At 47.8% G+C, this 236,663-nt stretch overlaps 1 protein-coding gene across 1 annotated transcript; it reads right to left on the bottom strand.

Annotated features, from left to right (window-relative positions):
• Nucleotides 1-14,783: 14,783 nt before the first annotated feature.
• On the bottom strand, nucleotides 14,784-159,314 carry LOC119450844 (transient receptor potential channel-like). Its single transcript, XM_037714337.2, is given in 30 exon segments — nucleotides 14,784-18,968; nucleotides 25,398-25,565; nucleotides 26,089-26,184; nucleotides 27,880-27,973; nucleotides 34,813-34,899; nucleotides 37,968-38,123; nucleotides 40,397-40,491; nucleotides 41,417-41,529; nucleotides 45,877-46,016; nucleotides 50,672-50,814; nucleotides 51,463-51,652; nucleotides 53,924-54,032; nucleotides 57,510-57,578; nucleotides 58,915-59,089; nucleotides 60,078-60,296; nucleotides 65,731-65,850; nucleotides 65,852-65,887; nucleotides 68,409-68,592; nucleotides 69,932-70,013; nucleotides 73,009-73,093; nucleotides 79,523-79,775; nucleotides 101,109-101,437; nucleotides 104,881-105,072; nucleotides 107,978-108,105; nucleotides 109,135-109,379; nucleotides 135,242-135,446; nucleotides 136,460-136,631; nucleotides 137,305-137,700; nucleotides 143,673-143,831; nucleotides 159,149-159,314. Coding segments are annotated over 30 exon segments (4,650 nt in total). The 5' UTR covers nucleotides 159,248-159,314; the 3' UTR covers nucleotides 14,784-18,857.
• Nucleotides 159,315-236,663: the final 77,349 nt, after the last annotated feature.

The following is a 236,663-nucleotide window of genomic DNA, read 5'->3' as shown; positions in this document are numbered from 1 at the left end:
TCCATATTTAATTGCTATAGCCAATAACCCCCGAAGTGCAGCGTTACACTTTTATTTTTTTTATTACGCTTTTACTATGGTATTACCTATAAACGAATGAGAAGAAGACGCGCAGAGCCAATCATACGACCCCGGCAAACAAGATTTTTCGAAATAGCGGATGCTAAACTTGAAATGCCAGTCATACGAAATAACGTATGAGTCAAATAACGTATAACGAAATAACGTATAAAGTCAAACGAAATAAATACAAACACGCACGCACAAGGATGGAAAGAAAGAACAATATATACAGATCAGCACCAATAAAACGGTAATTGGTTAGAGTACACGCTGCATATGTTTATGAATGTATAATGTTGTATGTGATTGCACATTGTGATTGATTTTAGTGTGTCTACACAACATGCAGTAATTTATAAAGAGTGCTACGAGGGGGGGGGGATGTTATATTATTGTATAACGCTGTATGTCATTGTAAGTACTGAAATAATGGTTATAAAATGTCGCAAACACGTAAAAGCATCTAAATTGTATGCATGTTACGGGATGCAATGAACTTTTTTTTTGCAGTTCATACACATCGGCCGCATGCATAATTGTAGACGTCTGCATGTATGTGCCAGATCATTGCGGACTGCTGTTTCGTTATTCTTGAGCGCACCGGACGCCAATCTTCTAGGCTGTGTAGACTGCATTTAGTGCATTGAACTGTTAGTAAATTTGAGTCAGCTGTGAAATAAGCAAGGTGGGTTTTTTGTTTCTTTTTAGACATAAATGGGCCTAATCGGCATATTTGTGTTGTAAAATAGGCATAAATGGCAGTGATTTGCTATTTGAGGCCCGAACTGGCTACCTGAGGATAAACACATACCGGAGCAAATATGGGTCACAAGATGAGGCTGCAACAGAAGCCCGGAAACACCTCGCATCCAACTGATCCAGCCGACTTGCATCTAACGCGTTTACGCATCTAACCACGCAAGAACTCGCCGGCATGACGGACCGCATCGGCGGATGCACACGAACACAGAAAAAAATGAAGAAAAAAAAAACACCCGCGATGCACGAAGCTCCGAGTGCATGCTAACGCGCGTGCGACTTGCTTTTTGCCCACAAAACACTACCGCGTGTAGCCCAACATCACGTGACCGACTTGTCCTGACGTAGGCCGGGACAGGTATATCGGCGGGAAAAAACAAGGATGAGATTGATAGATCCGGAGTCATTACAAGCGTAGGTGACGGTACGTTATAACGATAGAGGTTTTAAATATGAAAGATAAGATCGAGATCACATATAAGCAAGAAGTTATATAGAAATAGATGTAGTAAAACCTGATTAAATCAAGAAGGCTAGGTGACTATTTGTCGCTGCCTCGTTTCAAAGGGAATGTCAATAAACACCATAATCATCATCAACCCTGAGCTAGCTGTCTTTTTGCGAACCACGTGTGGCGGCTTGCGTGTCAGACCAGCCAGACTACGTTCTAGCTACCTGGCGGAAGTGAAGACAATAGAATCGCAGGAGGATGTAGGATTCAAAGTCGGAATATTTGTTTTGTACCTATATACATGAAGTAGCATGGGTTCTTTGAGAAATTGTTAGCTATTCTAGGGATGCCAGGCACCGAACACAGCAGTGCAGATGTTTGCAGCCATTGTAGGTCGACCAGTCTTTTCCTGTCCATTCGTCATAGCCGAAACGCGCACGCCCACGTGCGTGTATGGATGGGTGGACCAGTGAGTGCGTGTATCTGAATACACGCGAATTTGTAGTAGTAAAAAAAAAAGAAAGAATGACTGCCGCTCCCACGACAACTAGGGTAAAGAAAGGGAGTGGCGAGGTATAGAAAGTGCACTCAGTGTGCAGAAGCCCGCGGCGGCAGCTGCAGCTGCCATGTTGTCACAACTGCGTGTCCTCGCAAAGCAAGTCTGCCTCTTCCCTTTGACAACGAAGCTGTTAAGGGCTAGGTTCCAGGAGGTCGTGTTCGCGTGTAGAAAAGCCACGTGACCTAGTGGGCGACGGGAGGAAAAGAAGAGCACCCTATGAAATTGCTGTGAGGGGGTGCCGATAAAAAGGCGACTGGGAAGGTGGTTGACGTAAGTCGCGCCGTCCTCTTCCACTTCACAACCACAATCTCTCTATTCGCATTGGAGGGGGAGTGCGTGAGGCGCGCCAACCAGTCATTGACGGTGCACTAAAAAATGTCGCAGTTTCACCCGAAAAGCGAAGCATCAATTGCGATAGCAACTTAGTAGAAAGCTATACGGAGTAAGGAAAGTAGTTTTATCAGCTGTATAAACTTGGACATGCAGCAGCACCAGCAACGCGCAGAACTGTTGTCGACGCCGTCGGCGTTTTGCCCGCCTTCGCACCGAACGCGCGCGGCGGTGGTGACTGTTGCCGGTGCCTCTGGCGGCGGCTCGGAGGTTTTCGATGGGATCAGCACGGGACACTCGTCGAGCAGCGTCGGAAGTCTTTACTACCTTCTCGCCTCGCAACGTTTTTATATAAATACGCATTTGGTGCCGCAGCTAAACGTCACTCTCCCTCCCTCCCTCCCGTCCCCCCACGGCCTTTGGCGCGACGCAAGAAGTCCCGTTTGCTCTCCGCCGTGCGTTCGCTCCCAGTGAGAGCGCGCGTCCCTCGCGCACTTTTTCTCGCACATACAGCATACGGCGCGCGGCAACGATTCCATCGCCGTTGGACTCCATACGGAACCTCACGGCGACGACGACGGCGCAAATCCGCTTGGAGTGTGCATATAATTGCTATCGCAATAAAAAGTAGGTCAACGGAGGAGTGGGGTGTGAGAGATCGCGTTAGCGTTGGTTGTATTTACGGAGTTCTTAGTCAAGGCCTCTTGCCTAGGAACGTCGTAGAAAAAGCGTGGGGAACGCGCTAGGAACACCGTCGCCCGTGGACGCCGAGCCAGTTCTTTCACAGCCGGGCATTGTATAGCCATCGTCTAAGTGTTAAAAAATACCTCATTGTGCTACTTGGAGCCGGCGCCGAAGCCTCTTTCCTGAGTACGTTGCGATCGGCGTCCGTTTACCAATTTGTAGCCAAATTCAACATAGCAAATCCCCAATATAACTAAACAACATAGCAAATCCCACCAGAGCCCCAGCTTTGCTAGGCTTCTCTCTTCACAGGGTGGAAGGGCTCTGACATTATTTTTTTATTGCGATAGCAATTATATGGACACTCAAAAAAAGTTGTCGCAGTTTCACCTGAAAGGTGAAGCATCAATTGCGATAGCAAATTTGTAGAGAGATATACGGAGTAATGATATTAGCTTTATCAGCTGTATAAACTTGGACATGCAGCAGCACCGGCAACGCGCCGAACTGTTGTCGACGCCGTCGGCATTTTGGCCCGCGTTCGCTCAAAATGCGTGCGGCGTTGGTGACTGTTGCCGGAGCCTCTGATATAAATAGGCACTTGGTGCCGCAGCTAAACGTCGCCTCCCTTCCCTCCCCCTTCCCCCCTCCCCCACGGCCTCTCGCGCATCGGAAGAAGGCGCGTTTGCTCTACATATATGGTGATTGTAAAGGAGGAAAGAGACGCCTACTTCTGCAGCCCTTAAGGAAGCACGGCGCAGAACGCGCGTTTGTTCTCCGCCGTGCGTTCACTCCCCGTGAAAGAGCGCGTCCCTCGCGCCCTTTCACTCGCACATACAGCGTTCGGCGGCGCGCGCGCTGAGCCGTGCTCCCTCAAGGGCTGCAGAAGATAGCGCCAACCTTTCCCTTTCCCTCAAGAACCACTTACTACTACTACGGCCACGATTTCATCTCCATTGACGTCATACGGAACCTCACGGCGACGGCGACGGCGACGGCGACGCCGACGGCAGAAATCTGCTTTTGAGTGTCCATATAATTGCTATCGCAATAAAACAGATTTCTGCCATCGGCGTCGCCGTCGCCGTGAGGTTCCGTATGACGTCAATGGAGATGAAATCGTCGCCCGCGCGGTCAGGGTGGTTAGGGATGTTTTTCTCCGCCACATGCCGACATCGCACGCCGGTTGCCGACGCCGGATTTTCTGCGACACGGGGCCTTCGAACGCTGTATGTGCGAGTGAAAGGGCGCGAGGGGCGCGCGCTTTCACGGGGAGTGAACGCACGGCGGAGAACAAACGCGCGTTCTGCGCCGTGCTCGCTTAAGGGCTGCAGAAGTAGGCGTCTCTTTCCTCCTTTACAATCACCATATATGTAGAGCAAACGCGCCTTTTTCCGACGCGCGAGAGACCGTGGGAGAGGGGGGAGGGGAAGGGAAGGGAGGCGACGTTTAGCTGCGGCACCAAGTGCCTATTTATATCAGAGGCTCCGGCAACAGTCACCAACGCCACACGCATTTTGAGCGAACGCGGGCAAAACGCCGAGGGCGTCGACAACAGTTCTGCGTGTTGCCGGTGCTGCTGCATGTCCATGTTTACACAGCTGATAAAGCTAATATCGTTACTCCGTATAGCTCTCTACAAATTTGCTATCGCAATTGATGCTTCGCCTTTCAGGTGAAACTGCGACAACTTTTTTATTGCGATGGCAATTATATGGACACTCAAAGAGGATTTCTGCCAGCGTCGTCGCCGTCGCCGTAAGGTTCCGCATGACGTCAACGGCGATGAAATCGTCGCCGCGCGCCGGGCTCTGTATGTGCGAGTGAAAGGGCTCGAGGGACGCGCGCTTTCACGGGGAGCGAACGCACGGCGGCGAACAAACGCGCGTTCTGCGCCGTGCTCCCTGAAGGGCTGAGCGTCTCTTTCCTGCTTTACAATCACCATATATATTGAGCAAACGCGACTTCTTCCGTCGCACGAAAGGCCATGGGGGGGACGGGAGGGAGGGAGGGGAGGCGACGTTTAGCTGCGACACCAAATGCGTATTTATATAAAAACGTTGCGAGGCGAGAAGGTGGTAAAGACTTCCGACACTGCTCGACGAATTTCCCGTTCTGAACTCGTCGAAAACCTCCGAGCCGCCCCCAGAGGCCCTGGCAACAGTCACCAAAGCCGCGCGCGTTCGGTGCGAACGCGGACAGAACGGCGACGGCGTCAACAACAGTTCTGCGCGTTGCTGGTGCTGCTGCATGTCCAAGTTATACAGCTGACAAAACTACTATCCTTACTCCGTATAGCTCTCTACTAATTTGCTATCGCAATTGATGATTCGCCTTTCGGCTGAAACTGCGACATTTTTCTACACGCGGACAAGATCCTGGGCAACCCAGCCCATAACAGTTTCGCTGCGAAACATTTTTCAGCCTCACTCGCGAATATATTTCAGCGAAACAGTTTATTTCTACCCTCATGTGACGCAGACCGATGTATTTCTGGTGTCTAATATTACACAAGAAAATCAATAGACTATGACCCAATCGAGGCGCGCGCGCAGGCGTACTGTGGTTTGTTGTCGAAGGCGACTGTGCCCCATTTACTTGAATACACATTTAATTCCATTTAGTGGATCGTGTAACCTGCTTTACACCTGCGTGCACTTCGCCCGTGGAGGTTGAGGGACTAATGAGAGACGTGTGATGATGAGGATGACTATTTTTTAGGCGTGAGCCTTATATGCCTCATCGAACAATGACCTTCAAATAACCTTGAACAAAAAACCGTGTCGACGCTTCTGTGAGTAAAAAGGTCACGTGGTAAGTGAGTGAGTATATTTTATTAGGGTCCAGTGCAGACGCGGAGGTTGCCCCGCGCCACCGAGACGTGCTCGTACCACTGTTCGCGTGTTCGTCGTCTTCCACAGCTTACTCTGATGCCGCTCATCATGCCAGCATTAACATACTGCCCCTTGCGCTCGCGCCACTGCTCGCGCATTCGTCGTCGTCGTTCGGCGCCCCGGGTAGCGTGGCTCTGCTCTCAAGGTTGCGGAGCCGACCTCACTCGCGCATGGGCAGCTGTATGAGGACGTTGTTGGCCGCCCACCCACGCTAGCCATCCCGCCACCGCCTCCGCACCATCAGCCATTGGAGGTGTGTACTACGCTGGAGGGCCTCACGAAAATGCGGTCCGCATCCTGCGCCTTGTACCAGGCGTCGGCGTTCCTGCTGAATGACCGGCTGGACGGACATCTCCACATCTACCCGGACGGCTCCGTCCATGCAAACTCCGGATCTGCCACAACCTCCAGCTTGATCCCTGCCCTTCAGCACTCGGGAGTGTGTCGGCTACCTTTCGCAGTAAGCTCCACCGCCGCTGAAGTTGGCTGGCCTCCATCTGGCTGCGAACCTGCTGGACGAGAACCCCCCGGATTCTCCGATTGTGATCCTCTGTGACTCGCGAACGGCGGTCCTGGCACTTCATCGACCTGCCTTGGCGTTGAAGCTGTCGCTGCAGTGGCTTCCCTCTCACGTCGGCGTCCAGGGCAATGAGGAGGCTGACGCCCTGGCAAAGGCAGCACACCATGCCACTGTACCAGTCAGCACCACTGTTAACGGCCTTCGACTAAGCAAGGCACAAATTGCAGCGGCACCTAATGGCACTACACCCGGATCGGCGCGTCGCCAGCGGTCGCCCTCCCCGTCCACTTCCTCATCGCGGCCTCACAAGACAGGAGCGGTCTCTCCTACTGTGCCTCCGGACCAGCTGCTCCTGGACGGTTTCCCGGAGGTACAGCAAAGGCCTGGCTCCATCCCCGGCCTGCTCAGCGTGCGGAGAGGCCGAAGCAATCGACCATCTACTTTGTTTCTGTTGGCCGACGTAGAAAACACGTCTGGCAACTGTGGACGTGTGGGACAAGAAAACATGTCGTGAGAATAAACGTGTTCGTACCGTTGCCGGCGTCATTACCGCGGTGTGGTGACCCAAGGTACACCACAAGTAGACAACAAGTCAACAAGTGGCGACGAGGACGGGATCAAGACGGAATGTAAGCAAAACAACCGCCACGCAAACCCGACTACTCGGCGTGAGACGCAGCAAGTGGCATGGCGCAACCAGGGAGCGCACAGCCATTGTTCGCAGCACCTCCGCAATTCGATTCGAATGCGGAAACGTGGGCAAACTACTCTGAGCGTCTAGAATCCTACTACGACGCAAATAGAATCACTGACGACGCTCGCAAGCGCGCGATTCTCATCATCATCATCACCATCAGCCTATATTTTATGTCCACTGCAGGACGAAGGCCTCTCCCTGCGATCTCCAATTACCCCTGTCTTGCGCTAGCGTATTCCAACTTGCGCCTGCAAATTTCCCAACTTCATCATCCCATCTGGTTTTCTGCCGACCTCGACTGCGCTTCCCTTCTCTTGGTATCCATTCTGTAACCCTAATGGTCCACCGGTTATCCATCCTACGCATTACATGGCCTGCCCAGCTCCATTTCTTCCGCTTAATGTCAACTAGAATATCGGCTATCCCCGTTTGTTCTCTGATCCACACCACTCTCTTCCTGTCTCTTAACGTTAGTCCTAAGATTTTTCGTTCCATCGCTCTTTGTGCGGTCCTTAACTTGTTCTCGAGCTTCTTTGTTAACCTCCAAGTTTCTGCCCCATATGTTAGCACCGGTAGAATGCAATCATTGTACACTTTTCTTTTCAACGACAGTGGTAAGCTCCCAGTCAGGGTTTGGTAATGCCTGCCGTATGCACTCCAACCCAATTTTATTCTTCTGTAAATTTCTTTCTCGTGATCAGGGTCCCCTGTGATCAGGGTCCCCAGCGCGATTCTCATAACATGCCTCAACCTGGAGGTGTATGGTCGTCTTCGAAGTCTCTTGGCTCCGAAAAAGTCGTGGGAATAACCTTATGACGCCATCATCGCACTGCTCAAGCAGCACCTGAATCCGGCACCGTCGGAAATATATGAAACGTACTGGTTTCAAACCCGCGTACAGAACACCGGCGAGAAGGTAGGCGAATACTTGGCGGAACTTCGCAAGATCGCAGACAACTGTGGCTTCGGTAGCGCGTTGGAACGAAACCTGCGAGACAGATTCGTCATCAGATTGCGAGAAAAGATGGTCCAACGGGTACTCCTCGCGAAGCCAAAGTCCCTTGCCCTTCAACAAGCAGTGGATATCGCCACTTCTGCAGAACTGGCGATACAAAACGTGGAATGTATACCTTACGCGAACGCTTTGGGATCGGCGAACGAAGTCAACACCGTAGCCTTCAAGAAGAAAACGAATACACAGTTTCGGCACGCCAAGGCAAAGACACCGCGGCCGTGAATTCAGTTGTGGCGACTTCTCGCATGATGCTCCGAACTGTCCGCATAAAATGTCGACGTGCTACAATTGTCAAAAGCAAGGGCATTTAGCCAAAATGTGTTTCGGCGGCGGAAAACCGAAATAGCCAACTAAGTTGCAGGCTAACGTTGTGAGTGTCGAAACAGGTGCCAACTGCAGTGAAGTTCTGGACATTTTCACGGTAACAAATGAAGGTACTGTGGTCGAGCCGGTCTACAAAACAGGTTAGTGGGGACCAGTGGATCTTGACATGCAGATGGATACGGGTTCCCCAGTCTGCATAGTTTCTGAAGAAACATATCAACTCCATGCCAAGCAGTGGCCAGCCCTGAGACTCACAAACAGCGGGCTTCATTGCTACTTGGGAAAGCTTTGGGATCGGCGAACGAAGTCAACACCGTAGCCTTCAAGAAGAAAACGAATCCACAGTTTCGGCATGCCAAGGCAAAGACACCGCGGCCGTGAATTCGTTGTGGTGACTTCTCGCACGATGCTCCGAACTGTCCGCATAAAATGTCGACGTGCTACAATTGTCAAAAGCAAGGGCATTTAGCCAAAATGTTTTTCGGCGGCGGAAAACCGAAAAAGCCAACTAAGTTGCAGGCTAACGTTGTGAGTGTCGAAACAGGTGACAACTGCAGTGAAGTTCTGGACATTTTCACGGTAACAAGTGAAGGTACTGTGGTCGAGCCGGTCTACAAAACAGGTTAGTGGGGACCAGTGGATCTTGACATGCAGATGGATACGGGTTCCCCAGTCTGCATAGTTTCTGAAGAAACATATCAACTCCATGCCAAGCAGTGGCCAGCCCTGAAACTCACAAACAGGGGGCTTCATTGCTACTTGGGAAAGCTACCTGTCGGAGGGGTGCTTCACACGACAGACCAGCACCAGAACTACAGGGCAAGTGCTGAACTGTATGTTATGCAATTCCCTGGACCCACACTGAGTGGTAGAGATGTGATCCAAAAGCTTCATCTGCTACCCGACCAGGAGGTAGGCACAATCCTGACTCCAGACAGTAAAATCTCAAGTGTCACAGAACAGCTGATAGAAAAGTTCAAAGACCTCTTTGAACCAGGAACAGGGCTGATGAAGGGACCTCCTGCCAGCATTGCAATGAAGAAAGATGCAACTCCAAGATTTTTGAAAGCCCGTTCATTACCTTATGCACTACGCGAAAAAGTGGGTATGGAACTCGACAGAATGTGTCAGCAAGGAATCCTATCTCCAGTGAGCCACAGCTGTTGGGCAACGCCAATTGTCCCAGTGGTAAAAGCAGATGGAAGCTTGAGAATGTGGAGATTTATTTAAATAATAAAGCTTATTTGCTTATAATAGACTGCCATATGGCATTGCATCAGCCCCTGCCATATTTCAAAGGAAGATGGAAGAACTTCTGAAAAACGTACCAGGCACTCAAGTCTTTTTAGACGATGTACTGATCGCAGAGGCAAAGAACAGCTACAGCAAGACGGTAAACAAGGTACTGGAAATCTTTCGGGAAAATGGTATCCGCTTGCGGAAAGACAAGTGTGTGTTTGGAGCACAAGAAGTGACCTACTTGGGTCACAAAATTGACCGACACGGCTTGCATTCAGCAGAAAAGAAACTGGACACTATCATAGAAGCACCAGCACCCAGAAATGTCCAAGAACTCGGATCGTTCCTGGGTCTGATCACCTATTACCGCAGCTTTTTGCCTAACATGTCTAGTCTCCTGGCACCCCTGTACCGGTTGCTACAGAAAGACAGCAAATGGCTGTGGGCAGCTGAAGAGAAGACAGTGTTTGTAGCTGTAAAGAACGCTCTGATAAATTCAAATTTTCTTGTGCACTTTGACCCCACGAAGGAACTAGTGCTAGAATGTGATGCCTCGCCAGAGGGTATTGGTGCCATGCTATCTCGTGTGATTGATGGCATTGAGAGACCAATAGCATTCAGATCCCGTACCCTCACAAAGACAGAGAATTATTCTCAGTTGGAAAGGGAAGCCCTGGCCCTCGTGTTTGCTGTGGTGAAATTTCGTGACTATTTATTATGCAGGGAGTTCACGTTGAAGACTGATCATGAACCACTGGTGGGGCTCTTCAAAGAAAACAGGCCGATTCCTAGTACTGCTGGATCACGTATTCAGAGGTGGGCAGTTACCCTTGGGGCCTACAAGTACACCATAAAATACAAGCCTGGATCCAGCAACCAAAACACAGACGCATTGAGTCGACTACCTGTGCCAGCCAGTGAGACGGAACAGCAAATGCAAGACTCTGACCAACAAGACAGTGCACTGGCTGCCAGCATTTTGGACACAGCACCTGTCTCAAGGAAGCAGCTGGCAGACATTACTGGAAAAGACCAACTCATGCAATGCCTTCGTGTATACATACAGAGGGGGTGGCCCAAGAAACCCCCACCATGACCAAGTACTGCCATTTTGGAGACGAAGGAATTCCCTCACTACAGATGGGCAGCTCATCTTTATGGGAGACCGACTAGTTGTTCCTGAGGCAGCTAGAAGAGCATTCCTGCTGGAACTGCACGAAGCACATCCTGGAGTCAGTACCACTAAATCGTTGGCAAGGAAACTTGTGTGGTGGCCTGAAATCGATCAAGACATTGAACAGCTTCTACGCAATTGCCCGATCTGCCAGCAGACAGCATCTATGCCACCATCTGAGAAGCCAGCGGCATGGCCAGCAACAACTCAGCCATGGACATGTGTTCACATAGACTATGCCGGCCCAATTGAAGACAAGATGGTGTTGGTTGTTGTCAACAGCTATTCAGGTTGAATTCAAGCCGTCGCAACAAACAGAGCAACTACTGCAGAAACTATTGAGTTCTTAAGGAGCATATTTGCCCGATTTGGTCTGCCCAATTGTCTAGTGTCCGACAATGGCAGTGCCTTCGTTAGTGCCGAATTTGAAGAATTCATCACGAAGAATGCCATAAGGCACATCTGTACAGCACCCTTTCATCCCCAATCTAATGGGTTAGCAGAAAGAGCTGTCAGGGCAGTCAAAGATGGTCTAAAAAGGCTCACAAGTGGAACACTCTCAACGCGCTTAAACTGATGGTTGCATGACCACAGACGCACACCATCTGGAGGTAGGGACAAGTCTCCTGCTGAAATGCTTCTGGGCTATCGACCTAACGGACGCCTGGACCTGGTTCTGCAGAAACCGCAAGGACCGAACATCGAAAGGCACACGCCAGTGAAAGGGAAATGGGTCCGTGGCCAGACTGTCCTTTTTGTAACTTTGGCCTTGGTCAGCGTTCGATGAAGGGGATTGTTGAACATGTCTTGGGGAAACAGAATGCTCAAGATCACCCGACACTTCAACCAGGTTCGTTGTTGTAATGATGATCAATCACTGAGAAAAATGCATGGTGGGACATACCAGAACCACAGTGAAGCTCAGCACCAACCCCTCCAGGTGAAGCTCACTCTGGACGGGCCACTCGTATCCGACGACCGCCAAACCGACTGAACTTGTGACCTGGACTTCAGTGGTGTGGCTCTAAAACCAAGTGTGGGGGAGTGTTGGTCGACGTAGAAAACACGTCTGGCAACTGTGGGCGTGTGGGACAAGAAAACACGGCGTGAGAATAAACGTGTTCGTACCGTTCTCGGCGTCATTACCGCAGTGTGGTGACCCAAGGTACACCACAAGTAGACAAGTCAACAGTTTCTGCTCCACATTCTCCAAAGAGAGGGCTTCTCTCTACACGTCATTCCGACGCCTAGGACTCCCTACGGTCTCAGCATCGCAGCTGCTGTTTCCTGGCTGGCGCCACTCACGTTCCTGGAGGACATGGGGCTGTCTTGTAAATTGTGAATGCACTGCCTGGCTGCCGCTGACAGTCAAGGGCTGTGTAATCGCCTCGACCTTCTCTCTCTCTTTTCCTTTCTTTCTCTTTTCTTTTTTTTTATATCCCCTTCCCCAATGCGCTGAGTTGTGCTCCCCAAAGGGCTGCAGAAATAGCACCTCTTCCTCTTCGCAACCACACTCTCACTCTTTGACGTCACACGTTACGTGATGCCAAGCAGAACAAAAAATGTCAGGAGTTTCAAATCTATACATTTATTGCGACTCATGCGCAATTGGATTACACTGCAGGTCAGCCGACCATGTACAGCTTTAAAACAGAACAGGAACTTGGAACAGAATTGTTACGATCACTTTGCTGGAGCAAGATGTGTGAGCACATGTGTAAAGCACCTGCATTTTTCATCGTATAAAGAACTGCCTTGGTTGCACAAAAATTAATAACATAATGAGTGTCATACCTAGGATGAGGTAAATGAAGTGATATTTGAGTCTTGCCTGTAGTGTGGGAATCATTTGCCCACTACCGGAGGCTTTGAGCCATTGTTCAGTGTTTCTCCTCTGATGTGCCCTAGTAGGTCTACAAGGCCTTCTAAACCGTTTGTCGAACCGGTTTGCAACGGTTCTTCTAAGTTCCAGTTCAGGTTTGGTTCCAAGGTGTCGGAAAAATAATGGCCCAGTTGAGTTCCGGTTCAGCTGAATATAACAGTTCCGCTGCGGTTTTTGGTTCACTTCGACACCGTGCATTTAGCTTTACCCGCAAAAAAAATTTGTTCAGTAGCTGTAAATCGCAAGGCTAAATCAGCTACCTATATGATGTCAGCTTAAATTCCTTTTCAGGTCCAAATTAATTAAACACAGCAGCACCTCCAAAAAAGTTCAACGTTGAAGAGCATAGCGACCACAATCAAGTTCCTGTTGCCACAATTAAGGGAATTGAAGTTGTGATGCAGATCTATGATGAAATGGCACAAACTTTGAGTAACAGTGGCTCTTCATATGCTACCATTAAATGTTGGGTTGTCAATTCTAAAACTGGCCATTTCGGTGTTGAAAGAAAAAAACCCACCCTCCTCGGCGCATCTAGCTCCTAAAGGTAGTCCATCTAGTAACTTTAGGCACATCCTCCTCGGCGCTACTTCTGGCACGCATTGTCCTCGAGGTGGTCCTCCACCAGGCCAGAACATCCTTCATGAGGGCAGCTCCTGTCCTGGCTTCATGGACTACAGGGTCTGAGCGCCAGGATCAAGGGAGCACCTCGAGAAGGTAGGCGTTATGTGGCACTCTTCTCTTGTCTGAGGGTACCTATGCTGGACTATGTCAAACTTAGTAATGGCTGCATTTTGAGCCAATCAGAGGGGCCCTTAGCAGCCCTCTGGGTATGCTCTGGGCCAGTCAGAGCTGACAAAATGGCACATTCGACAATATGGCGGTATTTTTCAATGTCCAGAACAGCACCCTGATCAAAATTCCTTTTTAGAGTTTTAGCTCTCGTTAATATTTCGGGTCTTTTGGTCCCATATGAGCTTTGGTGCGATAAGGACACCATGCATCGGCCCAGACAAGCGGGATGTGTACATGTAACAGGTCGCTTGCCGCGTCGTGGGCCACACCGTTGCCGACACTGTTTCTCAGGCCCAGTCCACATGCACCTGTCCCATGCAACAGGTGAAAATCGCACGTGGCTTGTTTTATGCAATGCTTCAAAGTGGGAGTCTCGAAACCTATATATATATATATATATATATATATATATATAATTATATATATTGCACCCATCAGTGTTCCCCTCCTTCATCCTCTGCAAGGGGAACAGGATGGCATGAAGCTCTATAGCCTTAATCGGCGGCTCCTCTTGGTGTTGAAGCACCAATAAAGCCACTGTCAAAAGTCTAAGCACGTGTATGTGTGGCGCCGGTGAATACAGCGTCCTCTGTATCGTTCAACAAGAGTGGCCTGGTGAGATGGGTTTTTAATTAAAGATAGCGATTTGGACGAGTTGGTCCAAGTTCATGGCGTGAATGTAGCGCAAAGCATCAAAGTGTGGCAATAAAGGTGTGTGGCTAGTAGAAAGAAGTACAAACGCAACACTGCCCTTGCGTTGGTGGTGGGTCACCAGTTTGGCGACACTTGCTCAAGACATTACACCTTCATCTATTGTTTATGGAAAGAAAATTGGTTTTTACAACAAGAAGTGCAAAAAGACTGTTCCTTAATTTCTCCATGTACGTATACAGAGATGCTGACTTCAGCATCTAACCATGCTAATTACATGAAAAATAGGTTTCTAAGTTTATAACATATACCAGTCAGTGTCAGAACCAACTTGAGCAGCGATCTCTGAGCTGTCTTCAGGTCTGAAGAAGATATAAGGTTAACAGTAGCAAAATAGACTCAGTTGGCCGTAGAGCACTCGCGGTCTTGGTGTTTGCTGAAATTTGCACTCTGCATGCCCTCCATGCATGTTCTCTTTTGGCCAGCACCACAGTGGCACATTGTGCATCAGGGTTATGAGCGCCTTTGGTCGGTCAGTCTTGCTGTCGTATGGAAGGACGTCTGCACACTGCCTTGCATGTTAGCAGAGCTTTTCAATCGTACTATGTGTGAAACTTTCACACAAAATCGGGGCTAAGTATAATGGCAGCTTGCTCTCGCACTCCAGCATGATTTACTCAGTGTCACGCTGAAATGTGAAAACACAAAATTAATTTAATTAGCATTTCAACCATGACAACCATATCTTCGAGGTTCTTGCTTATTTATTAAAAAATGTAAACAGGCAAGTGATCACAAGCGCAATGTGTGTATATGACAAAAAGAAAATAAATCAATAACCTTGTAAAGCAAATGAGTGAAACGTGAAGAAAAGAATTATGTCGACAAAGGTGACGAACACCATCTTGCGCTCAAGCAGTTAAACATGTCAAAAATCTCCCATAGTTCTTCAATCACACAGTACTTAAGTAATCAAGCCATGGCTTCGCTATTTTGCTCATACAAGATGATGAAATGCCATTTAGTTGGGAGAAAACAAATCAGATCTCTGTGTTCAAATTATATACAAATGTAGCTTCCATACATGCCACAAAAATGCCTACCAGACAGTAACGCATGCAGTACTTATGACAAAAACTGCAATACTGCTTCATCATCACCTGCTATTGGTTTAAAACATGCAAAAATTTAGAGAATATCACTGCAGTGAAAATTTCACACAAATATACACCACTTTCTTCTCCCTTCAAGTGCACAGAGCAGTCTACAAGTCAGGATCTGGAGAAATTGTGGTGCTTGCAGTGGTTTTCCAGAGCTTAAATATCCTTATTTCTCTCTCCCCCTCCCCCCTTCATGTCACATTCTGCCCACAGAACACTAACCACAGTTGGAACCACCAAGAATGTATACTATAATGGAAATAATAACGATGTCACTTGGATCCTACAGTGTATAACAAAACAACAAAACTGTGATGATGTTGTGATGAAACACTACAAACCATGGCCATTCAATATGACAAAAATTACCATGTAGCAGCAGCCACATATTCCCAGGAATTGCAGAATTTTGATTATACAAGTTTCTAGGGACCTCAGAAAATAATTGTATACCCTGGCATTTGTATTTTCTTTAACAAGCAACTATCACAGCACAAAAGTGAAGATAAAATTGTGTGCGTTGAATATTTCTCATGATTACTTTCAATTGAAGTCCTTGATGGATGAGCTTATCTTTCTTTCCTCAATGCTGTTGAGGAGGCCCTTCTGAAGTGCGTACAACTCGCGCTTATTTCTTCACGTACCTAAACTTTGCCAGTTCTCACTCACTATACATTGCGGTCGGCACTTTTCAGGTATGCTGGTCACTGCTAGAATCATGAAATACCATACTACATTGAATTCACAACTGTATGTCATAGCCGTACTCCCTACGGTTCTGACAGATCTCGCGGCACGTCAGCAATAAGTAGCGCCCACAACTACATGAGTCAGCATTGTAGTCAGAACACACTGTACTCATGCAATCTAGTCGGAACGCCTTCAAAGTACGTATCACCCTGAAATTTAGATTAACCCCGATAGTATCACCTAAATTCAATTGTAATGGGCATTATTCAGTTGAAAACTGATTCTTGCAGGGGCACCCAGAGCCAACATTAGTATTTTCTAGCCACGTATGAATAATTACATTAAAAAATTCTGGGACTTCTAGTTTAGGGAATGCGGTGAGACCACTTAACAAATGTTTATGCATGCCGATTATTTTGGCACAATGACCAAACTCAGTTTTCTGCAGTGTCCTTAGATTTTTTTTCTTTGTTTATCCTTTTTTGAGAAAACATCTCGCCATAAATCCTAATCTGCCTTACGCATGGATGAGCTGAATGGGTTACCGCCGCATAAACCGAAACTGATTGCCATATGAGAAACAGCTCACTCCTTTGGCGCAGGTCAAGTTCCGCACAGAAAAACGTCACCCTGACACACAAGACAATAAATGTGATTGTTGTAGCTCCAAATGCAGCGCAAGCAATACCATAAAACATCCAAAATCATCCAAGTGTATACTCCTGGGAACATCAGAAATCGTGACCCACGTTTCAGTGATGTGAAGTACTGCATGAAATCGCTAAACATACCGTACATACAGTATCAAAACACACAGAAAGAAAAAATTATTCTTTGGCATCATGCCTTAATAACAATACAAGCGTGCCATGATTCTACAGCGTTCTGCATTGGCAACCCGAGCGTGCAAAATGTGAAAGACTGATTGGCATTATGTGTTTGTGCAGGTAAACAGTGCTCACCAACCTTCGATCTGCTGGAACTTCTGATACCGTCCCAAAAGCTTTCGAGCCAGAACTATTAAAATGTTTCAGATACTTGAGCACAACTTTCAGGAGCTGCACATCAGACAGCATACATCTGTTAAGTCACACGCTGATGACATGTCTAAGGTTCGTCAGGCCAATGCATCGAAGCACTTCTTACACTGCAACCACCAACTCTACTGCTTTCACTTCCCTTCTGTCAGTGTTCATTTATGAGTGTTTTGCATGCTGTCTCGTGCACTGTGCTGCAAGCCAAAATGGGTGGCCATGAGCTACTGTTGTGTTTAGCGTTCGTGGTTTGCAGCTAAAGAAATTGGTAAGAAAGCTGTCGAGGCGAAGCTGGCTAGAAGGCAACTTTGCAAAGGGAAAGGTACCAGATTCGGTTGCAGTGCCTTTGCATCGAGCTCTCATATTTTGTTTTATCGCAATTATAATACATGATCATGATACATGATACTGATTTCTTTTTGGAGACAAGACAGTGTTCGCTGTTCCCAAATAAGTGTCATACTCAACATGATGGTGATGACTGTTGCAGACATGTGCGGACGGACAGCTTTGGCAGGAAGTACAGCTGTGGAAAGGCGATGTATGACGTGCAAATGTTTTATCTCGTTAAACAATTAGCTACTTTTCGTTAGGTCTTCGAAAACTATAACCTATGTGCATTTTTTCACAAGATCACACATGTGTGATTTTGCTTACTTGGTTCAGAAGAGTAATAAGTGTTTGGTTGCCTTTGAATTTCCCTCATTCACTATGGACTTGAAGAACTTGCTAGCTGGATTAAACTAAAATTTTTTGGGACATTTTGCTTGCCGACGACCATGTCCTTGACATGAGGACAATCTAAGAGAATGTCGCTGCCTTCAAGCAGTGTTCACTTACCATGAGCAGCTATCATGGCATATCACGATACAGCATGAAGGGGCCACAGGAAGATGATGACTAAGTGAAGGCTGAGGCTTTTCTTGTTTGCCAACTGCTGCTCACTATGACACAGTCCGTATTTCTAAACAATGACGTTCCCAGGCCATCAACAATGTAACAAAAGATATCACTCCCATAATGTGCACATATAAAACTCAATTCTTAACATGCCATGGAGAAAAAGCAAGAAGAAACGTAAAAGCTGTAGACAGCTAAGTACATATTTCAAAGTCTTACCACAGTTATAATCTTACCAAGACGATAACAACGTAACCCTGAGGCATTGGACAAGATGTCAACACGTGTTGTGAACAAAATGCTCACTGTGTGACACACGTACGCAAATGTACACTTGTATGGAAGCAATGGTTATGTAATACTCACAAATGCCAAAAATAACAAAGGGCATTACTGCCACACATTACACACATGCTGATCTCAGCACGTCTATGCCCAAAATGTAGGGTGACAATACATTAATATTGATTATTAGCACCTATCTACATGCTGTGGTCCTCTATAATTTACGAATACGTAGCAAGCCTAGACTCTAGTACACTAAGCAGAAGATGCAACACTGCTCGTTTTTCACCATGTGTCCATCTCTGTGCTTGCATTCAAGTATCAGCAGCATCAGCATCGCTTGAAGCGCATATCACATGCATAAATAGACATATAGCAAATGGCCTGTCATACAGTGATGCTATACCATTCTATATGAAAATTATACCTCAATGCGTTGGTGTAAACATAAAACAATAACAAGAAACGTATCACATTAAGTTACAGCACAAGAGCGGAGCATGTCCTTGAGCACTCCTGTCAAAAGATATAACAAGCATTAAATATTCCTCCATGCAAACAAAGCACATTCAACAATGAATGGCGTCACCGCAGAGCTTGCCTATCTCTAAAGTATGAGAAAAAGTTGTCGCAGTGTAGAACACGAGTGCTACAAGAGCCCCGCAGGGTCGGTCACACAGGTAGTAATGATCACAGCCAGGAATCATGCTCCTCAAGGACAGGCACCAGGAGGCTAGTGACAGCAGTCAGGTTAGATGATGCTCGCTTGAAGAGACTTGGTCACTTCATGCAGCAGGACTGACTGCCCGAGTGGCAGCTTCGTAAACAGGTCCTCTGTGACGAGCCGCCACAGCAGGTGGTTCTAAAACAAGGACAAAAGAATGGAGTGTCTTCAATAAGCGCTTTAGTTTCAGCAAGAACCATATCACATCTGCCTTACTGCAGTGCCATCACAACTTCAACTGCCCAGCAGGGCTCAATCAGGCTTGCAGACTGCTAAATGAAAGCACACGGGCTCCCTTACACGCATTCTTTTCATGCAACTCCTTTGCCATGTAGCATCAGTGCCAAGGGGCCATTTTCACACTTTACATATCACAGCAGTGAATTTCAAAACAGTCACCTAAAGCTCAAGCAAAAGAATGCATATGTCATTACAAAAGGAAACGCATAACAGGAAAGACAAGTGTTTGGCTATAAAACATGAAGCGTCTAGAGTTAATGACTTTATCGCCTTGTGGCGAATTGTTTCGCTATTTAGGGGGAAAAAAAGATGCGTTATTAAATGAGATAGTCCCATAGTTATTGCCAGGTAGGTCGGTACTTGTATTGCCTATCAAAAGGGCTTATCTTGAAACATGGTGTCTAACGTCCACAATGCAAAGGCACAACGCAATTTCCCATAACCTCATTTTTACTGTGCAGAAACATTCACCCAACTCAATCCATGGATGTTTACATTATTCTCTAGCACATCAATAGCAGGAATGCCAATAGAATGTTCTATTGGTCGTATAGAGCTATTCTATAGGTTCTATAGGTAACTTATTGGAACTCTGGATTTTATTTGAGTTATGTTGGTACCAATAGTGTCCAAAAGGTGATGTCTATTTGCTGCCTATAGAACAATAGAGTTAGCATTGATAGCAATAGGTTACAGGTACCTGTCACTAACAAGACCAATCAACTTGTATTAGCCCTATATTGACATCAACAGGGTCCAATAGGTGACAACTATTCGTTGCCTTTAAGACCAGTAGGTTAGTATTAGTACCAATAGGGTCAAACAAGCAGAAGGTATTTGTTTCCCATTGGACTAACACAGATTCTAAACGTAAAAATGATGGAGCCGAATACGCACCTAGAAGTGCAATTTCCCAAATTCTTCATTGTGCCACTGGGAAAAGCATGCTAAGCATACGATAGAGAGGTGGTCGTTACAGAACTCGCGCATTGAGAATGTAGCAGTTTTGTATGCGATTGACTTGATTCGACTATATAGTATCACCCACATTGAACTCGAAGTAGAGTGCCTATGACTATAGGCCTAATGACAGTGACGACGTTGCCCGCGAAATCACAAAATGCGTACCGACTGACCATCACATACGCCTTGGACGTGCTCACTGCCGCATCTATTACTATGAAAGTTTACGTATGTTGTGATAGGCAAATATGTTGACGTGACTTTAATGAAAACAGATGGGGTGCCCTGATATGAGCCACAATTACTTCCAAGTGTGCTACTGATAGTTTCTGTAGCCCTAAAACAGCTGTCTGCATTTAATTTATTTTATTTCTGCTGTCTCTATGTACCCATCAGAAGCTGTTTCAAACCTGCGTCAGAAGTTTCTAACCTAATTGTGCCACAGTCCAGAGTAATTCTGAACGTAGTGTCATTTTTATGCCTGCCTACAAGTGATTCTTCTGGGGCTCTTTTACCACTTAATTGCATATTTAAGGCAAGTGCCATCCCACAGGGTCCGAATAAAGTACTCCAAATTTCATCCTGCTGTTCTTTCTATCACACTAGCATGCGTGGTGCATGCAGCTGTTGGTCTAGTAAGCCGAGAGCCAATTGAACCAATACACATATATGACCGATATGCTTATAGCACATTAAAATGCACCTATAGGACAAATACAGTAAAACCTTGTTATACATTTTGGGGAAAAGACGGGCAAGAAATCTTACTAACCAGGAATCTGACAATCCGAAGTGAAAAAAAATTGGGCAGGCTCAACTGTAGCTGACATCTACATAATGCGAAGCGTTGTGCGAATCATTGCAGCACGAAACGCTATCATGCGCTGAGCTGGTAGGGCCGATGCGCATTGTCATTTTTGCAGCTTCCATGTGCTTACGTTTGTGCTTCTCGAATTGGGCCGAATTGGGCCTCCGAGCCCGGCATTTTTGCAGGGAAGTTTTGACGTTCCCACTTGGCGAGAATCATTGCAGCACGAAACGCCGACATGCCTTCAAGTTGGTGAAGCCTTGGTGACCAGACCTGAGCTTTGTTTTCCTATTGCATAGCGTGTCAAGACCACCATGGGAAACCAAACGAAATCGAGCTGGTATGCAATGCCAGAATACGGTGCCACCATAGCGAAACATGATTCTCACTTCGTGTGACCTGCAGCAGGAAACGGCGGCGCATTGGGGTTATCGCCTAATAAAAGTGTGCATTACGCTTCCAATAGCACCACGCCCCATGCTCTGAAAAAGATATTGTGAAAATGCTGACTGCAATACGGTTGGCAATAGCTGTGAATGCAACGACCCACAAGGAGATTTGCTAGTACCAGCATTTTCACGTGCCACGAGTGGGCGAGTGGTGCGGTGAAGCTGCAGGGGCGGGTGCCTACTGCCCTTGATTGCACATGCCTTGCGCCTTTTCTTGTTCACATGGGATCTAGTGGCCGGAAAATGTATCATATAATCGCAGTTTGGCGACATGCTGAACGTTGGTGCCAAAAGATTGCGTTTTCCGGGAACGTATTAACCGTTAAGAAAAGAAGCGTAACTGTATTGGGTCGTTTTTTGTGTTCTCAATTGCAAACGTTGTTGCCGGGAGATAGTACGCAACAAGATCACACCAATGAGGTTCTAATATACACCAATAGCACCAATATCTTTAATAATCTGACAGGCTATTGCTTGTTCTACTAAAGTATTTTGCTAAGGATTGAACAATGAGAAATAGTATGTAGTAATTTTAACAACCTCAAGTTCTTTAAAGGGTCCCTTAATCTAAGCATTCAAGCATCTTTCATGCTCCGTCTTTGACAGAATATAGCCACTACAGCAGGAAAACAAGCTCACGATGTCATGCTCACCAGCTGCGCCCTGCACGCACAGAGCAATTGCAACGGGTAGCGTAACGAAACTACTTCTCACAAACTCCTGCACATCTTTATCAAAAATCACTGCTCAACCATACTGTCTTTTCCATGCTCCACAACAGTCTACTACAACAAATCTTCATTAACTCGAACTCTTATATCTTGAAATATCATTTAAGTCGAAGTGTCCTTCCAGCCGTGGTGTTAACCCAAGCGTTTTTCACCCCTTATCTCGAGAAGTTTTTGCCCCCGGACTTCAGATATCTAGAAATATCAACTTCAAAAATACCAGGGAAAAGGCAACGGGGCAGTGTCGGCAGCGTCACTTGCACACGGTTTTCACCTGGTGACAGTTCGTCAGCCAAAAGCCAAGCCAGGCCGCATTCCCCACTTGTCTTTCCCTGTTCTTTCTGTCAATCATCACACGTGCGCACTTGCTCAGCTGCTTGCTGCCACTGTAGTGTGGCTTTAAGCAGCAGCGGTGAGCTGAGAGACGAAGTCTTCGTCTTCTTTTTTTTTATGACACTGTCAGTGGCATAAATGTGGCCACAGCGTGTTAATCGTGAATTTGAGCAAGACGATTGGCACTTTCGACCAGGCACGATTAGCCCAGAAGCCAGTATGCGAATCCACAGCATTTCAGTGAGATAGTGGCTTGATAAGGATGTTAGCTTCACGCTCTCGCGAAGGTGAGGCATAAATGTTGGGTCACTTGTGGCCATCTGCTAAAGGCGTGACAATCGCACGCCCTCACAGTTTAGTTTCCATTTTCAAAGTGAAATTGTTTGGAATTCATTACGATGCAGAAAGTAGCAGCGTCAACTTTTTGAACGTCTGGAACCGGTTATGCTTGAGTGACTGGCTTCGAATATTGCATGCACCAGGCGGCACATTAATTGCATGAAGCCACTACACTGAATTGTTCAGTCGTCTTGTCGACTATCCGCTGATAATTACACCGCGTATGTCAGTGCTTTTCAAACTATACGTAACAGCCTCAACCCAAAGTCTTTCTTTGTGCGCACTAACATTTCCAAACATACATTACTTCCCGAGAGCTATCGAATAATGGAACGAGTTACCCGATTCTGTTTGTGAATTGGCACTGTCAGATTTTGTAGAAGCACTTGGGTGATAAGATTAGTGTCCTGCGTACTTTTTTTAATATGTTCTACTAGCTCTTTGTCTGCTTTTGTATTTGTTGTACTCCACTTCTACAATAGCCCTGAAAAGGGCTGCAGTATTTGAGAACAAAAAAATAACAAAGATCAATCATCCTGACTCTGTGCCAAGCATGCTGTCTTGGCACAGTGCCAGCAATGCCGTAGACACGACGTGTTTGGTGACGATGCATGCGAAAGTGACTGACAATAGGCAGTTATAGCATAGCGTACCCAACTATAGCATACACTATACGCTATAGTACAGCGTATGCTAAGCATCGCACGTTTATTACAGTTTTAGTTGGCCTGCGAGATGATCTCAGAGGCCATATGCCATCATCGGACCTATCTCCCCAGTCAAAAAAATCAATTGACTCCAATTGGCTTTTCCAATAGGAATCAACTGGGACCAATAGGAACCAATTGGAAAATGCTTACTTCCAACCGGTTACGATTGGATCAGAGGAGAAACGTATTGGAGTTGCCAATTGAAATGAACTGGACCCAATTGGAACCGATTGGAAAATCCCTAGTTCCAACTGGTTACGATTGAGTCAAAGTGAAACCAATTAAGTCCGATTGGACTTGCCAATTGGAATCAACTGGCCCCATTGGGAAATCCTTACCTCCAATTGGTTATGATTGAGTCAGGGATGGAATCAATTGAGTCCAATTGGACTTGCCAGTTTGATCCAGCTAGGCCCACCTTACATTCCCAACTGAGTCTAATTGGACTAGCAATAGGTCGAATAAACTAACTAGAATGTAACCAACTGGGAAATAATACTTTTAGATTATGAACCCATTCAAGCAAACTGGTATGAGTTATAGCTATATATGCATGCAGTACTAAGGCTATAGCAAATCTGTTTCTGACAGCTGGAATCCTATTTAGGTTTGCTTTGTGGGGTATATATGTGTATTGGTATTGCCCACGTACTGGTGCAATTGGCCATTCCAACCAATTGGTTTCAAACCAATTGGCACCCATTGGGTACAATTGGTCACTCCAACAAAAACCAATTGGTCACATTCCAGTTGGTTCAATTGGTCCAGTTATGTACTAATTTACGATTGGAAATTTTCCAATTGGTACCAATTGAAAATTTCCCAATTGGAGTCAATTGCTTTTTTTGACTGGGTCCTGACTTTATCTCCCGACTTCGATAGGTGGCACTGGCATCTCGAAGGTGTCTCTCGTTAAGCTTCGACTCGTTCGAAACAAGAAGCGATCTCGAAAACTCCACAAGGTTATCCATAATACTCTGTCGTCGAAGCGGCCCGAGACTAAACGAAAGCCGTTAACACAGTCATTTGATACGAACAAAGTGAATTTTACAAAAGCAACGCCAAATTCAATTCGAAGCGGGCAACCACGCAAAGATGGTAACGTTAAATCCAAGAAGTGGTGTGCGTACGCTAGAGCACTGCACGGGCTCGGGCTTACCTGAAAGCCCGGGCCCGGGTAGAGCAGTTTTTTCACAGGCTCGGGCCGGGCTCGGGCACGGTGTGTGCTTTTTGACCCGGGCCTGGGCCAGGCTCGGGTTTTTTGACACGGGCCCGGGCCAGGCTCGGGCTTTCTGGTGGTGCGCATGTCACCTGCAGCGAGTTATTCTCAGGCGTCTCAACTCTGAAAAACATGTATTTTTCGGTCTCGGGCCGGGTTCGGGCCGGTTTCAAGCCGGGCTCAGGCCGGGCTCGGGCCTAAGGTAAAGGGGTGGCGGGCCGGGCCGGGCGGGTAACGTAGATTATTTCCGGGCCCGGGCCGGGCCCGGGTCTCGCCACAAAAGTTTTGATCGGGCTCGGGCGGGGGCTGCCCAATGTAAAAACAAGCCCGGGCCGGGCCCGGGCCGCAAAAATCGGCCCATGCAGTGCTCTAGCGTACGCTATACGCTATGGGTCATTTAGCGTTCTGTGCATGTGAAGTGCCGACCCACTATTTTATAGCGTACGCAATGGTAGAGCGTATATGCTAAACTAAAACTGTTTAATATTACTGGCACCATATAGGAAAGGCTCCATGTGGTCTATGCACAGCCAGCGGGCTTCTACTTTCGTGACTTCGATTATCTCGAAACTCCACTTATCTAAAAATTTTTTTAGGGCTTTTACAGATTCAAGTTAATGGGAGCTGCACTGTATTTTCAAAACCTATCCCGATGGAAAAATGTAAGCATTACTTTCAGCACATCATGACAGAAGAAGAGCTGTGCATGCACCGATGCCACCTGTCAAGCTCACAGTCCATGTGAAACAAACCGACGCATTGCCATGTAGGTTCACACCTGCATCTTGTCCTGCAGGTTCTCTGAACCATCATAGTGGATATTCCACAGCTCAATCTCTCGCCAGCAGTGATCCGTGTTCATGGGGTCGTCCATGTAGCCCCGCTGCCTGCACTCGACCATCGGCTCGTCTGTGCCTTCTTCTTCCACGTAGGAGCTCCGGAAGAACTGAAACGTCATGCGGAACACCACGGTTGAAATCATTCTCTGTCGGTACCTCAGCATGCACTTTGATAAATGCCAGCGTAGCTGGCTGTGCTGGCTTCTTACAGCATAACACAGCGGCCCACTTTTGAACCTCGTGGCTAACACATCGCAAAACCTAAGCAGAAGTAAGGCAGCACGTAATACGTCAGTATGTCTTTAGACGAGCATTTTCCTTATTTAGAATTGCACACCATGCTTTTGACTACCTTCTTATGTTCATCTTGATTCATTAGGTATATGTTATCCAAAATACTTGGTATTATACATGAAACTATTCAATTGCTCCTATGTATCACTGTTCACGATTCAAGATATAAAATAGGTTCAAAGTACATACTGCGCACCTCAAGTAGTCACAAAAGATTGTGCTTGAAAGAAAGTGACGTTACTTATGCATGCATGTCTTAAAGAAGACTGATACTCCTAACTGGCAACCAAGGCTCTCCAAGGCCTCACGGGGGAAGAACGAGTCATCTCATCTCACCTCCTTAATGTCGTCATCGGTCTCACACTTGGGCACCGTCTCTGGCTTGAACAGTAGCTTCAGTGTCTCATATTTTCCCTCTCCAGGTACGAAGTCCTGAAAGTGGCATCATGTGCCGTTGTTAGATTTCATGCAAAGCTAAAAATGTGTGAACACAAATTGTCAAATACTTCTTCTCCTCTTGTTCGTCCACTCAAGCAACTGATGTACAATTTGCCACGTGCAAAACAGAATTTATTTGCGTATCGCAAGATCTCTCCACACTGTCCAACACCTAGACAGCCAATGTACCTGAGAACGAAGACGCACAAGCATAGTGCTAAAATGGTGCACGACATCAACACACAGCTGCAGCAGAGCTACCCAGAGAATATTCCAGAAAAGAGTAACAATTAACAAGTTCAATTTATTCCCACACAATGCATGTAGTTATGAGCTAGACTGATTTTTTTCACTTGTCTTCACGATGTACACTGGTCACTTCACCTGTACACACGCTGTGAGAAAGGTTTACCTAATTCAATCTTGGTTTTCATGTCCAGAAAGTTATTGCATGCACCTGTAGGACTTGTATGGCACGAAAATTACTTCCAGTGAGAGAATGTTTTATATAGGTGGAGATGCAAAGCCTTCAGAAAAAAGAAAGCTTTTGAAGAATGCTAACTATAAGAAAAGAACTGCTGTTGGCTGTAGCATAAGGAAGCCACTCACTTCTGAACTAATTAATTAATTCAATTCTTGGGTTTTACCTGCCAAAACTACAATGTGATTATGAGGCGCGCCATAATGGGAGACTCCGGATTAATTTTGACCACCTGGGGTGCTTTAACTTGCATCCAATGCACGGTACATGAGCGTTCTTGCATTCCACCCCCATCGAAATGCAGCCACCGTGACTGGGATTTGAACCCGCAACTTCGTGCTTATTGCCAGCTAATGATCAACAAAGGATATTCAAAGTGCTGCGTTCTCTGGAAACACTGTATGCCTTTAACAAGAGTTTCATGTCACACGAGGAATTTTTGCTGCACACAAAAGAAAATCTGCCTCTTCACTGCAATGCATGGCGTTCTAACCTCGCAACGCAAGGCTCTAGTCTTCCACGAAGTAGAGGCAATGTGAGCTGCCTACCATATTCTTACTGTTCCATCAATTGAATGGAAAAGCCCTGATACACTGATTAGAGTAAATGGCTCCCAGCAAAAAGCCATGAATTTGAGCCGTCTGAATTGACAATGATTTCTTTTTTTTTTTTTTTTTGCTCAATGACATTGCGTAATAACACACCAATTGGATGAAGGAAAGCACTGCGTGAAGACCGGTTTATTATTCCTAAAATGGCCATCGGCCATTAAAGGGCTTAAAAAGCCTGCAGAGCTCTTTTAGACAGCCCATGTGGCTCTCCTGAGTGTTCCCTTCCTCCCCCTGTATTTTACCTTTGCCCCAGTAGAATAGCTCCTTTTCTGGCAATTCAGTACTGTTGAAGCCTGCAAGATAGAGAAATTTTTCTTTTCCTAGCTCCCCTTATGCCAAAAATGTCACAGTGAAGCCCAAGCACGTACATGATTTGATACTTGATGCAAGTCTGAGACCCCTCTTCTAGAGCAAGCTATGCATTGAGCCAGGTACTACATAGCTTGGAGGACGTTTCTTTAGCCTGGAGTTGGAGGACCTTTCTTTAGCTTTAGCCCAGGAAGAAGTTTCTAGTGTATACTAGAGGAATGAATAAAGTTGAAGTGGAAGTATGCATTCAGGTGTGGGCATTGCAAGACATGTTGATGAAGCACTCACCCCTGGAAGGCTAAAATGGTCCGTCCGGAAGACGCGCATAAGAACCACCTCGAGGCCCCTGCCCCCAACCAGGTGCACCTTGGCCCTCTGCCATCTGCATCATCGATTCACACAGAGCATTCACCGGGCATCGCTCGGGACACTGTTTCAACGTTAAACGTTTCTTTCTCTCTCTCATAATAAAAAGAGCTTGTTTCACCACTCAGACTCCTAGCACATCAAAGCCACAGGTTAAAATTTAGAACGCAGCTGAAACAGTGAGACTAAAGCGATGACACACAGAGAAATAAATATCGAAGAATAGGCGCCAAACAGTGCCTGTTGGGATATTTGTTTCTGTTTATCCTTGTTTTAGTCACGCGGTTTCAGCTGAGTTCTAAAAATGAACCAACTAGCCATCACCACGATGTTACTAATTAAAATTCAGGTTAGGTTAGGCTAGAATCCATTGATAGCTTGCGTTAGTTTTAATTTATTTAACAGAGAAGCATTTCTGTTGTAACGTGACGTCAGTCACAATCAAACTGCCTTGCAAGCGCTGGCGGCGCGTGCGGTTTCTTCTTGTTTTCCCTTGTCCTCCCTTTCCCCCTTTCATTTTCGTATATATACGCTCCCAGACAGAAGCAATAAACGTTCATGTTCCAACCTTCCAATTGAGTGCTGTCGTATTCGGCACACATGCCACGTGTGTCGTAACTATGTAACAATTTCGTTCGCAACACTGTCCAGCATTTCAATGAAATATATGAGACAAAGCTGACATCATCACTGGGAAGTACACTGCAAAATAATTCCCGTGGGTTATAAAGAAACCTGCAGGTAAAATGCTGCCAACCGCATTTCCGTAATCAGAAAATGGAAGAACTGAGAAAACAGACAATCCGTGATGCAGAAAGTCTGTCATTATTATGTAGCATCTGTATTAAGCATTACCTGGGCTTATTCCGTAATTTAAAGAACACACGAACAAAACAGATATGTGCTCAGGTCACTACACAGCTTCTGGAGTTCATGAATGCGACAAATGCAGTTGTACCAGATCGTACAAGTACAGATAACCATGCTACATAGAACATATAAGAAACAAAAAACACCCAGCACTTCAAGACACATACGAAAAATCAGCCCCACAAGTATATATACTACAGTATATAGCCATGCCCTAAGTGGTATTGACTAGTCCTTTTTATTTTTGCAGAAATTAAGATTATTTGGTTTGTGCATGTGAAATATGTCTGCCTACACTTACATTGGCGGTCAAGCTGCACACAACTGCTTATTGAGGATAGTAAAAAAAGAAATGAAAATCATTTTTTTTGCGGTTATTCACACACATTCTTTGCATTCATGCATGCCTTCACAAACAGAAATAGATTCCATTTGCAGCTATCCAGAGAGACCGGCTATGTTAGGAAAACAATTTTTTTTTCCATTTAAATGTTCACAAAGGACATCTGTAAGACATGACAGAAAAAAATTCTGTGCTTTTACGTACATTATGTAAGTATACCGGGTGTGCGAGGTATTTGAGGACACTATTTCTTATCGCCACAGACAACAGCAGGCTCATAATATCTATCAAGGCGTGCAGCTTCTTGTTGGTTGACCCCTTATCATTCATACTGCGCAACTTGTTCAAAGATGGAAGTGTACAGGTTGATGCAGGCAATGAAACGCCATGCAGTCCTCGTCGCTTTGGCCACACACCACAGCAACTTGGAAATTGCCGCCTTTCTGAACGTAGCGAAGTCTTCCGTTTACAAGGTGCGGACAGAACTGATGTGTTCTGACGGTGACATGGCACCTGTGGCGAAAAGGAAAAAGCAGTCAATGGTGAGACGTCGTCAGAATCCCTGATTTTCTCTGCTGGCTGCAAGTCATCGTGAGTGACGACCCAGGGAAGTCAATGCGGGCCATTGCAAAAGAGCTCCAAGTCGCAGAGTCGACTGTCAGGCTTGCTGTGCACGAGAACTTGAAGTACCATTCCTATGTCATGAAGAGGGGGCAATTCATGTCCGATAAAACTCGCAAGAATCGTCTGCTTCGGTCCAAGCACTTGCTAACCAAGCTGAAGAGACCTGAGGAGCCTGGAATGCTCTGGTTTTTTTCAGATGAAAAGAACTTTGACCAACACCAAAAAGTAAACCACCATAACGACAGGTGGCCCACCATAACGACAGGTGGCTTTGCGCAAGCGCTGATGAGGTGCCTCCATTGATGCGCACAAAATTTTCGTCGTCTGTGATGGTGTTAGCCGTCGTCAGCAACAAAGGTGACGTTATGCCGCCACACTTTTTTGCAGAAGGATTCCGCGTTATTGCTGCCGCGTACGTGGAGGTGCTTGCCACCGTTGTAAATCCCTGGATAGAGACTGTTTTGAAAGGAAGACCTCATGTCTTTCAGCAAGATTCGGCGCCCACCCACACCTCCTGCGTCACGCAGGAGTGGCTGGCTGACAACTTCTACGACCACGTCACTCCCAACTTGTGGCCTCCTAGTTCTCAAGATATATATCCACTTGACTACTATGTCTGGGGCTTCATTGAGGAGAGGCCAACAAACAGCCACATAATACAAAAGATTCGCTGAAGGCCACCATTGCTGACTCAATGGCCAACATCTCAAAGGACCACCTGATCCGTGCATGCAGCTGTTTCCGAAGCCGAATTGAATCGGTTATTGCCGTGGATGGGAGATTCATTGAGTAATTATGAAAATAAACCATTAGAGAAGTATCTCCCAAAGTTTGGTGAAAATATGTCTATTTTTGCTGGATACAGTGGAATCTCGATGATATGATCACGGCTAATACGAATTTCCGGATGATACAAATTTTTCTGTGGTCCCGGCCGAGCCCCATCACTTTGCAACATACTAGAGAACGGTTGTTACGAATCTATTTTCGACACGCGTCGGTTGATACGAATAAACGCCGCCCCATCGACGGCTGCGAAAGAGAACAGCGCGCAGTCACATGCTTTCTCCCTCTCTCTTTTGGTGTGGAGGCGCGGACGCGGCGCCGGACAGCGCGGAGGCCGCGACTGGGCGCGATGAGTTTGAAGCGGTGGCGCATTTGTTGCTTTTGTGCTTTTCCTCCTTTTCCACATGCCATCGGATGGAGTGGCTGCTGTGCTTCGGGCCGGGTTCTGTGTGTTTGCACCATTTTGCCTAGTCGCAGTGAGCTATGTCTACCGAGATACGATCTCGGCTGATTCGCGCGGCCGTACGCTGAGGTGCAGGAGCCTCCGTTGGCCCGTCTTCCGTCGACTGCGTTATCGGTGCTGATGGCACAGGGTGATTGTCGGTTTCGCTGCAGGAGTCACACGGTGCAAGATAGCGCGACACGTTCAGTCGGGTGCTCCTCCGCTTCTGCTAATCGCCATATTTTTCTTGCTGTAGGAGGCTTGCGCTTCCGTATTCCGAAGGCATGCTTCGTCCAAAATTTCTTCTCCAACGAGCAATGATCTATCACTAACCTGGGAGCTCTCAGTAATCCGAATTCTGCATGTCAAGTGAAGAGGCCAGCGTGGTTTACGAAGCAGATAACTGCTGTTGCCATCTTGCCCCTGCCACAGCAGCAACCAATGGAGAGACGCCTTTCAGCACGGCAGCCAATCGGAGGCCCGCTTTCATCGGAGGGCCCGTGTGACTACCTATCGCAGATCCGCGCTTCTTTTGTGTTTGTGCGTTTGTTACAAGATGGCGACGACGGGCAAATTGAGAAGCGGGACAGTGAAACTTTGAGCTTTCGGGCGATACCAAGATGGCGGCGCTCGGTGGCGGGAAATACGAGATATGTCTCCGTCAACTGCGGTGATTAATATTTAAAGCTGTTTTCTTGCCCTGCGCACTGACGAATTAATCTTTTTCGGCCACTTTTAGTGCGTTTTCAGCCAAGCCATTTTGATACAGCGTAGATTAGACGTTGCAGATACCGAAACGCGTGGTTTTCAAAAATCGATTTTTCTCGCGATTTTCGCGATCAGATCCTCGCGTTCCCCCATTAATTTAGCTAGCTTTAATTGTGTTTCGATGATACGAATTTCGGCTAATACGAATATTTTTCATGACCCCGTGAGATTCGTATTATCGAGATTCCACTGTATCTTCTTTGCCTGAAGCCAACATTGTGTTCTCAAATACCTCGCGCACCTGGTATTTTATAACGGAACAACTGATGTTATTATTGATGTTATCACCGTAACATATGTCGCTCTGGTTAGGTTTTTTTTTTTTCTTTTTTTTACTGTGCAAGTCCAAGTATGTCAACGGTGGCAGGTCAAATCATCATACATAATGGCTGCTCTGGCATCTTTAACACTTTCAGGCGCCAATTATTCTGTTCACTGTAAACTTACTTTCACCACATTTCTTGCTTCTTCAGAGTCATAAAAAGCATACAGCTGCAGAACAGATTAAGAATTTTCAGTAGGTCTTAATGAGGGCTAGTTGGTTCATGATTTAGAACTGAGGTTTGAACAGTGCGAATAAAACAAGGACACGAAGAAACAAATACCACAAACAAGCGCTGACTGCCAACTGGAAGTTTATTTGAAAATAATCAGCCATTTATACTTTTTCCAGCATAGGCATGCGTACACCAGTCATATAAACATCCACAAAATCAGCAACATCATAACCTATCATGCAAAAAAGCTATTTCTTTCTCCGACAATGAGAGAGAGGGAAAACTTGCACATTTGTCTCCTTCCTTTCGAATGTGATATGCCTCTATTATTTCTCTTTCCCTCTTACTTTTTCCTTTCCCTATGATTTGGTCTTTTTCAAAATGGGAGTGCATGGACACTTTTTGCAATGTACCGCTAAATGACTTCCATAGCCATTCTTCACGTTATTGTGTGCTGACGAGCTCTATCATTGAAACACTGTCCTGTTTGTCTAATATAATTTCTGCCACAGCTCAGCGGTATCTGATATAACGTTGCGCGTGCAGTCAGTGAAACGGGATTTATGATCGATGGTGCACAGGCGCTTATTGAACGTTTTCATACGATTGCATATCGATGAAAGCTTGCACGGGGCACTGAAAAGAAAATAACATTATGCCTGTTGGAGGCTTTCTTTAGATTGTGCGACAACTTATGCAAGTACGGCACCACATGCACTGGTTTCATGTCCTCTTTCTTTTCTTTGTGGGCTGGTTTCACACATTTTCTCTTTTCTTTCTGCAAAATGGCTTCACATACTGCAGTGATGACAAAACGGGGATAACCTGCGTTCTGTAATCGTGCTGTCTGATTGAAAAAACTTCGCTCACATTCGTGCTCACATGACTTATTTAGTGCTGCCTTAATGCATGTGGTTGCTATGCCTCTCTTAATCAGTTTTGAGTGTGCACTGTCATAGGGTAACAAGGTTTTTTTAGATCTAGGATGATATGCCCAGCATACATGCTCATCCAAAGAAAAACAAAAATTAATATCGAGAAACTGAATGCGGTTGTTAATTGGCACTTCGTGAGTGAAATTAGCAGAAGCTGTGGCAGAAATTATATTGGACAAACAAGACAGTGTTTCAATGATAGAGCTCGTCAGCACAACAATAACGTGAAGAATGACTATGGAAGTCATTTCGCGGTACATTGCAAAAAGTGTCCATGCACTCCCATTTTGAAAAAGACAAAATTCATAGGGAAAGGAAAGAGTAAGAGGGAAAGAGAAATAATAGATGCATATCACATTCGAAAGGAAGAAAACAAATGTGTAACTTTTCCCTCTCTCGCATTGTTGGAGAAAGAAATAGCTTTTTTGCATGATAGATTATGATGTTGCTGATTTTGCGGACGTTTATATGACTGGTGTACGCATGCCTATGCTGGAAAAAGTATAAATGGCTGATAATTTTTAAATAAACTTCCATTTGGCAGTCAGCGCTTGTTTGTGGTATTTGTTTCTTCGTGTCCTTGTTTTATTCGCGCTGTTCAAACATCAGTTCCCAAGAATTTTCAATTCTTTAGGGAGTTTAGTCAAGTTTGCAGAATGTGGACTCAATGCGAAAGCTCACTGCTGTGACATCAAATATGAGAACGAGAACTGTTTTATGTCTAGCAGGCTTGAAAAGAACCTATCCAGCCACTTGAAAATAATGCCTGGTGCAAGACATTGTGAAAAACAATGAAAGATGTGAACCCGCTAGTACATAGAGTGAAATACTGGCACCAAGAATGAACACCCAGCTGTCTACCTTCCCAATCGTTTTACTAAAACATTTTGCACATGTTATTGAAACTAGCACTGCTATTCCAATCAGAAGTGTTTCAAGATGAGCACAACATGTTTTAAATATCATTACTTCTACTGATACCTTTGCTGTTGATACACTATCTTGGTGTACACAATTGTGCACACAGTGCCTGAAAGGGTTAATCAATCTATTAACACACTGTGACACAATTTTCGTTGAACTATTTCAGCCCATACCTCACTGACTATAAGCCTTCTCCTTTTTCCTGCTTCCTAACTTTTTAGTCTAAGGCTGTCTCCCTGACAAGTTCCCCTAAAAAACTTCGAAGACTTCGATGTCATAAAATTCTTGAGCAACACTGCGGCACCTTTAAAATACCAGCCGGCACATCTTAGCAACATTGATTATGAAACCAGATATTCATCCCAGCCCTCAACTTCTTTGAAAGCATCATCCTAACATGTAATCTGGACAAAGCAATGCAGCAGATTCCAGAGTTGCACATGTCACCCATTTCAATCCTCCAGAGTCAGTGCAATGTTGCCATGTGCCACCCGGTTTGGGTGAGACAAAGACACGCGTGTTGTACAGCATGAAGTTTTAAGCACAGCTCACTTGCTTACATTCAGGCAGCAGGTGTTTATGCAAAAGAAATGAGTTGGTATGCATTTCTAAATGCTGGTTATTGCAGCCTCACGCACTGCACGGTGGGCATTTTAGGGATGTTACCTGGTGATGATGAAGAGCACATAATGGTTCGGGCCCCAACGTGGCAGGGCTCCACGTCCTCGCAGTCCCGTCCTGCCAACGGGATTCCTGCGCAACAAACAGAAAAAGCATTTGTGCGATCAAGCTATGGTCATGATGCAGGCTGTACTCATACCTATGCTACTAATCAGCAATGTGGAGGCATCAACGCAGACTAATGGCTAAAGTGCAATACTGCATAACCTACAGTTCTGAACCTCTTTCTAACATGATGGCTATGTGTAATGGTTCACGACTGAAGACCATGTTAAACAGAGCGAGGATTTCTGAATACATACAGTAAAACCCCGGTGATACGAACCCGGCTGGTACGAATTTCGGTGTGATACGAATTCGTAACATTCCCTGGCCGAAATACATTGCTCACAATACGAAAAAAATTGGCCGTTCCGAACGTGTTGCCGCGCGGCTACGGATCATACGAACGCGTGAGCAACAGCGGCGGCGACCGAGCCAGCAGGGCCACCGGCACAGACACGCCGGCACAGCGGGATCTGGGCGGGATCCATAGTCGCCAAGCAACCGACTACGTCACGCGGTTGCGCAATCTCTCATTGGTCCCCACGTCGAGCGGACCGGACCACATCACAGCCTAGCCGATGCTTAGCGAGAAATTAGACGAGGACCAATGCTGCAACGACGACCGCGGCGCAGCCCCGACGGCCAAAACGCTCCCTGGACTTGACTTGCTGAAGCGTTCAGTAGCGTGCGAAAACATTCCCAAGATCACGTGCGCGCACTTATACGCCTTTAAGAAGGCGATCGTTGACGATTTGGGCAAGAAGAAAACGTCCCGTTGATACATTTTTCAAGGGACCGCGAAAAAAAGAGAGAGAGAGAAAAAAAAGCCGCAGTTTCGTCCGAAAGGTACATCAACGGAAATGCAGCAGCAGCAGCGAGCAAATTGGCCTTCAACTGACCTTCAACGCGAACTAAACGTCGAAGGCACAGCGCATACGAAGCTACTGGCACTAGGCGCACTTTGTCAACATCGCAGATCATTTTGACGATAAGGACCGCGCGGGCGCGCACTAAGCGCACGTCGCAGATCGCTTTCAGGACACGGCAGTAACGGCCCCTGCACAGGTGCGTCGTATCTGCAACGTGCCGGTCGCTTGTTGCAACTTACACCGCGCACCGACAATGCTCTCAGCAGCGCGCCAAATCACGTGGCGGTGCCTCCGACCGGCATTGCTCCGACACCGCCTGAGAGCAAAAGCTTAGGCGAGACTCTCAACGCCGCGCGGAGGAAAAAAAAAATAAAAAAAGAAAGAAAGAACCGCAGCGTCACGCCAAGGTCGCCGTTTCTGCGGGGCGCTGGAACACGTACGTGTACGTGCCGACGTCTCAGCCAATGCTGCGGCTGCAGCGCAGAGGGAAGCAACGGCGGAGGCCCAGTTCGGCCAACGCTCGTTTCAACGGCAGAAACCGAAACTTCAGTGAGAGGGCTAAGCGGCGCCGGGCCGGCGGGAGCGGCGGACGCGCACGGAGACAGTCGAAGGTAAGGGGGCTACGAGGGTGTTGAGAGGAAGGGCGAGGGGAGCCGCCGAAGCGACAGAGTTGCCGAGGCCAAATCCGCTTCCCTGCCGCCCTCCTCCCTCACCTGCGACGGTCCCCGCGCGCGCCCGTCGCCGTGTCGCCTCTTCACAACCACAATCTTGCTCTCTCGCCGTGCCTGCGCCGCCCGCTCCCTGAAGTTTCGTTTTCTGCCGTTATCGCGAAGCGAGCGCGGGCAGTTTCGTGGCCCTCGCTCGATATGTGTTTGCATGCCGCGATATTTCAAGAATCGAATCGTACCATTTGTACGTCGTGCTATGGTGCACGCATATTTCAAACGTAAGTCCTTCTTTTAATTCGAACAAATTCTTGGGCCCCTGCGAGTTCGAATTATCGAGATTCGACTATACATGGAAGTCAATGGGATTTAGGTCGGGACCGCGAACACGCGATGTAGCAGCCAGGAAAACGCAGCAGCGAGGAAGGTATCAATGGGATTCCACTATTAGAAATCTTTTCTGGTAAAAATAAATTCATTTTTCTTGATATTGTGTATGTTTTGATGATACGAATTTCGGGTGATACGAATATTTCACGCGATCCCGCGAGATTCGTATCACCGAGGTTTTACTGTATAGTGAAACAGCTTGAGTTCCTGAAGTGGTAACACAATTCAATATGCCAGTGAACTATCAGTTCTGTCTATATGTCAATATATTGGGCGATCATAAACATTGCATGAAATCAAACTGAACTTAAAGAAAACTCACAAAATTATAAATCGAGCAAAGTTCGAATTCCCTCTGAGCCTGATCACACACCATGACTGGTAAAAAAAATTGCTTTTCACATAACCTTGGTGCTTTAGTGGGTGGGCTTAGTTTAAAAGCTACGGTTCTGAGACAATCTAACAGCCGTCTTGTAAATTTAGAGAGCAAGCTTTATTATTCTTGCTGTCAAAAGCATTCAGTAGGCAAGCACAGTGACCTGTTAATATTACACACAATGCTAGACACCTTATATCCTCTCACCGTTCAAAGGAATGTGCTTTAAAGAAATATTTCAACTGCAAGTATTAGAAACAGATATGGTTGAACCATATCCTCCTGGTACGTTGAAATACTACTACTAGTGGTTATTGAGGTGAAAATGTAAATAGGCCAGCCAAATATACCAGCGAGGCTAATGTGGGTTTTATTGTTAGTCATTCCAAGGCCACTCACATGGTCGACTGAGAATTAAGTGTTTATAGGAGCTGCCACACCAGACAGAAGTTGCCGTACCTATCTGAAGTCGCACTTGCATTCTCGCTTCATCATCTGGTGGCATTATCTTAGTCGGCACTACAATATTGAGCAATTCAGCCAATTAAATGTACTACTTTTATTTTAATTGCAAAGGACAGTTAAGTAGGCAACTAATTGAATCATTTTCCTACAAAAATTATTTCACACAATGATATTCCAAGCTTAGTCACTTACTGCACCATGCTCAGTATGGTATGACAACATTATACATTAGACATGAAGACATTAAGCTTAAACTTACCAAGAGCCAAGACCACATTGTTCACCACTAAAAGACCAAGGGCAGGGGACACAAAAAGGTGCACAACTCACATGGGCATTCCCTGCGCATCAAGACGATAGATGATGGGTTGGCCATCAGTATCGCGGATCCACGATTGGCGGTTGATGCTGACACCCGCGGGGCTTGTGGACACCGAGTTCCAAGCAAAGCTTGGCACGGGACCGCCGTCAGAGGCCAGTTTTAGCCTGGGAAAAGAGGTGGCAGGCCACTTCTGTGTATGATACAGTCAAACTTCATTATAACAAAGTCACATTTTAACAAAATATTTTCATTATATCTGATATTTGTTACAGGCATATATCTGTTACATGCTGGTATCAGCGAAAAACATTTTAGATTTGCTTCCCTACATTTGTGTTCATAACATCGAAGTTCGACAGTATTCACGTGACGATGTGAAAGCAAGCATAACTGGACACTCCAAGGTTTGTTTGTTTGAAAAAGTCTTTATTATGCTTTTTCAAAGGATATACTTCAGCACTGCACTATTCATTCACGCCCGGAATGGAGATGCAAGGTCTTTTAGGATTCTTGGTCTCCCAAAGACTCGCTATTCAAAGGTCACAGTCACTATTCTACAGAAGAGAGAGAAATACATATCGAGAGGTTGCCTACGGAATAAGGGAGGAACTAGAACACTTGTAATGATGCCATAAGCATGTTTGACCAAGTAGCATCCTCATTATGCTTACGCACAAATAGAGAATGGTGTAGAGAATGGTGCAGAGAATGGTGCACCTCAACAAGTACCATTACCTGCATGAATTACCTGGTGAGAAACTGGGTAATTCAGGCAGGTAATGCTTTTCGTACAAGAGCTTTCTCTGAGCTTTTAGTGCGCAATTCACTTTAGGTGCATGAAATGATAATTGTGCTGCATGGCACCTAACAGTGCTGCATGTGTTTGTGTGTGCGTGAGCCACTGCTTGGCATACACACCCCATTTCATGTTCATTCCCTACTTTCATATTGTTTTATCTCTGTCAGGATATGTGTTTGTCAGTTCAAATCCTCGCTGCATTAGGGCTCTAGATGCTTAGCACATGCATTTGTTTGACAAGTGTCCTTTGCATTTGCGCCTTTGCCCTGGCATTCTTTACGTACGTCTGCCTGTGACGTATGACCCCTCCTGATTGAGATGTTGTCACTGCAGTGTGCTTTGCGTTTACTGCTGAGCCAACATGGTGTCCTCTTTTCACACATGTTAACTGCACTTCATAGATTATTCATTTTCTAGTAGCAAAAGGGGTGGGGAGGTAAATTGCGCACTGAAGATGGGTGCAGAGCAGATGCAGCATGCTTTTGTGACAAGAGCTTTCTCTGAGCTTTTAGTGCGCAGTTCCCTTTAGGTGCATGAAATGATAATTGCCCGAAGCCTTGACAGTGTTTTCTGTTAAATTTATATGGAAGATTTAGTTTCTCTGAAAGATAAGCAGCAGGAATTGGCAGCCATGGACAAGAAGGAATACCTTTTAGCAGCAGTTTGGGAGACGTAAAGTCTGTCTGTTGCAACGAAAATCACACATTTGTCCACATTTATAGCAATAGAGTTGCACACACAAGTGATATTCCACTTTATTAGTAAATATTATTACGGTTTTACATTACATAGAAACCCAGGGTCTATGGCCAATCTTAATGCCAATCCCTTTGGATACATTACTGTGCACAAAAATCTACCTACACGAGCGTTATTGCATTGTGCCTCCATTCTAACATGGCAGCCACTGGCTGAGCATCGCACACGGCGATCAGTCTGGGTTGATCATTATTATTTGCTCGTCGACAAGCGCTACAATACAAAGTCCTCTACGACAGCCTAAAACTGGAAGAAGCTAATGATGGGGGATTCTATACAAACGGCGGCAATTGCAGAAAATCCCCCACTCCAGTGACTGACTCCCATAATTCAGTCACTGCGAACAGCAGTCTGATACTCGCAATAACGATGAACCCCACATGTGCAATGCTCTGAACTCTACAAGATGCCAGGGAATGCTGAAACCTTTAAGACAGTCATAATACAGACAGACACATTCAGATTATCTTCCAATTCACAACTGCTGCTTCTATTTGAGCTCCTGCGACTGCACTATCTGTCGCCTGGCTTTTACTAAGAGCATGTATAGCTAATTCCGAGCTCCTCCTGTGTGGTAGGCAGCAACAAGTCAGCTTATCGCCACACACTCGGCCAACCACTGTGCCCAGGATTTGACACCTGGAACCAATGCAAACTTTTTCAAATGGTATGACGGCAGAGCACTAGGTGAAGCAGTTATGTCTTGAATTGCCATGTCCCCATTTTTTGTCGAATGAGTTACAAGCTCTCACTTGTGAATTTTGTGAGAATGAGTATAGAAATAAGAATGACACAATGAAATCGATGGCATCAAACCTCAGAGAAACAGATGGCGCGCATTCAACACCTTGTTATGGAATAAAACGTATAAGGACTCACCCCAGAATGTCCTCGTCAACGTGTGGCTGCAGGTGTGCGGGGAAGTCGGTACGTGGCCGGCTGTAGGCCACAGGGTCGTACTCTAGCCACAGTACCTGCCAGGCATACATTGCAGTGGTAAGCACAAGACAAAAGACGCAAAATACACATACAAATAAAGCCAACTGCCTACAGCATGTGAAAAAGCAAAGCGCAGAGGTGCAATGTAAAGTACATTGCAAAAGTGCAAAGGCCACTGCTTTTGATGCTAAGGCATTGCTACATTTTCTGCATCACTGAGCTTTAACCTGCCACCAGGCTCTGCTTTAATCGCAGCCTCAACGAAGGTCGTCGACCAAAGCTTCAACACACCAGATCGAGCATGCATCAGTGTCGAGTGTAAGGTCTTCACTTACTTGTGATAACGAGTACATGACAATATGCAACTATATCCTTTGCTTGTTCAGAGAGTAATTCATTTTTAAATGACAGCACTATGCTTACATGCATGCCAAATTACACCCGGCATTTTTCTCAGAACATTCTGCAGAGCTACAAAGAAAATCCTCACAATATTTGCATTCTCGTGGAGTGGGCCGGAACATACTGGTGAAACACCAGAAAAGCTGATGAGACTGATGAACTAAAGTGTACAAACAGCATTTCAATGACGCCCAAGTGATGCCACAAAATTTACTGGTGGCCTATACAAGATGAAATGGCCACTGAAGGCAAATAAGACAAATCGATCAACAGAAGGCAACAAGGCAAGCCTCATGCGAGAGCCTACATTTTGGCAAGGTGACTCACTGCACTGACAATAAGCCTTCTTGTACAAATTAACACTGGCTATGAACTTCCTTCATTTGCCCAGTGTTGATCCAGCGGCAATCCTTACATATTGTACCCAAAGGTGCATTTACTAGCAACCTAGCTAGTCGCTCGTTGAGCTGACTCCCAATGTTAGCCTTACAGTTGTGTTGGCATCACCATCTATTGCAAAGCCGTGCATCAAGAGCAGAGAGCCAAGCAAGCACCCACCTGCCATGCGACGTACTTGTCCGGCACCGGGTAGCGGAGGACACGCGTGCTCGGATACGGGCTCCGGCGAGAGAGAACGTGCACAGCGCCCGGCAGCGCACCACCCATCTCTCCTGCGGAACGGGAAGGTGAAGCACATGTGGCCCTGTCGTGCCATTTGCCACCAGCGTCCGGCAACACGTGCACCACATGGGGACGTATTCTGCGACGATAACTTTTGGCGATACTATCACCTCGGCCGTAAGGTGCATGCTGATTGACTGGTTGAGCACTACGTCACAGGAAGGCAGTAGTATCGCCGAAAATGATTGTTGCAGAATACGTCTCATGTACACAGTGCCGGAGAACCAACGCTATAGACTCGGCATTATGTCACGATGGTACTATGCCTAATTAACTGCCAAGCACTTTTTATGCTCATGAAAAACTTCAAGGCCTGAGAGAGATAATGAACAGCAGGGAACTTTTAACCAAGGCCAGTTGGCTACCCTACACTTGGGAAAGGAGGACAGATGAAGAGAGGCTGGGCACACACACTAGCAGAGGAGCGTTCACTGATATAGTTACAGGTGACAGTATAGTCTGATCGCCTTCAAGAAGCATAGTAGAGCTTTTGTGGACTTGTACATACAGGAGTACATCGGCCAAGGTCCCAGTATCTCCTGAGAATGGACTGTCATCTAATTGGCTGAGACTTGCATGCAGAGAATCTCGTTGGCCATCAAAGCAAGAACAGAGTGAAATAAACACGCAAACAGAGGAGCTCACTGCATAATGAGGGTCTGAACTCCAGCAGTCTCGAAGTAGCACACAAGGGTTGGACAGTTGGACAGTTGCCTCCTTCTAAGGATGACATACACTAAAAACTCGTTATTTGATATGATCCTGTTTCGTAAAATTTGATGCCAACACTCACAATCGAGAAAAAGTGACTCGGTACAGTTACGCTTTTCTTTTTTTCCAGTTAATACGTTCCTCGAAAACACAGTCTTTTGGCACCAATGTTCAGTCCATCCCCAAACTGCTATCTTATGATACTTTTTTCGGCCACTAGACTCTATGTGAACAAGAAAAGGCGCAAGGCACGCACGTTTGTGAGTGGTAAGCGCCCACCACAGCAGCTTCCCCGCAGCACTTGCCACCCGTGTCACGTGAAAATGCCGGCATGCAATCAGTTTCCTCTTCCGGTACCCGCAGAACTCCTCGTGGGTCGTCCACATCACATTCACAGCTTTGTGATAAGCATCTTTACCTCTGTTTCACGGTGCATGCGGCATAGTGCCGTTGGAAGGATACTGCACACTGTATTAATAATACTGCACACTGTATTAATATGTGATAACCCAAATGCGGCGTCGTTCCCTGCTCCAGGCAATGCAAAGTGAGCGTAATGTTTCACTCTGCTGGCATCGTGTTCTGGCGTCACTCGCCAGCTTGATTTTGTTTGGTTTTCCGCCGTCTCAAAACACTATACAATAGGAAAACGACAATCTGCGTCTCGGGCTGCTAGCGCCTCACCAGCTTGACGCACATCGGCATCCACAACGATTCTCACTTAGTCGGCAAATCAAAACTTGCCGCCAAAATACCCCGCCCAAGTAAGCTGCTGGCCGAGGCCAAATTTGAGGAGCGCAAACATAACCTTGCTGACGCAGCAAAAATGGCAATGCACATCTCAGGCCGCTCAGCCCTGCACACTCCGCCTGCGTCTCGTGCTGCAATGATTCGCATGATGCTTCACATTGCGAAGATGTCGACTATAGTTGAGTTTGTCAAATGTTCGACTTCGGATCATTCGTTATTACGTGTTTTTTCCCAAAACATATGAACGAGGTTCTAGTTTACTAAATGATGCCTGCAGTTTACTGGATGTTCCAGATCCTTCATGATCATGGCCTAGAGCGACGCTGGCTGACACTGTCAGGGTTACATTATACATTATTTATACATGCACAAGCAGGTGAATGTCGCCCTAGCCCAAATGGTAGAGCAGCTCACGCTTCAGCAAAGGGTATGGGTTCTCCTCCCACTGGCAACAACCTGTTGGGTCTTTCATTTCAATTTTTTTCCATTTACAATAATTAAAAATATGAAGTTGATTGCACAATCAACAGTCATTCACAGTTAATTCTACAGTTCAATATCACAACAGTATATTCACTATGCCTTCCGTAGCTTGGTTGTCTTTGAACTTTGCAGCATTGCATGATCCCGCAATATTAGCAGTTAGCTAAGGTGCAAGTGCACGCGAGGTGGTGTGACAATCTTGCTTAGGTGAATACTGTAAGTAATGCTAGTCAAAATTCATCAAAGCAAGAGCACCGTAGAGAAGGCAAGTCGATTAAATTATTCACTAAATCCCATCATTAACAGGTAGTTTGTTGTGTATAACATGATAGACTCACAAAGTCACTTTCAATGCAAAAAGAATAATGAGGCAGACAAGAAGAATTGCACAACACAAGTATCATCCTGCATCAAACATACAGTGTCGCTTCCAAAAACAGACTACAGTGGAATCTCGATGATACGAATCTCACGGGGTCATGAAAAATATTCGTATTAGCCGAAATTCGTATCATCGAAACGCAATTAAAGCTAGCCAAATTAAGGGGGGACGCGGGGATCAGATCGCGAAAATCGTGCAGAAAAGTCGATTTTTGAAAACCACGCGTTTCGGCATCTGCAACGCCTAATCTACACTGTATCAAAATGGTTTGGCTGAAAATGCACAAAAAGTGCCTGGAAAAGAATAATTCGTCAGTGCGCAGGGTGAGAAGACAGCTTTAAATCGTGCAAAATCACTGCAGTTCACAGAGACATATCTCGTACTTCCCGCCACCGAGCGCCGCCATCTTGGTATCGTTCGAAAGCTCAAAGTTTCGCTGTTCCCTTCTCAATTCGTCCGTAGTTGCCATCTTGTAACAAACGCACAAACACAAAAGAAGCACAGGTCTGCGATAGGTAGTCACACGGGCCTTTCGATGAAAGCGGGCCTCCGATTGCCTGCCGTGCTGAAAGGTGTCTCTCCGTTAGTTGCTGCTGTGACAGGGGCAAGACGGCAACTGCAGTTGTCTGCTTCGTTAACCACGCCGGCGTCTTCACTTGACACTCAGAATTCGGATTACTGAAAGCTTCCAGGCTAGTGATGGATCGTCGCTCGTTGGAGAAGAAATTTTGGACGAAGCACGCCTTCGGAATACGGAAGCCCAAGCCTCCTACAGCAATAAAAATACGGTGATTAGCGGGAGAAGCGGAGGAGCACCCGACTGAACGTGCCGCGCTACCTTGCACCGTGGATTACATGCCACGCTATCTTGCGCCATGCGACTCCGGCAGCGAAACAGACAATCGCCCTGTGCCATCGGCACCAATAACGCAGTCGACGGAAGATGTGCCAACAAAGGCTCCCGCGCATCGGTGTACGGTCGCGCGAATCAGCCAAGATCGTATCTCGGTAGACATAGCTCGCTGCGACTAGGCAAAATGGCGCAAACACAAAGAACACGGCCCGAAGCACAGCAGCTACTCTGTCCGGCCGATGGCACGCAGAAAAGGAGGAAAAGCAACAAAAGCGCCACCGCTTCAAATTCTTCGCGCCCAGTCGCGGCCTCCGCACCAAAAGAGAAAGGGAAAACGCGCGTGACTGCGCGCTGTTCTCTTTCGCAGCTATCGATGGGGCGACGTTTATTCGTATCAACCGACGCGGGTAGAAAATCGATTCGTAACAACCGTTCTCTAGCACGTTGCAAAGTAATGGGGCTCGGCCGGAACCACAGAAAAATTTGTATCATCTAGAAATTCGTATTAGCCGTGATCGTAACATCGAGATTCCACTGTAGTTAGGTGACAACCTAAAAATTAAAATGCATGTAATGCTGTATGTAATGCTGTCCAACTCAAACCCGATTCGCATAGATGCACCAGCCAATTAGGATTGCTTATTCAGATGAAGTCAAACAGTTTTGCATGTTTGAAACACCTATTATCTCCGTACAGACCAGTCTTTATGCCACTGGTTTCAGGATGTGACCTGAACGCCAAGTGAAACTTTATGGGTGATCCTGATATCAGCCCAAAGTAAGGTTTTAGCTTGAAGCAACGAGGTGTTATTTTCCATTTAGCCTATAGCCTATACATTAGCAGAGCAATAAAGTCATTAACCTGTGAGTGGACTCCAGCTGGCTCAGCTCTCTTTCAGAGGGCAAGGTGCACTGCATTTTTGTGGGTGGAGCGTAATTCTTAGGTTGTCAGCAACTAAAGTATTGTATTCTCTGGTCATTTTCTTGTCACTGATATATATTTTTTTTGCACTGTAACTGTCTCAGTATAATTAAACTTAATTCGGCCTGTTTTAAGTTCTTCTGTAAAAGTGAAGGGCGCCACAAACACAACAAATGTTTGGTGGAGCTTCCTATTTCTTTTTATATTTACTGCCATTAAACAAGAACGAAGCTCACCAGGTCGGTCAGTCGCATTCTTGAGTGTCTGCAGATAGGAAAAGGATTTGCCGACCGTCCTCTGCAGTTCTTGAATCTGGCCCTTGAGAAGGCTGAGGGTGTGTCGCTGATTGTCCATATCTTCAAGAAAGAATGACAGGCTGCAGATAGAAAATAGAGAAACAGCAATTCGAGGACATCCTCATTCAAGGGACCTCCACCAGTTTGTCACGCGAGGAAACGGCTAAGTAGTAAGCTCAGAGCGAACAGCTGTTTACTTTCAGCGATGGCAATCACGAACTTCTTCGTCCTATATCCCCAATGAAGTGTGGCAATATATACATAGGGCAGAAAACGGCGACACTCAGTGTGGTGGTGGTGACATTGTTAAATTATGGAGTTTTACGTGCCAAAACCATGATCTGATTATGAGGCACGCCTTAGTGAGGGACTCTGGAATAATTTGGACCACCTGGGGTTCTTCAACATGCACCTAAATCTAAGTACACGAGCGTTTTCGAATTTCGCCCCCATCAAAATGCGGCCGCCGGGGCCGGGATTCGATCTCGCAACCTTGTGCTTAGCAGCCCCACACCACAGGCACTAAGCAACCACGGCGGGTGCTGACATTGTCATATACAAACTCTGTTGTTTTTCACTGCATGCTTATTGCTTTTATTATTTTCAATTACCATCCCAACCAATTATAGCAGTAAAACAACTCCTTCCAGTAACTAAATCACTTTTAGTCATACATTTCAGAAGCGATCATAAAAAATAGTAAATTGCAATTTAATTAAATGCTACAATGGCTGAATAGCACAGGACAAGCATTAGCACAGGGTTTTGTGCACAAGTCAATGCTAAAACATAAAACATATTGCGTAGAATGTTGTAGATATGAGTAAAACAAAACAACACAGCAACACTCCAGTTATCACCTACTGTTTCGTGCCAGCACATTCTCAGGTCTGTATCTGTGTTTCCAATCAAGAAACAAATGTCATACAGTATAGGACCACTTATAATGTAACCGCTTATAGTGCAGGACCGGATATATACAGTGGAATCTCGATGATAGGAATCTCACGGGGTCACGAAAGAAATTCGTATTAGCCGAAATTCGTATCATCGAAACACAATTAAAACTAGCTAAATTAAAGAGTCGAGAGGTGAACTCACTCAGGCACACATCGTAAAAAGCATTTACAGCATAGACCACGTATAACGTAACTGTTTATAGTGCAGAACTGGCTACAACGCGGCATTTTCCGACTCCCGTTTACCCTCCCATAGAACTCCATGTATACACATACCGCTTACAGTGCAGCCGTGTGAGACGAAAGTGCGGCTTCCGCGGGAAAATCTCGCCGACAAGGGCGGTAGCGAGCACGAGGTGCGCCCACCGATGGGAGAGTTGATCAACGAGGGCGATGCGGAGGAGGAGCATGAGACGTGGAGCACGAGTCCAAGGGCGATAAAGTCGTCACTGCACGCCGTATGTGCGAGTGAAAGCGCGCGGGGACGCGCCCGTCACGGACAGCGGACGCGACTTCTGTTGCGCGAAAGGCCGTGGGGGTATGGGAGGGAAGGTGGAGGGGGGGCGACGCTGTGCTGCGGCGTCAAACGGGTATCTTACAACCGAGCGCAAGGGTAACTGGCGAAGCAATCTCCCCACGCGAAAGGAGCAAAGCGGGAGGGTAGCGCGGGAGGGAGAAAGTGGGGGGGGGGGGGGGGACGGCTCCTACTCTGCCAACAAATCCGTTCCTGTACTTTGCGCCTGTGCCGGCTGTCGGTGTTGTCGCGCGCACCGTATCTTGAAAGCGATCTCCACACGGCTCTGACCTTTGTATGCGCTGTGCTTACACGGCTCAGTTTCTGTTGTAGCGATAGACCGCACGAACCTTCGCTTGCTGCGGCGGCCGCGCATGGGGAAGCGTGGCCGCCGCAGCGAGTGAAGAGAAAAAGAAAAGCACAAAAGCGCCACCGCTTCAAACTCTTCGCGTCCAGTCGCGGCTTCCGCACTGTCCGGCGCCACATCCGCGCTTCCGTACCAAAAGAGGTAGGAAAAACGCGCGGTCACTGCGCGCTGTTCTCTTTCGCGGCTGTCGGTGGGCGGCGTTTATTCGTATCAACCGACGCGGGTCGAAAATCTATTCGTAACAACCGTTCTCTAGCACGTTGCAAAGTAATGGGGCTCGGCCGGGACCTCAGAAAAATTCGTATCATCCGGAAATTCGTATTAGCCGTGATCGTATCATCGAGATTCCACTGTAGTTTCATTGCAAAATGTGGATGCACTATCGGGTGGTCGATAGCAAGCAGCAAATATCATATCTTTGTTATTTATGTGAATACAACAGCACAAGAATTCAATCTGAGAAGGCACGTGTATATGAAAAGAGGTGATATCAGATGAAACAGCGATCAAGGTCCCACCGCCACATCGCCCTATTCGGTCATTTCTATATATATTGTAAGCCTTACTGCAGGCGAAAAGTTCCAAATTTCCAATTTTTATCTGAAAGCCAGGTCTCGACTAAAACAACTATACAGTGGAATCTCGATGATACGAATCTCACGGGGTCACGGAAAAAATTCATAATAGCCGAAATTCGTATCATCAAAACACAATTAAAACTAGCTAAATTAAAGAGTCGAGAGATGAACTCACTCAGGCACACGTACGTAAAAAGTATTTACAGTATAGATCACTCTTAACGCAACCGTTATAGTGCAGAACTGGCTACAACGCGGCCTTTTCCGACTCCCGTTTACCCTCCCATAGAACTCCATGTATACGCATGCCGCTTACAGTGCAGCCGCGTGAGACGAAATTGCGGCTTCCGCAGGAAAATCTCGCCGACAAGGGCGGTAGCGAGCACGAGGTGCGCCCACCGATGGGAGAGGAGATCAACGAGGGCAATGCGGAGGAGGAGCGTGAGACGTGGAGCACAAGTCCAAGGGCGATAAAGTCGTCACCGCGCGCCGTATGTGCGAGTGAAAGCGCGCGGAGGACGCGCACCTTTACGAACAGCGAATGCACAGCGGAGAGCAAACGCGACTTCCATCGAGCGAAAGGGCGTCGGGGGAATGAGAGGGAGGGAGGGTGGGCGACGCTGTGCTGTGGCACCAAATGCGTATCTTGCAACCAGGCGCAAGGGAAACTGGCGACGCTATCTCCCACACAAAAGGAGCAAAGCGGGAAGGCAGCACGGGAGGGAGGGATGGGGGGGGAGGGGGGGGGCGGCTTCTACTTTGCCAACAAATGCGTGCGCGCCTGTGGCAGCTGTCGGTGTTGCCGCGCGCACCGTATCTTGAAAGCGATCTCCACACGGCTCTGACCTTTGTACGCACTGTGCTTACGCCGGTCAGTTTCCGTTGAAGTGATAGACCGCACGAACCTTCGCTCGCTGCCGCGGCCGCGTTTTGACAGTGGTTGTCTGCGGTCATCGAGTCTATTCATGTTTGCTTGTGCGCGTTGACACCACGCTTCTTAACTCAGTTAGTAAGCGAATGTGCCAAGATTATGCAGCCGATAAAACTACTATCCCTACTCCTTATAGCTCTCTCCTAATTTGCTATCGCACTTGATGCTTCACCTTTCAGGCGAAACTGAGACATTTTTTTTTAATTATTACTTTGTCTGCTTCATGCAAAGATCGTGGGTACTTGGACATTAACCTTTTGACATTCGTAAATTTAAACAGATGCAAAACTCCCAGTCGCATGCTTCGATTCTCGGATAGGCGCGGCTGCTTGGTCTACATGTTTTGCATACATGCAGGGCTTGAAAACCGTTATTTTGGTTATAGTGCAGTACCGCTTATAGTACAGATATGCACGACTCCGGCGACTTACGTTGTAAGCAGTCTACACTGTATATGTGGTTCTAATAATGCAATGGAAGCTTTGCCGACCAGTGTAAAAGGTTGTCATGTGCAGGCATGTAATTAGATGCCTCTAAATAGCTAGACATAAACCATCTTGGCAATTTATTCAAAGGATGCTTCTATTGTCTCTTAAGCTGATCTTGAGCATTTCTTTTTAATTCGAAAGCAGTGTATGCCCCATAATGGGAAAATCAGCCAGTGTCGGCATGACCGAAAGATGGTACCAGAAATGACCGCCGGCACAAAGAGTAAATACAAGTAAAAAAGTGCTCAGATTGGCACCAAGTTTCTCAGGGACGTTCCTGTAAACACAGTAAATTAGCGGCTGTGAAAAGAAAATTTGGTACATCTTGGTCTGGGTTGGAATCGAACCCGGACCACCACGATTCTGGCTTACTGAAGGTGTGGCTAGTACGTGAATTCATGAGCGCGTTCATTACGTTCCGAGGTTGTTGTTGTTTTTTCTGCAATAGCAAGGGCTAAGGAATTGGCCTGCAGAATAAACTATCCACGTTAGCGTAACACGTCTTAAACACAGCCAGGCCATGACACACCTGTCACATTGTATCAGAGACTGTGTCGAGGCCTGACTCAACGTCGGCACAATCCTCGGCATTTACACAGGTAAATGCCGAGGATCGTGATGCCAGGCTGATTGCTCCATCTCTCCAGCTGCAGAAACCTGCTTTTCTGACAGACAAATTGCAGCAACATTTTCTTTCCTTGCAAGCCCTCGCCAAGTCCTCTATCGTGGCCGAGGACCGTAAGGGGATGCATTTGTGAACACAGAAGTAAACCAATCTCGGAGGCAGTGCATTCGGCCTACGTCGAAGATGGTGATATTATTGGCGCATGGATGCAGGACAAATTTAGTGAATGCTTCCATCACTATCATTATAGATTTTACTGTAGAGTGCAGAGACCTTTCCAGCTGCTTCTTTTTCTTCTCCTCGAGGTCACGTTCCTCGCTCTGCCTCTGGCTGTACTGTGATGCCAGGTGTTTCCAGTAGTTGTAGTCCTTCTCAGAGAGCCGCAGTTGTGACTTGACCAGCTCGGCGTGGCCGTCCTGCACCAAGAGCAGCAAGTGTAAGGTCATCGTCCCGTGTAATGCTTGACAATTGCAGAATACAGATATTTCATGCAGGATGTGCAGTAGTTATTTAGGTGGCAGCAAAATTACATGCATTTCCAATGCGATGAAAAGGGCTGCTGTCCGATAAAAAGTTGGTTGCTGTTCATTTCTGCTACATGCACAATCAAACCACTTTGCAGACACAAAAGACAGTAACAACTAGAGCGCACCACAAGCTAATAACTCCTTCATTTCACATTATTTTATTCAGTATGCTAAACCTTATCTGTACTGTTTTTTTTGTGTGCATCAGTGATATGCCTGTCAGCTTCGTGTTCCTGAAAGAACTTTGCTTTATTTCCTTTGTACTTTTCCCCCTTATCCATGTATAAATGCATGTATCTTAATTGTCCAAAATAAAGCAGTGGTTAGTTCATGCTCCAGTTGTGGCTATGTGCATTTCATATGTCTGTGAAGTATTTCCAAGTAGCGGAAATGCATTTACGCTTACCTGAAGCGAGCGTATGACAACAGTGTTCCTTTGCATGATCCAGAAACTATCTTCCAACCAGTGCAACCGTTACCAGAACAGAAGTTTCTGTCAGAGTGTGCAAAGCTTTGCGCTCGAACAGGTATACTCACCAGCTGGTGCGTGGTTCGGCAGAAGTGGCAGGTGAGCAGGCGCCAGAGGAACTGCAGAAGAGCGATGATGTAGCTGAACACGTTCAACGGGGGTGGCAGGCACAGCCGGTTCATGAAGTCCACAACCAGCTTGTACCGCTGGAACTTCCAGATGTCGTCCGACGCTGACTCGATCTTTTGCGCCGTGTGGCTGTGTATGTTGCATGACGAAGAGTTCTGAGCAATCGAGGGTTCTCTTCACTTGTTTAGTATGTTTCCTTGTTTTTATGGGTCGTAAAGAGCACCGAGGTTCTGAAATATTTTCCAATTATCATCTAAATTACAGTAAACAGTTACATGTAGGCTTGCTGGTTCTTGATCATGGACGTGAAACTGCGCTGAGTGGTTCTAACACGACACAAACCAAGCAACACAATCACACACACAGGATGATGCGGACCCCTACTTCATTCACCTATATAAAGATCTTGCTCCATATTGCAATAGATACAGTTTTACAGCATTGTTTCAATAGGCTACAGTGCTGGCATGCGAACATAACAGAAGGAATCAGGAGATACTAATTGATACTTTCAGCATGTTGTCAAGTGCATTTGGCACACCCATCAGCATTCCTTCTATATTGCTGAGCGATCAGGAAAATATGTTGCTAAGAGCAGGAAGCAGCACTGGTTGTAATGGAGCATCATTCTTCCTTTTCTTCATTTTGGTTTGTTACTAGCTTTTTATGTACATATGGCCTATGTGTTTTGCCTTCTGAATGTGGATAAAACAGTTCTTAGTTAATGCATCATCCTGTGTATGTGATTGTGTTTCTCAATACGTTCATATCTTGGATTCGCATATTCATATACATTCGACAGTCATATTGTCATATCATTCCACAACATAATTCTCACAAGCTGCCATGCTATGAAAAAAAGGGAAATGGGAACGGAAGGCAAAGCTGCCTGTATGTAAAGGTCAATGGCACATTATAAAGTCATGCTTACGATAAACTGTCCGAGGTTATACAAAGTGTTGTGCTAGCTTTTCAAAATTATCCACCATACATGCCAAGTCTTTTGTGGACTGACGCTCAGTTGCCATTCTTTTTTTTTTCTCAGCCGGCAGTTTCAGTGTAACTGCATAGAGGCTCTTTCAGGTGGCAATCGGAAATCCAATCCTCTAATTTTCATGTCAGAACTTAGGAACGATTTGCTCCCACAACCACAAATTATTGCACGTTTGCCAGCTAGACTACAATAATGACCAGTTATTGGCTCATTTTTGACAACTTCTCAACGTAAGCTGCCTTCATGAAAGACAATATTTTTTTCACAGAACGTATTTTCCAATAAGACAAGCCTCACACATGAATTAATTATACTGATTAAGCTTTCTGCTTGCTATGGGACAGGTACCAGAACAGTTACAACGCGAGCCTCTTTTTCGTGGTCAACAACATGAGGGCGCACCTGCATCTGGCCACCCTCTTCAGCAAGTTGATGTCACAAAAGATATTGCTGCGAGATAACTACTCCCCCTTGATCAACGACAAAAACTGAAGGGGCACCCAATGAGTTTTAATCTCCCTGCCACCTAGGGCTGCTCCTGTGGCTCTGTGTACATGGAGCTCTGCAGTTCAACTGGCTCAAGACCATCAGTGATGCTCGTTTGTCCACACTGAATGTCGGACAGGCAGCAGAGACCCGACACCTGTGCTGAACTCCTGCCACGATCAACACCTAAGAGCAGAAGGTGTCACATGAAGGCTGCAGTATCAGCTTCCATCCTTGGCAAGTTGTGTGCTCTTCCCCTTTCATTTCCTTCAACATTATCATGAATTTAGAGACATATACAAATTTAACCCACCTCACCAATTGTTAGAGAGTAAATGAAGTGAAAAAAAAATCATATTTTGTGTGATTCGTTTGGCTTCACATCAGCTTTCCATCTGTTGGGTATATGCAGTCATCACGTATTTAACTGTCAAACAAATTAGCTGCCTTAATTCATGGCTACTAACTTTGGACATTTTCAAAAGTGGCTACAGCAGCATGTCAGTGAAAACTGTGTCGCCAGTCGTTTGGTTCGAATCTGCGATGACAGCAAAACTCTCATTGTGCTATGAGAACTGATGCTAGGGATACACAAAGCCGGTGTACCACTTGGGTCCACAATGGCCATATGTACTACATCGGACAAAATGGGTCCCGCATAAGACAGGCATTGGCTTCAATCTTAGCGCTACTCAGGAAACAAAGTGTGCAAGAAACAGTGAGTGCATGCGCACTGCTCAACCAGAGAAATAACTTCAGAACGGCGCAACAAGGAAGACGACAGACGAAAGAACACACGAACACAAGCGCGAACACAAGCGTGTTCTTTCGTCTGTCGTCTTCCTTGTTGCGCCGTTCTGAAGCCATGCATCCGTACCAACTCGCCCAATTGTCAATGCTACTCAGAGAAATAACCCCACCTGAAGAGAGCGTAGAGAAGTGTCAGCAAGACCAACTTGAGAAGAACGAGGAACTGTATGACGAAGAGGTAAGGCCACAGCCCCGGGTTGGCGCAGGTGTAGTCAGTGTCTGCAAGAATGTTGTGGAGCTCTAACATATTGCTTAAACGCTAATGTGAAATGTTCCCTCGAGCTGCTTTCTTATGCAACCATTCATCAGACAATCGCCACACCAAAGTGTACTGCAGCTTACACATGCACTGCAAGGAAGTTAAAGAAACCCAGACAGCAGTGATTCATACTCCCTTAACTCCACTGCTGCAAACCACAATGAAACTAGCGTGAATATGAAGACTACTGTGTGAGCAATGCCACTCGTCCCTACTTGTAGGCCACTCATCTCCCAAGCTGTAAAGAACTATGTCCTCAAAATAAACTTCCTACTTGATTACTAGGTGATAACAATTGCTTCTCTTTGTTATGTTTTTTTTTATATTCTGCAAATTCACTGTCTCCTGCTTAGCACTTTCAAAAAAAAAGAAAAAAAGAATCATCCACCCCAGGGTCCTTCCCGGCTAGCTCAAAACAAGCTTGCCGAAAGACTTTGCCCACTGCAAATGTTTTTCGCCCAGCCTTCCCCGTCGCCAAGTGGCTTGAGTCTGTTGTCACGAGCTTCAGCACTTGAACACAGGTGATGCATGTTGCAAATGGATAAAAAACATGTTCATCGAGACATCTTCAGTACCCACTTCATTCAGCTAACTACCGGGTAGTAAAAGCCCAAAGCCAGAAACGGACAATGCAAGGAAACTGAGAAGTCTCATCATGAGCTACCAATTGGTAGCATCAATGACATGTTAATGCATAACCACACTTTTCACCACAGTTGTCACCACAGCTATGCGTGCCCTCAGCACAGACTACTGTTGCCTCGGACACCAGCTCCGATTGCCAGAATGAGTCCAGTTCTGGTCCGTTCGATGGCCTCTCGTCTTCTCTGCACCTCATATCAGCCTATCATTAAACTTGTTAATCATGGCAGCCAGTGCACATCCAAAGCATTGCAAAGGGATGAAATGGTGTGATTATGCAACCGTGATGGTGATCATTGTTTACTTGGTAATTTCTGGCCAGTCATTTATTCTGCCGTCTGTTCGTGCATGATTTTTCTTCTATTCTGTTTTCCCCCGGACAACTACTAATGCCATTGTAGATATAGTAAAGAAATCAGGAGCACTGCTTCTCTTCACTACATATTCACTATATGAAGGTATACTATATAACAAGACTCAATTAAGGGTACTCGCGTATATACTCGCGTAATGAATGCACTTTTTTTCCCCAAAAATCCAAAGCAAAGTGGAGAGGTGCATTTATTATGTGGGGTAAATTTTATGGGAACTTTACGAAACAGCAAAAACTGAAAAGTAAGACAGTAATGATTTGAAAAATGACTTAGTTGTTATCTTTGCAGTAAAAATGCACGTATACAATTTGCAAACCATAACAACGTTGTTATCGCACTTCACTCTGCGTCAGAACCACCAGACCTGTCGTCCTGGTAGCTGGCCACTTCATCCCCATCGTGGATCCACAACAGCTCGTCCTTGCAGCCGCTTCCGGCCATCCGCCATTATTGCAAGCATCACGTTGAAGCACTGCTTTTCAGCACCTGTTGTTTTGACAACCACGCTGCGTGCGTCTAGTTCCTCGACCGTCCTGCTCATTGGCACGTCAAAGTTTATCGGTGTCTGATCGGCATTTCTGTTTTGTGAGCAGATAACCTCTCTGTCCCACAGCAGGCGTATAACTCAACTAGGGGCCCATCGCACACAGCAAAACTAAAGACAGGCAGAGCAACAGACACTCGAATTCGACACTATGCACCACTAGGCTGACTATGTCGACCAAGTGCCAGCTGCCCTTTCTTCACTTGGACTCTCCCGTGCGTCGCGCCTGGCAACGCATTGTGCACGTGCTCTCTGCTATTACGTCAGAGTAAATTCCGTAAACTGTGTAACATAACTGTTGCAGGGAGACAGTTAAGTTTTTTTTTTTTTTTTCGAGGCGCCCTTGCGCCGGTACTGGTGGCAAGGTTATGGTGAGAACAGGCTGAGCATTATCATGGTCGCTCTTTCCGTCAGGCCCCAAGCTACCATGATAACACGGGGCCTGTTCTTACTGCATGCTTACCACCAGTATTCTCTCATCATGGCTTTGCTGTCAGCTTCTCGGTCATCAAACCCACCGACCCTGCCAGAGTGCCACCACGGCATGTTTGCCGCTAGCGTGAATGTGTAGCCTACAGAAGTTAGCTGCAGAATTTTGTTTACGTGAGGCATTTCTCTTATCATTATAAGTATGTATAAGTATTTTTCTTTTCCTTATAAGATCATTATAAGTATTTCCAACACGGAAATTTAGATTAAGTGCGCTTGCCTTAAACACATGTGCAAGAGTAAAGAATTGTAGTCTCTCCTGAAAACTACAGCACGGCTGTTTGATCATGGGGCTGCACAGTAGCAAAGTGTGGGGTGCGTTTATTAAGTGAGGAAAAAATAAAATCCAATTTCTCTCCACCAATCTGGGGGTGCATTAACTATGCGAGTGCATTCATTACGCGAGCAAATACGGTAAATACCTGATGTGAGTAATGAGGTGACCAAAAAAAGAAAATGTATCATCGTGAACTTTTACAGAGTAACTGAAAGTTGGAGAAGGGTTTATACTGTGGGTTGCCCTGTGTGTCTCGTATCAACTACAGAATGAACTTATTCAGAATGCCTGCAATATAACTTTGCCGTTCCCACAGTGTACACTTTTAGAACAAAAATTCATGATCATAGCTGCTCTAACCCTTTCCAGTCTCGTGCAATTACCCAATGTGTGGTCATTCTACTCAGGAGCCATTTCGCGCGTTTAGACGCCACACAGAAAAAGGCAAGCAGGTTAATGAACAGATGCTAGGCAATTTATTTCTGAAAATTTAATTATTCCCGAGGTTCCCAACAGTACTTGAGCCCTGTGTGGTAGTGCTCAGAGAACTCTCCTGGGTGGAGGCCAGATTTGCAAGGCGGGTTGGGTTTGTAGGGTCCTCATTGTCACTGTCTTCTAAAGTGCTCTCAACCAAGGACATCTACCGACCATCTGACAAAGTATATTCATCCACGGCACTAAACTGATCGTCGTGACTCACTGAACTTATGCGAATTTCATCCATAAAATGCGTGCACAATTTGTGGCACTTCATGCCACAAATCGCACTAAAATCCATTTTAGCATGAAGGAAGGATAATAATAAATTGCTGCCATCACCTGGAGACATTGCGAAGTGCACTTATTACTTGAAAAGGGTCCCGAAAGCTGGTGCTACCAACCCAAATAACCAGCGAACAGGAGCACAAGGGCATGTCGGGGGCTACCTGACATGTGAACGGGAACGAATATTTTCGCGTGTCAGATGCGTCCTAACACATACGGCCACAAGGGGCTCAAGACATTCTTTTCATAACACGTACACATGTATGCCTAAACGTTACTGCCTTAACTATTGAAGAAAAACACAGTAAGAAAGATCAGGCAGTGCACCATGGCTGTATTTACTCACAGTCGCTGATTTGGCACTCCTCTGCTGAGCGATTGGCAGCAGCTCTCAGCCGAAAGCAACGTGGATCCCCTGGAAACAATAAACCAAAAGTACACTCACTTATCCAAAAAAGGGCTAAACATTCGAAAGGTCGCACAGTATCTGAGTCAGACGGATCAGTATGCCTGCAGTGCTGTTGGTAAAAAAGAGTACCAATATTGCTGTTGCTTCTTTTCCTTTACGTAACAACTCTGAAGGTCTCGTATTAGTGACGTCAAATCTAGAGAATGCTTGAATAATTATGCAAGAATGCAACTTAAAATACAAAGGCACAATGATATCATGGCAGCACCAAGAAATGTGTGGTTTAAATTGCTAATATATGTGCGGGATTCGCATATCACACCTTCGTTAGCGATTTAAACTTGGTGAAGGCTACAAATGGTTCTTTATTTTACTGAAGCAGATGAACGGCAAGTTTCACGGGACTTTTCCAAGTTGCAAACGACATCCAGCACTTGCAATTACCCGACCTCCAGTAGTAAACATGCAGGAAGACAGCACACATGATGCCACACCCACTTTTTGAACATGCGGGAGATTACCAGGTTGACAGTTATAGCGGAGCCATGGCAGCATTAAAAAAGGAGAGGCAAACTAATCTTACGGTCTAGTATTTCCCCTAAAGTCTCATTCACAGTAGGCCGACACGACACCGATTTCGGTCTGCCGACTGTTGGTGAGAGCGTTTTCCTTCCTTTAAACCATTGGCCACAGCATTTTCCGTTCTGTAAACTGCTGTGGCCAACAGTCGGCAGACCAAAATCGGTATCCTGTCGGCCTAGTGCGAATGAGCCTTAAGCCGTTCTGTACGTACTTATTACTATGTTATGTACTTTGGCTGATTTGTATTGATCTTGTAAAATGTGGCAGTAGTTTTTTTGTGCTTCACTACTTATATTCCTTGGCGTTCACATTTTTCGATTTTGTAAGTGATGATCTGTTGCCTTTCTTGGTGCTCAAAGTTTTCATGCATTTATAAATGTTTAACTACATTTAGCTACTGCCGTCGCACTGCCAGTGACTCTGTAAGGATGCAAGAGCCCTGTCAAGCCATTGATCGACAAGCTATTTTCCCTACTCCCTGCATTTTTCGTGTGTAAAATTAAGAAATTATATTGAAGTGAATTGAACTGCATTCATATGACAGAATGTAGTGAAATTCTCAAGAATCTCATCAAAGGTAAGCAGTTGTGTCATTGCTTTATGCAGAGAATGCCTTGGAGAGTTTCTGTCAAGCTGCACAGCCCATGCATACCTATTTTATAACATTCTGCTTATACCACAAAGAAACATGCGTGCAAAAATCTGGATAACACCGTAGCAAACATTTTGCCGATGCCATCAGCTGCAAGTGTCCACTTACCTTCGAGGTCAGAGATGGGCGTGAGAAAGAGGGAGAACCATGCGCGGTGAAAGGTTCTCCTGAGCAGCTCCAGGTTGAACGGGTAGTCCGGGTACAGCAGCGCATGTGCCACAATGCCGCCACTGATGATCACCAGCAGTGCCATGCGCATGAAGTTCACAAAGTCCTCGGCCACCTGCACGAAAACGGGCCCCGACCGGATTCTGAGCGGCACAAAGAGTGCTCACAAAATGCGCGTGAATAAAAGATTAGACCATTCGGTGCATAGAACATCAACGGCAAAACATGAAATAAGTAAGTTTATTATCATATCACACTGCACATCACAGTCTTCACCTGTCTGCTTAAGCGCTGGTATGCAGACAGGGCAGTCTATACATATACAGGGTGTCCCAACTATCATGCAGCAAGATTTTAAAATATGCAAATGCCACGTAGCTGGACAGAACCAAGGTAATGCTGTTTGCCATCGCTTGGAGATACTCGGAGTATTTTTTGCATTCAGCTTAATTAAATAATTAGCTGTAATTAATTAATCAGCTTCTCAAATATTATAATTAGATGAAAAGTGTCACTGAGAAAATTGTAGAGCAACCTGAGAAACTACCAATACAGCTTTCTGGTGCTCAATACGTGCTACATAAAAGTGTTTTTCCGAGCATGAAAGAAGCTTGCGAATACATGCAAAATTGCCGTGCGACTGGGCACTCGAGGTACTTTGCGTGTATTTGCGGTATTCTGCGTGTATGCTGCTAATAAGAAAATTAGACAATTGCCAGTTCTGCGGCTTTGCCAAGAATACATTTATAGTATTCATGCTGTATTCATGTAGTATTCATGATAGTATTGATGGTGTATATGCTAAGCATTTATAGGCAATTTAGCCCAAGTGAAATTTGGTTGCAGTTGGCCTTTAAACGTGGACGGGACAGGTGAGAAGGACAAGTGACAAATTGTCCTTGTCACCTGTCTCAGCCACATCTAACCTTTGTGCTGTACACTTACAATTATAAATCACCAACTTGCCCAATCAGTCACCCTGCTAATTCACCTAGGACCTTACTGCTTTGCACAGTAAAACATTCCCATACGCACGTCCTTTCTGAACACAGGCAATGTCTGCATGGTAGAGCCAATAGGAAGTGAGGAGTGTATATACGCACCATGAGGCGCACTTTGTAGAGCAGCGGGCCAAGGGTGGGCGATATGGGCAGGTAGATGACTATCTGCCGGTAGTAGAATCCAAGCAGTGCGGCGCACAGCACCACCTTGACGCTGTACGGGCTGAAGATGGGAGTCGGGCCGAGCACTCTGGCCACAACGTACACAGCTACAAAGGCCGCAATGAGCAGCACCTCTGTGCAGCGGAGGAACATGGGTACGTCTTGGTATCTCTGCGCAGACAGGGAAAGGGTAGGAGTCAAAATACATTTTTGAAGCAAAGCCTTCCTTTCTTCTTCCCCTGATTTCACAGCTGCTGTCTTGCACAATGGGCCTGTCCCAGAGACAGTGCAAACCACGGCGGCCCGGGACAACCACGGGCATTATACACCGAGAGTAGGCACGAGCTCGAACACAAACAAAATGTGGCCAAAGCATGCAGTAAGTGCAGATGGAGGCTTTGAAAAAGTGATGAGCAGAGCAGGAACTGTGTTCGGCACATGCAAAGCTTGGTTTAGAATGGGAGCGCATGTTGGTTTGGCTCATAAGCATGAACAGCGCCAATACGCGTAATGTTACAGAGAATAGCTTGGAACATATGTGCACAGCTGCTCATAAAAATGGGGCCAGGCGGGATCGATGCAGACAGCAGCACAATGAGACCGTGTTGTTTACAGTTGCAAACAAGAGACACTTCACGCAAGACGAGTTTGGTTTGGCACGTTGTGCATGCGGTATATAGACTAGACTTTGGGCATGTCTGCAGTATTGGAGCACCACAAGTTTACGTTGAGCAAGGTGTTTCTTGGTGAAAATGTGTCCAACTTCATCATGTCATCCATACTTCCAAATAGTCACCAAACTAGAACAGCGTTGCTCACAAACACCAAGAAATGCTATACCTATAACTGACTTTCGCAGAACCCAGGATCAGCGTCTTTTTTTACCACAGAAGCAGTTTATGGCTAAGCCTCCTATAGATTCCTGGTATCAAAATGTCATGAAAATATGTCATAATCACAAGTGGTGGCACCAAGCCTGCTTGCTTCGGGCCAAATGGGTAGCTATACCTGACCCATTTGCCTCCGTCACGAGAACTGAATTTTGTTGTAGACATTTGCCACACTTTATCTCCATTCTGCAGCAAAGTTCAAGTGTTACCTCAACAGTCTTCCCGAGACTGGTTCTTGATATCGGGGCATGAAACAAGTGGTTTTCCATGTCGCAGGCTTGGATTGGCGTGCCTTCAAGTAGCATGTACTCTTTTTCGTTTGTGGTACCTCGTGCCATGAAACTATTGAAAAACTCATTGATGTACACAAATGCACGGACAAATCAAAATGCTTAATTCCGTAGATGCAATGGGAAAGAATTAACGAGCATGCAGAGACACATGTCCCTTGTTCCACAAGCCTTCAAAATGGATAGAATGCATCACTACAAGCACTACAGCCACTTATGATGTACAGGCTACCCAAAACCATTATTGAGTGGAACCAGCTGCCTGTTACAATCGCAACTGAAATAAACACATCGAAATTTCAAGAACTTCTAAAACATGAATGTGATACGTAGCTTTTCTTCTAGTTCTGTTCCGTTTACCGCAATGTTTGATGTTTCTTTTTTTTGTGTGTGTGTGTGTTCTGTTTATTATGTTGCGTTTTCTCATTATGGTTCATTGATTGTTGCTGTGCTGCCACATTTTATTCTTGTTGCCTATTCCTTCTCTAGATCGCCATACAATTTTTGTCACCCCCTATGTAATACCCTCATTGTGAGGGCCTTTAGGGGTTTCTTGAAATAAATGTGTTATTACATCCTCATTTATTACACGCAATTGCATCTGTTACAGAAATGTGCCAACTAGCCCAAACCTCAGTACTATTGAAAAAACATGTAAAGACAAACACATGGAATGCATAAACAATTCTGATCCTTTAATTTTTTCATTTCCTCCAGGGAGCTCGCATCTCGAGGCAATTTAAATGCTCACTGACATTTACACAATACGAAGACATATGAAAGTGATTCCATAAATCTTCAACTCCTGAACGCACCCTTGTCGATTGGCTCGAATCACGTGGAAGCTAGAGGAACTTTAATGAGTTTCAGTTTTCACATATGATTTATAAGCTGCACAGCGGCACCTGGCTTAGAAGCATTTCATGACAACCCTACAGAAACCCATAGTGAGAAGATGCTGCATCAAAGGCAAAAAAACTCTACAGACCGAGTTAGACTGCCAGAGGAAGCATTAGGTGGAGGGGCTTTGAAACAAGCAAGAAATGCTGTGACCACAGCATTCATACAGGCTGAAGCCACAGCCAGCCACGTGCAACCTCTTTGTGATTATGTTCACCATTTCTGTAGCACTCACTAGCCTCAGCTTCTGTAGTTGCATAGTTTGGTACAGAAATCGAATAGCCCTAATTTTTTAAAGAAATGCACCAATAGCTTTAAGGCTTAGAGGCGAGTGAAGAAGTCAGGGGCCTTGGTTGTTCATATCTTCATGCCAGTAATCCCATTGGAGGCGGTGGCCCAGTCCACCTCAGTCACGGGCGAATTCAGCGAGCTTAGCCTACAGAAGGTAGCAGTAGTGCACCCAGGATCTCTGCCAGGGGGGATTGAATTTTTGTGGTGGGGGGGGGGGGGGGGGGAGCAAGCACTTTGCATAATATGCAATTTCCTTGGTTTAGCCAGAGGAATCCAACAGCGAATAAAATGCCAAATAATTATAATAATACAATAACACCAAGGATGATGACGATGTTTATTACGTCTGCACCTTACTCAAAGTAATTTAGGAGTGAATGAATAAATACAAGACAGTGATAGTGTTTTTCTGAATCACGAAAGGGCTGGACACGGGAATGGGGGGGCGGGCATAACTCAGCCTCAGGGGGGGGGGGGTTACAACACTCTACCCCCCCCCCCCCTTCGGTGCTCCACTGGAAGGTAGACGTTTTTCTGTTAGCTGCAGTGTGGTCGAAACTAACTTTTTCATAAGGCTGGCTGGATTTCTCAAGGCATTCTCTATACCTTCGATGATGTGCTTACAAACTTTGTACATTTTGTAGCAGCTTGTTGCCAGAATGTTGTGCATATTCCTTGATCAGGCTCATTGGCAAAGACAATTAAGATACTTTTTCTATGATTATATAATTCTGTTTGAGGTTGGCCTCCTCACAATTACTTCTGTTCCTCCTGGTATTTCCTCAATCATTTCCAGGAAACAGATATGACAGTCATATTCATTCTTCTCTCTTGTTCTGCGAAGCCCAGCTTGGCACTCATCGTCAATGTTGGATGAGCGACACACTTTTGACGTGCATGTTGTCCTCTGAAGGGTGTGATAAAAAAACCGTGTTGATGTAACGCGGTCCATAGGGAATATTCAAAATGAATAATGCTGTGGAATTACTGGCCACATTCATTATCATCATTTCTACAGCATAGTTGCAAAGTGCCTTTATGTCGAGGTGTTCAGTGATCGCCATTGTTGGGCCATTCAGTCCTCTAAACTGTTGCCCTCCTTGTGCACTTGATCAACTGATCTGCCACAAATCCACGAAGTCAGAGAATAACTTCTTTGCATCCTCAGACATCCATCTGAACAGCATTCTCATGTTTACATGTGCTCATGTGTGCTAGCACTTTTTCGATGCCTTCAAAAATAGTAAAAAATGATGGATTTCACTATTTGTGCAACGAAGAGTTTTCCTCTTTTTTTTTAGGGAATGCAGTGCTGAGAAAGGAAACAAAGAACGGCAGATCCCACGCCCCGTGGGAATCGATGTCATGTGAAGCAGTGTGCGGGGGGAGCCTACCAAGTTAACGAAACGACCATGAGAGCACCAAGATGTAGGCGGCTCTTTCATGACCTACCTGACACGCATGTCATGACATTCATGTCATGAGTCCTCAGGAGTCCCTTTAGCTATGCCTAAGAGACCCTAAGGCGAAAGCCTTAGTCCATGCTCATGACTACGACTTCGACCACCAACCTTAAACCTTTTCCTTCACTTAGTACCACATCCGAACACATTCCATTGGTTTTTGTGTGTTCGTCTTTTTTCGCTGAGTCATGCTCATTTTGGCTGAGCCATGGTCATAACTATGACTTCTACCACGATCCTTTAGTGTTTCCTTCACTTAGTGTCCACGTCCGAACCCATTCCAGTGGTTTTCGAGTGTTAATCTTTTTTTCGCCGAGTCATTGACGTTTTTGCTGAGTCATGCTCATGACTATGACTTCTACCACCACCCTTTAGTGTTTCCTAAACTTAGTACCCATGTCCGAACCCATTTCAGAGGTTTTTGAGTGTTCTTTTTTCGCTGAGTCATTCTCATTTTTGCTGAGTCATGGTCATGACTATGACTTCTACCATTATGTTTTAGTGTTTCCTTCACTTAGTACCCACGTCAGAACTCAGTTCAGTGGCTTTGGAGTGTTAATCTTTTTTTTTGCGGCGTCATAGTCATTTTTGCTGTGTCATGCCCATTATTATAATTTTTACCATCATCCTTTAGTGTTTCCTTCACTTAGTGCCAACGTCCAAACCCATTCCAGTGGTTTTTGAGTGTTAATCTTTTATTTTTTTGCCGAGTCATTGACATTTTTGCTGAGTCATGCTCATGACTATGACTTCTACCACCACCCTTTAGTGTTTCCTTCACTTAGTACCCAGGTCTGAACCCATTTCAGTGGTTTTTGAGTGTTCTTTTTTCGCTGGGTCATTGTCATGACCTATATGACACGCATGTCAGACATTTATGTCATGACCTATCACTTATGTTCGTCATACACTCCTGTCATACTATGCCAATTTTGGTACCTACCATGTTAACGAAACGACCATGAGGGCACCAAGATGTACACTGGCTGTTTCATGACCTACATGACAAGCATGTCATGACATTCATGTCACGACATATCATTTATGATCTTCATATACTCTTGTAATAGTATGCCAATTTTGGTACATACCAAGTTAACGAAACGACCTTGATAAGCACAAAGACATAGGCGGACGGACGGACGGACGGACGGACGGACGGACGGACGGACGACAGACAGACAGACAGACAGACAGACAGACAGACAGACAGACAGATAGATAGATACTGTCAAAGTAGCGAATGTTCGCCAAGAAATGCTTTGCATTTAAAAACTGAGATGGAGCGGCCACATTTTTGCCTACAAGAAGAATGAGAGAGCCAGGGGACATGCCTATGACAGACTAATGTCAACCTGGAAGTTTACGTTGTGACGATACATTCTAATTGTGTGTGAACTCAAAAGAGTGTTCGTTCCTCAGTGCCATTTGGATTAATGTTCCTATAAATGCATTGATAAATGCAACGCGCCTGAGAGAATGAGGCACACAGCTGCAATGCTGCATAAGGTTGAGAGCGTACATCAAAAATGGCATTTCATGCCAAAATACAAATCACACCTGCTGGCCTACACGGGAACATATTGGAACACTAAAAGATATGTACAGCTTCAGTAAATTGTTTAGGCTGCATAAGGCCCGCACTTACCCTTCTGACAGTGTGTGTGCATGTTCTTTTTTTCGAAAAGCGCGCCACTCAAGCTTCTCGTGGTATTAGAAACACATGGAGGTAAACTGGACTGAAGGTCAGGGAAATCATGTTCTGCATACCTTGTGCAGCACAGTATGTCCTCCTGGCCGACTCAAGCGCGATGAGGGCAGTCCAGGCACACACAGCCATGTCCACGTACCGATTGCCACATGAAGGCAATAGCACAGCCTACGCTGAACAGTGCCAGGTACACGATGTAGAAGATCTGTATGACATCAGAGAGGCCATGAAAGCAGTGTTGACTGCTAGGCTGGGTGGGTCATCTATGGGCAACTTGTCAAATGACTCATACATAGCCACCGTACATTATGACTAAAGAAGTGTTGAGCCTTGGCTTAACCAATGATGCACTGGCAGAAAATACTGCTTGGAAAGGTGAAATATTAAAGGATAGAAACACGACACATGTACATGCCTGCCTTTCTCTCATCCTGTCACAAAAGTGTCTGCAGTTAACTGCTAGACTCTACAGTCCTATAGAAAAATCTTGCCAGACGTTTTCTTATACAGTCGAAGTCCATTAATTAGACCTTGGTGCGACCACTAAAACTGGTCTAATTATCCAGCGATTCAAATTAAACAAGATGCAGAAAAAATGCCAGTAACCATACCACTGATTTCTATGCGTCAAAAGGAGAAAACTAACGCAGTAATGACTTTAAATCTCCTAAATGAAGTAATCTAATGCGCAACCGATTTTTAGCTAGAACTGTTGCACAATGGTGGCCAGTTTTCTAAAGACAGCTTTGCCACACAATTTTTAAAGTCAGTTCTGCCGCAACACACCCAGATTATGCGGTAAAGCATACGACCGTTGCGAACGCCGTTTTGGTTTCATGTCTGACTGCACCACGCTGGCAATTTTTTGCCCAATTTTTAAGGCGCAAGCCTTAAATCTCCATGTTTCAAGGCGCGGCCGCTGGATAAAAAATTGGCTGCATATCTGCTTGCTTTGCTGTGAATGACGTCCGCTCTTGATACGTAGCACCCTTCTTCTCCCCCTTCCCACCTCTCACACTTTTCCACTACCCTCTCACTCCTCCCATGGTGGATGCAATGGAGATATTGCTGAATTCAATTCAAATGTCCCGCGTTCGCCCTGCTCTCGTGCCATCTGTTGGGACTTTCTATTACTGTTGGCTTAAAGCCGGCTACAGAGCCGCAGCTTCAGTCGGCTTGTTTTTAACGCGTAGCGTCTCTTCAACACCATTTCTAACTCGTAGATTTTTCATTTACTAACGTAAAAACCAGTCTAATGTGTATTCTTAATTAAATGAACACCGCAGATCACGGTTATGTACATATATTTTGCCTCAAATAGGCCTGAGGTTTTCTTTGCGCTGTATAATGGTAATGTGTATGACTCCGTGCCACCAGTGCAAGTAGCTTGGTTGATTTTGGCCGTGCGATTGAATCGGTTTTGGCCGAGCGGTTGAATCAAGTGACAGACAAAGTTTTTCACGTTTAGGCAGCCCAAGAAAGACTATCGTCTTTAAAAAAAGCTACAGCAGACGGCAGCCATCGCCTTCTTATGATTGGCCGGAGATGCTTACTCTAAACCCCAGACTAACATAAGTCGTCTTCTTCCACAGCTGGCTCCGACACCGCTCATCATAAGATAAAGGGGAAGCAGAATGCAGCAATAATGCAACATAGACGACTTTGGGGCTACAGTAAACATGAGGCAGTGCATGGAATCTGGAAAGGAGTAATGAGGCCAGCGCTAACGTTTGCAAATGCAATTCTGTGCTAGCATTACCATACTGCCCCTCGCGCTTAACACCGAAGGGTGCTGAGTGCGAGGGAAATGTCTTTTTTTCTTTCTCTCTGGGGTTTTACGTGCCAAAACCAGTTCTGATTATGAGGCACGGGTTCTTTAACGTGCACTACAACGCAAGCACACGGCGTTTTTGCATTTCGCCTCCATCGAAATGCAGCCACCGCGGCCAGGAAGGGAAATGTCAGCAGCAGCGCCCATAGAACATTCTGGAAACTGTGGCAGCACGCTCGCAGCGCGCTCGTGCGCCTTGTATACGTTGCCACGTGGGCTCAGAGCTTCATTCCACATCGCGATGGGTCCAACTAGGCTTTCGCCTTCACATTCCTAGAAAGTTCTATGCATCCCCCGTAATCTTAAAAAAACTAGGACGCGTGTTACAACCAGGTAAATACTGTAATCAGACATTGTGAGCTACAGTTATTCCTTGAAAATCTTCCTTTGGCGGGCCGAAAAAAGGCGAAGGATTGCATCTGAAAGAGGCCAACTTTCCTACACCATCAGTGCCAAAAGCTTTTGCTCTTGAATATTAACCACAAATATTTTGTCCCAAGCACCTCAACACCTTCTGGATTGCATCTTGGCTAGGATGCTAGGAACAGCATGATAGGCACAAATTTTGCGAAGGTTTTGCAGCTTCAATGCGTGCTGGCCCTTTAACTATGATGTATGAAAGCAGCGGCCCACATATGCACTACAAAGAAACAACAATGGCACACAGTGCGATGTCTGCCATCTTTTTTCAAGCTTTGTGTGGAGCAGTGCTTCAATATCCCACACATCAAACTAGCCCACCAGTCTTTCTTAATCAGTACTAGTTAAATTATCTTATTTAACAATGCCTAAAATATTCGCAATTGCTCAATGCCCACGAAGACGGTGCACTGTCCCTCTCAAACTGCAACACTCAAAAGTGAATCAAAAGTGAAGAGCATTGTCCGTGCTCTACCTGAAATGTCCAGAACTTAGTGATGGGTGCACTCCACATTTGATAGACCATGTTCCAGAGCGGTGGAGGAGACGGCACGAACAGCTCCCGCTCACGCAATAGTGTCGTCACCACCTCGGGCTGGAAGGACACCTTCATTTCCGACGTCAGCCCTGGCATTGAATCTTGCTGCTGCTGAGGCAGCCTGCACGAAAAACCGTTGGCTCTGAGCAAGACCAAAAAGTAGCTTGGATGCATCACCACTGGCCGCACAATAACATCTGAATGGGCTGTGCTAGACAATAAAAACAAGCTATGCGTCCATATGTCCTATGGCACCACCAGCACTTAACAAACAGCCCCTCACCTTTAGAGAGAAGTTTGGCCATAGCACATTAAAGACAACAGTATGGAGCACAGTGGTATAGAAAATAATATGCAGGGCATATGGCTGTAATTTTGACTCCATAGTTACAGCATAAATGGTAGGGTTCACATAGGTACTACAGATGCTTTGCTGCAAGCAGTTGCACAACTGCGCTTCATTTGCACAAGGGGTTCATATGTTACAACACCGCCCTACCCTCTCGGGCACACATCGAGCGAGCTTTCAATGTGGTTGCTGGTGTCTTAGCAAGAAAATGAGGGAAGACAACCGATAAAAGTTTTGTAAAGAAATTGTTAGTGAACGTAAACATGTGAAGGGCTGCAGGGAATGCACTTAAAGAGCCAGGCCAGCTAGTTCTGTACTTACTGTATTCGTGCAATGTTATTAAAGGCTGGGCGGAACGTAACGACATGATCTATTACAGATTAGCAATTGCTCAATTACTTTTGCAGGGTAGTAACTGTAATCAATTACAGTTTTACTTACTACTTGTATTTGCAATCGGTTACATTTTTTTTCCTCTGATGTGTACAAGTCTGATTTTCACAAGCTCTGCAGTATAAAAGCGAGGAACAATGCACTCTTTGTATTTTTGCACTATGTATCACCATTTACCCCATATTTTCGTTTTGCGTGTTTGTTTGATCACTTGATAAAACTGCATTTTTCACTTAATGTCTTAATTAATTAACATTTCAATTAATGTCTAAACATTATTATTCTTTAATCACATGATAGAAGGAGATGTTGGCACACAAACAGGAAAGACCCCAGCCACTCCTTGGATCTTGAACAGGTGGTAAAGTTACATGTATAGCTTATTGTATTATTTAGAATAGTACTGATGATTCTGGCATGTGTACACATACAACAATGTATCATGCCAACGAGATGAGGCAAAAGGAAACAGACAAAGCATGTTTCCTGACTAGGCCTTCATTCCGGTTAACATAGGTTTTTACGAGGAAGACAAAATAACAGATATAATGTGCATTTTTGTTTCTTTGTGTGTTTTAAGTAAACTTTTTTCACGAGTGAAGTGTAGTTTCAAAAAAGCACTAGTATCGTGCCATCAGTCATCATTTCTGCTGAGTTTAGAACACTACCAAATTTCCTAAATGCCCATGATTCGGACAATGCACAAGCACAGGCTCACATGTCGATGGCTCGAGTCCCGTCCTGCAACAGGACATCCTCATCGCCTTCCCGGTCATCTTTTTCTTCTTCGACGTCGGGCTCTGCAGGTTCCAGATAGAAAAAGAAAAAAAGCGGCAAAGTCTCAGATGTCACATTTTTGTGCCATGCGGCATTTTTGCTACTTTAGCTCACTTGCACAAATCGAGCACGGTGTTCTGTCAAAGCACGCACAGGCAACACTTCCCACCTATTATTTGTAACTTTCAAGATAAATGTAGTCATGGTGTCTGGGAGAACACATGCCGTTTTAGCTGACTGGCCCAGCTGCCCCGGAAGTTGTAATCGAAGCATTGCAACAAGATAACAATCAGACGTGGTTCGGCCACTATCATTTGTATTTTAGAAAACTTTCTAGGCTCTTGCAAAATATAAATTCATGCCTCGTTATTAATGCCCTGGGCTTATGATGGTAGATGCGTGAGTGTAAGCCAGATGCATGGGTTAATTATAAAAACTACCTGAAATCATACTGTTCTGCCCTTTGTGAAGCCAAAGACAAGTATTTTTCAGAAGACCTTCCCGCACTACTAAAAAATAATCCTAGTAAATTCTGGAAAACGATAGGTCAACGTAGCCTGGGAAACGATATCTCGATACATAATGCTCACAACACCCCATATTCGGATGCTGACATCCCCATTGCTTTAAACACGTTTTTTACATCTGTTTTTACCAAAGAAGATAATTCTAGCATCCCTTACGTCAATGATCTTGATTACCACTACATGGCACCTGTCGACATTGCACTTAATGGCATTGTGCACCTGATCAATAACCTTAAAGTGTCTTCGTCCTCCGGTGTCGACGAAATAAATTCAAAAATACTAAAAAATACCACTTCCGTTTCCAGCGTCATCTTACTTCACATCTACAAACAGTCCTTATCAACAAGCGAACTGCCCACTGATTAGAAAATAGGAAAGGTAGTACCCGTTTTCAAAAGTGGTAATAAACATTCGCACGAAAATTATCGCCCCATCTCACTAACATGCATTTGCTGCAAGATGCTCGAACACATTATCGCATCGCATATCTACGATCACCTAGAATCAAACCATTTCTTCTTCTCAAATCAGCATGGATTTCGAAAAGGCTTCTCCTGTGAGTCACAGTTATTTGAATTCACTACTGACCTTCATTACAACATGAACGATAACTTACAAATAGATTGCATCTTCCTAGACTTTTCTAAAGCATTCGATCGCGTAGCACATTGCCGACTAATATCAAAACTTTCTGCACTTAAATTAGATTCGCTAACCTTGTCATGGGTCCGTAACTTTCTTTCTAACCGCCGGCAGTTCACCGTTGTCAATAATTACCTCTCTCCTCCTTCCGATGTTACATCCGGGGTGCCGCAAGGAAGCGTCCTTGGTCCTCTACTATTCTTAATCTACATTAATGACCTGCCAAATAACATATCATCCTGTATACGTATATTTGCTGACGACTGCATTGTTTACCGTTCCATAAAAAGTGCTGATGATCACCAATCCCTCCAAAGTGACCTGGATCGCATTAACAACTGGTGTAAAACATGGCTGATGACTCTTAACATTTCAAAATGTAAAATTATCTCATTTACCCGTAAATCAGTTCGTTCGCTCTTTCATTACAACATCAATAACAACACATTGGCTAGAACCACATGGTATAAATATCTAGGCGTTCACCTCACAGAAAATCTTTCCTGGGTCGACCATATAAATACCATTTCTGCAAATGCTTCTAGATCATTGGGGTATCTTCGTCGCAACCTACAATCCACTACTCCTCACGTACGTAAACAGGCCTACCAAACATTTGTCCGACCCCAGTTAGAGTACGCATCATCCATTTGGTCACCTCACCAAAAATATTTAACACAGAAGTTAGAAGCTATTCAGAACAGGGCTTGTCGTTTTATCACGCGGAATTATAACAACTTGTCCAGTGTAACGCAGCTAAAGCTCGAACTTTCACTCCATCCATTAACATTACGTCATGACATTGCGCTTTTGTCTCTCTTTCATAAATATGTCACTGGCACTCGATAACCGCTAGCACAATTACAACGTTCCTCTCACTTATCGCACCGATTACACAATGACTTCAGCTACACCCGTGTTTACGGCACCACTAATGCTTTTAACTACTCGTCACTCCCGCGTGCCATACGACTGTGGAATGATCTTCCAAACAGTATCGCCCTTCAGCGTAATCACGATAAATTTCGCGAGCTTCTCATCAACCATTTCACTGATAATGCTTAGCTGGTCCATTTGCTCCCATGTTTCATGCATCCCCCCCCTCCTTTTTTTTTTTTTCAAAGTGATGCTGTTGCATTAGGTTCTGTTTGTTATCCCAGCTAGTACCAGTAAACTGAGTAGTCTTTCACTGCGCTTCATACGATCTGTCCAACACGCTGTTGAGTTTCTTTTGTGTTTCAAGCTTGCCTATTCATGTGACATACATATCACTAGTTTTTTACTTGGACATTTTTTTGCTGTTGTTGTTCATTTTGTTCTGCTTGTTCTTACTGGCTTTGATGTTAACCCAATTTGTTCTTACTTTGTTCTTACTTTGTATCGCCCCCCCTTACACAATGCCTCTGCGAGGCCTGTAAGGTACTTGTAAATAAATAAATAAATATATAAAGAACTTTACATCCAGTCACCTGAGCGACATAGACGGATGTTACGCAACTTCCAGTGAAAAAAATAATGTCGCTGTTAAGTGGTGATAGATTTGTTGCCCCACAAGAGGTTCTCTGCAGTGCCTTTCCATGTGACATCAACCTGCACCTACATGGAATACAGCATCTGAGAAATTCAGTAACTGAAGCCAGCAATTCTAACCGATTCCTTCCATATTAAAATTTGCAAGGTGCTAAAATCCAGACAAAGCAATGCAGTAACGAGCAGGCAGCATAAGTAAAGGCCACTTATTAATGCAAATTCATGTTTAATTTTCCCAGTTGTGTTCTTCCAAGAAATAACCCGCTCAATCCAAATAACTGCACTTTACAAAAAGGATGAGGACATGGCAAGAGCCTACCTTCCTTGTACTCCATTTCATGAGGATCTGACTTGAAGCGGACCCATACGTACATTGGGAAAACTAGAAAAGCGCATAATATGATCTGCAAAAAAGAAAAAAGGGACGAGTAAGGGTATCTTCACAATATATTATCCGGGGTGTCTATACTATATTGACGTTTTCAATTTCCCCAATTTTTCCAGGTTTTCCCTGATTGTTATCATGAAAATTCCATCTCAATCGATGATGACACTGCCGGTTCATTTGCAAGGACAAAAAATGGTGGTCTAGTTTGCCAAGTTACTGCTGCCACATAATTTTCAACAACTAAAAGTAAGCTGCAAATCAGGTGAGATGCACTATCAGATTTGACTGAATCACGTGTGTGTTCATGCTCACAAAACCAGCAACAGGACACCATTATTTGAGATTGTGTAGGTTCAGTGGAAAAATTCTGGCTTCCTTCTGGCATACCATGAGCTTTGCCATAGCCACTGCAAGTACCAATTTTCCCGACTCAAACCAACCAAAATGAAAATTCACAGTTCTTCCCCCGAATTTGCACTTTTTTTCAAACTTTTTCTTTTATGTGTTGCCTTTTGGCCTTCATCAAATGTGCGCAGTGATGACTTCATCGCAACACTCCTTGCTGTGTTAATTGAGTTTATATATTAGCTGTTTTCTTACTTTTCTTGTTATCTAATTTTTGTTTCTGAAATAACTGTATAATGCCCATTTGTATGCCTGCCTCATGTGATGCTCTCCAGGCCAATAAAAATCAATAAATCAAATTAAATAAATTTAATGTTGTTACAAGTTCACAAAAAATTCCAGGTTTTCCCTGATAGCAGACAACCTAGACTATCACATTTTTACTGGGTAAAGGTGCAAAACAGCACATCAGGTATACTGTCACATGCCCTATGTTTATTACCAGCGCAATAGCGGCAGCTGAGGGATTTTAGTTGCAACATGTTTATGCCTTAATGGTACCCAGAATGTGTCGCGAGATTGAGGTGGAAATTAAAAGGCCATGATTTATAGTAATAGAATTGAAGACGTTGTTCATGGTTTAAATATGGATCATAGTTTAAATAGCGAAAAACGATATGGTGTGACACTCTACTATGAAGCACTGGTATTAGCATTGCAGGCCCACCACATGAATGCAGATTATACTATGCATGTATGGCTCTTTAATTGCGCCATATGTAGCGTCTAAAATCAAATTTTCATATTTTAGAGGTATTTGTGCATGGCAGTGCCCATGACGATGTTTCGTGCGTTATTTCATGTGGATGTAAGTTCTAATCACACATGCAAGCTAAAATTCTTCGCTCCAGCTCGTTCAGCTTTTCAAGAGATAACATACTTCTGAAATCAAAAGTGCATGAACGCCTACGGCAACACGCTGAACTGCACATCATGTGTAAAAGCGTCATTTCCCTTGAGAAAGCTTCCCATGCCTTGAATTGTATATGACCAAAGCAGTTGGACAGGAAACCACGAAAGCATGTAGCTAGTTGCAGAAATAATTTAACCATTCAGGAAGCATGAACTGCATGAACATCAGATTGATAAACAAACTCCTAATTTTCTTATACCTTGGGTCGCACCTGTCATCTGCTTCCCTCCATTTCCGGCATGCATTCACTATCATGCTCATCTACAGCTGAACCTCATTATACGGAAGTCGCACCTGACACGAAAGTAGCTTCGCTATATCCGATATTCGTTATAAGCATTTATTCACTGCACACTGATAATGGTGAGAACGTTTTTACATTTCCTTCGTTATATCCAATAATTCGTTATATCCGTGTTCGTTATATTGAGGTTTGACTGTATCACTGTTTCCAGCATAGGACTGCATACACACAAGCGCGCTACAAGTAAAAAAACATTTGCAGAAAAAATTTGCAACTTTTTTCTGAGTTACCACTGCAGGATTGAACACTCTGATAGGTAACATTTCCCCCGTGTAAAAAAATAAATAGGCATCATAAAAACTCCGGCCGAACTTGGCCATCCCATGATGACTGTCAACATTATAGCAATTAGCATTCAAGCAATGTAGCGACACATCGCATTGCTGTAGACACCTTTACTTACTATCTCTAGTGGTCATTCTGAGACTTTCGTCACTTCGGGTTCATTATCAATTGCACATATGAGGAGCTCTATGTTCTAGTTCAACAACTCAAAAGGTCCTCGTAAGTGGCATGTCTCAACTGCAAGGGAGGCAGTGTAACCAGGTTTATATAGAGTTGTGACAGATGTAATATTTCAGTGGAAACCCGCTAGGTGGAGAAAACTAATTAAATGGAAAAATGAGGCATCCACCCAAGTGTATTAATTGCTAGATTTTTCCATTTAGAGTTGTCGTCGACGTCATAGTGGGGGCAACATGCAGCTGTTTGTATTGGGTGACCTTGTGCACCTTCGAACACCACGAAGAAAGCTTCACTAAAGGCGGCCTCCCAACCGCAGCCAGTTTTGACCCATTGTGGAATTGGAGTTCAGCATATCTTACTTCAAATGCTTATGGCTCAATTGCATAGGCTTTTTTTTCAGGCGTAATACTTTAATTTTCGTTGCCAGCTAGAAGAGCACACACTCTTACGTCTATTTTTGCAAACTTTTCATGACACACTTACTCGTACTTCAAACATTAAATTTTGGACGATGGCTGCTCTATATATACGCTATCGGAAGCTAGGCCTCTTACAAGGTCCCCCACTTCGTAACAGCTGGCCTTAAGGCAAACCACAAGCCAGTTGTCCTTGAAGGCCCACTAGCGTTCAGCACCTCAAGTGCTTAATTTTGACTGAGAGCTAGTAGGCTGACCTTTAGTCAAAAGTTATCTTAGTTAAACATCATCTGCATTTTCTTTCTTTCCATAAAGTATAAAATTTAGCTACATATGGTTGAATACTAATACTTTTTCACACATTCGTGGGCGACCCTGCACAGTCAAACCCACTTATAACGATACCGGTTTTAACAATATATCAGTTATAACAATGAGAAGCTGCTGCACCATCAACTTTTATATGTTTTCTATGGTGAAATAACCCGCTTACTACAATGACCCCATGCCGCATTATCGGTTATAACGATGAAGTCTGGCTACTGGGTGTCCGTGCCGAAAGGGAATGGAATGCGAGCTCCTTGAAAAGAAAAAAATTGGTGTGGTTTAGCTTTGGTTAACCCTGGTTGATAGAGAAAGCTTCACTGCCCTGGCTAGGCCCATTGTCAAGCTGTGGCCGAGGTGTGGTTTCGCAATGATATACACACATGTTTGGAATGAATACAGTGTTTATTCATAATTTTTTATGCCTATGAAGACACTGCGGTGATCAGTAACGTAGTGAGACTTGGTTGCAACTCGCAGCCGGGTCCAACTCTACTCGGGGAACGGCGGCAATGTCTCCTTTCAGGGCTTCGTAACGACCTAAATATAGTCCGACATAGCTACGTGAACGCGCGCACACGTTATGTCACGTTGGCGAGAACAACAGCGGCTATAGTTCGACCGATGGTTCCACGTATTGGCACCGCAAGCGGAAACGTAACCGGACGCGCGGACAACGCGCTCCGACGCTCCCGGCGTCTGATGATGCTCGCCCGCACGCACGCACGCGCGCGCGCGCACGCACACACACATCGATAACGTCGGACTATAAACGCGCCTTAATGCTCTCGTGTGGTTTGGCCTCTAGCTCTCGAGGTGAAAACTGTTGAGTCACTAGACAGTTTTAGTTTAGCGTGGTTACCGGAATAGCAGGCGTACCGGAATAGCGGGATCGAAATGCGCATGCGCAGAACGCTAAACGACCCATACCGTTTGCCGTGTGCACGCTATTTCTCAGAGTTAACGTTACCGTGTTAGCGTGTTTGCGTAGTTCACGTAAAACATGGCGGCGATCCCGGTCACCCGCTTCGAACTGAATTTGGCGTTGTTTTTGTAGAATTCACTTCGTTGTAGCAAATGACTGCACAAACGGCTTTTGCTTAGTCTCATGCCGCTTCAACGAGAGAGTGTTATGGCTAATCTTGAGGAATTTTCGAGATCGCTTCTCGTTTCGAACGCGCCTAAGCCTAACGAGCGAAATTTTCTCCGAGATGCGAGCGCCACCTGTCGGTAAGTCGGGAGATACGCGTGGCGACGCATATGGCCTCTGAGATCGGAACATTTCGGAGGCTATGGTAGACACCTTGTACTGCTTGTCTGTTTCGCTGCAGATCGGCGGACATGGCAAGTAAAAATACAACGCGCTCCTGGCTTCCACTGCACTGCCTCTCGCACTTTCCGGACGCACACACACATAGACTTAGGTGCCCTATGTATGCGAAATTCAAAGCGTAATGGAATAGCGTCCCGCACGTAAACTACGCTATCACGCTATACTAAAACTCTCTTTCTGCAAAGTTCGTTTGCGGAACGGTAACGCTATTTCCCTTAACCCCGCTATTACGCTAACGTTAAACTAAAACTGTCTACTGACGGCTGCTCGCGGTAGCGTAATGAAGCTTTCACTTCAAAATAAATTTCTGCCGCTGCACGCCGCCGCGCGCTGTTTTCCGTCCTTCTCCGCATCGCCAGCCTCGCGCGCCTCTCTCCCGTCGCCCTTCCACCCCTCCGAACACGAATCGGCTGCGCCCATAGATTACGCCGCGCCACCCTCCGAAACACGAATGGACTACGCCAACTGCGTTGGGCTGGCGAAGCGCCGCAAATGTGCAACGCACATAAGTCTAGAGACACAACGGCGTTAGCTTCTACCTAAAGTGCACTAGAATACGGACCATTGTCTAGTACACTCTACTTTTACCGAAACGAAGAGACGGAGTTCGCACCGCCACAGTCGACATTGAAAATCGTACTGGAATGACAGCAACGCCGGAAAGCTTCGTGCCTGTTTCTGCCTTTAAATCCTTTAGTCTTGCGTTTACCTCAGCGCAAAGCACCGCGTTGGCCGCGTACCTTCATGACTGCGCAGTCGCCATCCATGATCGCGTCGACACTGCAGCGGCCGCGATTTCGTCCGCAGCGGTTGTGGCAAACAGTAGTTTCGTTTTGGCTCGGTACACGCGTTGGCCGCGTGTCTTCATAAGCGAGTCGTCACCATCCATGATCACGTCCACAGCGATCGCGGTTCCATTCGCAGTTGCAGCAAACGGTAGTTTCGTTTTGACTCAGTGCGTGCGTTGGCTGTGCGCCTTCAGAACCGCAAGTTCGCCGTCATGATAGCGTCGACAGCGGCCGTGGCCAATGCCTACTTTACTAGATGCCTGCCGCGTCGCTCGTTTTCCCATTGGAGCGGAGGTACCCATAGTTCAGGGTAGTCGTGGAGAGACGGCGCTCGCTGCCGACCCTACTTCCTGTTGCGGAGAAAGTAACGATTACAAGGCTGGCACGCGCTCGACCAATGGCTTGACGAGAAACCGCGGGTCCTGTCTCCGGGATCGCAACAGACGCCGCTGTAACCTCGGAGCAGGGTCACGCGATTTAGGTTTGGAGCGGCCGCCGCAGTTAGCGCTCGCTGCCGACCCCAGTGGAGGGGGAGGAGAGAGGCAGGAACCAGCTTCTCGGCTCACGCGGCAGGCATCTTCTAATGGAGGCAATGCCGTGGCAAACAATAGTTTCGTTTTTACTCAGTGTGCATCAAAGCTGTGGAAGATGAAGAGCACCGTCTACATTGCGATGGGTGGCGACCTGGCGAAAAAATAATCGGATTGTGAGCGCAGTTGTGAAAAGCGTGTCTCAGATGAAGACGCGCGCCGCGGCCGTGCTTTTAAAGAAGTCGCGAGACCTTCGCCGCTGCGAGCGCTAATCAGTCACGAGATGACGAGCATTCCAGCTTCCGCAGTGCCTATGTGCAAAATAGGAACACGACTCTACCGATTGATTCAGTAAATAAAAGCGTGTTATCGTAGCAAGCATTTGTTTATTATTTTCATCATACCTGCGATAATTCGACATTCGGTTAATTCGGAAATTTTTTCGGTCCTGTTAAATCCGAATTAACGAGGTTTTTACTATAGCAGCCAGATGGAGGAAGGTGGTGGGGAGGGGCACTGGCCTCCCCACCATTATAGTTTTCTCACAACAGCTCCGCCATCCCCCTGTTTTGACTTTTTTTTCATAGAACCCGGTTATAACAATTATCGGTTATAGCATTGAAATTTTCGTGGCACTTGAATATTGTTATAAGTGCGTTCGACTGTATTAGGCTTGCCTATATGTCTTCTGATAGGTTTCAGTAACGCCGTGCAAGCCTAATTTCTACATTTACCGGGCTATCACTTTTGATAAGTACCGTGACACTCGGGTGGGGCAGCTGCCGATGCTATGTGCGAAGCTAGGTCCGCTTGCAGCAGGCTACACCCCCTTACCCTCCACCAATACATTTGCAGCATATCTAGCAGCTTCCATATTTCTGTGTCTGTCTCATTTTTTCATGCGGTGAATGAAACTTTGCCACATTATCCAAAATTGTGAAAGTGCGAATGCGAAGAAGGTACACACCTTGAGCCACATGGGTACCGCCAGGGGTCCCCATGTGAGGTCTCGCACGCTGATGCGGCCCATGAAGAGGTTGGTGATCCAGCGCTGGCAGCACGGGTGCGCCAGGAACTTGTGGTTGTTGGCCTGTGCCGCAATGTCAACGGCGGTGCGGTGTCCCCAGTCCGGGTTCTCCTCGCTCAGCACGTCGTAGGCGCGGCACGTAGCCTCCTGGTAACTGCAGTCCAGAACGCCCGTTGCCATGCTCGCAAACTCCCTGCGTTGGTTCGTAAAAATTAAATTGTCATTATATATGGTTTAACGTCAAAGGCAACACATGACCTAGCCAGCTTGAAGTCTAAAATTTGCATCCATCTGTTGCTCCATGCTTTTGTGTGTGAGTGTCCGCCAGTGTCCAGGTGTATGCATGTTTCTGGGTGCTTGTTTGTGTGGGTCAGTGAGTTTGTGGGTGCGTGTGGTGTATGCGTGTGCACGCAAGCACTACGTGTATATAGCGCATGTTTCTTTGACGATCAACTGTCTCATACCATTAAAGAGTAGGAGATTCAAGACAAAATTATTATTTTTTACTCATCAAGCTTCATAGCAGCAGCAAACAAAATTTGCACAACGATTGCCAGTACATTTATTAATCTGGAAACATTTCCTAACTTTTTAAATAATGACTTTAGAGGGTGCTACTCTAGCAACACAACTGAAATCAGACAGTACTCAAGGCGTAACTTTTCGCTAGAAAGGTACAAAAATATGCAGTGATACGCGTTGCTGTTCCAGTAATATATTTTTCAGCACTGTGGAACACTCTTCACTGGTAAAGCAACGCATTTTGCGGCACATTGTGAGCAGTTATTTCTTGAAATAGAAGCTACACATGCACTTTCTAGCAAAAGGTTATTGAACACTGGCTGACTTAAATTCTGCAGTAACCCTCAAGGCACCGGAAGCCCACATAACGCGGTGGTAAAGCCTGACCGAACTATTAAAATTGGATGGATTTATGTCCACAAACTCAACTGTATAGGTTACGAGGAATGCCGTAGTGGAGGGTCTGGATTAATAGTTGACACCTACACTTCCTTAAAAAGACGCTATAGTGAAACTAGATGTCGCAGTTTCACCCGAAAGGCGAATAATTGATAGAGATAGCAAAGTATCAGAGAAATACAATAATGTTCATCGTTTTATTGGTCAAATAAACTGGAGCAGGCATTCACTTACTATAATTAAATTAACAATCATGGTGTCATGTATGCACAAACATGAACAGATCTCATTCGATGATGGCGAGCATTTGCTGTCACAACGCTGGCATGATAAAGAGCGCCGGCAGCAGAGAGTGAACGTTTCATGCTGCCACTCGCTTCACCACGTGTGTGAGAATACAGAAATTATAACATTAGGGGAGTGGGAGGACAGCCTGCATGACGCCACCAGCCATCTCGGCTCGCCTTAAGGCTTTGCAGTCGCCACAAATTACCTCAAGATACAATGCGCAGGCCACGGATAGCCATGCGCAGCCACAGCCTACAGGCTAGAAGAGAAGTGTGTGCTTGATCACGTGACCTCCAATATTTGGCCACAATTCGTCTCTGCATAAGTCAACTTCTCGAGCTCACCTTTGCATGCTTTCCCTCACACCGCAAACATACGGTGCACGGGTCACTCATTCTTCGACATTATTAGTCCCAAGATCTTCGTATGGCACCATCTCGCGAGTGACGTCAATGGGGGGACTCTACTGCCACACAGCGCACGCGTGAGCTGCGTGGAAACAACTTGACACTGTCGGCCGATCACCTCTGCACGAGTTTTTTTAAATGCGAGTCTGCAGGTTTGTAGAACAGCATATACAGACTACCCCCTCTACGCATCACAGCGGAAGATGCTGGCTTCGACGCTAGCAGGCATTGGCAGACAATTATTGTCCGAAAGTACTATTTTGTCGGCCATGTGTGACCGTGCAGTAGCATCAATAGCTACAAGGGCTGCTCTGGACTACTTGAAGACCACCAGACTAGAGACAAGGCTTTAGGGAAACCACTGTGCTAGTGTATATATGCATCCCCTCTTCCTGTCCTAATCATCATCTTTCATCACTCTTTTTTGTCCCCTTTCTTTTTTCTCCTGTGCAGAGTACCAGGCCAGAGCATGCTCGCTCAGGCCGACCTCCCTGCCTTTCTAATAAGTTCTCTCTCTCTTTACAGAATTACTCCAGGACACTATTCCCTAGCAGATTTGCCGTTGTCACCACGCTTAGCGTGGACTGCTCCTGCGCTGCTTTCCCGCTTCCCTCCTTTCGCCTGCGAGATTCCAGATGCACTTGCGCCCGGTCGCAACAGTGGCGCATCGACGGGGAGGGGGGGGGGGGGGTTTCGGGGGTAGTAACCCCCCCCTGAGGCCGACTTAACCCCCCCTTTTGTTTAACCCCTTTTATTTTCTTGTGCATTTGAGTACTGCAACTAAGATGTAAGACGTGCAATTGTCTGCACACTCGCAAAAAGTGCATTTTTTTGACAATTTCCCGTGAGGAAATTGAAATTAGTGCTGTTTAGATGGTATTGGCAAACTGTCAACCCCCCCCCCCCCCCCTGGCAGAGATCCTGGGTGCGCTACTGGGTCGCAAGATACGCATTTGGCGCCACAGCACAATGTCGCCTTCCCTCCCTCCATCCCCCCACGGCCTTTCGCTCAACGGAAGGAGACGCGTTTGCTCTCCGCCGTGCGTTCGCTCCCTGTGAAAGCGCGCGCCCCTCACATGCTATCACGCGCGCATGCAGCATAGAGCGCGCGGCGACGATTTTATCGCCCTAGGACTTTATACGGAACCTGACGGCGACGACGACGCCGAAGGCAGAAATCCGCTTGGAGTGTCCATGTAATTGCTATCGCAATAAAACAGGCGACAACCTTTGCTCAGATCACCGTTTTCAGTATATTTTGGTCTGTAAGCACATCGTACATAACGTATTTCCCGGTGTATAAGATGCAGCTTTTTACCAAAATTTTCGGCAGTGGGTCTTATATATTCCTTTTTTTTGGCAAATTCTTGATTGATGTCGATTAGGTTTTTTTCCCTACCTTTTCAACGGTACACTACGAATGATGCGTCCTAAATGCCATACTGAACCGTTAACATGCCAAAAGTAGAGTTCCATACCAAAAAAAAAAGAAAAAGATAAAAACAAAAATAGAAGAGTGAAAGGAAAAGAAATATATGAAAGAAACAAAACAAAAATATGCGGGCAAGTTTGCACTTGGTCGTGCAAAGCTTAGGCACAGCGAAAGTGTCAGCTGTCCTCAAGTCTTACTGTCTGCTACTGCTAGGTATTAACTTGGTTGCTGCTAGGTCTCAACCTGGTTTAACTACGCATGTAGGGAACGTATTCTCGAGCGATCATTTTCGGAGGTACCTTCCCTTTCGTGACATTTCGCGTGACTAGCGCTGGACGCGTCGGCCCCTACGAGCGACAGCGTTCCTGGCATGCCAGAAATGCAGGCAGGCAGGAGCCGTGTCTGTGTCGGGCCAATGCCTCCTAAAAAAAGTCTTTTTGGGAGGCGTTGGCCAGGCCAATGCCTTGGTCGGGCGAAGCGAGCGCGCACCTGCGCCGGCGGTTACTACGCAACGCGAGGTGACGTCATCGCTACTGCTTCGGCGCATGCGCGGCCATGCAACGCGGGTGGCGTCGGCAGCAGCTCTGCGCGTTGCCTCGTTGGTGCTGCTACAATTTGTTTCTCTCTATCTCGCTCTCATTTTCTCTTTCCCTCTTCCGATCATTGCGCCCGCCACGCGCATACTCTCTTTCCCTCTCCTTAACGTCCCATGTCAAGGCAACATGTGCACGGCACGGAGAGGAGGCGAGGCACACGCCGCTCCGCGAGGTGGTTGCTAGGCAACGCAGTGACGTCATAGCTCGGCGAGGTTTTGCGACAGCAGGCGCCACTTTTTACGGTTAGCTAGAACAACTTCGCTGTTAAAACGCTACAGTGCGAGTTTTCAGAACACGAAGGCAGCGGGGATTTCGGAGGCCGCAAGCAGTAGGATAAAATGGCAAAATATGACAGCTGTGTTGCTTGCAAGCATATACATATATTCTATCTAAGTTCGCTTTCCTGATCTTTTCTAGTACTTCTTCGTATCAGTGCACCGTGGTCGTCACACCAGCTCGTTGCAATGGGCATGGTCACATCATCATCATCAGCCCAGTCGTACCCTCCATGCAATATTGTTCCGCCCGATTCGGCAGGTTCCAGCCCGTCGTCATTTACAACGTTGTTCGGTTCGCTAACTTCACGGTGCACTTGCAGTATGCCGCTTAAGCGAAATAGCTACACAGCGAAGTTTTAAGTTCAACGCTCTGGAGTACGCAAATGAACACGGCAACCGGCAAGCAGGACGCCATTTCGACGTGACCAAGAAAATTATTCGGACGTGGCGGCAATCGTCGAGCAAGCTGCAAGCCATGAAGACCGGGAAAAAAGTCGCAGTTTCGCCCGAAAGCGAAGCATCGATTGCGATAGCAAACTACTGGACAGCTATACGAAGTAAGGATAGTAGTTTTATCGGCCGTATAAACTTGTAAACATTCGCCTACTAACTAAATTAACAATCATGGTCTCACGCGCGCACAATCAAACATGACTGTATCTCACTGGATGACCGCGGAAACTCGCTGTCAAAACGCTGTAGTGAGAAAGCGCGGCCGCAGCCGCGAGCGAATTGACCTTCGTCCCGCCGGGAAAAGCCGGGAAAACAGCGCAGGGAGGAAGGCTTTCAAGATACAGCCGCCCGGGGCGCTCGTAGTACGCGGCCTCCCCCCTCCCTACCCTCTCCCCGGAGCCTTGCGGAGCCTTGTGGCCCGGCGGGCGCAAGGCTCCCATCCCTATCATGGACGGTACGCCCGCAGTCCGCCGTTGTTGCTTGCGTTCAATGTTTCGAGTTTACTCGGCGGCGTGGTCGGCAGTATTCCTCCGCCATTGCCGCTTGCGATTCTTCGAAATTGCTTCAAAATTAAATCTGTCCGTTACGTAAGACAATGCATTACTCATTCCCCCTTAAGCAATGGCTCATACCACCGTAAACGCGGCCTCCCCATTACGATGACAGAAGTGGAATTCTACGCTGGAATGATTAGCGGCAGTAATACTGTAGCACTGCAGCACCCATACGACAAGCGCTGGTATATATATATATATATATATATATATATATATATATATATATATATATATATATAGTGTACCCCTTTGTCGCACAAAAATCTACTCTGACGCACTTATACCAAGAACCTCGGAAGACTGGAACCACCTCTCTGCCTCCATCACCGCCATCTCTGACTCCAAGCATTTCAAGACCGCCATTAATACTTACATTTGTTCTTGCCCCTCCTCTCTGTAAAGCCTTCGGGCGATTGAGAGTACGAAAATAAATAAATAAAAAATAAAATAAATATATATGTCTATACATTATAGGGGTATTACTCAAGTTCGCTCGTGCACACCTGACCCTTCTCTGGGTCGCACCGCGGCAGCGGAGCGGCAGTCGCTCGCAAGCACTTTCGCAGCAGCCCTAACAGTCACAGCTGTGACCCCTAACCCGCGGTTCGCAGTGAGTTGAGACCACGGCGAGTTCAGGCCAGGGGGACAGGGCGAGTCTTTGACTTAAGGTGTTTATTCAACTTGAGGTTCGCACGCCAACAGAGGCAACAACAACAAATGGACAAAACAAAAAAGTTGTCGCAGTTTCACCCTAAAGGCGAAGCATCAATTGCGATAGCAAATTTGTAGAGAGCTATACGGAGTAAGGATAGTAGTTTTACAGCTGTACAAACTTGGACATGCAGCAGCACCGGCAACACACAGAACTGTTGTCGACGCCGTCGGCGTTTTGCCCGCGTTCGCACAAAACGCGCGCGGCGTTGGTGACTGTTGCTGGAGCCTCTGGTGGTGGTGGTGGTGGTGGTGGAGGAGAAACATTCAATCAGAAAAGTACAGAGAGTTGCTCTACAGAAGCGCTTGGGTGGTCTACCTATTCCGGAAGTCCACTGGAAATGATCGCCGCTCGGGCGCGGGCCACCAGGGAGCGTTGAGCGTCCAGGGTAGAGCAGCCAAGCAGGAACTCCTCCCAAGCATCTCTTGTGGGTAGGGGAAAGGGGGATGAAAAAGGAAGGGGTATGGAGGGGCATACTGCCATCATGTGATAGGTGTCGGCCAGGACCCCACAATGCGCACAGTAGCCGTGTATACCCGGCATGAAATGCTGGGCGGCTGCAGGACACAAGAAGGTGTTAGTCTGCAAGCGTCTCAGAAGTCTTTCATCCGCTTTAGAGAGGCCCCGTGCAGGGTCTGGGTAAAGGCGGCGTGAGCTGCGATAATGCTCTAGAATTGCGCGGTACTGAGTAAGAGCTGAGGTGTCTGGGGTAGACGCAGAGTCGGAGGTGGTAACGGCCCGGGAGGGAGAGACGCAGGCAGCGGCATGCGCCGCTTCGTTACCGGGGAGACCCGCGTGGCCAGGAGACCAGACGATGCGGATGGAGTGAGGCTGAAAGCGCCATGAGGCCGCCCGAAGAAGGTGGGCGGCCAGAGGAGCTATGGTACCCTGGAGGTATCGGGAACAGGCGTAGCGCGAGTCCGTGATACTGTGATCACCCTTGAGGTCGGGTGAGTCCGTGATCACCCTTGAGGTCGGGTGAGAGACGGCCAAAGCGATGGCCACCTCTTCGGCCTGTGTTGTGTCCGGCGAGCGGAAAGAGAGGCCATCAATGTGGTGGCCCTCGGAGATCACTGCGGCCGTAAAATGTCCGGAGGGAGTTGGTCCCGAGACATCTACATAGAAGACGCCAGGAGAATTGGAGTACCGAGTGTGAAGAGAGTGTGCTCGGGCTAGGCGTCCGCCTGTGTGTTGAGTGGGATCCATGTTGCGAGGAAGAGGTTCAACCCAAAGTTTGTGCCGCCATAGCTCCGGGACGGAAGCAGGGGGAAGTGGGGTAGAGATCGGGTTCAGTGAGAGCCTATCCAGGAGGCGGCGCCCAGGAGTCGTCTGGGACAGGCGATTGACTTGGTTGACGAGATGGGCCTCCCGCAACTCGTCATACGAGTTGTGTACTCCCAAGGCCGCAAAGCGGCGATTGGAGGTAGCAATGGGAAGGTCTAGTGCTCGCTTGTGAACCGAGCGGAGCAGTGCGTCCAGCTGGTTCTCGTGGTGGCGCCGCAAGCGAAGGTAGGGAGTGGCGTAAAGGACTCTGCTGGTCCCAAACGCTTGAGCCAAGCGGAGGGAGTGCCAGCCGCGGAGGCCGCCACGTTTGGTGGAGACGCGCCGAATCATACGGCGCGTCTCCTGCTCGCTAGTGCGTCGAAGACGGGCAATGGTAGAACCAGGGTTGAGAGTAGAGGAGATGTGGAGGCCTAATATGCGAATTTCTGAGACGACCTGTATCGGGCCAGACGGGAGATATTCTGAGGTGGCGGTAGAGGTGAGATTGAGAGAAGAGATGATTTGGTAGGGGAACATTCCAGGCCGCATGATGAGGCATAGGTGTCCACAATAAGCGCCGCGCGCTGCATGCGGTCTTCAATTAGTGCGGGGGAGCCCGAGTTGGTCCAGATGGTAATGTCATCTGCGTATAGAGCGTGGTGTGTGTCCTCTACCTGGGCAAGGAGCGAAGGAAGTTGGAGCATGGCTAGATTGAAAAGGAGCGGTGAGAGGACCGCTCCCTGTGGTGTACGCCGGGTGCCTAGTGGGTACGGACCGTGTTCTGCAGAGTCGATACGGATGAAGGCGGTGCGATGTGAGAGGAATGCACAGATGTACCCGAAAGCTCTAGATCCGCAATTCGTGGTGCTAAGGTTGGTAAGGATACTACTGTGTTTGACATTGTCGAAGGCGCCTCGGAGATCGAGGGCCAGAACGGCTTTGTCATTGCGGCGCATAGTATTAGGTACAATGATGTCGTGCTGGAGTTGGAGAAGGACGTCCTGTGCCGACAGATGTGAGCGAAACCCAAACATCGCGTCAGCAAAGACGCCTTTCCTTTCTAGATATGCGGAGAGACGGTCGCGGACCATGGTCTCCATGAGTTTGCCTGCACAGGAGGTGAGCGAGATGGGGCGCAATGCCTCAATGCTGACGGGCTTACCGGGTTTGGGAATGAATGTGACCACCGAAGTGGTCCATTCCGCGGGGAGGGGTTCTCCCTCCCATACTGTGTTGATTAAATGTAAGAGCGAGAGGTATGCTGAGTCGGGAAGGTTGGCCAGGAGAGTGACCGTAATACCATCCCGGCCTGGGGCAGTACCTCGCTTCATTTTGGCCAGCGCCGCCCAAAGATCGGGAAGCGTGAAGGGGGCGTCGAGTTCGGGGTTAGGGAGCCAGGAGTAGACGTACTCCGGGCCCTTGGGGTCGACGGAACGACACAGATAGCGGTCGCAGAGGTCGTTCGCGAGTTGGCTCGTTGGGCCCTGGTAGGCATAGTAGGCGCGACGAAGTTGGCGTTGTGTTTCCCCGCGGGTAGTGCAAGGATCCAGAAGGCTCCTAAAGAGTCGCCACGTACTCTTGGAGCTCATCTGACCTGCTGCCTTCGTGCAGGTATCGACCCAATTTGTGTCCGCAAGCTGTGCAGAGTAGTCAGCTGCTTCCGCGGTAAGCGCCTGTATGCGGGAGCGAAGCTCACGATTTAGCTTGTATCGTCGCCATCGGCGGGTAAGGCTGTGGCGTGCCTCCCAAAGGTGGAGGAGGTGGGGATCTACTGCGGGGGCTGAGGTGGAGGTACAAATGCATCGGGTGTATGATTGATGTGTGTGGAGGGCGTATGATGCCCATGCCTGGTAGTCCTGCGGGGATGGGAGCAGGGGGAAAGGCGTGGTGCGAAAAGCTGACCAGTCCGTGATGCGGGCTGGGCCCCGGATTTGGCGCATTTTCTGCGTCGGGAAGGCAATCCAAAGCAGGAAATGATCACTGTCAAGAGTGTCTTCGAGGTTCTCCCACGTAACATGTCTAATGTTTCGTGTGAGCGAGAGGTCCGGGCAGGTATCGCGTGTCACTGAATTTCCCAGGCGTGTGGGATGCGCTGGGTCGGTGAGCAGCGTGAAACCGAGAGTAGAGATAAGCTCCTTAAGCTTGCGGCCCCGAGCCTTTTCATAGCGGTACCACCAGTGTGGGCTAGGTGCATTGAAGTCTCCAACCACCACAAGGGGTTGCCGAGCCGCCGCTTGGAGAGCCCGATAGAAGAGTTCCGCGAAAGTGACCCGTTGAAGGTGCGGGGGACAGTACACGTTGAGAATATGGATTGACTGGGCCCCGCGCTTCTGGGGAAGAACGGAGATCATGCAGTAATCATAGGGAAGGTTCAAGGTCTAGATCGACCTGAACAGCCGTATATGATTTGTGAACGAGGAGACTGGTGGTGGTGCCGCCTATATAGGAGCAGTAGCCTGAAAGGGTAGGGTTTGGACCGGCTTCTTGGAGGGCAAGAACGGAAGGGAGAGAGCCCCGAGATTGAAGGAAGAGGAGAAGATGCGAGCGCTTTCGCCTGTTCCCGAAGCCCCTGGAGTTCCACTGGATTATTTCGAATTGAGATGATGGCGAATGTGTAGATGAAGGAGTCGCCATGATGAAAATTCAAAATTTTATGGGTAATCCTCCATGCCCTGCCCCTGGCCTTGCGAAGCAGGAAGGGGGATGGAAGCCGGGTTGAGGGCCGGGGAAGAGGAACCGGCAACTTTGCGTCGACGCGGGGCAGAGCTGCTGGTCGTGGAGGCCGAGCGCGAGCGAGATGATCTGGCGCGGAACTGGGTGAGAGCCCAGGCCTGAACCGCCTGAACCACCTCAGCTACAATGTATTGTACATTAATGGTGGAAATTTGGTAGAGGACTACATTTTCTAGACGAGTAATACGGTCCTCGAGCGGCAGGGTGTGGTCTATAGAAAGAGGGCTCTGAGGTGCCCCCGTAACTGGTTGAGCAGCCGGCGCCGCGTACGAAGCCGGGGGAGCGGGGGCAGTACGCGGGGTGGGCGTAGCGCGAGGGCTAGGCTGAGGGTCGACGGGTTTAACAACTGGGGCAGCAGTGGGGGGTCCTGCCGGTTTCTGTTGTTGCAGTTGGAAAGTTGCCACCTGCTTAGTGAGAGCTGCGATTTGCCGCTGAAGAAGAGCGTTCTGTTTTCGTAGAGCGGAGAGCTCTGGAGAAGGAGGGGGGGGGAGGGAGGGAGAGGCTGAGGAGCAGTAATCCCTGCCCAGCTGCTCACCTGAGGTGGCGCCACGACAAGCGGCGGGTAGTGCACTGAGGTGGTCGGCGGTGGGTTCGCCGGGGTCTGGAGACGTGATCCAGGCTTGGATTGGGAAGCCGCTCGCGTGCCCGGTGACGGGGGTGCAGGTGGCTTGGAGGTCGATGGTGGTGTAGGTTTCCGATATTTCCCTGGACATCCCCGAGCGCCGGTTTCATGCGGGCCGGAGCAGAGAAGGCATGTCGGGTTACATTCGTGTTCAGCTAGGCCTTCCGAAGTCACTTGGACTTGAGTGCCACAGCGGGTACAGCGACCGGGAGTGGGTCGGGGGCAGGCAGAGGGTCGATGCCCAATGGTGCCGCAGAGGGAACAGGCCGGGATTGTCTTCTTGTACGGGCGCACGTAGGCCACGACACTGTGGTAGAAGATGAAGCGGGGGAGCTTCGTGCCCTCGAAGGTCACCACCGCTGCAGTAGAGTCACCGAGTTTGCGGACCGCCAGGATAGCGCCTTGCGACCATTCTAGTTCTGATTTGATGCGCTGTGGGGTTTCAGCCGGGTTGATGGTGATGACACCCCGGCATATTTCCCCGGACGCCTTGGCATGGCCCCGAAAAGGGAGCTGCTGGTCTCCCACCGGCAACAGGATGTCCCCAAGTAGGCGCTGCGCCATAGGTAACGAGGTGACACTGCACACGAGAACGTATTGGTCCCACACTGGTCACACGTGGAAAGAGGTGGACGAGTGTTCTCCCAGGTATGCACGAATCGCGTCGCCGGCACGATCGGACGGGAGGACCGACTTGAGCTCAAAAGGAGCGCGAGGCTTCAGCACGACGATGTAGTCGTCACGGGAGAGACGAGGAGTATGGCGGGGTCGCCACTTGGGTTGATGCCTCGGCGGGGAAGGTGGTGCGGTGTGCGTTCCGTCTGGAGAGCGGTGCGTGGACGAGCCGGAGGCAGCCACCTGTGGCAGGATGGCGGCGCGCGACCCTTGGCCCTTGGGCGGAGCCGCGGCCTGGGATTGCTTCCGTTGCCAGAGTTTCACCATGTCGGCTAAATACTCGTGCTCCGAGGGCATGGCTTGGTCCGAGGAGGTGGTCTCCATCGTCACGACCCGAAGTGAGGTCGGGTCATAGCCCGTAACCGTGGTGGCGTCCGCCATCACGCCGGGAAAACCCGGGCGATGCGGAGCTAGGCCTAACGGAACGTCAAGCCCGGCGGGGAGCCGTCGTGGAGATCAAACACGCAGAAGTTGCCGAAAAATGGGCCCACCTGGGCGCGGGTGGTATCCGGGTGGAGCAGAGAACTTGGCGGTGACGATGAGTCCAGAATTTTGGGACAATGGCATGAAGCACCGCAATAATCGGAGATTATTGACGGAGCCGATGCGGAGAGCAGTCCGTCGTCTTCGAGCGCCACCCGCGTTCCAGCCTCTGGGGGCGGCTCGGAGGTTTTCGACGAGAGCATAACGGGACGCTCGTCGAGCAGCGTCGGAAGTCTTTACCACCTTCTCGCCTCACAACGTTTTTATATAAATAGGCATTTTGTGTCGCAGCTAAACGTCGCCTCCCCCCCCCCACGGCCTTCGCGTGTCTAAAGAAGTCGCGTTTGCTCTACATATATGGTGATTGTAAAGGAGGAAAGAGACGCTTAATTCTGCAGCCCTTGAGGGAGCACGGCGCCGAACGCGCGTTTGTTCTCCACCGTGCGTTCACTCCCCGTGAAAGCTCGCGTCCCTCGCGCCATTTCACTCGCACATACAGCGTCCGGCGCACTGGCGCTGAGCCGTGCTCCCTCAAGGGCTGCAGAAGATAGCGCCAACCTTTCCCTTTCCCTCAAGAACCACTTATCATCGCGGCGACAATTTCATCGCCTTTGACGTCATACGGATCCTCACGGCGACGGAAACGGCGACGGAAACGGCGACGCCGACGGCAGAAATCTGCTTTGGAGTGTTCATATAATTGCTATCGCAATAAAACCACAGCGGCGGAGCGTTCCACACGACTGATCCACACAATAGTGGAGACACACAAGAGGCTGATAAGGGTTCAGCTCACCTAGCGTGGACCCGCGCTCGGGCCCTGGGGCGGTCAGTCGCTCACAAATGCCGGGCGATGCAGGGGGACGGCGTGCGGCGGTTTCCGCGGCTGAATTGAAATGGGATAGTCGCAAGCTCCTCAGCCGAAAGACAACGACGCATCGGGGGAATAGCGCTTCTCCCCGAGCGACCGAGAGGAAGTCTCTCCGGTTCAAAAAATCACATCATTTCACACTACGGGCAACCATGGTGGGATGCGAAAGCATCGCGGGGGGTGCGCATCGAGTTTCGTTTCCTTTCACTTGGCAACACAACCCAATGAAAGTTAGAGTAAGAGAATTTATTGAGAAGAGAGGAGACGTTTGTATGGGGTAGTTGCGTCTTTATTTAGAGATCGTACGTGATTCCTAGCGTCGGTGCGCGGGGTATCTTGAAGACGATCCCGAAGTTCGGGGTCCGCTTGCCGACGCTGACGTTTACGTTCGGCTTCCCGAGCCTTCCTCTGCTCCGCGGCGGTGGCGCTGTCGCTGCAACTAAAGTCCCAGATATTTTGGTTTCTTTAAGTAGCGAGAAGCTTTGAAGCACCGCCGACGAATCTCATTGGGCGCGCTCATTCCGGCAGCCATGTTCTTCCTAACGCTGTTCCCCCGCAATCACTTGCACGCTGCTGCGAGCAGCGTAATAGCAGCGGCCGTTGACGGTCGCATGCTATCTAGGAAGATAATGGCGGCCAACGGAGTAGATGTCGCTACTTAAAAAAGAGCAGGAAATCTAGGGACTTTAGCTGCAACTAGCGCCGACGTTGACGTTGTTCATGGCGTTTCGCACATCGTTGCACAGAGAGGAAGCACAGCGAATGCGCGCTTTTTACTGCGCCGCGACACTTGCACCGCCTACCGGCGTACCCTTAGAGAGAGAGGGAGTGAGAGAGAGAGAGAGTTATATGCAATGATTTGCTGCGCCGCACCTGTGGCGGAGAGGGGAGAGAGATCGCACACCAGCATAGGAGAGGAGAATGAGGGAGAGTTGCGCGCATGCGCAGTATGGGTGCGGACGCCGCAGAACGGACACTGCCCCGAGCATAAGATGCTCTCGCATCTAAAAAGAGGAAAGGAGGGAACAGTGTGCCTCGGATGCGGTCTCGCGGCCAGGCGCGAAGAGCAGCGGGAGCGGCGATACGTGCGGTCTCCCCGCTACCCTCCACGAGCGAGCACGTGATCATCGCATGATAACCGCGCGGCCGCTCCGAAGATATCGGGATGCGCGTGCGATCCCACAACATATACATATATATATGAGCGTGTATGAGTGTGCGCACACTAGCGCTATGCCGTTCACCGCTCTATCCCCCCCCCCCCCCTCCGCTGAAGGGAGACTTTAAGCCGTGATTAGCGGCAACGCAGCCACCTGTGGAAGCAGACGACAGCGACGAACGCGGGAGCAGGGGCACGAGCGCGTGCCGAGTACGAGCCAACTGCGGAAGACGACGACGCTCGAGCCAGTGCTGATGATGATAGTTTTCTGTGGAGAGGAATTTCGCCTAGCCATATAAAGCTTCGCTTTAAAACGGGTGGCGCCATAGTAATTTAGAAACTCTATGGGTGGCGCAGTTGCCTTGATGTCCCCGCAACAAGCTTACCATGACATCATTAATTATGACGGCGTCTGCTTAGGCGTAGGCTATAGTTTTTGGAGTGAAGCTTTATATGGCCAGGCGAAACGAAAAAGGGTCTGTCCGTCGCCTGCCCACAGAAAACAATCATCATAAGCATTTGCTCGAGCGTCGTCGTCTTCTTCCACAGCTGGCTCGTTGGCACCCCTGGTGTTGCGCTCGTACTCGGCACGCGCTTGTGCCACTGCTCGCGCGTTCGTCGTCGTCGTCGTCGTCTTCCACAGCTGGCTCCGCTGCCCTCATCATTCCAGCGTAGAATTTCCCTTCTCTCCTGTCGTCGTAATGGGGAGGCCGCATTTATGGGGGTATGAGGCATTCATTGTCTTACATAACGGACAGATTTAATTTTGAAGCGATTTCGAAGAATCGCAAGCGGCAATGCGGGCGAATGCTGCTAACCACGGCGCCGAGCAAACTTGAGACATCGAACGCAAGCGACAACGGCGGACTGCGGGCATACCGTCAATGACGTCGTTCTCTCCGTCGCAGGCGAACGTCTGTGTAACCTCAAAATTGAGAAATACTTTAATGAGCCCTCGGAATTAGCCCAGTGATATGACTGTCTCATACCCCCGAATAAATAAATAAATAAATAAATAAATAAATAAATAAATAAATAAATAAATAAATAAATAAACACCTGGGCCACACGTTTCAGCTTCGCTGGTTAACCATCTTCACGGAGTAGAAGGGCCGACGAATTTTTTATTATTACTAAGAATTGACTATACCATACTCTAATTAAAGGAGCGATTAACTGAACTTCGTGAGTTCGGAGAACTTTTGTTTTGCCACAATACCGAAACTCGGGAAAATACTTTGGAATCCCAAAGGTCACATTGATGTAGCGAAGCTGTGGTTACGGCGCGAAATTAATATACAGGGTGATCAAGGCTAAGCCGACAGGTTTTCTTTTTATAATTAGGCGCTTAGATGTACGTGAAGACCACCTCTACAGTAAGGTTATGCGCTCAGAGGGACAAAGAATGAGGCCGTAATTATGAATGTCGGTGGCTTAATTAACTAAAATTGAATAATTACCCTTTTAGTGGCTGCAGTAAGCAGGCATGTTTGTTTTGAAAAGTTACAGGCAGTCGTGTTTCTACACAGTATCAGTTGTAAGAATTCTTCTTGCGTGTCTGTGCTCCGAGATATCCGACTCCAAATTTAAATTGTCGTTCGCATGATTACGCATGCAAGAGAGTTAGGATCGGCGCAAAGCTCCTCCCTGATGTGACGCGGCTGTTGCGTGCGGCGTTCGCGCTGTCGTATCTTGATTTCTCCAGCCGAGAGGGGAAGGGGGACAGTTATCATCTTTGCCAATGACTCCGCCTCGTTGTCAGACTAAACGCCGCACGCAACAGCCGCGTCAAAACAGGGAGGAGCTTTGCGCCGAGTAGTTATGAAAGAATGTACTCCGAAAATGATTCGTGGCGTGCGTAATTTTGCTTAGAGGCCCTTTAAATTGCACCCAAAGCACAGCACGCACGAGTGTTTTGGCATTTCCGACCCAGTCGGAATGCGGCCGCCGCGGCAGGGATGCAAACCCGCGACCTCTTGCTGAGCAGCAGCACATCATATATATAGCGACTGAGCCACCGCGGCTGATCTGCGCAGGCCGCTGGGATGTCAAACACAGCCGCAGCTGAGTCACGTACGTCAAGAGGTTTCACGGTGTGCACCTTGTTGTCTCGCCTGGCAGGCTGCCGACCTTCCAACAGACCGTGTCCGGCACGCAACTTCTCAGAAGAATCGTCGCTCGTTTCGACACCTGCCCTCTATTATTCCCAGTCGTACACTAGTGAGCAAGAATATGCGGACTACAGGCTCACCGAAAAAACTGAATCTCTTCGTAATTCAGAGGCACGAAAGGAAACTGACGAGTGCAAAGTTCGCAATGCCAAGTTTGCACTGCATGTCCAAACTTGGCATTGTGACGTTAATAGGCGGAGAATAAACTTGGAGGACGCTTAAGCTTCGCCTTTAAGAATGGAACGTGATATCATTCAAAGTTCCCTGACTGATTGTCAAGCTTCTTGGCCACTGCAGCTTATGTAACCGCAATGTTTACCGGGAAACGCTGGTGGCGAACGCTATGCATGAAGGCGAACCTTCTGGTAGAAACGTGGCTTCTTGCGTGGACCTATCGTCTGTTACTGTTTAGCACTTATAATATTTCAGTCTGAGAAGATTTAACATAAAAGGCATGCGCTGTGGGTGTTTTGTTTCATGACATTTGTTTATAGACTGTCATTCTCAAAATTCCGAGGAATAGGCTCGCCAAGAATGCAAGACAAGGTATGAGCAACATTAATGATAGAATGTGTGGCATACCTAAGCGTGGTTGAGGATGATTTCCTCGGCCGCGGGCGCCAATGCCGACGCCGAAGCCGGATTTTCTGCGACACGGGGCCTTAAACAGAATCGCGTTAAAATAGCCCCTGAGCTTTTAGAAGCTTTTTACATCAAGGAAAAGGGCGGTGACTGCGAAAGCGACACGTTGCCTTGTATTAGGTATAGGTAGGTAAAAACGTTATTTTCGTCCGGCTAGTTAATAGGGTGGGCTTCACCCTGCCTTGGGCTCTGGCGGCGTCGTCGGCCCGCTGGACTGCCCACAGTTGATCTTCTGGGGCTGATCCGGACAGCACAGCACACCAATGCGCGCGGAGGCTTTCGCTAGAGGCTGTCTCCCCGTTGCTACTCGTTAGCCCTTGGGATTCCCACAACATATGCTCAAGAGTTGTTCTTGAGCCGCATGACTTGTATTATGCCGAAAACAATTTTCTGCGCAGTCTTTGTTGACTTGAGGCCGGCTTGATTTGCCATCTCCTCTTCTCCCCCCTCCCCTCCCTTTTTTTTGGTACGTATGAACATTGTCTATATATGCAGCTTTGAAACGAATAAAACGAGTTGATATCTTGCGCTCTTTCCGTCTACTTCGTCCGTTTGTTTGCACAACTCTTCCTAGCATAGCAATACAGCTGGCCCCACCGAAACTGCAGCCAGGTACTTGCGTGAAATATCCGCCCCTACAGGTGCTCGATAGCGTATGCAGCTAGTCGCACACCTGTGCATAAAGCGGCATTCGAAATCTCTGCATTTCGGCCATGAATGCAACGCGCACCGCGTTAGAAAAAAAATTAAGCCAGTTCCACGCTCGTGAAATCTGATGAAACAGCGGAGCTCTGCAAGCGTGGGTGTATAGCGCAGTGGGTATGACGCTCGCCTTCGGACTGTGAGTACCCGGATTCAAATCCCGTCTCTCTCCAGCACGGTGTAAGAATAAGCAAGAGAGGTGCTGACACTCTCCCCACAACGCACGTCCAGATTATGTTCGGCTCGGTTACAGCTCGGTCGGCGCCGTCGTAGAGGGCGCTGCGGAATGCGGTCCGAGCCCCGGCGGCAAGGCGCGTGCTGCCGCTGCTTCGCCTTCCTGCTTGCATGTGCGGCCGCGCTGTTTATAAGGCACGCTTTTTGTTCGCGTGCGTTTCATGAGCTTGTGCTTGGATATTGTCGCTGTGGGCCCTTGACAAAGGCGGCAGCGGCCTTCTGAGGGGCACTTGAAATGGCTAGAAAGTGCTTCGTTCCGAACTTCAATTCTGGATACCTGACTTGTGCGGAGCGTGTGCCTTTATTCAAAGCGCCGTCCGACAGCGGTCGTCTAGAGCAGTGGTGCTGTGCAAATCTGATGGCAGACCGAACTCTAATGCCTACCGACCATGTCTGCACCAATCATTTTTCAGAGGATACGATATCTACGGCATATTACGCGGAGCGCTCGATAAAAGGATTCCCACCTTATTTCCGAACTGTCCAAAGAACCTCACACGGTCAAATAAACCTCGAAAGCCGCTGCTGCGGAAGAGAGAACCCCCTGTGTGCCACAGCAGTTTGTGCAAATTTTGCGGCATGTATAAGATATATACTGGGTGGTTTACTATCATGCACCAAGATTTGAAAATATGTAAATGTCACGTAGCTGGACAGAACCACGGTAATGTTGTCTGCCGTCGCTTGGAGATACTCAGATTATTTTTTGCATTCCGCCTAAATACATAATTATTTTCATAATTTATTCATCGACTTTTTTAATGCTATAATTGGATAAAAAGTGTGAACGAGAGAATTGTACAGCAGCATGGAAAACTCCCAATATAGCTTTCTGTTGCTCAATACATGATACATAAAAGTGTTTTCCAAGCGTGAACGAAACCCGCGAATACAGCAATATTGCCGCGCGACTGGCCGCTTGAGGCACTTTGCGTGTATTCGTGAGCTTCTTTCACGCTCGGAAAAACACTCCTACGTAGCGCGTTTGAGCAATAGAAAGCTGTATCGGCAGTCTTTCATGTTGCTCTGCTATTTTCTCATTGACACTATTAATCTAATTATAATATTTTAGAAGTTGATCAATAAATAAGACTAATTATCTAATTACGCGGAATGTAAAAAATAATTGAGTATCTCCAAGGGACGGCAACAACATTACTATGGTTCTGTCCAGCTACGTGACATTTGCATATATTTAAATCTTTGTGCATCCTGTAAAATACTGCTGTTTTCTGTGCAGATGTGTGCCTGATTTTCAAATTTGTTCCATCCTGGCTACTGAATTTTGTTTTTTACAATGCGCGTGCGGTGTATTTACACGCTTGCATGTTTTTATGCAACATTTTTCCATTGTGGGAGTGTACGAGACCGCAAGCTTCTGGGATGGTTATCCCCTATTAAAATTATCGAGCTGCTTCATGCGCAAGTTTTTCGTATTTTGTCTATGCAACAAAAAAAAAAGATTTATGGGATTATTGTGTGGTGGGTGTAAGTGTATTTGTGGACAGGCTGTAGCATGCATTGTCAAACACGCTTACATTGGCACATTCTCATATGCAATTTAAGAAAAAAGAAAGTCACCTCTTTTTTTAGATCTTGCAAGAGCCACTCAGTCCTCAATGGACGAAAGCCCAATGAATAATATACACGGTCTGTTAAGTGGAATTTGAATAAAAAAGGAATTTGCTCTGGTTTTCACCAGTAAACTGTATTAGTGATGCTCTAATGCAAGATAGACGCCTGCCTTCGTCCCGACTAATAAATTCCCACTTGAAAGAGTTTTTACATAGCTGATGTGCATTCTCATCTTAAGTTCTAGCCATGAACAGCCACTTTGCGCTAGTGCATTGCATTTCGCAAGCTTGCGCCGTTTCATTTCTTAATTTATATCGCGGCCACATTGAATTCGCGCAACGATGACTGAAAGATTTTCTGAGTGTGTGGAAGCAGCGATAAGCATGAAACACAACATTTTCCGGTGCAGTCACTATTTTCTTCTGATCGAGGGGTAGCACGTGGGCTAACGCGTTTATTTTTTTTATGCTTGGATGAACGGCTAGACCGGACGAAACAAATTGTGCGCGCGAGCGTAACTTGAGTGGGCTTTGAGTGCTGCCCGATTGATCCGTGTTAACGACATCCACGCCCTGCACAAGGAACCTTCATTTTAGCGAAGCATTAAGCCTGGTGCACTTACCACTTTAATGTGAAATAACGAATTTTCTTCACGCTTTGAATTTTACTCACTCCACTATGAGCGAAAATTTAGGGGAGGCAGAGCAATGTCAAGCCGCCGGCGCCGCTAAGCTGGGACCGCTGACCGCGGCGCCATCTATCGGATCGCAGCAGAGCTACTCGGTGCGCCCGCGCGCTGCCGAACATAATCTCGACGCTCACGCGCGCGCAGTGTCAGCACCTAAATGTTCGTACACCGGGCTCTCTAGCTTTCTTTCTCTCTGTCTCTTTCTTTCTTTTTTCTCTCTGTGTCTGTCTCTCATTTTCTTTTTCTCTCGCCCATAACATGTGTGTTACAATCGTCGGTACAACGCAATCACATAGTTCCCATAAATGCATGTTCTGCAAGCGTGGGTGTATAGCCTAGTGTATAGCCCGGCAATAAAAAAAAGGGGGGGGGGGGGTTATAGCCTAGTGGTTATGACGTTCGCCTTCGCACCGTGGTTACCCGGGTTCGAATCTCGCCTCGCCAAAAAAGTTTATTTTATTTATTTATTTATTTCTCTCTCGCTCTCGGTCTTAATTTCTCTTTCTTTCCCTCTCTCTGCACCTCCTATTCCCATTTCACACTCTCTCCACTTCGCTCGAAACTGCGAACCCCATCGCTCCGTAGGGATCAACCATGACCTTAAAAAGCTCCGCTGTTAAAATTTTGCGGTAAGTTTGTCGAGAGAGATTGTGGTTGTGAAGAGGCGTGATAGCACGGCTTTGCTTGCTTTGGGAGAGAACACAGACGCTGCTCGGCGCCGTCAGCAACAACAGCATCTACAATTGCACCACAAGACAACACCCAGAAGCGCTACTCGGCGCGGCAGCGAATTGACCTTCATGCTACGACTCGCTTCAACGCGAACTAAGCGTCGAAAGCACAGCGCATACGAATCTACCAGCAGTCGGCGCACTTTGTATACATCGCAGATCGCTTTCAATATATGTACGCAGCAGCCGCCGCTAGTGGCAGGCTAAGTCCCAGTTTGATCTTGGCTGAGCTTGAAGGCCAGGTTTACGGAACCAGGCGTTTTCTGAATTTGTACCTGGAGTAGTAGAGTCATCGCTCTCAAAAACAGTCGCCGTTTCATCCGAAAGGCGACGCACTGACATCGACAGCAAAGTATAAGGCAACTACAGGAAGTAAGTATCGTAGTTTCCAAACAAGCATGGTGTCATGCACGCGCAGGCAAAGATGAACAGATCTCACTGTATGACCGCGAGCACTCGCTGTCACATCGCTGGCGTAATAAAGAGCGCCTGCAGCAGGGAGGGCAGCGATTTCTTCGAGCTGTCTCTCGCTTCACCGCGCCTCCAAAGCTTGAGTTTACGCTACCTCGAACACTCAACGCGCGAGTATACAGCGCGCACGAAGGGCCATCTCAGCTCGCCCTCAACGTTTGCACCTGCCACAGGTTACCTCCAAGATACGGCGCGCGGGCCGCGTATGCGCGGACAGCCATGCGCAGCCACCCCCGGGCTAGAGCTCTCCTACCGTAGCGCGCGCTTGTTCATGTAGGTTACCTCCAACATTGGGCGCGCATTAAGGCGCCATAAAGTTGTATTCCCGCGGCAGAACAAATCACGATTTACGCTTGCGCATTACGCATCACATGATCATACGTGACCCATTCCCGCGGCGCTCTCTCGTTCCGCGCGAGACGCTTCGTGATACGGTGGAAAGCCAAATCAGCCCCGTCGAGTTTGCACTAGTCAGAGTTGCTCCGTCCGCGCTGTCATCCTCTGTCGTGTGAATGCTACCTGCCAAGTGACCCCATGCACGTCACATGACACATGACTGATACGTCCGCGATTACATCCGTCGTATGAATCCAGCTTGACCGCTTAACCTTCTCGTCCCACCCTCGCACACTTTCAATCGTACCCACAGCACAAGATGCGCGGGGTAAGATAGGATGTTACTGCACTTGGACCTTATATGAAACATTCGCTCGGAGTGTCTATATAATTGCTATCGCAATAAGAAACGCGCTAAATGTCTCCCTGCGGATGTCAATCTATATATCATTCGCGAACTAGACGATCACACCTTTAACGAGCGAGCACAAAGACACACAGTGAGGTCCAAACACAGCGCACTCACTCGCAGGCGTCCGACAGGTCCTTCTTGGTGTTGCCCTCGTGGACGAGGTTGGCCAGCCGTCCGTACGTCATGGACACCAGTAGCGCCAGGTGGATGGGCTGGTCGCAGCACTGCCACAGGCGCTTGCCCAGCGCGGTGCGCTGCGTAAACGCGCACCAGAGCGCCAGCAGTGCCAAGGCCTTGCGCTCGGCCGCGCCGGGGTCCAGTGTGTAGATGCCCGCCGCGTTCATGGACAGTTCCTGGCTGTCCACGAAGTTGTGCAGGCCTGTCAGCGTCTCGATCAGCCAGTTCAGCTCGGTGTCAACAAAGTGCTTGCCCAGCTTGGAGAACTGTGTCACGCGAGGTAAATGGACACGCTTATAGATGTGATGTTTGTATACAAACATGCATAGTAAAGGTTACGTTGGTACAGAACAATGTTACTAGGTTACGTAGGTACAGGTCAACGGAGCAGACGACAAGAGGTTTAGTTGGGTTCTTCTCTAAGAACGGCGCTTCGTCTCCATTAAGGACGGCGCATACACGCCAAGGGGATTGGCCAAAATCCAGACAGAAGTAGGTAACTACAATCAGTCCTATTTAGAAAGCAAAGAAAACGTTTGGTGAAAATATCAGAGCAAGCGGCAAATATCGCATACATGAACCAAGAATTCAGCAAAAAAAAAAAAAAAAGCCGCCTAGCTTCGCTTCATAAAGATTGTGACATGTGCGTTCGATGTGCACGATTTCGATCCTGACAAGCTCCACCGACGTGAATTTTCTGAGCAAGCAATTAAGGTTAAGAGACGCAACTAAGTTTACATAAGTTACCTTGCAAAAAAATGCTGTTCCAAGCGGTAAACAGCTAAGTAAGTAGAACCCCGCTGATACGTTTTTCACGGGACCGTTAAAAAAACGTAAGAGCCGGGAAACGCAAGAGCCAGGAAACCAGAAAAATTGAGAAATGGGAGTAGTGTTGAACTGCACAAAATATTATTTTAATTCTTACGCGTGAAAAAAAGTCGTAGTTTCGCCAGACAGCCGAAGTATCGACTGCAATAGCAAATTAGTAGACATGTAGCTATACAAAGTAAGAATAGTAGTTTTATCGTCTGTATAAACTTCTAAACATTCGATTATTAACTATATTAAGCATCGTGTCAGCGCCCACAGGCAAACATGAACACATCACACTCGATGAGCGCGGACACGCGCTGTCAAACGCCGATGTGAGGAATTCAAGCGCCGCTGCTGAAGCGAGCGAAGTGACCTTCGTGCGGTTGTCTATCGCTTCAACGCAAACTGAGCGCCGAGAACACACAGCACGCACAAAGCTACGAGCCGCCGACGCAGCTACACTGCGTAGACTCTGCCCCCAACGTAGATCGCTTTCAAGATACGGCCCGCGCAGTACGCAGTTGATGCCAGAGCACGACGCGGTCCGTTTAAATCCCTATATAGGTCCGCTATCCCTCCCCCTCGCCGGTGCCTCGAGCGCAACGGAAGAAGGCGCGCTTCCTCCCTGCTTTTCTTTCTTTCGCGCGCGAGATTTAGACGCAGTCGTCGGCTCCCCTCGCACGCTTTCACTCGCACATACTGTATACGGCGCGCGGCGATGGCGTTATCGCCCTTGGACATTATACGGAACATCTATGAGCCAAAACCAATTTTAGGGCCGCAACGCGTCATAGACACCATCTTTAGATAGCAAATACGGATCTCAAGGGCCATACTTTTGCTGGCGGAAACCGAAAATACGTCATAAGTGTCGCCCCCGGCACTTTCGGCGGCCAATGCCATCGTCAAGCAACCAAGCTAAGCGACGTGAAAAGTCAAAATGGCCGCTCGGGCCGGCGCGGGGTGGCAGTTCGCAACGTATGATGCGGGAACGGTGCCACAGTTGCGACGTAACAGCGGGGTTACCAATGCATTGGGTTCTATGGGAGCTGTGCCGGGACCGGCCGAAAACGAAGTAACAGCCGGAAAAACGCAGCACCTGGGAACGTAACAGCGGGGTTCTACGTAGTACATTTATTTCTTAGGTCGCTTGGTCACTTCACCGATATATGTTGTAGAGGGCAGCGCCTTGCTCCTACCCGCTATATATAGTCCAAAACGTTCGCCAAACACGTACACCCGTGAGCAAGAATATACGGACCAGGGGCCACGCGAAAAAGCCGATTTTTTTTCCTCTGCCTATGAACGCAACTTGAAATTGAGGACTGCAGTCCAAACTTGGCATTGCGAACTTTTCAGTGTACTCACCAATTCCAGTTTATCCTTGTTAATTACGAAGGAATTCACTTTTTTCGGCGACCCTGTGGTCTGCATACTTTTGTTCACGGGTGTACATAATCGAAACGGAAAAAATAAAATACTTCATCACTTACAACGGAACTGAAGAAACCAACGGCACGTCAAACAGCTTCGGCCAATACAACCACCAACCTTACTTCGTGTAGTTGTCCCATAATTTGCTATCAAGATGCTTCGGCTTTCGTGCGATATGCGGCTTTTTTGAGAGCAGGCGACGATCAACGGCGGAGTAACACAGTGATTCGCAGAATAGAGAGACAGACAGACGATAGATAGATAGATAGATAGATAGATAGATAGATAGATAGATAGATAGATAGATAGATAGATAGATAGATAGATAGATAGATAGATAGATAGATAGATAGATAGATAGATAGATAGATAGATAGATAGATAGATAGATAGATACTTTCAAAGTGGCAAATGTTTGCCAAGAAATGCTTCGCATTTAACACACACCAAACCAACGCCTAGGTTGCTCTTGTAAATCAATTTGTTACTTGGTTAGATAGCGAAACCGTTTCGTGTCTTGTTCCGTCAGTAGACAGTAACCTGTGTACTGAAACTTACTCGGAAATGGAAGCCCCTCTAGAAGCGTTATAAGCTTAGTAGGGTAGGAACGAGGCGAATAGGAAACGTAGGCGGTTCCGGCACCCCATCGACCGCATCACGTTGTTCTCACACCAGCTCGACCAATTCGTGGTGGTGGTTTATGGTAAAAAAGTCACAGTTTCGCTCGAAAGTCGAAGCCTCGATTGCTACAGCAAATTAGTAGACGGCTATACGAAGTAACGATAGTAGTTTTATCGGCCGTATAAACTTGTAAACATTCACTTACTAACTAAATTAACAAGCAAGGTGTCACGTGCGCACAAGCAAACATGAACACATCTCACTCGATGACCACGCACACTCGTCAAAATGCAAGTGCGGCCGCAGCAGCGAGCGCATTGACCTTCGTGCTGCCTCTCACTTAACGCGAACTAAGCGGCGAGAACACAGCGCACACGAAGCTGTCAGCACTCGGCGCACTCTGTTCCCATCGCAGATCGCTTTCAAGATAATGCCCGCGCGGCCGCGCCGTAAGCAGCCGCCGTCGGAGCAGAACGCCCCGACCCCCATTTTGCCCTCCCCCCGCTACCTTGCGCGCGACGGAGGACGGCGCGCTTCCTCCCCGCCTTTCTCCCTTGCGCCCACGAGATTGAGCCATCATCGTCGGCTCACCCTGGCACACTTTCACTCGCGCATACAGCATACGGCAGAACATCACGGCACATACGGAACATCACGGCGACGACGGCGGCAGAAATGCGCCTGGAGTGTCCATATAATGGCTATCGCAGAAAAATGCGTCCGCAAAGTAGCGGGCAGCAAGCGCTATATGTGTCGATGAACTCGCGACACGTGCAAACAGTCAAGTAGCATCCTCAATGCACTGAACATCAAAATTAGCTCTAGCGAAGATATCACCTACGGGGCTGCGTCCCAGGGCACCCTCCCAGCAGACAGAGCGGAAGAACTGCTCTCCCTGGACTTTCTTGAAGAGCTGCTTGAGCCTCCTGGGCGTCAGGTATTTGTGGACGCGGAATCCCCGCTCCAGGAAGATATGCACGAAGTCCTCACGGCCTGGACGAACCAGGGCCTCCTCGAAGATGTCTCGGTCCACCTGTCGTAACCGCAGAGCCATGAAAGTACAGCTCATAAAGTGTTACGAACCAGATGTTCTTCGAAGCAAATAAAAAAAAAAACACCACATGAACCAGGAGTGAACGCAGCTGAGTTCCTTCAACCACCTTGATCATGATTGAGTTTGAATGTATTCAACTAGGTATGACCTTTAAAGTCAATTCGCTGCTAAACTACTTAAACCTAAAGTCTACTACTACCCTTAACTTAGGTCAGACAGAGAGAGCGCCTTCAACCAAGCTATGCGGTATTTCGTTCAAACTAAAGTTATACGCATAAATAACCTAAACAATTAGATTCATTTTGAAAACTCGACGTATCACACACCTTGCTGTGCCATCCCAACAAATTTCGCTCCTTAAAAAATCGCCGCCCGAGCACTCCGGACAAATGGTTAACCAGCGAAACTGAAACGCGCGGCCGCGGTGTTTATCACTGGGTTAATCCCGACGGTTCATTCAAGTATTTCTCAAGTATTGGTTATGTCTTTGTGTTTCTTAATGAGGTTACACACACGTTCGGCTGCCACGGAGTGAACGACGTCACTGACGGTATGCCCGCAGTCCGCCGTTGTCGCTTGGGTTCGAGGTCTCGAGTTTGCTCGACGGCGTCGGTTAGCAGCATTCGCCCGCCATTGCCGCTTGCGATTCTTCGAAATTAAATTGCTTCAAAATTAAATATGTCCGTAACGTAAGACAATGAATGGCTCACACCCTTTAAGCAACGGCTCATACCCCGGTAAACGCGGCCTCCCCATTACGACGACAGAAAAGTGAAATTCTACGCTGGAATTATGAACGGCAACGCAGCCAGCTGGGAAGAAGACCACGAACGCGGGAGCAGTGGCACGAGCGCGTGCCGAGCTCGAGCACGAGCGCAACCCGAGAGGCTCCAACGAGCCAGCTACGGAAGAAAACGACGACCCTCGAGCCAATGCTGATGATGATAGTTTTCTGTGGACAGGCGACTAACAGAGGCTTTTTCGTTTCGCCTAGCCATATAAAGCTTCGCTTTAAAAATAGGAGCAAGCTTGACATGTTCGTACCGGTTCACTTTGGAAACGGTGCGTAGAACAAGAGTCAAGGCAAAGAAGAAAAAAGCAAAGCCACATGGCGCAGGACGAAGGCCTCTCCCTGCGATCTCCAATTACCAGCCAGAAGCATCGCCTAAGTCAAACGAAGGCCGGCAGAAGAGTCCTGAAGAAGAACGGCTGGGAGGAGACGAGACAGACGGAGCGAGGACAACTATCAGACGTCTGGCTAGAAGCCATCAAGGTAAAACAACTCCCCAAGAACATGAGCCCAGCACACCACAGCGGCAGACGGGAGGCCAGAGCAAAGGCTTACAACAGACTGCTGGCTGGGCAGAAGGGGATAACGACCCCCTTCTGGCTGGGCAGAAGGGGGTCGTTTTCTTCCGTAGCTGGCTCGTTGGAGCCTCTCGGGTTGCGCTCGTGCTCGAGCTCGGCACGCGCTTCACAGACGCCTCCAAAGACAGAGGAAAAAGCTGGGCGACCGTAACGGTGACAACCAAAGAAAAGCTGCTAACGTGCGCGACGGTAAAAACAAACAACGTCGACGAAGCAGAAGAGCTGGCAATTGCCCTGGCCCTCACTATACAAAGCAGGACCAGAGTGGTCACAGACTCGCAACAAGTGTATAGAAGCTTACAGTCGGGCTGGGTGTCCCGGTTGGTACTTCGGGCGCTCAAAGGCAAGGAACCCCCGAAAGGGGAAGAGATAGAATTAATCTGGGTTCGCCCACTCCGCAGTGGAGGGAAATGAGTTTGCCCACCAGCAGGCCCGAGCGCTATCACACCGGGCCGCAGCCGCGGAGAGGGAAGAGGAGAACGCAAAGAGCCAACCACTGGTCACGTACAAAGACATAGTGGAATAATTACAGAAACGGGAGACAGAGCTTCCCCGAGCCACACCTCAAGTTAACGAGGGAGCAGCAGACAACATATAGGCAGATCCAGACAGAGTCGTTGCCCCACCCCCGATTACAAAACCGCATGTACCCGAGCCAGTACGGGCAAGAATGCCCTGTGTGTCACGAGCCAGGTACACTCCAAGACATGATAGCAGAATGCAAGTTTAGCCAACAACACCCACCACTCCTCACCAATCCTAACCCCAACATGATCCCCCTACCCATCCAACCCCTTAGAGAGCGATGGAAGATCTTGCTGTCCAGCCCCGCCCTGGAAGACCAGCGTTGGCTCGTAACCAGGGGCCAGGCGGCGAGAACAGCATATGGATTCCCGTGAAGTGGGAACCACTTTCATCCGGCGCATGCGCTTAAAAGCTCACAAAATAAAGTTTTTCATTCATTCATTCCCCTGTCTTGCGCTAGCTGATTCCAACTTGCTCCTGCAAATTTCCTAACTTCATCACCCCACCTACTTTTTGCCGTCCTCGACTGCGCTTCCCTTCTCTTGGCACCCATTCTGTAGCTCTAATGGTTCACCGGTTATCGATCCTACTCATTACATGGCCTGCCCAGCTCCATTTTTTTTCTCTTAATGTCAACTAGAATATCGGCTATCCCCGTTTCCTCTCTGGTCCACACCGCTCTTATCCACACCGCTTTTCGTTCCGTCGCTCTTTGTGCGGTCCTTAATTAACTTGTTCTCGAGATTCTTTGTTAACCTCCAAGTTACTGCCCCATATGTTAGCACCGGTAGAATGCAATGATTCTGCACTTTTCTTTTCAACGACACTTCCATCAGTGATCCTTCAGTGAATGATAATTACCGTTATCGGTTTTGTGCTCTTGATTGGCGCTTTTGTGAGCCACTTTATGCACGTAACTAACCTATAGATAGGAGTGGCTCACTGGTAACCGCATACTACCGTTGCACGTCAGCGCCCCTGTGTTGCTCACCTGGAATTTACAAGACGGATCCTTCAAGAAGACTTGCGACATCGCCACATCAGGACAGTTCCAGTCGATGGTGAGCATAAGGTCCTTCTTCATTTGGTTGTAGCGCAAGATCCTCTCGGGCCTTTGGGCTGAAATTTAAGCAATTTCAACAATGTCGGTGCTTGCGTTCTCGTATCTTTTCGTATACGATTTCTTTTTTTTTTTTTACTGTGGCGTCATTTTCAAAATAAATGAAACAACGTCATTTATCGCTTCACAATATTGCCGGCAGAGAAAAAAAAAAGGGGGGGGGGGGGGGGGGCTCGTTTAACGCTTGACCTTTCCTTTATAGATGTGTCCATGAACAGATACCAGCAATGCCACAACAAGTATCCTTCGGGCGTTCATTTCCTTTCTGGACGTGCCATCTACTTTACCGACGTCAATTATGCAAACAAGTTGCCGGCAACAGAAAATCACGCGAATGACCTGAATCAGTGCTTTTGTCAGAGCCATCCATATACGTTCAGTCAAGGCTTCATTCTGGGTCATAGCGAACTTTCTCAAGCACTGTCGCATGCCGAGTTTCGCGTAACATGCCAAAATGAAGTTGACCCGCTAGTATTTATCATTGCTTTCACGCTTTCCCTCTAAGTGTGTGTGTGTGTGTGTGTGTGTGTGTGTGTGTGTGTGTGTGTGTGTGTGTGTGTGTGTGTGTGTGTGTGTGTGTGTGTGTGTGTGTGTGTGTGTGTGTGTGTGTGTGTGTGTGTGTGTGTGTGTGTGTGTGTGTGTGTGTGTGTGTGTGTGTGTGTGTGTGTGTGTGTGTGTGTGTGTGTGTGTGTGTGTGTGTGTGTGTGTGTGTGTGTGTGTGTGTGTGTGTGTGTGTGTGTGTGTGTGGTGGTGGTGCGTGCGTGCGCGTGTGCGTGCGCGTGCGTGCGCGTGCGTGCGTGCGTGCGCGCGCGAGAGAGAGAGGGTGTGCGTGTGTGTGTGTGCAATGCTTGAATTAGTCGTTCTTTACATCGACATTCCAGGAGCCAGTTCACTTCGCCATGCAACTCACACCTCGACCGTATATATGAATGCCGATAGTCTCCATTGGCTCCCTCATGAGGTAAAAATATAGCGCAATTCGCAATGACCCGTCATTCCTTCACTCAAGGGGTACACAAGAAGCCTACCTTTAAAGAATGCGTTCAGCAGGATCTCGTCGAGGCGCGTCAGGTCACAGGAGCGGCTTCGGATGTCCACCAGTGTGAGGCAACGAGACTGACAGGAGAGCCGGGCGCACTCGACGATGCGGTCTCGCAGCAGGTTCCGGGCCAGGGCGTTGTCCCGGTACGCCGGGTATAGCAGGCACAGCATCGAGGCCAGCTCGGGTTTCAGAAAGTTCTCCACGAACTCGGGGTCCCACACGGCGGGACTCCTGCAGGCGCAAGCAGCGTCGTACAAGACGCATGCGATGCGGCTTCTACACGAAACGAGCCTCCCCGTAGACACCGCATTCGTTGTGCAGCCCTAAGTGTTGCGATTAACACAGCCGACAGTCGCTGCCCCTTACGAAACCTCATTCGCAGCAAGTCCCCAACCTCCCTTCACTGAAGTGACTAATAGCCAGGTTAGGCTGAAACGTATTCGTGTGCGGCTAAGTCGTTTTATTAGTGACGTCCCTAGTGTTTTTGACTAGCAATCGCTTTGGTTGCGAGTGCCGACCAGGCGTGGAAAACGTATTTGGTGCATTGTTGATATTTGTAACAACGTCTTTCTTTTTCAGCATAACAACACATCTTTCAGTTCTTTGTACCTAGGTTCTCAACACAACACACAGATATGTCTACAAGATTACACAACACACAGATAGGTCTACAATATCATCATCATCAGCCTATATTGATGTCCGCTGCAGGACGAAGGCCTCTCCCTGCGATCTCCAATTACCCTAACCCTACCCCTACGGATTGCGTGCGCTATCTCAACACACGCTATTTATCGAGTTTAACGTACCACGTAGCATTTACGTACGCAAAAGGCGTTGGAAAGCAAGGCGGCATCCGTTGCCACCGCTGCAGTACAAAATGTTGCGATGGCTGCGCTCTTGCTATAATTTATCACCAATAGATGGCTTATCAGGCATTCAATTCGTCTAAGAATCGCATGTTAAGAGCGGCTAGCCCGCCCAGCTTATGAGATCGTTGGGTGATTTAATCGTTGGATGTAATCAGATTATAAAAGAATCGGCGACAACATAGGAAACAGAATCAACGAAAACATTCCAGAAACTTCCCATACAGAAAAGTGTGTCTTGCGCTGAGCGACAACCTTTCACATCTGTAAGCCTTAAGGTTTATGGGACTCCTTATATATGGAAATTCACATGGCCATGTTCATACAGAACATAACACTTTGCATGGCAAAGTGTGATGTTCGAGTACAGGAAATAATTGAATAATTTGCATGTTGTATCTACAATATACAACATGCAAATTATTCAATTATTTCCTGTACTCGAACATTACACTTTGCCATGCAAAATGGTTCAGTGTGCCAATATTATCGAACTTGTGAGCTGTGTCCTTTTATTAGATGCTTACAAGGTTCACAGTGGTTTCAGAGCATACTGACAAACGTATACATTGTGTATCCTTTTTCGGTGACCGTTTTATCACCGGCTCACCACTGTTACAAAGTTAGCGCTCGGCGTAAGACGCGCCTATTCGTAATTAAAATCAATTTAACTATAACTTCATATCATTTTTTCTTAATTAAATCGTAATGAAAACGCGCATCAAAGTTTTCTCGCCCATTCGCTGATTCACTAGCAAAATAAGCTTCTCTAATAAGATCGTGCGCACGACGCGAACAATGGTGTAAATTCTTGAACGAATGCGAGCGTCAGTGATTACGCAGGAATGTACGATGAGTCATGTAGACGACGCACTTGGCCCGTGGCTCAGATTTCGATGACCGACGAGTGTGGTTGCCTCAGTCGTTGTGCTCCGAGTGTTACTTGTTTTCTTGGGCACAGGTTCGCTTAGAATAAGTTAGTTTCATGATTCAAAGATTGGTACTCACTGGTTTTTCACCGTCACTACGACGTGACAATATTGAAATCATGCCTGACAAAACAGCGCTAACACGGGCGAGGACGAATTAAGGTATAGCTACACACACGCTCGTGTGTATGCCCATCTTTCTTCGTCTCTTCTAGCGCTGTTTTTGCCAAGTATGAGCGTTCAACAACTAGCCCAAGTTTATCCGTTGACACAAACTGAAGTCATTTGCTAATTATATGGACACTCCAAGCGCATTTCTGCCGTCAGCGTCGCCGTGATGTTCCGTATAAAGTCCAAACACGATAACATCGTCGCCGCGCGCGGTACGCTGTATGTGCGAGTGAAAGCTTGCGAGGGTCAGCCGACGATCGCGGCTGAATCTCGCGCACGCGAGGGAGGAAGGCGGGGAGGGGCGCGCCGCCGTCTTCTCTTGCGCGCGAAGCACGGGGGGGAGGCGACGGAAAGTGGGGGAGGGTTCTACTACGGCGGCTTCTGCTTTCGGCGCTGCCACGCGGGCGCCGTATCTTGAAAGCGATCTGCGATGTGGACAAAGTGCACCGAATGTCGGTAGCATCGTTTGCGCTGTGCTTTCGACTTTTAGTTCGCGTTGAAGCGAGAGACAGCAGGAAGGTCAATTCGCTTGCTGCTGCTGTCACGCCTCCTCACTCCAGCGTTTTGACAGCGAGTTTCCGCGGTCATCGAGCGAGATCTTTTCATGTTTACCTGTGCGCGCGTGACACCGTGCTTGTTAATTTAGTTAGTAAGCGTATGTTTACTACTTTATATGGCAGGTAAAACTACTATCATTACTTCATATAGCTGTCTACTAAATTGCTATCGAATCGACGCATTGCCTTTCGGGCGAAACTGCGACATTTTTTTTTCGTGTCACGAAAGCATCTATTGTCTGAATAAAGATGCACGATACGAAATATGTATACGGTTCCGCATGAACATGGCTATGCGAATTTCCATATCATAAGGAGTCCCATAAACCTTACGGCTTAAAAAATCCCCATAATTCCATATGTGAGGATCTATATCTCCTTAGTTAATATTGCCACGCATACTTATCTATCTTTTCCGGTGACCGCCTTGCTTCACCTAACAGATGTTAAAGGTTGTCGCTGAGCGCAAGACACACTTTTCTGTATGGGAAGTTTCTGGAATGTTTTCGCTGGCTCTATCTGTTGCCTATGGTGTCGCCGATTTTTTTTTTTTAGAATCTGATTACATCCAGCGATCAAATCATCCAACGATCTCATAAGCTGGGCGGGTTAGCCGCTCTTAACATGCAATTCTTAGACGAATCAAATCCCTAATATGCCATTTATTGGTGACAAATTATAGCAAGAGCGCAGCCATCGCACCATTTTGTACTACAGCGATAGCAACGGATGCCGCCTTGCTTTCCAACGCCTTTTGCGTACGTAAATGCTACGTAGTACGTTAAACTCGATAAATAACTTGTGTTAAGATAGCGCACGCAATCCGTAGGAACCCGATAACGTACGGCGCATGCGCATGGGACAGAGCGCGATTTTAAAGCAAGTAGCGTTCCTTGGCTCTTTCGCCCGTTTCGGTTGTGTTCGGCAGCCGGACTTACTCCGCCGATGCAAAGGGTGCGTATGACGATTGACGATGGTGGTGTGCGACAACGACGTGACGATGACTGTATCACGACGGCAATGGGAATCACTACGACAAAATGACGAATACGGAACGACCACGACGGCACGACGACGAATGCAGGAGGACGATAACATTATACGACGACGATGTAACGACGGCCAATAGTCCAGGACTGTAGCCGGGAGCCATCAAGTACGAAGACGACGGCGTGATGACAACATTACTTCGTGTACGACCAATGCAATCGGAAAGAGCCGCCTCGATTCGCACTATATCCGGTGCACTATGTCCGAATATTGGCCAATCGTACAAGACCAGGAGCCAACACGGATGACAATGGTGCAACAACAACGGCGTGGTGACGACATTACTGTCAGTATGGGCCGCGTATTCGGCAAGAGCTTTCGGCAAGACATCGGCCAGCAGCAGCAGTGGGGAATTCGAAGGAAGAGGCCAATAAAGATTTGCGTTAATAAAAAGGCGAAAGCTTGCACTAGGCCGCGCAAAGCTCCAGCTACAGCGAAGCTGGCCGATTGATTGCGTATCTTGGTTGTAGCTAGGTTGAACTCGGCTATGTCGAGGTTTAAACTTGGTCGTAGCTAGGCCTATACTCGTGTACGTCATCTGTGCTAGTACTGGAAAGGCTGCGGTAGTACAGGGAAGGTGCGCCGCGCCATTACGCCACCGCCGCGCTATCGCCGCCGCCCTAGCAGGTGTGACGTCATGCTCCCTCGCACCATCGTGTTACCGCCGCGCACCTTTCCAGTACTAGCACAGATGACGTACACGAGTATAGGCCTAGCTACGACCTAGTTTAAACCTCGGCATAGCAAAGTTCAACCTAGCTACAACCACGAGACGCAATCAATCGGCCAGCTTCGCTGTGGCTTGAGCTTTGCGCGCCCTAGTGCAAGCTTTCGCCTTTTTTTTCTCCTGGCTCAGCGCGCAGCGGAGAGAAGAGAGGCGGGGGTCGGGAAGGGAGGGAGCTGGCAAGGAGGAGACCGCGTGCGCATGCGCCGCGCCGCCCTCCTGGGTGTCGCCACCCCCCTGGTTGCCATGGCTACGGCACGGCATTTTCTTGATACGAACCACACATTACGGCTGGCTTAAACAGCTTCGCTGTTGAAGGAAGAGCACCCCACCACAATATGACGTCTCACAGGAGTCTCCGAGCGAGCAACGCCTAGCGCGCAATCCTGGGCCTCTTCGATTATCCGTCTCTGACAGTCCCGGACTGTCCGAAAGACTGCACACGCAACGCTCATTGGCTGAAAGCACTGTCTCGGGCAGTCCGGGACTGTCAAGAACGGATAATCGAAGAGGCCCCCTATGAGAAAGACTCGCTGCCCAAGTGGCGCTGCAAAAGCACCGCTAAACAGCGCCCCCTACGGCGAGTTCGTTGGTTTCGAATAGGGTGAAAGGTGGCCGTAAGCTGCTGAAAGCTCAGGAGCACAATGTAGTCGCTTTCGCTTTTGCTACGGTTTGGATTTCGGCGAATTTCAGGCGTGCAAGAATTCTTCAGGCCAAGCACTCTTCGAAAAGGCAGGAAGCTGTTCAACGCCCAGTACGTTTACGACGTGCGGGAGATAGCAGGGAGTATTTCGGCGCACTGCCACTCGCAAGTTCAGCGAATGGCATACGACATTGAAATACAGGAAAGTTCTATGAGGCACGTTCGCGCGATTAACGACAACGAATGGACGAAGAAATTGCTCTTAAGAAACCCAAAATGATCTGCAATAAACGGCGAAACGGAATCGTGAAAGGTCCACCGAGTCCCGAGTCCCGACTACTGCTGGCCGCGGATCTATGCCGTTTCTGCAGCCCAGTCAATCGCGCAAGCACTTTTGCAGCATGCACGGCTGTTACGCGTAATTTTCAACATTTGTCTCCACAAAATTCTTCAAATTGTGTATGTGCGCGGTGGCAGTTCGCAAATTCGCATGCTGACAGCCGTGGTTTTGCAATCTGCCCCGTGTTGGCTGCGCGCTCGGAAACTACTTTGGGTTTATAGACGTTTTCACGAGGGCGCTCCCGACGGTCTGGCGTGGAGAGTATGTGCCTGTGTTGCCTGTTCGGTCTGGACTGTGAGCTTGCCTTGCGCTTGCATTGCGGAGTGGTAGCTTTCCTTCGATGTTTCCGTTTATTTTTGTCACGAATGACTTACGCTCGTAAATAATGGCATATATACTCATCAAAAGGCTACAGGCCAGCACTGTGCAGTTTATGGGTGCACAAACAACCAGCGGAAAATAACGATTTTAGGGACTAAGTGTGTCCACAACACAGCCCTCCGCGAGACCACTGCCGCGATGTGGTATGTCCACGCTTCGCCGGTTTCCTGCATCACCTGAGGACTTGGCATTTCAGTCTAATGTGAACCAATGCACACATCAGTAAAATAACGCATTTTGGTAAACTCCTTTCGGCACATTTCCCAACAGGTTGCGAGAATTGTCAGCTCCTCGATGCAATATTTTCTCGTATGTAGTGGCAGAGGCTACATTTGTTATTCTTTCAAACACGACTTCATTCCAGTGCCTAATACGGGGGTCACACGGCGTACTTTTCATCGTGATCGAGCCCGATATGGGTCGAATTTCTTGGTCGCCATTGGATTCTTTGCTCAATCTGCGGAAGGGAGCCCATCGCGGTCGAACATTCCGATCCAGATCGGTCTCGATCGCTATCAAAAGTGGCCGTGTGACACCGGTATAAGACAAATTGAAGCACTCTGCGAGAGAACTAGTCGGTAAATACACTTCGCAACTATCAGGAAAAATCGTGTCCTATGGAAGATGTATGCAGACCCTGTGTCTACCAAAACATTGTCTCTGCGTTCACACGCACCCTGCGCGGCCCTGCCCATAAAGTTAATAACTTCAACAGTGTGGTGCTGCATCGAGCTCACCCATCTTTGAGCGTTGTCTATGTGCTTGGGCAGCAAGAGAATGCAAAAACGAACGTGTCAACCTCATCAGTGCGGCCTAGCGCCAGTGTTAAAGTTCGGGAACCGTAATGCGCTAACTGTGCGTGGCGTAGAAATGCGCTAAATGAGCCCGCGCAAGTAAGAACGTAAAAAAACGGTATTCGCATGGGTGCGCGGACAATAGCATCATGCTTCCAAGAATAACAGTAACGAAAAAAAATTCGCACAGTCGATCAAGTGAAATACTTACGTGCGTGCAGAGACTGCTTCGCTGACCACTAAGCGCTTTTCACTCACGGTCAGTAGTGGTTTACAGTCATATGCACATGTATTTATTCGACAATTGTTAAGACACGACATTACTTTATTATGAACATAGCACAGTGAGGCGGTGTAAGGGAAACAAGAGAAAGAGCAGAGATGGCCCTAACGCTGCCATATTAATGGCTTATTTCGCTTCAGAGATAGCGCACACGAGCAATTCTTGCCGTACGCGATATCTTCAATACAAACTTCGCGCACGATCTACGTTAAGGTTCACCGTGAGCGAAGCGTGTTCCAAATTCAGACATTCGAAAGAAAAGCCATCCCAGGTAAACAAACGTAAAATATATGTAAACAAATATATCTTTATAACAAGTCCTGTTATAATCCCTATTGGGATTGAGAGTATGTATAAATAAATAAATACTAAAAATAAAAATCTAGCACCTGGGCTGTATCAGTCGCGCTGGCATCTGTGATCACTGCCGCGCGTCGGTCGCCACGCTTTATGCTTTGACGTTTGGTTATAAGCACCCTGCACCGCACCAGATCCAATAAATTTTGCATGATTGAGCTGTTCAGTTGCGTCGGAAGCGTATGGAGTAACCACCGCATATCTACCAACCACTGACACGCGTCGTCAGGCCGCCGGCACCTGGTTCTATAAGCATTGCCCGACAGCTACGTACGCGCCTGCTTTCAATAAATGAGGCAACCCTCAATCGCGAAACGTAATGGTGATCAGATTCAATCGACGATACGGTCACATGTGCCCAGCAATAACAATGAAATATACCGCTCGACAATGAAATGCAATATACAACAATGAAATATACGCCAGGTCTCGACGAAGCAGACGCGGCTGCCGCCGCTACCGACGAAGAAACACCACATCCACTGGCTGGGCTTGCTGTTGCCATGGCACACTACACTGAGCGCTCACGCGAGCACGTGAAACATGTAACAAGTCAAGCGGCACAAGACAAGCGAAGCGGAAGAAAACAACCGAAATAATGCGCGGCGAAGATCACACAACCGAAGTGCGGCCGGCCTGCTCTCGCAAGGCGCACAGTCCAAAATGGCGGCGACGCTAGACGTCGCTCGTGTCGGCCAATGGCGCTGCTCAAACGTCGGTTTGTGAAAAGGTCTATAGGCACCGGGCGCGGGATGCATTTAGACCGGTGGCGCCTTCATGCGGCTGCGCCGTGAAAGTAATGGCATGTGGCGGCCGGGCCGCGCGCAGCAGGCGCTGCCGTGAAACAAAGTCTGATCAAACATGTTGCGTTTTATTGCGAGAGCAATTATATGGACACTTTTGGGTGCACCAACAGTTACTGAAACATGACTGAAGCTGGTTACGCCATTCAATCCAATCGTTGTTCATCGCGGCATCGCGTTTTTCAGGCGGAAAGTCTGTATATGTGCGGTCTGTAGGCAACAGCGCGTTCAGTGCTCAGCAATTGAAACGCGATACTCGAATCGCATGGTCGCCAGCGCTTTTTGCACTGACTGTAAGCGCTGGGGACACCGAACTGATGCATTGTGGTGTAGAGGGAAAGCGAAAACCTTCGTAACGCATTATGACTGCATTTGGTCCCACGGCGCTCACCTGTGGTTTGAAAAGAAAAAAAAGAAACGGCGGCAGCCGCGCGCTGCCAGCGCTTCAATCGCTGGGCACTGTACATTTCCGACGCTGATTTGCTATGGTCTAGTTCTAACGTTAATAGGGAGTTTTAGAATAAGGGCCCCAAAGAAATAGCGTCGACACCACTGCGCATGCGCGAGACGCTAACTGCGTTTGGGTTTTGCGTTGGGCACGCTATTTCGCCGATTTAGCGGGAGCCCCAAAAGCAGCCCCAAAAGCTTTGCGTCAACAAACATGGCGGCACCCATCGAAGCGACGGCTCTCCGAGTACCAAACTCGGCTTGATTCTTGGTAACGCGTGAAGTTCGTAAGCTAGGAGAAGTGACTGCGGTTATCGCTTTCTCTCAACTAACGTGTGTAATGAAGATTGATTCATTAGACGCCGCTAATTCCGAATTCGATTGTCGATTTCATCGCTCGTAGGCCTAACGTGGATTAGCTTGGCTGGTGAAGGCACGTCAAGTTGGTTACTCAAAATTAGGCGCAAGAAATCGCTTGCTGCTAATAGAATAACCTCTCAATTGTAATTAAACGCAAAACCACGAAAGTCAAAATTACCCTTCCTATCATAAAATGGTATAGTTTATTTTAATATTTATAATAGTTTTTCTTTGACACCGTAGTGGCGCTGCAAACGCAAGACGCTATTCGCAAACGCAAAGCTTTATTCTAAAACCCTTCACTCTTGCATGCCCCAACGCTAACACCCGCAAAGCTTTTTGGGGCCCCAAACTTTTGGGGCCCCTATTCTAAAACTCTCTAAGCCATTCATACGCAAGAGCTTCGTGTCCCACTTGCGTGTCTTCGCCTCCACAGTGTAATGGCTCCGGAGCTTGGGCACCGAAGGCGAACACTCAGATTTTTAGTCATTTTGCCGTCTTATCAGTGTACCAGTCTTCCTTTTAATGTACATTTTCCTTCCTAGCTATTCCCAACTCTGGTTGAGTCCGGCAAATGACTGTGCTGTGCATCGACGGCGAACGCCAACTCAGTGGCGTGTTCACACTCGCCGCCACCGACGGCTCCCGTCGCGCTAAGCTACATAAAATGGGCCGTGCCTGAAGATCTGGCTAGTTTATAAGCAATTAAGAATGGGGAATCATTGCAAAGATAAAAGAACTACAACGGACAGAGAACGGAACTTACTGACACATGTGCGATCTGCGAAGCAGCTCAAGAAACAGAATAAGGAAGACGTATGTCTCCTTTCTTTTTTCTGTCCATAATTGTTGTGTTCTTCGCCTATTTACATGATTAAAGGTACTGTGGCGCAGCCTGGTGGCGTGCAACGAAGTTGGCTGTGTAGGTTGAGATGGACGGCTTCCCTGTAGTTACAGAGGGCTCGCTCGCTTTGTGCGTTGTATTGAATTCTGTGAGTTGTTTTCAGACTCGAAAAGTGCTTTTCGAGTCTGAAACGCGCACAGCAAAATAACAACCGGAACATAACTGCTGGAGTTCCACGTCTTAGCTTGCCGCGGTGAGCTCCGTTCGCGTATGCATTTGCATCGCAATTTGCGCTCGTTTTCTGCTTTATATACTACTTGATGCCACGAATGTGATCTGCCTCGCAGAAGTGACGACCTTTCTCAAAAGAAGACACGTGTAAATGCGTTTTCCGGTGCGTCAGCCCTTATAACCCGCAGTGCCAAATCACTGGAAGCACCGAGCGCTTTCGTCCCGTCGTCTGCTTCACATGCCAGTGCTTTGTTAGGTGCCGTTCGCGGCGCTGTTCGCCAGCATATCGCCGGCGCGCCGGTGGCGCCTTACAACGGCCGCCCGGTGCCTATTGGCTTGCCTTCACGGAACCCTTTGTAACCTTGCCTAGTTAGCCTCATTAATTCGTTCGGGGCGCTCGGCATGTGAACCAGCCGCGTTGCTTACCCTACATGTATAGGTGGTAAACACCTTACATGTATAAGTAGCAGACAACGTTTCTCTTGCGTACTTCACGCGTCGAACGGCACGTACGTATCCAGCGCTCTCGTCACTCCGCTTCATACAGCTTTCTGGGTAACCGATAGAACCACAAATAAGGATCCTCTTAAGTTCGTGACAATTTACCAGGCAACAATAACGGCGACTAGCGCGCTTGGGGACTGCGCGCTACTCAGCGTAATCGTCAGGACCCCCTGCTTTCGACGCCGTTTGTAGAAATAGAGAGCGCTCGCTTTCCATGTTAGACGATGCAGGCGGTAGCGCACAAGGTCGTGCGCACGTTTCAAGCACTTTTCGAGTCTGAAAACAACTCACAGAATTCAATACAACGCACAAAGCGAGCGAGCCCTCTGTAACTACAGGGAAGCCGTCCATCTCAACCTACACAGCCAACTTCGTTGCACGCCACCAGGCTGCGCCACAGTACCTTTAAAACTCCAGCGCGTCAGCCCCATACCACAGAACACCCATACATACTGCGCGTTTGCCAAGCCAGCCACAGCGAGTGTTGCCTCGACGCGTCCGCTGCGGCGACACGCATGGCGGCGATGCTGCATTCAAAAGTGTATACACACGCTCCACGGGAGCAGACGACGCGTCCGGATTGCGTCAGCGTTAATTATGCGACCGCGCAACAATAGGATGTCCTCGTTATGCCGCTCGGCCGATCAGGAGAAAACCGTGGCGCAGGTCAGAACACGAGGTCGCAGGTTTAGCACCGTCAGCAAGTACCCGAGCCCGGGGCAGCTCGCACAAGCGCCGACGCACGAATGACGGTTGACAAATGACGGATGACAAAACGAGAAGGCGACAAACGCGTAGGCGCGACCATGTGTGTGAAAAAAAAAAAATTCTGGGATTTTACGTGCCGAAACCACGATCTGGGGCGTAATCTTATAACGGTTCCGAATGCGAACTGGTTCGCTTCGCCGCTTACGTCACTAAATAGGCCACTCCCATGCCGGAGGTGGAAGACGGGGAGGACGCGACCAATAAACGAGAGGGTGCCGCCTCTGAAGTGCACGTCATCATATGACGAGTTAATCGAGGAATTGCGGAATGTTTCTTCTTGCTCAATAAATATGAACTATAATTTAAATATTGTCCTGAAAGTTTTCAAGTATCTTCGCGTGTTGACGTATTCCTTTATTGTACATTAGGCAATATAAGATTACCATTTGTTTAACTGTTCGTCGCCAGGTGGTAATCCACGCGTTAAAAATTGTAACCACTCGAATGAAAGGAAATAACCCCATCACCATCAGTTGTGCGGAAATTTTGAAAGTTGGTTCTTTATTCTATGATGTTGTCCCACAGCCAACGGACGGTTCCGTTTGACAGACGATAATGACGCCGAATCTCCTCATCTGTAAGCTCTGAAAACCCGTCTAGCACCTCCAGTCGTTGACGGGTCCGGGATAGCAACCCGAGGCAAATAATGAGGGACGCCGCAATGTTTACATGCGTATGTAGTCGTACCTTGAAGATAATCAACGCGCGCGCGCACCGCCCGTGAGTCTCCGAGACGGCACGGCCCGCGCGGCCAAGGTCGCAAGCAAACAGCCAAGCCACAGCAACGGAACCCAGAGCGGACTACCTCTTCGCCAGTTCCACTCATGGTGGAGGACGGGTTCACTTTGAAAATGATTGACAGATGCGCGACGTGTTCAAAATTTGCGGTACCGCCCCGCTGTCTCTGACGGCCGCTGACGCAACCACAATTCTGACCAATCACGTGAGCGCAAGCGAACGTTTCGCATTCGGAACCGTTATAAGATTCCGCCCCTGACTGCTATTAGGAACGCCGTAGTGGGGAGCTCCGGATTAATTTGACCGCGTGGGGTTTGAACGTGCACCTAAATTGAAGTACACGAGCGCACACGCGCCGGCATCGAAGCCGCCATCCCGCGGTGTGTGCCCATGTGTGCCGCCTCTCGTCTTGTCCTTCGTTCGCGCTGTTACGAGTTCGACATAATCGAGAACGAACTAGTCCGCCAAGTCGTACAACTCAACTTCTCCTTTTTTACGTACAGACGTTCTTTTCGCGATTTTTGCGGAGTCGTCTACAGTTCACGAAAAATTCGTCCCACGGCCAACAATTCGCACCAGCGTTCCATGTGCATCGTGTTCTTCCATTTCCTGAACTTTAGGAAGCGCTAATTATCGACAAATATCAGAGTTCACTTAAAAGTGGAAGCGTCGAACACGCAAATCAAAATCGTTCACAGCAATCTTGAACAGCTACCAGAGAGCAAGCGGCCCTATAAGGCAGAGTCACCTTTAATTTGCTGCTTTCCTCACGTTTTTCGCGTTCAAGGGCTCTTGAAGAAGCTCTTATAATGTGCCATCAACGGGCCAGCATTTCGGGTACACTACTGCACCCTTGCGAGTGTATTTTGCCAGGCGACTATGCTTGCACACGGTGCTCTGGGCTTCAACGCAACCAGCTCTGGCAGGTCCTTGCGGCGATGACGGAGTGCTCGACTTAAACGAACACTTTTAACGCCGCTAAAGGCCCCGTGTCGCAGAAAATCCTGTGTCGGCGTCCGGAACCGTCGCCGGCGTTGGCGTCCGGTGAGCGAAAATTGCCGTATATATCGGGGGTGGGACTGCCCAAAGTCATTTTAGAGCAATTTTTGGAGAAAGTAAAATTGCGTTTAGGTGCAATTTTAGGCAGCCAAAATTGCATGTATTTTGTAGCAGCTTGGAGCATACTAAATTTAATTTTGGAGCAATTTGGAGGAGTTAAAATGTCATTTTGAAGCAATTTGGCGCAGGTCAATCTGAATTTTGGTGGAACATTGAAATTTGGCAGAGCCCTTGTAAACCACGACGAAACACAGAATAAACCAACACAAAGCGCGTACTAGAAGCGCGCTTTGTAGCTATAGAACTATAGAAAATGTAAAAGGGGGTTGGGTGAAGCGGCGGTATGACATATGCTTTCCTGTAAAGCCGGAAACATCGGTGACACTGCGATAGAACTATATATTTCCGCGCCGGCGCTCATGATGATAGAGGAAAATTCTCAAATTATGCGGTCCAATCGACGCGCCTACATAATTTCTGGGTCGCCATATGTCACTGCACACACAGAGAGCCGCCATCAACCCTGGTCTGGTTAACGTAACGCTATTCCAATCTGTTTTTATTGCGATAGCAATTATATCGACACTCCAGGCGCATTTCAGCTGCCGTCCCCGTGATGTTCCGCATAAAGTCCAGGGGCGATAACAGCGTCGCCGCGCGCCTTATGCTGCATGCTCGAGGGTGAGCCGACGATTGCGACTATATCGCGCGCGCAAGGGAGGAAACGCGCCGTCTTACGTCGCGCGCAAGGCACCGGGGGGAGGTGGTTCTACTCCGGCGGCTGCTGCGTATGGCGCGGCCGCGCGGGCCTTATCTTGAAAGCGATCTGCGATGGGAAGAGAGTGCGAGTGCTGAAAGCTTCGTGTGCGCTGTGTTTTCGCCGCTTAGTTCGCGTTGAAGCGAGAGGCAGCGCGAAGGTCAATACGCTCGCTGCTGCTACTGCCGCGCATCCTCACCTCACTACAGCGCTTTCTTTGGCAGCGAGTTTCCGCGGTCATCGATTGAGACATGTTCATGTTTACTTCTGCGCGCGTGACACCATGCTTGTTAATTTAGTTAGTAAGTGAATGTTTACAAGTTTACCCGGCCCATAAAACTACTATCCTTACTTCGTAAAGCTGTCTACTAATTTTCTATCGCAATCGATGCTTCGCCGTTCGGGCGAAACTGTGACTTAATTTTTGTTCGAAATCCGCCATTAGCATTTTGTGATAGGTAGAAATGGGTCAGGCCTCGCCCATAGGGCATAAAAATTGGTGCGGTTTAGCGTTGGTTAACAATGTTTGATAGCGAACGCTTCACTGCCCTGGCTAGGGCCATTGTCGAGCTGTGGCCAAGGTGTGGTTTCGCAATGATATACAGACATGTTTCCAATTAATACAGTGTTTATTCATCATTTTATTGCGATAGCAATTATATGGACACTTCAACCGGATTTCTGCCGTCGGCGTCGCCGTGAGGTTCCGTATAGATAAAATCTTCGCCGCGCGCCGTATGCCCCAGAGGCAGCGTGCGGGGACGCGCGCTATCACGGCCAGAGCGAACGCACTCAATCTCCCACGCGCAAGCAAGGAAGCGGAAAGCCAGCGCCGGCACTTCTCTGCCAACAACCGCGCTCGTCGCTCGTCCGCACAGTCTCTTATCTCTCCCACGCGCAAGCAAGGAAGCGGGAAGCCAGCGCCGGAAGGAGCGGGGGGGGGGGGGGGGGGGGGGCGCACTTCTACGCTGCCAACAACCGCGCTCGTCGTTCGTTCGACCGCACCGTCTCTTATCTCCACACGGCTCTGACCTTTATGCGCATTCGCCGCTCAGTTTCCGTTGAAGCGATAGACCGCACGTACCTTCGCCCGCTCCTGCGGCGTATATATCCGCTCGCTGCCAGCGTTTTGACGGTCGTTGTCTGCAGTCATTCAGTGTGATCTATTCATGTTTGTTTGTGCGCGCTCACACCACGCTTCTTCAATCAGTTAGTAATAGTCGGGCCACATTTTCCAACGCACGCTACACATGCAATGCTGCCCGGGTCGGCAGTGCAGCGCTACAGGTGTGTCCCTTCGCACGCGCTGCCCACGGGAAGCGCTTCTCATCAACACCACCGTTTCACACGCGCCTTCTCGTGGTCATCGAGTCTCTCTTCATGTCGGTCTACTTACGCCGCAGCACACCTGCTTACTTAATCAGCTCATGTTTACTACAATTCATATTGCTACCAAAGCCGCTCACCTTACTTCGTATGACATTGCTGTGTTGCTATCGCATTCATCGCTTTGCCCTTAGGGCGAAACTGTGACATTTTTTTATGCCTATGAAGACACTGCGGCGATCAGCAAAGTAGTGAGACATGGTTGCAACTCGCAGCCGGGCCCAACTCTACTCGGGCAACGGCGGCAATGTCTCCTTTCAGGGCTCCGTAAAGGCCTAAATATCGTCCGACGTAGCGTGAACGCGCGCACACGTTATGTCACGTTGGCGAGAACAACAGCGGCTATAGTTCGACCGATGGTTCGACGTACTGGCGCCGCCAACGTAACCGGACGCGCCGCCAATGCGCTCCGACGCACATGGCCGCTCGCCCGCGTGTCGATAACGTCGGACTATAAACGCGCCTTAATGCTCTCTTGTGATTTGACCTGTAGCTCTCAAGGTGAAAACTGTTGAGTCGCCGACGGCTGCCCGAGATAGCGTAATGAAGCTTTCGCTTTAAAACAGATTGGAGTGCTTTTACGTCATACCGGCCTTGGGAACAGAGACTCCCGCCCGCTGAACCCGCTGCAGCGCGCGCCTCCCTAATACCAGTTCGTTCGCAGCGCCCTCAGCCTACTTTTCGTTGTTTTGCGCCTGAGCTAGGGAGCACCGCGCCACTCGGACCACTCAACCGTATGCACAGCATAAAAACGGCCCTGGCCGTTCCGGCAGCCCCGACAACAGCCGGGAGTGGCCGTGCGCTCCGGCCACTTGCCGGAAAAGGCGAAAAGTCTAGTATTACAAGCGCGAAATTTACGAGAGAATGTGCGGGAGGTGCCGTCGCGCGGTGTGCAGTATGTGAACAGCTCCACTCTTTTTCAGAGGACCAATCCGCTCGCTGTACACGGCCACTGCCGCAGCACACATGCCGAAGGCGTTCTGGCGCATCGTGGCGCAATGTCGGTCAATCTCTGTGTTTGGCGCAGAATTTGCGTTTGTATCAAAAAGGCGCAATTGGCGCCTTTTTGTCCAGTCCAATCCCTGATATATTCTACACGGCACTAACGTTATTCTATTACTAAAGTTGCTTATATTGTGCTACATTCTTGACAAAGTTATCCCTCGGAATTTTGAAAATGACAGCCCACAAACACCGACAGCGCATACCTTTCATGTTAAATCTTCTCAGACGGAAATATTAAAAGTGCGGAACAATAACAGAAGATCGGCCCACACTAGAGGCCGCGTTGCTACCAGAAAGCTCGGCTTCGTGCATAGCGTTCGCCGCCAGCGTTTCCCGGTAAACATTGCGGTTATACATAAACCGCAGTTGCCGGGACGCGTGAGAAGCAGTCTGGGATATTTGAATGTGTGGGAATCCTCGGGTCCCATAACCGCCGCACGGGCAGCGAACGTCGCGTCAAGCGCATGCGTGCCAGGGAGAGTTGGGAGAGGGGAAACTTTCCTTCTGCGGGCGGCGCGCGGGAATCGCAAGCGCTATCAGCGCCACCGGTGGGTCACGTGAGATCCCGCTGATATCGCCCGGGGCTCTTTGGGCTTCCGCCGTCGCTCCCGTATTCCCGCACGTGGTTAGTCAACCGCGTTGTTGCCGCGGCAAACGCCGCGGCCCCCCCGTATTCCCCAGTTGGTAAGTCGGAAGCCCTTGTTTACCTAGTGTATTATTCTCTTCGAGGGAACCCTCAGCGATGTCAACTATAGCTAGCTGGCCTGCTCGAAGTGTTAGTTGCAGTCGTAATAAATGCTTTCCGAGTGTACACGTGGTTGTCGTCTATTGTTTCCTCGAGCTTGTACCGGACCGCGGTTGATGCGCAGGCATGCGCCAACCGCGGGGCTCGGTGTGTCGAGGCAGAGGGCCGTTGGCATCCCCCCATATCCCGACAAATGTTATCGCGTTTCACTCTTACAGGCAAAGCTTAAGCGTCCGCCAAGTTTTACAGCGAAGCTGTATATGGCTACCCCGGCAAATTTTCTGCGTCCGTGCGTGTACACCGTCGCGTTGACAAGGAAAAAAATTTGACTGGACCGCTACTATGCATACTGTGTTGAGTTTCCGCGTAACAGAATTACGTTTTCTCGTATGTTCAAATTGCAATCCGATGCTATCCTGTATGTAGGTTGTGTGTGTGTCGTACTTTACAAACATTGTGACGCACTTTACTGTGATAAATTGAATTTGTTCAATAACGCACCTGCGCCTAGCGGAGGGTCTACTAGATTGAGGATATACGTTGCACTCCGGCACACCTGCGAGCGCGCGTGACGAACACGGTGTGCGCACGATGTATATGTCCTTGATGAGTGGGCGCTCTGTCCGTTGCATCTGTCGCGCAGAGTGTGCTGCTACCGTAATCGACATCAGGGCGAGACTTAAAATATTACAGTGACGTTCACTTCGTGAGCGCGGGTTACGCGCAAGCGTATGTACGCCGCGAACATGCACCGCGGCGTCGAAGCACCAACGGAAACGGCGCGAACGAGGTCGTGGACGCTACAGTGATCTCGACGGTGCGACGCCTTGTGGTGGTGGCGCGTGGCTGTACTACATCCACTTTCACAGGGTGGAATGGAGGCGGAAATTTTGTATCTTTCTGTTTGATGGGACGTGCCCTGGTAGCCTATACTCCGTTCCACACATGGCAGTCAACGCTGTGGAAGCTACGCAAGAAGTTCGGTCAAGAAATGTTATCGCTCCACGCGTTCCGTCTATGCTTCGCTGGGCGGAGTTCCGTTCATGCTTCGCTGCGCGCCAACAGTGTTCACTCGCGCGAGCGTGCACGAGAGACTCCTCGTGACGGCGTGGTTGGCAGCATTCGCTCGCCATTGCCGCTTGCGATTCTTCGAAACGAAATTGCTTCAAAATTAAATCTGTCCGTCACGTACGTAAGACAACGAATGGCTTATACCCCCTTAAGCAATTGTTCATACCCCGTAAAGGCGGCCTCCCCATTACGACGACAGAAGAGAAGTGTCAACAGAGGCGTACCAACTATTTCTCGAGTGGGGGGGGGGGGGGGGGGTGCAAACCGCAGATCTGACGCTCTCTCTCTCTCTGTATATATATATATATATATATATATATATATATATAAATTGCTACTCTCTCTCTCTCTGTATGTATGTATATATATATATATATATATATATTGCTATTTTAATAAGTGACAAAGCGTCGAAATGCATCTGTCAGGTATTTTTATTTGTCACAATAGACCTATTTCTCAATAGCACGCACATGGTGAACCATCGAGGCCCACAAAATTATTTGAATTTGCATTTATTTCTAGTTGCTGTAAAATCTATATGTGAAAAAGGGACAAATGGCATTGAGTGCCCAGAGGTCCCTGATCCAACCCAGTAGCAGCAGTGCAGCTCACAAAAAAAATCACATTTGTTGGAGTCAATTTTACTAATTAAACAAAGTATTTTACTTGGTGTTTAACTCTACAGCATAAATGTATCGCTAGTTAAAGTAATAGTACTGTCTAGGTTATACAGAACGAAGTACAATCAACATAAATTACTCTCAATACTAAAAAGAAAAAGACGGCAGAGGTGTGCGAACTTTGTGAATTACAACCCGATTTTTAGTGAAGCTGTTTTTTTTTTTTTCCAACAGTTGCACTAAATGTTTCAGTTTCGTGTAATTACGTCGCATACTTTGAAAAGTTACCCGTATATTAGTGTTCCGTTTTAAACCTTAAATGTCCCCGTGTACTGCTTTGAAGCATTTCTTGCTGGAATTTTTAAAAAGCAGAAATTCATCAGTACACAATTTACTTCGTCAGAAAATTTCATTATCCCCAGATATAAACAAGATGCCTTGTTTAGCTCACCGAGGACAACGGAGAAGCAACCTATACGCATCCCGCATGGTGCACGGGAACAAATGGTAACACAAGGTTTTAGTAGTTATCTGCAACACTTGCATATAAAGCAGGAAAGTGAGATTTTCGCCACGCATTGCGCTTAAAATTCTCCCTATTTTCATGGAATTTCAAGTCCATATCTTATGCAATTATTTTAGGATGTCGCGGAAAGCGGTGGTATGGCACCCTGGAACACTTCAATATGTAACTTTCTACAGAGGCTTGCAATGAACCTACACAGAAAAAAACATTTATTGTTCGTCACTCTGGATATTGTTTCGCACTTCGAACAAATATTAACACCGTGCCACGCATAGTTCACTGAGGATACCGGGATCAACAACTAAATGCCGTGTATAAAGCATAAAAACTGGGGGAAAGCGAGTATTCAGTAGCGGTCTTTCGAGTACGTAAGCAACCACCGCAGTTCAAATTTCCGGAACACGTCAAAATAAGGTGGTCTTCATTTCTTCAAAATATTAAATATCTGCTGTTCTTGCTCCTGCCGGCAAACAAGTTGTGTGGTAGCCCTTATTCAGAAACGGCCTGAAAATGAAATCGATAAAAGCAGAAGTGACACATGCCTTTAGAAAAAATTCAGTTAAGTGTTCTATTGGCACTGAAATGGCTCTGCACGTTCTACCGAGGTCAATTTCACGAACGTATCACCTCGCAGACCCTCATGTAATGTCCCGTTCTGGGACCTTTGAGGTATCATGAATAAATGAACGTACATATAAAACCCTAATCCGTTCTAAACTAGAATATGCCAGTGCTATCTATGACAACCAACCAGGTTAATATGATTAATTCCCTTGAATCGGTTCAGAACCGTGCTGCCAGTATCATTCTTTCTGACTACTCCTATAATACAAGTGTGTCTTCCGCTTGTGTCTTCCCCCGCTCACCTCCCGCCGCAAAAGTGCTCGTATATTTTTTTATGTTCTTTCATTTCATTCGCTGCCCACGTGAAACCAAATCATCATTCCAGCGCATCGTTTCTCCCGACATACGCATCCCAATGCTGTGGTATCTACCACGCGCCCATTCCACTATGTATCAGCGTTCTTTTTTTCTGCACACAGCCCGAGAATGGAATACCTTTCTTCTGACATCGCCCTTATCACCAACATTTCCCGTTTCAAAACTGATATTGAAGACCATCTTTCAAGTCACGCCACCTAATCTGTCCCGCCATTTTTCTACGTGCCCACCCCTCATGTAATGTCCCGTTCTGGGACCTTTGAGGTATCAACAATAAATGAATAAATAAATATACGATAAGTCGTGATTACACAAAAAAATTCGGCAGTTATATACCTGTAAGTGGTTTGATTAGATTTTTGATGGTGATAATTAAATATATATTTATACTGCAACGCTACGTAGACTATCTCTGGGCGGAGATTCAGTAGTTCTAGCATTTGATAATCCAACCATTTCATGCAATAAGGCACACCCATCGTTGGGAGCGGCTGATTAAAATACTTCATCCAGACCTCTCCCCTCGCCCGAAGGTTATAAGTATATCAAGCCGATTGTTTTGTTTTTTCTCGTATGGTTAGGCGGTAATTTGTAACTGCGGGAACTATCCAGCGCCAGGACTTCTGCGCAATGCAAGCGTGTATATACGGCGAATCTCGCGCGTCGCCCGCTACAGCGCGTCAGGAGGAGGCACAATACTCGCTGCCCAAACCGGGGATACGTCGTAAAGAAAAGCATTATTAACGTGGTGACTCGATTAAGAAGTAAAATTTAGCTTCAGCAGTAGTTTTGTTGGACTTTCCAGTCTGTAGCCGAAAGTGCCCGCTTTCGAAAGTGTGTGTGTGTGTGTGGGGGGGGGCAAAGGGCAAATGGCATACTTTGCCCCCCCCCGGTGGATACGCCTATGAGAAGTGAAATTGTACGTTGGAATGATGAGCGGAAACGGAGGCAGTGGCATGAGCACGAGCCAACGAGCCAGCTGCGAGCCAACGAGTCAATTCCGATGATGGCAGTTTTCTGTGGACCGGCGATTTCACCTAGCCATATAAGGCTTCGCTTTAAAAACATCGAACTATATCCAAGTGCGAACGAAGCCACTGCAAGAAGTTTCTCTAGTCTCCACAGCGTTGACTGCTATGTATGGAACGGAGTATAGTGACATTGCGCAACTGAGCTCGAGATGGGCCAACTGAAATTTGGGGGTATGCTTACATATACTTGGACAACTCCAGTGGAGTTTTTCCATTCTTTTTAACCATGTTAGGATATTATCATTTTCAAATAGCAATGGCAGTTTTGTCACCGGCAGGATGGTTCAATTCAATTTGCTCAGAAACTCAGCAATAATTTTAAATCACCAGTAAAAGAAGTACCGAAAACGAAACGGGTAGCTGCTTCGTGTGACGTCCCGATGAGTCGATGACGTCAGATCCGGCACTACTGTAAACACGCAAAACGCGTGACCTATGACATGGTGCTATAACGCAAAAAGAAATTCCGCCTCCGTTCCACCCTGTGAAAGTGGATGTACAGCGAAGCTGTTGCCGACGTTACACAAACGCCAGCACCACGCGGCGTCACACCGTCGAGATCAACGTAGCGTCCACGACTTCGTTCGCGCCCTTTCCGTCGGTGCGTCGACGCCGCGGTTTACGTTTGCGCGTAATTCGCATTCACGATGTGAACGTCCATCATTTTTTTAACAGTCTTGCCCTAATGTCGATTACGGTTACAGCAGATTCTCAGCGATACGTTCGTCAAGCGCGCACGCAGTTGAGCCGCAGTGCAGCATACATCCTCGTTCTAGTACACCCTCCGCCTGGCGCAAGTGCGTTATTGAGCTACCAATTCAATTTTTCCAAGTGCGTCATAAAATTTGTAAAGTACGACTTGCAACCTGCAGACATGATAGTATCCGAATGTAATTTGAACATACGAGAAAGCGTAATGCTGTTACGAGGAAACTCAAAATTACACTAGCTCTAGAGACGAAAATCTTCCTTTGTCGACGCGACGATGTACACGCAGGGACGCAGAAAATTTGCCGGGGAAGCCATATACAGTAAAAAGCGAAGCTGATGATGTCTCCCGAGGAGCTTTTACATCTTTCGAACTAGACAGCGGCGATTTCAGCGACGATTTCAGTGACAGTGTGAGCGCTGAAGGATCGCAGCTTTGTTTTGACCAGCCGCCGCCGCACGAGGCAGCTGACGTGTCCGAGCTCAACGCACTGTGCTGCGGCAAGACGAAGAGAAGCACCGGTTATCACGTCTGTTAAAAGGATGATTGTCGGCCGTCGTCTCATAGAATAAGAAGCTACCTTCATCGTCTCATGGCGAAGTGGTAGTGTATAGTTACAGTGTACTAGAATAGTTGGGTAGTGGAAAGAACGGCGTGCACCGCGTGAGGCACTAGGGTGCCTCGATGCCCAGCGCCGCCGTCCAGAACGGGGCGCTGGCATCGAGGCACCCTGGCTTTAGGCACCCTATGAGGCACTTGATGGTAACGCCACCAGGTGGCGCCAGCGGCTCCAAACCGAGCACCGGCAAGCGCTAGAAAGCGGTCAGGCACGGAAGTTTTCTTTTATTATTACTGCAGGTATACGTAGTACTCGCGTTGCAAATGTCATTGCTAGCTTATGAGCGAATTAATCAAAGCAATATGACTTCAGTAGGGCTAAGCTTCCATCAGATTACCTCAGCTGAGCGGACGGCGCCAAGGAACGAAGTGCGTGAAGCTTCGCGCTTACTTCACTAAGAAGTCGTCTTATGAGATCTTGCGTGTAACGGCTACGTCTGCGTCATTTTACTGGCGTGTTAGTACGAGCAGCCCCTGTGAGATGCAAACAGCACGTTCCGAGTGCACGCTCCGGGCACTTGGTACTCCCGCCAGTTCTCTTATCACAGGCACGCGCCTTTGCGGCACTAAACGACAGCATCGCCAATAATGCAGTGAAAACGTCGGAACTGCCTATTCTAGCTATTCTCATATACGTACGTATTCCAAAATTCATGTTTGCAGTATTTTATAAATCTCCTGTCTTTGTTACATCGAACTACCCGGTTCCTGGCCAATCCCCCAGAGTGGGTATATGTGCCACTACCACCAAGGATCTATGAATATATCTACATCTGCTCCAATGTTAAGCGCAGCTATTATGTATTACTGATCTAATGTCAATTCCACGTGTTCTGTGTGTTTTTTTATGTTTCGGAGTAAAATTTAAATTAAATTCTGGGGTTTCACATGTCAAAACGACGATATGATTATGAGGCACGCCGTAGTGGGGGATTCCGGGTTAATTTAGACCATCTGGGGTTCTTTAACGTGCACCCAATGAACGGTACACGAGAGTTTCGATGAGGCCGCGGCGGCCCCATCGAAATGCGGCCGCCGCGGCCTGTACTCGATCCCCCAACCTCCGGGCTTAGCAGCGCAACACCAAAGCCCCTACGTCACCACGGCGGCGTATGTTTTGGAGTATCCGGTCGCTGGAGGGCCAACCTCTCCTCTGTTGTTACGATTTTGTCTTGTTCTTCAAACACAAGACGAAGCTATCATTTCATTTAATACTGAGGCATATAAATACACAATTGAAGAAACAATTTTTTTACGGACCAACTGTTTATTTAAAATGATTGGTTCAAGACAAGGGCATCAGGTATAATCACAACAGAATTTGTTCAAAGCTGGTGTGCGTAAACAGTTCACACGAAAGCTCAAAGGAACGGAATAAGGTTCCCTGAAAACCAAGCAAACACGCTCATGTGCAGCGGCTTAGCTTTAGGTAGTTAGCAGTCTGCCGTTTCTGGCACCTGGCGCGGTTAAAAGCCCTAGCTTACAATGAAGTGCAGACCGGGTAGTCGCAAACCGCCGACGTTTCCGAGTGTGGCTTGTCTTTGCGGTGCAAGTTCCTATTCTACTGATTTCGTTGGACTTCGTCTTTCGAGGCTTTAAACAACGACAACGTCCGTCCGTTGAGCTCACGAAATCCGGGGTACCCGCTCTTGCAACCTCATCTCATCTCCCAAACATTGGATTGGGCACGAAGCAGGTGGTTTCAACTATGTTTAATAGAATTTAAACAAATACTAAATTTGTATAGCAGCAATTCGAAAAATACCATGAACAATTTTAAGATAAAATAATTTTTACATAAAGAATTGAAATAATAGGAATAATTCATAATTCTAGAAATTCATAATTCTTTTTGTCTCTAATGAAATTGTAAACTCCAAGAAAAGCATCCTTGTGGCTGTGTCCGAGTCACGGTCTAGTCCCAGTGAAGTCGCCCCAAAAGAGAGAATGGTTGGCGAAGTTGGTAATAACCCAAGTTTTCGAAATGAAAGTTGTAAGAGTTTTCTCTCTCTTAAAAATGGGTGGCACAAGAGGAAAAATTAAGTCCTGAATGGATTCAGCTGCATTGCAAAAAGAACATATAGGGGGCACAGCGTGACCAGACCTGTGTAAGTAAAGATTTAGGGGCGGTAAAGGGCACCTCAATTTTGTAAAGGAAACTTCCAATTGTCTTGAAGGACAGCGATCATTATTCCACGGCAAACAAAGATGGTGGATATCACAAGACGATGTTAAAATAGATTTTGCGGAATTTTGCGATAGCGCAAGAAAATCTAACGTGTCGGAAACTCGGTAAAAGGAGCAGAAACTGCGTACGCAACCTCACTGACAGCATTCGACACGTGCTACAGCCGCTACAGGGGCCGCGATCTCCTCGGTTTTTTTTTTTTTTTTTTTGACGCCAGCGCCACGCGCAGCGGTTAACAGAAGTAGCAACGGCTTTCCCATAGGCCAGGCCGCGCGCTCTTTCCACTACCCAAGGAATTCTAGTACACTGTAGTATAGTCTCTAACGCCACAAACACAGAGTGGCCAGTAAAAAGTCATACATTCGTGGGCATGAGTCGGGAACACGCAACCAATTTTTAAAAATAATTTTCAGGAAAACTAAATTACTTGCAGCCATATCTTTGGCACAGATAATCAGAGTTCAAAAGAGAACGTATATGCAAAATTTTATTGAGGTCGCACATGGAAAAATCGCCGGAGTTGCCCTGTAAAAAGCCCTAGGTGGTCAAAATTATTCCGGAGACCCCGCCCCCTGCACACGCACGCACGCACGCACGCACGCGCACACACACACACACACTACAGTGTGCCTTACAATGAGATCGTAGTTTTGACCGGTAAAACCCCAGAATTTTTTTTCTATTGATACGTGTCAACACTACAAAGTAAACACCGCCGGCTATTTACGCCAGCATTGATTCTTTAGACCAGTGACATCGCTTGCGCAGTTGATATCGTGGCCAATGAAAGACGTCGATGCAATACTTGTAAATCGTGTAAATCATACGCTACATAGGCAGGTACATAACACTGGCGACAAGAATTTATCTGAACGTTCGAAGTGCTGTCCAAGCGCCGTCGCAGCCGTCGTACCACAAAACCTTGGTAAAGCGTAGCACTAGTTCACCAACACCTAAACATCAATAGCTTCGTAGGCCCGAAGCTATGAAGTCACGCTTGCGAGCGGGTGTATCCACATGAATGCGTTCTGCTCGCGTTCCTATCACCCTTAATCTCATAGCGTGAAGTCGAGGCAACAATCTTTGAGGATACTAAAATGCGATGGCAGATCCCGTTAGTTGGTGCAGCCCCTATAGTACAATCTCTCATGAAGCATTGACAGGCCAAACAAAAGCACCAAGACAGTGCCGGCATTCAACGGCAAATCACTGAGCGAACGACACCCATACACAAACCTGTTAAATATTACCTAAAGAGGAAGTTGCCTGACTGAGTTCCATGCAAGTGATATCGCCGTGTCAACATTTGACACGAAGTGGCACAAGGCCAACTAACGCAGGTAAAAAGCCTGTAACGTCAAATTTACTTCTAACATGCTTCTGTATGACATTCTTGGTGTCTATTCTGTGCCTGCATGTTTATTTGTTAACACAACCCAGCAAGGGGTCGCGTCGGGGTGTTGCCACGAGCGACCACCAAGAAGTACGTCGGCAATGCCACTTCAGATCGATACCTAAGAATATGCAGTGGAAAATGGTTCCGTGATTCGCAGAAGTGCTCTCAAAGGTAACTAAGCTCTGCGCAGCACCATATGTCTAAGAGACCATGCAAACAGGAGAGAGAGAAAAGGGTAGCGCACCTTCGCTGGCTTTCCCGGTAGGCGAATGCGAGCAGGTCGGCGAGTCCCCCGCTTCCCTCGAACACCACCACGGGCAGCTGTCGCTTGAGGTGCTCGAGCACAAGCCGAGCGCAGCCGTCGCCCCCGGACACGAGCAACGCGATGAGCGGAAGCTCTGCGCCACCGCCCTCTTTTTCGCCGCCGCCAGAGGACGCCGCTGTAGGCGCTGTAAACGTCACAGGACTATTTAGTTCAAGACACCCCATGGTAGTCCCGTATTAAGCCAACAACGATTTACTTGAAGACGACACTTGTCGTGTGAGTAGCCATCCGCAACTACGCACTCAAAGTAAGCAGAAGAAGAAGGGGAACCGAGGGGCTCGATTTTGTTAATCATAACCACATAAAGCCAACAGACAAAGTAAGCAGATCATACTTCATCACCGAGAAACGAACTCTCGTGGCTGCAGCCTGCCGCGCGATTAATTCACCCTGAAGTTACCAGACTTCCAAAGCGCGAGCGGTCCACTGTTGATATGGCACAGCTCGACGCGTCAGTAGACCGGTATACGTACAAAGCAGTAATAATGAAGCCAAAGATCGAGGTGTCAACCCTCGAAAACAGCGGTGGTCCAACGCGAAAACAAGCGTAGGCAGCAGCTCTGGTCGACTCTTAGCTAGCCGAGCTGTACCTGCAACCTGTAAGCCCCAATGCACCCGACTCGGCACAGCCCGAGGGGTTTCATGGCGTCTCTTGCTGCCATGAGAAAGGGGCCGTGCTGTGCGGCTTGTCATCGTGTGCTGGCCAAGACGGCGTGACTCCAAGTTCTCAGCTAGAATTGCGCTACGGCTTTGCCTAAATGTACGCTCCTCGAATGGCCAAACAAAGCCTTCAATGAGTGAGAGTTCAGTAGAAGTCCATCCGAATGGGGGCCCGTTTAGTGAAATAGTACCTGGACACGCTGCTTCAGAATAAATTTCGTCTGCATGGCAACTTTTATGTAGACGATCTAACACTTTTCGGCGCGCTACGAAGCCAAGTCCGTGGGCTTTATGCGGCTGCTGCCATCGAGCTCATCAGTTCCACTGATTCATTTCGCTTATTTCCTGGCGTGTGCCACCTGGGAGTTATAACATCTATGTAACCTACCATGAGGGGTGACTTGTTGAAACAATTCCGATGGAAATTTCACAACAGCATTCTACAAAAAAGGGGATGCAGACTTTCGCAATGCTCACCCTGGTCGGAGAGGTTGATGAGCCGCTGCTCGAGGCGCAGCACGAAGTGGTTGAGCCCCGTGCGGTTGACCGTCTCGTCCCGCACGAGCACGTAGTTGGAGTGGTCCGGGTTCAGCTCGAACTTGCCTTCTTCTGGCCGGTTGCCCTCGTTCTCGATCTGAACGTCGGCCTGCTGCTCGCGTACAGCAAAAGGAGCGCCAGATGACAAATTAAAGATCCGTTGTGTGATCGCGCGTCACCGGCGACAAATTGGTAGGGGCCAAACTTGAAAGTTGAGTCAGTGAGAGTCGCTACGCGGGCTTGTTTGTAGTTCACCTCATGAAGAGCGAATTGTAGCGCAAGAAAAGGCAGGAGGACACAATAAATCACATAGAAAAGATGCTGCCGTATGTTTGTTCAATGTGCCTTTTTTGTGTCCTACCTCTTTGGGTACTCTTTCCTCCCATAAACCACTGTTGAATTTAACAAACTTGATCCGCGCGTGTTTTACGACATCAGTTCAGCTGAGACTTTCCAGAGAAAGCTGGAATTGTGCTTCCTGTAGCAATGGGCTTTTCATCTGTAGTTTTTTTTTTTTTTTCCACCCTGTTACCCGCAAAGGGCTTACAGTATTGTAAATTTTTAAAAATATATATTTTTCTTCATCTTTTTATCACGCTACAGTTCAATCTCCTTTAAAAAAGAAGGTCCCACAACTCTTGTGCGGGGCGACGCAAACTGCGTTCGCTGCATGCTTAAACATCGGCTATTTGCAAAAAAAAAAAAAAAAAGCAAGTGAGCCGGCCGACAAAACAAATGTACGCTTCCCGTGCCCTTTATTGGACGAAGAAGGGCCGCGCACGCACCCGTCCGTCGAGCAGGTCGGCGTTGACGAGCATGTCCTCGCGCACGATGCCCACCAGCCGCAGCGGCGGCAGGGTGGCGCGAGTGCGGTTCGGGTGCTTGTGGCAGCGTAGCGCCTGCCGCCGGCGCAGCTCGTGGCTCACGGCGTCGCCGACCAGCTTGGCGAGCCCTGTGTTGAAGCCGTTGGTGAGCAGCCACATGGGCGTCGCGTTGGCGGCGCGCAGCAGTCCGCGCCGGAAGCCCTCGAGCCGCCTCGCGTCCGCCCAGTCGCCCAGCGGGCCCACGTGCGAGATGAGCACCAGGGCGATGCGCGGCGCCGAGAACAGCCACTCCTGGACCAGCACGCCGGACACCTGGTCCGGGTCGATGTCGTGCCGGACGCGGATGTACGGCCGGGCCTGCATCGGCCGTTTGAACACAAGTCACTCCTGAACCGCGGTGTGTGTGTGTGTTCGACAACGACAAGTCACAAGTATAGGCAATGAGCACGGTTATTTAAGACGGGGCGAATCAATTCTCCGAACCGCACGACATGCGACGAGAAAAGAGGCACTGAACACTTTCTGTGGTCGTGCCCGAAATTCCAAGATGAAAGGGACGCTCTCCTGGAGAATCTGCAAAAAAAGTACGTTCCGCATGCATGCCTGCTACACTTTGTATTCCCCGAAGGATCAGTTATAGCCCGCAAAAAAAAAAAAAAAAAAAAAAAAAAACTTCACGTCGTCTTATCGCATTTTTAAGAGAGACTGGTTTCATGGACATTGGTGAAACACAGCATTGGTATTGTAAGAGACGCTCGAGCGGAGAATTTGCCGTCCTTTATCGCCAGGCTAAACCCGCCTGCTGCTACAATCCACTACCACTACGACCACCACCATCTGCAGTGACAGCTTTTATTAGAACTCTTCAATTGGTTGTCCCAGACTGCTCAGAACAGCCGAGGCGCCGCCTTCTGCCTATGCTACAGACGCCCTGTGTGAGCACGTGAATTATATCTCATACTGCTTATGCCTTATTCTCCCTATTTCTTTCAATCCCCCATCCCCTCTTCCCAGTGCAGCTATAGGCACCGCCGGACGTCTGTCAGGTTAACCTCCCTGCCTTTTGTGGCTTCTCTCTCTCTCTCTATTTCCACCAACAGCGTCTCGGATAGTTTTGGTCAGTCTGGAAAGGCAAACAGAAAAGGACCATGGGTTCTTCCACTAGAAATGACGGTGAGCCATGGCTGTCGCCGATGTCGCGGCATGCTTGAAAAATTAAAGCCCGCCCTGTGCGCCAACATCGGCGGTGTACCCGTGCATCGCTCATGTTTGCACAGTGGTGAAGTGTCACACGAGGTGCACGCCCGTCAATCAAAAGGTAATCTCAATTTTGCCATAATAAACACTAGGATCCGCAGATACCACTGCGAGTGTTGTGAAATGACACAGGACTACAGTTCTTATTACTGTTGGTATTAATGCGCCTGCCCAAAGACCGCTTTCGGTGGGCAGAGTTCTTTCTCAAGGCGACGAATCCACGCGTATACCTTGTCTTCATCGTAATTATTAAAAAAAAAGGCTTACTGACCTCGTTTAACCCCTCACTAAAGCGAAAAACGACGGTACCTCGGTACGTGAAAATGCACGAAGGAAAAGACCGCACCGGTGTCTGTGCCTTCTTTACTTCGTATTTTGCAAGAAACAGTGCAAACAAAACACTCACCGAGGAAGGACGGCCCACGGCTCACCATCCTCCTTCTGTCCGTGCATTATTTGCGCTGTTCCTTGCGGTGTATCAAACCAATAAGGTCGAACCGTTCTTTACTTCGTCTGGCGCCAGCCAATCATGTGTCAAATCCGTAAATGAGTGCGCATGTTAGAGCGGCATCACGATCGCACTGGTCACAAGCAATTAGCCGGTACTGTGTCCGTGCAGCACCGTGATTTTAGCACTCTTACTGGACGACTCAAGCTTCCAGGACGCTGAACAGCTTTAATGCGACATGTGCGCAAGTCTCCCGTTGTCCTGTGTCACCATGCGCACTGTTTTGGGCGTAAAGCATGATTGCCAATCTAGCGCTTCGGACAAACCGGAGCTCTGCTTGAGTTTCAAGGAGATATTCCACACCATTCCTCCACCGGCGCTTCTTCGAAAGCGCACTCAGCAGCAAGCATCACATGACAAGACTTTACAACCGAAAACTGCATACGGACGCGAGAGACGCGAGGTACCTGGTTACGTTTGGTCAACAAGCACCTGAATTTAGTTCAAGACACTAAGGTGGGCTAGTTGGTTACGAGTATTCTGAAACATGGTTTTACGGCGCAATTTTAGACGGGACACAGCGAGGTACAAAGGACAAATGCCGAACTTCAACTGGCCTTTACTGCAGAACGATACATAATAATTCGTAATACCTAGCTAATTCGAAGTACACGAACGTTCATGCAACCATCAGGAACACGGCCGTACCCCTTGAGGCCGTGAATCGAGCCTTCGCGCTCAGCATGCGTAGCGCCAATTGTGGGTAGCGCGTAGGTATCATATACTGCTATACCCGGTAGTTTATTTAGAATGCATCATGACGCGTTACAAGCCAAAGAAGGCCGGATATATATGCTGCTTCATTCGACACGACGACCGCCAATTGTGCTCGCCGGCGCCACAAAGTTGGGTCTCCGTTCATAGAGCTTGAGTGATAAACACTTCAGGGTTTTTAATTTAGTCCCCTACGTCACGACGATATTGAGCATACCGAAGTGAACAGTGCTCAGGAAAACGGCGTACTTGCGAACGACTTGAAGTGTATAAGAAAGTGCTCCAGTATTTGTGTACACACTTGCAGTGTCGTCATACCTCAGACCATATGTTCGCTCAGCGCAAATAACGAAGGAGGGAAGGGGTCACGGGGAGCGCCCTCTTGAGCCCGTCCCTCCTTCATTATTTGCGCTGAGCGAACATATGGTCTAAGGTATGACATGAACCGACTGGACCAGCAACAAGTTTTATTAGATTGCAGTGTCGTGCGTCTACGATGTTTCAGCACTTTTATTGCGCAATTTATATGGACACTTCAACCGGATTTCTGCCGTTGGCGTCGCCGTCGCCGTGAGGTTCCGTATAAAGTCCAATGGCGATAAAATCGTCGCCGCGCGCCGTATGCGCGAGTGAAAGCGCGCGGGGGACGCGCGCTATCACGCTGAGCGAACGCCCGGCGGAATGCAAACGCGAACTTCGTCGCGCGAAAGGCCGTGGGGGTATGGGAGGGAGGCGGGGAGGCGCTGTGCTGCGGCACCAAATGCTTATCTTGCAACCGGGCGCAAGGGGAACTGCACACTCAATCTCTCACGCGAAAGCAAGAAAGCGGGAAGGCAGCACGGGAGGGAGGGGGGGGCAGCTTCTACTCTGCCAACAACTGCGTTTGTACTTTGCCCGGCTGTGGCGGTCGCCCGCACCGTCTCCTAAAAGCGATCTCCACACAGCTCTGACCTTTGTATGCACTGTGCATTCGCCGCTCAGTTTCCGTTGAAGCGATAGACCGCACGAACCTTCGCTCGCTGCGGCGGCTGCGCTTGCTGCCAGCGTTTTGACAGTCGTCTGCGGTCATTGAGTGTGACCTATTCATGTTTGCTTGTGCGCGCTGACACCACGCTTGTTAATTCAGTTAGTAAGTGAATGTGTCCAAGTTTATGCAGCCGATAAAACTACTATCCCTACTCCGAATAGCTCTCTACTAATTTGCTATCGCAATTGATGCTTTTCGGGCGAAACTGCGACATTCTTTTACCCAGTTACCGCAGTACTCCTACCCCAGTAGCAGACTACATGGTACCCTAGACACTCGGTACACCATACAGGGTACGCCAGCACAGGATACCCATGCGGTTACCCAAGTCTGTTCTTTCACTGGTAAACTCTACGTATACCATCCCATTTTCCTGTTTCTAAACTAGAGCGGCACCCACTCGGAATCAATCTAAATCAGTCTAGACATACAATGCGCCTCCTGTGAAAGTGTTCGTTATCTTCAACGTGTCGTTGTGCATATGCGCAGACGTCGACGTGGTCGCAGTTTCAAGGCTGACTCGGGGCTTACTGACAGTGCAGAGCAGCTGACACCTCAGTGAACAGACGCGTAGAGACACGTGTCGGGCGTGACATCTTTACGTGCTTTCTTTTTTATACCGCGCGCTGTTCGTGTCAGCCGCCAAGTAGGGCGCACTTATCGCGTCAGACGATCGAGGCGGACGTCCGCGAGGTTCTGAAAACAACCTCGTTCCTGTTACTGCAGCAGCAGCCCACCTGCTTCCGAAATCCGCGTGCAGCGCGACCCGCAGAGAACGACTCCTTTTGCCGAAACAGACAACTCGAAAAAGAGGACGTGACAGAGGACAAACGTGACACACTAATGCACGAGCCAGCGGCACGGTTCATCTTTTCTGCCTCTGCGTTACTTCCTTCGGCAGAACGTCCGCGAACTAAACGTCCTCTACTACCGCCTCTCACCTATAGAAGGCCTCCTAATGGTGACGTCACGCTGCCGTTGCGAGCGACGCTGGAGCATCGTCCATCATCTCCCATACAGGGGAGGTCGAGGGTACTAGCACGCAAGCCTTTGTACATAGTGTTATGACAACTTATGGCGCTTCGACTGCGCTAACCAGCCAACTGTTCGTGTCACTCATGCCACAGCCGTTGCGGGATGTTAATTTGTCAACCGCAGGCGATGGCAGAGGCGGCGGTTGATGAACAAGCTTTACAGAACTACTGGAGTTATTTCAAGTACACACGTTAACAAAGAGGTCACGAGTCGTTTAATTAACCGTGCGTTCGACGTGACGCAATGCTCTGACAGTCTTGACCGAAATCCGCCTCACCTTCGGCATACGTTGCGGGGCTGAGTGGCGGGAAAAGTAGTTGATGTATGCTTCACAGCGGTGCACAACAACAGTTTCGCGCGTGTCTGCGTGGTTGCAGGTGCGGCGATTAACTGTCAGCCTCTTTTCGAGCACCAACAAAGCCCATCAGCTTCATGGTCAACTTTATCGACTTCCTGCAGAGCACTTCCGAAATGTCGACATAAAAATTGCTGGTAATCGTTACCCGTGTCACGAAGAACCCGACATAATCCACGAAATCAACGAGACGTGCCTCTTACAGGGAACGCGGAAGCGGTTATTGAACTCCATCATCTGTTTGAACGCAAACTTTTTGAACGCAAACTGTTTTTGAACGCAAACAGCGGAGTCCGCTGTGCCGACTATACTGCAATGCTATACTATCTTGGGATGCTTTACAAGATATTTCGGAAAACCACTTCTTATTCTCACATGCGTGCGCTACCGTTTGAGCAGATATTTGGAAACTGACGATTACGTATACTTTCGCAACAAAAAAGAAAGATATAAAAAATGATGAAACCAAGGAGAGAGAGGGGGGAAAGCGAAAGGCATGGAGGTTACCCACATGGCAATCTGCAGTTTACTATGCTGACCTATAGGGGAGCGGGAAAATATAAAAGGTAATGGAAGAGAGACAGTACACCATTAGGGCGAGCTAAACACAGGCGCTAAATGGAAAAGAGGGGGGGGGGGGGGGAGCAGGAATGTTAGCCACTGCACTGTGTCTGTTTTGCCCTGCACTGGCACAAAAAGCGCAAAAGTATTGAATGATAATAGGAAATTTGAGGTTTTGCGCGCTCAACGTTACGGGACACAAACCGCCGGGCGTACAAACGCAAATGCATTGCACAACAACGCAAACACGGCGTGGGGCTTCAGGAATACGCAATGTCTCTTGGGTGCGATATTCCTAAATCTTCCACAGAAACAACGGAAGTGTACCAGGCGGATGGCGGCAGACGTAGCCAAATACTGCTGCTTGCACAGCATAAAAGTCATTCTGCGAGGTGACAAACATCGCATAATCTGCGTGAAGCAATTGAATTGAAGTTTATTTACCACATAAGTACACTGATGAACATAAGCGGTGGGGATGGCGGGCTAAAGGCTTCGTAACGGCAGCTTGACTGGACCCACCTCGTAAACAACAGGCAGCAACTGGCAACAAATTCATTGCACATACCCTTGTGGCTAAGATAAAAAAATATATACATACAGCAAGAGCAGAAATGTCGCAACTTTAAAACGGTAACTAAATACTTTTCTAATGACAAACAAAAGTTAACATTCACAAAGGTATTCGCAATAATGCGTTTTTTGTATACATGACGTATGTTTTCATCACGTAGTTTGTATTTGTTAAGCGTTGAGGGAAGACAGTATAGGAGAGTGTTCGAAGGCCGTAATTAGTGCACCCAATCCGCTCAACCATTTCTAGGCGAGTCACCGCGAAGAGGTCCGCGACATTCAGTCAGCGGGCGACTTACCTCCACCTCGTAGGCGAAGTTCTTCCAGAAGCGGATGCCGCCCCGGGACAGCAGGTAGCGTTGCGACGAAGCATCATCGTCTACCGCGCTGGTCTGCCGTTGAACGGAGGACTGGCGCACCAACGGCGGAGACGGCACCAACGGAATCTCGGCGTCCGACTGCGAGAGAACACGACGATCGAGAACCACTGTCTGTTATAAGAGGGCAAGGAGCGCGAATCTCTCTTTCATTATATACTAGGAGAATGCCAGCAAACTTGAAAAGGGGCGAAAAATCGAGTGGCAAACATAGAGAGAGCGACAGGAAGACGTGGATGGCATTCCCTCGTGGTCTTCCCTTTCTTCAAGTTTGCTGGCATTCTCCTAGTATAGCCATGTACCAACAAGCCACTCTCATCAACTCTTGTTTCATTGCTCGCAGTGCCCGATCACTATGACCCAGTAGTCCAATGGCGGCACAAATGAACGCAACAAGGTTTATCGTTGGACTACATTGTTACTCACACTTAGGAACCACTGCAGCTCATAAGACATGTGCGTAGAACGAAACAAAATAACACAAGCACACCGTGGCGTCTTCGATGTTTCTTTCTGTGCCCTATATAGTCTTATGTGCAGCAGCGCTTTCGAAGCGACACAATTGTTTACAAGCAAAATATAAAAACGCACGCATATTCTCGGCATACTTTTTTTTTCAATGCCTGTCGTAATGGATAATGTGTTATAAGTATGCTTTATAAGGCCCGCGTCGTAAATTTTCCTTCAGAATCATACAATATTTGTCTCGCGAAATCATACAAGCAGAATTTGCTGACCAACCAATAAACATAATTCTTTTCCGCCAGCCAGGCAGCTGGTGTACACACATAAACGAGAGTTACTACACAGAGCCTCCACTTCTAAAACGACGAGCACACAATAAGCTAGCAAAATCTTCCCTGCGGAATCATACAAAATTATAGAAAAGTCGTTAAATGCCCCGCACAATACAGCCAGAAGTTTCATGCGTTCAGCATTCTGCCCGAGTACAAAAACCGCCAGCGTGATCTCTCAGCCCGGGCGAGAAACAAGCTGGCTTCAAGTCGATAGCAAAATTATGCAGACCTAACTCCAGATGTTGCAATCAATGGGAAAGCGAAGCCTTAGTGCATGAACCGGTCAATTAAGTGCCACACAACAAACGGCGTGATGCATATAACTGCGCTTATTTTCATCAGGTACAACGTGTATTCTCATGCAATGTTTATGCACCGCACAGACCACAAATTTAATCTCACGCAATGTTTAGGTTTATGCACAACACCGTTCACAAAGCTATGCCTTACCGCAATCACCACATCACCTGAACGTAGGCGACGTACGATGATTCTCGAGGAGATAATGGTGATGAGAAATGTATGCACAAAGAAGTAAAGCACTTAGCGACACATTTTCCTTGGAACAACGAAATGGGCTCTATATACTAGAAAAATTGAAGTAACGATTACGGGAATACGGTGCCAAGTGCCCCCACTGAACTTCTACCTCCACAGGTCTGGGCTTTTTTTTGCAATGAGAGTGAATATCTTCAACACTTCTTTCTGACATGCTGCCGGTTCATTATTCAAAGGAAAAAGATTTTTAGAAGAACCCTTCCAAAATCTCGGCTTGAATTTGCCTCTTCCAATGATTCTTTCTTTTGAGGCTACCGTTCTGAGTTACAGCCACAGGATCGTTTGTGAAGCCCTCTGCAGCTTTCTGCGTGAGACAAAAGGAATGACATGGTATAATTCTTCCGAATACTTATTATGCTCGCATAACTTTTTTCTGCTAGCTTCCCTACAAATGACGTCGAAAGACGATAGTCTTCTGCTGGCCCTGATACGTAGCACCCTCTCTTCTCCCCCCTCCCTCCCCTCACGCTCCTCCCCTCCTCTCTCACTCCTCCCATAATGAATGCAATGGAGATTTTGCTGAATTAAATTCAAATTTCCCGCGTTCGCCCTGCTCTCACGCCATCTGTTGGGACCTTTTATTACTTCTGGCTTAAAGCCGGCTTCAGTCGGCTTGTTTTTAGCGCGTAGCGTCTCTTCGACACCATTTGAAACGCGTTGGTTTTTCATTTACTAACGTAAAAACAGTTTAATGTGTATTCTTAATTAAATGAACGCTGTGGATCACTGTTATGTACATATATTTTGCCTCAAATAGGCCTGAGGTCTCCTTTGAGCTGTATTTTGTTGACGTGTTAGACCCCGTGCCACCAGTGCTAGTAGCTTGGTTAGTTTTGGCCGGGCGGTTGAATCGAGTGACAGAAAGTTTTTCACGTTTTGGTAGCCCAAGAAAGACTATCGTCTTTAAAATTGATAACACTTCTTTCACAGCCCGATTGATGGCCGATTCCCCAGAGTGGGTTGCGCCATTTCACTAGGTAAGAAGAACGTACACATTGCGGAAGACATACCCAGTGACACATACCCACTGGCCCAAGAATGAAGTAGACCAAATATTCCATTGTGAGGTCGATGCGGTTTAGAAATATAAGCAGACATCACATGCACGGAAAATATTAACTTTGGCAAACTCGTGCATTGATTCATGTTTGGAGGGTAGCACGAAAACCTACACGGGACCAAAGGAGTAAATTTTTATTGTACGAAACGCTCAAAGAGAGAGAGAGAGAGAAAGGATGCATAGAAAGGTTAACCAGAGGTAGTTCCGGTTGGCTACCCTGCACAGAGGGGGGGGGGATGAGTAGGGGGATAAAAGGAGAAAGAGAGTGGAAGGGGGGCGGAATAGAGAAAAATATAAACGCGCACAAACCGCGTACACTATAGAACGGTAGCGGGCGGCGTTCTTAAAGTCTATCGTGAAGGCCCGTAGACCGCAGGAACCTTAGTAACACGAGTAAGGCCTTCAGCGCGGATGTTCGTTCGGAGCACTAACCTAAAGCTTTCAGTTCCGTTAGTGGACGATTTATTCAATTCGTCTAGCACGCTGCACAACACTTGTCTTTCGGCATTATAGCTCGAGCATTATAGCTTGGGTATGCCATGCCTACATGTGCAGATCGGGCAGCTTCGTCGTCGTGCTCATTCCCGTTGATGTTGCAATGTCCTGGAAGCCATTGAAATATTATGCTGTGTCCCTCGTCATGGCTGCGATGATACATCTCTCGTATTTCTGAGGTCAGTTCTTCATTGGGTCTGTGGCACATTTGGCTTTGTATGCACGGAAGACCTTGGAATCACTAAAAACTATGCATAGTTGCGGTGATTGCTGATTAATGAAATCAAGTACAGCACGGAGTACTGCAAGTTCTGCACCCGCCGAGGTGGTAACAAATGAAGTTTTTAGCTTGATTTCTTCAGATTTTGCCGGGATGATAACTGCAGCAGCAGAGCTATTGAGTGTTACCGAACCATCTGTGAGACATGTTGCCGGAATCAGTGGACATTGTAAACGTGTTCCAAAGTTGCTTGCTTCAAAGCTTGCAACGGCGCTCCAGCTTTCTTTTTGATGCCCGGAATTCTCAATTGTACTCGCGGCCGGTGCAGGCACCACAATGGAGCTGATAATGGTGTAGCAGGCGTGAATTGTGATGGCAAGTAGAACTGATGTCTTACAACACTTTCGGTGAATGTTGTATGTGGCCTCTTTGCTGGCAAGCAAGCAAGATGGTGTGAGGGAATCCCGAGTCAGATGTCGGATGTGTGCCCTCAGGAGATATGTAGCAATGTAGATTGTCAAAGGGGAGTCTCTGGCAATGGCCACTGTCGCAATCGATTATGTAGTTTTTGGGAGACCAAGACAAGTACGTTCTGAGTGCTTGGGCTTGCACAGTCTGGAGTCTGCGGATGTTTGCAGTGCAAGTATTTCCTAGTACAGGTAAGCTGTACGGCAGGAAGCCCAAAATAGTGCTTTCTATAGTTGCAGCATTGACGGTACTGTTGCGTCTCAGGACTTCCCGCCGAGAAACGCGAGAACGCCCACAATGGCAGCCAAACGCTTTGTCATGTACGAGACGTGAGGGCTCCAAGACAAGTATCTATCAATGATGACGCCAAGAAATCGGTGCGTTCGTCTGTATGGCACATTTTGGTCATTAATCCGCAAAGCATACGGGGCCATTGCTTTGCGAGTAAAAGCAACGAGTACACACTTCTCAGGTGAAAGCTCCCGGCCTTGCCTTCTTAAATATGTTGACACGGCCGTTGAAGCCTTCTGAAGTCGTGCGCGGACTTGTACACGTGTCACTCCTGAAGTCCATATGCAAATGTCGTCTGCATATACGGAGAGCTGTACGGTTTGCGGTAACGAATCAGCGAGACCAACGAGCACCAGGTTGAACAGGGTAGGTCTAAGTACTCCGCCTTGCGCTACACCACGACTGGTATAGCTAGACGGCGTTGGTCCGTCTTCAGTCAAAATAAAGAGATCTTCCAAACAAATAGCTGCGTATCCAGCGAAAGACGTGTCCACCAATCTCTACAGCTTCTAAGGCGTCCAGAATTGCATGATGATGTACATTGTCGTAGGCACCTTGAACATCAAAGAATAAGACTGCAGTCATTCGTTTCAGGTGTTTCTGGTGGTGTACATACGTTAAAGGTCAATAACGCTATCCATTGACGAGCGTCCCGCGTCGAAAGCCTGCCATTACCTCTGGATAGACGTTTTAAAATTCCAAGTACCATTCTAACCGTGTAAGGATCATTCTCTCCATTACCTTGCCGACGCAGCTGGCCAGTGCTAAGGGACGGTAAGATGACAATTCCAATAGAGATTTGCCAAGCTTGAGGAGCGGAACAAAGCCACTGGATTTCCACGTGGTAGGAACCAAGCCGTTATGCCATGATGCGTTGTATAGGCCAAGAAGTGCATCTCTGGCCTCTTGACCAAGGTTTGCAAGCGCAGAGTATGTGATGCCATCGGGTCCTGGTGACGAAGATCGCCTGCACCCAGCGAGTGCGGCCTCCAGTTCTTCGTTGGAGAAAGGAGCGTTCGTACGAGGATCTCGGGAGGCAGGGGTGACAATAGGAAGAGGTGTGCAAGGCTGGAACGTCGGGCCCGCGATCCTTGCGCAGTAATCTTCTGCTACGTCGCCTTCTCGGCGTCCTTGATGGAGGGCTAGAGATTTAAATGGACGGCGCTGTTGGGGAGCTGTTCGAAGTCCGCGGACTGTTTTCCAGACAACCGACAGAGGTTTACGCGGATCTAAAGTCTCACAAAAAGATTTGCAGCGTTGATTTTTCAGCACGGCAATGCGACGCTGAATCTTCTTTGAATGCGTCTGGCCTCTCGAAGGTCAGTAAACCGATTTGGTCCGTCTGTACCGTCTCTCCGCTCGCCGGCGGATTGCACGGAGGATCTGTATTCCCGCCTCAAAATCCGTGTATTTCTCCAATGGCCGAATATAACATCTTGAATGGCCTAGGCGACCTGAATTTCCAGTGTGGACGAAAAGCCTTCGTGGCATGCCTCTTCTATGAGTGATTTAAACACGGACCAATCTATTATTCGTTGAAGATGTGAAGAAGCCGATTTGGCTAGGCCCTTTATCTTCAGGTAGGTAGGAATGTGATCGCTTCCGTGGGTTTCGATATCTGCGAACCAATGGACGCTGCGAGTGACACATCGCGAGTCAAAAACAAAGTCTAAGCAACTGCTGTGCGTCCGGCCACGCACAAACGCATGACTGTCATCGTTTAGAGAGGAAAGTTCACGGTCGCAGGCAAAGGAAACAGGGTTTCTTCCTTTGGAATCTAACTTGATGCTTCCCCAAAGTGAATGATGAGCATTAAAGTCCCCAACAACAATCCATGGAATATGAGTCGTATTAAAAAACTCGGAGTATACGCTTAAGCTTCGCCTTCAGAGTGGAACGCTATCGCGTTCCAGTCTAACGCGATAGCGTTAGGACGCCGTTGACGCCGACACCGTATTTTCTGCGACATGGGGCCCGATCAAAATTTAGAAAGGCTCGGTTTTCAACATTCCCCTCAATGTTGCCTAGACCCAAAGTACAGCGAAACACCATCAGAATTGAAGGAAGCTTAGGCTTCGCCTTTAAGAGTGGAACGCGGTAGCATTCAAAGATCCCTGGCTGCTTATCAGGCTTTCTTCTCGTATATTCAAATTATAATCCGACGCTATCACGTCTGCAGGTTGTGGTTAATTCGTACATTACGATTTTTCTGACGGATTTTACTTTGAGAAATTCAATTTTGGTTGACCCGCCAGGACGGGGTGGTTCGTGATGTTGTGGTTCGGCATGATTAGTTCCGCTAGACGCCGATGCTTACGCCGACACCGACGCCGGATGTTCTGCGACACGGGGCCCTTAACGCTTTCGTGTTAAAATGTCACACAGTAAACGCAAGTTTGTGCTTGTTTCACAATCAAACAGACACACTGATTACTGTCATGAGGCCCCACTGGATGAACATAAGTCAGTTCACACCATATGTAGATGATCACCTTGCTAATGTCATTACAAGTCAATGACGCATAAGGTTCATAGCCTGAGAGCCGGACAGGTTTCAATAGGTTCGGTTCACAGACAACAATGATGGGTAATCGATTGGCGAAAACGCACTGGCGAAAATCAGAAATACGGGATTTCACTCCGCGGGCGTTCCATTGAATAATGGACGCTTCCTTGACTTGTCTGAAGAACGGCCGAGACGGTAGAGCCATTGTGCTTGCTATTCGAGGCTCGCAATTACCGGATCCAGACCGTCCAGCATTTGCAGTGCACCCCGAGCAGATGGCAGCTGCATGACATTTATCAACACGCGAAAAACTTTCATTAGAGACTTGATCATTTCGATTACTTGCTTTTCTTGACCTTGCACGCGATCTGTGCCGTCATTGGTGCGTCGGATGTCGGTCTCTGTTCTGCTGGAGGACTTAATGCCGGAAGTGCAGGCCAGGCGTTTGCAGAAGACGTATTCACTGCGTCACCAGACACCTTGTTGTCAGTGCCGGTCACCGCCTTGGGAGCACCAGCTGCACGCCGTCGCCCTTTGGCGGCGGCCTCTCTGTGCATTGAGTTGTCTTTCACTATATGTTTGAGGACTTTCAGCTCTGTCTTGTGTGTCGAACAGTTTTTCGACGACGCTTCATGAGGACCAGAGCAAATGGCACACTTGAAGTCAGTCGTACAGCAAGTATCAGCACTGTGCTTCTCAGAGAATTTTGGGGACACGGTCGAATTTCTTCATATACCGTTGACATGCCCAATCTTCAAGCAATTATGGCACTGAAGTGGTATTGGAACGGCAAGCTTCCTCCCTCGAAGGTTACCTTCACACAACGAGATTCTCCTAGGCGACAGACTTCAATAATATTTACATCTTCTGTGGCGGTTTTAACCAGAATAGGCAGGTTGTTGTCGTTGATCGACTCATCGACATCATAAATCACACCTGATGAAGTATCGTTGTCCTGTGGTATTTTGTTGCGAACATTATCGTGCCCAGCACTTTGACTGTGCTCAAGATATCCAGCGCTGATCTGTTCTAGACATCGACTGCGAGAATATTCTTAAGCGTGTGAATTCTCACATCCGTAATCTCACTCAGAACAAGGGCCTCTAGTCTGACAGATATGGCTTGCCTGTTTAGGCGATTCAAGTCGTGACTCGTCGGTCGCGCGTGTCGGGAAAAAAAGAGGATGGTTTAGACCATGTCAGTGTTCTTTGCCGTCGTCCTTGTTGAAGACGAGGAAGCAGTGACGATTCTCCTCTTTCCTTTTTGCATTACAACTGTCAAGTAGTCACCGTTCTCCGACACATCTTTTTCTGAAGTTGAGTAGTATACAGCACGGTGTCCTCGCTGCCTGTGTCGCTCATGAGGTGGTTGCGCTTCCTCGAAGCGCTTGACGCTGTGACGTCTGTCTCGTCCGGACGCCTAGCTGACTCCGCTTCCATCGCCGAAAGTGTCGGTAGCGGCGCCTCACGAAAACTCGCAAAAATACTCGTAAAATGAGAGCAGTAGAAAACGGGGTTCCACACAAGAGCCACTTCTTCGTCTGCTCAAAAAGAACACAAAAGCAAGCGCCAAGAATCACGTTATGGTGTTTAAATGGATGCCAGGACACTGCAATATTCATGGAAATACTGCGGCGGATGCAGCTGCGAATCGGGCGCGCAATAAAGAAAAAGAAAACGTTACATCTCTTTCACGTAGTGAAGTCCGCCTGCTCCTGAGACATATATCCTGTCATATCAGCAAAATACCTGCTTTGATCAGCAGTCTAAGAGGTCTGGGTTATTCTTTAAAGACTCGTGTATAAAACTTTCCATTACTTCGAACCTAAGCGATAACATAATATTCGAAACATTACGTCACCGTCTGGGGCTTGGTACAGCTAGCATATCAGCGGCTCATCCGTAGTATTACTAGGAGTAATAACCGATCACATGTCATTGAACTGTACCGCGATCTCAACATACTCTGCATTACTAATCTTGTGAAACTTAATGTTTACATATTTTCATATCGCGCAATTCAACACCCTCATCTTCGAAAATGTGTTTTTACGCAAGGACTTAACAATACAAATAACACACGTTTTTCTCTAAACAACAATTATTTAGTTCCAAAAGTCCACGCTTACTACGGTACCTAAAGAGTTGGTTTTGTTTTAATTAAATTGAGGCATTTTTCTGCCTTGTAATATTGAAACTGCTGTTTCTGTGCCATCATTTAAACGTTGGCTTCATGATTTTATTTGTAACAAATAACACAATTTAACTACATTGAAATAACCTGACCTTTATCGTTTTATGCTGAATAATGACTATTTAATTAATGACTGGAAATCTTTAATCACTGAAATTATTATACTTGTTTAATAATTGTATTAATAATTGTGTTACTGCTCGTATTTTATTGTAACAGTTGTTCTTATTATTATTCTTTCTTGTTGTTTAGTAATTTTACATTTCATGCAACATGTTATAGGAGGACCCCCTACAGTGTTTTCACTATGGGACCTCCATCGCCACGATATCAAACCCACCTTTGTACATGCATTTTTAGCAGAAATAAACTTCAAACTTCAAACTTTTTGCGCAGGATGAAGCGTGCTCCTAGTCGTCTGTTCTCTTGTGGCCACGCAGACGAAAATGTTTGCCACCTCCTTCTGGAGTGTCCAAGGCACAAAAGTGCAAGGCGAAGAATTGAATTTGATGCTATTAGATCGACGACCATTCACCCTGAAAAAAAAAATACTAGCCCCACTGAACAACAGCGGGGCTTCAAAGAAAAGCGCTTGTCGCTTTAAAAGCTTTCTTCGAAGATACCAATCTCTTACGTTTATATTAAATTTTAGCGTCCTCTGAAATAGAGGTGTGATGTAAGTGTAAGCTTGTTATATTGTCCAGTAGTTATGTCTGATGTCCTGTACGGGTACTTGCGTTTTCTGCACTCGTCCGCAAAACTGAGCTATTGTATACGTTATCGGACAATTCGAAGTACTTCTGTTCATATATGCATCTGTACATGTGTTTATCTTCTCTGTGTTTCTGGACTCATACTAAAGAACTTTGTGTTCATGCTGGCTGATGATACATTCGTGATACGTATTTTGTGATACATCTGTGACACATATATTTCTTTGCTAAGCGACGAGGAGTAGTCAGTTCCACCTGAAAGCGCCAACCTCTCTTACTACATCATCTCAATAATTTAAAAAAAGACACGGCACGGCCACATAAAGCACCTACTTTCAAATGACGGAATTTATTGAAGCAACCTAGCTTTACATAGGTATCAAGCTGACGGCACTTCTTACACGGGGAAAAAAAGGTTTCCCTATTTTATATTTTTTCCTCTTAATTAATTTTTTTTGCTTGTGATAGTGGCGTTACCATGATACCTATATGAAACTAAGTTGCTTCAATTAATTTCGCCAGTTGAAAGTCAGCGATTTATTTGTGCGGCCATTCTGTGTCTTCCTTTGGTGTCGCGTAAATTTTCGCGCTGACCTTCGAACATTGTAAATACAGGTTCTACATTGTGATGTTTTATTACACAGAAAAGAGGCACGCTCACTAGAGCCAACCTTATTTGTTCGTCAAAACTCAGTGCTGTACACATTAACCTACTCGGCGCGGAACACCACCGACTCGCGAAACCAGGAAGAAGGTGCAAAGAAAGCTGCGCATTTAAAAAAAAGAGTCGCAGTTTCGCCCGAAAGGCGAAGCATGGATTGCGATAGCAAATTAGTAGAGAGCTATACAAAGCAAGCATAGTAGTTTAATGAGCCATATAAAGTAGTAAACATTGGCTTACTAACTAAATAGACAAGCACGGTGTCAAGCGCGCACGGGTAAACATGAACACATCTCGCTCGATGTGTGCGGAAACTCGCTGTGAAAACGCCGGAGTGAGAAAGCCCGCCAGCAGCAGCGGGCAAACTGACTTTCGCGCTGTCTCTCAGTCTCGCTTCAACGCGAACTAAACGTCGAAAGCCGAGCGCATACGAAGCTACCGGCCCTCGGCACATGCACTTTGTCCCCATCGTTGATCGCTTTGAAGATGAGGCCCGCGCTGGTGCGCACTTCGCCCACGTCGCAGATCGCTGTCAAGATACGGCGCCCGCGCGGCCGCGCTGTGAGCAGCAGCCGACGGGGTAGACCGCACCCCCCTCCGTCTCACTCTCCGTCGCCTCGCCCCCGTGTCTCGCGCGTGAAAGAAGACCGCGCGCTTACGGCCTGCGTTCCTCCCTCGCGTGCGCTACATTGTGCCGCGATTGCCGGCTCACCCTCGCACGCTTTCACTCGCACACACAGCTACGGCGTGGCAACGATTTTATTGCCGTTGGACTTTATACGGAATCTTACGGCGATGGCGGCGGCGGTGACGCCGACAGCAGAAATGCGCTTGGAGCGTCCATATAATTGCTATCGTAATAAAAACAAGCGGAAGCGGATCTGCGCGCTCGAGCTGGCGGAAAACATACGCACGCGGCGTTCAATATAAGAGTGACTCCATGTACACCCCGTTATCAAGTGACGTTCGCATTTACAAAGCTACACTATATAGGGCGTCCCAACTATCCTGCACCAAGGTTTAAAGATATCGAAATGCCACGTAGCTGGACAGAACCAAGATATGTTGTTTGCCGTCGCTTGGAGATACTCCGATTATTTTTTGCGTTCCGCCTAATTAAATAATTAGTCTTAATTAATTAACTTTCAAATATTATAAGTCGATGAAAAGGGTCAATAAAAAATTGCAGAGAAGCATGAAAAACTCCCGATACAGCTTTCTGTTGCTCAATACGTGCTGTATAAAAGTGTTTCTCCCGAGCGTGAAAGAAGCTCATGAATGCACGCAAGATTGCCGCACGAATGGCTGCTCGAGGTACTTTGCGTGTCTTCACCTGCCTATATTGGCGTACAGTTCGAAGCAGTCCTATGTTTAATGCGAAGCATTCTTTGCTGACTTCAGGTACTTTGAGTCCGTCCGTTCGTCTGTCTAGCCTCCTACCTCGTGATACCATCGTGGTCCTTTCATTAGCTGGGTATATACCAGAATATGAATGGCATGACATCCATGTATGTCATAACACGAATGACAAACATGGCATGCATGGTGCCCTGTGGGCGTTTCTCTTCACTCGATATATATCAGGATATCCACGACATGCATACATGACATGAATAACATGCATTGACATGAATCACACGACATGCCTGCCTTTCTAAATACAGAATGCAATAAAACTGTGCGCAAAAGCATAATCAATACTAATTGTTGCTTTTATAACGCAATATATACACTGCTGAAAATGATCAATTTGCAAGATCGCAAAGCCGTTTGAAGACAGATCGACCATTTTTTAAGCGAATCCACGCACGAGACATCATTCTCAGGCTGGATGAGCCGCCCCCTTCCGTCGCCCAGACTAGCCCCAGAATTCCCTCTAGTAATCTTTAGTAGGGGAGAGAAGTCATAAGGGAAAGGCAGGGAGGTTTACCATGGCTGAGCCCGGCGGACTACCCTGCACTGTTTAATGGGGACACACTCTGCACAGCTGCATCGTACGGGGGCATACGGGCACAGCAACACCTCTGACATCTGGTGAGTGCCAAGAATTTGCAGCACGTTCTATACAAACAGAAGTGCCTAGGGTAAATCATCCGCCCTATAATAAAGAGAGATACGGGGGAGCGGAAACACGGTAACCTAAGATAGCATCAGGTGCGATGAGAGCGCGCAGATTAGATAAGAGGGCATGCGCCCCGCTGAAAGGGGTTTCACTTCGACAGCAGTTTTGAACTAGGAAAACGTTTCGCAGATCTATCGTACTTTTTTAAAAATATATGTAAAACGTAGCTTTCGTGAAGCGGTAATTAATACTACAAAACGCTTCCTATTCTGCAATGCGTTTTGCAGCATAGTTATTGCGTTCCTGTTCGGACAATCAGCAAGACCACCACGCGACCCACGTGATCCACGCGACCGCGGTTTACACTGTCTCCGAAATCTGGTGCCGCGGTTAATGAATCCACGAACCGGAAATAATGATCAACGTCTGGGGTTGCGCAGTGTTCTACAACAGATCGATGGAGGTTGAGGGATAAGTACAAATCGGATGGAGCGGAAGCCTGCTGGTTAGTGCGAACATTACGAGGGGTCGTTACATTTAAAGGTTGGTTGTCATCTAAGCCGACAAGAGAAATAACGACACGGAGGAGGGGGGAAGGGGGAGGGGTTGTTTCTTGGCTATCGCGAAATATAGTCCAAATAAAATCAAACAAAATCATATCAAAACAAGGTTGCGCTATCCGCCGCATGCAAACATAGTAGGAATGGCATTTGTTGAAAGGTTTTCTATAAAATGTGGCACATTTTGAAATCATCGTGTTGTTGCAAATGATTTATTCCTAAAGCCTATCACTTGTCTACGGACAAGCCAGCAAAACCTATAAAGAAGTCTAGACGACAAAATACAAGATGGTGCACTCCCTCCAAAATGCGCATAGATATTCAATGCGCTCATTCCTTGTAGTTGTTGCTTTTGAGCCTATATTAAAAATAATAAGAGCGATAAGATGGACGGTTCGGTTTCGCAACTTCGGATAACGCGACGACAAGAAGTTTAAGGAATTATAAATGAATCCACCTGCGACAATGCAGGTGTCTGCTACGCGATTCAATGCACGGCAGTGCATTTGCGATGCAGCTCATAATGTGCAGATCTAGGAAGAAGAGAATAACGGGCAAATGCCAGTCACCCGTGCCGGTGTTGGGGTCGAACCGGAATCCTAAGGAAAGGAACTGGTTGTGACGGTGAAAAAAACCGGTCCAGATAGCAACCCTACAGTTACAAGGTTCTAAGTCCACCGTAATTTGACGTAAGTGGCCGCCCTCCCATTCAGCAGCCCCATACAACGCGCAAAATAAAAGCATTCCTCTCTGTTCCTCGCCAAAGTGACTCCATGACACTGACTCCGGGCTACGCGCAGCAGCGTTTTCTATGCCACGACCTTGTCAGTGATGAACGACAGTGCACAGATAGCGCAAACAAGTGCCACAGTTAGTCATCGGCACGTAGATCCTTGCGTGTATATACCTTATCGCCTCGGTTGCACCACGTCACCTTTATTCTTTCCGTCACACTAGCAGGCTGCAAACATCGCTATCCCGGCAAAATTCTCCGCCTCCCAGTTATCTCGAGACATACTCTCCCTCTCTCTATCGTTCGTGGGAAGTTTCCTCTCTTTTTGCTTTCTTTCCTTTTATGAGCGTGCTAAAAGCGTTGCTCCGAGCTCTCCCTCTGTAAGCTGCCATCTTCCACTACTGCTCATTGCACGATGGAGAAAATTCTTTCCGTCTTATGCCAGTTCGGTTTAGAAAGAACCAAATAAACAGATAAAGTATTGACGGGCGAGATCGTATTTGTAAATGGCTCTGAGATACTCCATGACAACATCCATCAAAATGGCATTCGGCGTTGAAATGTGTCGTTGGGTCAAATACTGGGGCAGTATGTTGAGAGTAGCTAGGCTGCAGTGGTCAATAATTTGAGTTCTTGCGCAGAGTATGAGAAAATGTAAATACCGCGAAAAAAAAAGAAGCCTAAAACTAGGCTGCATACAAGAACCAAGGGTTGTCAAGCCTGGTCACATACGACACGTATGAGGCAAGATAAGTCTCAGTTGTATTGCCGCAAAACATTGGCTTTACAGAACTTTGTGAGACACCGGAACTTTCACATAACTTTAAGGAGCAACAAAGCAAAGAGAAATCGCGTTATTCCGGCCATGTTTACTGTTTTTTTTAGCCGACTTTCTTTCACGGCTTTTGGAATTTCACAGTGTTAATATCACCAAGTAGCGTAACGCGCACAGAATTTGTGTCAATCCGCGTTACTCCAAATGAGGTGTCTCATGCGAGCATCCAGTATTCGTTGCATTTTTATCACATTTCATGCACGCCAGCGCGTGTAAACGATGCCGTTAAATCAGCTAAATGCACCCATGACCACCAAAGCTTTAGGAGGGCAGAAGCACCGATTAAAAAAAAATATTTTTTTTCTTCGCATTCAACATGTAATCCGCCGGAACGAAAACCTGCAGTGTATTATTACACTTCACCGTGGGCACATCGCAGCGCACTCATGACATGGAGGGTGATCGCCGAATCCGCCAAGGTGTACGATTCTTTTTCGCGAATTCCGAGCTTTTAAAATGTTTGCGGTCGGGTGTACGTTGACCCCGTTTTTTCTGTGAGGCGGCCTACGTCCGGTTGCCGATCTTAATAACGCCGAGGATTGGAAAGAAGGAAATTCATGGAAGTGATGTATAGGCACGGACGGTTGCTAAAAACACGAGCGTTCCTGACTGAACGCCTTCTGGTATCGTGAGTGCGAATAAGCGCGACGACGACGAGGAACACCAGACAAAGGACCGGACGATACAAAAGAGCGTCGCGCCGGTAGTTCCTGTCCCCCGTCCCTCCCTTCGCACTGCTTCTCGCTTCCAACCTTTTCAGAAATCTCGTATGACAGATCGCCGTATACAAGTATTTCTGTCTTCTTGTGGCCCGTGTTTCTGCTTGAACTATACGGGAACACCTTACGATTCAATAATCTCGTACGAACAAGTATGTTTACTCGCATGCCCTTACGAGAGAACTTGACATGCATATATACAGAGGGTTTCAGCGAACACTTTCAAAATTTTTAACCGGTTGCCTGTGGCAGATTGTAAATTGCAATATGGGCGATAAGGTAATTAGTTGAAAACTTACCTAATTAACGTTTGTTATTTAGTCGATTATGAATTTCAATTTCTTGTGCAAGTAATGCCCACCTCTTCGAGTAGACCCGCTCGTGAACTGTGCTATCTGCGAAAGGCAACCTTTAAAATGTTTTGAAAGTATTCGCTCAAACACCCGGTATGTGACATACGCGATTTGTCGATTGGGGAAACGCGAGCCGAAGGAAGCGGCGCGCGTCGGTCCTCCGGCAGAACTCACGGTCTTGACGCGGAAGCCGGCGTGGTGGTAGGCGACGCTGGTGAGCCGGCGCAGGGCTCGAAGCACCGGGGAAGTGGCCTCCGCATGGTGCGCGTCCATGTAGCCGTGTGTTCCTCCGTGCTCGTCACAACGGTGCGCGCCTGATACGCGTTTACGAGTGCGGCACTAATGAAAGTTAGCCGAGAGCAGCGGGGGAGATAAGACACGCAGGTGGACGCAATCGCGCGGACAGGAAGGAGAAGAGGGTGCTGCTTACGTCACCGGGCCTTATTCGCTTTGTTAACATATCTCTCAAACGTCACTGACATTTGGCTCCAAGAGGAGCGCATCTCTCTCTACACGAGATCAGTGCGCCGTGGCAAAAAGGGGTACGTCCCGTAATCGAGAGTAGATGTAAGCATGAAATGGCTGCCAGCAAAGCAGATTAGTTGAAGATGATACTAGCCACAATCTTAAAATGGGTATAGTGTATGTTCGCCAGGGCACACCACCACACCACACCACGCAACCATCCGAGGCGCGCCGGACGCTGCCGGCCTGGTCACGCAGCGTGGCGCCATCTCTCGAAGGAGGCGGCACAAAACCCGCGCCGCGGAACTCGCGGACCGCTGGCGTAGAAAAGAGCACAGGCAACCCTGTCTCAGCGCCAAAAAAATGACAGTCAAGTGTATGGTGCCCTGTATGTGCCTTTTGAAGTCCTTATTGGAAGTGACAAATTAAACTTCAGCGTACTAGAAGTTACAGCTTGAGTAACAGTGTAAAGAAACATTAGGAAGAACTCGGAAGCAATATTTTTTGTAACTTGTTTGGGCAGTAACTAGCGTGTGTAATGCGGTACTGTACAAAGGGTTGGGGGCCAGCGAACACATTTTCTGAACTTTTGACTGGTTGTTCGGACGATCTCGTTTTGTTCTCGCCACGATGCCCTGATGTTCTCGTTTGAGTGCCCGGATAATCGCTCTGGCTTTTGGCTCAAGGTCACTTGAGGGTCACCGACAACGGGAGCTAAAAGCATTTCTTGTTTAATAAAGTGAAAAGAAAAGAACCAGAAACCTAGCAAGGACTTGATCACTGGCCCCCCATCCCCGATCATAAAGCATAAGTGGCGTATGCAATAGGATAGCGAGTTTAAAAAGCGACTGTGGTCGAATTATATGTTGAGTGAGTCAGAGAAATAAAGACTAGTCATTCCTTTCCTAAAAGCTTTTATGAAAGAAATGCAATGACTGTCAACGACTTCCAAGGACCTAAGGAAGCATTTTCAATGTATAGAGCAATCTCAACCTTGACAGCTTAAAGGCACACTAAGGGAAAACATCAAGTCGAACTAGATTCAAAGACTACGCTTCTGTCAGTAGCGCACCCAGGATCTCTGCCAGGGCGCGGGGGGGGGGGGGGGGGGGGTTGACGTGCAGTTTGCCTTAGTTTGCCAATACCATCTAAACAGCACTAAGTTCAATTTCTTCACCGAAAATACTCAAAAAATGCGCTTTTCACGAAAGTTTGCGAGTGTGCAGACGATTCCGCGTCTTACATCTTAAAGGCACAAGGAAAGAAAAAGGGTTAAACATAAGAGGGGGTTAACTCGGCCTCAGGGGGGGTTACAACCCCCGCCCCGTCGATACTCCACTGGCTTCTGTTACAACAAATTCCCAATTCGTAACGAAAACCAAGCTTTTGCAAGTGAGAAAATTGCAAGAATGGGAAATCGAATTGGCGCCACCTGTTGTCAGCTATGGTACCTTTTATATGCATGCCTGCTAGCTCTCTTGATTTTTCCGGGGGACTCCCGAATTCCGACCGATTTTCCCGACAGTGCGGGCACGGCCCTAAATCTCCCTAAAACTACCGCAGCCCCACTAAGAGCAACAAGATTATCAAGATAAACCACGCCATGCAGCACAGCCACATCGTAATTGCCATTATGCGCTAGGTAGCTAGCCGAAGTAAGATTTAAATCTAAGCTATTTGTGTGTAGGCAGTTTAGGCCTAATTCAGTTCGCTTCATATCGAGAAATGCGTTGAGGAGTGCGCGCGAGGCACAGGTCGAATATGCGTTGCATAATGCCCAGTTTCCTTAGGTTAGCTTCGCCATCATACAGCTGCGTTATGCGCTGAAGAATATTAAGAGCGGAAAGGGGCCAATGTTCCGGGACGCAATGTAAGTGCTCATTAATTAAACACGCGCGCACGCGCCGTCTCCGACCACACTAGCAACGAGACGTCTAATAGCTGCACTGGCAGCCATTTAGACGCGATCCTTCACATCGGTATGGTGCAGTAAAAAAAAAAAGAAAAAAGAAAAAAACTATTTTTTAGGCACCCCCCGCTCCCCTCACCTATCCTTTCGCTCAAAATACACGCAAAATTGCCGCGCGACTGGCCGCTCGATTCGCTTTGCGTGTATTCGTGGGCTTCTTTCACGCTCGGAAGAACACTTTTTATGTAGCACGTATTGAGCAACAGAAAGCTGCATCGGGAGTTTGTCCATGTTGCTCTACAATTTTTTCATTGACACTTGCAATCCAATTGCAATACGAGTTAATTATTTAATTGACTAATTATGTAATTATGCGGGATGCAAGAAATATTATCTCAGTATCTTCAAGCGACGGCAAACAACATTACTTTGAATCTGTCCAGCTACGTGGCATTTGTATGGTTTTAAATTTTGGTGCATGATAGTTAATTGGGACACCCTGTATAACTAAATACAGAGCTTCTAAAAGACATAACAGCGGCATAGAGGGAAGGCACGCGGAGATAACACGTACTGCTCTCAGTAGTTTTGGCGCGGGCGGCTCAAACTGAGAAGCAGCAGCGGGAACTTTGGCGACAATTTTCTACTCATGAAAGTGGTACATAGGCAACCAGAAAACGATGATAGACTTCTATACGAATTCAATCTATCGACCTAGCTCGACGTAATATTTTCCTTTAGGGCCCATTTAAACGAAAAGTGATCAGAAAATAAAAAGGTACATTGCTTTCAATTGCAGAACTGGCACAAAGAAATAAATAACATAAGCTGAAATGACGTAGTGAGCGAACTGTCACCAACCGCCACAAAAGGAGTGGCTTGCTACTAAGAAACTGCTCTTCGGAACGAAATAGTTTGGTATTTGGCTCGCTCAAATTTGTAGCTAGAGATGTCCAAAGTTTCCCGAGTTTAGCTAAAAACGCAAATATTTTAAGAAATTTGAAATGTCCAATCAAGATTAAGGACTATAATGTCGTGTAGTCTGAATGCGAAGTACGATGGAGACACGTGGACTACTCGTAACGACAGAGAGAGAGAGAGATAAACGGGCTGGGAAAGGCAGGGAGGTTAACCGCATTCTAAACGAATCATTGCAAGCTCGCTAAGCGATCACATGCTTAATGCACTTGATCAACTTCGTTCAAACATTTACAAAAAATCTCGCTCAAGAGTCATCGTTTTTCCCCGGCTTCAACGAATTGCTTTCGCTGCTATAGCAGCGAAAACAATTTGTTTCCGCTAGCTTCACGAACTTCATGCACCCAATTCGTGGGCGTCACGAGAATGCGCTGGATTATAGACGTGCAATGTCCCGACCAGCAATGACTCGCTGTTTGTGGGAAAATGTTAATTCTGTACAACTTCACCTTTTTTGTAAGTTCCTGTGTATTTTTGTAAGCATTTTGTAAGTTTTTGTTATACGCTTTATTTATTAGCCTTTTTGTATATTACGCATTCTCACTAGTGTTATAACTGTTGTATGCCATCATCATCGGCAGCTCCATTTCTTCCGCCTAATGTCAACTAGAATATCGGCTATCCCCGTTTCGTCTCTGATCCACGCCGCTCTCTTCCTGTCCCTTAACGTTAGGCCTAACATTTCTCGTTCCATCGCTCTTTGTGCGGTCCTTAACTTGTTCTCGAGCTTCTTTGTTAACCTCCAAGTTTCTGCCCCATATGCTAGCACCGGTAGAATGCAATGATTGTACACTTTTCTTTTCAACGAAAGTGGTAAACTCCCAGTCAGGATTTGGCGATGCCTGCCGTATGCACTCCAACCCAATTTTATTCTTCTGTAAATTTCTTTCTCGTGATCAGGGTCCCGTGTGAGTAATTGACCTAGATAAACGTACTCCTTTAGAGACTCTAGACTGGCGATCCTGAATTCTTGTTCCCTTGCCAGGCTATTGAACATTATGTTTGTCTTTTGCATTTTAACTTCCAACCCCGCTCTTACACTCTCTCGATTAAGGTCCTCAAGCATTTGTTGTAATTCGTCTCCATCGCTGCTGAATATGAAAATGTCATCTGCAAACTGTTGTATGTATTCTAGTTGAAAATATATTATGGTCTTGCGTTTATAGATTTTTTTTCCTATCCTCGGTCCCCCGCTGTCCATCACGCACTGTTTATAATTACGTTTTTAGTTCATATTTCAGTCACACTATTATTGTGCGACTATTCTGGTTCCCATGTTGTTCTACTACCTCTTCCCCCGTATCCTTTAGAGGTATTTTGAATTAAAAGAAAAACAAAATCAAAATACGCCGAGTGCATTATCTGGAACTCTTCACCCACAACACTATCTATCTATTTATATCTATAGCCTCATACGCCAACCCAGTGGTCAATGTTGTCTACCACCTTGGGCCACTATAGGCATGGTCTTGATCGTTCCATTGTCGTCATTCCAGCTTCATACCGTAGTCGTCATGCCGGCATGCTTTTGGGCGACCTTGGTAAAGTGAAACGATATCAGTGTATGTCGTGCATATAGCCGACGCAATTGAAGTCTCACAATAACCACTACTGATAATTAACTAACATCCCTTCAGGAATACGCCGTGTCGCTAAATTGCTAAGATGCTAATCACATTACCGTCGACAGTCATCCTGAGATGAGTGTGTCGTAATTTTTTTTAATCCACTAGTGGCCTGAAGAAGAGTAAGCATACATTTTTATGCCTTTTTTTATGCCACCATAAACTTATGCTGTTTCCCTGTAAATATTTTTAGGTTATGAGAACGAACACGAACCGGTTCAAATTAATTTGAACCGTTATTTCTTTCACTCCGGCGTTGAACCGAAAGTGAACCAGTGAACCATTTTCGCTAAAGCGGAACGAAAAAAAAAAAAGCTTCGGTTCGACACTTTGCTTAATGGGCCCTTCGCCAAGGCGCGTCGGAAATTTCGGTTATATAGAGTTGGTACAGGTTGTTCAGGTAGCGCTCCACCTCAAGAATTTTTAAATGCGGTTTAGTAGCAGCCGAAACAGAAGCAGTTGTGAGAGGAGGATAGCTACTCTCCCCCACAGCAGAGGCTTTCTCGAGTTGCCTCGGCCAGTGTCCGAAAGCGTTGTTCCTCTCCTGCTTTCGCCTCTCACCACCACCCTAACGCCCAGTAGTCCCGGACAGGGGACCGGAATGAAATGAATCTCTCTCTCTCTTCCATACATCGGAGCGGGGGGCTCACTCCGCGCTGAAGAACGTATGTGGAGAGCGGCTAGCGCGTCGGTGGAATACATACCGCTACGCGATCGCGTGTTGGGCCAACTTATGGTGACTTGGACTGCGTAGTGTTCCTTCCAAGTTATTTCTTTCCTCCGCATTTGCTACAGCCGTGCGCTGCAGGCGGCAAGTGCGAGACGCGAAGCGCATTGCCGTGACATCCTCTCGTTCGCGGCCGAAGCGCCTACAACAAGCTTAAGCTGAGGACGCAGGGTTTTCTTCGAATTTCCTGCCGCTTTATACGCAAAGTACACCGGTGTAATACTTTGCAAACAAGATCGTCGACGCGTGACCTGCGCGCCCCGACGATCTGTTGAGTTGAGAATGCTGAAAGCTGCTGAGGGACAATTTAACAAAGCGCTAATCATTTTCTGTTGCATTGCCCATTGTGCGGTCCAAATATGAACTCCATATTTTAGCACTCACGGCACACTCAAATGAAATTGTAAAAAAAGTGCGCGCGCGAGAACAAGGTATCGTTAGTTCCCAGGTCGTAGACGTGTTCTCCTTATCTATCTTTTCTTCATTATTCTCCCTTCTTCGCCGCAGAGGAGGCAGTGAACGGCAACCTCTCAGCTTCAAAACTGCGCTAGAAACGCCCGCCGTCGCCGCCGGCATCAAACGGTAATTGCGCGACCGTGCGTACTCAAGCGGATCACTTGCCTGCCACTCAACGCTGTCAACGCTCGAAAATTGTCACGCGGCTGCCTCCGGCGGCTCAACCTTGGAAGACGGCCAGAACAGAGCGCGACGGTCGGTTCTCACGCCAGCGCAGATTATTATTCCTTTTTTTAATTCTAACTCGCCCTGCGGCGTCTGTGGGTATCTAAACGAAAGCATGCCGGCCCTTCGCGTTAAAATTATTGAACCGCTTGCTTTCAGAACGTATTGCGTATAGGCGAACGCCAGAATTGTCAGTTTCATTACTCCGTAGGATTGCAGATGTTTGAATATTCTCTCGTGAAGCTCTCGTTACACAGCGCAATGCCATAATATATGGTGAACGGGCGCTGTAGCACAACACTTTAGCAGTTCACACGGTGTTCGCGTGTTGGGCCTAAGGTTTAGAGAGGCAAAAAGTACGCCGTCCGCCTGTTCGGCATGTCTCTAAATGCGTGGTTTAGCTTTGATTTAAAGCAGGCTACGATACTTGGGGCCAAGAATTCCCCGCTACTCTATGGTGTTCTCAGGTTTATTTGCACTGCGCGACCTTAGTGAACTGGACCTACGCGGTGTTATCCACTAGCGGTGATGACATCTTACGGGGCTCGCGCACCGCCTCACCGCCGTTGTAAGTCAAACGAGTACTGAAATCCCGTTATTCGGCCTACAGCCAAATACCAGGTTTATTCGATGCCTTCCGCTGTTTTAGAGCACAGTTCTTAGACGCCCGTTCTTGTGGCGAGCGACGGCGTAACCGAACGAACGAGCACAACGAAAGATGAAAAAGCGAACGTGGAGCGCTGCGGGGCATGAAAGACGGCGATAGCGAAGAGAGCGCGAGAAGGACGGCGCAGCAGAACCATGAGGCGGAAAGCGGAGGAGGAGGGTATGGCGAAAGCGTGAAAAGAAAAGCGTAGTGCCGCGCAAGACAGGCTCCCTGGCGACAATGGCCACGAGATGGCGTCATAGTAGCGCGCGTCGTCTGTTCACTGATAACGCCACCGATACCATATATGGAAACAACGCGCAGCATGAGCGGAGGTCTGTCTGCGGCGGCTGCTGTGAATCGCGCCCACGCGCTGCCTCTCGCCATCTCCCGATTAGCGAGGCAGTCGCGCCACACTTCCCTCCGTTTGTAACGTGCCGCACGAGGCAGATTGTCCGCGCCAGCCCATATATCGCGAAATGAAAACACGTATAAAGCTGCGCTCAAATTTCGCATTAAGGAGTATCGTAATCGTCAGTGATTTTTTTACGTTGTTTTCGCGGCGCCGGCCGCTCGACCACAACTGTGCAACACTAAACATTACTGAACAGAGCACGCGGAGGCTCGAGTGCCAGTTGAATACACACCTTGCTTACACAGAAAAGCTGATCGAACGCAATAGTCAAATATGAGGAGGCTCCTGCATGCTTCCCTGGCCTACCAACAATTGCTTAAAGAGCCTAAAGAATGCGGTAAAAAACAAACCAGGTGCCTGCTGCAATGAATAAAAACAAATGTCCCCTGCACAATAGGAACTTGCCCGTTTTCACATTTTGCGAAGATAATGCTTTCCCGCATAGCATGGGCATCACTATGGCTTGTATTGACGGCAACAAATCTTCACAGTAATTGCCTTGCACAGTCTGACTTTAAAAAGTTGAGAACAACTTCTAAGTTGTTCAAAGTTGATTTAAGTTGAGAACAACTTTTAAGAGTGGCGCGCAACTCCCTCTGGAGCGTTGCGCGCCACTGGAAAACGATCGCGCTTCCTTCCAGCTTCCCGCCCTTGCGTGCGCAAAATTGATCCGCGATCGCCGGCTCACCCTCGCACGCTTTTACTTGCGCAAACAGCATAGCGGCGCGCGGCAACGATTTTATCGCCCTTGGACTTGATACGGAACTTCACGGCGACGGCAGAAATAAGCCTGGAGAGTGTCCATATAATTGCTATCGCAATGAAACTTGGAAAGGGGTAGCAATGAGCACCATGATATTAACAAGGTGGAAAGTGGAGCGTTATGGTCATGTCAATAAACATAATGTTATCCATCGATCTGTATCCTTTAGGCTGCACCACAGAAATGGATAACAATTTGGTTACTGACGGTGCTTGCCCGGCTACAGTAAACACGCCTCACACGTGACGCTTTTCGGAGGTGGCAATAGTGTCACTACATTGCTTAAACGCAAACCGCATTAGCGCACACAGTCGTCTCGGAATTATTTCTGCCAGAATATATACAGGGTGCTCCAGCGAACACTTTCAAAAGTTCTTTGTGGCAGAAAGCACAATTCTAGTTCATGAGCTGGTCTACTCGAAGAGGCGGACATTACTTGCACAATAAATTGAAATGCATAATCCAATAATTAACAAAAATTGACTAATTAGGTTTTTACCTATTTACCTAATCGCCCATGTTGCAATTTACAAATTCTAGCCGTGGAGTTCGCAAGGCGGATCCACTTGGAACGAATTCTCGGGATGACACCAGTTTCGAGATATTAATTCCCGAACTTTGTGGAGAAATGCATTGGCGTTCCAGTTAGTTTCTTAACAAAACGTCGGTTTATGCATTGAAGCCCAAAATTAACTGGAACAACGCCAATGCATTTCTGCGCAAAGTTTGGGGATTAATATCTCGAAACTGGTGTCATCCCTAGAATTAATTCGAAGTGGATCCGCCTTGCGAACTCCACGACTACAATTTGTAAATTGCAATATGGGCCATCAGGTAATTTGTTAAAAACTTCGTGAATTTTGTTGATTAGTCAAATATGCATTTCAATTTTTTGTGCAAGTAATGTGCGCCTCTTAGAGTAGACCAGCTCATTAACGAGAATTGGGATATCTGCCACAGGCAACGTTAAATAAATTTTGAAAGTGTTCGCTGAACCACCTAGTATATTGTAAGCATTTATGCAGACTTCATCTTCATCTGTCCAAAACCATCATCAATAAACGGCTCGTGTTCGTTTTTGCGTCGGCGCCATCTTTCCTTCTCGGAATAAAGCGTCGTCGCGACCGTGGTATTTCAAGCAGTGGAGGCGCTTTAAGATCCCTTCGACCTCAATCCTCTTCAACACATCTCCTGGAGGTATACGTTCGCGACGCCGCTTACGCCAAGAGGCCGTCATGTCGCAAGACCGGCCCGCAGCATCCACCAGCTCGGTTTAATTTCCAGCCACTTCCACTCCCAGCCCGGCCAACAACCGGTATCGCGACCTGAAATCTTCTCTGGCTTGCCTGGTGAGGACGTTGAAGACTGGCTCGACAATTACGATCGTGTCAGCTGGAACGAGACATTGAGGTTTAAAAACGTACCGTTTTAGGTCTCTCAAGTAGCCAAGACATGGTTCCTGAATCACGAGAGAGACTTCCGCGATTCATCGTCTTTCAAGGAGCAAATACGGCGAATTTTTGGCGCGCCCACGGTTCGTTCGGAGGTTGCGAAAAAGAGGCTGTCTGAGCGCGTCCAGCATTATGGCGAGTCGTATACCCCGTACATTGAAGACACCCTCGCGCTTTGCCGCCGTGTCGACAGTGCCATGCCAGAAACTCACTGCGTGCAACACCTACTTAAGGGTATCGGATCTACTGCCTTCAACGCACTCGCCGCTCGAAACCCTTCGACGGTGTCGGACGTCGTCTCCGCCTGTCAGCGCCTCGACGCCCTGCAATCAATCCGCTTGCAACCGGACGTTTCCGACAACCCCCTGGCAAACAGTATTGAGCTCCGGTCCAACATTCGAGCCATAATTCGTGAGGAATTGCAAGCGCATGGCTCACCCCCTTGCAGCATCGTTCACGTCCAACCTGCTTCACCTGACCTGCGCGGCATTATTAAGGAGGAACTGGCCTCCCTGCAGAACGCCCACCATGCCAACGCTTCTCCTTGCCCACAACCGGCTTCTTACGCCCAGGTTGCTGCAATTCCAGCTGCACCACCTCCAATCACACCGTGTTACGGTTGACGTACGACCGCCCGTTTAAAAGGATTAACCAGAGGTCTCCCCATCGGCTTGGTTGTCGCGGGCGGGACGCAGTAGTTGCTGATCCCGTTGTGTGCAGGTGCGGGGAGGAGATTAAGCCCGCCTTCTACGAAACGTTCTTCCAGAGCATCTGGAACGCAGTAGTTGCTGATCCCGTTGTGTGCAGGTGCGGGGAGGCGAGTAAGCCCGCCTTCTAGGAAACGTTCTTCCGGAGCGTCGGGACGTCGTAGTTGCTGATCCTTTTGTGTGCATGTGCGTGGGAGGCGAATAGGCCCGCCTTTCACGAATAACGTCTTCAGGAGCCTCGGGTTGCCGCCAGCGGAGGCAAGCCCGGGAAACGTCGCCTAGGGGAGCTGTCCACCTTCCGCGTATGACGTTCTTCGGGAACTGCGGGTTGCCACCAGCGGGGACAAGCCAGGGAAACGTCACCTAGGCGAGAGGGAGATGCTGCCGCACCCCCCCCCCCCCCAACTGGACTTGCCTGTCACGTTACTGGAGCGAAACCCCGCCTCATTGTTAGAGGGCCCATTTAAGCGGCCCCGTCATGTATTTTCATTCATTCTCTTCTTTGCAATCCTTCAACATGAAATAAACCGTGCAAGTTTCGCACTTAAAATCGTCTCGCCCTGCCTGGTCGCCATGATCTACCGGACGCCTACAGCCTGCCGGCAGCGCTACGCTACCTAGAAGTGATGCTGGTCGAGGTTGTAGTAGCAGGCGCCCCAACAACTGGCGGATCGCGGTAGGATGGAACCGGACATCAACGCGAGTCTCAACAACTGATTGGCAGCGATGGGATGCGCTACCCCGGAGGCCCCAACTTTGGATAACATCTAAGAGATCGTCTCCTCTTGGTCCTTGTGACAACTTCGGAAGGAAGGTGTCAGGATTCATGACTGCATATGGTGAGTGCACGGCTTTTCTTCACTGAGATATCACTAGGCTTTACGTATTTTTGGGAAAGTACAGAGCAGTGATTTTTCTTTAACCGTTGACGGAAGTTTGGAGTACGTCGAGGTTGTTATAGAGTGACGAGTTAGCAGCACTAAGGGCAGCCATGAACCTGAAGGCACTAAAGAAGCCGGAATTGTTAAACTTGGCCAGAGAGTTGGGCCTCCAAATTGCCGAATCGAAGAGAAAGTCGGAGATCATTGAGGCGATCGAAGCAGTCGGGACAGACGACGATGAACTTGAGGAATGTTTAGAAAGCATTGAGCATAAGGAGGAAGAACGGAAGCGCCTAGAGGCTAAAGAGCACGAGAGGGAACGAAAACGGGAAGATCACAGAATTCGGATAGAAGAAATTCGACAGAAAATCCAGTCTCTTAGAGGGCAACAGGTACGATCTAGGCTGGGCGTATTCAAAGTCGGCGAAAACTTAAAAAGTTTTCTTGCCTTTTTCGAAGAGGTATGCGCGGAGGTGCAGCTTGACCGTGAAAATTGGTCCTTCGAACTGTACAACGTGTTTCCCTTTAACGTGTCCTGCGTCTTGTCTCGCCTTTCTGATGACGAGTACCGGAATTACGATACAGCTAAGAGAGCTTTATTCCGGCAGCTCGGCATTCCGGTTGAGAGCGATCGGAAAGGTCAAGGGGACGAACAAAGAGTTCCTACTCTTGAGGTAACTGAGCGACAACCCACGGTTAAGGTCGCGTCAGGGAATGGAGAGCACGCGGAGTGCGACGTGGCAGAACCCTCAGAGGTAAAGCACGTAAAGAGCGAGGCCGTCGCCTGTCTACAAACAGGGGCGATTCCGGAAAGCGTTCCTTGCGAGGACGAGGCTGGTTCCAGTTGCCATGAGAAGATTAACGAGGCACTGGAGACCTGCCTCGTGCCCCTGCATATGGGCGAAAGGCCGGAGTCGTCAAAGGTAGACCTAGATAGCGGGGCGGCCGAGCAAAGTACGGAAGCGGCGATTCGAGATCCCACCGTTACAGTTGGGGAGGGCCTGGCTAAGGAAATAGTTTTCAATGATAGCGCAGGTAAATTGGCCCGACAGTACAGGGAACCGGATATTGCTCTGGACTCAAGCTTCGGAGAGAGCGCATTTGAGGTGTACACCGAAACTGAGTCAGCGGCCATCCCGGAGAGCGCTCCTTGCGGGGACGAGGCTTGTTCCAGCAATCCCAATGGGGTCAATATGGAGCTGGATACGGACCTCGTGCCTCGGCACTTGAGCGGCTCTCGGGTACGGCCGAATGTAGAGCGCGAAGACGTCGTGGAACCAGAGCCAGTGGCAATTCCAAAGAGCGTTTCTTGCGGAGACGTTCCGGAATCGTCAAACGTAGAGCAGAATGCCATGGCGGCCGAGCAGAACGGGAACCCAACGCTCAGGTGTTTCAAGTGCATAACAGAAGACAGCATGGCAGAACAAGAAAACGTTGTCAGACAGGGCCGTCAGAAAGAGAGAGCCAAGTATTCGGCGCATCGAAAACTTGAAAAAGTCGCCACACCGCAGCCCGTAAGACAATGCACCAGGCCATCGCGCCGAACGGGAAAGGGTTTTTTGGGGCGGCTTAGGAAACGGAAGCGTCACCAAAGGCTGATAGCGACAGCAAAAGGCGCGTTTCCGCGAGTTAAGGTGCGGCTGAAATGTTCAGGTTTCAAACTGGTTGAGTATGCGCGTATGAACCCGGCCAGTCAAACAGGCACCGAGGAGGAATGCGTCGCGAAAGCGAGAACAAAGGGAGAAGGGCTATTCTTCCCGCTTTTATGGCCTCCCCTTCGGGGACGTGAGGGCAAGCTGCGAGGACACAGAGTGGCAGGTGTCAGCACAGGGCAGTGTATGTCTGGCGCCCTTTGTCGTCCTCGGCGAAGCGCGAGGGCTTTCGGACTGCGACCCCATCGAGGGCGCATTAGGAACTAGTCAATTTGCCACACCGATCAGTAACTTGTTTGTATGTAAGCGTGAAGCAATTTTTTTCTTTTATTAGTTTTAAGAAGTCTTGCTTTTGAATTTACAAATTAAGTGCTATGCTGCGAATTTCTGTGTCGTACGAGCCAGTTAACACGAAGGAAAGCGTGAAGCTGGTTTCGCAAAGGGGGTGGCTCTTGACCGCGCTGATTTTGTAGTTAAGCATTGAGATTTGGGGTTTGCGAAGGCAGACCTTACTTTTGTAATTTAATGCTTACAGTATAGGGCGTGTATCAGTTACCACTGTAGAAATCTACAGTGGCTGGTAGAAATCTAGCTGGTAGCAATGACCGAAAGAGCAACTTTGTCCCTTTGACCTTTTTCGATCGCTGTCACAGGTTCCGTGGTTCGAAAGTGCGCCTGTGTTTTCTTTTCCAGTGAAGATTTGTGAATCACGTGCCACGAAGGCGAATTCACAGTTTGTAAAGGCGGAGTTAGAGGACGCGGAACACGTTACCGGGAGATGGTCCCGATTCTTTCTGTTCATACCGGGTGACATGATTGACAGCGGTTGTAGAGAGTCATTTCGAGAGGGAGGAACAAAGGTGGCTTAGAGCAGCCTGTGTGTGAGTTGGTCGAAAGCTAGCGGCACGCGAAGATGCCTATGGCATACGAAAGAGGACTTGTGCATTGCTAAAGTGGGCTACTCATAAGCTTAGCCACTAGTTGGCTGGTAGACAATTTAACTAACTGCCCGTTGTGACAACCGCGAAGTCTGTATTAGATGGTCGCTTACTGCGACGGTGTCGCTCAGTCAAGCATAATTTTCAGTTCCCTCACAACGGAGTAGAGAAATTAACAGGCGGATGTCATCAGCTTTTTGAGTTTATTGGCAGAGCTTGGCTTCGATATTCGCTATAAGAAGGGCAAACTTAAAGGCAATGCCGAAGGTCTGAGTCGTTGCCCTTAGAGTAGCGAAAACCTCAAGCTCACTCTGGTTTCAGCGTGATTTCGACGTTAGTATATTTTTTCTCTTACGTTTTTTTCCCGCGTAGTTGTAGTTGATCGTTAGCGGATTTAGTAATCACGTCATTACGCTTTCGGGAAATGGCTGTTTTTAGTGTTCAAAGGGGAGGACGCTCGAAAGGAATGGGAAAGCAGTAGCAGTTTTCTTTTTTTTTTTTGTAAAGCCTGGTGTGTCTTGGGGGAGAGTGGCCTTGTGCTCGTTTGTTTGTGGTTGTGGGTCCGGCACTGTTCTGGAGTGATTGCGTGCCCAAACAGGAGACGAAAAGTTGCGAGACCTGTTTGCAAGCCCTGTTTCACCGGTCCGGACCAGGGAGAGAAGGCCTACAAGAGCGCCCCGAGAACTGATGAACGACTCCAGGGAATCTGCAAGCTACGAACCAAGGGTTCGTCACCACGGAGGGAAATTCTGCTGCTGAAACGCCGATCCCTCGCCCAGTGGCTGCTGGCCCCTACGCGTCGGGATCTTCTTCCCCCGCCGGAGATGCTGTTACGGTTGACGTACGACAGCCCGTTTAAAAGGATTAACCAGAGGTCTCCCCATCGGCTTGGTTGTCGCGGGCGGGACGCAGTAGTTGCTGATCCCGTTGTGTGCAGGTGCGGGGAGGAGATTAAGCCCGCCTTCTACGAAACGTTCTTCCGGAGCATCTGGAACGCAGTAGTTGCTGATCCCGTTGTGTGCAGGTGCGGGGAGGCGAGTAAGCCCGCCTTCTAGGAAACGTTCTTCCGGAGCGTCGGGACGTCGTAGTTGCTGATCCTTTTGTGTGCATGTGCGTGGGAGGCGAATAGGCCCGCCTTCCACGAATAACGTCTTCAGGAGCCTCGGGTTGCCGCCAGCGGAGGCAAGCCCGGGAAACGTCGCCTAGGGGAGCTGTCCACCTTCCGCGTATGACGTTCTTCGGGAACTGCGGGTTGCCACCAGCGGGGACAAGCCAGGGAAACGTCACCTAGGCGAGAGGGAGATGCTGCCGCACCCCCCCCCCCCCAACTGGACTTGCCTGTCACGTTACTGGAGCGAAACCCCGCCTCATTGTTAGAGGGCCCATTTAAGCGGCCCCGTCATGTATTTTCATTCATTCTCTTCTTTGCAATCCTTCAACATGAAATAAACCGTGCAAGTTTCGCACTTAAAATCGTCTCGCCCTGCCTGGTCGCCATGATCTACCGGACGCCTACAGCCTGCCGGCAGCGCTACGCTACCTAGAAGTGATGCCGGTCGAGGTTGTAGTAACCGGCGCCCCAACAACTGGCGGATCGCGGTGGGATGGAAGCGGACATCAACGCGAGCCCCAACAACCGCCAGCGCCTGCTCTCGATCACCTGGCCCCTTTACCGAGCTCCGAACCCGCTTTCTACCTGGCGTTCGTCGAGGCCTATCTACTATTACTGCGGCTTTCGAGGACATATCTCCCGGTTTTGCCGACGCCGCCAGCACGACGAACGTCATGGTTACGCTGCCTTTGAACGCGATGAGCCACCTCCTCGCGTCTACCGCACTTACGACGATAATCCTCCCTGCTCGCCGATCTCCATCTCCGGCCGACTTCTCCAACACCGCCCACAACACACGTGCCTCGAGACGCCGCTCCCCATCGCCGCTCCGACGTTCTGTTTCGCCACTTCGGCCTGTCTCCCAACTCCGTGTCCAGCGACCGGAAAACTAACCAGTGCAGTTTTAAAGACGATAGTCTTTCTTGGGGAACTTAAACGCTAAACATTTGGTCTGTCTGTCTGTCTGTCTGTCTGTCACCCGATTGAGCCACCCGGCCAGAGTTGGACCACTTGCTTACCGCCCACACTACTTAAACTGGTACGGCTGTTCATACTTGTGAACGTTATCGATCACAAAGTAAATATTACGCATATATGACGGCGCAACATCACTAGGTAAGTATTAGGAGGTGTGTTCCTTTAATAGAAAATACATAGATACGTAACTCTAAAGACCCTAGTTTCTTAAGCTGCGCTGAAAATGCCATGCTATGCGCGCCGACGAACGACGTTCCCCGACTGCGCGCCGACGATCGCCCTCTGCCATGGAGGAAGGAAACCCTCTGCACAAGCTCATGTTTCCCGATGTATTGCCAGATGGCGTCCATGTCTCACGCAGCGCCTCCTCAATTTTATCAATGCCAGCCAGATGCGGCCGATTCAACATGAAGGAAGCGCTGTCTGAGGCAGGGCAAAACATAAATGGCCGCTTGATGAAATAATGCGGTAAAATGAAATCTGTTCAAACAAACCTTCATGCCAGGACGGAAATGGTACGAGAACAGCATCACGGGTGGCCGTGGATCAGACCAGCACTCATGTAGTACGGCCGGCAGAAGACTATCGTCTTTCGACGACATTTGCAGCGAAGCACGCAGATACGCGGCAAATTTTTTTTGAGGGAAAACTGCATCGCCGCGAAGTGATACAAGTCTTTCTGAACGTCCGTCGAACATGTTATTGGTGTCTGTGTAGGGCGTGCGTTTGTTAGCTCTGATTGACACGGGAGCTACGACATCTGTTATGCGTGCAGACCTGTGCTCTCGTCTGCAGAAAGTGAAGACGCCTTATGTTGGATCATCCTTGATTGGGGCTAATGGAGCAATCATTCGGCCATCAGCCCAATGTACAGCACGCGTCTTCATTGATGGTATTCGTCGTCACATTAAGTTCGCGATTTTATTCCCGTGCGCTCATTAACTCATTTTAGGTTGGGACTTCCTCTCGTCAGCGTCCACCTTAATATCTTGCCGTCAACGTGTACTCCATATGACCGAGACAGTTCATTGCAGCGGGAGCGCCGATGAGCCACGACTGCGTTTTCTCACTGCTGCCGATTCTCTACTGCCTCCCCGCCACGAGCAAATCATAACTCTCTCTTCTACGGACATCACCAATGGCGACGTGTTCATCACTTCTTACGGCGGCTGTCTTGCCCGTGGGATTGTCTTCGCTTCCTGCCTGGTGCGGTTCAAAGAAAGCTCTGCATTAATCATCGCCTTAAACACGACCACTGAGACAATCCTCCTACCTCAAGGCTCTGCAGTGACCTGTTATGTGGACACCCAACCAGTCTCCCTGCTTCCTCTTGCCGCCTTGCAAGCCCTTCCTCAACAAGGCAAATCTGCTTCATCTGCCCTTGCTTCCGTTATAAGTACGAACCTGACTGCTGCTCAGAGTGAAGCATTGCTAAATTTACTCACGAAGCATCAGGCCTCCTTTGACATGATGCTTCGTCACTCGGACAGACCTCCGTTGCCTCCCATCGTATCGACACCGATGGCCAGACTATTGTACGCCGTCGTCCCTACCGAGTCTCTTTGGCCGAACGCAATATCATCGAGGAGAACGTCGCCGACATGCTGAAAAGAAACATCATACGTCCCTCCTCCAGTTCTTGGTCATCAGCCGTCGTTTTAGTCCAGAAGAAGGATGGATCGGTACAATTTTGTGTTGACTACCCCTCGCTAAACAAGATCACCCGTAAGGATGTATATCCGACGCCCCGTATCGATGACGCCCTTGATTCTTTGCAAGGCGCGCAGCATTTTTCCAGCCTCGATCTTCGCTCCAGATATTGGCAAATTCCAATGCACGAAGCAGACAAAGAAAAGACCGCCTTTTCTACTACGGATGGTCTTAACGAGTTTAACGTAATGCCTTTCGGTCTATGCAATGCTCCCGCCACATTTGAAAGAATGATCGACACTGTTCTTCGCGGCCTCAGGTGGAAAACTTATCTATGTTACCTCGGTGACATCGTCGTGTTTTCCTCGAATTTCATTGAGCATCTGCAACGCTTATCTGAAGTGGTCAGATGCCTTTCTAATGCCGGACTTCAACTAAACACGAAGAAGTGCCGTTTCGCTAGCACAACGATTAAAGTCCTGGGTCATCTCGTTAGCAAAGACGGCATCCAGCCCGATCCGGACAAAATTTCCGTAGTGCTCAACTTTCCACGCCCACTTCGTGCAAAAGAACTGCGCAGCTTTCTTGTATTCGCCTCATACTTTCGACGTTTTATCCGGAACTTCGCCAGCATTTCCTCGCCCCTTCACAAGCTCCTTGCTAGTTCCAGTTCCTTCGATTGGAACGATCAGTGTGAAGCCGCGTTCCAAGAACTTAAGCGCGCACTAACATCCCCACCTGTTCTTTGTCATTTTGATGACAAGGCGCCCACATTACTGCATACTGACGCTAGTGGTCAGGGAATTGGTGCCGTACTGCTGCAGCGCGACCACGAATTTTGCGAAAAGGTTGTTGCATATGCAAGCCGCGTTCCGACTTCCGCGGAAAAGAAGTACTCGATAACCGAACAAGAGTGTTTGGCTGTTGTGTGGTCCATTCAGAAATTTTGTCCATACCTCCACGGTCGAAATTTCACGGTTGTGACCGACCAGTATGCCCTACGTTGATTGTCGATAATCAAAAACGTGTCTGGACGCCTTGGCCGCTGGATACTCCGATTACGAGCATATGATTTCGATGTCATACAAGTCCGGAAGGAAGCACGAAGATGCCGATGTTCTTTCACGATGCCCATTACCACCATCATCGGAGCACATCACATCACCTTGTCAAATTGGCCGCACGGCGGACGCATCGCCTATTACACCGATTTCCTCCTTGACTCCATCAAACCGCCCTTCAGTGCTTTCCACTCGCCAGCGCGCCGATTCTTATTGTCATGCTCTCATCGATCGCCTTAGCGGTGTTTCATCTCCACCCAATGCCAGGCTACGGAAACAGCTCAAACTATTCAAGTTCGAGGACGACGTGCTCTACCGTTGCATTTTTCACCCGGAAGGTCATCGATGGTTTCCCGTTGTACCGCGCTCTCTTCGCGCTGAAGTTCTTCAGGCCTCACACGATGACCCTACGTCAGGCCACTTGGGTTACCACAAAACCCACGAGCGCATACGCAGCCGATTCTTTTGGCCAGGTCTTTCACGAGCATAGCTAGATATGTTGCTTCGTGCACGCTTTGCCAACACCGTAAGCGACCTACTACTGCTCCGGTCGGAACGCTACAACCACTGCCTTGTCCAGCAGAACCCTTCTCTGTCGTCGGCAATGACCTTTTCGGGCCACTCCCAACCACTCCAGACGGCAACAGATGGATCGTCGCTGCTGTTCACCACTTGACCCGGTACGCTGAAACAGCCCCAATACGTTCAGCAGCTGCCTCATAAGTAGCGGCCTTCTTCTTGCAGGCTATCTACTACGTCACGGGGCGCCTCAGCGCTCTTTTGAGCGACCGAGGCAAGGCATTTCTTTCAAGCACTCTTAATGAAGTTCTGCAAGCGTCCAACACCGCACAAGACAACGTCTAGCTACCAACCTCAAACCAATGGTCTAACAGAGCGATTTCATCGCACGCTGTGCGAGATGCTATCCATGTATTTTCAACCTGACCATCGTAACTGGGATGCGATTCCCCCGTTTGTAACATTTGCATACAATACGTCTGTTCAACGGACTCTCCGTTTTTCTTAGTATACGGCCGCCACCCAACCTCATCACTCGACGTTTCTTTCTTCTCTGGCCGCGTCAACGCTTCACCATTCAATTGCGACCAGTTTGTGTCTGGTCTTGCCCAATGTCGTCGTTACACCCGTGTGAACACTGAAGCAAGCCAAGACGATCGCAAACATCGGTACGATGCCTCTCACCACGTCGTTTCCTACCGCCCTGGTGACGATGTGCTCCTATGGACACCTGCACGAACACCCGGTTTATGTGAGATATATTGGCCCCTACAATGTCAGAGCAGACCTCGCCGGTGAAGTATCGCGTTACACCTGTTGATTCCCCAACTGACCGACGCTGCCGCGGAACAGAGATCGTGCACGTTTCCCGCCTGAAGCCCTTTCCTCTCCGTTCCACTGTCTAATGGGCGGCGCTTCCGTCCACGGGGGAAATTAGTGCAAGCATTTATGCGGACTTCACCTGTACAAAACCATCATCAATCATCGGCTCGTGTTCATTTTTGCGTCGGCGCCATCTTTCCTTCTTGGAATAGAGCGTTGTCTCGACCGTGGTATTTCAATATATTTAGTGGTGCGTTCCCTAAATCCTGCTCCTGCTCTAGAATCTTTATCGTAACCTTTCTGACGATTCATCGCGACAATCATGAAAAAAAAAAGAAGGTGAGAGTTGATCGCACAAAACGTATAAAGAAAACTGAGGAGGCTTCGAACGAAAGTTGCCCTTCAGTTCGCTAAGGGTTGCAACTACCGCATCCTTCGCAGCAGCAGTGCCAAAGTGAAACTCGTCGCGAAGTTGCTGTGCAAGCGACTTGAGGCAACGAGCACAAGAACCAAGCACCGATTCTGCGCCTTGTTCATCAGTCCATTAGAGATCGGCTTTGTGGGCAACTGCAATAATACATAATCTCGGAACACATATTATGCCACTAAAGAATTCACAGTAAGCAGGCTCGTCAGCGCTGCTCGCCGATATTTCAGCTGCAAAGTTACCATACTAAGCTAATGATGCATAAATGACTGGGGAGTTGTGCGGAACAACCACGGCATTAACAATTTTTAAAGACGCCATGTTTATTACAACAGAACAATTTTGTTCAGTTTCATGAGCCTTATATTATTTAGAACAGAAATAGCCATAACTATTCTGATAAGTACAGTACACACGCATCACCACGGTCCTTCCATGCACGCCTGGTCGCATTTCAGCCGATCAACGAACGTCTAACCCTTCAAGCAACACGACAGAAAACGCGCAAATCGCTTTGAAAAGGTTGTAATCGTTAAACACGAAATGTGTTCAGCGAGCACTAAACGTTACACGGGAAAGCTATTTCTCACATATTAACATGCATGTCATGTACGAATCCACACCATTACGAGTAATCTTCAAAACAACTTCAGCGTTCCCTCTCATAAAGCTCCCGACGGATACACACGCTTCGCTTCATGCGTAGCAGGGCATTGAAGTCAGAAAGTGTAAGGTCTCTCTCTCTCTCTCTCTCTCTCTCTCTCTCTCTCTTTTACCGGTTACCGTACGGTTTCAGCATGCACCATCATTTCCCACGTGCTTCCATGTACAGTAATTACAGCGGTCATGCCGACGCGGGTGCACAGCTGTGCTTGAAACGACACCTGTGGGAATGAACGAAGGGGGGATGAAACTGGGAACATTATCATCTCAGTTAGAGAACTGCGTTTGCGTCGTGCGCGCACGGGTGACTGGCCTGCTGAGCACGCCGTGACGACAGAACGCGGCTCGGCAGTCAGAAACTGCTTTCCGAGAAGCGGATGAAGGCGCGATATCTTTCTAATGCGTTTCGCACGCATGCCTGCTTTATGCGCTCTCCAAACAAAGCCGCTTCACTTACGAGAGGTTCTCTGATGATCGGTTCCCGTAATTGCCTGGCACGGTAGATAAGCACACCCTTCCTATGAGAAAACTATTTGAATATACCACCAGTTCTCAGCAAAACATGTTACGACAGTGACGTCCACGCGATCCTCAAAGCAAATTGGAAAGCATCCGCAATTCAGGATTTTCAGCCAAAGGCTACACCCGGCTTAGTTGTACCGCGCTTTCTCGTTCGATCTGGAAAAAGAAAAAAACTTTCTTTTCTTTTTAGAAATGTTATCACCTACGCTGTTCTTTAAGCACTGTCGGATTGATCTCTGAAGGGTGCTATGCAGATGAAATGGCGTCAGCGAGAGGAAGAGATGAACGTTTTTTGACCTTTGTATAGCGACCCTTTTCCAGGTCGGATTGTGAGAAAGGCTGGGAGAGATAAGGGAACTGACACGAAAGGGCGCCTATAAGCCACACCCAGTATTATATGGCAAATGAGGGGGCGGTGGGCACGAAACGTAGACCGTATTCGGTCCACCACCAGAAGCAGCATACATTTGCCTTCGCAGTCCGCCTCATATCAGACGGGTACTTCAAGAGACAACCTTCGCTGCGGAGTTTGAGCGGTCACTACATTGGATGTTAATCCGAACAGCATTCTTTGGCTATACTTCAGCCGTATTGAGCCTATCTATCTATCTATCTATCTATCTATCTATCTATCTATCTATCTATCTATCTATCTATCTATCTATCTATCTATTTAGCCTCTTACGTCAACTCAGTGGCCCGAGTTGTCTATCTGCTTGGGCCGCTATGTATGTGCTCATGGTCGAGATGCCGTCGTGGTCGTTCCGATGTCGTAATTCCAGCTTCGTGATCCGACTCTCATCATGCTGTCGTGGTCACGCCTTATACCCCGGCCCAGTGGTCCAAATAGCTTGGGTCACTAGGTCCGTGTTCGGGGTCGTGATGCCGTCGTGGCAGTGTCATCCTCGTCCCTCCATATGCTACGTCATCCGACTATATAGAGCTAGTCATGCCGCCGTTGCGAAACCATCGTCGACGTACAGGTTTCGGGATACAGTAATCGTCACACCATCGTCGTCCTCAATGTCCTCATGTCGTCGTCGTTATACCGCCGTCATAATTTAAGAATCGGCATGTCATTGTCATCATGCCATCGTCGCTATACGCCTTCGTCGTTCCATCGATATCGTTCATTCTTCTGCATTCCATCGTCACTGCGTCGGCGTCGTACAGTCTTAGTCATGCATCCATGCTCGTGGCCGACCTTGGCAACCGAGTTCCATAGCAAAGTGGGACGCTATCGCAGCATGTGGCATATATAGCTGAAGCAACGGGAGCCTCAGAAATACCGCTACACGTGTTAAACAAACGTGACTTCGGGAATTCGGTCGTTCGCTACACTGGTCGATTGCAATTCGCATTTTTGTCGACAGTCGTGGTGAGATGAGTTCTGCCGTATTTTTCTGTTTTCTTGTCAGTGTCGACGTCCCAAAATTATCGAATCACTTCTGCGCACATCGGCTCAACTCCTCACGACTGCACAAAATGCATTTATTTCGCTAGATAACAGACATTCCAGACGGTATGCTACCGTCGCTGTGTGGTGCCGTGTGCTGAGCCGCGCTGCCTTTCCCGTAAAACAATCGCGCGTGCACGAGTAGCATGCACTGTATATGTAATCTCGTATTTCTGTCCTGAAAACACAATTCTTCTCATCAATCGCAATGCGGCGCGATGTCCGATACAATACACGGATGCGGCAGTACATGCAAACGCCGCTATTGTGTGGCTTTCGTAAACAACGCCGCGTTGCAAGTGGAATACGATATTCGACGTGTACCGCAGCTTGCACCGGCGTAGTTCCCCGTATGAGTGCGACTTCGGGCCGAACTGAAGTGTCTCCGCTAAATTCCCTTTAGTCTCCGCCAACGCCTTGCACACCCACGCGACAGGCGCGAACCACTACAAGGGTACCGGAGGAGGCTATTAAAATTAATTTCTTTTTTTGCCTACCCTTCCGGAGTTTGGCATGACTGCTACTGCTGCTGGGTCGGTCAGTATCTTCGCGGATATATTTGTGGAGATATATACAAACGTCAGTAGCGCACCCAGGATCTCTGCCAGAGGGGGTTGAATTTTTGTGGTGCGGGGGGGGGGGGGGGGGAGGAAGCACTTTGCATAAAATAGAATTTCCTTCCTTTAGCCAGAGGAATCCAACAGCAAATAAAAGGTCTAATAATTATAATAATGACACCAAGGATGATGACTATGTTTATTTCTTCAGCGTTTTACTCAAAGTAACTCGAGAGTAATTGAATAAATACAAGACAATGATAGAGTGTGTTTGTTAATCAGGAAAATTCAACCTCAAGCCACCTCCTGAATTGTAATGATAATGTGAACACAGCACTGAAGGTGCTCTGTTGGACTGGTAGAGTTGGACGCGTAGAGGGGGGGACAACAACACTGGTGGTGCTTACAACTCATTGGATGGAGACGTGCATGGCACGCGGAAACATCTTCGCTGAAGACAGCCATGTACGAACTGCAGAAGAACCCGTCCAGGGAGGTTCCAAGCAAGCGTAAGACGAGAATTTAGACCGAATTCGGAACGCGCTGAGTGCGCATGTTTTGAAATAAACCAGCTACGCAGGACTTAGTTTATCCTCAATCTAAGTCCTGAATCTAAGCCCCCTCTCATCAGCAGTATACCACAGCCGGCTTTCGCGGCAGCAGAAAGGGGTTCCAAGCTTAACTTCCCCTTTTCTTCCATTGTTACGCTTTCGTTCGCCAACAAAACAAGCGTTCACCAAGCGAATTAACACCCCCCATTGCTGCGAAAAATGCGGCAAGATCCTTAAGAACCAAAATCGGCAGTTGAAGAAGGACTGAGTCAAAGCTTAAATTAAATTGTGCGGTTTTACGTGCCAAAACCACGATCTGATTATGAGGCACGCCATAGTAGGGCGACTCCTGTACTAATTTGTACCACCCAGGGTTCTTTACCGTGCACCTATAAATCAATCTAAGTACACGGGTGTTCTCGCCCCAATCGAAATGCGGCCGTCGTGGCCGGGATTCGATACCGCGACGTCGTGCTTAGCAGCCTAACACCATAGCCACTAAGCAAGCACGGCGGGTGAGTCAAAGCTTACTATAACTCCGTGAAACAAAAACGTTACTACGTGTCACAAAAGAGCGCGTAATCAAAGCGCGCGCCACCTGTCACGCAAGCCAGCGAAAGAAGCACGCCGGCCACGCAGCAGCTTCAATCAAGGGGAGAGCGCATACGCCTCTAACAGCCGACGCGACCAACGGAGTCTAGAAGCATCTGCAAGTCACGCGAAGGCCACGGTAACAAGAGAGAGAGCACGCGCGCCGAAACACCATCTCAGACACTCTTACCCGGCGAGTCGAGAAAGAGATTACTACAGCGTGGGCGCGCGCCAACGAATGAATCACCACCCCCCACCCCACCCCACCCCCTCGACGACGCTCCGACGGCGGCGGTCGAAGATGCGAAAATGGACTAGAAGATTCCCAAGCTTTGGCAATGCTACGGGAGCGCGACTCCGATAGGAAGGTTCGAGAACGCCTGTGAAGGCTTATATGTAAACGCCCTGCAGGAATCACAAGGGGATCAGACGGCTCCGGTGAAGAGATGTAACGTGAAGGCCGACCGTCTGCGGAAGAAGGGGATTCCACAACAAGCTAGTCGACGAGTTCATCGAGCGTCTGCATTTCCGGAAGTTCCTTCGAGATTTTCCTCGAGTTACGCCGAGATCGTCCGGCTCAAGACCAACACGGGTGAATGCGATTGGACACTTAGTATTCCTATTCATTTTGTACTTTACGTGTTGGACTCTGAGCGCTTGTCGTTAATTATTTTCCTGTGTTTTGTGAATACCCATCTGAATTGTATTGTGATGTGTCTAGCCTAAGTGTGCACGTGCGTGTGTAACTGCCTTGTGTGAAGAATATATTTTGTTGTGTTTTGACAACTCTGGGCTCTGACTCGGTCTTTGGACAGCAATGGGCCCTCTGGCGCACCAGAGGGCCCATTACTAATTTTCGTGGGATTATTTTCGGAAGCAGATAAGTCGGCTTTGGAATTTGGTCCGGTGTTGGCGCCTCGTTAACGGGGTGTGTGACACTACGGTGATTTCCTAAAATTACAATTGGATCTTTGTCAAAACCCCTGATAGCATTCGAAATCATTTAAACATCTGCGAACGTCTGCTTTCCTCCTGTAAGTCATATGCATTTGTTGTTGTTTTTCACTTACTAAGTCTTCCTATAAATTAGCGCAAGTTGTATTTCTACTTTTCTCGACTTCCTCTACTTGTGTTCTGCCAGCTTAAGCTTCTCCTTCTCTCGTCATCGTCACCCCATCATGCGCCTCTTTTTTCCCTCTGTCTGTCCCTCTTCCCCTTGCCCCAACGCCGAGTAGCTGGCTAGTGGAATTTACCTCAGGCCGACCTCTCTGCATTTCGCATCATTAAACTCTCTCTCTCTCTCTCTCTCTCTCTCTCTCTCTCTCTCTCTTAAGCTTCTGCCCGTGCCCCGCAGTTGATAAAGAGCGCCAGTAGGATTGGCTGGTCTTAATATTGTACAGGACACGATCAATCACATACACACCCACACGCTCTCCACTTGAACATCTGTCATCCACCTGGGCTGCGAGGGCTGTGAAGGAAACTGTTGTACCAGGTGCGGCTTGGTGTCACGTTTACCAACTCATACTATAGCATGGGCCGACACAACGCTACCTCTGATGTACACTGGTAGCTGTGATAAAACATTCGCGCATGTTCTGAGAATATATGTCCAGCTTCATAGTAAGGAGAGGCACGTGCTATACATGTACCGGGGTATAGACACTGCACTGCAGAACAAAATATATTAGGACAGTGGCCACAACGGACTCATACACTAAAGTAAGTCAGACCGCTAGTTGGCTTCATGCAGTCTACGGGTCTACGAGATGAGCTATGACGTGTGCCAGTCTCAGAACATCGTGCGCACATTTCCGTTTCGCTGCTCACCTTTCTACCTATCTATCTAAATCTTTTTCTCCTTCTTTTTCTCCTGGTTAACCTCCCTGCCTCTCCTCCGTGTCTATGTCTGTTTGTACAGGACAGCCATTTCTCCGTTATTTTCAGGCTCGCACAATTCCACAGATTCGGTACCGCTGTCATTGCGGAAGACGTGCCAAGAGAAGCGCCGACGAAAGCTCGAGTGCGAGTCACCTCGTCGCTCCAGACAGAGCGCAGAACATTCGTGACGATTGACGCCAGCTAGACACAATCGAGTACCGTACCGCAACGTATGCGCTCTGAACATTTGCGCACCTTTTGAAAGTCCACAGTGAGACAAAGTGCGGAAAGAACGTCTAAGTTGATTATTCGCACAACAGTGTTAGCTAAAAGATAGGGTAATAGTGTAGAAATAAGTAGCGCATCCAGCATCTCTGCCAGCGGGGGTTGAATTTTTGTGGTGGGGTGGGGAAGCAAGCACTTTGCCTAATATGCAATTTCTTTGCTTTAGCCAGAAGAATCTAACAGCAAATAAAATGACTAATAATTATAATAATAATAATAACACCAAGGAAGATGACGATGTTTATTTCTTCAGCGTTTTACTCAAAGTAATCTAAGAGTGAATGAATAAATACTACAGTGATAGAGTGTTCTTGTTTATCAGGAAAATTCGACCTCAAGTCACCTCCTGAATTGTAATGACAATGTGAACAGAGCACTAAAGGTACACGCTGGACTGGTGGGGCTGGACGCATGAGGGGGGGGGGGGGGGGGGGTTACAACACCCAAAACCCCCCGTCGGTGCGCCACTGGTATAAATGCTATCGCAACGAGAAATGCTGCCACTTCCAGGGACACCATTTCTTCTACGAGCACAGACAAATACGCGGACTCTCACAGATATATGAGGGATAACGTTGCCACCAGAAATCTTAATACAGTTTCCATCGAACCTTATTGATTGGGAGGATTACGGATGGGGAATTTCGACAAGTACAGTATGTCACCGGCTTCTCCACTAAGTTAAATTATTAAATAACATTGTTGCATTACACTATCAAATAAATGAAGGATGAGGCGCACTTTCAACCCGAAACAGTTGATTAAGTGTGTGAAACATTATCGTCAACTTACTTACAGGAAAGAGGCCCATAAAAGATATAAAATTCGGCAGAACCCATCTCAGGATGATTGTCGACGGTAACGCGTTGAGCATTGAATCAATATAGCAACACAACGTATTGCCACGGTCCAAATAAGTTATGTACTATGAGGCGTGTACTGCGGAGGGACTCTCAGCGCCATCTAGCATCGCCGCCACGAAGATAGCGCATGGCCTCCGAAATGCACGGCGCGCCGGTACGTGCGCACGTTTAGGAACGCGTCATGTGGCAACCATAGAGTTTCTCACTATATTACCTAGAGCGTAAAACTGGCGCTGCTGCGCTGTGGTATCCATGGGAATGCCGGTATATTGTGACTTCGGATTGGCATCGTTCTGAGAGAGCCAAGAAAGCTATGAAGACGTGCCTGGCTAGCACCGTTCCGTCTGTCACAATGATTCATTCCCTGCTAAAACAGCACGTAAAAAACTGCTTTAGCTTTATTATTACACAAAAACATGTTTTCTTTAATTTTGAGGACTTACTATTGAATGTACAATTATATAAAACGTAAAAAGCATCAGCTGGCCGCTAAAGTTGGAGGGCAGACGACAAGATTATCGCTCGCTTTGGAACAACTTGTCGTCTGTTCTTGCTTTTCTTCGCTTGATACTGCATTGTAGGTGAGTGAACTTTATTGAAAGCTGTAATATGAGTGAATGAAAGCCGTTTATGTAGATTTTATTTTAGAAAGGCAGCATTTGTGTAGCCATATCCACGTTTTAGACGAAGCCTCGTTCAACACCAGCCAACACAAGCCTCGCAGACACATATCCCGTCATTCCCATGAGGGCACGGCGCCCTTTAGGAAACTCGCATAGACGGTGGCGCCGGATTACCCTCTAGGTGTTATACTGGGAAACTCTATGGTGGCAACCAAGCTCCTCTCGCGCTTATTTCTGGACACGTTGCGTCCTCTAGTGGCGCCACCGAGAAGCCTGCGCACGGTCTCAGAGACGAGGAGCGTGGCGCACCGGTGCCTGCGAACGCTGAGAATTGCTTGCCGAACACTCAGTGACCCACGTTGGGAGAGGTTCACTGAAGAGCGGCACATTCCCAGTGCATTGATGGCGCAGCTTGCCATAGCGTTGGCGTGAAGGGCGTTCATTGATAAAGCGGCACATACACATGTGCATTTGCTGCGCAGCCTGCTTTTTTTAATGAATCACCAACACGCCCAAGCTTCCGCGCTTAATGCGTAGGGTTAATTGCCGTCCTCGAGGAACCCTTGTGACGTGGGTTCGATTCAGCTCACCAACGGATAAACTTAAGGGATGTTTTGCGTCATTGTAGAGCGGCACACCCCTACTGGCGCATACCCTGTGACCCAAGTTGGCATCAGAGAGGCTCATCGAAGACCAGCACAGACTGAGTGGCATATAACCCAGTGCTCCAAGTCGGCGTCAAAGATTTTCTTCGAACAGCGGCACCTATACCCAGTCCCGAATCTAGTGGCCCATGTGGACGTGAAAGAGCTTCCTTGAAGAGCGGCACGTCTATACACATTGTCACATACTCATGACCCAAGTTGGTCATACGGTTGGTTTCGAACCCTCTCCCCTCGGCACAGCAGTCTCATGCACTACCCATTCGAGCACCGACTACCCAGTGACCGAAGTAGGCGGGAAGACGGCTACGTAGAAACATACATAGACACGTGGCCCCAGCAAAGCGCCTGAGGTATACCCTCAGTATGCCAACGCATTAAAAATGCGTGGCGCTCTGTTACGACCCCGCAGTGAACTCGTATCCTGCGCTAAGCGAAGATCAACCGGGCTGCTTCACACGTTGGTGAATATCTTTTTGGCTGGGATCACGGCTTGCCGCTTCCCACCCTTACGAAAGTGCCTGCTCAAATTACGAAGAGTTCCCGATGAGTTTTCATACACAGCAATATGCACTCTTTAAAAAAAGCTACTGAAACTTAGTCTGAATTCATGTAAGGGCAGTGCATGGACGAACAAGGGCATCTATACCAGATGTCACGAACTATTGCTGGTGATGAGGGAGGCAGAAACACTACCTAAAGTCACTTCGAAAATGGCACTTAGGGGGCGATAGCGTCGCACACGATCACCAGTGGTCGAATCGAATTGCGACCCTTCATCGCACATTCCTGCGTAGACAATGGCGCTCGCGTCGATTCGAGCGTGCACCACCGCGTTCACGATATGCGCACAATCCAAGATGGGCCCACCTCGTTTCTCGCAGTGATAACTTCCACGAATGTTCCGGCATCCAGCCAGCGCGTCGTGCGCAGAAGCGACAGCGCGATTGAAGCGATACATTTTTTCTGAAACTAATTAATGGTCAAAAGTGAAAGAACGTGTGCGCGTCAGTATCGTTAATCCAGTGCGCGCAGTCATAATGCGTTCATAGTAAATAAATAAACTTTGCGGCTTTACGTACAAGAGTGGCGACCTAATTATGAGGAAAGAGGCGCCGTATTGTGGGGTGACTCCGGGTTAATTCTGACCACCTGGCGTTCTTTAACCCTTTTAATGTCGAAACACAGTTCCAAATTAAGGGAATTTGGAACAAACTGTTGACATTTCCTTCTGGATATGGTGTGTACATTAGTCAAAAAATTTTATAAGCGAAGCTTTATAGGCTCACAAGTTTCGGCGGTGGCGGTAGTGGCGGTGTCACACTGAAAAGTGGGCCAATCCTGGCGATAGTGCAGAAAGGGTCCAAGCTCAATGGCACATACTCCTGACGGCTCGGGGACCTGTAACGCGCCCTAAACTACCCTTGTCACACGTGGGACCCAAAGAGACAAAATCACCAGCCCTTCTCCTGTCGAGACAATGGGGTTAAGCGAAGTTTGTGAGGGCTTCCGAAGCCCAGGCGAAACGTCAGCGAAGAGCCGAGGACCCTGAGTTTAGGGCAAACGAAGCGGAACGCCTGCTTGAACGTCGTCTTGCCACAAGCTTCGCATGCCCCCATTTCTCGACAGGGGAAGGGCTCTGCATTTTTTCAGCTGCAACCTAATTACCGTACTAATTAATTAATTATCAAATGGTTTGTTCGACTGTCCACTGCTGAAACTTCACTCCAGTGTATCAAAAACACCACAATGAACTTTGTATTAGGATTGCCCCACTTCCATCAGCATTTCGAGGCATCAAACTCAGCGTAGCATATATGTGATACGTTGGGCATTACATTACGAGCACTTAAATCTAAGTACACGGGCGTTCTTGTTTTTTCTAGTTTTTTTTCTGTTTTTATTTTTGTAATTTCGCCCCCATCGAAATACAGTCGCCGCAGCCGGGACCGAACCCGGGACCATAATTAATGTAACCATAGCCACTGGGCTACCACGGCGTGTCTATGGTGTGATCTCGGCGCTAATAATTGTGTTAGACGTGTCACCCCAATCTAATCGCATATCAACGGCCGACATGGCCATCAGGGACCCCGAGCCGTCGCCAGAGAAGTCGAAACGCTCCAAGTTCTGATATTGCCACTAACGACGAGAGGCACGCAATGCGCGGAGATCGCCTACACAGACCACATATTACCCTGTGCACTCCCGAGGAAAACAGTTCCACCATTTCGAGCGGCGCCTGCCTGGCGGGCGCGCACGCTGAAGAATTGAGGGGCCAGGGTGCGGCGCCTCGGCGTCGCGTTGGAAACGTTGGCCCATTTTATCGACGTGCCGCATACGCGCGGTCATCGGCCGGACAAACGAAGTTTCCACAACCACGCCCCCCCCCCCCCCCCCTCCAATGAATTGCCGGAAAGCTCTTCTGCCGAGGGACAGACGCGTGTTTGTCCGGAGCGTGGATCGAACATACTCCGTGGTTCACCAGTGCCTTCCGAGTACGACGCAGAAATAAATAACGGGTCTCTGCACGGAATACTGTTTATTAGATCGCGCGGCTTCGATCCTGGCCGCAGGCGGCCGCAAAGTATCGATGAGGGCGAAATGCAAAAAAAAAATCATGAGCCATTGCACTCTGTAAAGGTGCATGACCAGAGAAGCTGTTTAGCGCACGACACAGAGATGACACGGAATTTTGAACACAGGTACGAAGATATTTATTGTCCCTATATAGGTGGTCATCGGGACCATAGGTACGCACACACATTCGCGTATCACCTCTGTTATTAAATCTGTCCGTCACGTAAGACAATTAATGGCTCATACCGCCGTAAACGCAGCCTCCCCATTATATGACGACAGAAGAGAAGTGAAATTCTACGCTGGAATGATGAGCGGCAACGCAGCCAGCTGTGGAAGAAGACGACGACGACGAACGAGGGCGCCAACGAGCCAGTTCGCGGGTTTTTCGCGGACGACGGATTTTCCCTAGCCATCATATACACCTTCGCTGTACAAAAAGAGAGAGAGAGAGAGAAAATAGAATAAGAAAGAAAAAATAGCCGTGGATATCGAATTGGGTGCCCCTTAAAGATACCCAGGGAGTCGAAACTAATCCCGAGTTCCTCACTGCGGCGTGACATCGTCATCATATCGTGGCTTTGACACCTAAAAGCCCACAATTCAATTAAACTTTTGAACAACGAGGAAGCTAGGAACCGCAGTTTGCTCACGGGAAAAGCTGCAACTCACGTTCCGAGCAAGCTCAAGTGCGCACTGTCAGAGATGACTAAAATACTTCGTTTTCCTTTACAGGCGTGGGCACTCCTTCACAGGGATTGAGGCCATTTAGCACCCGCCATGGTTGCTTAGTGGCTATGGTGTTTGGCTGCTGAACACGAGGTCGCGGGATCAAGTCGCATTTCGATGGGTGCGAAATGGAAAAAAAAAAAAAAAAAAAAAAAAAAAAAAGCTCGTGTACCTACAAATTTAGGTGCACGTTAAAGAACCCCAGGTGGTCAAAGTTAATCCGGAGCCCCCCCCTACGGCGTGCCTCATACTGATATCTTGGTTTTGGCACGGAAAACCGCAGACTTTCATTTTAATATTCATTCAGTAAATATAAGAAAGAGCGCACTATTTACAGGCGTCTTTGCGTAAGACGGGATCAAAAGTGTTTGTATAAGCAACCTGTTACATGAAGTTCAGTCAAGTTGTAACGTCATCGTTTTGCACTAGCGACATTTTTTTTTTTTCTTTCCTTTTATTAAAGATTAATTGAGAAGTACGGACTTTGCAAAAGGCAATTAGTATATAGGATGTTGCTCGAACGAGCGAAAAGCGAAGTGTCAACGTTCTCGTGTTTTCTCGTTTGCCTGTATTACGCTTGCCATATAGGTATATTTTTTCCGCCCTAGATGCCCGTTTCATTTTTCCTCTGTGAGGACTCCACAAACTTCGCCATATAGGCTTGCGAAGGGTGACACTATACAGATTTGTTCGTTCTAACCTCGTACAGCAGTGTACCCTAAGTGCACTACAAACGCTGTTTCCTCGTGCAAAATAATAGTGCAGAAGTTCAAGCCATTGGAGATTAGACTGTCTCTGTGCGTTCAGCCGAAGTTCTACTGATAACGGCGCAGCCTTACACGATGATCGACTATAGGGCGAGCGAGCGAGCAACAATTACGCGAGTTGGCAGTCGGCCGAGGTCAACCCCTTTGAAGGCGAGCCGAGGACCGGCCGTTAAGGCCGACCCCGCTTCTCTCTCTGTATTTATAGATAACAATGTTTTTTTCACCACCGGGGAAAGCGCTTCCTCGTTCCGGCACGTGTAATAAAGCACGGGTCACGAATCGCGATTTCCACGAGAAAGCACTCGCGCGTCCGTCGAAGCGAACGATGTGCTGAGAAAAGACGGCTCGCGCTTTCCCTTCTGTACATGTAGTTTCACAAAGTATACTAATCTGTCGTTATTGTTTGCGTACGCTGCCAGTATGGCTGTCGGAATGTGTGTGTATAAGCGGATATTTTATATTCGTTTGCATTTACAATTCGTAGTACCTCGAGCGCGAGTCCCGTGGGTCGCGAGACATTGAATCGGGGGCGGGCACGAAAATGGCGGCGCCGATTAGGTGGCAGCACTTGACCGCGTACGCTGCCAGTATGGCTGTCGGAATGTGTGTGTATAAGCGGATATTTTATATTCGTTTGCATTTACAATTCGTAGTACCTCGAGCGCGAGTCCCGTGGGTCGCGAGACATTGAATTGGGGGCGGGCACGAAAATAGCGGCGCCGATTAGGTGGCCGCACTTGACCGATGATCTTCTTCAATGGCACTTCGTAGTACCTCGAGCGCGAGTCCCGTGGGTCGCGAATGTCTGGCGGCGCCGATTAGGTGGCAGCACTTCACCCATGTTCTTCTTCAATTGCACTCTTTAATAGAGAAATGTCCCATATCTGATAGAAGGTCATTCCAGTATCGCGCTTTGCGGAGGAAAAAAAAAAAAAAAAAAGAGCGCGCTGAAATGCGGTGAATACGCACTACTATACAGGGTATGCGAGGCGGGTAAATCGCTGAAACGGAATGATGGGTAGATCAGCTGTCTGGCAGTAAATAATAATAATAATAATAATAATAATAATAATAATAATAATAATAATAATAATAATAATAATAATAATAATAATAACCTGTAGAAGAGACAAATACTGGTACTTTTGCAGTAGGAGGAGAGTAAATGTAGACCTTACCGTTATTTTAAAGCTAAATTAAAACTTTACTTGCGGAGTTTAACGTCCCAAAACTGCCAGTTGGTTTTACGCCGGTGGTGTTCGGATTAATTTTGAACACCTGGTCGGTGTTATTTGATGTGCATTCAAGCCTAAATATACGAGCGATCTTGCATTTCGCCCTCATCGAAATGCGGCCGCCACGGCCAGGAAACGAACCCCCGACCTCGTGCTCGGCCACAAAACTCGATAGCTGCTCAGGAATTGCGGCGGGTAAATTTTAAAGCTGAAATACTTGTGCCGTATAAGCTTCACACAAACAATCGAAATGGATAACCGAATAATTAAAAATCACTAAAATTTTAACTAATTACCTTATGGTCCATATTGAAGTTTACAAACTCTAGCCGCGGTGTTCACAAGGCGGATCCACTTGGAAAGAATTCTCACGATGTCACCAGCTACGAGATATTCCCGAACTTTGCCGAGAAATGCATAGGCGTTCCAGTTACTTTTGTACATCAATGCATAAAACGACATTTTGTTAAGAACGTAACTGGAACGCTAATGCAAATGTAGGGAGGCGTTCTAGTTTAAATAATGAAGCCCTCAGAGAGTAGAGCATAGCTGCGAGAGGTTACACAGCTCAGGCAATGCAGGCACAAGGGTTAATTCGACCAACTCGTCGTCGTCGTCTTTCTAAAAGCAGTGCGTACTGCTCGTTCGTCTTCAGTACAGAATAATTACAGTCGAACGCTTCTACAGCGAAATGACCTATATAACGAAGGAATTATTAAGTCCCGTCAGAATTACTATTTTTATGCGTATTGCAAACGCATCTATACAACGAAGACCACCACAACAAATTTGCCTGTACAGCGAAGAAATTTAGCCGTCCCCGACGGCTGACGTGTTGCTTTACAACGAGCTCCACGTAGCGGTGCCGCCACTGTCATCCGCCGACGTCACCAAAGTGCACTCAGCGCTAGCGCTAATTATGGCCGCACTATATAGCGACGCACTTGAAGGGCATACGCCGGTGTGAGTCCTGCTGCTGCACAGCTTTAAGGGTTCACTCAACTCGTACGCTGCTTGTTGTAGCGCGTCACCGGGTGCGACGGCTGACGTCGCAGATGATTACGACGTGACGTAATCGCAACTGACGGCCGACGACATCTACAGAGCCAGCCATGGAGGAAGGAAAGGACGCGAAAGTCAACGAAGGCAACAGTGATGAAGGGACTGTACACGAACCAAGAATTTTGTCTAATTTTGAATAACCATTACTATGCGCAGTAATCAGGCAACAAAAACTGCTTCGGCATGCTGTACAGGATTGCCTCGTGAACCTTGGAGCCGTGTCATCGACAGCTGCAGCAGCTGCAGGTAGCAGTTTCGTGTCGTGTTCAAGGGGCGTTAGGTGCTTGTGCCGAGATCTGATTTCGCGCGTGCAGGTGACGTGGGAAAGGCAGCGGAAGCGGGCGGGAATCAAAAGCAGGGCTGCCCAGTCCGATACCTCGCATCGTGAATTGTGTCGTCGCATGCCGCCCTTGACATGGTGTAGTCAACGTACCGCTTTTTACTTACTCTTGAAGCGTTGTGCATGGTGACACAAAGTTGTACCGCCGCGAGGAAAAGTTTGGCAACCAAGGGTGCTGCGATATTTTTTTTCTGTTTATTTTTTCGCACCTGGGCATTTTGGCTGAAATCAAGAGCGCACGCATACGTGCGCATGTTTGACCAATACAATGTATTAAACGAATTCCAGACCGCGGAGCTGCTCTAGAATATATTTAATTTTTTTAATGATGCAGTGGTCTCCAAACTTTTGCTTGCCACTGTACATACTTTCATATCGTTTCGTGTGACGGTTCCATATGTGGCCCTGTGTCCTACCGTTGTACACTGTTGCATATAGCGTTGTGCGACGTACTTGCTCAACGTCGTATGTGTTGTTGTTGCCGTTTCAAGTGACCTGGCGTTAAGCTGACCAAGGGCGACCGAGACCAAGCACTTCTGGACACCCCACGAGTGCGGCTGCGGCGTTTGCGTCGAGAATGGGCGAGAAACTTCGGGAGCGCGACGCCTACACACGACTCCGCCTCCAAGCTGTTTCCTGCCACCTTCAGACCGCGCGGTCGCGTAAAAGACGCGCATACCACACGAGTGCCGTGTAATGAGGAACGCCGACTCGCGATTCGTCCGTTGGCCAACGCGTGCGCCGACGTCACGCGTCTCAAAGAGTCACGACATTCACGACCGCATCGTGAATTCCTAACCCCACCCGATCCACTCTGTGGGGTTACACGCGTGAGCTGGTATAGTGAATATAGTTTTCGTTTGTTGCCGTTGGTTAGTTGCACGACTGTGGTGCCTTCGCCGTCTCTCCGCGCCGCTCGGTTTCCGAAACGCTTGGTCGCCCATCGCCGTGCACTGCGGCAAAAGCCGAGGAGGAAATTATGCCGCGTTGCGCAACCTTGCCTCGCGCGCGCCGCTTGCAGCAGCTGTCTCAGCGAGGCGACCGTGTTACCGCGAAGTCCTCGCTCCCATCACGTCAGACGCAGCTGCGGACGAGCGGCGCTCGACAGCGAAACGCTCAAAAACCCGCCCCGAGAGAGTAAATACACTTTCGGGCGGCGCGGAGGCCCCTCCGTTTCCCGTTGTGTAGAAACCGCGCGCGCGCGCGCTGACGCGGCTTCTTCGTCATTCGTCTCGCGATCTCAAACTCCCAACTGACGCGCACGCAGTATGTGCATGTGCGTACAAGACGAGACCGCGCAGGATGCGGCGGCGGAGGCATCCGGCGGAGGAAGCGAGTCGAGAAAATGCATCGATGACTCCGCCTCAAGCCTTCCCTGAGAGCAAGTACTTGAAAAAGGCCCTATCCCTCGGGCAGACCGCAGTTGAACCGATTCGCATGACAATGTTGCATTTACAAAAGGGAATTTCAGTTCTACAAGTAACCTTCTCCATTATATATAAAATAAGAAGCCAACAAAAAAAACACACAAAGGACTCCATAGGGAAAATTACTTGTACTGGAAAAGAAAATGGATGACAAAATATGTAGTTTCTGAGGCGACGCTTTTTATTTTTAACTATACCTTACCAGTCCTTCACTTGTGCAAGTTAGCGATTGGCAGCGCTCTTCTATGTGCATCAGAGCATCGATCCCCTGGCACTGCACCGCCTTGGGCATCATCAGCCCAAGTCGGCGGCAGAGAGGACGCGCCCGTCGTCCCATATGGTGTAATATGTAGACGACAAAAAGCGAGACGCACGTTTGCAACGAAGTTCGCGCCCATTCGAACATTTGGCTGTGATGCGGGCGCTTGTACATATATACGGCGAGGCGCAACCGTGAAATAGCGGCACAATGTGACGACGCCTCAATTAGACAAGGACACAGAAACATCCCCAGCAGTGTTCCTATGCAGGATGACATACGCCCACCCAATGCGCGCCAAATGTGTATCCAAAACAGAAAAGGAAACCATCGACGATGACGGTCAACGTACAGCGAATAAGCAAACGCTTCAAGAAAGCTATTCGCTTTGCTAAAAGAATGGTGTGCTTGGCTATAAATATTTATTGCGGCGAAAATATTTAGGTAGCGTTTCTTCTTTCATTGCCTAATTCCATATGCAGAATAGAGGCGTTAACCAGCACATCTCCAGCAGTAAGTAGTACAGGTGGACAGCTGGTCCATCTCAAAGAGTTACGACAGTTGACGGTCGGCGTTGAACTGGGCCGCGATTTTGTAGCGATGCCTTATGACTTATACTAGTATTATCATCCACCGCTCACGGCCGGCTGATCCCATTGATAACGCGAGCGGACCGTCGCTCTGACCACTGACAAAGCGCGATAAGCGCGAAAAGGCATTATTACCGGAAGGGCATCTCTACAAAATATCGACCCTGCTAAGCACGCGGTCGCGGAATAAAATCCCGGCCGCGGCAGCCGCATTTCGATGGGGGCGAAATGCAAAAATGCCCGTGTCGGTCAACGTTCAAGAACCCTAGGTGGTCGAAATTAATCCGGCGCTCCCATACTACGGCGTGCCTCATAATCGTATCGCTGTTTTGGCACGTAAGACCACAGATTTTAATTAAAATATTGTGTTACCTGTGTATACCGCGTTATTTCCTCTTAAGACCCCTTGTACATTGCATTCAACTTTTTGTGTTCGAAATTCACTCGAAAGTGCTTACGCAAATTGCTCATCCTGGCTAGTACGGTGCTTTTGTAACTGTAAAGAAGTGGTTTACTCATATTCTTGTCATCCGTTGGCGAGAAATTTGGCACTAAACTCATCTGGACCTCTGTGTCGTCCGAGACGGCCGAAGGCAACCTTGAGGTGTGTTTCGATATCACTCGGATTGCCTGAAAATACCGGACGCGCCAGCAACATGGCAATGCACTATACACGCGCATCTTCATCCCTGCGTTCAAGCGATGAAATGCAGTTTTTACCAGAGCAAACATGAGGAGATAGCTATTTTTGTTCGCGTGCGTGGATACGCAGCTTTCGGCATCTAACCGTGGTATTTAAACGTTAAAAATTGTTTTTCACGTTCGTGACATAACAGTAGACCATGAAAACCACCTTGAAGAGCGATTATGTCCTATATAGCTGTATTCGGCTCTCGGGAGGATATATACCTCACTTCTAGAACACCAACAGTGTTTATTGTCATTTTTTTTAGTTGCGCAACACCACAGCTGCCTTGGTCCTAATCAGGACCGATAGTGCGTATCTGTAAGTATACAAATTAATAAACGCTGGCGCGATGAAGCGCGGCGCCAGCGGCGTTGCCGGCGTCACACCTCGACGGCGCACAGACCGAAGGAGCACCGCCGGCGTGTGTCAGCGCCCAAAGATGAAAGGATTACTTAGAGGCTTATAGCTAGTCATTCGCTGCCCGGGTTCCGCTCAGATCAGTGTGTGCACCATTGTGCAGTATGTGCACACGGCTGTTCAGCAGGAACGCTATAACGTGCGTGTGCGTGCACAATGCTCATGCCAGCAACGATAGCCAGAACATACATGGCCTGGCTCCGACAGCACTGATGGAGCGGAGCGTGCACTTTTAGCTTCGTTGCTTTTGGAGCCAAACGCACCACGCCTCTCTGGAGGCCTTCTAATCTTCACGCGCGGACAGCGCATGCGCATCGATAACGTGTCAACACGACGGCGGGGGCGCCAACGACGACGGCGCGAACGCACCTCACGAATGTAGGTATAATTGCTATCTCAGTAAAAATTTCGGAAATGAAGATCCTTGGACCATGGCCGTGCGCGTCGATGGCACAGAAAGCGACGAAAGCGTTGTTGCAGCACCTGAAGTAGACAGGTCTTGGCGACCGTAGTGTAGACTTGTTGCGAACCTTCAAATGTGCGCGCAACTGTGCTCTCTCTATCTCCTGTCTCTCTCTTCTTTTCATCCCTATACCCCCTTCACCCAGTGCAGGGTAGCAAACCGGACGTGCGTCTGGTTAACCTCCTGCCTTTCCTCTCTTACTACTTCTCTCTCTTTCTCTCCCTATTTACATAACAGCCACAATGTCTAATTGTGCCACAGAACACATCGAGTATAATTAGAGGCTTTCTAGAGTATAGAACTTCACAATGTTTACAGAGAAAAGGATATGAATCGAGATGGCACTTACGACAAAGACAGCATGCGACAGCTTTTAAAGAAGGCACGAAGCACAATGTGCGTGAGGACCGAAATAAAATTTAACATAATTATGAAGGTTTTCATTTTTGGCCAAGTAGGATGAACATACCTATAAAACACTGCACTATCACAATGCCACCAAACGGAACGAATACAAATTGCAAGATATTAAACCACAAGCAGCTGATTAACAAAAAAATGTCACAGTTTCGCCCTAAGGGCGAAGCAATGAATGCGATAGCAACACAGCAATGTCATACGATGTAAGGTGAGCGGCTTTGGTAGCAATATAAATTGTAGTAAACATGAGCTGATTAAGTAAGCAGGTGTGCTGCGGCGTAAGTAGACCGACATGAAGAGAGACTCGATGACCACGAGAAGGCGCGTGTGAAACGGTGGTGTTGATGAGAAGCGCTTCCCGTGGGCAGCGCGTGCGAAGGGACACACCTGTAGCGCTGCACTGCCGATCTGGGCAGCATTACATGCGTAGCGTGCGTTGGAAAATGTGGCCCGACTATTACTAACTGAATGAACAAGCGTGGTGTGAGCGCGCACAAACAAACATGAATAGATCACATTGAATGACTGCAGACAACGCCTGTCAAAACGCTGGCAGCAAGCCAATATGCTGCAGCGGGGAAGGTACGTGCGGTCTATCGCTTCAACAGAAACTGAGCGGCGAATGCACAGTGCATAAAGGTCAGAGCCGTGTGGAGATAAGAGACGGTGCGGTCGAGCGACGAGCGCGGTTGTTGGCAGAGTAGAAGTGCGCCCCCCCCCCCCCGCTCCCTCCAGCGCTGGCTTCCCGCTTCCTTGCTTGCGCGTGGGAGAGATAAGAGACTGTGCGGACGAGCGACGAGCGCGGTTGTTGGCAGAGAAATGCCCCCCCCCCCCCCCCTGCTCCCTCTGGCCCTGGCTTTCCGCTTCCTTGCTTGCGCGTGGGAGATTGAGTGCATTCGCTCTCCGTGATAGCGCGCGTCCCCGCACGCTTCCGCTGGGGCATACGGCGCGCGGCGAAGATTTTATCTATACGGAACCTCACGGCGACGGCGACGACGACGGCGACGCCGACGGCAGAAATCCGGTTGAAGTGTCCATATAATTGCTATCGCAATAAAATATCGAACTTGATATTCACACCAATATCTATCGGCTGTCGCGACCGAACCTTGTGTGAACAGACTGTATGCGCGACACGAATTGTGCAGTACTCTGGAAGGCACGCTGACACCTTCGACGAGCCATGCATAAAAGCCAATGCGTTTGACACGCAGATCAGATTTGGACGATCGACGAATGGGCTCGCCGCTATCATTGCACTAAGGGTGACTGCTTTTTCTGGGCACAGGTAGTTAGTTTCGTGACTTGCATTGCTCCACTGCGGTTCTTCACCGTCACGGCAACGTGACAATATAGCACCCACCATAAGAAATATTGCTGATCGCATTAACCTCGCCAATCATTTTCCAAACATATAGATAGATGCACAGCCAATTGTTTTTAACAATATTTAACTATATTTTAACCCTACAGAGTCAAGTTGCTTCCTGCGGTGGCGAGTTAACAGTCCGAATGTGAAAAGAAGAAACAACCCCCGATTTTTTTTTTTTTACCAGTACTACAGTGTCACGGCTGTCACCCGTTCGCCGTCGGCGCGAAGTCGATCGAAGGGGTACACAAGCTGGTTGATCGTTCCGTACTCAAGCGAACAAAGTGAAAGAGTCAGAGTCGAGAGTAAACAAAAAACAAGATATTTATCGGCTGATAAATATACACAAATTAATAAAATAAAATAATAAAAATGACACAAGACAAACTAACACACCTGAACTTAATATAGCTCAATGATGACGACAAAGAAATGTGACGAGCAATTAACAATGCATATACGCATGAAACGGCGCGGATCAAATATACAAGACTACACTTAACAGTAGTTCACTAAAACAAAGTTCAAAAGAAAAAGTTGTCGCAGTTTCACCTGAAAGGCGAAGCATCAATTGCGATAGCAAATTTGTAGAGAGCTATACGGAGTAATGATATTAGCTTTATCAGCTGTATAAACTTGGACATGCAGCAGCACCGGCAACACGCAGAACTATTGTCGACACCTTCGGCGTTTTGCCCGCGTTCGCTCAAAATGCGTGCGGCGTTGGTGACTGTTGCCGGAGCCTCTGATATAAATAGGCACTTGGTGCCGCAGCTAAACGTCGCCTCCCTTCCCTCCCCCTCCCCCACGGCTTCTCGCGCGTCGGAAGAAGGCGCGTTTGCTCTACATATATGGTGATTGTAAAGGAGAAAAGAGACGCTTACTTCTGCAGCCCTTAAGCGAGCACGGCGCAGAACGCGCGTTTGTTCTCCGCCGTGCGTTCCCTCCCCGTGAAAGCGCGCGCCCCTCGCGCCATTTCACTCGCACATACAGCGTTCGGCGCGCGGCGACGATTTCATCTCCATTGACGTCATACGGAACCTCACGGCGACGGCGACGGCGACGCCGACGGCAGAAATCTGATTTTGAGTGTCCATATAATTGCTATCGCAATAAAAACAAACGATGTCATACGCGTGGCCGCGCAGCAGCAGCAAGTCCATAAACCGTGAAGTCGGCGCGCAAAGGTTTCCCGAAGAATGCTGGCGAGCCGATCTTGTTGAGGTGGATGCGACTGCTGGGCTGGGTTTCCCGGGAGTGTAGATCTGACGGCTTTCTTCAAGCCGGTTGAGCTAACTTTAGGCGAAATACCGCGATCTTCCTTGCAGACGTTGGTTTGTCGTCTGGTACGTCAACGAGTTACTCAGAGTTCCGACGCGGCTAGGCACGACGTTTTTTGCGCCCGTTAATCAGCGTGTCGCTATCTCGAAACTATATGCTGCACCGTGGGACCACGACGTTTTTGACGCCCGTTAATCAGCGTGTCGCTATCTCGAAACTATGTGCCGCACCGCGGGACCACGACGTTTTTGACGCCCGTTAATCAGCGTGTCGCTATCTCGAAACTATGTGCCGTAAAGCCCCTATATATAAAAGGTTGTCGCAGTTTCACCTGAAAGGCGAAGCATCAATTGCGATAGCAAACTTGTAGAGAGCTATACGGAGTAATGATATTAGCTTTATCAGCTGTATAAACTTGGACATGCAGCAGCATCGGCAACACGCAGAACTGTTGTCGACGCCATCGGCGTTTTGCCCGCGTTCGTTTAAAATGCGTGCGGCGTTGGTGACTGTTGCCGGAGCCTCTGATATAAATAGGCACTTGGTGCCGCAGCTAAACGTCGCCTCCCTTCAATCCCCCTCCCCCACGGCCTCTCGCTCGTCGGAAGAAGGCGCGTTTGCTCTACATACATGGTGATTGTGAAGGAGAACAGAGACGCCTACTTCTGCAGCCCTTAAGCGAGCACGGTGCAGAACGCGCGTTTGTTCTCCGCCGTGTTTCCTCGCGCCCTTTCACTCGCACATACAGCATTCGGCGCGCGTTCACTCGCACATACAGCATTCGGCGCGCGGCAACGTGGCGCTGAGCCGTGCTCCCTCAAGGGCTGCAGAAGATAGCGCCAACCTTTCCCTTTCCCTCAAGAACCACTTACCTACCGGCAACGATTTCTTCTCGAAATGACGTCATACGGAACCTCACGGCGACGGCGACGCCGACGCCGACGGCAGAAATCTGCTTTTGAGTGTCCATATAATTGCTATCGCAATAAAAGTAGCGCCATCCACTTCCCTCCACCTCCGTTCCACTATCGCGCTCGGCGCGACCAGCGCGATCGAGGCGCGATATCGACAGTGGCGCCGCCTGCGTCGGGCCTGCCGTGGCAGACGACATGTAGCTAACGCGCTACCACAGGAAATCCGAGGAAAACTTCGATCGCGCCCTGCGGAGAAGTTTTTGAGGCGCGATTTTGCTTCGTCAGTCAGTAACTGGTCTTAATAATGCCGTTTTGGAAGTAGCAACGCGACGATGCGAGACGGCGCAAATATCAAGTGTGCAGCAAGCGTTTGCGCACGCCGGATGGTGAACAAAAAAAGCCTTTTGCCCTCGCCTTGTCGGTTGCGGCAACTTAAGGCGCAGCAGCATGCCATCACAACGAAGTTCTTGTCCATAACACGTTTGATCCGTTTGTGCGTACAGCACTTTCGTCGCACAGGCCCGAGAATGGCAGTCGGAGCGCGCTGGAAAAAAAAATATACAAAAGCGCGACGCGAACTTCCACGTGACACGGGTTGGCCAATGGGGGAGCGGAGGAGGCTGGGGCGACAGGAGGCGGCTAAGAGAGGGCGAGGAGGAAGCGCCGGGGTGAGCGCGGTGGCGGCAAGATCTAAGAATGGCGCTACTTTTATAAATATAGGGGCTTTAATGTGCCGCACTGCGGGACCACGACGTTTATGACGTCCGTTAATCAGCGTCTCGCTATCTCGAAACTATATGCCGCACCGTGAGACCACGACGTTTTTGACGCCCGTTAATCAGCGTGTCGCTATCTCGAAACTATGTGCCGCACCGTGGGACCACGACGTTTTTGACGTCCGTTAATTAGCGTGTCGCTATCTCGAAACTATATGCCGCACCGTGGGACCACGACGTCTTTGACGCCCGTTAATTAGCGTGTCGATGACTCGAAACTATGCCGCTCCGTGACATACTGTGATCCGGTGGTTTGTCCATTGTGGTTCGCCAAGAAAAGGAGCATCGATGCACACTGATGACTCACTAATAATCTCTTCGGTGTGTCCTTAGATGTAGCGACAAATGGAAGCTATACTTGAGATAAAGGCGAGGCAAGCGAAATAACCGGAAGCCCATCGAGGACCATTAACAGTATAATTTACCGGCTATTTACGTCACTATAGAACCAGTCGCTAGGACACCAAAAAGGCAAAGTTGTCGTTCTGGTGACTAAAACTCGTTAAATTTGCCGACTTTCTCGCTAAGTTACCAACACTGTTTCAGACGAAGCAAGCGGGAGATAATGACGACGGCAGGTGATGAAGCTTCGATCGCGTTAAAAAAAAAAAGAAAATCTCGCCCATTAAAGAGTTAGGAAATGACGTACGATGACAAAACGGTGACGGAACGACGCGTTAACCGACAGGTATACGTACCGAGACTCGTCGAATGCAGCCCAGAGCAGCTCCTACACAACTGCACATCTGAGACGGTCGAGACTTTTGCCTGCGCGGAGCACTGTTCCAGTGTTTCACGTAGCGCGGGTGTAGGAGGAACTCAGTTTATCAGAATGCTCTCAAAAAAACTTTACCTACCGCGTTACGTTACCGACCACTCTGTTCACTCGCTTCCTCCGACACTGTCGTCGAGAACAATAACCAGCGCCGTTCCTAGCATTGCCCTCCCCTGGTTCGATAAAATCGTCACCAGACAGGCTACCGCGTGTAATGGTCTAAAAAAAGCTGGGGGACTGGCGTCATTTCAATACGTGCCTTCACTACTGAGCGTAACGACAGAGATGCATTAAAGTGCACTAGTTTCTCTCTCTCTTTCTCTCTATATACAGCTTGTACGAGCTAGCGTTCGATTGAAGCCTGTACCACGTGGGCAACGAAGGAAAGGGCTACAGTGGAGAATCCCGAGTCGGTTCCGAGAAAGCCATTCTTCGCGGCTTCTTCCTATACCGCAGTCGGTCTATATAGGAGGATAACCTAATTCGACTGCTTCGCAGGTGGATCCGGAGTCCAATCCTGTTTGGGCAAAAACAGATTTTTCGGCGACTTTTTGCACCATGGAGACACGACGATGATCATATTAACTGCAAAAGACGCGGCGAAATCTTACTGAAATTAACTTGAACAGATATATATATATATATATATATATATATATATATATATATATATATATATATATATATATATATATATATATATATCGCTGAGAAACGCTGCCACAAATGAGACAATATGCGTTGCAGATAGCGTTATCTTTTGTACTTTCCTTTTGTTGTATGGTTCCTCTCGGGCTGTTCGCGCTTTCAATATGCGCCGACGTGGCTGTCCACAGCAGCTTTTGAATGAAATTCGGAATTCGCCGCCGGAAAGAGGAGACGCTAGCGCTTGGCCCGACTTCACCTCCATATAAGAGAGTTCACGCTAGCTGGATTCCGCGCACGGCTCATTCTGATGATGATGATGATGATGATGATGATGATGATGATGATGATGATGATGATGATGATGATGATGATGATGATGATGATGATGATGATAAGCCGCTTATTAAGAAAGTGTGGGGCTTTCCCCTGCTGTTAGGAGGTATTATTATGCGCTGTAACGTAACTTCAAAATAAAGGTTCGCTGCTTCTGACTAAAATGTTATATTTGGCTGAGTATCAGTACTGAGGCTTCTAGCGGTGATCGAAGGGCACACGTCGAGCAAGGTCCGCAAGGCGAAATCAGCGAGACGCAGGAGGCGATATGAAAGCGTTTCCCGTTATTCGCTATGCGCTGAAGGTTTCTTCGAGCGCTGCGTAAAACTGACATCATTCGGCTTCACTTTCGGGACGCTTCCTCCAGTACAGAGTTTATAACTTTTTTTTTCACTTCCGTGGGTTGGGCTGCAATCACGCATCAGTTACACGCGTGAGTTCGAGCAACAAGTATCTCTTCCTCAACTAACCTTTATTGGAGACAATACCAATATGAATGCGTATACAAACCAGTCCAACTGTCTATCTTAGGTTACTTGTTTGTCGCTAACACGGTGTAAGAACATTTAGGTGTTGACACTGCGCGCGAGCGAGCGTCCAGATTATGTTCGGCAGCGCGCGGGCGCACCGAGTAGCTCTGCTGCGATCCGATAGATGGCGCCGCGGTCAGCGGTCCCAGCTTAGCGGCGCCGGCGGCTTGACATTGCTCTGCCTCCCCTAAATTTTCGCTCATAGTGGAGTGAGTAAAACTCAAAGCGTGAAGGAAATTCGTTATTTCAGATTAAAGTGGTAAGTGCACCAGGCTTAGTGCTTCGCTAACATGAAGGTTCCTTGTGCAGGGCGTGGATGACGTGAACACGGATCAATCGGGCAGCACTCAAAGCCCACTCAAGTTACGCTCGCGCGCACAATTTGTTTCGTCCGGTCTAGCCGTTCATCCAAGCATAAAAAATAAACGCGTTAGCCCACGTGCTACCCCTCGATCAGAATAAAATAGTGACTGCACCGGAAAATGTTGTGTTTCATGCTTATCGCTGCTTCCACACACTCAGAAAATCTTTCAATCATCGTTGCGCGAATTCAGTGTGGCCGCGATATAAATTAAGAAATGAAACGGCGCAAGCTTGCGATATGCAACGCAATAGAGCAAAGTGGCTGTTCATGGCTAGAACTTATCATGAGAATGCATATAGCTATGTAAAAACTCTTTAAAATAGGAATTTATTAGGCGGGAGGAAGGCAGGCGTCTTATCTTATTACATCATCACTAATACAGTTTACTGGTGAAATGCTGAGCAAGTGCGTTTTTATTCCAATTCCACTTAACATAGACCGTGTATATTATTCATTTGGCTTTCGTTCATTGAGGACTGAGTGACTCTTGCAGGATCTAAAAGATGATTTTCTTTTTTCTTAAATTACATATGAGAATGTGCCAATGCAAGCGTATTTGACAATGCATGCCCCCCCCCCCCCTACAGCTTTCCACAAATACACTTACACCCACCACACAATAATCCCATTGACTTATTATTATTATTTTATTTTTTTTTAAAGAGTACGAAAAAAATTGTGCATGAAGCAGCTCCATAATTTTAATAGGGGATAACCATCCCAGAAACTAAGGCTCTCGTGCACTCCCACAATGCAAAAATGTTGAATAAAAACATGCAAGCGTGTAATTATACATCGCGCGCGCCTTGTAAAATAAATTCAGTAGCCGGGATGGAACAAATTTGAAAATCAGGCACACATATCTGCAAAGAAAACAGCCGTATTATACAGGGTGCACGAAGATTTAAATATATGCAAATGTCACGTAGCTGGACAGAACCAAGAAAATGTTGTTTGCCGTCCCTTTGAGATACTCAGATTATTTTTTACATGCCGCCTAATTACATAATTGCTCTTAATTAATTAATCAGCTTCTCAAATATTATTAGATTAAAAGTGTCAATGAGAAAATTGTAGAGCAACATGAAAGACTTCCGATACAGCTTTCTACTTGCTCAATACGCGTTACGTAGAAGTGTTTTTCCGAGCGTGAAACAAGCCCACAAATATACGCAAAGTTCCTCGAGCGCCAGTGACGCGTCAATTTTGCGTGTATTCACGGGTTTCTTTCACGCTCGGAAAACACTTTTATGTATCACGTATTGAGCAACAGAAAGGTGCATCGGGAGTTTTCCACGTTGCTGTGCACTTCTCTCCTTCACACTTTTTATTTAATTATAGCATTAGAAAAGTTGATTAATCAATTATGACAATAATTATGTTATTAGGCGGATTGCAAAAAAATAATCTGAGTATCTCCAAGCGACGGCAGACAACATTACCTTGGTTCTGTCCAGCTACTTGACATTCGAATATTTTAAAATCTTAGTGCATGATAGTTCAGACACCGATTTTATATCATATACATGCAGCAAAATTTCTACGAACTGCTCTGGCACACAGCAGTTTTTGTGGCACACCGGAGGTTCTCTCTTCCGCAGCGGCTTTAGAGGTTTATTTGACCGTGTGAGGTTCTTTGGACAGTTCGGAAGTAAGGTGCGAACTGCATTTGCTGACAGAACAGGGCTCTTTGGCGCGTCAAGTAGCACCCTTATATCGAGCTCCGCATAATATGGCGTCGACATCATATTCTCTGAAAAATTCTTGGCGCAGACCTGGTCGGTAGGCATTAGAGTTCGGTCTGCCCTCAAATTTGCACGGCACCACTGCTCTAGACGACCGCTGTCAGACGGCGCTTTCAATAAAGGCACACGCTCCGCACAAGGCCGGTATCCAGAATTGCAGTTCGGAACGAAGCACTTTCTACCCATTTCAAACGCCCCTCAGAAGGTCGCTGCCACCTTTGTCGAGGGCACAAGCTCATGAAATGCACGCGAACAAAAGTGTGCCTTCAAAACAGCACGGCAGCGCATGCAAGCAGGAAGACGCACCAGCGGCAGCACGCGCCTTGCCGCCGAGGCTGGGACCGTAGGGTGCCTCGAAGCCAGCGCCGCCGTTCAGGGTGGTGCCATCCTTTGACCACCCCCGCGCCGCCGCTTTCTCGCTGCAACGCCATCTTGAATCACAGCGAGCGGTTGCGATTGATTGGTGCCGGTGCTTAGTTCGAGACACAGTGCGCGCGGATGCTTCGCTGACGCTTGTACTTGCTGGACAATGTTCAGCCGCATGAATGACAAGCTTGTCAAGCGCATCGAGTCGACATGACGGGCTGTTGTGTTCCCAAGTGCACCGGATCGACGCGTAAAGGGCTTCTTTGTTTACGCTTTCCCCGGGACCCAGAGCGAAGGAAGAGATGGGAAGCCCAAGTAAAGCGGTATCACTGGAAGGCAACGGATAGCTCCTACATTTGCGAGGTAAGTGTCAAGAAAGTTTAGACTATTGCATCGTGTTTTTCATTTAAATAAGAAAGTATTCTCTGATCTTCGCTCACGTACCTACGTTCGCTCACGAACTAAGCGCTGCACCGATGCTGTCTGAGTAGCCTATGGTTTGCGAGCGCGCGTCGCATAGGCTTTTGGCGTTTTGATCGGCGCAGTCTATGCGAGTAGTACCCTTATTTTAAGGACTGACGAAAATGCTTCGCCGCAAAATAGTCTTACATTAGCTGCAAATCGTCACGTAAACCACCTATTTTACTTTTTCACGGGAAGCACATATCGTGTGTCTCTTGTTTCTTTTTCTTTTCCTCAGTTTCTTTTTTCGCTACTGGTTATTTGGGACTAAAGAACGCAGTGCTTCTTCTGGGGAGAGCGGCTGTTGTGTACGTGGCAAGCGAAGCATTGTGATTTTCTCTGATTTCTCAGCAGATATCTTGCGGATCTCAGGTTGTTACGTTATGTAGCTGATTTTTTAGACGAATATATTTGTTGCGTGGTGCTCGTAAGCCGATGGTCATTCGTGCTCATTCCCGATCGTAGTGGGTACTGTGACGGTCTTTAAATGCCTGTGCACGGTATGCCCAGGTGTAGTAGAGTTAAGGGGCATCATGGGACCAAAATGTTTCGACGCTTTGTGGCATGGTGTCTATTGTAGCCTATGCATTTCTTCGAAACGTGTGAAGCGAGGTAATACAGCATTACTTCTGCGCAAATTTATTTTAAGCACTGTAATGGGTTCTCTGTATTTACAAGGCAACTTTTCATATCAATAATCACTTTTGTTGTTTTACTTGTACTTAGAAACACTTTGAATATCGAGGACCAGTACGAGGGAAATCGACAGGATGGGCGCCGTCTGTTAAAGTCAACAGCCCTACATAATCATGGACTATATTTTCGAAGTGAAAAACATTGCTAATCTGTATTTGACTGTCTTAGTTTCATTTACGGTTTTTGTACGCGATATGTATGCAGTGTTGTTTATTTTTTCAACGTAGTTATCAGTGTTCTAATGGTTATTTATAAAATGTTCTGTACTCGCCATCGATGTGTTGGGATGATGCGACGTATTCGATGGTAGCTGATGTATTCTGGCTGGATATCTTGATTAATATTACCCACGGTTGCCTTTTCTTGTTTGTATTCTTGTTTTCAATTTATATTGTGTGTAATAAGGTTGATGTACTCACTTGAACCCCCCCCCCCCCTATGTAATGAATAAATTAAAAAAAACTCTCCCTATCCTGAATTGTGTGTTTCGAGCCTACCTTGCGAAATTTTTTTTTTATCTCGTCTTTCAACATAACCTTCAGGCGCCACACAGTACATATAATTTTTCATGTACATCTTCTTCTTTCTTCTTCTTTCTGGTGTTTTACGTGCCAAAACCAGTTCTGATTATGAGGCACGCCGTAGTGGAGGGCTCCGGATTAATTTTGACCACCTGGGGTTCTTTAACGTGCACTACAACGCAAGCACACGGGCGTTTTTGCATTTCGCCTCCATCGAAATGCGGCCGCCGCGGCCGGGATTTTTCATGTACATATCTCTTTCATGATTGATTGTACTAGACATTATAAGTAAATGTATTTTGTGCATCGTTTGGTTTCTTTCGTGTACTACGCAAGATTGACATAGACAAGTTACATTACATTTTTCTCTACAGCACTAACTAAACCTTATTTTCACATCGCAGTTATTTTTACACCAGCTTAATTCTGTCAGCACACAGTTTTGTGGGCAAAAAAAAGCAAAATTGCGCGTAAATATGGTCAAATAATTGCAACGAACGCGAAGAGCACGCGCAACGCAAGGGAAACTAACCGCCGTGCGCGAGTGGCTGGCTACGGTAAAGGAGGCGTGACGTGTAGTCGCAAACCTTATATATGCCACGCATCGAAGCGCAAAAAAATAGTGGGTATTTCAAACATACACACGGCATATTAAATGTGATTGAATTAGGCAACTTGGTGCATGTTCCCGGCGCCATACATTTACGTCTTCGACCTTCGACGAGTTAACAGCTATTGGTTATAAAGATGTGCAGATGCGATAGCGATAAAAAAAATCCTCATCAAGGCAAAGCACTTGGAAGTGCGCCGCGAGTAACACTATTTATAAACGCAAGCGTAGCTGATCGAGTCTGAGCTCGTGTGATTCAATATGGCGGCGCCAGCGGGGTTGTCTCCACCCTGAACGGCGGCGCTGGCATCGAGGCACCCTGTGGTGATGATGATGATGATGATTTATTGGCATCTCCTTTGAAACGGGGCGGCGACAAATAGTCACCTAGCCTGCTTGATTTAGTCAGGTATACTATACATGTTCTTTATCTAGCATTTTTGTATACCTCTCATTATTTTTCTTTTTCAAAAATTTACCTTGTACCGCTGCCTATGATTTTAAGAGATCAGGTCGTAGCCATCTTTTCCCTGCTTTTTTCCGCAGCGCCCTCTACGACGGCACTGACCGAGCTGCAACCGAGCCGAACATAATCTGGACGCGAGCGGGCGGCGCTTTTGCGCGCGCTGTGGGGAGAGTGTCAGCACCCTCTCTTATTCTTACACCGTGGTCGCTAAAGAAGCACTGCGTAGGAGGAGGAAAGAAAGACAGAATGGAGGGAGGTTAACCAGAAATGCGACTGGTTGGCTACCCTACTCTGGGGAACAGAACAGAGGGAATATGGGATAAAGAGAGAAGGAGGGAAAGACGCGGTGAGCTCGCGCACGCACGCGGAGGACCCGAGCAATTCAAAGGCGTTCTCATAGGCCAGTCGCCCTGAAGAAAGACAACAGTGCCTTCGCAGCCTTGTGGGCCGTCGAGCGATGGGGACGGTCTTCAAGGAGCACCCGCACGGACAACGGCCGACCGTCCAGTCGTCGCAATGCGTTCGATCATGTTTGTCTTTCCGAATGAAATCGATCGCAGTTACACGATAGATGTTGGATGTTCTCTTCGCTCCCGCAGACGTCGCACGTAGCACTTTCGGTCATTCTAATCAAAGCACAGTACGCCGTCGTGAAAGCCACTCCCATCCACAGCCGGTATAGAAGCGATGCCTCACGTCGGTGACGCCCGGGTGGGGGTCGAAGTTGGAGCAAAGGGTTACGTTCGTGTAACCTGGCGCGCCTTATATTTGGGGTGTTCCACTCTGTTTAAGAGAGCTTGCGTGCCAGGTAACGCTCGAAAGGAGCCAAATACATAAAGGTTCAAGAACCTTGCGTGAAAACGTCCCAAATAGAAGAATAAGAGAAAAAAAAAAACTCTGAAATCCATCACGTCACGCTGACCTACCGACGCTGAGGTTTAAGTGCGAAATTCAGGGGGGAAAATTATGGCCTTTTATTCCTCCAGTAATCAACGTTGTTCTGAATTAATGAAAACAGAATTTTGAACTAATATTTTACCAATCCAGACCAGCGACTCAGTGTTGCTTTTTAGTGTCATTGAGAGAGAGAGAGAGAGAGAGATAAGGATAAATAAGAGGCAGGGATGTGTTAACCAGGACTGAGCCCGGTTGCCTACCCTCCACTGGAGTAGAGAGGAGGAGGGACAGCTAGCATCCCTTAGAGTTCGCAGAGCGCCTGTACGTCAGGTGCATACTATATATAAATTACATTACATGTAATTACATGTAATGTACACGTATAAATTGCATATACATCACAAGTATGCGTTACATAAACGACATAATAAGCGTTGCACCCAACGCGCCGACTCGCCAGACCGACACTACAGCAGAAGTGCCTGACACAGTGGAGCACATCAGTAGCGCACCCAGGATCTCTGCCAGGGGCGGTTGACAGTTTGCCAATACCATCTAAACAGCACTAATTTCGGTTTCTCCACGGGAAATTGTCAAAAAATGCGCTTTTTGCGAGTGTGCAGACGATTGCGCGTCTTACAACTTAGTTGCAGTACTCAAATGCGTAAGGAAAGAAAAGGGGTTAAACAAAAGGGGGGGGGGGGGGGGGCAGGGTTAAGTCGGCCTCAGAGGGGGTTACAACCCCCGAATCCCCCGTCGGTGCGTCACTGGAGCACATACTCGTTGCTTGTCCTCAATACGACTGAGGACTCTTCGTTACAGCGTCAATTGGCAACAGGCCGTTGAGCGAAGAATTGTCACAGGGCCCTTGGTCGGACACCCTATCAACGAATCGAACCATCAACTCTCTCAGAACCATTTAGTAACGCTTAGGTTCAAGGCTGAGAATGGGCTCCCCGGTTATATCGACGTCCGGCTGAATATCGGCATCATCGCTCGTCTTTTCCTCCCTCTCTTTACGCTTCGAGGCGACAATCGCAACGTGTTCCTCCACCCAGCTGTACAAGCGGGCACAATCCGGTCACGCTTTATGCGACCATGACGTGGGCGGATAATCTCGCCGCAGCAATTATGAGAACAGTGGGCGCTCGAAGGTATCCGCGGCCGCACGCGGTTACGTCTTTCTACGCAAACGCCCACGTGACAAACATTGCCGGGATTGCCCGCACAAATGTTACGAGGTTTTTTAAGGAGATTCCCCGAACCAGCTGGCATCCTTGGCTTTTCGCGCGGCAGACCTCCTCGAAAGCCGCCTTGCTTAAATCGAACCAGGAAATACTGTCGGGAAAGGAAAACCCCAGGATGTCCGTAACGAAACACCTGATTGTGAGGGACATCTTGTATTAATATAGATGTCCTTACTTGCAGCAAAAGTGACCAATAAAGAAACAATAATTTTAATGCTTTCCCTGTGTCACCCTGATGAGAAGAGCAGCCCAGAAACACTCTGCCTGCCTGTATCCGTCCTCTTCTCTGGTCATCAAAACCAACAAGCAACGAAAAAATCAGAGGTGCGACGCTATGATATATATATATATATATATATTGTACACTTCATCGTCTGTAATCATCATCATGTGCCTGCCCTTCATCTTCATCGCGCGTGCGGGCGTATCATCAGCGTGGACTGCCGAAGGCTGTTCATGCCGTTTGTTGATGCCGCCCTCCTTCGCCGTGTCTCTCGGGCTCAATAAAGGTCCGCCCTTACTGTGACGTCACGATATATATATAACTTTGTACCTGTTATGCCCGAATAAAACAAAACAAATATACAATCATAAGAATCCAACAAACCATGACACCAAGGAAAGCATACGTTTTATTTGTAGTTTTAGTTGAACGGTAGAAATTATAAATAGATACAAATGAAAGTGGATTGACTAGCAACTGGGCGCAGAATGGATACGAACCCACGTCTTCGCATTACGCGTGCGATGCTCTAAGTCAGCTACCGCGGCGCCGTTTGCCTGTGTATTTATGTATGTCTGCTATAGAACTAGCCCTGGGAGTGTTAGCCAGCGCCACCACTCACGGCCACGGCAGTGAATGTAGAATATCGTAGCTACCGCAGGGGTCAGGGAGTACGTGAACTTGTTGGGTAAAGGCAACTGGCCGATTGGTAAGAGCGTCGCTCGCGTAATGCGACGACGTTGGTTCGTATCCCTCCTGCGACCAGTTGTTTTTCATGTGCGTATATGTGTGTATATGTGTGCGCGCGTGCCCATGTGTACGCGTGTGTTTATGTATGTGTAAGTGCGTACGCGTGTGTGTACGTGTATGTATGTGTGCGTGTGTTTCTGTGTGTGCGTGCGTGCGTGTGCGTGCGTGCGTGCGTGCGCGCGCGTTTACGGTGAACACAAGTTGACTAATTCAGCAAGGCCCGTAAGCACTCGTGCGCAAGGCAAGGCCCGTAAGCCCGTAAGTGCTCTTTAAGCGTAAACTGTGGTGCGCCTGAAACCATAGCGATGCACGCGTCTTACTCTTCTCTTTTTTGTTTTGATGAGTAGAGCGCACTTAAGGGGAGATGCTACTCCGAAAAAAAAAAAACTTTAAATATTTGCGGCAGCTCAATGAAATGTTCATTATTTACAGAGGTTGAGCTCCTCTTTTCAAGTCTGCTTTTAGTTTTCTGATAGCTCATTTGGTTTACCTTTTTGCACACCATGCATTTGTAAAAACAATGTATTTTTGTGCAAGCTGAGGTGATAACAGTGAGCACAGGAGAGCACTAAAGGATAGTTCATATTGCTCCCAATTAATAGTAGAATTCAATGCATAAAAGTGCTTCAATGCATAAAACGACGTTTAGTTATGAAAGTAACTGGAATGTCAATGCATTTCTCCGCAAAGTTCGGGAATTTATATTTCGAAACTGGTGTCATCTTGAGAATTCGTTCTAAGCGGATGGCCTTGCGAACTCTACAGCTAGAATTTGTAAATTGCAATATCGGCAATAAGGTAATTGTCAAAATTTATTTTTTGTTATTTTTTAATTACTCGATTATGCAATTCAATTTTTGTCTAAGTAGTGTCCGCCTCTTCGTGTAGACCAGCTCATGAACTAGAATTGTTCTATGTGCCACAGGCAACCTTTAAATATTTTTTAAAAGTGTTCGCTGAAACACCCGGTATCAGGCCTGCAGCCGAAAGGTGGGGGGGGGGGGGGGGGTTAGCGCCCCCCCCCCCGAAATTTCGATCTTTACCGCAAATAATTACTGAAAAATAGGAGCTTTCCTCCAATAGTCGAGGCCTTCAGGAAGTGCCCCCACCCCCCGAAAAAAATTCCTGGCAACGGGCCTGCCCGATATATAAAACAAAGAGTTCGATTGAGTAAAGGCACCAGCAGTGACGGAAACATCGCTTAACAAACGTGTCAGGAGCATCAGTGAATACAAACACTTAGAGGAATTTCACAGCTATCCCTTATGCTCCTTCCAGAAGCCTAAGGAAACTTGCATTTTTTTCATTCGCATTGCAAAACATACTACTTCACGAAGGGCACCAGGCAGGGAGCCATTCCTCTGTAGTTAGGAGTACGCGCGCCGCATACATCGAGGACTATACTCAAAATGCTCGATTACGAAGTTTTACGCGGGTAGAGGGTACTAGATTGGTACACTCAAAGGCGGGTAACGACTGCCAGTAAATGACTCGGCAGTCTACTCTTTGCAGACTACAGTGTCCTGGTGAGGCCAAAAATGGGGTCCCCGAATGCCATCAAAATTTAAAACGGGAAACGAAAACGTTGATGGTGTGACAAGGCTCCCTTAACGCATATAGCCGAAACCTTTTTTTTTTTTTTTTTCAATTTTAAGTGTGGTCGGTGGCCTTATTTTTGCTGTGCCATATTCGTTCCAGACCAGATGAACTTTCATAAAACATCGAAATGGCTGACGACCCCAACCGGCAAAGGTGCCAGCCAGTCTACTTCCGGCACGTCAAGCAGCAGCGAATCAACGGTCACCGAAATGGACAGTCCACTCTTACAGAATACCGCCCCTGAGGACTCATGACATGAATGTCATGGGGTGCATGTCATGTAGGTCATGAAAGAGCCGCCTACGTCTTGGTAGATCCGCCTACTCTGCTTCGCATAGCATCGATTCCCACATGGCGTGGGATCTGCCGGCTTTTTTAGCTATGAACATGTACCAACTATCCCAGTATTCCGTTTTTACCAAAATACTATGCGTAATATCGAGGTACTGTACGTACTAGGCCCCCAGCGGAGTGCATGATATTCTGGTTGAAATTAAGAGAAGTCGTACAGTGTGGAGCTTGACAGCTTAAGTATGTGTATAACGCATAATAGGTGTTCGGCTAACCAAAACAGAATGGGTGTCAAGAGAAGTTACACGCAGCCGAGTGCGTCAGAAGACAAAAAAAAATGAAAAAAAAATAGCGTAGCTTACACTGGAGGCGCAATGCTAAAGAGAGCGGAACTGATGGGCACCTAGCTAGTCCTGGCTTTTCGGCTAGGCTAAGCACTACCAAGTTATCCCCAGCATTTCCCGTAATTTATTTATTGTTGATCGATTATCGATTAGCTATTCATTGGCTATCGATTGGCTATCGCAAGATATTAGCCACGTATTTGTGCTAGGCTAAGCACTACCAAGTCATCCCCAGCATTTTCCGAAATTTATTGATTATTGATCGATTAGCTATTGATTGGCTATCGATGACTGACTAAGCTTAAGTAGTCTCAACCATGCTAAGCTAGACTTGACCAGGTTCAGCTTCGCTAGTTCACAGGTTTATGTGCCATTGCGCTTGAACCATTTCTGCAGTACCGCCAGGATCGACCCACATTTTCTGTTAACGCGTTACGGACTTACGGCCGGCTTAAACAGCTCCGCTGTTAAAAACGAGCAGGGATGGCGTGGCGTCGGCTGACGCAGGACTGGAGCGAAGTAAACGTCCCGAGTGTCCTTGGAGTGAATATGGAGTGAACGAAAACGACAACTTTATTTCATTAGGATTGCAAATAGGCAAGATGTGTTCCAAGAATAACCTACAAGCACAAGTACAGATTATCGCCAGAAAAGAGGAGATATGCGTATAGAGTAATCAAGCATGGCGGCACGCGTACTAGCCACCCCTCGATTGCTTTGTACGATCGCGAAGTGGCCTTTCTGAAAGGTTGGCATGGCGCCTAGTGAACCATTCTTTGGGCCTGAAGTTGTGCGCCATCTGATGAGAACTCTTGGCATCAGATATTGCAGGCTATGTGCGCACGCGCCGGTTGCAAGGAGTGACGTTGTTGCATATACTATTTACGTGCAATAAATTCATCTGGTAGTCAGCACATGTCCTGTGTTCTTTCGCCCGCCCGTGTCTAAAAAGATGGTGCTGTAGAAAAAATGGAACAACTTACCGAATGCTTCTTTCCCTACACCCCGTTGACTAAACGCAAACTATGCGCTTCGCCAAGTAAACATTTGCATTCCGTTGCACTTCGCAGTGTCGCGTTGATATGGGTCTCGATTGATCTCGTCTAACGTCTCGAAGGACCACGAGTGCTACCGCCGCATAGAGGAGGGCTCCGATTTAACTGCGACGTGCACGCAAGGGTATTGAACTCAGTAACACTTCGTACGACTAGGTAAGACTCGGCACGACTATCGGTAAGACTCGGTCACTCGGTACACGAACGTTTTTCAAAGTGAAGATCTCTTTGGCTATTCCTTCGCACTTTGCGGGGACGGCCGAGAAAGCTGGGCCGATCCTAGGAGAGAGTGCAGTCGGGTGTGGCGGCTTGGTGGGCCGATGCTGATACCAATACATGACATACGTATCCTCGAAAGTGTTTTAATGCGCTTTGTAGCACGGGCCAATCCTGGAGGGGAGTGCACCGTCACGGCACCCACCCGCCTCGTGGCATTAGCCAACAGACTTAATACAATGAGTGTCACCTCGGCAGGTCTACCGGGAAGCTACCGCTTGACTTTGACAATAATCCTCGGATGGTGTGTGCCCTCCCGTCATCTAACAGCGGCCGCCAAGACAAGCAACCGAACCCACGACCATGAGCTCAGCAGCATTGCCGCTAAGCCATCGCGGTCGGTGAAGAGAACGACACCATCGCGAAGTCTACAGACCAGTGTTACCGTAATTTTTTTTTTTTGAAGAACGTCGCAAAAGTGAAAAAGAATCGCTAAATTCCCGCTAGATCTTGCTGCAAGTTCGCTAAAATTGTCGCTGAAATTTTGAGTAAGCTAACGTGGCATAAGTCATTCACAAAAACGTCTTACGTTTGCCAAGGGTGAGGTGAATTTACCAGTGAATTCACAGTGAATTTACCAGCAGTGTGTAGTGCGCTTTTACTCTACTATTCTACTTACATAACAATGGATGATGACAGCTGAAATTCGGCGTTTAGCTTCAGGCTGTGAGGTTGCAAATGCAGCCCGAATCAAAAGAACACAAGTAATCTGATTTTCCCTAGCACGCAAAGGCACTTGGTCCGCGCATTATCACTGCATTTTTTTTTTTTTTTTTAGTTCTCGACACTCTTGAAAGGAGAGTTAAATTTGGCGACACGCACTTGGTCGCATGTTGAGCTGTGACGACAATTACACGTGACCTTTATGAAGGTCGAACACTCTACGCTTTTCGCCTATTGCTGTAGCTATTAAGCTCCTCGTGGTATTGGTTTGTCCAGAACCCATGAGGTATAAGAAAGCAGTGCGTTCAGACCAGCGCGGACAAGTCCCGCCGCTCCAACATCTACACGCCTTTCTACAGTCGATATGGCTCATTATTCACCTGCTGCGTTCTAAATCTCACCATAAAATTGATCGCAATAGGCTTGGCTAACATATTTAGTAAAAGTGCAGAACTCACAGCGTTAAGATCTATTCGAATTGGTTTCGTAAAAAAAAGTAATAATAAAAAAACACGCATTTTGTGAGTACCCTGTGATTCATGTGAGGGCCACCATGCTGTGAAGCAGTGTGAAGATCAGCGACCTGAAAGCAACTGTTGCTTCATCATAGTCAAAGAGCCCGCGTGCCGTACACCCAAGCTTTGCGCTTACATGCATAGCTTTTGAATCATTAAGCGCGTTCTAGAAGACCATCATCGAAGGAACTTTTTTAACTTCGAAGTCATTCAAAAGTCGTCGATTGCTCTGCCAATTGCTCTGGTAGAAAAAGTCGCCGGTCGCTTTTGTCGCTAAACAGACAAGAAAGCCGCTAAACCTAGCGACAAAATCGCTAAAACGACATTATTGCCGCAGACGTGTCAGAGATAGGTCCACCATATACGCCGCTTGTGCGGACCTGCAAGCTCAAGTCGGTGGCGCGAGCGAGCTGATCGCCACCTCGATTGCCGGCACAAAGTGGACCCAACGACCTTGATGGTCCCGGCACACTTATTACACGTTGCGCTGCTCGCGTGTTTCCCGCCGTCGTCGTCGCGAGCATCCTGCTGGGGCAGGAAGCGTGGAAACTTTATCAGCTGTTCACCTCTTCTGCTTCCGTCACCAACTGTCCCCGCTCTCTCGCGACATGATCCGCGAAGTTTCGCGTTTGATGGCGTTTAGCCTCCCCGATGCTACACACACCGGGAGCAAGTGAGCGGGAAGAGCTCCGCGTTGATTTCCATCGTTTAGAGATCCCAGTTCAAGAAGGCCGAGAAAAGTTCATGAAGCATGTGCTGTAATTTCCAACGAGCCCGCAATTTCATATCCTCAATCCTCCGAACTCTTACCACACCGACGAGCTTTGGGAGAGAGCCTCGGCCAGCTCCGACCTCGAAGATCAGCAATGGCTGATTGCGAGGACCCAGGACGCGGCCCGAGCTCAAGGCATTCTGGAATGAGGACGCCTCCCCAAAGCTGCATTTACATAATAAAGATATTTACTCTCTCTCCCTCTTACCCGCCGTGGTTGCTCAGTGGCTATGGTGTTGGGCTGCTGAGCACGAGGTCGCGGGATCGAATCCCGGCCACGGCGGCCGCATTTCGATGGGGGCGAAATGCGAAAACACCCGTGTACTTAGATTTAGGTGCACGTTAAAGAACCCCAGGTGGTCAAAATTTCCGGAGTCCCCTACTACGGCGTGCCTCATAATCAGAACTGGTTTTGGCACGTAAAACCCCATAATCTAATCTAACTCTCTCTCCCTCTTCGTGCTGGTTTCGTTGGTAAAAAAAACCAGGGGCCAGCTGATTTATCCACGACGTACCCTATACACACTAGCGGTAGCCAACGCGTGTCACTCAAATGTCCACGCCTTGACGACGGACGCCAGTTAGCTTATACGGGGAACGAAATAATCCGCTAGCCCCATAGCAGTTAGTAACAGCACAACGTCAGGTCCTGAAGCGAAGCGGTGCAGCTCGCATTTTGCTAACTGATGTTGACATGGACGGTCAGTGACGTAGACAGCGCTGTACGGTACACCATCTGTGCGCTAACGGGAAAAAAATAGAAGCGAGGCAACAAGCACAAACTGACATAGCGGAAGCCAGGCGCGTGTCACTGAGCCAGTCACGCCAGCCCGAAAATTCCCATGTGTTCAGCGAAAATTTCCACGTTTGGAAGCGCGAGGTCGCCGGATCAAATCCCGGCCACGGCGGCCGCATTTCGACGGGTGCGAAATGCGAAAACACCCGTGCACTTGATATTTAGGTGCACGTTAAAGAACCCCAGGTGGTCCAAATTATTCCGGAGTCCCCCGCTACGGCGTGCCTCATAATCAGATCGTGGTTCTGGCACGTAAAACTCCCCTGAATGTAATCAATTTAATTCGGCGATTCAAGCAAAACGGCGCAAACGCGCGCGCCAGTACAGAATAGCCAACATCATATACCACCGCTATCATCAGGCACAAGTTCACGTGACATGCCCCGGTCGCGATATCCTGGTCTCCAGGGGATGAGTAGGCACAGGTGAAATCAAGCGATGTCTCCACAGTAGACCGAGGGCACGATGTAAGAGTGTATATCTTACACCGTGACCGAGGGTCTATATGTGTAGGTGTTTACAAAAGTAACTGGAACGGCGATGCATTTCGTCGGGCACTGAAAAGTATCATCTCGGAACTGGTGTAGTCCTGAAAATTCGTTACAAGTGGGTATACGCTTTCCAATCCCACTAGCAACAATTCGTAAATTGAAATATGTCCCGTCGAGTAATTAATTAAAAATGCAATTAGTGTAATTATGTTCGTTATTCAATTAAGTAGTTTTTTTTCTCGAAGTAATGGCCGCCTCATCGAGTAATTTAACTCAAGGCCGGGTTAGAATTGTGTTATCTGTCACAGGCAATTCTTTTAAAATTGGTGAAGTTAAAGAAAAAACGTGGTATAGTCTAAACTCTCCCTTGCTTCTCTTCGTGACCAAAGGATTTCAGAAAGGTTTGTGGCTATACGTTCGGTAGTTGGCATTGCAACCTACAGAATTTCTTTGCTGATAAACAGAATCAACAACAGTAACTTCCCGCTTCAATTTACAGTGTTCTTTTTACCACTCCGAAACACCAGGCATGATTTCAGTGCAAATTTCAATTTTTCCAATGGTTGCGATGATTATATGGCGAAATAATTAACGAATTTAGCGGCGCAAACCTACAGTACCCCCCCCCTCCCCAATAAAAAAAAACAGAAACCAAAATAACTAAGAATTTTGGGAATGGTCTACGCTGCTGAAGATTCTGGTTTGTGAAACGAAATAAATTAAGAAACATGATAATTTTTTACTTCAACTATGAACGTTACTTTTGTGTAGTCGGCAAAGGATATGATTAATAGTCCTGCACAGTTTTATAATTATTATTATTTTCTTGTCTCAATCTTTTTCATACTGACCTGTTTTGTATACCCTAAGCAAACTGAAACGTTAACTTGCATTGTCGTTCCACTCTTTGTACAGCATATCTCGCTGTAAGCTAAATAAAACTGTCAAAGAAGTGCTTCTCACCCATAAAAAATCAGTACATCACACTTGTGATAAAATATCTCGAGCTACTCCTTACTTGCTCTCGTATTTTCTGGTTTCGTTTGAAAGTTATACGCCATAAAAAGCCCGTGAGACCTAGCGCTATCTGTCAAGCCGTTTTCGTAACGCATTTACCACCGATTTCATACAATAGCGTCATCAACTTTCCCCGGTCATCTCGAGTGAGGAAGCGTCATGTGCATCACGCATTTGTTGATGTGGGCGATTGTTTCTTGCATATACGACTTGTGTTAGCACGTGGAAATATAGCGCTGTACGGCGGCGCGGTATGCCGGCCTTCGATGCGACCGTACGCGTTTTGTAGTCTGGTTCGGGACCGCATCGGAATCGCAACAATTCAGAAGAGGGAAACAGCGGCGAAATAATTCACCACTTCAGGAATTAACAGCTATCAATTCACCAGGCTAATTTGTTTGAAGAACACCTTGTCCGAAGTAAAATACAGCTTCGCGCATAGGAATCATGGTCGCCGGTTTATTTTTATTATTTTCTAGTTGTAGCATTGCCGTGTCCCATAGGCGTGAGCCTGAGCGAATGAATGAATGAATGAATGAATGAATGAATGAATGAATGAATGAATGAATGAATGAATGAATGAAGTTAACTTCGACGGCGGAATGAGCCATTACAGACATCCACTTTTTTTATTATTTCTGCCGTTCTTTTATATTCCATAGCGGCCGGCCCTTCGGTGGCTTACTTTCCCAGGATCTCCATCATTTAATAAACAACTTCAACGGCCGTCTGCAGTGTTATTTCGTCTCTTTTTGTTAGCCGCAGATTAACTGAAACGCACGTTTTTGCCCAACGCGAACTTGGAGTGGCTTCCAACTAAACGGGCCCCCTTAGCGCATTCGATACTAAACGAGTAAAGAAAAAAAAAAATACTCGCCACTGCTGTAGTCGGGCACGATGATTTGCTCAGCCGCGTTTGCCGTCTCCGAATCGCGTACGTTTCTGTCAGCAGCGCAGTCTCTTCGAACATTCCGTTACCGCGCTTGCAAAAGAAACCAAACAAGGTGTCCGCAGAGCAGCTGCGACGGAAGAGTTGTGTGTGTCGGGAGCAGACGGCTGTGCAAGCGTGTCGCATACCGATTAAAATCGACTTTGCGCACGCCCAGAAAATGAGAAGCAAAACAAGAACGTTGCTAACATCAGGCTCGTACACTCTCGCACATACCGCAAGTAGCGATTCAGTTTCGCACTTGAACCCGCTGAGATCGCACGATATGTAAATTTCTTATAACGATGGATGGCCGGATGTTTGACATTACCCTTTAAATGTAATATATATTGTACTAGACTCTGCGCTGTTTCATTCCGCGGGGTTCTTCACATAGTTTTCGCATCTCGCTCCCACGGCCGATGGCGCGTTCTGTTACGCAATACAGCGGGATGCCCAGCCGGCACCGCGAATCGGAGAGACTGCACGTCGGGATGAGCGGCACGTCACAACACACACGTCTCGCATCGACTGGGACATCCGAGAGCGCCGGGCACGGCGCCAGTAAATAAATCAGAGCCGGCTCGGGCCGCACACACACAGCAGCGCCGGCGGGGGGTTGTCCCAAATAAAGCGAGCCGCCGCGCGATACGCTCACGCATTGAATCAGCGCCAGCCGCCGTTTTGATCCAACGCAAGCGCGCGCGCGCGAGCTGATCGTGTAGTGCGCGAATTTGTCAGCGAGTCGCGATGAGCACGACATGCACGCGCCGTGCAGCGAACTCACGTCGTTGTCGGTGCTGTCTCGAACCCGCCGCAGCGTCCGCCGGCGAAAGAACGATCCGAAGCGGGACACTCCACTCTCGTTCCTCTTCATCGTGGCTTCTTTGTATCACCGTGCACCATCGTTTTGGCACTCCACACACACACAGAAACGAAGTTACGTCAGACACACCAACACACACGCGCGGCCACAACAGACAGCGGCGACCGTCGACACGCGCGCGCGTACTCGAGCAAGCACGGTTGACAACGGGTAGGTGAGGCGACGGTCGCTAGAGGCCACCGCTGTCTCCAGGCGCGCCCCGCGAAAGAGAAAGCAGCCGTGCCGGTGCCGCTTCTCGTGCGTGCGTACTCAGGCACGCCCATTCCGGCGGTGGTGACAGCAGGGTCTGTGCCAAGGACGTCGCGCAACCCTTGCCCTCTCACGTCCGTTGGTTCTTGTCCCGAGGATCGAAGCAGACAGGCACAGCCGGCTGTCGACAGCTAGACCAAACCGCGGAGGAAGACTCCGAAACGCGAACGCTGAGCGGCGCCGATCTCGAGGTCGGCAATATGTACGGTGCGGTTCAGTTATGGTGCCGAAGGTGGCAGCACCCGCTATCAACGAGTGGTAGATGAATCCAGCGGAATTAACCGCGGAAACATGTTCGTCTTATCAGAAGTTTGTCTTAACAGCCGTGATCCACAAAACTGAAAATCTTCTCTTAGGATACGATAAAGCAAACGAAAGAGCACATTGAACAGCGGCGGTCGTAAAAATGGACATTTACTTGACCTGCATAATACAAATTGTTGCTTTATGTGCTCACTGAAGCTACTCAGTTTTTGTTACTTGCATGGTGCTGTGCAAATATAGGCACTGTCGCCAAATCTGAAGTTTCGCCTAACTGGCTCAAAAATTTATTGGTGCTTTCATGCTGTAGAAAAAATGCATCAAAACATTCAAGGCATTATCAGCTGCGCCATGTGCGGAGCTGCATTTGTACTTCTGTGCTTCAATGGCATAAAACGACATTTTGTTAAGAAAGTAACTGGAACACCAATACATTTCTCCCCAAAGTTAGGAAATTAATATCTCGAAACTGGTGTCATTCTGTGAATTCGTTTCAAGTGGATCCGCCTTACTTGCGAACTCCGCGGCTAGAATTTGTACATTGCAATATGATTCATAATCATAAAGTAATTAGCTAAAAACTTCATTAGTGATGTTTTCTTAGTTGATATAGCATTTAAGGTTCTTGTGCAAATAATGTCCGCCTCTTCGAGTAGACCAGCTCATGAGCTAGAATTGTGCTATTTGCCACAGGCAACCTTTAAACATTTTTGAAAGTGTTCGCTGCTGAGCCTTGCGGTATACTTGTAGTTATTTCTTGAAATTCGGACTGGGTATCGGCTATTTCCGCCATATGTTTGCGGTTAAATAGGTAGCTTTTAAAGAAATCTAGTCACATTCCACGAACGCCGTAACCTGAATGACTGCTGGAACAGGTGAAACGGGATGACGCCGGATTGAGTTGCGCAGTAAGCATTTCTGTGTAGATGCCGTCTACACCGAAGCGAGTCGAGATTTCGTATTAACGCGATAGCGGTAAGGGCCCCGTGTCGCAGAAAATCCGGCGTCGGCGTGGGTGTCGGCGTCCGTGGCAGAAAAAAACCCGACCGCGCAGGCCCTCCGCGTGGTGCAAGCTGTTAGCGAAAGAGAAAATCATCCCGAACCACCCCGACCGCGCAGGCCCCCCATGTGGTGCAAGGTGTTGGTGAACGAAAATTAAATTTCACACAGGGGAATCCGTCAGAAACATGGTAAAGTACGACTTTACCATTCGGCGTCGGATTGTTTGCGAATCGGCGTCGGAATGTAATTTGAATGTATGAGAAAACATAATTCTGTTACGAGGAAACTCAAACACAAACCCCTTTTCCAGCATTTCTACCATGACTGTGATTTTCTACCATGACTGAGCATTTCTTCATGACTGTATCGGGACCAGGAGGTCCCGTACAGTCTTTGACTATGGGGTCTCCTTCTGTATACAAGCACTTGTAATATGTCCCAACCTTTAATAATAGTTCTGATTCTGATTCTGATACCAACCCTGTGCGCTCGGGTAATTTACTTGCGAAAATGCTATCCAGATGGCGCTCGCATCCTCGGCAGGTCAAATTGGGACTTAGCCTGCCTAATGCGTTTTGGACACACACGCGCGTCGGGGCAATAGCAAACAATTAATAAAATAGTAAAAAAAAAGGTCCTAGGTCCTTCACATTTTAATATAGGACTTATATTGCCCCTGGAAAAACGTCTTCCCAGCAATGGATTTCTGTATACAAGTGAGGCCGACTTTAAGGGGATCGGTGTAAGCTTGGTCTTCGTAAGCTGGCTTTCCCACGTTTTGTGTTGCGGTGAAGCTCACTGAAACAAAAATGCGATGTGATCTGGGCCCGATAACGCTATCGCGTTCCACTCTTGAAGGCGAAGCTTAAGCGTCCTCCAATTTTATTGCGATAGCAATTATATGGACGCTTCAACCGGATTTCTGCCGTCGGCGTCGCCGTCGCCGTGAGGTTCCGTATAGATAAAATCTTCGCCGCGCGCCGTATGCCCGAGCGGAAGCGTGCGGGGACGCGCGCTATCACGGAGAGCGAACGCACTCAATCTCCCACGCGCAAGCAAGGAAGCGGGAAGCCAGCGCCGAAGGGAGCGGGGGGGGGGGGGGGGGGGGGCACTTCTACTCTGCCAACAACCGCGCTCGTCGCTCGCCCGCACCGTCTCTTATCTCCACACGGCTCTGACCTTTATGCGCTGTGCATTCGCTGCTCAGTTTCCGTTGAAGCGATAGACCGCACGTACCTTCGCCCGCTGCGGCGTATGCGCTTGCTGCCAGCGTTTTGACAGTCGTTGTCTGCAGTCATTCAGTGTGATCTATTCATGTTTGTTTGTGCGCGCTCACACCACGCTTGTTCATTCAGTTAGTAATAGTCGGGCCACATTTTCCAACGCACGCTACACATGCAATGCTGCCCGGGTCGGCAGTGCAGCGCTACAGGTGTGTCCCTTCGCACGCGCTGCCCACGGGAAGCGCTTCTCATCGACACCACCGTTTCACACGCGCCTTCTCGTGGTCATCGAGTCTCTCTTCATGTCGGTCTACTTACGCCGCAGCACACCTGCTTACTTAATCAGCTCATGTTTACTAGAATTCATATTGCTACCAAAGCCGCTCACCTTACTTCGTATGACATTGCTGCTGTTGCTATCGCATTCATTGCTTCGCCCTTAGGGCGAAACTGTGACATTTTTTTTATTAATGCGATGACGGCTCCACCTACTAAAATAGGACTTGTGCGCCTGAAATTTGCGCGTTTTACAGATGAAACGCTGAAGTCGCCTTCCTGTGTGAAAACAGAATTAAAATAATTGAAAACAGTAGGACATTCGCTTTTAGGTATAGGGCTCCGGAGAAACTACAAACGAAGCAGTACAGGAAAATTTAGTGCCATGATCACTTATCCGCGTCAGTTATTTGCTGTGCGCATTTCTGCGACCTCAATATATTTCAGCATGATTTTTCAGTCTACTCACGCGTGTCACAGGCCATGCGCTGGCTTTGCGTTACGGCATGATACCGTTTGCTTCAAGATGAGCTATGCAGAATTTTTAGAGGTCACCCGTGGCAGATAGCGCACATCTAATCCTTAAGGTGGATTGCTCGAGGGGGCGGACAGTACTTGCACATGAACTTGAAATACATAACCGGCTAATCAACAAATTCTCTCTAGTCAACTTCATATAATTGCGTTTGAACACATATTGCAATTTACGAATTGAAGTGAGTGAGTTTTCAAGGCACACCACTTGCAAAGAATTTTTTTAATTAGAGCTAGCTTTGAGTAAGCGCGGCCAAAGGGGCGGTAGTGTGCGCTGTTGTTCTCCTTACTTTTTTAGCCAAACGCCTTTTGTCAATGCAGGACAAAGATAACTGCAATACCGATGCATTTCGTCGACACATAGGAATGCTTATCTCGAAACTGGTGTCACCTTCAGAATTGGTTCCAAGCAGATTTGCCGTACGAAATCGCCCACTACAGGTTATCAACGGCAATTATCGCTATAATTAGTTTTAAGCTTAATTAGCAAGAAATTTTGGTAATTGGTCAAATGTGTATTTTAATGTCTTGTGCAAGTAATATATCCGCCTTTTTGAGAAATCTAGCTCAAGAATTGGAATCGCGTGTCCAACACGCGATTTTTTTTTCAGGAATTCTGTATACGGTCGAACCCAGTTATAACAAATTGACTGATGCGCTAAAGATAGTTCGATTTATCAGGTAATTACGATATACCCGAACTCTCCTATAGCAAATTCAAACGAACTTTTGTGACGCGTTTGTTATACGAGCTACTGATTTGTTATCTCCACGGAAGAAAAGAAGCAAGGAGGGAATCCGTGTTTCGAAAGCAAAACTACGCGTATTGGAAATACAGGTACAGATACACGTCTCGCCGAATGTATCATGATACAGATACAAGATGCCCGAAGGATATACAGGCTACTGTCCGCATATTTTGACCTGTGCCATGAACTGTTTCTTAGTTTCACTAAGAATGGCGATTCGATAGGCTCTCGCTTCGATGCGCTCCTAATACCCTTCGGATAGCCTCCCGACACCGTTCTGAGCAATCTCGTACGCACGCTCGAAATTGAAAACATGACAAACAAAGACGGCAGATTCGTGCAACCTTGCAGAATCGACAGTTCAATTTTCAGCGAAGCTGTCAATGCGACTAGAGAGAGAGGGATCAGGGATGTTAACTAGTCAAGAGTCCGGTTGACTACCCTACGCTGGGGGAAGGGAAAAGGGGAAGAGAAAGAAGAGAGAGGAGGGGTTGTAGAGACGTGCATGGAGCTTTCTACCGAGTCGAAGGCTCTCGTACAAACCGGACGCTCTCAGAAAGTACAAAGGTGTCTTCACTGCTTTCTGAGCCGATGATCGGTGGGGACGGTGTTCTAGTATACTCAGAGGACGAACATCTAGTTTCCTGAATGCGTTGAACATAGATTGTCTGTCTGCTTCAAATTGAGGACAGCGGCACAATAGGTGGTCAATGCGACTAGAAGCACTCGGAAACATTATATGCCAGTTTCCACAATTTTATGTAAAAAGTAAATCACTGACGTACTCTAGGTATATCTTGAGTAAAGGTGGGTATTGTTAGGGGCAATAAGCAGGTAAATTTGACATGTGTATGTCAATTAAAAAATTAATAAAAATGGTTAAACCCTAGTTTTCGGCCTACCCATTTAAAGCGTTATATATGAAACATTTAAAATGTTTCCCTCTTCCATGGAAGAACTATAAACGGCAGAAATTTTATATTCAGAGGAAATGGAGGCAGTTCGATAGGTGACGTGTATCGAAAGTTTAAACTGTCTAGGACAATCATGTCCTTTGAAAATAATTATTCAATATTCGTCTTCCCCAAATTTTGATACTTTCTTACACGGCGTGTAGTTACTGTTCCCCGGTCAATTAAGTTAACTATATGAGACACGGCGTTTATATTTCAGTTGAAGTATCAAGCGTGTCGTGTGTCACATAGGATAAATGTTTCATCTCTGTAGCTCAATTACAGCCTTTGTAGAAAGTTACTTAATCAAGCGGTCCAGAGTGCACGTGGTACTACCGTTATTCGTTATATTTCCCAAATTAATAGATCAATTGCAGGAGACACCAGCTTCTAATTCGGTGAAACTAGTGGATATGTTTAGCGTAATGTGTGGCAAAACTTTCGTGTTCGTGGTTTTAATAGAAGCATTGCAAAGAATTACTGAATCCTTGTTTTTTTCCTTCTTTTCATGTGTCATACGAAATTTCTTGTTGTATTATCCGGTATCCTCGGTCAACTATATACAAGTCAAGGTCTTGTTTACAATAAATCAGGGTGTCGAACAGAAAAAAATATATGCTGATTCAGTTCGTGTTCTGGTTTGGCGCACTCCGATTTCGTTCCGGTTCAGTTTCGGTGCGGATAAATAAAATTTCATAACGGTTTGCGAACCGGTTCGGCCCAATAATTAAGCTTTATCTTTGTCTATGATGGCAACACGCTTCACAGTGCTGCAGACTTGTCCGCATGGCGCATGCGCAGGTTTTCTCAAGATGTGCAAGGAATGGGCTCCCTGGCTCATGGCCGCAGTAGAAATTAATAAGGGCATTTGAATAGTGACTTTTTTATTCGAATCGAATGCGCATATTCGAGAAAAAACAACCGTCGAACATCTAATCAAATATCGAATACTCAAAATTAAAAAAGGAGATGAAACGTTTTGTACAATCTGTTCAGCAACAAAAGACGTGTTTACATTATTTGATACATGTACAGAGCGGTCCACTGTTAAAGGGAACACCGGAACGCGGGGCGTCTGCTCCGCGCCACAGCCGGCCGGCGGCTGCAACAAGTTTCGCGCAGGAGCAGTGAGCGGTGTGGACGGTGCTATTTCGTCGTCTGCTACCGTCTGCTGTCGCTCTTCGGATAGTAGCGAAGCAAGCCGGTCACGCCTTTTTAATGTTGGCCGGTAACTGAATGGTCACACTCTGATAGCCAGCTGTTGCAAAGCTGAAAGAAAATTAGACGAGGCAAAATACTAACTCGCTGGTATTTTTGACGTTTACACTTACACGACAAACATGATAATGCTTTTTACGGGCGTCTCTTTGTGGCACAGATATATTAGATAATACTTCGTGTGTAGTGCCCATCTCATTTGTAGCAATGCATATTCGTGTCGCTGCAGTGCGTCGACTGAAGAAAGAATCCACAAGCGCATTTGAAGGGTATATTAAATTATAAAGAGCTATAACTCGAGCTATCGTTGAGTCATGGGAATCGACGTGCACAGTGAGCATTTTTTTTCATCGGTTTTGAAGCGGACAAATCTTTCTGAAAAGAGAAGGCGAACAAAAGGAGGCAGCGTCATTTCTGCTGATGTTTAGGGAATTTATCTGATTATAAAGCGATCCAGTCACTTTCCTTCCAGCTAGAAGTAAAATGGCTGGTTTCGTATACGAATAATGCAAGCTGCTTGCGTCGCGACGATCCGAAGCGCTGTCCACTGTTAAAGGGATCAGAGCGGTCCACTGTTAAAGGGAACACCGGAGCGCGAGGCGTCTGCTCGTTGCAGCCGCCGGCCGGCGGTGGCACCAAGCAGACGCCACGCGCTCCGGTGTTACCTTTAACAGTGGACCGCTCTGTACACCAGATGCGATACAATACGATCACATCTGGTGCACGATGACAATAATAGCAACGAAAAGGATGAAGAGCATGTCTCAGATGCATTTAGTAGAGTGCAGTGCTCGTTCAAAGAGCTAAAGGCAATGCGCTATTGACCCTTTTCGCGGAGCAGTTTGTTTTAGAGAAACGAGATGGCGCTCACGGCGGCGCGCCATACCTCTCCTCAGCGGCCGCGCACGAATACGAAACCATTACCGCTCCTACCTTGCTTCTGTGCGATCAGCTGTCGGAAATGCAACTGAGTTTTCGCTAACACACTGTGCTGCAATCATCCTAGACTGAATCATGTGGATTGAAGGCGTGTGCACTAGTTGGATGCAAAAATAGTGACTGGCATGTTAAGCAATAGAATGAATCTGTGTGGCCAAGTTCGCGGACCGCTGCTGCAACTGTCCGAACGTGTTACCGGCACTTCGATCGTGATGTACGCCACTTAATGAATTCGTGATGTACGGCTTTCCTCGAGGATGCAGAAATATGCTCATCCGCCAGCCTTGTATCGCTAACCTTCAAAGAAAGGGCTTCATCCCCAGAACGTCGGCAAGAGTGAGTACCACTCGTTAAACAATGACAGTGGGAGTAGCGCCGCTTCCTGTCATAGTAAGTTTCGCGCACATTATCTATACACATCTGTCCCAAATGGCAGGAAAACTTACGCCCACTCTATCACCGACGTATCAAGAATAAGTGAATGGGCGCACACTTGAATATATACGCACTGTATACGCACAATAAATGACGGACTCGAAGCTGAATGTTTCGTGACGGTCCACAAGTGTAAGCGACTTACTAGCCGTAATATATATATATATATATATATATATATATATATATGCTACAAGGTATTACAGTTAATGTACAAAACATGAATGGTCGAAGCTGAATGTTTCGTGACGGTCTACAAGAGTAAGCGACTCACTAGCCGTAATATATATTTGCTACAAGGTATTACAATGTACAAAACAGCTACGTTTCAAGCCAAGAACAAATCTATTGGAAGTTCGGAACTGAGCACACCCGCGAGCGATTAGGCAGAAAATAATGAGATAGTGGCCGCACCGAGGAACTTCACTGAGTCAGAAACTGACAAGCCACTGCTTCAAAATATTTGCCGAATAACGAACAAAGAGCAAAACACACTAATCCTGACTGAATTCATCATCGGAAAGCTTGGATAGCTTGGAATACATTTTTAGCCCCGCTTTTAGAACAAGCACCATATACGCTGCTTGCGCAGTTTGGACATAGCGTAATCGGCTCCGAAAGCGTTTTTGCATGTTCTCCGAGGCTGTGATCAAAACTTCGTGTCGTCCACCTAGTCACCGTCTACGATAGCGCCGAAAACAGAGGTTTTCTAAGCCGCGCCGGCGTCGTACACTTCCACTTGTAAACAAGGAGGCAACGGAGGCAGTGGAGGCAAGCAATGGACGCGTCACCACGTGATCAAATATGGCAGCGCCCACGGGATCTCCGCGAAAAGGGTCAATACAGCAGCGCGCATTGTTTTGAATGAATCCAAACATGTTGAGCCAGGTCAAATATTAAATTACTTTGTCTAAATCGGGACAGTGAAATTCTAGACGGCCTAAGACGAGACATGCTTCACCGACGGCAGGGCTGGGCAGTATCGAAGATACATGTATCTTAGACAACATCTTGAGATACCCTTTGGGCATTTTGTATCTGTATCATGGTACATTCGGCAAGACGTGTATCAGTATCTGTATTTGCAATACGAAGTAACGTGTATATCAAGATACAAGCCCCGGTCTTCGCTGTCGCACATCTGCCTCCACGCCAACATGCAGCTGTTTGAAGTCCTTCGTTATACAAGTCATCATCATCATCATCAGCAGCAGCAGCAGCAGCAGCAGCAGCAGCAGCAGCAGCAGCAGCAGCAGCAGCAGCAGCCTATTTTTATGTCCACTGCAGGACGAAGGCCTCTTCCAGCGACTCCAATAACCCCCGTCTGGCGCTAGCTGACTTCATCTTGCAGTTGCAAATTTTCTAATTTTATCACCCCCATCTTCCCTACGCATTACGTGGCCTGACCAGCTCCTCCATTTTTCTTCTTTTAATGTCAACTAGAATATCGGCTATGCCCTTGTGCTCTCTGATCACAGGTCACTTCGTTGTAAATATCGCGCACCCTACCACCAAGTATATAGATCAGGCTCAGTAGATTCAACCAATCAAAACATTTGTTTAGAACAATAAATATAGCCAGACTTAGTGAAATGAGTCGCTGAGCTCTTGTGCACATTTCGTCAGACGAAATGTGCGACTGCAGCCGACCTTATTGCACCGACACGTTCCCGGCATGCTCCGCGGAAAAACATGCAAAGGACGCAGGGCAATTCTGCACACCAACGAATGCCACTAATCGCCTCCCTTCCGTTGAAAGTCTTGGTTCGTTTACACACTTTTAGCATTGTTGCGTTCACTGACAATTTGGGTCCTTCCCGCCCGATAAATGGCTTTGAAGACGTCGTCGGTCGTCCGTTACCATCCCATCATCACGTCGTCATTACGGCTGCACATTCGTCAGCTGTCGCGCCCGTTGCTGTGTGTTATAACAAGCAGCATTTGAGTTATTTAAGCGCAGCAGGAGTGCAACACTTCATGGCTGGCATCAGCACGCTCGTCAAGTGCATTGCTAGGGCTATCCGTTAACGCAGAGTGCATCTCAGTGGTGTCAGCAGAGGGCACGGCGGTTCCTCTGCACGTAGAGTTCGTTGTAAAGCAGCAAAACAGGCGCTGGAGACGGCTAAATTTCTTCGTTGTACATGCGAGTTAGTTGTTGTGGTCCTCGTTGTAGAGGCGTTCACAATGCATGTGAAAGACAGGAATTCAGTCAGGACATAATCAGTTCTTCCTTATAGAGGTCATTTCGTTTCAGCCGTATAGAGGTCATTTCGTTTCTCGAGCCGTATATAGTGCTCGGTGCATTGAATTATCATAAACCTTCTAAATTTTAATTTCATTCTTTGCTATTCAATATAATTCCACAGCTGGCTTCCTCTCCGTTGTACTTATATCCCCTAGGCTGTTTGTCAATCTCGGAATTTAGATTAATTAAGCCCGATCAACTTCCGCTGTCGACGCGTCCCTTAACGTAATGTTTACTGGTTAGTTTCGTAGCTCGCATGTACACTTTCTACACTGCGACTCAACGCTATTTGAAAGTTGCTAACATTTTCCTATATTTCACGTCGTCAGAATGCGAGATACGAGTTTACAAGTGCGTGTGATCGCTGATATCTACCGCGCCCGTTTGCGAGCATATTTTCTGGTAGCGTCTATACCGAATGAGTGCTACTAACGATATAGTCGGAATGCTATCTTATATGGAACTTCACGTGTCTGTTAAATGACCTATACCGCGTTTCCCAGTGCGAAGACAAACACGCATAAAATCAAAATGCGCGTCTTGCACTCTAGACCAGCATCAGCGGCAAGTAGTGCTTCACCTTAAACTTCCACCTTCGCTTTAAGTCGCGCACACTTTAAGCAAAGGCGCAATTCCACAATGTCATTGTCATGATGACGACTACGATGATGGTGATGTGAGCATATTCGTTGAAAATGGATGGTGGCATGTCATCAACCACTTTCCTTAATCTGCTGGTGTATCTAAGTCTTTAGATAAGTTTCTACCCTAAGTTACACTCACTATCGCTTACTGACGCCTGGAAACAAATTATTTATATTCGTATAAATATTTATCGTTATAAATAATAGTTTTACCGGCCGTATAAACTTGGAAACATTCGCTTATAACTAAATTAACAGGCATGGTGTCAGCGCGCACAGGCGAACATGAACACATCACACTCGATGACCGCGGACACTCGCTGTCAAAACGCTGGCGTGACGAAGCGCGGTGGCAGCAGCGAGCGAAGTGACCTTCGTGCTGTCCATCGCATCAACGCAAACTGAGCGGTGAGACGAACGCAGCGCGCACAAATTTGTGGGCCGTCTGTAGAATAGCTTTTAAGATAGGGCGCGCGCGACCGCGCAAAGTTCGCAGCTGCTGCCGGAGAACACCGCCCCGCCTCCCTATCACGCTGCCTCCCCGCTTTCCTCCCTTGCGCGCGCGAGATTGAGCCGCGATAGTAGGTTCCCCTTGCGCGCGGTCGCGAAATACGCTGTTTCTGCCGGAGGACAACGCCGCCGCCCCTCTTTCCATCCCACCCTCTCGCGGCCTTTCGCGCGACGGAAGACGGCGCGTTTCTTCTCAGCTTTCCTCACTTGCGCGCGGCAGATTGAGCCGCGATTGTCGGCTCCCCTGGTTCCCTTTCACTCGCACACGCAGCATAGAGCGCGACGGCGACGCCCTTGGACTTTACACAGAACATCGACGGCAAAAATACGCCCGAAGTGTCCATATAATGGCAATAAAGCGAGTTAAGTTCAGCCATAAACGGGGTGGGATGTTAGTCTCTGTGCCGCTGTCGCCCTCTGCCGCAGCCATTGCGCGCCCTGACAGGTATTGATCCGGCCGTCCCATTCGCACGGAGAGAGCGTCGGCTCCTTCTCCACACCGAGGCGCTCACAACCGAGGTTTTTTCATGCGTTTAGGAGGCTTTCAGGCGCTCCGCTACTGTTGCCGCGGCTTGGACGAGGTGATAAAAAAATCAATTTTCTCTGTTAAATATGGTCCCTAACTGATTAGCAAATGACCGCTGAAGGTGCATGCAGAGGGACAAAGTGCTCGCTCGCGCCGATTTATTCTCAAACGCGTTTTGTTTTCTGCACACATACTCCCACTACATTGACGTCAGTGTGCAGAAGTGAAATTTACGTGCAGAACTTGCCTGCGTTCTAAGGCCCCCCTACGGCGTGCCTTATAACGAGATCGTGGTTTCAGCACGTAAAATCTCTGATTTTTTTCTGACCATCATCGGGCGCTTGGTCAGTGCCTGCCAAAGAAATCGCCTTCAGGCACGGTGCGCACACCGCCTTTGTAACCTGATGTGCAATGATGTGTGTAGGTGCGTCCGATTACAGCTTGTAACACGTGCGTGTAGATGGTGCGGGTTCCTGTATACACATTATAAAGGAAGCATAAGAAAATATGACATTCATTCCTTACTTCGATCGTGACTTAATTTTAAACTGAAAGTATGCTGATAAAGGGGTGGACCCTAAAGAGAAAAAGAAATAACTGAGCAGCATTTGTAATTAAATAACCTTTCTAGAATACCAAAAAAAAAGCCAATCTTACCGTGAGAGCAGGCTTGGTGGTGGTGGTGAAACTTTATTTCGAAAAAGGGTCCTGAAGGACATCAGACTGTTCGTGAAGGTGTAGAGGGAACGTCCCACGTCGGGACGGGGAGCCCTATGCTCTCCGCCGCTTCGCGGGCCTTCTGGACAGCCCAGAGTTGGTCTTGGAGCTCGCTGCTCGTAAGAGCGCCGTCCCATTTGTTCTTGTCCTCCAGATAGGAGGCCAGCGTCGCGCATCCCTACAACATGTGTCCCAAGTTCACATGTCCACCACACTGTGCACAATTGAAAGTTCCGTCGTAGTCTGGGTCGATTCGGCTCATACGCCAGTGAGAGCATGCAGCTTGATATGCCGGAAAATACGAATAAACGTAAGACGGATGGCAACGCCGCCTTGAAGTTCCTGCACCAGACATTCGTGACGTCACATATTTAGATGGCGTCTCCTCGATATTGCAATAAAGTTTATTCTTTATCTCTTCTCGGGTCCCGTTAATTTTTTGCCGGTAACGATGGACTACATTGCATTCTGTATGAGGCAAATAATGAATTCAAACTTTTCAGGGGATTTACTCGGGGTAAGGGGGAGGGGGTGCCACAATTAAAGGCCCAAATACGACAAGTAT

Source organism: Dermacentor silvarum, chromosome 4 (assembly GCF_013339745.2).
Source record: "Dermacentor silvarum isolate Dsil-2018 chromosome 4, BIME_Dsil_1.4, whole genome shotgun sequence".
Taxonomy (NCBI): Eukaryota; Metazoa; Arthropoda; class Arachnida; order Ixodida; family Ixodidae; genus Dermacentor; species Dermacentor silvarum.
The sequence above is the reverse complement of the archived record's forward strand: the minus strand, read 5'-3'. Positions and strand labels throughout refer to the sequence as shown.